We start from the raw sequence: 288358 nt of genomic DNA, 5'->3' as shown, positions 1-288358 counted from the left end.
CCCCTTGGACTGGAGAAAGCACTGTACAGATGAACTGGTGCAGGACTGGTGAAATTCCTCAGACTGGTGCGGATGTCCAATGCCTGGTACTATAGAGGGACAGAACTAGATAAACATTGAAATTGTAAGAACTTGGTGATGGCTGAAAATATCTGTGAATATATTCAAAACCACTGAATGCTATACTTTGGATAAGTAACTTGTATGTATGTTAATTATACCTCAACAAAGTTGCTGGGGGAAAATGAAAGAGCTGTGTGTGTGTGTGTGTGCGCGCGCGCACGTGCAAACAACTTAAAAAGGAAGGAGGGAACAAAGAACATCCCTGTCCCACTCCAGGACTAGAAAGAAACCTAGGTGTCCATCAATAGATGAATGGATAAAAAAGATATGGCATATATATATGTGTGTGTGTGTGTGTGTATGTGTAAATATATATGGTGGACAAAAGTCAGCTTACAGTTGTAATGGAAATAAGTAATAGTATAATTGATAAATAAGAATAAGCAAGAATAAAATTTCACATATGACTGTAAACCTACTGTTGCCAACCCCCTGTATGTCTCTTCTGTGACTCATGGGCTTATTTTGATGTCTTTGTCTGGTAAATGTAGTAGAGTAAGTTCTCAAAAATTGATGGAAGAGCCTGCCATTAAGCAAGTGACACCCCCCTGTACATCCACCTGTCAGTCACCTTTATAAAAACAAGATACCTATTTGTATGTGACTATGTTCCATTGGTTATCCTTGAACCTCTAGTCAAGTCTTATTTGTGAATCATCTTTTTCTCAGCTGGCTGAACACTGCTAAAACAAATAATACATTTAGTGGGTCCTCATCCAGAGCTTTATTATTCTCTCTCCAAAGATCTTTATTAGACACCATTTGTATGAGTCTGCTCTGGCCGCCATAACAAAATGCCACAGACTGGGTGGTTTAAATGATGTATTTGTTTTCTTGTAGTTCTGGAAGCTAGAAATCCATGATCCAGATAAAAGCAAATTTGATTTCTGGGGAAGGTTCTCCTCCTGGCTTATAGACAGCTGCCTTCTTACTATGTCCTCACATTGCCTTTTCTCTGTGCTTTTGCAAAGAGAGGGAAATCTCTAGCACTTATTTCTCTTCTTCTAAGAACACCAATCTTATTGAATTAAGACTCTGTTATTATTATTAATTATTATTATTAACAACTTATGAACTCATTTACCCTTAGTTACATCTCTAAAGGCCTTACTACCAAGTACAATTGAGTTAGGACTTCAACACATGAGTTTGGAGGGAGGACACAATTCAGTCCATAATATTATTTTTCCCCCATTTTACACTTGAGAAAACTGAGGTTTAGAAAAGTGAAGTAATCTTGCAGTGGCAAAAAGCCAAGACAAAAATCAGAATGTCCAATGGAAGAAACATCTTTATCTACTTCACTTATACTACTGGAGTGAATTAATGTGTGTGTACACTTCAACCAATATATTGCTAGAGGAGCAGGCTGCGTAGTGGTAGAGAAATCTAGCGGAGAAGAGAAATCTTGGCCAGGCTGCAGTCATGGCAACCAACTTCTGCCAGCTTGCCCCACCTAGACTTCCCCTTCTGTTGCCAAACTTGAAGGGTCTGTGTCTGAGGTTTATTAAGAGAGATGACAGTTTCACTTACATGATTCTGATAAAGAAGAAACATTATAACCCAGAAGCTGGACTCCACAAAGTTTTGGATGATAGCCACATGTCTGGTGGCAAAGTAAGTAGCCTGTGGTTCAAGGTCACATTGTTCCTTTTAACACAGAAAAGTATCAGTTAAGCCTTGGGGATCATAGAGCTCCTTATTATTACCAAAAACAGATCGGACCATCCTGGATGACCCAACGCTCTGAAACTTTTCCCTTTCCCCTTATCATCTCAGTGTCTTATTTCCTCTGCCTGGCCTGCTGGGGGAAACAATAATAATTTTTAAATTTCCCAGTAATAATGTCTGATATGTCTTCTAATGGTATTTCACTTATTCATTCAACAAATGTTTGTTGTTCCCTTATTATAGATCAGATATTCATCTAGCCACCAGCAATATTGTGGTGAATAAGTCAGAAATTATCCTTGTCCTCCAAGCACACATGTTCTAAGGAACTTGCATTATTATGAGGATTTTAACCTTTATCTTAACTTAAGGAGGACATCTCTACTGCTATACCAACCAGAGCAGTGTGAAGAAATGGAGCATGATCAGCAATCATGATTAAAAGGCCTGGTGTCAAGCATCATGCCTTTTGGTTATTCATGTACAGCCTCTGCCTACCAGGAATTATGCTTGGTGCTAGATATATGGAAATAACTGGGGGCCTGGGGTGCAGGGAGACAAACCACTGAAATACAATGTGCTAAGTGCTATCAAAGAATCACTCTCAAACTGCTTTGGAATTACAGAGTGGGGAGCAGTTTGGTCTCTTTGAGGAAATGTAGACAGCTTCACAGAAGAGATGAAATGTAAGCTGAATAATTAAGGAGTGAGTATCTTCTAGGTAGAGAAAGTGAGGTTGGTCTATACATAGAGGTATATACTATCTAAAAGAAGAGGGGGAGAAATCAGCATGGCTGATGGGAATTTGAGGCAGATGGGAGAAAGGGTAAGGAACGGAGATTGACCAGAAGTCTGTCTCTATTTCTATCATCACTTCACAAATCCACCTCTATCAATTCTCACACCTTCCTATTTAATGGCACAATCCAAGAACCATCCATAAAATTCACCTCTATAAGTGATTTTCTTCTCAACATCTACATACATGCATATATGTATACAGATATATATTTTAGCCTTAAAAATATCACAATGAAGTATAACAGTACGAAGATGCTTTATATTCAACATTTTGGTGATTTGATTTTACTAACAGTTATTCAAATTTGACTTGGAATATAAAGTATGTTTATCTCTTATTGAGGCAGAAACATTAGCTGCAAATGCCATAAAATTGAACGCATCAGAACTTACATTAGGAAATCCTGCACTTGCACTTTCAAAATCTTTGACTCAATTAAATGATGTTTAACATCTATTGCTTCGAAATCATTATGGTAGATTGAAAGCAGTCCTCTGCTGTGAGCCAGAGGGTAATTGGATCACGAGAGGGGCCAGTACTCTAACGCAACTTTCTAACATTCCCGTAGAAGGTTGCTGTCCAACAACACCATGCCCCAGCCTTTATGAAGAGATTACAGAAACAATAAAGAATAAACATTGTTTTCTTAGTCTTAGTCCTTTTTGCCACAGAATTTCAGCTTTCTGCCTTCCAAGCACATGGGAATGTTACATTTCCTTCAAGAGTTTTTTCTAGACTTTTTTACTTTCTCTCATGATAGACAATGGTAATAGCTGCTTCATCAGCCTGGTGTTAACATGGGGACAAGACAATGCAGATATCTAGACACTTCATAATGCACATATAGAGCAAGTGAAAAACAAACTCATTGCTCTAAACCACTAACAGCTGTGGATATTTTTTTCTTTTCTTTTCTTTTGTTACTAGGCATAATCTAGCCTGTGCTGACTGATAAATTTTACAGATTTGAGAGTTGACCCAATTATGTTTTAAAGTATGTCCAACTATGCATGTATTGATTGTATATTATATACTACTATGTGTAACATTTTATCTTTATTTTCATATCTGCTGGTTAGGTACATATATTTTATAAATGATTAAACTGAGACTCTAAAGAGCACATTGCAAAGTCAGAATACAGACCTGGTCCTCTTATTCCAGGCTTGGTCTCCCTTTCACTGTGCCTCATGACCTCTCCTACAATTTCCAGGGCAGATGAAGTCTTGCAGAATGTAACCCAGATATCACCTGAGGCTTGATACTTAAGACCTAGACATTTTACTTGAATCCCTTCTCAGAGATTAATGGAAAGTTGAATCCTTCTCCAAGAGTTTTGCAAATTCCCAGAGGGCTTATGAACCCAAGCCTTTGTCTGCTTCCTAGAATCCTGATTTATTATTCCACACTTACAAAATGTGAAACCAGAAGTTTAGCTGAGCCTCTTCATCAATTTCTTTTTTAAAAATCAACCAACAATTTTTAAAACACTGACTGTGCGCACGTGCACACATGTACATACAGAGCATTAGGTAAAGGGGGTCTGACACCAAGTCTTAAACCAAACAACTGAAAATCTCATAGTAGACATTTCTAGTTTTTGAAAATTCTTTTAGGCCACCTCATCTCTAGGGAGAATTCCTTTTGTGACCTATGTCCCGCAAGATACCAAAATTCCCCCCTGCTCCTGGCTCCTTTTTCCTCTTGCTCCTCCCGCCTTCTCCCTGGATTGCCCCTGGAACTCCAAATTGCTCTTCCCTACCTTTTAAACAAGTCAGCTCTCCCTAGTTCTCACTTCCCAACCTGCATAGTCAAACTGAGCAAGGCTCTCAGCCTTCCATTGAATGAAAACTACCCTCTTTAACAGTCCATTGTGGTTATTTTTAAAAAGTACTTTTTCTGTCATATAAACTTTAAAAATGTTTCTTTTCCATCTTCCTTGATACCATGGATAGCTTTTCAGATACAAATGTAGAACCAGCTTCAAGTCAATGTCTATTCAATTCTCTCACTCAATGCCATCCACCATCTGACATCTCTTGAGACCTGGGCTAAGCAAAGTAATAGTTGTAAAAGATCCAGCTCCTGACCTCAAGATGTTTACCTTGGAGTTGAAGATCCATGGTAATAATACATAAAACATGTTGGAAACTTCTCAAGTTGTTATCTGCATAGCATTTGTGAAGGCAACAGGTACTCAGTGAGGAGCTAATGTGGTCAAGCAAGGTCTCCTGGAGAAGCTGGAGCTTGAGAAAGGACTAAATAGAGATGCAAGGTTTGACAAATAAGCAAGATAGGTAAGTGATCAAGTATAAGTCAAGACAAGCTTGTGGGAGACACCTTGGTGTGTGCTAGCAACATTTCATCCCATGAACCCCTCTCTTTCTAGTCCATCATGCCTAGAGTCATATAGCAATTAAAATAAAGATGTATCAACCCAAGTGTTTTTATCTCAAGTCCAAGAGTCTTTTTCAAAGTCAAGTAGTTCTCAAAGTGATCCCACAAAACAATAATTTATCATGTGTTGGACTGCTGGGTTCTGCATCTAAAATCTGGCCTTTTTCAAATTGTTGAGGAAAAATATGAATGGGAAAATGTCTTGTTCAGTTTTGAATTTTTCTTCTCTATATATTTAAAATCCTTTTACTCAAATTTTCACTCATTGACAACAAAACAGTAGCAAGTAGCAAGTAAATATTAATGGGGAAAATGAGCAATAGTCTATCCTCTTCGTTTTTCTTTGTTTATTTGCTTATTTGTGCTTACGTGAACAAGTCCTCACAGAGGTGGGGACTCTGGCTTTGGGGCCATTCTGTCGACATTGACATCTCTGTCTCACCACATGAGAGCTGTGTGTTCTTCTGAGGGTAAGTTGTTTGACCTCTCTGCAGCTCAGTTTCTTCACCTATACCCATATATACATAAAGTACAGTAGGAACAACCTTACCATCAGGAACACTGATGATAATATAATTATGATAACACTAACAGTTATTGAGAACTTAGTATGTGTCAGTAAATGTCAGCTGTTGCGAGTGTTATGTTTTAAATTATTATTATTTTACAATCAGTGTTCCTGGTGGTAGGGTTATTCCTGATGTGTGTAATGGAAAGACATGAATCATTATTTCATAGTGTTCTGAAATGAGCTCCCTGGCTGTTGTGTTCTCTGCCACCTGAAAAACATGCGAGAGGCCCTGCATTGCTCATCAAGGAGGTTGATGTCATTCTTCCTTCACATACACTTTCGTACCAATAACTTCCCATCCAAATTTCAAAATAGAACATTTGCTTCTAGTTGGATGAAAATCCTTGTTTTGGAGCCAACAAGGCATCCAGAATTCATTGACTGTTCTGGTGTATGCTAGATAAGGGAGAAAAACCCTAGAGGAAAATGCTTAAAATTTTCTGCTTTTGTTGCTCTTTGGAGGTTTCTTTATGTGCATTAGAGACAGGGGTTTAATTATGCAGTGATGCAGTTCTTGAATCTAATATATTTCAGTGTTGGAATCATGGTCAGAGCTTCTTTTCTATGGTTTAAAATGCTGCCACTTTAATAACAAGTTCTTATTAAAATGGAGAAAACGGAACAAGATACATTGCAAATCCATTTTAAAAGTCTCTCAGTAAACAAATTATCCTAAAATCACCCTGAAACTGAGTACATTCTTTGCTTAAACGGTAACCTGAACTATACTGAAGAGTTCTTGTCGATCATCCATCTGCACGAAACTCATGTGCTGGGATGCTTTCATTCAATCTGCAACCAGCCAGATAGAGGACTTCCAGATGGTTAGAATTAGCAGAGAGCCTGCCTTACCTAAGGCAAGGATATGAAATTAAATGACCAATTTATTAAAAGAGGCGCTTCTCTTCTAACCATTAGTCATTGTTTAGAGATTGGCATTTTACAAATAAAATCAACATCCTGCCGAGGGCATAGTTATTTGCATCATAGAGGTCTCCCTTCGGCCTTGAGACTGCAGATTTGGCAATTTATTAATATGCATAATTCAAAATTATCTTGTTTTAAAACAATGAACCAATTCCTGTAAGGTCTCACTGAACTGAAACGGCATGGTCATTTTTAACAGCCCAGGAATAATCTCTATGTTATCAACAAGGTTGTACGATTAAGTCTCTCAGAAGCCAAGGAAAGAGCTTCCACGAGAAGTAAATACTTTCTACAAAGCATAAACAAAAATCATTAAATAACTAACTTACCAGAGCAAGAAAAGTACCCATCCCAGAATCTCTATAGTTAATTTCAGATATGGCAAACCCAACCAAGCCTCAGAGACTCACATTAAATCTCCACTCACAAATTTAACAATGTGAAGTGCAAGTTCTCCTAAAGAAAGGAGAGCATTAGCCAAGCATGCACTTCGGAATCCATTAGACTGGAATCCAGAAACACTGTTAGCGGTGCCCATAACCTGTCATCAAGAGTTCTTGATTATTCAAATATAATGAATGCCAAGGGTTTGGTGCATGCTCAGGGAATATAGGTCAAGTTGCTTGTGATAAATACTTTAAAATAGTGGTTACTCATTCTAAGGGCTTCATATGAGACATTTTTAATGAGACATTTTTAAACCAATATAATTTCCAACCCTTATAATAACTTTCATGGTGAGTACCATTATCCTCATTTTACAAATGAGTCAAGGAAAGATCCAGAGTGTTAGGTCATCTTCTGACAACCTAGGACACAGTAACTGGCTGAGCAACTTTTGCTTCACACCATGTCAGGCGATTTCTCTACATACTGAGCTACCTCCCCACTATGTGCACACTTTTCTGTATATTAATTACCTCATTGGCTCTAGTCAACAGCTTTCTGATGTAAGTATTAAATCCTTGTTTTAAAGAGAGGGAAACTGAGGTTCAAGATAGTAGGTGACAGCTAAAGCCATCCAGGGAGTAAGTGACAATTCTCTTCTAGTGGTACCACAGTGCATCTGCCTGAGAACTAGCAACAAACTTGCATCTTCAGCCAGGAGAGTAAGATTCAAATTGAACTGAGTTGTGATAGATCCTTAATCAGACACATTCCATTTAACTTTTTTCAAAATCTGTTGTCATGGTTGTTAAGACCAGCATGCATTCCTTGAGATTACAACAATCTCACAGCTGATGATGCTGGAAATTGTGTTGTTAGGTGTCACAACACAATGTCCAGCATCATCAAACAACACAAACAACATTTGGGGGAGGGGGAATGAACCCCCTCCCCCAAAAAAGAAAATTTAGTTTATAACAATGGACTTCAGTGCCCAAGGCTGCTGTTCCATTTGGAATTGTATTTAAATATTTTATAAACATTTACAATTATTATTATGATATTTTTATTATCATAAAAGAAGTGCATGATCTTTATATAAAAATATTAAATATAAAAAGTAGAAAAATGATGAAAAACCCACAGTTCCAGCAGCATCCCAAGTCAATTACAACTAACAATTTGTTTTCATTATTTTGTATATATATACACATATATATTTTTGTATACATATATGTATATATGTATATATAGTTTTATTTATATGTTATAAAGTTTTCATCATACTGTATATATAACTTTGTGATTTACTTTTCAACGTATCTCTTACACTGAACATTATAAAATGGGTATAACCAGTACCAGGTTAATGGCTGCTTAATTATCTGTTCAGTATGGTTATCATGATTTTCATAACATTTTCCTCAACAGAATAGTCCTTTAAACTTTTACCAATTGATCTGTATTCTACTATACTATACTATACCATACTATGATTATGGTATAAAGAAGATTGCATGGGCATCCTGTGCATAAAGGTTTTTTTTTTAAATATTTAGGCTTATTACATTGGACAGACAACTCAGAAATGAAATTAATGATCATTTTTAAGACTCTTAGTAGATACATCCAAATTAGTTTTATAAATGTATGTAGTTCTCACTAGTAATATCATTAACCTCATTTGAATATCCCAACCTCAAGACATTGACAGAAAACTTCCCAAAATATTCTCTGAAAAATGGTATGAGCCTGTGCGATTCATTTTGAATTTCACCTTTGCACCATTTCATTCACATGCTAGAAATAAACTTTGGCTCCAAAGGAAAGAAATTGACAACTTCCAATAGGCAATCAGTGACCTCGAGCCAGCACTGCCATTTAGCCGTGTGCCCTTCCCTTCCCTATTGCTTAATCACTGGGCAATACAGCTGCAACCACAAACTCTCCAGTAGCACCATACACAGTGTCTTTGGACAATCTGGCTCTGGATGTTCTTGTCAGTGGTGGGAACTTTGCAAAGCCTCGCCTTGGCCAAGTTGGTCAACAGCTGATCTTGGATGAAGCAACTTGTGAAAGGTCATTTCAGGTTACATTCTTTCCCTTTGCAAATTCTTTTCCCCATAAAATTTTCCAGTATCTGGATAGCTTTGAAGAATTAAATCTTAGCAGAGATGAAGTTAGGGCTTCCCTGATTCTTCAATAAGAAGTGCGAATGTAGATATCTGCATGGAGATGGAGAATTTCATTCACCAGAATCCTGCTCTGGGCCAGAAAGTGAGAGATATATTCCCAAAATAGGAAAAGGAACATTATCATGATGGGGAAAAGGAAAACAGGGTGAGGCACAAGGGACACAGGAAAAAGATCAGAGCTGGAGAGAGAAGCAGAGATTGAAATAGAAACAGAACAAGGAGCATTTTTTTTTTCATGTTTAAACAGATGGATTAGTGAATAAAAATTTTAATATATATTGCTGATGATATAATGTGTAAACTTATGGACCAAACCTTCAAGAAGAGACAGTAAAGATCCACATTGTTTTTTAGTCTTTTAGAGTTTTAAAATTATAGTGGTTTGGGGTAGATGTGGTGGCAGTGAATTGCACTTACTGAGTTGTTTTATGTCCCCTGACAGGACCAGGTCTAAGATGACTCATTGATATTTAAATTATGTAACTATATTCTAAAAAATACCATTCTGAACTGATTAGGCCTTCACGAAAGCTCATATACTTCATAGGCCAATATGCTCCTATCGGCTCTTACCGCTCTCATTTTAACACAAAACCCAAGATTATGACTGTTACTGGGAAATCTAGAATCCCTCTTTTGCTATCCTGATATTGACTTAAGCCCTGACCACTGCTCCGAACGATCACCCCCGCTTTTGCTCTTTTCCCCAGCATGAGCTTTGTTATCCTGTCTACCCTACATACCCTCCCATAGCATTGCAAGCCCTCCCTGATGGCTAGTATTTGGCGCAGTAGTTTTAGCTTGGCCAAGGCAGCTAGCATCTGTCTATGCAGCAGCGATAGCATGCCAACCACACAACTAAGAAAGGCAAACTCATGGAAACACTTTTGGTTATAAATCAGAGGGAGACATCTAGAAGTCAAGATGGAACTTCAATATCATCTTCTTAAGCTACTACATCAATACCCTACCCACCACTCACTAGGCCTAAAGTCACATCTTATTTGAAGGTTAGGATCCAGTGTTGGTTTTAGGTTAAAAAATTCAATATAGTGAAAAGATTACTTCCCGAATCCCTTAGTATATCCACACAGTTTTATATACTACAATTCTTCAACAATTCTAGAAGCTCCCTATTCCCACATAAAGAAAAAAAAAGAGTTTTTCCTCTGGGAGAAGAATGGATCACCAATACTTTAATTGAGCACCATAGAAAATCTTTAGCATGTGTTTAGAAGCTATACATTTATTTTTTAAAAAATAAACTGTATCTTAAACTCTTGGCATAAAGTCAGCATGGAAAGATGCTCTCACTAGAAGAGACATACAGCAACTGGGAGAGGCACAAGAACATCAGAATCATAGCTTCCATTCACTTTGAGGTATAAGCTCATTAAATGAAAGTATGAGCAGAAATATCTATGCATTGCAGTATCTAGACATATCTACTCCTAGACCAAAGCAAGGGTGTTTATAGGATTCATTCATTCATTCATTCCAGAAATGCATACCATATGGTTACTCTGTACCAAACATCATGTTGGGTACTGCAGCAGTTACAGAAAGGAACAAAACATTCCTGTCTCTCTAGGAGCTTATTGTTTAGTGAGAGAGAGAAAGATACTTGAGCCAATATTGATAATTCAATCCACTAACAGAAGAGTAAGCATGAGTTTATGGGAACACAGTGGGAGGCCTTATTAACTTTGCCTGGGGTGGGTCATGGTGGTAGTTACAGAATCCTTGGAGAAGAGGTTCACTGATAATGAATTTACAATTCTCAGTGCAAAAAGGGGGGTGGTAGCTGGGATATGTACTTCATGCTGTGGTTTCTCCAAAAGCAAAGGTCACAATCGTCCTAGTACTATCTTCTCATTATTCATTCATTCAATTAATATTTCAAGCTCGCTGATGCAGAGATGAGTACAAGTTCTGGAGTCCCTCAGCCTAGATACCCTTTGTAAATTTGGTAATTACCCAAGTTCTCTAAATCTCAATTAACTCCTCCTTAAAATATTATAGTGTTCACATCTTGGGGTTTAAAAATGTAATTAAGGTAGTACCTGCAAAGTGCTTAGCATAGTACCTGAAACAGAATAAATGGTCAATAAATATACCTGTTATTGGTCACTGAGCTGTTTTTAAAGATGAGTAAGAGTTCTCTGGAAAAAGAGAGGGGATTCTAAGCACTGAGAAAAGCTTATGCAAACAAACAATAAAGAAAGCACACCGTGTTATGGAGACAAGACAGTTCAGTTTGGTGATCTTGTAGAATGTGTGGTTGAGGAGGGTGGCAAGTGATGAGACTGGAAAGATAAGTTGGGTCCAGATTGTGAAAGACCTTATAAACCATATGAACAAATGAATTTGAACTTTATCCCACTGGCAAGGAGAAGACAATGGAGGTTTTTAAACAGGAAAGCTACATTATGGCATTTTTTTATCTTTTAGGAAGAAAATTCTGGCAGCAGAGTATATGAGAGATTGGAGAAAAGAAATCAGAGTCAGGGATATCAGTGGGAAGTGTCTGCAATATTTTGGCAAGAAAAATCCAAAGTAGTGGGAATAGGTGGGAAATAAAGTGCCAGAATTAGATTTGAGGGATATTTCTAAAGTAGGATTAATGTGGCATAATGATTGATCAAATGTAAGGAACAAGAGAGAAGGAAGAGCCTAGAATAATTCTAGCTGGAATAAGAAAGACAAGAAGGCAGAGTGGCACAATAGATTTTGTTGGTCAGATAAGTAGTATGTGTATGCAAGACATGCTAGTCAAAATGTTGAACAGGCCGTTGAAAGTCGCGTCTGGAGTTCATTGCAAAGCACTGAGCTAAAGATATAAATTTGGGAGTCATCAGAGAATAGTGAGCAGGGAAAGTTCTGGGAATGATTCCAGGAAGAGGAGTTCAACATGCTATCTTCTTAGTCTATTGCATTAGTTTCCCTGGTATTTACTCTTCTGAAATAAAGTGAAGAGTTAACCCATGTCACATGGCCTCCTAAAATAAGGTCTCCAAGCCATCCTAAAGCTCTTCAACTTTCACCACATTTTTATTCTACAAAATGTAACTATGGTTATGTCATTCTAATGCAGGGGAAGTGTCTTATTGCATCGAATAAATTGAAGGAAACATATTTCTTGGACTATGGGGCCTTTATTAACTCTTGATGATGGACAGAAACCATGGCCTCTTATTACACATAATTCACCTCGACTTTGCTCAGCCATAATATGTTGAAGAACTAAATTGTACATTTTTTATAAGGAAAGAATAAATCAATCTTCAGAAAGCAACTACACGCCCATTGACCAAGAAACCTATCTTTTTATTACAGAAATCAAGGTTCAAAGGCCCTTCTGACCTCTTACCATTTGTTCTCCTCTCATGTTTTTGCAGGTAGAAGGGATTCTTCTCAACAGATAAGCCTAAACTCTTTATTATTTCCCAGATTCATAATGACTTTGCATTACTCCTCTAGGACAAGGAATTTTTTATTGAAGATGTCTCTAAAAGGGCTTGCAATGATCCTAATTCCACCTTAAACATCATCCCTAAGCTCCTTAAGCATCATCTGAAGCAATTGAGTGACCAACCACCAACATTTTTAAAAATAGTTCACCATTTACTTTGGTTAGATGTAAAGTATTTATGGGCAGGGGTATTATTAGAGCATCTTATGCCCCCATCACCCTCAAGCTAAATATTGGATAAAAAAAAGGGTACAGACTACCAAGGATGCCTGCAAGCTAACTAATGAATGGATAAGACTATCAGAATGGATTGGTGGCTTCTTCATTGCTCAACATCTCGTGTCTTAGTAATAATAGAAGTCAGTTATATCAAATCACCAATGAAAGAACATAAAATTGTCCATTTGAAACCTCTGGTTTCCATTCAAGCTCCTACTTTGAACAAATCAATTCCATTTTTGAGGTGGGGGGGTGGGGGGCGGTCAGTGTCTCTGTTTGTAGAACAGCACCATTTTTTTAAGCATTAACATAACATAAGTGAAAACACTCAACTTAGTGCCAAGTAAATAAAGTTGCCCCAAATATCAGTACTGGATCTGGACAGGAGCTTGAAGTCTAAATAAGATCATACTCTTCTGATACTAGGAGTTGAGTCTTTGCTCTAAGGACTTAGTGAAATGAAACTATTGGGGTCACAGATCTTGGGTCACAGATCTTGGGTCACATTAGTTAGAGAGTGTAGATGACTCATTTTCATAGTAACTGTGAGCGAACACATTCCTATCTGGGTGACTAAAAAATTCAAATCTTTTAAGAAGTTGTTGCTCTTCTGATTTTTCAGATACTTCAAAAGAGAACATACCTTTACCATAACAAAAAAGCTGTCATTGGCGGGCCACACAACTGCTGAAGTGACAAAAAACATTGGTTTTTCTACACTTGCAGAAGTTGAGAGAGAAAAAGTAGAGTATCTCCCAGATTTAGTAAAGTGCTGTGTAGAAAACTTGCTGCCTCTAAGACTCTAAACTAGAATTGCCTTAATATTGTAACATAGTATGCATGACCAGTATCTTGCATAATTTGCAAACCTATTTCTGTCCTCTGGGGAGTTTGGCTATGTATATTTTCTTCTCCAGTGTAAAATTTTGTAAGAGGAAAATTCCAAAGAAGTTCCACTAAATACAAAGGACTAAAGAGAGCAAACTTAGTAAATAAACCAGCTTGTAAAAGGTCAAAGGATGTTTAAGAAAGCTTGCCAAGATAAACAGCATAGGTTCAAAAAAAAAAAGCCTTATAATGAATCAATATTTTAGAGCTTGATCTCATAGCCCAGTATATGTCACTCTCCTTATATATTATAATGAAATAAGCACATATTTAGCAGATACTCACCAATGGGAAATTGATTTCCAGAGCCCACCTGCCACTCACTTCACAGCTTGCTGCTGATACAAAGGAAGATTAATGTACCTGGTCTCACAGAGCCAGTGGAGGAGGTTTGAGGTTGCATCTTATTCATGACCAAATCCTCTCCAGCCAACCATGCGACTTCCTGGAACCATCTGTGAGAAGCTGTGGACTTTGTCATCCTGGGCCATTTATCCAGGCATGATGTTTAATTAGTGCACACAAAGTTGATGTGAAAGGCTTGGCAGCTCATCCTCTCACCCCTGTTGGGTTCATTGCCTCATTAGAAAAGCCCTGGATGGCTGACCAGCCAGACAAAACTAACAAGCACATTTTTCTAACCATCCACAATAGCAGTATCTAACATTTCCATAAAGATTTAAGGTTTACAGAATGTTTTTATGTATGCAATGCTCTCTGTTGCAGTGTAGTAGACAGAGCACCAGACTTGAATTGGAAAGTCTCAAGTCTAAATCCCAATTCTGTCATGATGTGACACTGGAAAAAGTATTCTGTCCTCGTTATGTCTCATTTCTGCTCTGTGAAATGCCTGCATAGGAGATGTTTAGATTACTCCAATAGTACATGTGAAAATAACTATACCTTTGCAGGTGTTCAATGAATAATTATTGTTGTGATCCAATCCACTGGCTTCCAAATTCTCCACTCATTTGGTAAAAAGAGAAAAATGGTCTGCTATACTTCTAAAGAGATGGTAGCCCTGGAGAGACCCCCTGAACAGATTAGACAGCCGGTGACTGTAGAGGTTAACTGAGAAGACCATAATGGGAGATTCAGGTGGGAAGACTACAGTGGAAGAGTGTCAAATAGGTTTACAGTGGAAGACAGTGTCAGATAAAATCTCATTGGCAATCCAGACCTCCTAGAAATAATTTTCTAGCTAAGCATGATTCCTGTTCTTTGCTGAACCAACAGGGTTACGCTGTGTCCATGTGACCGAAGCAAACACTTTGGACAAAACATAGACTGTTAAAGTTTGACTCTAGAATAAAGATCTTGCCTCTTGCCTATTTTCTTTTCCCATACTCTGTTTCCAAACTCCACAACTGAGTCCTGAGCTCCCTCTAGAAAAGGGGAAGAATCTCATAGAAGAACTGTGTTTGAAGGAAAGCAGTGATTACCTCTCCTATCTTTCACAGTCAAATAAATATTTACTAAGTAAGGACACACAGCATACATTAAAATTAATGCTTCGCACAGCTTTGGAAATGTCTGTCATATCTGTCAATGTTTCAATAGCTCCACGACTGTGAATGGCTCTGCTGTCTCTCAGTGAGAGCTGCCATTTTCCTGACGGTGCTCAGCAGGAGATCCGGGCTGATTACACACTCAAAGTCGGAGGAGGGGCAGCTGAGCAGAGGAAAGCCCAAGGGAGGGAGGAAGAGCTTATAAAGTTTCTGTTCAGTGAGGTCTGAGGCCTTTCTGTAGTATTTTGGGAGAGTAATTTAATGGTGATTGCAAATAAAGAAATGGAGTTGCACCTAATAGGGGACTTCCGTGTTTATAGACTATTAACAAAAGAATGCTGGAGAAAACTGACAATCATCTTTCCTTGGTTAAATAGCCTATGCAGAGCTACGTCTTCGGTATGTCAGGTTGTCACTAGCCCAAGGGTTTAAGAAGGGACAGTTTGCACTTAAAAGATATTGATGCACATGTTTTCCCAAGTGTCATTCACCGAACGCCTGTGCAGTGCGGAAATATTTGGACTTGAGTAATTTTATTTTAGTGCTTTCCCCTCCACTAGGAACAGTGTCAACTCCTGACACTAATCTGGCTGCTGAAATGATGGCTTCCAGTTTCATTAATGCTATATTTATGATCCCTTTAAAATGCCAGTGATCAACTCTTCTTGGAATATATATACAACCATTAGGAAATCCCATTTTTCAGTCACTGCTCTTTCCATTGGCACCTTGGGTCTTACTGTGGCTACAGTCATCAGAAGGTGAAAGGAAATTTGACCAGCTATTTTGGAACAGTGGGAGAAACAGGTCAGGAGAGCTTTAGAAATGGAGAAAGCAAGAGGTGAGATGGGAACTAACAAGCAGAGAGGTATGTGTTACTCAGTTGACTACATTTTCCCAAGTATTCAGAAATGAATTAGTGACATTCCTGAATGTGCTGGAATGTCCTGCTCCATTCCAGCTGTGTTTTCTCTGTGACTCATACATTAGGGTCCCATCTTTTCAGCTCTAACACGTGAGTGGTCCAATTTTACATCAGGGCTGGCTTCCTGGGGTTTTTTTTCCCCCCTTGGAAAAACATACTTATTTTTGAACATGAAATTATTTTCTGATAAATATATTTATGAGTGGATGTGCTTCCCCATAAAAGGTATGGGATTGGAAAATCATTACAGGAGTTCTATCTCTAATACTTGTTGAAGTTACTTGGTGTTTGAAACACTTCTACGATATCAGCATAAATCACAAAGAAACTTGCATGTGCAAATTTCAACATTCAGAATCAACATAGGTTTTGATTGGGTTACCATGAGACAAAACCTGAGATGGTGACTCTTGCAGAAGAGATTTATTGAGGAAATGTTTTCAGGAGAAATTGGTAAAGGTGGGGAAATCAGGACAGCAGAGGGAAGGAAACTAATCATGGTGTCAGCTCAGGTGAAGTTCTAACCTCAGTCTGAACCTGTGGGAGCTCTGGAGAATGAATAATGCTGCAGAGTGTGTTCCACTTTGAGACATCGGAGCTGGAATTTCATACTCTTGAACCAGTAAACAACTAGCTCCAGAATACCCCGGAGGAATGTAAACTACCAAGCACTTTTTGTTCTTGGATGGTCTGGGCAAACAGTGCCCAATGGCCTACACGTAGTTCTCTCAAGAAGGTTTGATGGTTTGAGCTGTTAAGAGCAAAACCTCCAGGAGCCAAGGGATGGTATTCAAAAGGATCTGTGTGGAACACCAACAGCATCCACAATGATCATATGATTATTTATTCACTGAGGAATCATTTAGTGCCTAATATGTGCCAGGTACTGGACCAAGTGCTGGACTTATAAAAATGAACAAGAAATGACTTCCTGAAAAGGTTCAACAATTAGAGCAAGAGACAGATATACAAAGAGGTCAAAGTATAAAGTATTTGGTGCTTACAAGGATAAAAGTGCTATGAAATCACAATGAATAAGTGCATAATAGCCAGGAGTAGATGTCACACAAAACTTCAGAAAGGGCATAGTCTTAAACATCGACACTTTTGGACAAGAACTTGAAATCATTGTGGAAGGATGAAGTTCTGCACACTCACTCAGCCTAGCTGAGCTCTGTTCAACCCTGAATTGTTGTTATTGCTTTTCTCTGAGACATTCATTGAATATTCACCCAAAGAACATTTACTGAGAGCCTGATATGTTCCAGGAACAACAATGGACACTAGGGAGACAAAGGAAAAGCACCGCTCCAACCCCAAGAGGAACTCACATTCTGAGCTCATCATTTCCTGTCGTGAAATTCAGATTTTCCCATTTGAAAAATAAAGGTTTATAAATTCTTGATATCTGTCTATACCCAAGAATAATACATGAGAAATACGAGCTCAATGGAAGTGCCTCAAATAATTAAGATCTCAGAAGCCCTCTGGGTGGGAATAAGAAATTTTTATTTTCTCTTCTTTGTGGAAGATGTTGGTGCAGTTAACCATAGACAAACTTGGGTCTTAGAATGAATAACTATTAGCGTCAGCGAAATATCTAAAATTTCTTAATATGTGGCAAAAAAATAAATGGAACTTAAGCATCCTGTTGTGGTCACTACCACAGGTAGCAAAGCAAAACCACAAATAAGAAAGAGTTAGAATGAAAGACAGTGACATCCAGGGCCCAGGTGGGGACATGGCTGTCAATAGAAAATGAAGAAGGAAAGCAAATAAGGTGAAGAAAAAGTAAGTTCTAAGTGATTCTTGCTTCATGATATCTGCCCCAGGCTACCACCTGTGGTGCCCTCCCCTGGCCAGTCCAACTCTTGCCCTAACTTCCCCAGAAATATCCTAAACCCTTCTCATAGTTCTAATACGTCTTGTGTCTACAGCATTCACTGAGCTCTTTGGTCTTCTGGTCTTATTTCTTACCTATCTCTTCTGTCTTCAATAAATATGTAAACTCCTTGAAGGTAAAAAAAAATTCTCATTCTTCTCTCCAGGCTCTACAAGTGAAAGGTCAATGGAAAAAGTCAAATCTCATGTTTGCTAATGGAGGGACAGGCAGAGTGCCCTCAAGTTCCAAGTGCACCCTCATATTCTGAAGGACAGAGAAAATGTGGGTTCAAGGAGAGATGAAATATTGGCAACAATGCAAATGAGTCATCAGATTTAGCAAGAGTAGCATGGAAATGAAACAGAATAGGCTGAGATCAGAATCTTACTCCAGTGAAAAAATTGACAACCCTAGTCAAAGGGTTGACAAAAAGCGACGGGCAAGAATCCTTTTGAAGAATAAGTCCTGATCAGAGCTGGTAGGGGCTGAAAGGCAAGAAGGTTGGGAAATAAAATTTGAAAGTTAGATCTGGGCCACCTTGTACCGATAACTCTCTGCTGAGATCAGCTTTTCTAAAACAATTTTTTGATATATACAAAGCTATACCTAATTAATATCCACAACTTGATGTGTTTGTAAATAGGTTTGTTTTGGTGAATCCATCACCACAATCTATGCCATTAACTGATTCTTCACATCCAAGTTTCTTTCTGCATTATTATTATTATTATTATTATTATTATTAGAACACTTAATGTAAGATCTACACTATTGGCAAATTTTTACATGTATAACACAGTATTGTTGATGACATGCTGTACAATGGATCCCTAGGACTTATATTGTATAACCGAATTTTGTACCCTTTGGCTAATACCTCCTCATTTCCTCCCAAACCCATGGCAATCATATTTTACTCTCTGCTTCTATAAGTTTGACTATTTCATATTTATCATATAAGTGGTATTATGTAGTATTTATTCTTCTGTGTCTGCTTTATTTTACTTAGTATGATATCCTACAGTTTCATCCATGTTACTGCAAATGGTAGGATTTCTTTCTTCTTTAAGACTGAATAATATCCCATTGTGTATATGAGTATGTGTCACATTTTCTTTATCCATTCATCCACTGATGAATATTTAAGTTGCTTCTATGTCTTGGACATTGTGAATAATGCTGTAATTAACATGGAAATGCAGATATCTCTTTGGGATCCTGATTTCAATTCTTTTGGACATATACATAGAGGTGGGATCACTGGGTCATATGATAGATCTATTTATAGCTTTTTGAGGAACCTCCATGCTGTATTCTATAGAGGTTGCACAAATTTACATCCACACCAACAGTGTGCAAGGGTTCCCCTTTCTCCACAGTCTTTCCAACATTTGTCACTTTTTTTTTAAATAAAGGGCATCCTAACAGGTGTGAAGCAAGTGATCAGCCCCTTTTGACTTCACTTAGTAATCACTGCTGAATTGTGTCAATAGCCCCCTCAAAGGATGAGGCATGACATGTTTTCATAGCTTATGTAAAATTCCATTTTTGAGAATAAAAATTTTAAAGAACTCTCGGTTCTTTAACTTAATCTGCTGAAAAGATTACAGAAACTATGAAATGGCTATGCCCAAGGAAAAGAACATATGCTCCAAGTACGTGAACAGTTTAAGACATTTCTTTGTTTCAAATGAGTATCTTTGACATTTTTACATAAATAAGGATAAAAATTTGGTAGAAATTAGTTGAAAGGGGGGAAAGCACTTAAAACAGTAGAAAAATTGAATACATAGGTCAGCACTGTCTCTAGGACTTTCTATGATGTTGGAAATCTCCTATGTCTGCACTATCTGATCAATATGGTGGCCACTGGCCACATGGAGTTATTAAGCACTTGAAGTGTGGTTGATGCAACTGAAGAGAAACTGAAGGTTTTTATTTTCTTTAATTAATTTATATGAAAATAGGCACACATAGCTAATGACTTTCACATTGGACAGTGCTAAACTAGATCATCATCTTAGAAGAATGAAGAGAATAAAATCATGAGGTCAAAGGAAGAGAAAAAAAGACAAAGATTGAGAAAGTGATGAGAATGGGTAACAAAGTTGGTCAATGGAAGGAGAGAGCGAACAAGACCATGTGGGAGATCTAGGAGATCTGTTTTTATTTAGGAGATGTGTAGCTAAGAGATATATCAGCCTAAGACCAGAGTTAAAAATAGCTTAGCTAGGAAAGGTTAGACTGGCAAGAGGCCTTGTCAGGAAATATCAACCAGTTTTGACAATTTGGAAGTATGTTGAGCTAAGAACTTCTTCCATGTTCAACTTCCAAGCTCCTAAATAAAGCCATGTGCAGAGTCTGTTTTCAGTTTTAGATTAGGCCAAGGAATATTCCTTAAAGTTATTTTATCTGATGCTACTTCCCAAAGAATGGTAGCTATCATTCTTTGAAAGACAATTCTGACTGGTTGAGTCTTGAACTGTAGAACACTATAGGAAATGACAGTCATCCTTGAGGGCCTTTCATTGATTTACTGAATATGAATGTTTGTAACACTTTGTCCATCATCCCACAGAGAAGCAGGTGACTTCACTTTTCCCTGGTGAAATAGGGGCTCTTCCACAGATGCGCATACCAAACAAACCAATCCACCTTGTTCCTGTTTAACCAGGCACTTTTTGAACACTGAGAGATCCCACTGAAGTCCCTAGGAATTTCATGTGTGGGAAGTTCCTGGAGAAGGAGGACAGAAGAAACATGCTTTCTTTTGCTTTAAACATAGAAAATCGCTCCTTAATCAAGTCATTTGTTTTGTTTGTTTGCACTTTCCCATTGAGTAGCCTATGCCCATCTGACTATCATGTTTATATATTACACAAGAAAGCTACCCAGTGGAGGAAAAATTGCTAGTATCTTCATAGGGCTAAACTGTCTAAGAAGCCTTTCTAACCCCTATCTCTTTGGTCACCAGAAGAGACAACTGAGACTCACAAAAGAGGGTAGTTTGCACAAGGTTACCCAGCTGGTGAGTGAGTAAGAGAAGGTAGCCCAGATTTCCTTCAGCCAAATCCTATGTGAAAGGACCTAACCCAGGACCTGACTCCTGGTCCTGGGAATTGCTTCCTTCCTTCCTCAAGTCCACACAGGCAATAAAACCCATACTGCTTGGGCCAAAATAGATATTCCACACTACAATACCTGAATATCTCTGGCAGATAAGCAAAGAGGCATCAATGCATTAACATCCTGTTAGGTCCACTGTATGTGAGACACAAACCTAGCAAATCTTGTCCAGAAGTAAGAGGAAGAATTTAGGCAAAAAAAAAAAATATATATATATATAAATAAAAGAAGGAAGAAAGGTGTGACTAGTAAGAAATTTAACGTGAGCATTTTAGGTCTGATTAGTGGCTGATTGGTAAAAAGAGCTACGCTGTACTTACCCTGTTTCAAGCAATGCTCTAGACTGTAGTTGAACTGCTAGTATGTGTTCATCCTGAGATGGTTGGTCTGTGCCAGTCATTTCATCTTTGTGACGTCATTACTTTGGGAATGAGCTACTGACCCTAGTGGTCTTCAGGTAAAATTTTCCTCATTCCTAAGCAATAGAAACTGGAAAGTGTGGCCTCTGTTTTCCCTCTGAAAGCAGTGAACCCTTATGGTGATAATTCTAAAAGACGCAAAGAACATCACCGAGTCATTGATTTTCACAATCCTGGAATCTACTGTCTTTGAACTTTTTGCAATGTGAAATAACCAATTACCTTATTGTCAGAATGTCTGTTACTTGTAGCCAAAATTATCCCAATTGATATATTTTATTAACCTCATTTAAAGATACACAAAAAAAATGAGTCTTGGAGACATTAAGTAACCAAATTACACAGAGAGTAAGTAGCAAAGCTATGATTTGAGCACATATTCACCTGACTTCAATGTCCAAGATCTTGAGCACAAAATGAACTACACCATCTTCTTAGTTTCCAAAAAATTTTGGCCACTGACAATCACTTTATCAAAAATCTCTTTACCTTACATTAGAAAAATGCCAGAGTTAATGGTTACCAAAAAAAATTACTTGATCAATTACCTTTTTAGATATACCAGCACTAAAACTTATATACTGCTCTTTTGTCATTCAAGTACAGAGGCACACCCTCAAGGAGCTCAAACACCGAATATAGCAGTTCTTGATTATTTTTGTGTTTGTGATATACTTTTAAATACTAGAAATTTGGGTGTAGTTTTGAAGAGATTAAGCTTCCTCCATCAATCACAAAGCACTGTCTCAGTGTTGTGTTAGAACTATAAACTGATTTGACATAAATTTCTAATCCTTATTCATTCCTAGCCTGACAAATCTTACTTTTCCTTGCCACAAATAACACCTTGCTTTATACCATATTGCACAACTTGCTCACCTCATTGTACCTCCTGACAGAAGTCACTGTAATAAATGTGTGTGATCAGTTGTAACAAAAACAGAACTTACACTTGAATCAAATGTTGGTAGTTCACCAGGGAAATGTTCATGATAGTATCTGTCAAATTTGACATAAAAGTCAAGAAACACAGCTTGGTTAAAGAGACAGATTGTAAACAACTAATTACAATATAGTCTGAGGGAATTTTAGAAAGGAAGGTCAACACAGAAAATGAAACAATTAATTCTTCCTAAGGTGTTAACAATGAAGGCTTCCTAGAGGTGGGGATTTTTGAGCTGGACCTTGGAAGATGAGTAGAGTGATATCTCTCTGAGAAGGCAAATTGGGAGGAATGTGTGGGAGAAGATATCAGAGGAGGGAATAACATGGATAAAGTCATGGTGGCTTGATATTTCCTTTTGTAGTCACAGAAGAGAGGACTAACCAGAAAAGCTGGGCATTGCTTTACTAGGAGAGAATCTCAGACTGTCCATGCCCAACAATGAGGAGAAGAGAGATTTATAAGGATATCTATGAACTTTAATACAGAAATAATAATTGCTATTATTCCTAAACATATAAAACACCCCACACTTCAAAAGAAATATTGCATATATCATCTAAGTTGGCATTTACAACAACTATTATTACATTTACACTATACTGATGAGGAAACCAAATTTTAGAAAGGCTGATGACATGCACAGGAAATATTTAGCTTAAACTTTAAGTAAAATGCCCTTTCCATCAGAGATCCAGCATCTCTCCTTTGACATCTCATAATCTAAAGGTCACAGGGAAATTATTGTGCCTATTTACAATGATGTCAATGAGCATAAGACCATTACTGAGTAAATCAAGGAATTAGGAAAGAGACATCTTTTTTCCTTTCAGGCTTATTTTCTCCAAAACTGGGTCTTGGGGATGTTCTAATTTAAAAACAAAAATAAGTCATATTGTGAGTGCATCTAAGAATGTAAATGATATTATTTCTCTAAATTTCAAAATTACTCATTGTTTTATATTTTAATGTATTGCTTTCTTGACTATAAAGTGATTTATACTCATTTTATAAATTTTGAGCATAGAAAAAACTCACTTTAATCATCTGAATATTTTGATGCATTTTTCTATGCATATATGAATGAATGAATGAATGAATGAAAGAATGAATGAATGTACGTATGTATGTATCTCATGGGCCACCAATTTCTTTCTCAGATTACTCCTCCACAGGTGGGAGAGAGAGAAGCAAACTATCTGAATCACCTAAAACACTTCATGCTAAAGGAGCCAAGTCTAATTTTTGGAGCAAATAGAGTACAGCAAGCAGACTTTGACCCAGTTCAACTGAAGATATATGACCACTGAAAGTATATCTAAGTTACCAGTCCTTCCCAATCCTGGGAACCCCAACAAGATTTACCAAAGTGGATGGTAAGGAGATCATTTTGATGCATGATCTGATAGGAAGTCACAACTTTGAGGTCCCAGTAAGGCTGGACCCATTTCGTGAAGCTAAAACCCAAAGGCATAACTACCACTTGCTGGTCCCCATGATGTAAATCTGAATGTTATATCTTCATTGCCAAAAGCATGTCAAAAATGTGGCAAGATACAAGTGTGAGCAATGAAATCTGGAAGCATGAAGATGGTTGTCAGCCCAAAGATAGTGGTCAGTGATTCCCATTCAGAAATCAGGAGGACATTCTTAGGATCAGGGGAAAAAATCTAAGAATGGGACCACCCAAGATGGTGAAAAGCATATGATCACCACTTGAAATAAACAAGTTAATCCAGGAATCATTTCATCTACCCCAATCAGAAATATCATACCCTCCATCCCCCCTGGATGGAAATAACTGCTATCTTTGGTGCGGTGGTGTTTGTGCCATCATTAAGCTTCACCTAATTTCTGCAGTCACTGAAGCTTCTGACCCCAGAATCCAGCTCCCACTCAGAATGAGTAGAGGATCCAATCCCTATTCTTCACAGCTAAAATCCCTGGCACCAGGAGTTGTAACACAAAACTATTTTCATGAAACTTGTCTATGTTGAGAATGCTTTCCCTCTTTTCTAGATGTCAGCTCTGGAAACCTCTGAGGTTCTTCATTCATTCCTGCATGATATTTTCAATCACTTAAGGAACATGCAGAAATGTATTGATCACTTTCATGCCAAGTGTTCTCTGAAGTTCTAGGAGAAACCACTAATTAAAAGAAGCTTACTCTTTCTGTTCACAACAAGATTGCAGCTTGTAAAAATAAACATGAATGAAACAAAGATGTAATTAAGATATAATTAAATACTGCATGTGAGGAGGGCATTCTGTTGTATTGGAGGAGGATAAGACCTGTGGGCTATAGGCAGAGTTGTCCAGTGGAATACAGCTGAAGTCAGAACCTAAATTCAAGTCCTGGAAGCACTACTTCCTAGTTGAGTGACCTTGGGTAACCCCTTTGAATCTTTGATCTATATGGCATTGTCCTCTTCCTGCCATAAAACTGTATAACACTCCATGACTCATCTTCAGGTACAATGAATGTGGAATAAACTTTGCGTAAGTGGAGAGGAACAAAAGGGCATTCAAGATATGAACAATGTTAATCAGGAAAGCAATCAATTGTGTATAGCCAAGAAGACCCTAAGGCAATGACAGTAGTACCTTCTGGATTAGGATTTAACAAAAACAAACTATTGTTGGGGCCAAAGCTCCCATTTGCTCTCTTCTCCCAACCCAAGGTCCTGTCTTAATACTATCAGATCCAGCTAACAGGACCCCTACTCAGCCACATCTAGACAGTAATCCAGATGTCCAAAAAGTAGAGTTCAGAAGGACTCTGGTCAGAGAACTTTAATTTTGTTATGAATCATTATGTTGTTTATAATAGAAACCATTCAAGCTAGCTTAAGTGTAGAAGGGCTTATTGAAATAATGTAGGAGGATCCTATTAGATCCAATTGTAGAATACAACAACCAGGCCTCACATGATCTGGAAGGTCATCAGACACCCACTCATTCTTGCTATCTGAGCCACTTGGTTTCTTTCTCTGTGATGCATCTACATCATTCTGGTCTTTCTAAATATCAGCTTGGTCATTTTTGCCCCATCCATAAAGTAGCCATTGAATGAATTTGGTCTCTAATTTCCATGAGTATAGCATTTCAGTGTCCAACCCTCCTACAGCTTTTGTGACTCATTTCAAATTCTAGGAAGAGTATCTAATTGACCACTGCCAGCTAATAGATTTATAAATTCTCTAAAATTCCTCAAATTATTAGAGGTCAAAAGAACTTGTGGCACATAATTCTGGCTCTTCCAGGACTTTGAATAGAACAAATTAAACTAGAAGGAGAATTTAGCAATGGCAAGCAAGTCAACTACTGTCTTTGCTATCAACTTCTGGTATAGCTTAGACTTCTTATGGGTTAAAAAACATAGTGTGAATTAACCTAATAATGTTATCTATCATTTATAACATAATTTTAGAATTAAAAAATGCTTCAAGTTCCAAATTGCAACAAATTTTTGGAACCAAATCCATTTTTAAGTTGGGAGTTATCTCCATGCGATGTCAATGAACTAAATATGACATGAAATAAAAGCTTTGGTCAGACTTTGTCTCAACTTCATTCCACAAGGACATTCTTTTATACTACATAATCCCTAACACTCGTGAGCACTGACCTGTGCCTTCATGCAGAGAAGAAAGGCCAATCACTTAGAAAAGAATTTACTTTTATAATGGTAGATGAGTGGCTAAGAAAAAGGTAAGATGGCCAGCCTTCCTCCATAACATTAGGGAGAGCTTCCAAAGGAGAAAACTAACCTTTGCTGAATATTAGTTGCATGCCGGAAACCATAACAAGGCCTAGACATGCATCTTCTTATTCAATTCTCTTAAGTCCTAAGCAGAGGCTATTATTAACCTCACTATCCAGACAAATGGACTGATGAGACAGACACAATGAGGACAACTAACTTGTACAAAGTTACAAAAGATGTGATATAGCCAATACTCAAAACAGGGTCCATCTGACTCCAAAGTACATGCTCACTTGTTTCCCTCACTCACTTGTCATCAGTAGAGTGGCTGTGGACATGGGCTCTGATACCAGATCCCTGGATTCTTACCGAGCCCCATCCTGTCAAAGAGGGCAAGTGATCCTGTGCCTTAGGAAAACGGAAGTTATTAGAACCTATCCCCAAAAGCTGTTAGAATGGTTCAGTGAGTTTAAATATGGGAAGATCTTAGAAAATTTTCTGATATACCTCAAACTCCTCACCACTCACTTTGGTATATCCAATTGGGATTCCTGGGGTTGAAAAGTACCAGCAACTTAAATATGTTCTCAAGGTCCAGATATCTTCAGTGAACTGAATCAAGGTCCCTTGCATACCCTACTTGTTCCAATAATGAGATTTGGAGCAATCCTATTTTGTGGCTCATTCAGCATGCAGGGTTTTACATAACTCAGATGATCTGCTTGTCTGTTCTTCATCCTCTGTTGATGAGCAATCTGAGAAAGAAATCAGTGGCCAATGAGGTACATACATACATACATAAATACATAGAAGGAAAAATGCATCAAAGCTATTGTTACTACCCCTACATTGCTTTGAGGCTTTAATCCATGAGCAGATGATTAATGCTATGAATGGTGGGGTGGGTGGAGGGGAGGGAGAGACATCATTTACCTAGATCTGATCACAAGCGCACAGCACTATTTGCAAACTAGAAAATGTATCTAAATGTTTAAGAAATGTAAGGAAATCCAAGAGAACATACTGACCCAAGGAAACAAGCTGAAAGCCTGTCAGCACAGACAGTTTTAGAATGAGGGTGGACCAAATACTGAAGAAGTAGAAGAAGGAATAAAATATGCTACCAGAGTAATCTTCAGTGCTGGCTCTAGAGGGATAAACTAAGTAACCTAATAGGTGTTTTCCATCTTTGAATTCTATGACTAGAATAGCAATGAAGGTTTTAGCTCAGAATTGGAATGCCACAGCCAACTTAGGAGGTCTGCCGAAAGAAGCTTTTATATTACCTACCCACACTATGTCTGGCTTAAACTAGTGCTGACTGATTTCTATTTTCCTAAGTGCTCACCCACCATAACAATGTTTTTCCACACTATGTGCAATCATCGTGCACACATGCATGCAATTATGGCTCGAGATACATGAGCATTTGTGTATAGATAGATTTTGAAAGGTAATGTTCATCCCTGATGCATTGGTTCTCTGATTTACATTCAATACGTGGAGAATGAAAGCATATTTCTTTTAGAAGGGAAAGAAAAAAAGACAGTAGCTGATGTAGTTTGGAATTTATGAGTCAAATATTAATTCTCTGAATATTTCAGTAAATGAGTATTATACTTGTAACTTGCAGTGTTTATCAAAAATGATAGTGTGTTGGGAGAAAGAAGCCGGCGGGGAGAGAAAGCTATAACTTCCTTCAGACTTCATTATCAACATCACTTGGCCTACCTATTAAAATTATTATGATTATATCTTTAAAGGTAAAAATATGCTCAGAAAGATCACGTTAATTTCCTTCTGGTGGTAAGAGTTTGAATTACAATGTAAAAATACTGAAACTAAATAACCGTTAACGCTCTTGCAAAGATTATTAAGACTTCTCCAGATAATTTAGAAATTATGCCAGTTAAGTAATAGTTAAATAAAGTATGGGTCAGATTCCATGATTTTAAATTCAATAAAAGTATATTTTACTTTTTTATGATATTTCATGAGTAGATGAACATAATATTAAACAAACCGATCTGATTATTAAATGAAGAGATAATTACCTGAAGCTTTTTTATCTTTTGCAAACAGGTATTTCTTGAATTGGAGTCTGATCCACATAAGCAAATTTATCTTTATGTACATGAATCTGATGTGGCAGAAATCCTTTCAAATTTCTATGCCACATGTTCTTTCCATTACCAACCACTTTCAAGGATATGTTCTAAGTGCATGTAAAAGTTATTTCCATTGAATGAGGCATTAAATTCTCTATGAATCTCAAAATGTAGTCAATTATTATAAAATACTAACTCAAACTCTTCCATTTAAACCTACTCATTGTAGAATATGTGGGTGCATGGAAAAATACCTGGACAACTATGTTAACATTTAATATCCTCAGATTGGAATCCTTCGTTTGCCGATGATTATTGCATACTCAGCCTTTTCACTTTTTCTTCCCCCATTGTAGTCTAGTGACATTAAAAATAACTTCACTGGTCTCCCACCTTGGATTTCCCCCAAAGTGCCTGAATTTCTGGAAAAAAAGTCCTAGGGTGCTTATTATATGGAGACTATCGTACACTTTATCACCAGATAACATCCTCTTCTGTAGGCACTGGCCAGATCCTGATTTTAGAGTTTGTTCAACCCTCATTCATTTATCCATTCTTTTTTCATCTAATAGTTATTCACCGTGCCAGACACAGATCTGAGTGTTTCATGTGGCTAAAGATGGAATAACAGTCAGGTAAGGTGGAGAGAAGAAATCTTACATTCTTGAAGCAAGGCTCTGATTATACAGTACTTCCTTTGTTAACAATAATTGCTTGTTACCTTATGACATTATCCTTTAATTAGAAATGCCAATACAGGAAAATGTTAACTAGGTCTCACACCTATTATCAAATGTAAGATATGTCAAAATTATAAGCAGTTGTAGAAATGCACACTCATAATACTAATGATAATAGTAATATGATAATAACAGTAACATCTACCACTTATTAGTGTCTAGCGTGTGTTTGACACCATGACAAACACTGCATTTAACCACCAGACTATCAGTTCTCAGAGCAGGACTGTCTTGTTCATGGCTACATCTCCAGTGTCATGCAAACTGTAAATACTCAAAAACTATTTATACTTTTGCCAAAGGAGCCATTAGATGAATAAACGAATCTATTATCTGATTCAATACCTAAGAGATAGCTATGACTACTTATCTTTACAGGTGAGGAAACTTGGGAACAGAGAGATGAAGTATTTGTGGCAAAACTAGGATTGAAATTCAATCCTGATCGACCCCAGGTCTGTGGTCACAACTACTCTGCAGCAAGTCTCCTGGTATCATGGGTCCCAAGTCTCACTTCCTCATTAAATTAAACATATTCCTGATTAAAATAAGCATAAAATTCTCTTTCATTGATAAATAGTTTTGATCACATACAATGTTTCTTATTTTTCATGCCATCCCCCTATAAACACTAATTTAGACTGTATTTAGAACACCTATGAATTCAATTTCAAAATGAAGGTGTCTTAAAGCATGTCTTCTCTGTCTTGCCTCCAGAATTCAATGTTTGCCTCACTGAAGGAAGAGATCTTCTCAGGGACACACATGTGATTTCAGTAACCCAAACCACCCTTCTCTGCTCTGAAATCTGGGGCACTAGCAGCAGCATTCACTGGGGTAAGGTAATCCTGGATTCATGTCCTTACTCCACCACTTTTCTCACTGTGTGACTTCCATAGTTTAACTACTGTGAGCCTCAATTCTTCAAAAGTAAAATGGGAACAATTGTAAGACATATGGTTTAATTTCTGCCAAGTTCCTAAAACATTGTGGAATACGAGAGGCTCAACGAATATCAGATTAAAAGGATGTAAACAGCTGGATCAACCAGCTGCAGAGAGAAAATATGAGTGTGGAGGTTACACCACTGTTGGGAAACAAAACCAAGAAGGCAGGCGAGAAGGGGAACCTGGGGAATTCTGGAAGGGCACCCACTGCCGGCCTGGATTTACAGACAAGTCAAAGCCATGCTCTTGTCCAGGAAAGGTGCTCAGAGGGATGGTCCATTAGGAGGAAGTGTGGAAAGGGAAAATGGCTCCTTGCACTAGGCCTGAGTTTTACTTGTTTGGAGAGTCTGATGTCATTTCTAGTAAGGAAGCCTCTGGAGCAGAAGCCTCTTGTTCTCACCCTCTGGTACAGGTTCTCAAGTCTGAGACTAGGTGATCTCTGAAGTTCAATCCAGCAATTGCATACTACGATTCTAACTTCTGACCAATGTGCTAAAGTAATTTAAGTGATCTCAGATGGCCTATAAGAGCATCAAGGCAGAACACTGCAGTGTTGAGGGAAAGTGGGGGAAAAAAGAGAAACTTCACATCGCCCCAAGTAGAAAACCTCTCAGTGCTGGTGAAATTATTTTACGTGAAACTAGGAAGTGGAGCTAAGCCAACTTCAGAGAGGGGACTGCTCTCTCGGTCTTCCCAGCACCCCACGAAGAATTCCGTCTGTGCTACTTGAATCTTCCTAAACACATGTGAGTGCAGCCTCAGATAGAATATGCTAAAAGCATTCAGGAAAAATAATCTATCACATTTCAAATTGGAAAAAGAAGGCTCTGCTCTGTAGCTTGGCAAAAAACATCAGCAATATACTAAATACCTGATCTGTACCTTTTACTGGAGAGAGGTACAAAAACAAATATGAAACAACTTCTACTCCCAAATATCAGATAATTAAGAGGAGAAGATAGCACTCAGTATGTCAGAGTAAACGGATCATTATGTAGAGGTACAAAAAGTGCGCTGTGGATAAACAAAGATGCAAACTAAGAAACTAAAGGAAAGGTCTATGGAAAAAGTGTGTTTTAAATTGATCTTTGAAGAATAGCAGAATTTATAATAAAAGGGGAATAGCACAGGAAAAAACAACCTCCCTAATTAAAAAAAAAAGAACAATGCCTATGAACAAGCAATTTCCTCCAAAATGCAATATAAATGACCAATAAACATGAAAAAAGGATTAATCTTACTAATACTCAAGAAATGAAAGTAAAATAACACAAAACTTATTTATTTTTCATCCACCAAAGTAGAAAACATTTTGTAAATGATAATATTCAATATTGACACAAATAGGAACATTGTATATAGCTTTAATGAAAGATCATGCAACATACATCAAGGTACTTAAAAATGTTAATACAATTTTATTCAGTAAATCCAAATCTAATATTCTAGTCTAAGGGGGAAAAAGTCAGAGAGGGTCATAAAAGTTTATATCAAGGCATTATCTATAAAAATTAAGTATTTGAAACTATTTAAATGTTCAATAATATCCATATAATAAGAGGTATTTGTTACATGTAATTTGGAATATTTAATGATATTAGAAATTTTTCATTTTACATTAAGTAAAAGAGAAGGATCTTAAGTCATATATTTTGTATACACATATATGTATTTGTGCTTTGAAGTAAATACTAGAAAATATATAGAAAAATATAATACTGTTTCTGGATTATAGAATTACATAATTTTATATTACATTTAGTAACCTCTGTAATATTCTAAGCTTTTTAGTCAGAAAAATAAAAATGTTTCAAAACAATGTTTTAATGAATTAGATTTAAATAAGTGACAAGTGGAAAAGTGAAAATGACATTTTAGGCCAAAGAATAACACAAGTAAAGACAAAAAGACAAATGTGAAAGGCATTTTGGAAAAGGTAGAGTAGACTAGTAAGAAGGAATGTAGTACTAAATAGTTGAAATAAGATTACAAAAGAGATTGAATGCCATGCTCATGAATTGGTGCTATAAGTAGTGGAGATCCTTAATTAGGTGATTGCGTGATCACACTCATTTGTAGGAAGACCATTAAAATGACAATTTGAGGGATGGAGGATGGATCACAGAGAGAAAACTGGAATCAGAGAGATTGCTGTCTACACACTATAACCTAGCAGTGGCTTCCGAACTTTTTAGACCAGGCAACACAGTAAGAAAATATGTTTTATGCTGTGACCCAACACACACACACACACACACACACACACACACACACACACACACACACACACACACACACCCCCCCTGCATATGACTGAATCAAAGGTTTCATAAAAAAGTCATACCCTTACCTCAGGAAATCTACTCTTACACTTTCTATTCTGTTGTGTCCTATTCTCTTCCACACTATAACATCATATTTTATTTTTTAAATGCTGGTCACAACCCACAAAAATGATTCCATGACTCATAATGTGACAACACTCCTCTGGAGGAAATCCAGGCCTCTCTCTCCTCATCCCAGCTCCACTGCTGAGAAGCAGATTGAGCTCCACTAATGGGTTAAGCCCAAGAACCCGGAGCTGGGCCATGATACCAGGAGTTGGAGCTTTCTGGAGAAATATCTGGACAAGAGATGGTGGGGGAGGATCTTGCTTCTTGGGCCTCCTTTCTTCTTGGAACATTTCTCCGTTCTGTAAATCACCTCTCATATAGCCCTGAGACAAATAACTCCGGCTTTGTTCTCACCCTCTGCCAACCCACCACACCCACAGAAAGCCAACAGAAAACAAAGGTTAGCCCAGAAGAAAGGAGCCTGAAGCAGATGAGCATCTACCCCAGACATAAGCAATACTTTCAGCAGGCATGTCATCCAAACTAATTCCTAATATAGGCATTTGGAACAAAAGCCCAAGCCAACAAAAAAAAAAAAATATGGTAAATTGGCAGGCTGTTCTTGGTATAACTTTCTTTTGGACACAAATTTGTAGGCAGTGACTGTGGAGGGAAGTTGTGCTTCCATCTATCCTGATAGAAGAGGATTCAGAAGTCCTAGTAAGAGATGATCCATGGGATGACAAGTGATGGATTCAGTTAGATTTGAAGCCTCTTTGGATTGGGCAGGGGGAAAATAATAGAAAGAGAAGGGGGGAAGGTGGAAGAAAATAACTGCAAGATTTTCAGTTTGGGAGATCAGGATTGAAACTGAGTGTATTCTGACATTATTAACAAGGATGGAAATATGGAAAGAGGAACAGGTTTTATGGAGAAAATGAGCTGTGTTTGGGTAGAGGTCCATATCAAAGAAAATTGAACACAAAGGGACAAAGGTATTATATTCTTCTCAAAGCATTCTTTTTTGTTATGGAAGGAGGCAGAATAAAAAGGGAAGTTGGACCAAATAATAAATCAATTTATTACAAATTTCTGGATTTAGAGTAGATTAAGATATATTTCACATGGCAAATACAAACAACACCACCTATACATCTGATCACATTTTCTTGTGGACCTTTTCATTTATCTTCTCATAACAAAGCTTGCGCCAACTGGGAGATACAGGGGTCATTACTTCCAGTTTGCCGATGAAGGCTAGACACAAAGATTTTAAGCAGCTTGTCTGAAATCACATTTTAGTTCTGGCACTTCTTACCATCGTTTGGTCTACCTTGCAGCCCCCTCTTATTAAACAGTGAGCCTATAAATTTGATCATAAGAAAGGGGAAAACACCAGCTGAAGAGGCTCAAGTGGAAGAATCATCTTTAAAAGGAATATGGAATATTGCAGAAGCCAGGAGTAAAAGACATGTCCTACTCAGCTTGGAAGATAAAATAAAATTATTGAACATAAAAATCCAAACCATTAGAAAACATTTCTATAATTTGATGCTAGTTATGTTATGAAATACAACCCCAAAGAAATCAATCTTATGGCTTTACAACCACGCAGAAAAATCATTTCAGGAAAGGAGAGTAAGAGAATTAAAATGTTTTCTGCTTTGACTACTCCATTATATTTCCTTAGCCAGGAAAAAAAGGTTTCAGCCATTTTTTAAGTGTGTTAATTGACACAAATCATATATAGTTTAGCAGTTTCAGTAAGGTTAGTATGTATGAATTATGTTATTATTAACAATTATTTTAATCCTTTTGACATAGAACAATTAAGTCAGATTTTCCCTGGTAGACCAGTGCAGCAGAGAAAGGACTTTGGATTCAGAGAGTCCAGGAGTTTAAGTCTGGTTCTTCCACCTTCCAGTTAGATAATTTCAATTGGACGAGTTGTAGCAGAATTTATCTGCACCTCAGTTTCATCATCTGGTAAATAAAAATAAAAATACCCACCTCACATAATGGACGTAACTATTAAAGGAGGTGAAAATGTATATAAGGCTCTGAGTCCAATGCCTGACATAGTAAAAGCTCAATGAATAGCAGCCATGACGATGAAAGAGAAAGAAGAAAAAAATAACACTATATGCCAGCTTTGGAAAGATGAGGTAATTTTTTTAGGTTACTAGGGAAAAATTCTTTCTGGAAGTTTCAATCTTTTAATAAAATACAATATATATACTTGCAAAAAATATGTTTGGTACTAACACTCACATTTTGGCTAACCGTGGGAAAGATACCTTGTCTTCTTTGGCTCAGATTTTGCAAAAAAAACTTCTGACCTTTCCAGAAACATAGTGAATGTCTGCTTTTCAAAGATCAGTCATCATTAGAAGTTCTCTATAACAGAAGACTGGCTCTTGTCTTCAGATAAACACATAATCACACTTATAATCATGCTTACAAAACCCAACCGTTGCAGGCAATTAAGAGGTAAGCCTTTATGGTCTAGGTTTTCAGAAAGACAATGTGGCCATCTTTCTAGGGAAACCAGAAAGGTATTTAGCTATTTACATGGTTGGGAAATTCTTCCTTAAGAATAAACAGAATGTCTATGTTTCAAGTGTATTTCCTATGATCTCGTCTTAGCAGAGTTGAAGTACAATTGGTTGCCACGCTCTGAATAATATCTCTTTAAATACTGAAGGATTTATTACAGCTTCCTCTCACTCTTCTCTTCTCCAGGACAAATCATTCTAGTGCCTTTCACCTCTGCAGAGCATGCTAGAATACCTTATTCTATTAAAGTGCTTGGCACCCCATGAACCTTAATAAAATACACTACACAAACTGGCTAATGGGTTGACTTTTGCCATAGATCTTATTTCCCAAACTTCTAAACCTGCCTGGAGCTTTCCTGTCCAAGTTCAAATATAGTATAACACATCACAAGTGCTGAGAAGCAGGAAGTCCATCACTGAATCTGGCACCACAGTCCTGAGTGGAAAATACCATTTGTTTCCTTGACAATCTATCCTTGGTAACTGGACAGAGTGTGGAACAAAGGGTTAATGCTGCTGTGGAAGAGACTCTACACCCTTACCAGTTCTCATAGTGACTGGAAACAGGTTACACTCCTGGTGCCCTTCAACAGGAAGCTAGAGAAAGGATCTGAAGTTCTTATGGCCTCATAATTAGGGGCTTCTTCGCCTCCGCAAGTGTATAATCAGGAGTTGTCTTGAAGGAAGAAAAGGAAAGGACAGCAAATAGGAAAGTCACTTTTGCGTTGAGAATTGGCTAGAATAGAGGATGGAAGGCAGAAGACCTTTCCAACTTGTTAGAAGCCAAAAGAGTACCTTTTAGTGTTTGTTTTGATTATATTTGCCTGTAACCCAGCAACTGGGCCCAGATGCCAGGAGCCCAACGAGAACACCGCTGATGACTGGTATATGGAAAGAAAAAGAATTCCTTTTATTTTCTTACTTTTATGGTTCTTCTCAAGGTGAGTGTAAAGGGCTGGTCAGGACCTTTCTGAAACTGTTTAGAACCTTCACTCATTTTTCTAATAACAGTCAGGATGATTTATAACACCACATGTTCTCATTGGTGGTTTCCTCTTTTTTATTTTTGAAGACAAGACACAAGTGGGAAATGTGAATCTTGAGCCAGAGTTAAGCTGATCTTTTAAAGCAACCGAATGAATTTTCCAGTCACTATCCACCCCTTCCCCCATCACATCTTGAGGCTTTCCTCCCTGAATCACTGATTTCTCCTCCTTACAAGGACAACCAGTCACATGTTCAGTGTCACTCGACACTTCTGAACTTCAAGAACTCAATGTTGTCCAATATTTTCAGTTGCTTTTGCTTAATACATTCAGTACATTTTGTGTACTGAAACACAAAAGTAGTGTATTCATTGTATGAAATTCATTAGATCTACTGTAAAATAACACCAAAATGATCTCAGAAAAAGATATATTATTTCAATAAATACATAGAAAAAGGAGATTATACAACTAAGTCAGTCAGGTAAGTCTTTCTTCAAGCTAAATCCTGTCTCTTTTAGTGTTTATTCTACTAACTCTATGGAAATAGAGGGGAGAGAGAGAGAGAGATGGTGGTGGTGGTGGTGGTGGTGGTTGTTTTATTCTAATTGAACCCTCAGCACTCAGGCATTTGAAGGTAATTGTCAACACAATCCTTGACCTTGCCTTTTTTAGATGAATTAAACCAAGGTCTTGATTTACTTTCTCTCTGGCCTGCCATTGATCTTATCTGGCATCTCAGAAAATAATTTCAAATTAAACTATTTTGTTATCCTAGTTAATTCAAAGACTCCTAGAATTTCCCACAATGTGTTGATTTAAATGGAAAAATTGTAAGTAAATTTAACTTGACTGACAAATTTGATAAGTGTGGTTTTCTGATTAATCACACATTTTGTATATATTAATATTCAAAAAAATTGAAATACATCTTACAATAAAGCTGTGTGCTACACAATTTAACCACTCTGATGATTCAGATGGCATTTTAGAATCCTGCATTGCTTCAATACCATTTTTCAAGAGTCCATTATGCAACTTCACAGTGGTAGCTTGAAATCAGCCATAATAGGAATATTTATACAACAAAAAGCAGTAAATTCTACAAGGAGATCCAGTTGTTAAACATTTACCAGCACACCACTGGTTTCTAGGTTATTATTATAAATATAATCTTCAATTACTTATTAAATTCTAATTCTAGAATAAGTGGAGCAAAAGTAAATAACCAAAGTTTGCAAGCTTCACACATGTGTAAAGTTGTAAAAGTACAACTTGACTTTAATTATCTTTAGTACTCACTTTCTAAATTTTTGCAACAAAATTTTTTTCATTAAGTTAAAAGAGAGCAAAACAGTAATACATGCTGAAATGACAGGATGTATTAAATCCCATTAAAAAAGGTTAAATAAGCTTTACTGTGTAAAGAATCCTTAAAAATCAATAAGTAAAAGAGATGTACCTCAAAAGAAATTTTGGCAAAGAAATTGCTACAAATAGCTACTAATTTTGAAAAAAATACATATTGTTATAGAAGAATAAAAATTAAAATAAGAATCTACAAGATTGGCAAAACTTGATTTCTTAATAAAGACATCCAATGTTGATGCAAGTATGGAGAAACAAGTATTCCTATGCTGCAAGGGAGAATGTAAGATTGTATTACTTCCCTTTCCTCTTTTTCTCTTGATTTTCCAAAAGTACAGTATGGATAGATAAAAATGTCTAAGAAGAAGGTTCTGTTCATTACTGGAAAGGGAATTCTGACTCCTTTAATCTCCTAAATTCAAATCTTACTAGGAATATAATGTACCTGGGGAAAGTTGGAATGCTTACAGAAAAAAGGTAGGTAGAAAATAATGAGGGGGAGACCCACTATGTTGTCCTAAAGTACTGTTAGAGGCATATATAAATTTATAAAATCAATTTAATATAAACATTCTAATAGATATTTCACCAATGAAAGGACCGTGAGTTGTCAGGCAACTTTTGGAGATTATTAATGAAAATGAAAAATGGGTCTTTTGTCTAAGCAAGTTATAGCATGTCTTTTATACTTTCCTAGTCAACTAAGATCATATAGTATCCATGTGAAAGGGAAAGTAAAGATCTTGTAAGCCAGCCTCCCCTGATTTACAGCATCATTCACAATACTTAATGTGTTGGGTGCTTGATTTGTGCCAGAAACTGTGGCAAGTGCTAGGGTTATAGAAGGGAACACACGAAAAACTTTAATCTCAAAGAACTCAGATTCTAGTTGGGAGAGGAGGATAATGTGCAAATAAAGAAATGTGTAATATATCACATGGTGTTAACAGAGATAAGCAATATGTGTATGTGTGCCCTTGCATGTATATGTGTGTACTTGTGTGTGATGTGGATGCAGTAGAGTGGTTAGGGAAAATATCACAATAAGGTGACATTAGAATAGAGATCTTGGTGAAGAGATGGTGACCCTGAGGACATCCAGTTGCAGAGGATTCTAGGATCAGGAAGGAGCAAATGCAAAGAATCAAAGAAGAGAAGGAGGTCAGTGTGGCCTGGGCAAAAAGAAGGAGAGTAGTAAGAGAAAGGAAAATAGGAAGACAAAATTACAGACCAAAGGGTAGTAAAGATAAAGTCCTGGATAAGATTATCCAATATACTTTGGATTTATTCTGTATGAGATTGGGAAACCATAACAATCAGTCATTTGATCTGATTGCTTTAAAAGGGTCTTTCAGAATAACATTAAAGGGTCAACAGTAGAAGCAGAGAAGTCAGTCAAAAGGCTATGGAAATTCTCCAGCAAGAGATGATGGTCCTTTGAACCAAATTAACAATAGAGGAGGTAAGGAGTGGCTTCCATAGGATATATTTTGAAGTGGAAGTGTAGAATTTGATGATGGATTGAATATTGGATTTGAGACATTGATGAGTCAAAAAAGACTTGGAAAAAAATGGAACTACCCTTTGCTAGTGCAGAAGACTGGGGAAAGTGGAAATTGAGGGTTCAGCTCTGGATGTGTTAAGTTTGGTACCTGTTAGATATCCAACCAGAGATGTTGAGTATGCGCTTAGACATAGGGTTCTGAAGTGCAGGGCAGAGAATCAGGCTGAGGATGTAGATTTTAGGGTATATATATGGTGCTTAAAACACATAGCAAGATGAAATCACATTGGGAATGGGTTTAGATAGCTGAGGGAGGGAATGCGGGAACTGAGTTTTGATATCTCCAACAAATAGAGATAGAAAAATAAAGAGGGCCCAGCAAAGGAGACTGAGAGTATATGGCTTGTCAAATTGGAGGAGAATCAAGAGAGCAGTCTCAGAGGTCACCTGAAGAGCATGTTCAAGGAAAAAACAATCTACTAAGACAAAGATCAAGTCTAATGAAAACTGAGATTTGTCTAGATGCCATAAATTAGATTTTCTGGGTCCAACTTCCATGCTTTTTCCATAACACCATCTTCCCTCTATTCTATTGTTACCTTGCCTGAGCTACAAATAAGACTCGCCTTCTCTCTCTGGGAAACTGCTAATGTATAATCAAGTTCACAGAAATTTCAATAGAAATGGTAAAGGAGGGCATTGTAGTTTGTTTTCCCAAAAGTAGACCCTGAGACAAGGAATCAAGAGAGGCCACTAGACTAGAAGGTGTAGTAATGATTGTGTTACTGTGCTGGACATCTGGCTCAGTTTCATGGGGACCCTCTGAGAAAGCATGCAGAAAATATGCTTTGGCACTGTCAGGAGAGTCAAACTGGGGTAGTTATTCATGGACTCATTGATTGAGAGTTGCCTGTCAGGAGGATTAAATATTTAACATATTCCAGGTTGCTTTGTGCATGTCTCATGGAGCTTGCAAAAGTCTCTAGACAGGTAAACAGAGAAACATGGGTACTTGAGCTGGGAGGCTATCTGCATGCTCAAGAAATGTGTATCACAGGTGCAGGTGAATCCAGAGGTAGACTCAGTGAATATGGGCATCTTCTACTGAGGACAATGCAGATCTGATTGTTCATACCACTGGGTAGCAGATTGTCTGGACTTTGTTTCTTCTTGGACCATAAACTAAGCTTTTTAGGCAAATAATCAAGTGGTATGCTTTTAAGGACTTGATTGGAGGAAAACATACACTAGGTGAGAATTTTTCAACAATATTTGTTAGTTCTTTTAAGTAATAGACTATGGCTTGATTAATATAAGAAGGTATAATACTGTGCCCACATTTTTTATCCAGACACATCTGGAAAATCTTCGAGTTCTACTGTATAGAGAAAACAGAAATGAAAATTATGAAAATATTATTATAAAAAGCATACTTTGCCTCTTTCTTATTTCAAAATTTATTATTTAGATTCACCTACTACCAAAAATGATTTAATTTGGCTAAAATGCTAATACCTCTTTATGTATTTTAGTGGAGCACAAGTCTATGTGAATATCTCATTAAAATGAAAACATTCATAAGTGCATCCAGTGAACTGCCATTATCTCAAGAAGTTATACTTCTCCCCCAATAACTTAAGTAGATGATACATGTCTTAGTAAAGTCTTTTAACTTTCTACAGGGAAATTATGCACACAGATATGGCTTTAATCGGCAACACAGACCATCTGAAATCTAGGTTCTCCTTAGAGAGCTCAGATATTCCAAACAAATAAAAAACATGGTTGCAAGCAGTGACATTAATAGGGGATTGTCTGAAGCACGGACAGTATATCCTTTCCTCGAGGTTCTCTGTGTTGTCCTGAATGCAGTTAGACAGCGAGACACATGCCCACGAAAATGGAATTGCTGTGGCCTTTCTAGAACTACTCTCAAACAATCAGGATTTTGTCTTATCCCATTGGCCTACTAAGGGGCTATAGACAAATCCACAAAACCCCTCTCTTAAGTATTTAAAAAAAAAATCAACAAACAAATCTTGGTTTGCCTTTGTCTTCTGAATGTTATGTCACTAATGATGTGCCTTAGGTGTTTATGCCAGACATTTCTGTATGCTAACCTAAACATACATAATAATCTGTTTCTCACATGTAGTTGATTAGATACTAATTCAACCAGGTGAAGTCATCCCTGATTGGACAATGAGAGCAAAGGAGGATTGCTACATGAACCAGTTCCAAACTGGAAGATGTGATTTGCAACACAATTCAAAATTCCATCTTTTACTTGAATCCTTTAAAGAGATCACAAAAACACTGGGCTTTGAAGATTGAGGACTTTGTGAAGTCAGGAGAGGTAGCTAATACAATGGAAAACAATATCAAGACTGAAAAATAGTTTGGCAGTCTGAATCGATAGACTCAAATTTTGTTTTAAATATTGTATTTAACAGGGATAGTAATGAAGTCTTGATTTAAAAATTAAAAATTCTATTTCACAAGTACAAAGTGAAGGAGAAAATCAAAAACGGAATACACCAATATTTGTTAAAAGGGAAAAAAGTTGTGGGATTGGGTTGGGGGAGCTGAGTGGTATTCACTTGACTTAATATAAGTAAATAACATTATTGCTATCAACATCTAGAACCATGATTGCAAATATTAATTGAAGTTGATATTAAAATGAAAGTCAATTAAACTTCCTCTGTAGTACCATAGTATTACATTGTTTTTGGTTCAAAACCCTGTAAGAATAATATCAGGAACACATCTGGAAAAGAAAATTGAGCTGGAGAGGCTCTGGAAATCTATATAGTTAATGTGGAACAAAAATCAAAAATTCAATCAGAGGTAGAGTGTTTTTTATTTGGAATTGGTGGGGAATGTATTTGTTTTCAGACCTTTGGAGGGTTCTCCGGTAGAAGAGAGCAGACGTTCCGTAATCCTCCAAACATCCAAACAGAAAAGGCAAGAATATAAAAAAGCAAGATTATGAACTGTTTAAGGGTAGAAGCCATGTCTGAAGCATTTTATATGCTTGGCAAGTCCAATTACACTGGAGGTATTACTTGATGCTCATGGAGGTATAGAACTGATGTTATAAGAAGACAGGTTCCAGCACTATACAGAGAAAAACTGTGAAAGAAGAAAAAACAAGAGCCTTTCAGTATATTGAGTTTCTTATCATTGAAAATGTCCTAGCTGTGCAAAGAGTAGGATGCATTAACATGGGACAGACGAAGACTGACTTTGGGCAGGGAACACACAATGTAATATACAGATGATATATTACAGAACTGTACACTTAAAACCTATGTAATTTTATTAATCAATGTCACCCCCAATACATTTAATAAAAAAAATTTTTTAAAGGCTATAGGGCATAGTGGTTTAGATTGAGAACATAGACTCTGGGATGAGGCTGGCCTGGGTTCAAATTTCAGTTCTGTGAATTAGCCATGTGACCTCAGAAAAATTACTTAACCTCTCTGGATCTCTGTTTCTATCTGTAAATTATGGATGATGGTAACTAGCTTTCAGTTCTGTTGTAATGTTTAAGTTGAGACAATATTTGTGAAGAGCAAGAAGAGTGTCCAGGAAAACAGTAAACATTCAATAAATCATTATTATTTTTCTGGAAGAAACTATTTTACATTCTTCCAAGAATGTTGTGGAAGGGATTCTTGCATTGGATAGAAAGTTGAATAATCTCTGGGTCTTGCTCAATTCCAAGATTCTCTGATTCTGTGTGTTCTCAGCACTCTTCCTTTCTATATCCTTAGAAGTATATAAATGTCTCTAGAATTGCATTTTTCTCACAAAACTAAAATCATTAAATTAAAGCAACCCTCAAGCTCCTCAACAGAAGATACTGGCTCTTATTCATCTTTACACCTACAAGTGCCTAGCACACTGGCTGATATATAGTAAATAATACTCTAGTCACTAATTAATAAATGAATAATCAAACAAATATTTAATCTCAAAATGTAGACCATATCTATCGTCTTTCTTTTTAATTTTATTTTTTAAATTACAGTTTAGATTCAATATTATTTTGTTTTAGTGTCAGGTATACAGCATAGTGGTTAGACAAGCACATACTTTCCAAAGTGTTCCCCTGATAGTTATTACAGTATTATTCACTGTATTCCCTATGCTGCATATCTACCATCTTTCAATGAAAATTTCACATCACAAGGTAAATGCTTGATCAAATCTGCTTGACCAAACCACACTTCCTTTGAGCTCAAATAAGAAAAGCAAATAATAAAGATTATAATTTACTTATCTCTCACCTCAGCCGTTTAAGAAACCAACACTTGTTTATTGAGCTCCTATTATGGGCAAGGGATTTTTTTTTTTTCAAACATAATTTCATCTGATCTGTTAATGCATCTATGAAGTAAGTACCCTTTTACCTAATTTGTAAATAAAGAAATTGAGTCTCTGAGAACTTAAAAATATTCAAGTCACACAATTAGGTGTGATAAATACAGGGTCCGGCAGAAGTAAGGCCTGCTTGAGTGTGGTTGGTAGGTTAATAACATGGGTGCAATAATTTATAGTTTTAATTTGAACATTTCTCTTAAAATGTCATATGGTGTGCTTAAGTGTGATATTGCTGTTACAGAATTACATGCTAATGATTTTGTAATAAGTAAGAGACGTTATTTGTGCCGAACCCTGTATTAGGTGATACATACTGGATTTGAGCCTCATTCTGTTTAATTACTAAGCTGTCCCTTTTTCATAATTTTTAAGTGCAAAAACAACATAATACACATTCATTTTGAAAAAAAATTGAAGAGTTAGAAATATGCAGACTAAAACATGAAGGCCCTCTATAGCCATTTTTCTCCCCCATCCCTTGCATTAATGTCCTCCAATCTGTAAGTCATTGGTTATAAGCATCTTTATAAATACTGTTCTATGCATTTACATACTTATATGATATATAAATATAACATTTATAATGTAAATATATAATGTAATATAAAATGGAACACTTAAAAAATAAATGACTTTTTTATTTAATGATATATCTTGACGATCTTGCCATGTCAATACAAATAGATCTATGTGAATTGTAATGAAAACATAAAAATTTGTAATAGTTTAAAATTATGTGCTGTAATTTATAAAATAATTCCACTGTTAGGCATTTAAGTTGTTTCAGATTTTCCCCTATTAGAAACAATACTAGAATAAACATCTCTGTGTGCATATGCAAATATTTCTATAGGATGGATTCTCAGAAGTATAATTTTTGGATTAGAAAGCTGTGACTATTTCAAATTTTGATAGATATGATTTCATTGTCCACCAAACCACTGTACAGATTTACATTTCCACAAACTCAGTTCTTGTACATCTACATCAACACTGAATAGTATCGATTTTTTAAAAATGTTTGACAATCTGATGACTAAAATTGTTTTATCATTATTGTAATTTTTACTCCCATGATTATTAGATGTATGATGTCTTAATATATTTTCCCCATTTTGTATGCATTCTGTGAATTGCTTGTTAATATCCTGTATCCACTCAAAAATTGTAGACCATATTTTTCATATTGAAAATTGGAATCCTTTGCAAGTAATATTTAGCATTTGTTATATATGTTGCAAATATCTTCTCCAGGTCTTTAATTTATCTTTTATATTTTTTACTTATACAATTTATTATGTAGATTAGCTGGTCAATCTATGTCATTTTAGAAAATCTTTTGTCACCCAAGATAATAAAAATAGTCTCCCATGACTTCTGTATGTTAGTTTTGTTTTTCCATGTATATAATTTTAATCCATCTAGAATTGATTTTTGTACATGATGTCAGAAAAGAATATAACTATTTCTTCCCAAGTAGAGACATTTTGCAAAAATTAAGTGGAAAATAATAAATTATTTTCAACTGATTTAAAATCTGTGTTTGTTACATACTAATCCTCATGTGTACATGGGCTGCTTTTGGACTTTGCATCCTTTGTTACGCTCCGTTCTGTATTTAGTTATTTGTATTCTACCTTTGTGTCAATACAACACTTGTCACTGTATCTGAATAATAAAGGCTATGATCTTTGATGAGGAGTTAGGTTTCATACTAGCCTTGTTTTTGTAAATCATAATGTCCCCTTATAGATAAACTTTAGAATCAGTTATCAGGGTAAAAAAGAAAAGGTCATTTTAATTGAGACTGTTATGAATTTGGGGGTTACATAGAGAATCAACCTTTCACCGTATTGAGGCTTTTCACAGAATAACATGATATGTCTCTTCGTTTTTTTGTCTTTCAGAGTGTTTCAGTGAAATTTCTAAATAGTGTCAGATAGGTTTTGCCTATTTCATTGTTTATTTATTCTTATGGATTTTTAAAAAAGTCACTGAGTGATTGGAGTCTTCTATTCCCATCGCAATTTCTAACTGGTATAGTGACATTCACTGTGAGTCATCTGCCACATAACCCTATGGCCACTTCTCCCTTGCTAACAGAATCCTACTTTTATTCAGGGGGCAGCAATGTGCCCACTTCTAGGTGAATCGTGATTGGTCCAAGCCCTTCATGGAAGCCCAGATGATTTTGCCTTTTGCTACAGGCTCGCCTTCCCTGGCCACCCTGCCACCAAGGCTGCCCATGTCACCTAGTAATGACACAATTTGTGATGAGGGAAATTCTGATAAATTTTACTCCTTGATAGAAGTCGAGTCCCTTCTCTCCTGCTCCCATGCCCTGTCCCAGCTTTTAATGTTGATAAGCAGGCCTGAGGCCTGGATGGGAGAGCTATATAATGTGGCCCTGAGGCCACGGGTATGAAGACAAAAGGCTACGTACGAATTGAGATAATAGGACAAAAAGGTGAAAAGTGCCTACGTCCTTAAAGACCTGATAGAACCACTGAACACACAAATGAACTACCTTCCTCCAGATTCCCTCCCCAGTAAACAAGGTTTCAACCTTGATCAAGCCAGCATTCTCTGACTGAAGCTGAATGCTTCCAAACCTACTTGGATATTTCGGGTATGTGGGAAAATTATTAATTTCAGTATGTTTCCCTGGTCCTCAGTTCCCTTATTGAACTCTGAGCTCTATTAACTTGTAAGAGGATTGTTTGAGAAATTCTAATTTGCATTCACAAATAATGACAGCTTGGACTGAATTTTTTTAATATTAATTCTTACTATTTCTTGAATTATCTCAAAGGCTGAAACCTCAGTGAAATATTGAATTGTATCAATGGCTTTCAGGCATTTCTTTTTAAATTCCTGACCTTAACGGGAAGCCTCTAATAGTTCAGTAGTAAGATTTCGTTACAATTTTCTGACAGATATCTTGATAATGATCCTCCTAATCATGAATTACTAGAAGTTGGATTTTGTTTTATTTTTATCAGAAATGCATATTAAATTATACCAGCTACTTATTTGACATCTATCAGGATGATCACATGGTAATTCTGCATTCAGTTAAAGTAAGGCGCTTCATGAACAGATTTCCTGGTTTTGAGTATCTTTGCTTTTCTGAGACAACCTTATTTATTCATGGTGAATCATTTCTTTCATACACTGTTAAATTTTTATATGAAATACCTTATACAGAAGTTTTACATAGGTGTTTATAAGAAACATTGATATAAAGTTTTATGTATTTGGTTTTCTTTGTTGGATTGTGGGATGACTAGACACAAAGAATGAGTATGAAATAGTTAAGTACCATGAAACTTTTACTTGTATGTCTAAAACTTCCTGTATTCTTTAAATATTTCCACAAACACATTTTACTTTATAGTAAGTTCAAAAAGAAGTATATACGTGCATTTTATAAAGAGGAACTATCAGTTTCTATTAGGTGCACTAGAGTTTACCTACTACTTCCAGTGTGGGAGTTTAAGGATTTAGCTATGTTTTCTCTTTTCCTGTACTAATTGGTTTATTTTTCTTTTCCTCTTCCTTTTGAGTCAATTTTTGTTATTATATATATATTTACGGAAAATTATATTTTTCACCTAAGAATTTCAACTTTATCAATCTAATATTTTCATAGCTTTTTAATCTTTTGTGCTTATCATTATGTCTCTTTTCTTACTGCCATGTACAGGGTGTGGCAAAAGTAGGTTTACAGTTGTGAGTATGCGAAACACAAAGTTTATTCTTGTATTATTATTTATTAATTATTGTATAATCTTCCATATGAATGACTATAAACCTACTTTTGCCCACCCCTGTATTTCTGTTTTCTTTTTTAAATTGGACTTACCTGATTTTTTCCTGTTGATAGTTAAATAACAATTACTTGTTAATTTTTTTCTTTTTAAAAAATTGTTCAAACACATTTGTCTCCATTTTCCCGCCACCACTCTCCCCTGCCCCACCCAGCCCAACCTCCCATGCTCAATCCTTCCCCACTTTGGCTTTGTCCACGGGTCCTTTATACATGTTCCTTGACTTGACCCTCCCCCTTTTTTCCCAGTTATCCACCTCCCTCCTTCCCTCTTATCACTGGCAGTTTTTCTTCTTTCTATGTTACTGGTTATATTTTTCTTGTTTATTTGTTTTGTTGATTAGGTTCCACTTATAGGTGAGACCACATGATATCTGTCCACCACCCTCCCGCCCATCTCCCCCAGCACAGAATTCTGGTTTTAACACTAAAAGTTTCTACTTAAAAAAGAAACTTTTAACTCCTTCGATTGAAAGTGTTTGTATATATTTAATAGTTTCTGTTTTCTGATATATTTGAAAACATTAATTGACTACAACTGGGTCACATGACACATAGTATCCTCACTGTTGTTTATATTTAAATAGTTTGTAATTTCAACTGTTTTCTTTTTAACCGAAAGTTATTATGAAAAGTAGTTTAAGATTTTTAGTATATAGTTGTGTGTGTGTGTCTCTCTGTCCTTAGGTTGTTAATTTATAGTTTTATCGCACTGATCTGTATTCCACTTTTCGTATTTATTGAGTTCATAGCACTTTTATTTTTGTAGCTGAATGGCCAATTTTTATAAATGTTCAATAGGTGGTTCAATAGGCACACAGTTCCATACAAATGTCTACATTCAAGTTTAAGGAATGTTATTATATTCTTCTATATCCTTTTGTATTTGAGAACCATCTAATTCCTCATTTTTTTGGTGTGGCATGTCAAAAACCTACCATTATCATCATAGTTTTATACACTTCTTGTAGATATAACAGATTCCACTTCACATGTTTAAAAGTTATATTATTAAGTAAAAATGGTGAATTATTCCTTTTATCACCTAAATTGTTTTGTTTTTCATTTTAGTGTTATTAACCTTGAAGTTTATTTTATCTAATATTACTATATATTTCTTCTGCTTTTTTTTTTTATTTTATTTTGATAGTACTTACTTGAATTCTGATTCTGGTTACCCTTTTTATTTCAAAAATCTTCTGGTCATTTACTTTAAAAAAAAGATTTTATTTATTTATTTTTAGCGAGAAGGGAAGGGAGAGAGAAAGAGAGGGAGAGAAACATCGATGTGAGAGAGCAACATTGATGGGTTGCCTCTGGCACACACCCTGACCGGGAACCAAACCCGAAACCCAGGCGGGGGCCCAGACAGGGAATCAAACCAGTGACTTTTTGCTTTGTGGAACTATGCCCAACCAACTGAACCGCATTGGTCAGGCCTGGTCATTTACTTTTATTTATGACCTATTTAAATAGCTGTTGCCATTTTCTGTTTCTTAGTCTATCATTTTGTTTAACACCTCCTTTTAGAAACTGACAGAGTCTAGGACCCTCAGGTAACGAAAGGCTATAGAGAATTGTACAACTAATTTAATAAACTTGATTAAAGTCTTTGCTTACTTATTTGGTTTAACAGTATGAGAGTTTCTGTATCTCAATAGAGAAATTTCATCTATTAGCATTTATTCTGAAAATTGACATGCACATATCAACCAAACAGTTTTATTTCTGGTATCTTATTCTTACTTTTAGTACTGCTTTCTATTACCACATTCTCTGGTTGGTTTGTATCATTTTTCTGTCCTTTTCTTTTATAGCATCAATTGAATTTTCTTGTTCCTTTTTTCATTTATGAATTTTGAAGCCATTGCTCAATTTATCACCTTAACAGTTTTCTAAGTGAGATGAAACAAAGTTAAATAGTAAACAGTAGTATAAGATATGAGATTCAGAATCCTGAAGCTAACTAGATTAAAAAAAAAGCTGATATGAAGTTTTGAATGGGTTTGTAACCCACTAATATGTCTGTAATTTTGTAAAATAATAAAGCCACCATTTGGGAACGTGTGCTAAACAATAACCTATGTTCTTCTTGAGGGATATAGACTCAGTTAATTTACATAAAATACATACAAAATTTTATATACATGAAAATTTGGCTCAAATATTTAATAAAATCTAAACAATATTGTTATGTTTTTCAGTTTAAAGGAATAAATCTGATACTAAAAAAGTAAATAAGAACCAAGAATAAAACCAGCACCCATGCTTACTTAAGGAGACAGATAAATGGAAACAAATGGATAGTTTAGGAACTTATCTTACTACATCCAAAATTGTAGTGTGTGATAAAGGTGGCATCTCAATGAAGTGATTTTTATTAAGTGGTTAAAGAAAGATGTTTTTTAAAAAACAATGCTGTGATTATTAGTTAATGTTTGGAAAACAATTATGTTTGAGCTCATATCACATATTAAAGTAAACTCTACTTAGATGGTAGAGTTATATGTAAAAATAAAAATCTTGGAACTAATTTTAAAAACATTTCAATTAATAGTTGTCCTATCAGGGGTTTTCAAGGCCTTTCTGATATTATACCAATGGTGGAAATCATAAAGAAAATGATTGACAGTTGTAAACACAAAAACTTTAACTTCTGTATATCAAGAAGGATTATTATTAAAGTTAAAAGCAAACAAACAACTAAGAAATCTATTTTATTACATATTATAAGGGATTAATATCCTTAATCCCTAAAGTGATATCATAAATCAATGTAGGCACACACACAATCATACCAATAAAAAATATATGAAGCAAAGGACATAAATTATCAAATCACAAAGGGAGAAATACAAAGATTGATAGTAGTTCTCTCTGTGTTTTGGGACTAGATATTACTATTTTTATATTTTAAGCTTTTATGTATTTGATAAATTTGCTACAATACATATTATTTTTGTAATCAGGGAATACATAGAGAAATAAATAAATATACATATATGTTGTATAAGAAGAGAGAACGAGGAAAAAAACATATAACTATCTTATATCAGGAGTTTAATACTTGACAATGAAGAAAGTTTGTCTATTTGGAAACAGAAGTCCTGAGTTCAAGTCCCAGTGTTTCTTGAATTACCTTGGGCAAGTAACTAGTCTACTTTACGTCTTGGTTTTCTCAAATATAAAACTGAAAAAAATCATGTTTACATCATAAGTTGTTGTGAAGAATGGATTTTTAAAAATAAATGTGGGAAGTGCTTCATGAGATCATTTGCCGATGCTAGAGATTCCCGTTGCTGATCCAGAGCATAAGTGTTTTTCCCAGACTCCAGACAAAATCTGTGCATCTCCTCTTACACCCACGGCGTCACTGTGCCTGATGAGGGCTTCCATTCTTGAGTTGTTGTTCGAGTGACGGCTGAAGATGTCTTGGACTTTGCAATCTCCTCAGTGACTGGGACAGGAGCCATGTGCTAGATCTTAGCTATGGGCTATAGTCAAATAAAACTGTAATAACAATCACTATTGCTTTTCCTTTTCTGTGTTATATGCCGGTATCCATGGAGTTAATTTGGTTACCAAGTTGATACTATAACTCCATGTTCATGACATTTAAAAAGTCCCTACTAATTTCAAATTCAGTGCTCTGTCGTAAGTCAAATGAGAGCACTGGCCAATCTCTTTTTTCAATAATAGGAATAATTCCATTATGAATGCTGCATGATACACAGTGAACACAAAAGGACCAGAACAATCAACTTTTCATGTGATCCCTGATATGCAGAACATGCTATGTGTCTCCATTTATATCTGTATGTGAAATAAAAGCAGAATTATAATTTTCCAGGTGAAAAGCCTTATACTCTGTCTTTTTTTCCTCCTCCTGAGCCTATAAAAAACCATTTTGAATTGCAAAACAAGAACAAAAAGGTGAAGGAACACCCTGAACATTCCCAAGGAAAGGAAGATGTTGATATATGGAGAACACAATGAGCTCCTCTGCTAATCCTCTGAGGTTGGGGGGGGAGGGGGGAAGATGAACTGAAAGTCATCAAGACAATTTGGAGAAAACAAAAACATTATTTACTGGTTGACTAAGCTGTTCATTATTGTTGGTCATGTAAATTACAAGGTCTCATTTCTGGGAAACCTTAGGAAGGAAAGAAGAGGGGGAGAGAAGGAGGGAGAAAGAAAAGAAGATAACTGAGATTTTGGTTCCATACGAGCTCAAGGAACACTCTTATGCTAAGAAAGGCAAATTGGGTGTAGCGGACATTGCCACACAGAGGGATTGATAGAATAGGTTCTGGATCTTCAATAACTTCCTGGGCAAATCGCTTTTCCTTGAGACCATTTCCTCATCTGGAATACTGGAGCAGTAGTTTTCAACTTGTGCTTCCACAGAACACTACTGCTCCAGAAGCTAGATTATTGAGCAATGGTGGTCTCTACAATTTATAGAAAAATGAAGTGAAGTAAAATGTTCCCCTTTTGCTATTGTTTATTTATACTTATTATAACAAATCCTGCACTGGATAGATTTTTCTGAGCTATATAATGGTTTCTTCAATTTGAGATATCAATAAACAACATTTTCTTGATTTTAAGGTTTTCTCCTCCACTTTTAAAAAACCTTTGGCCCCCCGCCATGTGTCTGGTATCTGAGTCCTAGAGCATGGCCCAGGGAGCTAACAAGCCACAAATAAATGGTGGCAGGAGAAATTAGATATAGCTAATCATGCTTAGAGTTTTTTAAAAAATTATTGTTGTTGATTTTTAAAAATTGTTTAAATAGTAATAGAGTGTGTCCTGTCATGGGTATATACGTTGGTTTTGATTTTCTGACCTAGATATCTGTCTTGACTCCAAATTTAGAGCTTGTCCTTCACCTCATAGTAAAACTTACCATTATAGACTCTCATCTTCTCCATATGCATTTTTAAAATCTTTATAACAATTCTTTTGCATTTAATTATTCTTTTATAGATGAGGAAACTGATCCATGAAGCCCACTGCATCATGAACAAGAGGGAGCTGCAACCTAGTAAGTAGATGTTGATTGCTATATTTGGTTTTGTCTTTATGTTAAACATTAAATCAATAAATAGTCAACACTTCCTCCTTGGAATGGGCAGATTTTCAGGATAAACATCAATAGATACTAAAAGATAAACTTGTTGTGCATTCCAGACACTTAAAAAAAACATTTAAGCAATGAATAACTTTTGCGAAGCACAGTTCTCAGCAACTTGCTGGGAAATCAAACCCCAACCTAGGAGATAGGACGGAGTATGTGTAAATTCCATGCTGTGGTGAATGGGGAACTAATATGAAATCTACACGAAGTCAGTCATGGGCTGGTGATTAGTGGATGCAAAGCCAAATCAACTTGGTGCTTGCAGTTATTACTCAAAAGCCCTACTGGGTGAACTGAACTCTGAACTCTGGGAAATCAAATGAATATATGCAAGGATCAAGGTGTATGTCTTAAAATAATGGTTAATAAATTTATTTTATAAATTGCACAAACAAGAGAAATTTTGTGCTGGCAAAATTTAAAACTTTCTAATTGCAAAAGAGATATATTCATTGTAGAAATGTTTTAAAATTTGAGAAGCACAGTGAAAAAAATATAGTAACACAGTGAAAAAATATTACATACTCATAATTATATCACCTGGAAAAAATTAGATCACCTGGAAAAAACTATTAACACTTTGGTTATGCTTTTATAATCAATTTTCAATGCCTCGATAAATACACACATATTTATAAATATGAGATAACCCTATGCGTGCACACACACACATACACACACACAGAGTTTTGAAATTTCTTTCCCTTATCTAAAATCACATAAATATTTCAATATCATTTAATATTTCCTTTAGAATTTGATAGTTAATAGGTTTCTATTACATAGATGAACATAAGTTCCTTAATCACTTGTTGTTGGGCATTAATGCTACAATGAACCCCCTTGTACATTAATTTTTGATGACAGTCATGAATATTTTCTTCACACAATTTCTAAAATTTAATTTAAAGACTTTTACTACATCTAGAAAAATTGAAAATTTTCATGGTCTTACCAACAGAGAACTAGATTGTCTATTTTTTCCATATCTTCATCAACTGGGAATTGTATCCTCTTAACAACCAGGAAATATAAGCATATATATGTATATACATCCATAGTATTTATATAATGGGTGTTCATAATCATATATATGAATATATACATATATATGAATATATATATTTCTGCCAGCTTTCAATGTAAAAGACTATCACAGCTTTCATTTGCATGACTGGTGAAGTTGAACTTTTTTCATTGGCCATTAGTACTTTTCTTTTGCTAATATTTGGTAATATTTTTGAGATTGTAGTGAATTTCTAGATTTCAAAATATAAGAGTAGAATGTAGAAGACTGGGATTTTAGTCTTCTTTATACCATCAGCTTTGGAAGACCTTAGATTAAATCATTCAATCTTTTTGGTCTTAAATTTCCTTTTGTATATAAAATGTATTAAAAATACCCACTCAAATCTTCCTGTTATTCCTGTGAAAAATGAATTAAATTATCTTTGTGAAAAAGTTACTGTACCCCTATTTTATTAGCAGTATTAATAAGCTCTTTGAAACATTTTAATTACCAAATACAAAAAGGTAGGTTCTACCATCAAACTTTAATTGTCCTTTAAATAATTTAAACAGATAACTGACAATTCAGTTCAAACAAAGCAGTAGACTTCATAGTGTGCATTATGCATGTGTATGTATGTATATACATAGATATATACATATATGGTATATACAGGGTGGGGCAAAAGTAGATTTACACTTGCTCATATGTAAAATAATACAATAATTAATAAATAATACAAAAATAAACTATTTCATGTACTCACAACTATAAACCTACTTTTGCCCCCACCCTGTATAAAATTATATAATGTATAGATTACATGTAAGTTCCAAATTTTCTAAATTTTTTCTAAGTCAAAGTATTTTTCCTTTCAAGATAATTTTTGTGTGTGTGTGCATTATAAAAAATAATCAGTGATTATAGATTTACATCTAGGTCTTTTACTTAGCATGAGGCCATTTTTCTGTTTAATTGCAAAATCTTATAAACAATTTCAAACTGCCTTATGTGTCATCATGGGGATATATTACTACTTACTTAACCATTCCTCTTATCTTAATCACATTATTTTCAATTACTTTATCTGTATCATTTTTTTGGTGTAATCTTTTCTACATTTGTTTCCTTTAGATTCTAAGAGGAACAATTAAGGGGACAAAAAGTGAGAACATTTTAAGATTTTAAATATATATTATTAAATTATGTTAAAAAGACTGTACTAATTTTTAATTTCTACTAAGAACATATAATGAGAGGGCTGAATTTGGGGCTATACAAGCTATCATTGGACCACATTATTTGTTTATTTATTTAATCCTCAACTGAGGACATGTTTATTGGTTTTAGAGAAAGAGAGGAGAGAAACAACCATGTGAGAGAGAAACATTGATTGGTTGCCTCTCTTAGGCACCCCAACCAGGGACTGAACCCCTGGGACCAAACCAACCCCCAGGCATGTCACCTGACCAGGAATCAAACTGGTGACCTTTGGGTTTATGGTATGATGCTTCAACGAACTGAGCCACATCAGCGAGGGCATTTCTTATTTAAAAAAAATATATATATATATGATTCATGTTTGTACACACAATAATTTGGTAACTTTTCCCCCCCTACATCTCTCACTCCTTATTATTAGCAGTTTGGGATGTATACTATCAGACTTTTTTTAATCCAAAAATGTTTTTATTGTTTTAATTTTAATAATATTTGTTTTGATGTACATTGAAGCCCATCAGACCTGTGATTATACGATCACTATTGCTTCAGATGAAGCTAAAACGTTTTTAAGTTGATTTAAAAATAATATATATTAAGTAAATAAAAGTACAAGTATTATGGAAATATATTTTAAAAAATCTGAAAAGTGATACGAGAATAACTTCAGGAAACAGACATGGAGCAGAGCCTCTAGAGCTGACTGCCTCCATCAGCTCAGTGTTTTTGACCAAGTCACATCCCCTCTTTGGGCTTCCATTTGGGTGCAAGTAGTAGGCACTGGAAATACCAGTCTTTCTACTACAAGGGATGCCTCAGCAAATGTGTATCTATCAGTTGCCATCTTTCTCTTCTGAATTTTTGGTTATTCTAATCATAGTTGACCTAAGCTTGCTCTCTTTCCTACACAAAAGAAAAAATCTTCTCTAGTAAGAATTTAATGCTAAATTATGAGTTAAGGAAAGACATTCACTTTAAAATGAAATCCCAAAATTTTATCTTAAAAGATTACCTCTCAATAACTCCATAGGAGAAACAGGAATTTTAAAATTGATCAGTCTCCTTATTGGCCAAATTCTTGTATTACTTTTAATTAAGTTAAAAATCTAAAGTTCTATAACCAAGTGATGTGATTTTAAAGCTAGTGGTTCATCTTTATATTCCTAGTATTCAGTTATGAGTATGGCATACTATCTATGCTAGACACATATTCAACGGTTGGATGATATTCCACATGAATGAATGTTCCATAGTATAGTAACTAGTTTAACAGAATTGTAAATTTAACTCCTACCTATGGGAGACTTTAAAAACATTTATTTAGAACATTGCTATTGAAACATCTTCTTCAGTATCCAAAGAGTATGTATGAAGATTCATACAGAATAAGTTTGGCGTAAATTGTTGCAATTTCTTTTCCTTTGAAAGCCATTCAGGATTACAAATTATCCATCTTCGTCTTCTTTTAGTCACTCTTCCCTACGCATGGACAATAGTCCATTACTTATATATGTTTGCGTATAGGTTTATGAGAATATATCAATTTTTTTAAATGAGAGATCAGAAAGAAGGTCTGCTAGTGACTTTCTTGATACTTGGAGGGCTCATATTATCCAATTTGGAGTTTTCAGAAAAAAAGTTTTAAAGACTGAGTAATTTCCAACAAGAGTAAAGGAGTTCAAAAATTTTAGAAAACATAACAACCAATATTTAAATTGTAAAAAGACTGTTTTGAATTGCAAAGAAGGTTTATAAAGACAGGAAAAGAACAGGTTCAAGAGGTCTGTCATCATATGGTCCAATGTTTAAGGATGAAATAATTAAGAATTCTGAAAAAGCCATATTCTCTATTCATCTGTTCTTTGTTTTGCTAATAGCATCAGTTTGAGTAGTTTTCCAGCTGGGACTTAGAAAGTGGGGTTATACAGTGGACTTTCGTTCTTTCTTTCTTTTTTGGTATAGCTTTCAGGAAGCAGAGGGACTTTTCCTTTTTTATAGGATAGAACATAAAAATTGAAACAATGACATTGGAACACCTATACACTCTTGTTTCAGTTGAAATTCTATTTATTTTAATGTAGCCTCTGGACCAACTCTTCCTTCTTTCCATGATTCCTTCCTGCATGTGATAGAAGTCTCTGTAAACACTTCTCTTTAAGAGATCTGGGTGCCTTCCTTTCTTAAACCTCTAAAAATCAAAATGATTTATAGACTATCCCTATCCTTGCTAGAGCTGGGCAAGTAAGTGGATCATATTTGCATGGGTCACTCTGATTATAGGACTACACTCTTTCTTGAACTAAAATGGCAAGATTTATTATTCTATTAATGCCCATAAAGTCACTCTTTTGATGAGCCATAATTTCCCTTTATGAGGAGTCTGTATGCCAGTCACCCATGATAAGGGAGAAGAAAAGTCCAGACTTCCAACATATTCATTTTTCCTAGAACATTAATAAAGTCTTGAAATCCCATATGACTCCAGGGGATAATGGCATAGGGTACTGTAACAAAAGGCAAATCTTCACGGAGTAAATATGTCCCCCTGAGACTTCCTTCACATTGTTGGCTGTGTACAAAACCTAAGCTTTTCCATTTTAATTTTAAAATTTAGAAATGAACCCTCCTGGTGGTGAAGATAACCCACCAACTAGGCTCGATTTATCTTTGTGAATATTCTTAGGGAATGAAATAGCAGGAGGTGTGAACTTTCTCCTGTTTATCTTAATGGTCTGCTAATGGCAAAGCATAATTACAGTTACTTAAGTGCCAAGTTTATCAAGATTTTTCACTAAAACCTTCAGCCACAGCACTCTCCTTAACTAGCCCAGCTTTTATTTATCCAATTGCTTTGCTATCATTTGAAAGAAAACTGTCCCCCCCAAAACAAGCAAACAAACAAAAAGCCCACTCCCCAACCATATTTAATTTCTTTCAATTATTTTACTTGGACAGTTAAGATACTTGTGACTCCAAAAACAAAGTCGTAAAAAAATATGTATGGGATCAGTAATTGAAATGTTAGCCTTCTCACATTCAAAAATCAAGGCGATGCGGGAGTTCAGCAATAGTTTGCTTCATGGCTTTGGAAAATCAATTTGCTTCTAAACCAGAAGGTGGTCTTCTAAAGACCATCCTGTATTTGGGATGGAAACTTAGCCATCGTACCTCCCCGCTACGCACACACAGGAGAAGCCCGAAAGCCACCTATCATCTCCCCACCGGTCTCTGGATCTCCTCGCTGTCTTTGTCCCTTCTAGACTTGGAGGCTTGGAAAGGAGGTTTGGTTTCTAAGGATTGGAGCGTTTGAAGGGCGGGGCCATCTCCAAGTCCATCTCCCCTTTTTGTCCTCTCCTCCTGGGACAGGAGGGAGGAGCCTGGTCCCCCGCGGCCGGTTCGGGAGCTCTCTATTTCGGTCGCTCGAGGTGAGTGCGAAAGGGCGACAGCCCGTTTAATTGTCGCGCAGGTTAATTTCTGGAGTTCACCGCAATCGGTCCGCCAGCCGCTTCCCGGGTCTTTGCCAAGAGGGTTTATGAGGTCTGAGGCGTGTTGGGGCGCGCTCACGTTTTCGCGAAAGGCTCCTCCCCAGGGCTCATTCCCCGACTGCGGGAAGCCCTACGGTTTTTCAGGAGCCTTGGGTTTCCTCTGACCTCGTCGCTTCTTCCTCCCTCCCCACCGCCTGTCCTCCGCGCCCCTGCCCCCGGGGAAGGGCGGCCCCCATCTTAGGATTTCCGATCCTAGCCAACCCAGAAGGTACCTCCACGTCGATGAAGATTTTATCACAGTCTCCAAAACCCAGCAGTAATAGGAGCTTTCAACCTGAAATACGACTGTTATTTTCCCGGTGCAGAGCTTGACATAAGAAGTCAGCTTTTTATTAAAGACAAAGAGGTAAATTATCAGCCGGGGCACTGAGAAGGACGGAGGAGACCTGGCGCGTTTCCTCTTGTTGCCACGAGGAATTTATGGGGGAGCGGCGGCCAACGCTCCGACACCCCTGGGGTCCCTTGGGGGAGGAGCTCGGGCAGAAGGACTTCCCCAAGTCCCTCCAGGCACCTGGAAGGGAGAGTCCTCCCAATTCTGCACAAAGCCAGGATCATTTCAGTTCTGAACACCGAACAGCCCGAGCGTCCTCCACTCTCCTTTCTTTCTCTTCTCTTTCTTTAGACTCCTGTCTCCCCCTCGCCTCTGTGCTTTCTCCTCCTTGTTCCCCTCTCCCTACTTTTTCTCTTCCCTCTCCTGGCCTTTCCTCTTCCCCCCTCCTTTCTTCTCCACCGCACGCGTAGAGTGTCATTTATTTATTTATTTATCACCCCCGCCATCAACACCCTTTTAGGGCTCCCAAGCTTTTCAATGTGAGTGGGAGGAGAAAAGGGCAGGAAGTGTTGACTCGGAGGGGGGTGAAATCGTGCTTCTGGGTGAGGGATTCTGCCCCAGAATAAACGATTGAGGAATAACATCTTGGAAAACGAGGATTCAGATCTGGGTATGAAACCCCGCTATCCGATGGAAACCAACTCGCCGCGCGTCTCCTCCTCCCCCTTTATTGTATGGGTTTATGGGTATATCTTCCCGGACTGTTGTTTGGAAGGGGAAGGGAGTATTAGAGGGCAATCTTGCCCAGGATCCTTAACACCGCGCCTTCTCCACCGGATGCGCGCTCCCCAATGCAAAGGAATCCGGCAACATCCCCCGATTCAGACGCGGACAAAAGAAACTTTAATTAAGGTCTCCAAAATACGCGCTGCGCATTTCTCTCTCCCGAGGCTGCTGATGTCCAACTCGAGGATGCGAGAAATAAGAAATGGTACAACCAGCCCATGCCCTTGAACTTCAATTGCTCCTGACTTGCTGTATTGATTTTTATACTGTAGGCAATCCCCGCCCCGCCCCCCCATCAAATTAAAGCCTCAGGAAATGTTAGACCTGGTGGGAAGGGGGGGACCCCCGCTCCTTTGCAAAAGGGATAGGTAAGAACGATTTGGGAAAAATTACACTAAATAAAAATTCAAGGTGTGAAAGCTTCATCTTGGCTCTCTTGTCTTCAACACCATGACACCTTATCATTAGGAGCGCTGATTGTTACTTTCCGAACCTTTAGATGATCAGCCAGAAAGTGCAAACAACGCGGGGCTGGAGGGTGTAAAGTTATTTAAGTAGGCTTTTTTTTTTTTCTTTTCTTTGGTGCGCCGTCAAAACATTTCACAAGTTAGGAAAAGAAAGTGGTGGTTCCGAGACTCGGAATGATGGGTGGTTCTCTCTCCGCCCCCCCCCCCCCTTTCATATCAGAAAAGAAATAAAATGCACAATGAGCCTTTATTTCGGGGGAGAAAACTTCAAAATACGTGCCAGTAATGGACAATTTGAGCTTTTCACTGGAGATACTCACACCGCAAGCTGGAAAGGGATTAAAAAGCCCCACGTGGTTGATCTGGATTTAGACTTGCAACCTCTAGTTCCCCATATCTTTCTTTGCAAAGATTGGCCTCTAGATGGATGCGTGTGAGGGACTCTCTGGGGCCGGGGCTCGTCTCCTGGGGCAGGGCTGATGGTGGGAACGCTATGAGCCGCGGGTCAGGGTCCTCACTGGGGGCTTCCTCTGCCGGCCAGGGCGGCCGGACGCCTCCGGGACGCGAGCGCGCACGTCTCAGCCCGGCCGCCGCGCTCCACGCACCGCCTTCTCCGCAGGTCTTTATTCATCTCATCTCCCTCTTCCCCTTCTCCTCCTCCTTTGCCTCCTTCTCCTCCTCTTCCTCCTCCTCCTCCTCTACTGCCGCCACCTCCTCCTCTTGCATCTCACTGGCCTGGCTCTGTGTTGCTCTGAGTGACAAAGACAATGTCCCAGCCTTAACTTTGCAACCACCTTGCCTCCTTCTGGGGTTCAGCGGGGAGGGGGGGGACAGCAACCGCAGCCTCAGCATCTCCTCCAGCTTCTGCTCCTGCTCTTCTCCAGCTCTTGGATAATTCTTTCCTTCTATCCCCCCAACCCTTTCCTCATTTCTTTCTTTCTTTCTTTTCTTTTTTCTTCCTCTCTCCTGCACGTTGTTGTTGTTATTAGAAAGGCTTCGCGCACCCCCTGGTGCTCCGGCGTTTTGTGTGGCAGGAGAAGATTGTCTTCCTTCTCTCTTTCTGTCTTGCTTTCTCTCTCCCTCTGGTTTCTCATTATTCAGAGAGAGACACAGAGGGAGGGAGAGAGAGAGCGCGCGCGAGGGAGAGGGAGGAGAGGAGAGAGAAGAGGAGAGAGGGGAGAGAGTGAGAGGGAGAGGGAGGGAGGGAGAGAGAGGGAGAGGGAGAGAGAGACGGATATCTCAGGTCATCTGCAGCTGCAGCGAGTCTGAGGAGCCGAGGAAGGCAGGGAAGATGGCGATCCTCCATTGCTGAGACCCGGCAGAAGCACATGAGACTCCCAAACAACTTCCACAACAATAACCCGAGCAGGAAGAGGAGAAAGAGAAAGAGGATAAGGAGGCGGTGGGGCTGGAGCACCCGAAACACCTCCCGGCGCCGGGACGCTTCTTCTGTAAGTTACTGCAATTAACAGCCACCTCGGGGTGGTCCGAGTGCTCCGAGCAGGAGAGCGCGGGGTGGTGGACGCACAAACGCGCTCATTCATTCGGCCGAGGAGGGTTGGTGGAGCCGGAGGAGAGGAAGTCCCCTGCCTGGACTGGCTGTTGGAAGAGAAGAAGCGAGCGAGAAGAGGAGGAGGAGGGGGAGGAGGGAGAGCGGGAGGGGGAGGAGGAAGAGGAGGAGGAGAAGCGAGGGAGGAAGAGGAGGAGGAAGAGGTGGAGAAGGTGGTGGTGGTAGCAGGGGCAGTGAGGTGGCTGTGCTTTTCCTGCTGGCTGCTCCTTCTGCTGGGGGGAGCGGAGCGCTGTGGCTTAATTAATTTCGTGTAGTTCTATGGAGAGAAGAGAAAATGAAAGATGAGTGAGAAGAGAGCTAGAGGCTTAGGACCGATGCTCCGAGCGTGGGGACAGGAGTAGGGACAGAGAGGGGGGCGGAGGGCGGTAGGCGAGGAGACCTCAGCCGAGAGCCAGAGGGAGCGAGCGAGGGGCCGAGGAGGGAGCGCTCTGAGCCGCCCCGACCTGAGCCGGTTGACCTCTTTCTTTCTCTGTCGCTCTCCTTCCTTTCCCCCTCTCTGTCTGCCTGTCCCCAGCCCGATGGCAAAGCCGTGCGGATTGGCACCCCCCTCTTCCTCAGGTATTTGGCTCTCTCCCTCTCTCTGTCTCCGAAGTTGGGATGCGGGGTCGGGATGTGTCGGGGGTGGCGGCTGCTGCTGCTGCTGCTGCTGCTGGTGCTGCTGGTGAGGACAGAGGCGAGGAGCGGGGGGCGCTGGCCGGGTGGGGGGCGCGCAGGTCCAGGAGCAGCTAAGGAGCTGTCTCCAGGCTGGGGGTTCAGAAGCGTCTGGTTGAAGAGGACAACGGTTTCTGGAGAGGAGAAGCCATTACACACGCTTGGCTCTCCTCTGAGGAAGGGAGGAAAGAAGGCAAGGGGCCTAGGGGTCGTCTCCTGGTGCAGTTCCCAGGGGTCTGCCCTCCTTCCAGGCACGAGGAGAAGCCGCAGCCGCCCCCCATTGGAGCAGCCCCTCTCTTTCCCTTTCTTTATCTCTGTGTCCTCCATTTGCAAGCTGTCTGCTTTGGTTCCAGTCCAGACTCCAAAACACAAAGCTCCTTCTCACGTTCATTCTCCAGGCTTTTCACCATTCCTGAAGGAACCCTCATTTTCTTTTCATTGTAGCTTCTAACCTACAGAGAGGGAGGGAGGCTGCCTGGAGTTCCTTTTATATTCCTCCCCTACCAAAAAAAAAAAAAAAGTTTCATTTTTAAGCACGCGCCTGGGATGGGAAAAGACCAACCAGTTGGGGCTTTCTCCCAGGGTTCTGGGGGGCTGTGTCTGAGTGTCTGTGTTGGCTGTTTGGTTTGCTTTGGTTTTGTTTCTGGAGGTGGCTTGCAGGTTTTGGAGGAAGTGACTAGTTTGGTTGAGAGCTGGGAACTGAGTCAGGTAAGCCTGTGTCATGTTGTAACTCCACCAGAAAATGGAGGAGAGCGGGTTTCCAGGAGACAAAGCTGAGATGAGAAGTGTTTATAAAATTATGGATGTCTCCATTTTGAAGCTCTGTTGGTGATGGCTGGAGAAGGAAGCTTGCCTGCCTACTCCTTCTCCCTTTCCTGGGGGAAATCTTGTGGTTCCTCACTGTCTATTCATTATGCATGGAAATGAGGGGCTTTAAAGAGCTGCTCAGATTTTTCTCCCACCAAAGGAGTGCTTTCACAAGTTATTGAGATGTTTGTTTCCATTTTAAAGTAAACTTTTGGATTTTTTTTCCCCTTCTGAGTGGACCTGAAGGGTTTTGACCTCCTTCAGGAAAGGCAAGGCAAAATCTTAAACAATTTCCACTGAGGTCTTCACAAAACTTTAAGCTGCTCCAGGTCTCCTGGAAGTGAGGAGGAAATGCTGTTTCCTCATTGTGAAGATGGTGATGGTCCTAAGCTGACATTCTGGAGTTCTGAGGCTTGGTTATCATCATGTTTTGATGCATTGCAAGACTTTATTGTCTGGTTTGGGTTGATCTCTGGGAAAACACATACACACACACACACACGCAAACACACACACACACACACACACACACACCCAACAACAAATCCTCCAAGATCTCAGAGGAACTCTGACTGACACCAGTTTCTCCAGGGTCTACATTTCTCTTCAGGTTGTTCCATTTGTGTATGAGGCCTTCTTTTAGTTCCTTTGTTTTCCCCCTTCCTTTCCATCCTGCTATTTTTTTTTCTGTGTTCTCAAGTACTGTAAGTCTTCACAAATATCAAATGTCTTCTTAACAATGTCACTATGGAAACAAATTTTTAAGAGATATTATGTCAGTTGAAAAAAACCTATGTCCAGGTGTCTTCACCTTTTTAATTGGGAGAAATTTATTAGTCTTACAGGAAGACATTTTGTGAGGATGATTTGAAGAAAGGACCCAATCCCACCTCAGGCCACACACATTGATTGGAGTTCTTCACAGATTAGTTCTAGAGAATGTATGTAATCGATCCAAGTAAAGAACTAAATCCTGAAATGCTTGAGGATTTTATAAAAGCTCAACCATGAAGATGTTGCTTTTCCATTAGGTAAGGTAGCCATCTTGAGGATGAGGGAAGATGTTGGAAGAATTTTAGATGGACTATTGAAGATAGGTGAGGAGGGCTCCACGGTGGAATGAAAACTTGGAGATTCAGAACCAATTAATATATTGTAAGGGGGCTGATTAGACCTTGTTTTCAACTAAGGAGAAACACAGAAAGGTACCAGCTTCAACAGAAACAAGGAACACATTGGTGAGCGACTTATACCAGCTTTTTTCTTGCTTTGCTTTCTCATTATGTGTCAGATTTTTGTGTGTGTCAGATTTTTTGGTAACCTTCCTTATGTCTGTAGTATTTTTGTGCATATTGAAGTGGTTTTAGATTCCAGATGCAATTATATTCTGTTGAGTAGCTGGTAGCAGTGTCATTCAGTAAATGCACAATGCTGAATATGACAACATCACATTTTTCAAACCAAACTGTTGTGTCATTAATTGAGGGTTATTGTTCTTCTGAGGGGTGTGAAAGGAGAGGGGGAAACACATGGTTCTTTAGCTGGTAATTGTCCCTGGTCAATGAAGTAAAACCCTGTTTTTGCAGATGAAGATGTATGGTTTTCAAGATTTTCACTTGATGTGTATGCTCATTTAAAAATACTTCTCTTCAGATCTCTGCTTCGTTATTCAAAACCTAGGCCTTTCCAAGAGCACTTTAAAAATCTTACTTGGAATCATACCTTTTATTATTCATTTTTGAATGTTATCTTTTGATGCCCGTTACTCTTAAGTGGAATGTCATCAATGTTTTATTTAAATTTGCTAATTCATATGAGGATGCTACATGTTCAGACTCAGAAGTTCAAAAACAATGGAATAAGTAGTTATTTGGGAAAGTAATTACCAGAAAATTTTGCATCTAATGTAGCAGATATGTTTATGTAAATTTAAATACTTTTATACATTGATCTTGAAGGAAACTTCCATAATATCATTTAGTTGTTGATACCAGAACAACTGCTTGCTTGCTTACTTCTGTGGTGGGGGGAAAAAAACCCTGACAAACTGAATGTCCAGCAGTTTGACTCACCACATTTTTTTTTTACTTTGCAACCAAATGGTGTCTTTATAGACAAGTCTTAAAGAGGTGAGCTTTCTGGAGGGAAAATATTAAGTCTCTAAGGGGCATTTTAGAGTTTAAGAATATGTCCTAACTGGTTACCTAACAGACCCATCCCATCTCTGATCCCCTTTATCAATATGGGAGGTACCATAATACTGAACACATGGTCTCTTGTGTTTTTCTAGACATATATATTTGAAACAGGGCAAGTATCTTGGATAAACCATTATGGTAGAAATAAAAAGTGTCAAATTGAACATTCTCATTTGATGTCAAAGCTCAGGGATCCTTTTTGTTTTTGAGACACCCAGTTGCCATAGCTCTAATATATCACCAAGGAAAATCATTCTGGAGAAATATATGTGAGCTATGATGCATATCTTTTTAAAAAAAGATTCTTGTTGGAACTTTGTAGTTCACAATCTCTCTCATATTAGATTTATGTCCATCTAATTCATTGATCACATTCCCTGAGGATTTGTTTTTCCCTCTTTGGACTTAGAGACAAGTTTTAGATGCAAAGTAAATAAACTTTTTATATATAAATATATACAATCGTTCTAATGAGTCTTCCAGAAGACAGTAGGGGAAAAGGAAACCAGCTCTACTAATGGACGTAAGAGTACTTGTGGTCAGTTTTCCTGAAAGAATAGAATGGTAAAGTTGCCTTGGGAAAGAGTTGCATTTTCTGTGTGATAGAGTTTAATAGGGTCTGGTCTCTCTTGAATTCTTCTCTGGTGTTGAGGGGTTTTGTTGGTTAAGGTAACCTTACTATCCTCTTTGTGATGTGTGCCTTTATCAAACCTATAGTTCACTGCCTCATGGGCCAGAGCATTGACAAAAGTGTATTGAATGTTCCAAGTTGATGACTGAAGAGCAGAGGTGCTATTTCACAAAGCCACACTCACAGATTAGAAAACATATAAATAATGAAATCAGATTGCAAAGAATATGACAGGAGTGTATAACTGGATGATTGGTACATGGGAACTAAGGACATTCGAAAGAAGTGGGAGGAAATATTTCCAGAATTTATTGCTAAAAATCTAGTGGGGTAGGGAGTGGGGATAAACGTGTGTGTGTGTGTGTGTGTGTGTGTGTGTGTGTGTGTGAGAGAGAGAGAGAGAGAGAGAGAGAGAGAGAAGAGAAAGCAGGTATCTTTGGTGAGGGTCACATGCTTATGAAGCTGGTGGTTTGGGGAGAAACATTAGCCAGTAACCTAGTAATTGATTATGAGAAAATGAAGAGGAGAGGAGATAGTGCTCGAAGAAAATTCCTCTTCTTGTGTGATATGCCAAGACATCTGGCAGATGTTATGTTGGGCCCTAAGGAATGGACAGTTTAATTTTAGCTCTAGCAAGGAAATGGGAAGTTCTAAGCTCTTTTAATAGCACAAGTCACAACTCTTAGTTTGGGGAAGGTTGCTTAAAAAAATAAGAAAGGAAAAGAAAAGAGGCACTTATTACAATATGAAAGAACTCCAGGAGCACGGAGATGAAGCTGAGGTTTTGGGGTAATGGATAAAAATCTTATTTCCCAAGGAGATATTAACAGAAATAATCATTTAAAAGTTGACGAAGAGATACACCATAAATGATGGGTATTAAGTATTTAGTCTTTACCAGTCAGAACTTCTAATTGAGAAGCTGGTTGTTTTATGCCTTAGAGAGATCATCGACTTCAAATCTCCCCTTCCCCCTGCATTTTACTGAAGAGGAAACTGGCACCAAGACTTGAAGTGACTTGCCCAAGATCAGAAAGTGCAGCTGTAACAAAGCCAGGCCTAGAACTCAGGTCAGCTGACTCCCAGCAGGGTACCCTTTCTGCTGCCCCAGTGCACATGATTTGTGATCTATCAGCTCAAGACATTCTGATTAGACATTAGTGGGACAGTTGAATTAGTATTAGTTGAATTTAACACGTTGGGGAACCCTGGGCCGAGCATGGTTTCATTTATAGAAGTGACACTCCAGAAGCCAACTGTGTTGATGTCACTTGCAGTTAAGTTTTTGCTGTTGGGTTTGTAGCTATGTTTTCCACTGTCTCCCCTCCTCTATAGTTCTGTCACCCAGGGCTCGGGAGTCCTTTTCAAATGCCCTTCCTTGGAAGTTTGTCTGAGTCAACTGCAACTTACAAAAGTGCCCACAATTGGACTCTAAGGATCTGTTTTGCAACATGGTACAGACTTAAATTGGCTTCTTTCAGAGATGCCATTTTGTAATACTAATAAATGTCCAAGAGAGTGAAATCCAGTCTAAAACAATTACTGGTGATTTTCCAGTGTTCTGAACTCATCTAGAAATATGCCTCTCATGTACCTTCTAGGAGCCCAGTTCTAGCTTGCAGACTAATGGCTGGCTATTTCCCATTTCCCAATATACAGGAAATCACCCTTAAAAATGACACTTGAACAACACGAGCAATAGTTAACCGAGAGAGAGAGATGGGCCAGTACTTCAAGAAGGGTAAAATGGGTTTCCATTTCTGATTCCTCTTAGACAAGCAAAAGTAATTTTGTAATGAAGAGTGATGTGTGGAAGTTTCCACATTTTCTAAGCTTCTTCCAAACTAAAGCATAAATTCTTAATCCAGGAGGCATTCTGGAGAAGGTAGTGCTGGATGTGGACTTCTGGCAGAAACACAGTTAACGCTATAAACAGTTGAACCTCAGTGTGGCACTCCTCCAAATGAGTTGACTGTCGAAAATAAAATGTTCCAGAAGAACTGGGAGAACAGGAAAGAAGTTAAAACAGCATGGTTTGCATGCCAGTACCGAAGGGAAAAAAAGTTGCAGGGGGGTGGTCAGTGGAGAGAAGATAATCCTTAGATTGAACTGTCTCCTGGATTTATAAGACCCAGGAGGAGAAGTTTCCAAGTGAGGGAACACGGATTTTTATGCATTTAGATTGTGTTTGCAGTTGACTAGGAAGCTCTTGTGAATCTTTTGTCCCCTTGAACTTTGTATCTTGAGAACTGCACACACTGATAAATAGAAAGTCAATTGGAAGTGCTTTGGATTTACACTTTCTGCTCGGAAATAGTGTCATAAAATTTATCTACTTTCTGAGGACGCTGTCCTTGGCAGTTGAGGAATATGTAAGATTTTTAGTCTTTGGATGTGTGACTGCAACACAGAGTTGGTTTTCTCAGGGTTTGGAAAGACAGGAGGTAGGTAGAGTGGGCGTGGCGCCAGAGGACACCAGCATGGTCCCTTGCAGATGCATTGTCTTTTAATTCTGGTGAGCAGATTACTTGGTGTCTTCAAAGCATTCTTGCCTAATTCCTAGCTGGAGACATTTTTTTCTTGAGTTATTCTTGGATGGAAGGTTTCTTTTTGTGCCAGGTCATGGGTATTTAGGTATTGATTTTCTTGCTTTCATGTGTTTGCTTGTTTAGTTCATTGCATGTTGCTTCTGGATATTAATAAAATACTGCTGCTGTGCTTGTGCACATCTTAACCCCAAACTTCATTCAAAGAGCAGAGCCTGCCCTTGGGGGTGAAGGGAAGGTTGGTAGGTACTTGTTTGTTTAAGAAATAAATTCTGGAGATAAAGACTGCTCAATTCAAAAGGTTATTTTGCCAGGCTTTCGAGTAGACTTTTAACAAAGACCATGCGAGGAAAGATTCTGTTAGGAAAATTCTATCAGGAATCAGTGGATCCTGATTTAAATGTTTTAGGATCACTTAGTAGGAAATTAAGCATTTGACCAAGATGAGTAAGCAAGGACTTACCTTTGAATTCAGATTGGTTTGAGCACAAAAGGAGCTGGAAGCCCAGGCGAGACAACTGTGTCAGAAGTAATTAAGCCCAGGATTTGTGGAGAGGCTTAGCTGCCACAGAGCCCAGCTGGGGAAGGCCAAACTCACTCCCTAAGCCCTCGTCTGGCCAGTTGAACCAGAACATGAGCTAAGGCCTTCAAATTTTGGAATTCTTCTCTTCCCCGTTAAGCTTTAGGAGAGTAAAGTCATTATTCAGTTTTGCTCCTGTCAGCCGAGTGCCTCTCTTGCTCTGGGAAATGCCAGAGGTAGTGGGGGATAAGGGGGTGGAGCTGATTCCCTCTGAGGGAACATTCTCCCTTTAACACTACAAATGTGCCTATAACATTGTGCTTATTACTCAGAAAATAATTGGGCAGTGGCACAATGTGGGATACTTGAAAGATGTTTGCTGCACAAAGGCTCCAATACTCACCTGCAGACTAAGAAATGGGCTTATAAACCATCTCATTTCTATTGCTAATGAAAAGCTTTGGAAGGCACCTGTGAATTAGAGCTCCAGCTGCTATCATGGTAGGGGAAGTTAGGCCTTGAAAGGATACACGGATTAGCCCGTCAGAAAAGCAAACAGTAGCATCAGCACAAGTAGAAAATAGACAGGGTTGTTAAGCTAACAGAAAAGTAGGCTAAAGCATCGATGTAATTATGAGGAAGAAATTTGCTGGGAAGGAGAGACTGCTTGGATGACAAAAGGAAAAGAAGAAGAGAGGCAGGGGAATGATTGACGAGTCAAAACAGAAGAGGTCTGTCCACTGGGAAGAGCCTCCAAGAAGGAGAAAAGGCATTGCTTTTGAGAAAACAATAAAGCCAGTGGAAAAAGACCTTGTAATTTGGTACCTGTTGCATGTGAAATATGAAGACCAGTGCTCAGACCCACATTCTCTGGTCAGTTCTTAGGGTGAAAAATAGAATTGGTCTTGGAAGACAATTTATGTGGTAGGGGTTACAAATACAGCTTTTCTGATAAAGGACAAATGGAAACTTGAAGGAACTGGGTAAGTAGGCCTAGGTGGAGATTTTCCTGGAAAATGAACGAAGTAGAGACTAGAGCACTGCAGTAAGTAGCTGCATTATTAATGGGCAGAAAATGTGATAGTCCTCTCTAAAGTTATCCATAGAGCTTCTTGACCTACGCTCTTAGCATTATAAGAAATGAAGAACCAAGGCATGCTTATTACCTGGTGTCCAGTTTGGGATTAAGCCATTTGCCTCAGCCAGGTGTCACAGGCTGGTCTGTCAATCCAGCCCTGGCATTTTAAAATCCAAATTAAGGCCCCTGTGGTCCAGAATGTTTAACCATTCTAATTCCTAATTACATCATCCCTCTGTGTTGCGACCAGTTAATCAGCAATTGAACATCAATCACTCAGCCCAGATTGGACCTGATCTAGGGGGGCCTTTGTGTGGGGTAAACATTTTTGAACACTGGATTATAGACTGAAGATGACCAAAAATAGATACCAGCTATAGATTATGTAACTATTTCAATAACAAGTACTTATCACCCAGAGACTTTTTTTCAGTGGTTTCTATCTTAAGTGATCTTCTCAGAAGACTTAATTATTATTTAGTAATGATCATTGGGAAGGGGATCTATATGGAAGAGACCATTTTCATTTGAATGTCAGAGTTCAACTTTAAGAACCTCTCTCCTTTCTGCTGTCAGTTGAATGTTGTCTTTTCTAATATTGGGTAAGAGTACTGTCTGTAAGGAGAATAAATATTGCTTCATCAAAAAATTCTCCCAACTCCTCTATAGAGTGGGAGTATCACATAGACCTTCAACAAAATGCTATTTCCCCTCCTGGAGTGACTCATGGTTCATATTCATACTAGGTAATGTTTGTTTAACATTTAATATGAACCAAGGACTGTTCATATGGTAGAGAAAAACTGAGGTTTGGAGAGGTAGTTCACCTAAGGTCATGGAGAAACGAAATGGGGGAGCCAGGATTCAGGGGAGGGGGGAAGGAGGGTCACCCCCTGGCTCTCAGCTGGTAGGAACTGGCCTTGGTTATTACTTAGTATGCTAATAGCTTATGTTCCTGATGGTTTATCTCTTCCAGTTACTTACGCCAGGAATATATCCTGGTGTTCTGGAAGGAAATCTGAGCATAATGGAAAATTAATTGTAATATATTAGTTAATATGAGAAATATAACTTACTGTAATAGCTTGACAAAGTGTGTTTAACTGAAGAGTACCCTCTTTTGCTCTTAAAGTCATAGAGGATATGGTTGTGGGGGGAAGCAAGAGACCATGTAGGAGGAAATTAGGAAAATAAATATTTTTAAATTGTATCAAGCTCAGTAGTGGAAAGTACAATAGTTATAAAACACATCGGTATTTAAAATGAGCACCTGCCTATTAATGGCAGAAAGATATGCGGTATGACTTCTTTTTTTTTTTAAAGTAGAGAAGGTCTTACTTTTTGCCTTCTTAGGGCCCTTTTCAGAGTCTCAGTACCCTGTATTGGCTCTGGTGACTGTAGGCATGAGAAAGCTTTTCAAAAGCCACACAGACGTACTTGAAAATTAGTTCCACTATCTAATGGTCATTTGGGGAATATACTGCAGATCCTCTTCAAAGGCTGGGTTCTAGTGTCCCCCACACTCTTCAGTGATCACCATGTGCTCTATTTAGATCATGGAGACATGATGAATGCTTTCGTTTTATTTGCCTCTCCCTGAAACATCACAGTACAGTAAGGAAGCTGCTGTTCATGGATGACCACAAATGCCCTTAATAGAGTAACAAGCTGTACTAAGGGAGATGGAACACGTCCAAATATCCCTGTGATATTCAGGACAGTAGCTTTTCTGTAAGGCAGGGAATTGGGCATTAATTACTGACTAGACTCTTTAACCTCGAAGCAACTAGTGGTGGTTTTATAAAATCTTAATTTTGTTATGGAACGGTTCAGGTGATCTGTCCCCAGACAGCCTCATACCCAGGGCTTTGTAGGAGGAAAAGCACATGTCCTGTATGTAAAGTACACAAGAAGGGGCCACAGAGTCGCCTATATTATCTATCAAACTTATCAAAACCATTGTTTTCTTAGGTATGGGGAAAAGGATCAGAAAAAAATAATTTCATAGTTGGAGAGAGTAACATTTAGCTACATGTATGGAAGCATGCAGTTCTCCAGATGGGATTTCTAATTTAAGAGCAATGGGGACTCCACTCAGTCTTAGGTAGCATTAACTGAGACCCTAGTCAGTGATGCTTAGCCATCCAAGATACTCCCCCAGACCAGCCTGTCTCAAAAAGCAGTCCTTCGAAGAGAAATCTACCCAAGTTATCCTCAGGGGCTTTGCAAAAAGTAAAGGTAAATTGGGTCTTGTATCTTTGTGTGCCTGCAGTGACATTCAATTGGGAGTAAGACATTGAATTTGAGAATACACTCAATATGAGAAGTGGGGCAGAAGAGGAAACCTCAGCATGTCCAGGAGGTAAACGTATAAAGTTTATGTACTTCGGTCCAGTGGAGGAATCCTCTATTCTACTGAAAATAAAGGAAAATCATCTTTTCAAAGATAGATTCCATTGTGATGTGAAAAAGCACATGTATAGATCACATAAAATGGCATGTGTTTAAGAAAGCAGAATTGTATCCGAAGCTTGTGAGGAAGTTCTCTTCATTCTTCTCCCATGACTTTGCCTCTAATTAGAAATTTTGGGGGGTGGAGAAATGAAGTGGTGTTGAAGAACAGATGTCAGCTGTCCCTGAAATTCATCCCTACCCCCTTGGTGGACTCAAGTGTTTGAGCACCTCACCCATTCCTTTTCTGACCAGTGGCTATAGCTTGTTAATATGAATGAACATCACCCATAGGTCCTGAAATTAGCAAGTGTTAAATGTTATGTGATTATTAAGGGAAAAACAAGATAATCTAGTCATGGGGTTTAATTAGGTTGTGATTGCCCAGTTGCTGCTTCATGATAATTATATTCATAACCCTGTTTCTAGATGTCAACTACAATTACCAAAATTGACCCCAGCACAGGTGAGCGTTAGTGATCTTTTTCTGAAGTAGTTTCCGAACTGTGGTGAATTTCCCAGGTTCCCAGTGCACTCCTGCCGGCTGTGCCGTCCCCTTTCCCTTCTTGGCACCTCCATTATCTTTTCCCCCCTTTAGTGGAAAGGAGGGCGGCAATATTATTTTGTCTGTGACCATACACACATTGCACAGCTTGCTGTCCGCAGAAAAGAAGTTCTTCTGAGAGTCAAATAGGACTGAAAAACATTAATCAGTCAGCAAATGGGAATCTTCAACCATTAAAATCCAAAATTGGCTAGATTGTGTTTTTCCCTCAGCACATGAAATCTGTTCAGTAGATTTAATGTGATTCATTTGAATAGATCTTTTACTTTATAAGGCATAGTCTTAAAATGAAAAAGAGAGTCATCTGTGTTTAAGATACTGCCTTATCACATGATCCTTAAGGTCTAAGGAACACAGAGCAAGAGCTTTTCACTTTATATCACTCCTTCCCCCCAAATCCATGACATTTGCCACCAGTGTATTCTCGCAGAAAAAGAACATGTCATTGCTGGGGACGCTCTTTACTGTTTATCTCCCAAACGAAGACAATGATTTCTAGGAAATACAAACAACAACCTGTATCAGAAGTGGCCATGTTAGTGTGACACAGTGAATCACTGGGCCAGATTGTCATTTGGCAGCCTTCCCTTCCTGACAAGCACGTTATATGGGAAAATAATACACTTAAAATTTGCATACCGTGGCTAAACTTCAGTGCAGTTGAACTGTCGGAAGAGCAACTAGGAACTTGGCTACTGTATATATGGGGGCATATGTGTATAAACATGTAGATAATGTGTGTGTGTAAATATGTAAATATATGTTTACATATATTTTTCATCTGTGGTTGGGAATCTGTAAGCTGAGGATTGACTTAAGTTAATGCAGATTTTTGACTGTGAAGGCAGTTGCCCCCACCTCTCCTTCAAGGGTCAACTGTATACATATATTCTCTCTGGAAGACGTGCTTTATTTTTGCTGAAACATCAGGACTGCAAAGTCCTCAGTATTTCAGGGTGAACATGCAGCTCTTTGTGCAGAGGTCCTCAGAACATAATGAGTAGTGGGTGGAACATGCTCTTTGGCACTTCAGGAGAACAGGGTGAAGTTTGGCTCTTTCCCTTCCTAGCTGTGAGACCTTGAATAAGTCATTTAGCTTCTCTGCTCCTGTGCTTTCCTACCCAGTAAAATAGGGATGATAATAAGAATCTGGAGAGTTACCATAGAACTAAACATATAAATGTACTGTCATATAATGGCTACTCAGAAAATGATCATTTCTTCCTTCTTCACTGATAGAAAAACTGAGGTCAAGACCTTTTTCAGGGCTTTGCCATATGCGAATGATTTCACCCTTGGTCTTAAAGTTGGTGTTTTGAATCCTGCCCTATTAATTTTGTGCCATGTCTGCCTTCACTGATGAGCACTGGGCTCATTGCTGTTGCCCATTCATAGGTAGGCTTTTCCAGATTGCCCTCCTAGCTGTAGACCCCCCAGCACTTCATATCTGACATGTGTGTGTTCAGTAGGGATTTGTGAACAACCTGAGAGTGATGCCATGTCCTCTCTGACAAGTACATTTACATGGTAACAAAGCCTGTCCCAACCTTGAGAAACAATTCCCTGGCGACTTCTTGTGGGGGAACAATTTTTTAATCAATGCGAATTTCTATATGAGCTTTTTGGAAGATGTTATTACTGTTCCTATTGTCTGACATCATTCTCGCAAAAATGATTGTCGAAGAAAATTGTACTTAACTGCAATGAAAATACTGGCTCTGCTGTCGTGTAAAACGGTTGGATGCCTCTTTGTGGCGTCCCTCATTAGATAGCTCAGAGCCCGTTTGAGGACTGTCCCATGGCCTTGCCTAGAATTGCTTTGGTCTTCTCTGTGCAAATGTTTATTTTAATAGTCCATGTCCACTTGGTCTTACTAATGTACTGTAATATCAGATGCTTTGAGATCTCAGGGGTAAGTAAGGAGGCTAATTTTAGAACGCCTTAAGGGTAGATGATATTTCAAAATGTGGAGTGGTGTTGATAGGGCCTAACAGGACTTACCTCAGCTGGTTTGCTCCAAGTCAGAAGACCATCGGTGGCCTCCCCGATGGTGGTGGTGGTGGTGATGGTGGCCGTGATGGTGATGCTAGTGGCAAAGAGAAAGGACATGTAAAAATGATTCTTTGGTAAAACAGAAGTGATTTTTTTTTCACTTTCCAAAGCAGATTACCCAGGAAGAGTTATGTGTTTATTGATTTTTACATTTTTAAAATTTCCAGAGACCAAGGTGTTAGTGGAATTCTTTCGTAATTATAAGAAACTTTATAGTCACCACTTTAAAACTGCGTCCAGAGGTATTTGAGGAGGAGAGTGAAAGAGACTGTGCATTTATTCATTGGGGTTCAGATCTTTAGGATGAGTTTAAATGAATTTTTTGGTCTTAAAGGGTGGACCCCAGAACTGAAGGGAATGGAGGAGTAACTTTTGGTGTGGTAGTGGTCATAATAACATAGAATGTTGTCAATCGGATAAGAAATGCAGGGAGACACAGCAGGGACTGAAACTTGGCCTTCCTAGAATGTCTAAAAATCTCTGGGAGTGGAAAGATTTTTTTTTTTCCCCGATTTCCTTGGGACTTGGAGATATATTTGGGAGTGTCACCTTCACAAGTGTTCAGTTCTTTACAAATTGTAGAATCCTGACTAGTGACTGTAAAAGTAGTAGAAAAGTGATTGGATTAATTTGGGTCTAGCTCCTGATTTGCTCCTAGCCTCCAGTTTATCTTTAAAATGGAATTCTCTCTGGTGAAGGCTAAGGGGCACAATATATGTAGAGCACCCAGCATTCTGCCGCCTCTGCAGTTCATTTGCTGTGATCAATTAGTGGTCACCCAAGCCTCTGGTGCAGATGGCTTGCTCCTTCCCATTCATCTGCTGCCTGGCTTTGCACACCTCGTTAGCAGTTGTGGGATGATGGTAGAGTTGGAAAGAACATGTCTTAGAGAATTGTTATACTTAAGAAACATGGGACTTATTCATCTATTCATCAAAACATTTATTGAGCGCCTTTTGAGTACCTAGCAGGCCTGCAGTGTGCCTAGGTGGTCAAACCCAGGGGCGGTGGGATCTCTCTGTCAGTTGTGTTAGGCTCTTTGTTTTGGTAATTGGAGTGATTATAATGGAGATGGTGTCTTTAGCCCCATTTAAACAGCTTGGAGCCAGGAGATGGTGAACCTTGGCTTAAGGCAGTGGGAAATGGATCCCTCTTTAGAGGCAAACATTTCTTTGTCTTTGTTTGTATATATTTACAATATAATTTGCTAACCACGTAGTCCATTCTGGGGGGTAGGTAATCTGGCAGATCATTCATTTAAATATTTACTCCGAAATATCTTGTTCTCTGTTGGTGTGAAGTAGTAGAGTTTCCAGTTATTTTTAGGTCATTTTCATCTTAGCAACCCTTTTGGAGATGAACCAGATGCACTGCTGTAAACTGTCCCCACATTTTCATAGAATTTAATAAAGTAAAGTTTAATGGTTTGGTCCCAAGAGACAGACCAACCATCTGGTTAGCAGAAGGTTAGGTCGAGTATTGCTTGGCTGCTGAGAGGGCCACAGACCAGCCTCGACGCACTGGTAATATGTCCAGTTGCTGAGTGCATTAAGCGTTGAAATGGTGCTCTCAGGTCTGCCGAGCCAGCAGTTCTGTTACCACCGCTGTGACGCAGGAGATAATTCAGCTGGGCAAGCGGCAGCATGGGGGTGGATCTCCAGTACAGGATGTGTAATGTCAACATGAAGGATTGGAGCTGGCAGAAGGAAGGGAAGCACTCATTTCATGCCAGTGCAGGAAGCCTAGAGAGATGCTTCCTGCCCCCTTTGCATCTTGTCCTCTTCTGGAGCTTCCATGTTATGTGTTAAATGATTACCTTGTGCATGGTCCATGGCAAAACTTCAGCTGGTTTTTCTGCTTCTTTTGGAACCTGTTTGCATAAACGGAATGAACCACACTCTGCACACATGGAGGGTGGGCAAAAGCAAGAGTTAGCTGCACAGGCCGGGAAGAGGAGAAAGGGCTTCGTGAGGCAGGAGTATCTTTGGGCTTGAGATGGAATCCCATTGTACACCCCTTTGTGCTCACATTTGAGACTGGCTGTCTGTTCAGAGGGTGCAATCATCTTGGAACATTGTGCTGCAGCTGTAGTCAGAAGAAGGCTGCAGAGTGGTTCCAGTGATTCTGCAGAAGCTTAGCAATTACATAATTGCTATGTAACTGGAGAAAGCCATCAGGATTGTCTGGTTCTCCTGCAAAGAAAGCTTCTCCAGTTTGAGGGGGAGATTGTTTTCCCTTGTGAAACCTGAAAACTGATGAGCAAGTACATCAAGCCACCAGGCTGGAACTGGGTCTTCTCTTTGGCCTGAGAGGGGAGGATATTCACAAGTACTTGGCTGGACATTCAGTGGACTTCACAGCTGTGTTAAAGGGAGAGCAAGAGAGCAAGTCACTGACTCTTGGAAAAGTGGATTATTGTATCCGTTGAACGTGGTATCTGACTTATTTCTAATATCTGAGGCTGTGTTCTGTATGCATTCAAGGCATGGAGTATTCCAGAGCTTTTCCAGGAATGGGATCAATGGGGTAACACTTGATCAGCAAGAGCCCCCCTCGATTTCTGCTGCCTGCTTCGGAGGCATTTCACAGCCTTTCTTGAATGAATACTCTCAGATGCTGATTAGCAGAGCCACTGGAAGGCCTGGAGAGCATCAGATGTTCCTAAATGCTGAATTCCTCTCGGTGTCAACTGGACAGTGTGTGAAGACCTCACAGTGCAGGAATGAATTCCTTCTTTCATCTGCTTTTCCACTTGTTTTTTCCATAGTTGAGAAAATTCTGAGGTGGAGTTGGTTAAATGTAGGCGCAAGGGTTGCATTAAACTGGTGAGAAGTCCAGGCTTCATTTCATCAGATATGAAACAGTCATCTAAAATTAGCCACATCTCCTAACCCAAGTGTGGCCTTTATGTTTGTTTATGTTAAGTAGTTCCACATTGCAGCAATCCTGCCTTTCTGAGGTTGGTCTGGTGGAGCTGCTACGAAGTAGAAAGAGTGGTTGTCGGGGTACATTTTTGTTAATGGCGTAAGTTGGGTCTTTCGTTAACTATGATATTCATCTCTGTTTCTCTATGTAAATGTGTAGTCAGGCTTTCAGTAAAAGGGGAAATAAAATCTTTTGGCTCTTTCGTGAATTTCAAATGAATGGCCATCCAGAAATGTAAGGACTTTGACTTCCTGATGGATTGGGTTTACAGGTTCCTAGACCTTCTACCTTTAGGCTCTGCTTTACTTCGATCTCCTGGGTTCTAATGTGGAGATTGACAGATGCAAACAATCTCTTTAAGAAGTTTGGTTCCTGTGAAACAATTGCAGTGGGTTTTCAAGGAGCCAGCCTGTCTCAGCACCGAGCTCTTACTTAGTAGAAATCTGGAGGGGTGTAGGATCACCCATGGTGACCCTTGCCTGCGTCATTCCAGGCAGGCCTTGGCATGCTCCTGCAGATGAGTAAGGACAAGGGCAATTGGCAGGAGGACCCGCTGAGTTCATCTTGCTTTGTATCTGAAGAACTGGCCTGACCTTGTTCCATCATCAGTGTTTGGGCATTCAAGAAAAAAAGGACCATCGCTGAGGGGGCCTGGAGATTGTGTTGGGAGCAGTGTGCCCTTCTCCTGGGAAGGAACACTCGACTCCGGCAGAGACCACATATGAGGGAACATAGGAGTGTTGGGAGGCCCATGAAGACCTTGGCAGTGAGGAACATGGTATGTGCTGGAAAGAACACAGATCTCAGAGCCAGAGAGTTGCTGTGTGACTTCGAGTAAATAATCTCTGATCTTCACCTTGCTTATTTGGGGGAAAAAACCCACTTTGTAAGCTTCTTGTGGGGAAAAAATGAGATCATGAATATAAACTTTTGGTGCAGAGCCTGGCATAATGTGGTCACATAAAAATACTAATTCCCTTTTCTCCCATCCTAAGTTTTTATAAAACACTTCCTATAGACAGGGCACTGTTAAACAGTGACTCTCTGATTGCAGGTCAGTACACACTGGATTCCACATGAAAACCCTGTGGAGAGGCTTGAAGCCTGTATTGGTGGGATTGATAAACATTTAACTTCTTGTCTTTAGGGGCTGAGCAGTATCTTTTATTGTGTAGTGACTTTTAAAAGGCAGTCACCTCTATGAAACATGACTCCAAAATCCGGTAAAGGGGAAGAAAAGTACCTCAACCTCTGTTTGCTCTTTCTTGAACATTTTGTAATAGATGATTTATTAAATTCCTTAGAAGACGTTCTGGGTTTTTGTTTTGTTTTAACTGGTTTTACAAATAACTCCTTTAAAAGAAAAATCTGGCAGTTCCCAAGAATAGTGTGGATGGGAGATACTTGGGTGACCAGAATCCCAAAGGCCATACAATGTCCATGACTCTTACAAGCCCCTTTCACTGCCCCTAGTCCAGTGTGCCATTCCTTATGTTAGTACTCAACAAAGCTTTGTTGACTGTTTTCAGGGAAAAAGACCTTAGTTAAAATTTAGCCAAATCAACTTCAAGGACCAACCAGAGGTTTGTCTGATTAATTATTGTATGGGACTAGAATAGAAGTTACAGAAAGGCAAGCTCAGGGTTTCCCTTGTTCACCTGTATCATCAGTACCTTGCACAGTGCCTGGGGCAGCTGTACATAGTTAATAAGCATGTGTTGAGTGAGTAATCAGACCCAGCCCTTTCTAAAAGGTCATGTTGTACCTACACATCTTCTCTAAATACACCTGGATTTCTGAAACCTCACGTTGTCTCTTAGTGTCTTCTAAACCATGATTGCTACTCCAAATATCAGTAGACATTCAACATTCAACTTCAGTAACTGGAGGCTTAGCACCAACATTTTAATTTAAAAATGAGAGTTAATATAGGTTTTTCATCAAGGGAAACTGCCCAACTCTACAAACCATATGAAATATTTTAGAAGCAAGAATGTCAGATTTGTAATCTAGGTTAAAGAAGCCAAGGAGAGTGTGATTGTTGATAGTTTACTAGTATGATCCTGAATGACTCCTCAGGGCATTGTAAAGTTAGATTTTGTAGAACTGAGTCTGAAACTTTGGAGAGGAAAAATTCAAACTCAGGAATACGCGGCAATTCAAGGCCAATGGTTCTAGAGGAAACTCATTTGTAGTTTTATATGGGAAGACAGATCTTTTTCCAATACTTTATTTGACCTATTAAGTCTAAATGGATTGTGGCATGTATTTTACGGGGTAAATTGGTGTCATGGAAGCCTCAAGGAATATAGGGATAAACATTAGAGAAAGAAAAGATGAGTATATAGCGTGTTCTATCAATTTAACAGAATTGAAAGAATGAAGCAGTGCAACCAGGACCATAGTACATTTTTTTGAAGATAGTCAAGCAGGGTCAGACACCTTTGACTTGAGTTCTTGAATGTTTCAGTGGAATGATTTAGACCATTGGAAGTCTAGTATATGCAGAAGCCTTCTAGGTATGAGGTGACCTTGCAGAATTAAAGAAACCCATGGTTCCTGCTAGTTCCAGCCTCACTGAAGGACATACTCTGAAGAGCCAGCTCAATAAGCAAGCTTTTGAAGGGTGTGCGCTGCAGAGCAGTTTCCTGTTATTTGGTTAATGGTTGACCTAGTTCTATTGCCATATGCTTCCTGGAACGCATTCTAATATAAAGTATGTGTTAAAGCAAGACTAGGATAATAGCAGGAAAGTCAAAACCTTTCTGAAGCCGAGACCATATTAATGCAGGCCTGGTGAGGGCAGAATAGTATGTGGAAGGAAAATGAAGAGACTTTTCTCGTCGTGGTCATGTTTACTAATTGTGATCTTAGTCCTCACATGTCATCCCAGCCCATTCCAAAGAGTTGCATTTCCCCAAAGTACCTTGCACATGAAGCCTGCATCATGAGTTCATGTCTTGTGCGTAGGAGGCCGAGTTCGAGGTGGAAGTAGCCTGAGTAAAATTATTAGTGCAAGGAATGATTAGATTAGATTTGGCTAATGGCAGGTGATTGTGTTTTTGTATTATTAATTTTGTATTGCCAACAAGGGATTAGTAAATCTCTTAGTCTGAAGTTTGGATGGAGTCCAGAGCTGAAGACTGAGACTTCTTTGACTTATTTGTCACTACCTGGAATCCGCAGCCTTGGCTTGTTCATTTAGATGGATAGGGAAGCCCACACAATCATGGGGGCTGCTGAGCAAACTTTGCACCAGACACACAGTGTTTGTTTTAACAGCTTCAGAATGCAAAGAATCTGTGGGGTCTAGTCTGCTAATTGCTGGATATTTGGGTGTAGTGGAGGAAGCTGTCCTGTTCTCTTCATCACCTATAAAGAAAATGTAGGAGGAACCACAAATGTGTGGGATGGGAGGGGATGGGGTGGACAGATCCTTTTAAATTTTTTTGTTTTTTCTTTAAAAAAAAAAAAAAAGTCCCCACAATTGTAGTATGGAGTGGTGATTTCTAAACCAGGCTGATCCTCAGAATCATTCTGAGAACTTGAAAAGGAGGTTATTAAAAATAGATTTTTAGGTTCTACCACAGGAGAGGGATTCAGTAGGTCTAGGGTGGGACCCTAGAAGACAGATTTAGGAACCACAGTTCTTGGGAATTCAGTATCATTAGGCATGCAGGAGAGGAAGCAGCCGCTGCACTCTGATGTCTCACATGCAGGAAGTAGGAAAAGGAAAAGAGATGCTGTCAGAACTAGATTGTAGCTGCTAATAATTTGAGCTATGGAGCAGGCTTTCGTCTTTTCTACCCCAGGAATTCAGTACCTCCAGGGCACCTTAAGGGTACTATATACCAAGCGATTTGGGTTTAGGAAATGTCATCTTGGTGGCAGGCATTTACTATGCTCTACCATCACCACCATCCCCCTCTGCCCCGTCACCTCCCTCCCACCACCGAGACAGTGTTAGCAGAATACCTGTCATTCATCAATTAAATTGGATGCAGGTTTTCATATTAACACCTCTGGCAGAAACAAAGGGAAGTTATATTATGTTGATTTCTGTATACAAAAAAATTGCAACTGGTCCGTCCAACCAGCTTCTGGGTATTGTTGTTGTTTTTTTTTCCTATAAACAATAAAGAGATGCACTTGTTGACCGAGGACTTTCTCCATATGGCTCTCTGCCTGGTCTGGTTTGAAGCTGTTGCCTCTGATACTGGGCCACAGCGTGCTGACCCATTTGTGAATCAGACTGACCTTGACTGCAGAATCACCCTGACCTGGGGTCTAATAGTGTTCCTGATAAGTAGTTGATCTTCAGTGTGTAATTAGTGGATGAGTAAATGGCTGAACCAGCTAAGTAAACATTGCCTCAAAAGATACATGTCACTTGGAACAAAGATGCTTCTTCAAAACAATGTGTGTGGTCAATATAACCTTTTTAGGATGCTTTCTGCATTAATCACAACAAAAAAGAAAATGACCTTGTTTCAAAAGTTGACATACCAGACACTTTGGCTTCCTAAGAAAATGCAGAGACATTATCTCTTTTCTTTATATATTGTCTATCCCCCAAACAGCTATCACCACTAGTAACACACACACACACACACACACACACACACACACACACACACGCACACATCCTTCATGCATGAAAGAGAGTGGCTGCAGAACTAATACTGTTAAGGATATTTGATGTTTTTTCTCCGTTCTTCCTTTGAACTTTAAAGATGTCAGGGAGTGAGAAGAAAGTAGAAGAGAGGAAAATTGAGTAGAAAGAAGAAAGTTGAGGTAATTTCTCTTATTGACAGTAATCTGTTCGGAACAGAAAAGAGTGGTCATGGCCTAAGAACTCATGGTCATGTCCTTGGCATGCTTAGAAGGTCCAAGAATGGGAGACAGTCTCTTCAAGTTATTTTGAGGAGTTGGACACGACCTACTAGGCTTCTAACGCTTACCCAAGTTAAGAGGTTGAAGTGCCTCCAAGGCTTTAAGTAGCAGCTGAACATGTGATCTTGTTAACCCTGGGATGTTGCTGAGAAGTGACTCAGATCACTGTGGCAAACGATCCTGTCCTGTTCCAGCTGCTCCAGCAGCAATAGCATTAGGTCATCCTTTAGGCATATGGTACAGAGCTCATGCTACCATCAAGACTTTAGAACAAGGACAGCTTGAACTGGCTATCCTGCATGGGACTGGTGTTGAGGACGGCTTGGTGTTTTGGACCATCTGATTCATAAGTGTTTCCAGTTCCTACCTCCATCCCTGACCCTACTCACAAAAACCACTCGAAGAGAAGGGGAGGATACCAGAGATAGTCATGAGTTCTCACGATGACTTGCTCTTTGGATGTTTCCTCATCTAGGTAGACTGAGGCTTTGGTTTTCCCCAGGAAAAGGTAAAGTACGTTCAAAGTAGCTTAAAAGATGTGTGATGTCTATTTTAAACAAAGTAACAGACTTGAATAGTTTGTATTTTACTAAATCATAATCAAGTGGTCACTCATATCCAAGAAGCTGGTTTGCTGGCCTTACCATGAAAGGAGGTAGCTGCATGATGAGTCATTGAATATGACTGATTTAGTACAAAAGAAAAATAGGGGTGGGGTGGTAAGAAGGGGGGTTGAGATTGTTACTTACCCAGACTACCCTTTAAGCTTCTCTGTCTTTTCATGATCCCAGTATGTTTATGTAAATCCAAAATTACTTTAAAGCTTGAAATGCCTTTCTGTTCAGCAGAGCGAATGTGCTACCTACTTCAAAAGTTGATAATGACACCAGGGTATCCAGCTCTCAGAACTCCAGCCACTGCATGTTGTCATAATACCAGATCCCAGTTTTATTAATAAAATGTCGGGGTGCTGCCTTGAGGATCCACACATGGTCAGCGAGCACATTCTAAAGCTTGATGCATGGGTACACAGCAGTGTCAACTACAAAGAACTGAAGGAGAAAGGGTCCAAAAGGCAGGGAATGTCAAGTCACTAGCTATAGTCAAAGAAATGAAATCCCAGGCTAGAATGGACCCATGAAATATTCCTGCCCCACCTCTTCATTTCGTAGCTCTGGAGAAGCTAACGTGGTGTGTCCAAAGTCTGCATTGTAAGAAGTTAGTCAGGGAGGCCTGAAATGGAATTTCAGTTTCCTGCCTTGGCCATCTCTGCTTATTCCACTACAGCAGTGTTGGCAAATAACTTCTACTTCTTGTGCCAATTTTGATTGATTGGTGGAGACTGCCTGGAGCTCCACTTTGAGGACTCTGTGCCTTGTCTGGGCTTGTTGGAAAGGCGTGTGGAGATCAAGCAGAGACGGCTGCAGTAGGCGGGAGAGGGTGAGTGATAGGCGGTGGCACTTGCCCATAGTTGCTGTCCCTTACAATTATGTGTTTTAAAATCACAGCCTTACTCCCTACCAGAACGCTTTCTCACTTGGTGGTCATGAAGACTTCCTATTTCCCAATGTTTTAAACCAAAGAAGAAGATATTTAGTCAGGAGGAAACTCTCACTCAGAATAGCTATCCAAGTGACATACCCAAGGTAACTAAGTTGTGAAGTAGCCATTTGAACCAAGAGGGTTTTCACCGTGATTTTTATCAATTAGCGTGAAGGGTTTTCTTTCTGTATTGTTCGTGGACTCTAACCTTGATATCAGGGAGTCATTCAGCTCCCTTTTTCACTGTCACCTTCTTACCTGTTTTACATGTCGTCAGTAGTTTGCCTTTCATTGCCTACATGCTTTGTGGGACCTCGCGGACTATCTTCCTACTAAACCCCTTCCCTTTGTTGATGATTTGGAAAGGTCCTGAACTTGCCCAGGGTCATGAGCTAAGTTGTAGAAGAGAGCGATGCTAGACACCTAACACCCTGACCATCACTGCTCCAAGGTATTTCCTTAAAGGTTTTCTACCTGTTACAACACATGTGACTTTGAAACTAGAACAAACCTTAGAGGTTATTTATTGAATCTTATTTTATGGCTAGAGAAACTGAATCCAAGAACGTGTATAGGGCTTGCCCAAGGAAACTATGTTAAGTAGCACAAAACCCTCTAGATCTTGAGGAACAAAACCAAACCCACAGTGTCCTTTTATTTTCTGCACTTTTAAAAAAATTTTAATGAGCAATATGAACAGGGGGCACAATTGCCTTGTTTTATAGTTGCCGTGTAGTTAGAGCGATGAAACTAATTAAAGAGGATTTTTTGGAATATTCTTATTTAGCTTATGTAGTATATTCAGAAGAAAAAGTTTTGGTTCAAAATGGTCTTGACATAGGACCCTCCCAAGGTTTTAAGAATAATTTTGGAACCATCTCTGGTTGCAAAAAGAAGCTGTTGTGAGGACCCATGTTGGGTACAAATGTGCCTGGCAATCTGAAGAGTGCTGTGAATTTGTGATCGTCTAGCACAGTGCTGGGCACATTTGAGTTGTTATGTAAATGTGACTTTTGTCTGCAGGACGTGGGGCACCTACCGCCAGAGCTCTGCCTGGATCATATGTAAAACCAAAGTATATACGATAGTGCTTTGCCTTGAATAGGGTCAGTGTTTGGCAGGTAGGGAGCTATGTTTCACAGGGAAAGCAATCTGTTAACATCTCATTGGAGATGAATGCCATCAACATAGAAAGGGCTCTGTCATTTCCACTGCAGGTGTATTCATTTGCCCCCCTCTTGGCTGATCTGGAAAACAGAATGGAGGCTCCCTTGTTTGTTAGCATCTTCAGCAGCACACAGCTCTTCTTAAGCAACATCACTGCCATCTGTTCCCAATGGCCTCTCCACATCTATTTCTGACCCTACCATATTAGCCAATGTGGAGGGAAAGTTGTCTAGATTTCTAAGAGATCTTGGAGTTCAAGAGTGTTGACCCAGGGACCTCTGGCAAGTAGGCAAGGTGTTTTTGCCTTCTGCTAGACCATTTCCTTTTGAAGTGCCACCACGTACAGGATAGGATCATCAATAAAAATAGTTCCCATGCTCTTGGAAACTCAATCTAACCTTGAGCCTTTGTTTTGAAAGATAATGGTATAATTTCTACATAAAACTGGGGACAAACCACTCTTAATTCCTTTTCCTCCCAGTCAGTTGTTTCAGCAAAATGATCCCCTTTCACTTTAACAAAAAGATTCTCTTTCTCGCTTAAAATATTCCGGATATGCTTTAACTTGCCTTGGGGTCATAGCACATGTCTTCCAGGACTGATGAGTCTTGTCAGTTGCCCCAGGGTGAGAACTTTAATAAGCAAATTGCACACACCTGGTTTTGCAAAATATTGGCCTAATGGGGCACCTAGGTGGAAGTCGGCACTTCCACTCCCTGTGAACACACCCTTCCTCCCCACCCCTTTTAAAAGGGAGGCCTCAGAAATTGCTGCCTCTCCATTTATCTTGTAAAACTTTCCTGTCTTTTTGCTCCCCTGTTGTGATCGTTAACGAGCTCAGGTTGTTGCTGTCGCTGCTGCTGTCTTTGGGATTTGAAAGTAATGCCCGTGATGGGATGTGGTATATATAGGGGGGAGTGTGGTTGAAAGGGAACAGGGCTGGCGAACTCTTTGTCAGACTGTGCGTCCCATGCCCTTCCCTTTGATTTGCTGCCACCACTGGTGTGACACAGCCTTTCCCTGCTCAGACTCTGCTTGGTAAGCTGAAAAAAGACAGCCTGTTTCCCTGCTTTTGAATGCTGGACACCAGGCATACTTGTCTTTCACTTTTATTCCTTCATTTGATTATTCATTCAAACATTTATTGAGCATTTGACTACTCGGTAGGCTTTGTGCTCAATAGGTGGCGATGACAGAAATTAAAGACTCAGATGCGGCCTTCTACAAGCTCGTAATCTAGTGTTTACATCTCTAGTAGCCAGCGGGTATATAACACGTTGCCATGCTTCAAATGGTGCATTGTAACGCATTTTATTTGGCTTCTGTGCTCGCTCTGATTGCCGAAGATCAATGCCCCCAAATGAACTTATTTGGATGTCTTCCTTGTCATCTGTTCTTTCAAACACATTGGGGTACCCAGGTGGCCAGGATGGAGGATTACTCCTTTATGAAGCTGCAACTAGCATTTATGTATAGGTATCTCCAGACCAACTGATGGTCATGACTATTTAAGTGCTTGAGGCTTTAGACTGAATTCCACTTTGATCTCATTCCAGCTGCCATCCTTCCAAAATACCTATAGGATTCTTAGATTAGGCTTTTTCAAAAAGCACTGTTTGACCTTTGAGTCACTAGTAATTGTTCTGTTAAAAGTTTATGAAATCTGGTGATATGTTTAGCTGTGTAGGTAGTGAGAACTTTGTACTATAGGGTTTGCCTGGCTTTGAATAGGCTATGAATGTACTTATTCTTCAAATCTGTTGTCAGCCTATGTTCCCCCATCATTTGCATGTATGTGCTTCAAAAATTCCAGTTATCAATTCAGCAACACTTACAGTACCTCTTCCAGGAACACTGCTGATCTAGTCTCTTGGTTTGGAAGTTTCCCACACATTTTTAGGGAAATTCTTTCATCCATTTCTAGGGTCCCTTTTTAGGCATTTAAAAAGCTAGCACACTACATAGCACATGAAACCACTCAACCAAGTATCATAACTACCTTCTGCAGCTCTTTCTCTATGTCTGTAACCATGGTTATGCATTTGCTTTATTATGCAGTTAGGCTAAATACCATTTGTGATGGGAAATATTTGAGACTTGTCCACACTCACCAGTGTGGGGGGAGTGTCTCAGGTTAGCCAAATATGTCTAGGTCAGAGGGCATATGCTTTGATATTGAATTCCAGAGGTCATTCCCTATCTTTGTCCTCTGCTTCAAAGCTCATGTCACTTGCATCATGCTGTGACATGAAACAATATTGCATCATAGGGAGTGCATAATGGAGTGTGTTGTCCAATTATCATGAGATTACCGAATATTTTTGCTTGGAAACTTGCCAGCAGTTGTGAACAAAGAGATACCCCAAGCCACTTTCTCACCTTTATTCTTGAAGACTAAATGGCATTCTCCATATCTCCTAGTTTCCCCTGTACCCGTCTGGCTGAGTAAAGAATTAGGCAAGTGTTTTTGTTAGTTTTTTGACAAAGAATATGGCTAGTATAGGAAATCAAGAGTTTGAGCTAATTTGATCAGAATTAAAGAGAAGTCAAAGGTGGAACAGAGACTACACCAGCTGGAAAGGGAGATGATCAATTTCTAGGAAATGAGAGACTGATATTTTTACAGTAATGAAGGAAAGTTCTTCCTAGAACAAAATTACTGAAGAAATAACAAAAAGAGGCAAAAACAAAAAACAAAAAAACAAACTAAAAAACCTCCCCAAAACCCATTATACATTCGCCTGGCACACAAATGAAGCCTGGGCTTTTTATTACGGTAAGTTCTGGTGCTTCTCGAATCTCCAACTTTCTTGATTTTTAAACTCTAACATTTAATTCCAATATAGTCTTTATTCATCTCTGTTTTCATTTTCCCTGAGTTATCTGTGTCCTCTAAAAATTTAAAAACAAGTGATTTTTTTTTTTTTTGTTCTCATCTCTGTTGGCAGAGACACACAATGGGCTGCCTTTCCCCTTCTCCGTGGAAAGAATGGAAACATAGTAAGCAGCCAGCGGAGCTCCATACGGATTGACATTCCTTGCTTCTGCTTTTGAAGTTAAGATGGTCACGAGAGAGAAAAATAGTTTCGGTTCCAAGCCTAAGAAAAAGGACATTCCTTTTAGTCTTGGCACTCTTGTTTTCATGGTTTTGATTTCTCTCAGAATCATCTTCAGCCCCATTAATAAATCACATCTGAAAATGAAATCACTTTTATAAGTTCTTTTCCTGTCCACACCCTTGATTATAGAGAAAGTGACGTTCTCTTAGATTTAATCTGAAGTAGCTTAGGATATATTTTCCTGGCCATTTTTGCTCTGGATGAGTTCCCATTGTTGATCAAGCACATTCGAGAGATTTTTCCAGAGCCCTGAGAGATCCATCCATGCATTCTGTTTTGTTCAAAAAGGGGCGGGGTGGGGGAGTTTAGTTTTTCACCTTGCTTTAGAGAAGGAAATCTCAGCGAGATCATTTTCCTTTCAGGAAGATTGGGGTTTGTAGGTTAGAGTCCACATTATACGAATTCCCTAATGACAACGAAGTTATGTGATCAACAATCTTTCTTCAAAATATTTCTCTATTGAATGAGGAAGGGATTCCATTTGAGGCAGTTGATTAAGACATGAAGATGAGGTGTGAAATTGGTGGTGGGCCAAGGTCATTGGTAGAACTAATGGACCATTTGAAAATTATTAGCAGCTGGTTTAATGGAGTTGTGTAACTACAGCTGTGTGAGAAAGTCCAAGCACAAGGTATTTGGAATGTCCCCGTTGAGGTCTTTTCCTTTTGTTCTAGAATAATCCTGACACCTATTTAATAAATGTTCAACTTAGACAAAAGATTAGGTGGCTATATATGTGAGCATGTAATACAGGCTTTATTTGCTTTAAGGTTTTTTGACCATCTTTTTTATTATTTTAAAAAAAATTCTGGAATCATTAAGCTTCTCGTACAACCTGCATATCCCTATATCCCACCCAGTAACTTCAGAGTCATATAATGCTTGAGAATTTTAATATCTTATCTAAGGAGTTTTCTTGCTCTTAGATTTTTTACTAAAAATTTTAATCATGTCAAAGAATTTATTTGCCACACTTTGAGGCAATGGAGAAAAAGACAACTGGAAGAGATACTGTACTTTCTAAAACACCTTTTTCTCATAACATTAAGCTGGTTTCTGGTATTGTACCACCTAATAAAGGAATGATTCACTTAGATCTTTGCATTTGTATCTGGAGGCATACACTGACACACATGTGCACTTAAGTATGCATAGAAAAATATTTGGCCTGCAAAGAAGTATGCCTTTTTCTTTAATATATCATGTGTACCTTGCTAACCCAGACACTCGACATGGAAGAGATATGCAGAGAACATTTCACCAGTTAATGAGCCCACAGCCATGAGTTAGGCTGGCCCCAGGCTCCTCTCCTTTGCCTCATTCTATTCTTGCTCTCCAAGTCGGAGGTCTGGACCTCCAGGATCTCCTGGAACTGGGAAAGAAGGTAGGAGATGTCACAGGTCATATAAAGTGAGAGTTCCCTTCTATGTTTCAGAACAAATTCCCAAAATATACTACCAACACACAAAAGTGTGGAAGTCAGGCTTAGATAACTAATTCCTGCCTTACCTTGATGCTCAAAGCTCTTTATAAATTAGACCAATAACTCCCAGTACTCATTAGCCAAATTTGTTCTCCACAACAACTTCATGAAGCAGATTTGCTCTCTGCAACCCTCTGAGGTCAAGTGACTTCCCCAAAATCACAGCTGGTTGAAAGCCAAGGCAAAATCCCAAAGCTTGTCTTCTGATCAACCCTTTCCAGTATTCCATGGATGACTCACCCATGAATGACAATGCTTTGTAGCCTTTTAAAGGAAGTTGGGGATATTCAGGAGACATCCTCTAATCTTGTGAGGGTGTATCATCATGGAAGGAAATCACCATTCTCTTCATAGAACGGTCCCTCCTCAGAGCAAGGGGCCACGATGGCTTGCTGTGTAGGATGGATTTTAGTGATGATTAAGGACATGGTAAATATTTGGGAAGATAAATAGTAAACAGCCCTGTCATTACAGTTTTCCGTTGCCTTTACTTCACTCAGAAGATAAACATCCCAACTCATCCCCAAACTAATTTGTTCAGAGCAACAGGCTTTGTTGGAGAAGGGAAGGAGGAGATGCTAATGATACTCATGAGAAGGCAGGCACTTTATTTTCTAAGGCCAGATTATCTGCTATGTTTGTTGTCTAATTTAATCTTTACTGTGTTATTGTACAATGGATATAATTTCATTGTTACTCCTATTTAGCATATGAAAAAACAAGCCCAGAAAGGTTAAGTAGTTTGCATGTGGTCACATCAGTGTTAGGTGTCAATGAGGTGATAGGAATACAGGCCAGCTTTGCTCTTTCCATTGTGCAATACTGCCTGCAGACTTCTCTGAGATTGTTGAGAAACACAACACAGGTTTTGGAAGGACTAGAAAAGTCCATGAAAATAATGGCTAAGAATTACAGCAACAGACTATTTGCCCAAATACTTTTTATGTATCACTTCCTTTAATCCTTACTGTATAATCCTGTGAAATAGTACAGTTTTTTTACCACTTTTTTACAGGTGAGAAAACGGAGGCGTAGAGAGGCGATACAATTTACCAAGCTCAGATAGTTTATTAGTAACTGGATTCATACTCAGGCAAGTGGGCTCTGAGCCCATGTTCTTAACTACCATGCTGGGTGCTGCTCAGCAGGCTAACTCCCAAGTTCAAAAAAGCCCTTTGTGGGTCAAAGGTGTTTTTCAGCCTGATCAGCTCTGGGCTTGATGCATTATGAAAATGACCAGCTTGACAGTGTAGGTAGAGAGTACTTTGAGAAAGGTCTTCCTATCTCTATTATTACAGAGATAAGATACCACAATATTATTTTAAGAATCCATACAGCTTAGTATGACAGACTCCTGTTTTTGAATGGGAGAGGTCCCTAATTGGTTAGTCTTTTTCATAAGAAAAAATAAAGGTATTGCAGGGCTGTAAGCCAGGGAACAGGTGTAGTTAGTTTAGCATTTCACATCTCTCCAGATGTTCAGCTGCAGTAGGTGACTACCTCAAGGTGAGTCCCAATGAAAAACTCTATTGAATAAGTACTTTGTTCAAAGAGATTCTTGAAGGTTGTCTATGTCTATACTGCCCAAGACAGGATTCCTGAGACACATGTGTCTATTGAGCATTTGAAATATGCCTGGTCAGAATGGAGATGTTGCTGTAAGTCTAAAATATACACTGAATTTTGAGACAGTGGGAAAAAAAAGATTAAAAAATATCTCATTAATATGTGTTTATATTGATTACATGTTGAAATAATATTTTGGATATATTGGTTTTAGGCTAAAATGGACTGTTATTGAAATTAATTACACCTGATTCTGGCTACTAGGAAGTTTAAAATTGCATATATAGCTTACATTATATTTCTTCCTGACATTGCTGCTACAGGTAATTTCCTTGCTATCTGGTTCAATAGAAAATATATAAGAATGCCATTATCATAGGCTGATGCACTGTCTCTGAAGAACCATCTGGTTAAAGTATTCCAGCATAAGGACTATTGTTTCTTTAAGTTCTTGGATTATATTCTACACCTTTATCGGCACCCGACATCTTGTAAAAATGCAGTTGAAAGTATAATTTTTTAAAAAAATTCTGTTACTGAAGAACTAACTGTTCTTGACATATGTTTTAAAAAACACAAACTTGAGGTCGGACCTCATCTCATTAGTTACTGTTGATGGGTCAGAAATCGGTGACCTGGTTATTAGGTGGAGCTCAAAGAAAGAATTGGCCTGTGTTGTTTCTCCCTTCTCAAGATTGTTTAGGTTTGACCACCTCCTCTTCACTCCAGTGCATCTTCCTGACCCCGTGGTACTTTATCTCATCCCTGGACCATCTCAGCAGCAGCCTTAGCAGCTTCTGTCTCACCACTACCTCACCCCTCCCCAGCCCCCGTAAGTTCTTCATAGTGGTGCCAAAATAATCTTGAAAGGACACAGCTTTCATTATATCACATTCCTGTGATTAAGGATGATAAGAGTTCCCAATGGAGGCAGGGAAGGATCTGACATTTGAGACTCCATAGATGTTATCTTACTTAATCCCCAGCGAGGTGGATATTTTTAGTCCCATTATTATACAGGTGAGAAAGCAGTTTTGCATCTTGCCTGAGGTCAGGTGGGAGGTGATAGAGCTGCATTCTAACTGCTAGGGTAAGGTCCTATTATCTTTCTTTGTTAAAACCTCTGCTACTTCTACTGACCCAGGCTGACTGCCCAGCTTTCAGGAACATTCATTATCAAACCCAGGGACCCACCGTGTCCTTTGCTTTCCCAGCTGTCCTAATTATCTTTGTACTTGGAAACTGTACCCTAACAACCCACACTTCGTTACAGAGTATTTAGAATTTTTGTGTCTAATTTTTTTTTGTTAATCTTATCCCAACTATTTTTTTAACTTCCATGAGAAAGGGCATGCCTTATACCTGCCTTTTTGTTTTTCTCTTATGTCCAGAACCATGCCAGCCACCTAGTAGGCACTCTTATGTTCAATAAACGGATGGTGTTGGATCATGGTAACTGATCAATAAAGATGTGTTTTGGGATCAACTGAAAATGATTTTTCTTTTAAATGAAGGCAGAGAGCACCAGGTCAATGACTCCCTCTTCACCAGTCTAGATGTGTGATGAAGTGAACCTTAGCAAAGATAGGACACTTCTAAGCCAGACTTGACCTCACTGTGTCTCAGATTTCTTACCTTATCTCAGTTGTGAGGTGAGGTGGTCATGCCTGGCATTCCATATATCTCCAGGGGGTCATGGATTATATTGCTTCTAATATTTCCTGGAGAGACATTTAAGATATTTTTGCATGCTCAGGGATGTAGGGTAAAGTGGACAGTCCCTTGAGGTCACAGCTCTGTCCTCTGTAGGGCTTCCTGGAATAAAACTGAGCCTTGGATGGAAGGGACAGTCAGCGGGGTCCCCTGATGGATTGATTAAAGCTTGTATTCAATTATGTGTTCTGCTAAACCTCGCTTCCTCCAATAGCATTGGACACACCTGTTCCTGTCTGAAGTTCTGGAGAGTTAGCAAAGCTTTGCCAGTTGGCCCATTCGCTAATAGGCAGTTCGTGTTCTGCGGTCAGTCTTGGCTGTGCCTCTTCTGTTCACGTGGCCACAGTATTGTGTGGACACGTATTAAGTATTTAAACACCAAAGTGATCACACACCCACACATTTCCCTAAAATGTAGGCTGACTTGTTGGATCTGGGGACTTTTTTTTAAAAGGGAGGCTGTTTAGCTTGTTTACTTTTTTCTCTAAGAACACTTCAACTTTAAAAATAATTTCCAGCTTGTAAAACCAACATACTAATTAAAAAAATACAAACATTATAGAAGTTGGAATTCATAGAAAGTGAACTCTGCTCTCAGAGAAAATGTCACTATTAAGGGTTTGGGGATATACCTTCTGATTGTTTTCCTATACGTGTGTACTAACATTATTGCCATCATTATTTAAACAGGAGCAGGCTACACATTCTGTTTTAAACTTATCCTTTCATTATTTGTAAACGTTCAGGAATTCTTCTCCTTTAACATTTCTCCTAAGAATTCCTTAAGGACAAGCACAGGTTTTGCCATGCAGGCCAAGGGACTGGGTGTCTGGTGTTCTTAGCTTTGGTGAGCAGAGCTTTGCTGGTGCTGTGCTGACCCTTGGCCATCGGTGGCCTTGTTCTGCTTTTAGCATGTGGGTCTTTAAGGGCTTGCTTTTTCTGAGTAATTCCATTTGGAGACCAGTTAGTTCTTTTCAATCCTGACATTTCTCATCTCCTAAATAGACCAGCCTTCTGGAATGTGGTTACTGCTTTATGAGTGAAAGCGGTATTTTGTAAGGACAGTCGTCTTTGTCTGAAATTTCATCGCCAGAGGCAGGAACAGTGTAGGGAGCATAATAATGTGCACAAGGATACAAGAAAGGGAGGATGAAGGGAGAAGCATATCATTAAATTCAAGAATCCCAAATCAGCCAGGAAGTCTTACGACAGGGACAGTGTTGAAATTAGGGAAGGACATGACTTGTGCTTGAGAATACAGTGGGAAGGAGGCCAGCAGAAGGGTCCTGCTGATCTACCTTAGAATAGCCTCCAGCCGTAAGCCAGGCCTTTAACTCATGGCCATATGGACTGAAGCTAAAGCCTGTCACTAATTCTGATCTTCAGCTCTTCCACCAACATCCCCCATTCTCCCCTCCCTCACCCACACAAACACATACAGCTCATCAGTTTAGCCTGATTCCTATGTTCTAGGTGCTAAGACACACTTTTTTTCTTTAAGGAAATACATGCTACAATCAAAGTTTATGTTTAGTGTGCATGGGTTTTCTTCCCTTCAAACTCTCTGTTAACGTATGTCTTATATAAATATGTTTCCAAGTGGCAGAGGAAGGGTGTGCAGGTTTCAGACACTGGCCAGTGCTGGGTTTGAGCATCACACAGTCCCTGTTTTCAAGGACCTCACCGGTTAGCGTAGGGAGACAGGCAATTAGGCAGCTGGTGCTGTGCGAAAAACGCTTGGGACACGTGGGAAAGGCCTGAACCCAGCCCTGGGGTGCCAGGCAGAGCTTTCTGCAGGAAGTGTTTCTCCACTGGGGATGATTCCCGCCCTCCACCCGGCCCCGCCAGTGTCTTTAGTGAGACCAGTGGAAACACTTTGGTTTTCCCTCCTGGGGTCATTGGGAGTGGAGGAGAGAGATGCTACTGGAATCTAGTTGGGATGCTGCTAACTGTCTTCCAGGACAGCTTCCCCCACAAGGATCTGGACCCAAGCTGTTGCTAAGGTTGAGGAAGCCCTATCTGAATTGAGACTGAAGGATGGATGCAAATAGGTGGTGTTGGGAGGGGGTCACGTCTTCAGGGAATGGTGCAGAAGTAAGTTAGTAAGAGTATCCTTTCATTGGTCCTAAGGAGGTTGTTCCTGACCATGGTGAACTTGTATTAGCAGAATGATAGTTACAAAAGCCAGATGTAGAGGACTGAAGGAGAAGTAAGGAGCATGAAAGCAGTTTTGTTTGTCTGTGAAAAGGAGGATTAATGATAATAATGGCAATTAAAACTAAGTCTTCCTATATGCCAGAAACTCTGCCAAATGCTTTATGTTTGTTATCCAGATTTTTCCACACCACTGTCCTATGAAATAAGGATCCTTTTGTATGGATGAGGAAATAGAGGTTTGAGGAATTTAGTTTGTGAAGGATTCATATAGCTCACAAACTGTGGAGTTGGGATTCAACCCTAGATGGCTTTAACTGTGTGCTTCTGTTGTTTTTCCAGTTTCCCAGGGAAGAAGGTAGGCCAGAGGGACCTGGGGTGAGTGGGTGTGCTTATCCGTGTATGTGTTTGTGGAGGTGGGGAGTTCCTCCTGGATGAGTGGGAGTTTGAGATGGGAAGGATTCAGCTGGGAGTCAGGAAACTGAAAATGCAGATCAGGTGGGTGCGCAAATGAGGTGGGAGAGGATCAGCTCAGGAAGAGCCCAAGTTGAGGAATCAGCCCTAGGTAATGGGGACTGGGAGCATGCTTTCCCTTGTGACAAGACAGGGAGAGGATGGGTCCCCGTGGAGATGAGGAAGAGAAAGGCAGACAGAAAATGGAAACCTTGTCCTCTTTTCAGTGAGACGCAGAGCAGAATGGAAGACAGCTAAACCTCAGACAACTGGGTAGAATTGAAACCATGAATGTGCAGGAACACCAGTTTGAGGGTAGGCAAAGAGAAGTTGGGAGGAAACACTGATTTAAGCAGATAAAAGGTTGGGATTTTTCTAGATGACTTCTAGACAATCATCTATTACATTTAGGTTTACAAATATTATCATGAGTTATACATAGTCATTTTACCATTATAACTTATTTTCCTGTACATTTGTGAATTGTTTTTCATCTTATCCTTAATGTTTTTATATTTGTGTTTTGTCCTCACCACCCCCCTTTCTCTTTATTAGGCTAGATAATTTTTTTATTTAATTTTATACAGTATTTTTAAAAAATGAGTGGTTACTTGGTTAGTTTTACTGCTTTTTTATTTTTTTGACTCCTGATTTTTATCTATGTCTTTGTTAAATCCTTCCACTTCCTTTTTCTTTTCCTTTTTCTTCTTATTTGAGTGAAATGTTTAATTCATTTAGTATTATTTCTTGATTTGTAAGAAGTATTATTTCTTGACTTAAAATTTTTATAGTTATGAAATTTCCTGTAAGCACAGCTTTTAGTAAACTTCACATTTTAGATACATAATATTTTAAAAGTCACATTCTACTATTGAGGTTTTATTTCTGGTTATCCCAGAAATTGTTTAGGAGAATGTTAAAAAATTGTTCTAAGTGTTTGGAATGTTCTGTTTCCTTTTCTCCGCAAGATTTGTTGACTTCAAGTAGAAATGATGGACCTCTTTTTCTATTTTTAATTTATTATCTCTTAATTCTGGCATTAAAGACTCTTGTAAACCTCTGTGGGCATTTGAAAAACTTTGTAGATGTCCCACAGTTGCTTGAAATGAAAATATGTTTTCTATTTCCAGAATATGGAATTTGAAATGTGTCTTTTAAGTCAATTCTATTAATTCTATGCTTAGTTGTCTTTCTCCATTTAATCTATTAAGTACTTATGTCTGTTTCTTCTTGTATCAGTTGGCATTTTTTTCCTTTATCTATTTGGTGTTGGGGGACCATAATATGATAAATCTTCATTGTGGATTATACATTTTTACATTTTTAAGTATTCATCTTTAAACTTTTAAAATTGTAATTTTTTTTTCCTTTCATCTGTGGATATTTTGTTTCTTATCCTTAACTTTTTTGTAACAGATAAGGATAAACTTAGGAGTGTTTTTGTCTTGATTTTAACCATGAATAATATTTATCATAATCCCTACTTACCTTTTCTTGATATATCTTTGATCATATTATTACTTTCAAACTTCTTGTGTCATTTTGTATATGTGGGTTTCTTGTAGACAAATGCAGTTAGAGTTTGTTTCTGAATCTACTCTAGGGATATTTTCCACAGGAATTGTCTAATTCATATTTTTGATATAATATATATACTTAATACTAATTAATTCTTTTCAGTTGCTTGTATATTTCTGTGCAATTTCCTTTGTCCTCTGTCTTTTACTACATAGTCTGTTTTCTTTGATTAAACAAATTTGAAGCTATATAGTCTTTTTATTTTTATTACTAATTAAATTTTAAACTTTAGTGCTCTGTACCTCTGTTTGGGGATTTTTATTTTTACTTCGGAAAGAAATAATATCAAGTATTTATCTCAAGTTGAGAATATTCTCCCACTTATATATATCCTTTAAAGTCACCTTACCCCCTACCTCTTTATTTCTCATATTATTCTTGAGGATTTTTTCCACTTCTATATAATTTTATTGTTATTATTATATGAGATACTTTATTGTTATTGTATTTATTACATTTAAAGGATTATAATTTTGTCTTGCAATTATTATAAATTATTAAAACCTTGTTCTCAAGGTAAGTGGATTCAGTTCTCACATCCTCTGCTTACCGCTAAGTTTCCTGTTCTTGAAATCTTGATTGATTTTGAATCTTCTCTTCTTTGGATGATATTACAACACTGAGTAGATTGTGAAGAAGAGTTAATAATTTGCTGCATTCCCTGACTATGCGGGATGGAAAATGCCTTATTATTACTTTTATACATGGTTGCAAACTTAGCTGGGAACTGAATACTCAAATCTCCAGCTCCGTCTTTCTCAAGCCTTCACTGCTCTCTCTCACATTGAATGTTACTGTGGAAAGTCAGAAGCTGCTTGATCTTTTCCCCCATAATTGACTAATTTTTAAATATCTTAACTTTATAGAATTCAATGTCTATCTTTAACATTTTATTACTTTACCAAGATGTCTCAATTCTGATGATTCTCTGTAACATTTTCCTGGAACATCAGCCATTCCTATATTTCTATTGCAGATATGAGCATATTTTGTTTTGCTCTTCTTTGTTTTGCTGTCTACTTCTGGAATACCTTTTATCTGTATGTTGGATCTCTGTTTTCAAGCCTTCTTATCTGTCATCTTCTCTACTTGCTTTCATCTACTTGTCCTTTTCCTCTGCATTTTGTCAGTTTTTTTGAAGACTGTTTTCTACATCATCGACTTTGTTTTTGGTTTGTGGGTTTTATCTCTTATTACTTTAATACAATTATTGGTTCTGCAATATCATTTTTGTCCTCAGTTTCTTTCTTCAACTGCCAGCTACCCTTTCATCTCAATCTGATGTCTTATTTGATCTCTTCTCTTCTAGTACCTCTGCTAATTGTTGTATATAATTTTCTTCTGTGCCCTTTTCTGTCAAAATAAATAATTCATTTGTATTTTTTGTGTCCTGTTTCTTTCTGTCACCCTTTTTTCCGCCCTTGGTTTATTTTTTTTTCCCTAACTTATTTATCTTTATCAGAACTTTCTCTTGACCCCCGAACAATTAGGGTAATATCTCTTTAAATTTCCTCCTTGAGCCCTGCTTAATCCTGCTTTCAGAACCTGAGTGTGGGTCTTACCAGTCTATCTTTCTTCCGTAGCCCCTTCACTAGTCCACAGAGTCATGGCTAGGTTCCCGGGTAGGACAGAGTTGATGAATTTTATCTCTGAGCTCTGATTCTTTGTTTTAAGTCCTGGTTTCAATATGAGGGGCCCATTGGTCTGTTGGTTTGGTGTAGCCAAACTTTTTTATTCCTGTTCAAAATGCCAAGCCTTTGTTTGCATTTTGAGACAATTTGCCACCATTTTTTTTCCTCAGAAATCTCTTAGTAAGTCTAAAGCGCATGCCCTCCATTTTTTAGGGATTTCCAAACACATCTCTGTTTTCGATTATTAATTCTCACTGTGGATTTAACTCTGCCCTGTACCTTTAGTGTGATAATCAAATAGCCACTCCAACTTTGGAGGTGTTTTCTAGTAAGAATTTGTTTCTCATGAGAGCCTCCTATCACGGGGGACTCAAAGGTCCTGAGGACTTACCCAAACTCTTACTATTTTATGGGCAAAATGCTTGTGGATTGCCACCTCCCAGTTTAGAAGTATCAAGGACACCATATCATGAACTGTTCTGAAGTTTTAAAGGGAGATGAATATCAGTAGCAGCACTGCAGTATGCACAGTTTTCACTCTTTCAAAGATAACTGTCTTTCTAAGTGAGCTCTTACTAGCTTCTAAGGTTGGATTCTGCAACTCGGTATTTTCCCATTAATGGCTAAAAAGTGACACATTTCTAAACATTAGTCCTTCTCCTGGGCTCTTTAAAGACTTCATAGCTATCATCATATTCCATCAACAGCGTTCCTAAGTAGGGTACCCAGTGCGATGGAGCTTTAAGGGACTTACCATTCTCGCTGGCAATCTTAGGGACTGTTTCTTATAGGAAGAAAGTCTTGAGCCTGATCTTAAAACTTGAGTGGGCATCAGAATCACCCTGAGGTTTGTAAAAATACACACTGCTGTGCCCTACCCCTCAGAGTTTGTGATTCGTTAAGTCTAGAGTAGAAGGTGAGAATTTACATTTGTAATGCGTTCTTGGGTGATGCTGATGCTGCTGGTCTAGGGAATCCCTCATTGAGAATCATTGTCTTAAAGGATGGGAATTCCTTGGACCTTCAAAATGTAGGTAAAAATTTTCTTTCTACAGGGAGGAAAAATGTGACCGAAAATGTAGATCTCATCAGCTTCTTGATTTCTAAGCCATCCTCTTCATTACCACAAGGGACTCTTTTATAAAAGACCCTTCTGGAGAGAATTTCTGATATATTTTGCTTACCTAAATAGTCAACAAATAGAGATACGTACTAAGAATATAGATTGATAAAGGATAAATAAACGTATAAATAAATACATGTATTCATAAATGTAGAATACTGCAACTTGTGGTTAGTTTCAGAACACAGTACAAAATTCAAAGTGAAATGCAATATCAACAATATTCTGGAATTACTGGTCTGAGCCACTCACTAGCTGTGCCATGAGAAGACTGGCTTCCTTGCCGGGCGTTTGAGGGACTGACTGCTCTTCTCCTTTCTGTTTTAAATGAACTGACCCTGATATTTCCAGATACCCCCGAAGGCCCATTCAGCCAGCCCCTTCAGTGACTTTGTTGGCAGCACACACTTTCCATAAGAAACAAGGCGATGTTCCTCATGGGGTAGATTTGGCAGGCATAAAGCTACTACATAACCTTGCTCTGATTCCGTGAGGTTGGATTCTGAAGAAAGATAATTCAGTGTTATAGCTCTTGTTCTTCTGTGTATATCTTTGTCAGCAACTTTCAGTCTTCCAAATGTCTTTCCAAAGTGTGAGCACGCTGCTTGCATGCCTAAGGAGATCTTTGAACAGTCAAATGGCAGACGATGGCTTCTGTACTTTTTCAGTTACTCTCCTGAGTGTAGAATTCAGAGCAGAGGAGACACTGGGGGTTATTCTGGCATCTGCCTCCCCAGGGAAGAAAGAGTAGTGTTAGTGAGGCTATATGGGCATGGGGTTTAAGTGGGAATAGCTATTAATGAACCAAATAACATTTATAAAGTATCTTTACTGCAGGTATCTATTCTCAAATTATGGAATTCAAAAGTTTTGGGGGTTTGTGTGTGTGTGTTTTGTTTTTTGTTTTTCCCTTGGCTTCAGAGTGTTTGTGTTCCAGAAGCCTTGGGCAGGTTATTTTTCCTGAGACCTGTTTCATTATCTGAAAAATGAACAGGCTAAATCAGGTTGGACTGCCTGGTCTTTAATATCTTCTCACTAATGAACATTGTGAGCCTATAGATAATTAACTTTTAGAATGAATTCCTCTATTTGATTTAAGGAAAGCACAAGTCATATATTATTTCAGTATTTTTCAAGGGAGAAAGGGCGGAAAGCTCTGCTCCTTACTGATTCTGTTATTGCTTCCCTCCGCTGAAGATGTTTAAAGAACGTGGAGCTATAAGGGAGAGTTTTTCCTCAGACTTTCCAGAATCTTTGCAAATAAGAAATTAAAAGGGTTTTGTAGAGGGAAGACAATCAGATAATCTCAAATGTGGCTGTAGGTGACGAGTCCAAGTGTCACATCAGTTCAGGGTGGCTTAGCAGAGTTATAAATATGTCAGTGGGATGATGCAGCCAGAGCACCTTCCCCATGGATGGTGACAAGGAAAAAAGGAAGGTGGCCACTTACTCAAATATCAAGGACAGGTGAGTAGTCAGGTCACCCTTGTGACGCGGCTTCATGAAATTCATTAGGTGCGGTAGAGGAAGTGTCACTTAGCACTGTGTTTTGCTTTGTTTTTCTGGTCATGGAGGTTCTCTGGAATTACTCAGGGTCCTTAATGTTCAGTTTGAATTGGGCCATTGGTTAATTTTCTCCTGGAAAGCAGGCAAGCATGCAGTCATTCATACCACAGGTCTCCTCAGGGCCAGACCTGTGCTGGCCCCTGGGGACACCAGAACCAAAAGTGATTTTGAGTAGCCTGGGGCCCCATCAGTTTGAGAGAAGATAATTTTACATGTTGAACAGGAGAGAATTACATCATGTTTTTCACAGAAATTGTAATTGAAAGCCACATGCCAAGTGTAGAGCCTGACCATTTTTAATGACCTTGACCCCTCACCCACAAAGTCCACAGGATCATTAACAGTGTAAACACCTTATCGCTAGAAAAATTTTCTTGAAATTTTTCAGTAAAATACCCAAATCAGAAAAATAAAACTAAAAGCCATGATATCATAGGACGTGAAGGCCATAAAATACAATAATTTAGAAACATAGAATGCTAAAATACTTGCATTAGGTGAGAACTTGCTGATTATCTAGTCCAGAGATTTCCCAGCCAGGATCCCATGAAAGGCTTATAAGGTCAGGTGGGTTATATGCAGAGACTGAAAATATTTGTATCTAGAGACTACTTGTGACAAGTTTTCCAACCTCTGTAGTAGTGACATTTGGACCAGATCACTCTTTGGTGTTGGGGCTGTCCTGTGCATTGTAGAATATTTAGCAGAATCCCTGACCTCCACCCACTAGGTGCCAGTAGTACCCCCCTTTAATTGTGCAAACCAAAAATGTCTCCAGATACTTCTAGATATCCCTGGTGTAAGGTGGGGTGGGGGGATAGAGAGGGTGCAAAATTGCCACTGGGTAGGACAACTGCTCTGTGATAACATAGGGTTAGTAGAAGAATCTAATTCTCATGATAAATCTTTCTATGTTGGATTAGACTCCTGTAATTCAAAAGCTCTGATTCATTCATTTGTTCATTCATTCAACACATTTGCTGAGTACCCATTGGTGTGAAGTGTCTCCAGTACTAAAGATACCAGCACGCATAGACAGGCATGGACCTGCTCTCAAGGTGCTTATGTTCTAGGGGAGGAAGTGAGGAAGACAGACCACAAAGAGGTATCATATCGCCTATGAAGGAAGTAAAGCAGCCCAAGCCTGCTTTAAAAGAGAGTGTGATCAGTTGTGGATAGGGGCTTGGATTCCATGGGGGTGGGGAAGGTAGCCTAATATTTTACCAGATGGGTGTGTAAGAGAAAACCCCTTGGAGAAAACCTTTGAGCCCAGACTAGAATGATGAGGAGTTGGCTTTGTAAAACTGGGCATTTGTCTCTGAATAATAATAAAAAGAAAGAGAATGATTTAGTCAGAAAAAAAAACATCTTTCAAAATTTGAGAAGCAAATCTTGTAAAACATGTCCTTTGTACAAAAAGGTAGAACATCATAACCTAATCTCCTCATTTAGCCAAAGGTTCCAAGTAAAGGCTTCAAAAGACTTGCTCAAGGTGAAGATGGCAGGCAGTGTCATCAACCTGCTGGGGACAAATTCTTTAACTTGCTCAGTAGGCCTCTCTGTATCCTTGTCAGGCCAATAGTGAATAAACTGAAAAACCTACATTTGTTGGGCAAAAGTGAGATTTATCATTAAGGATTCATGGAATGCAGGCTCGACCAAGTACCTGAGCACTCCCGTGTTTCCACGTGGTGATCAGTTCTACAGTTGTGTTGACAGACAAAAATGTCTTAACTTCTTGCTTAGAAGTTTGGGTGGTGCAGTAATTTTTTTTTAGGCGTAAACTTCCTCGCTGAAGGTAGATTGGAGGTTGTGAGGGCAAAGAAATTCATTAGCTATCTTTAAAAAAAAATCCTAATTCTTAGGTATCTGCCAGTCTCATATATAAATACATACTGTGGTTTTTTTGTATTGTAAAGATTCTTTTAATTTGGAATAGGGGTGGGAAAACTAATGGATCTGCATGGGCCTATTGGTTAATTTAATTAGGAGGAGGAGTGGCCTAATGGTTTCTGCTATAGGTGGAGGTCAGGAGTTGGGGGTGGGGTGGGGGGAAGGGGGTGTGGATCATGATTTCCTCATAGAAAGAATTGAAAGCAGTCATGATCTTATACAATCCCAGCCATTCCAGCCTGCTTAGGGCTTTATTCTGATGGGGTGGTTAGATCAGGAGCCATGGTTTGGAGAGGGACAGACAGACAGACCCAGGTGCCAAGCTTCTGTAACCAGTTTTGTCAGATATAAAAAATTAGACTGGAAAGGTCATTGCATTGCTTGGATAAGGGCCTCATGTGCCACTGATATAGGCAGATGTGGGACAATTCTCATCTAAAAGAACTGACTTGTCTGAATTTTATGAGCAAGCCAAGAGCATTCAAGGTGATGAGAAAATCTCAGGAATTAGATTAGGATATTTATGGGCTTTTCCCCAAATAAAAGAAGTTGTAGCAATACGTCCTTATACTATCTGCATGCCAGCCATACATCATTTTGGTTTTCTGTCTGTGAATGATAATTGAGAGCAAAGGTATGTTGTTAAAAATGGTTTCTGGCCCTGCAGGCGTGGCTCAGTGGGTTGGGCGTCATTCCACAAACCAAGAGGCCATCCGTTCGATTCCTGGTCAGGGCACATGTCTGGGTTGCAGGCCAGGTTCCTCGTTGGGGGTATGCAGGAGGCAACTAATCAATGTCTCTCTCACATCATTGTGTCTTTCCCTCTCTTTCTCCCTCCCTTCCCCTGTCTCTAAAAATAAATAAATAAAATCTTTAAAAAAAATGGTTTCTGGATTCATTCACTGAAAGTGTAGAATTTAAACCTTGTATGATTGGCCAGAACTTCTGTGTAAGGAACAGTTATGGCCTGAAGACACACCCAAGACTTGAGGTCAAACCCACAGAGGAGGGACTAGGTGCATGGTCTGGTCTTTCATGATGTGGAAAATGACTTTTACTGCAGCTTCTGCTTAGTCTGCGTCTTAATCAGTTCTGTAATGAAGACCCAGCAGCATATCTGCAACTCCCCTTTAATTTTACAATTTTTATAATGAGAGTTCTTGTAGTGTGAAAAGTGTCTGTAGAAACCCAGCCAGCATTCTAAAGAGTCTATAAAGAAACACCGTGATTTTCTGTCTCTGCCATTTGGGTGAGGTTTGGCTCTAGAAGAGAGAAATCAGTTATCTCTTGTTCTCAATGCTAGGACAAGAATGGTTTCAAAGTTTCCAAGGAACTTCCTGATGGGACCATGACATTTCAGAGAATCCGGTCAACACCAAGAATGGTTTTTCCATCATTTGAAAGAACAAGATGAGCTAGGATCTCATTCGTCATGGTTGTCTTTTGAGAATTTTAGTCTAAGGAGGCATTTTGTTTTGTTTCTCAAGGAGAATATTGTCGGGACACTTTTCAGAATTAGAGTTATCTAGTGAACTGAAGGTTCCTCTTTGCAGACAATGAAGTCTGAACCTACTGAGATACCACCCTGCTTCCTCCCTTTCTTTTCTAGTCCCTTTTCTCCTCTTTTATCTCCTTGTTCAAATCACACGCTTCCTTTTCTAAGGACAGGGGGAGCTGGCAGACTGCCTATTGGCTTGTTGGCCTCAATTAGCCTTATATCATTGCAAAGGAATGCATGAATTCTCCAGAAGGTATGTACTGTCTCTTTCTGTATTGGACATTCACTACCTGCTTGCATAACAGGTCACTAAGCCCAAATTGCTTCTTATTTACATTCCTGACATTTTTGTAGTCACTTGAATTACATCCGTAGATGCTCATCTCATTTTAATGATGATCCCAAAGGTATCTTATGAACTATTACCCCAACATACTCTGTAATACTTGAAAACTTTATGCAGGACTACAGAGCTAAAACAGATAACCTAAAGACTAGCTCTTAGCCAGGAGGTGACTGGGTTATTAATCTGCAGATTGCCTGCTCTAGACTTTGCACTTATGTACAAGGTTCCACAGATGGACCAGACCGACCACGTAAAACAGAGGCCACATGCGTTGGCAAGATTCAGGGTCTCATGGTATTTCTCTGCTACTGTTTAAATTCAGTCTCATATTGAGGGTTACATATGTGCTTGCAAATTAATTCTTTCTCTTCTGAAAATTTGGTTTTGAAGAACAGCTGTGTCTCCCTTCTGAATTCCTTAATTATTTATCCTCCCTGATATGTTAAACCTTTCATTAGTGTGGTGAATTGCCAAGAGTACACAGAACTGCTTAGATCATGTAGCAAACAGTATAAACATTTGATAGGACACTTGAAGACACCACATGGTGAGCCAGGATCTATAGTAGTACCAAATGCTGTGGGATCGATGGAGGTAGCTTGTTTCGGATCTTTGTTGATTTATTTTGCCAACAGATTGCCTGTTACTTTGGAGTTCACATGCTCATATCTGAGTTCATATTAAACTTAAAAAATGATATATATATGAGAGAGACTATATTTGTATTTTAAATTATTAGGACTCCCACTTTGACCATGATGAGAGTAAATGATAAATAGCGATATATTAGAACACCCCTTGTTGCTAAGAGTAGCACCCCAACTTTCACAAGTGGATTAACTAGTGCCCCCCACCCTCCCCACTTTTCATCCTAAGCATGACAGCTCCTCCCAAACCATGGTCCTGGGGCTTGCAGACAGAAACGTTAACTTCCCCACACACCCCACAGCTCTTTGACTTCATCATATCAGCAGTTTCTGATCTGCAAATATGTTTGTAAAAAGATCTTTAAGCCCCTGATTATTCTGGTTTTCTAGCTGAACTATTCCAAAGTTGGTGCATTCCACTACCTGTCTTTGGATAATTGGTTTTTCTACTCGTAGGAAAGGAAAGTAAGAAAGCACCAACAACAGTTGCTAACTAAAGCCTTTTATTAGAATTGTGATTCAAGAGAACTGGGGAGTTCTGTGTCTTATAAATGAAACTAGGTTTCTGGAGTGGACAGAGGAAAAGCACCTGATGGTGCTCCTGGTTCTGTTTCTCAGAGGCTTTGAAGGTTATAATTAGTTGCTGCTGAGTCCCCGTGGCTGGGGTGCTCTCAGCTTTATTTCTGGTTTGCAATCCGCCAGTCAGAGAGCAGGTTAGAACCAGGCAAGGCCTGCGTGCTTAGTTTTGACTCTTCCTGGAGACGAGATTTTGACTTGAAGACCACGTTTCTGCTCCTGGGCCATACAAACAAAGAGCTGTGCCTGCCCAACTGACCCGGGCCAGCGTGGGTCAGGAGACACTGTGCAGCATTGAACACACCTCCCTCATCTCCAGTTACTTCTGGGCAGGGAGCTGGGAGGACTCACCACGGAACTGTGGGTTGTCTCCTTTCCCCTTCACAGGAGGAAAACGGAGGCCTAATGGATCCCAGGAATTCGGAGCCCAGAAAGTATGTGGGCAGATGGTCTATGTTCAAGTTGGTGCCCTTAAGGTAGAGAAGGAGCAGCCTGTGTCCCTCGCCTCCCTTTCCCCATTCTACCTGTGTATATTTCAAATCTTTTAACAATACCTTTAGATTTTCTTTAAATATGACTTAGTTTGTCAAATACGGAAAATTGGATTTGGGGTTTCCCATCAAAACCCCGCATTTTGAAATCCGAAAACTATAAATATAAATTGAACAACTCAACAATTGATAATAAGTGGAATTGAAGAGTAATGAGTAATTAGAATGGTCTAGGGGTTTCAAGTTAAGAGGACTAATTACATTAGGTGTGAGGTTATTTGAGAATGAATCCATGTTCACCCAGCTGGTGTCATCATGGGTGGTATATGGAGTAGAGTCACCCAATGGAAATGATCGTATTGGGGATAGGAGACGGGGGTGGGGGGGCTTGGTGCTTGTTTAGTACATAGATTCATCTCATGACCTTTTGAACTAGCATTTCTTTTTGGTTTAGAAGTTTGTTCTGCTTTTGATTTTGCTGATTTGGTCAGCGAGAGGGAAAAAATGTTGCTAATCTCATTATCACAGTATTTTCAAATGGCATAAGCACATACAAGATCAAGGCTTTTGATTTTAAATCATCATTTTGTAGCCGATCAGTCTAGTTTAGGCTTTTGGGTTGCTGCTCTTTCTGGGTTGAGGGAGCAGTCAATTATGCAGAGCTTATTTCTCATCTTTTTTCTCGTTGTTGTTGGTTTCTCAGGAGGATTACCATCTGCTGCAAACACATACTCTGGTTGATGGCTGGGCCGTCCTCAGGCCCAGTTTTCATCGTCTTTCCCCTCCCCTACTCCCTTCTTCTCCTCCCCCTCTTGCTTCTTGGACATGGGTACATCCTCAGTCTCATAAACACATCAAATTTCTGTTTCTTTGATTGTTTAGGCCCTGCTGGCAATTTCTGTTTGCTTCTGTCAGTGTCTTCAGGAGAAATGTGTGCACAAAGGCAAAATGACTTTCAAAGGAGGCGACATCCTCATTTCTGTACTTGGTGCTGACATCAAATTGAAGGCCACTCGGCTGTAGCTGGTGCTGGTTCTCTCAGCAGCCTCGAGATTAACCTCTTGTAAGGCTCTGAGCTATTTTTGAGGTAGAGGCTGCAACATCATGAAAGCTAGAACCCATTAGGAAATCACTTTCATCATCTCTTCTTTTTCCAAATCAGTGGCTCCCCCCCTCCCATCTCATAACCCTTTAATCTCCTTTGTAGCAGAACAAGGAGGCTGTTGGTTTGTGTTTGCATCCAGCCAACTTAGAATCCTTAGCAGCTTCTGAAGACACCAAGGTATTCGAGGACTGCCTAGAGAGATGAATTTCACCTCTGGGTGGATGACTTAACGCTGAAGGTGCCCTGCTTTCCTTGTGCAGAGCCGTCATTTCTGTTGATGTTGTGCAAACCAGGCTCAAACTTTCCAAAAGACACACAGCAGAAAGGCTTTTGTTGCATTATTTCTAAAGGCTTGAAGTTTCGTAGGGAAGAGATTTTGTTTTCCTCTGGGCTACACAATGGAGCTTTCAGAGAACCTCTTTTAAAAGGAATAGCTACAGCCTTTGTGTTGAAGGGTGTGTCTGTTGGCAGGGTCTGCTGATGCAGACAGACTGGCTGGTGATTAACAAAGGTCATTAGACTTTGGAATCTGGCAAGCAGAGTCGGATGGTATGTCTTCTGTGTGTGGAAGGACGACTCTCAAGAAGCCAAGGCATTCTGGAGGTTCCCCCACCCCACCCCCAAATCCTGCTGTCCTCCAGGGTCTGGTCCAGGGTCGTCCGGTAATAACCAGTGCTCTGCTGGGACGCACGGACAAGCCTATCAATCATGACATAATAGAACCTTCAGAGATCTTGGTGCATGACATTTGAGGAAGAGAAAGGTGCAGCTTTTCGGAAAGAAATGAGAACAGTTCATTCTTTGTTGGGAGGAGAAGAGCCTAGGAGGAGCCCAGCCTGCTCGTTGAGTGTTCATTGCTGATTGTCAGCCTAGCCGAGTCCCAGCGAAGCCATGTTGTGCTCAGAGAAGCTGAGCTAAAATGGCTGCTCCCAAAGCTCAGAGGACGAGGGCAGCTTAGTGAGTCTTAGGGCTCCAGTGACGCAGGAGCTCCTATCTCTTGAAAGTGTGATAAACACATTCAGCAGAGCTGTGGCTTGTTTGGCTGAGATGAAAGGACTAAGCTTGGGGGATGGGGCGTGCACACTGGATGATCTGCCTTTTTTTTTTTTCCCTGTGAAGTGTTCTAAATGCAGGAGTCGTCTGCACCATGGAAAAATTTGTTTTCAGGTCTAATGGACTGTGCGAAAGAAGTGGGGTGGGGCCTCAGTGACTGCTGTAATTTGATCCAGAGCTGATAGCAACCTCTTCCACACAATTTGGGTTGGTGCTTAGACATAAAAGCTTGTGTATCTGGAATATTGAGACTTAGTTAGCTGAAAAGACTCTGGTGCACAGTTCAATGTTTATTGAAAAAGGATAAATTGCTGGAAGAAAGAAGAGGAGGTGAATATCTGTGTCTCACTCGGCAAGCTCCGTCTGTCCAGAGCTGGACTTGCCAGAAGTTATTTTAGTAGACTATCAGTAGGAACATTCTTTCATAGAAAATCCTCCTGCCATGGCTTTCTTTTACTACATGGACATATTACTGGACTTTGTTCTCCTGTAGGAATAATTTATCTTTTCCCATGAAAGTAGAGAAAGTTGCTGCACAATATAAGTATGGAAAGATGTGTTAGTTCTTAGACATCTGGTTCTAGATTATAATGACTCAGTAGAGTTTGCGGTGAGAGAGCTCAATGAAGTAATACACTCATTAAGATAACAACTGGGTATCTCAACTAAGGATATATATTAAGATAGAAAGAACTATACCTTCTACACCTTTTAACTTCTTAATGGACTCTCCATTGAGTAGTGTGAAGCTATCTATGTATTTCTATCCCATAGTGAATAACAGAGTGAAGGTAGCCGGGCAAGTTTTTGTTTGTTCTATATCAGGTTCACAGGTTTTTTGTTTTTTTTGTCCAACTATGCACTTCACATTTGTAAAGGAGAGCAATAGGAAAAGATGAAATCATGACTCAGAAGCCCCCCTTCAAGAGTGAGAGTTTCTGTTGCCTTCATGTATATTGAGGTACCAAGGTGCAACTTTAAACAAGAAACTGGATTATCATCTTAAAGTTAATTGTTTAAGAACCTCGTGAGAAATATTTTATGACCTAATTAGATTGGAGAAGCTGTTAGGTTATAATTGGTGGATAGTAAAAAGCAAATAAACATTTAGCTCATGAAAAAAAAAAAAGCCAAATAAAGTGCTTGGGGAAGAGAGGAAAGAGGTGTACCCCAATATCAGTTATTAAATTAAAATAATAAAATTATTTTTTAAATTTTTACTTTTTAAAATTATTAAGATTAAAATAATAAAAGGTACAAAAAAGGCCTTCTCTACTGTCATTCTGAGATTTAATGCTCTTTCACAATTTAGTGATAAAACATCAGGTTACAATATTAAAATGGCAAGTAAAGATTGAATTTCTTTTCTGCTGGCTGGACATCTTCTGTACTTCTGAGAAGGTTCTAGTTCAAAAAAGAAAATGGATCCAAGCCAGAACCAAAGTCAGAATTAACTTGCCAAGAAATTTAAATTCGGTCAAGAACTTCAGAAACTACTAAAACTTTGGAAGTTTCCTTGACAAATGGCATTTGAGGATATATTTATATCAAGCCAATAAAAGTTTATCTGTTCCATTTTTTTCCCCTTCTTTGAAGTTACAAAGTCAAGGGCATCATCTCTATTATGTCTTATTTCCTTCCTTTGGCCACTGTTCCAACTGGTACAGTTTAGTAAGAGAAATGTGGCAATATTAGAATTTTTTTCCATCAATGACCTCCAGCCCCGTCCACTTGGGATGTGCTTGGGATGTGCTTGGGATGTGTTTGGGATGTGTTTACTGCATTCCTTAAGATGTTCTGTTCTGACTTCCGCCACAGGTCCCTAATGTGAGAGGGTAGACCCAGATCATGGAGGTGCTTCAGTGTGATGGCTGTGACTTCAGAGCCCCATCTTACGAGGATCTCAAGGCACACATTCAGGATGTCCACACAGCTTTTCTACAGCCAACTGATGTTGCCGAAGACAGTGCTAATGAGCCACGATCCGGGTCCATGAATGCTAGTAATCAGACCGAGGTGGAGTTTTCTTCTATAAAGGATGAATTTGCAATTGCAGAGGATTTATCAGGTAAATCTAGACTAAACTCAGCGTATCTCATACATTTCATCGCTCTCATGTATTTTGAGCTGGTGGCCATGTTTCTTGATATATGTGGCTTCTGTGTTGCAGAGTTTCTCTCTCTTTTGAGCCATTTTTGTGGTTTGAGCATCATGTTTTTCTTCCTTAGTATCCTAGGTTATTGTCCTTCCAGCTGCTTTATGACTTTTAGTTTCCTTTCCATTTGGAAAACAAGGTAGTATCTCTGAAAGTTCTAGAGTAGATATTGCAGTTGGTGAAACTTGTGCTTTCATAGCTATATGACACATTAATGGAGATGAGGGGACTTGTACCTAGAGTTGAACACCCTCATCTTATGCCTGTGAGAAGCAATATGCGTATGTTTATTAATGCTTTGTTAATATTCTCAGGGCTTCATCTTGAGCTGTTAGGCCATTTGAGTGTGTGATGTTTATTAATGAAGAATGATTGAAAAGAAAAATTGATTTGCATGATTGACTTTTAAATTCTCTTTTACTTTGCTTTTCTTGTCCCACTTACCTTATGCTTTCTCTTTAGGTCAAAATGCAACTGCATTGGGGTCTGGAAGTTACTACGGCCACAGTCCAGGATATTATGGTCAGCATATTGCCCCTAATCCCAAACCAACAAACAAGTTTTTTCAATGCAAGTTCTGTGTACGCTACTTCAGGTCAAAAAACCTCCTCATTGAACACACTAGGAAGGTCCACGGGGCTCAAGCTGAAGGGAGTTCGACGGGACCCCCTGTTCCAGGATCCTTAAATTATAATATCATGATGCATGAGGGATTTGGGAAAGTCTTCTCTTGTCAGTTTTGCACATACAAGTCACCAAGGAGGGCTAGAATAATGAAACATCAGAAGATGTATCACAAAAACAATCTGAAGGAGATCGCTGCTCCTCCTCCTGCCCCTGCTCCCATGCCAGACCCTGTGGTCCCGCCCTTGTCCCTGCAGGACCCCTGCAAGGAACTGCCTGCAGAGGTTGTAGAGCGCAGCATCTTAGAATCTATGGTCAAGCCTTTGACCAAGTCTCGAGGCAACTTTTGCTGTGAGTGGTGTACCTACCAGACCCCCCGCCGAGAACGCTGGTGTGACCACATGATGAAAAAACACCGCAGTATGGTCAAGATCCTTTCCAGTCTCAGACAGCAGCAGGAAGGAACAAATCTACCTGATGTGCAGAACAAGAACGCCCCCAGCCCCACCTCCAACTCCAGCTATCTGTCCATGAATGCTGCAAGCCGGGAAATACCCAATGCGAATGTCTCCAACTTCAGGGGCTCCATCAGCAACTCCATCATGAGACCCAATTCTTCAGCTTCCAAGTTTTCACCCATGTCTTACCCTCAGATGAAGCCGAAGTCACCTCACAATTCTGGCCTTGTTAACTTGGCAGAGAGATCCCGTTATGGAATGGCTGACATGACCAATTCTTCTGCCGACCTAGAAACTAACAGCATGCTGAATGACTCTAGTTCTGATGAAGAGCTAAATGAAATAGACAGTGAGAATGGTTTAAATGCTATAGATCACCAGACATCAGGCATGTCTGCAGAGCAGTTGATGGGCTCGGATGGCAACAAATTATTGGAGACCAAGGGGATTCCCTTTAGAAGATTTATGAACAGGTTCCAGTGCCCTTTTTGTCCTTTCCTCACCATGCATCGACGTAGCATCTCCCGTCACATAGAAAACATTCACTTATCTGGAAAGACAGCTGTCTACAAATGTGACGAATGTCCGTTTACTTGCAAGAGCTCATTGAAACTGGGGGCTCACAAACAGTGTCACACGGGTACAACGTCCGATTGGGATGCTGTGAACTCCCAGAGTGAAAGCATTTCTTCCTCATTGAATGAAGGTGTGGTGTCTTATGAGAGTTCAAGCATCAACGGTAGGAAGTCAGGAGTCATGTTGGATCCCTTGCAGCAGCAACAGCCGCCGCCGCCGCCGCCGCCGCCACCACCACCTCCGTCACAGCCTCAGCCGCCACAGCTACAGCCACCACATCAGTTGCCACCCCAGCCCCAACCCCCACCGACGCAGCAGCCACAGCCCTCTGTGCAAGCCCCACCTCTGCACCCTTACAAATGCACCATGTGTAATTACTCCACCACAACTCTGAAAGGGCTAAGAGTCCATCAGCAGCACAAACATTCGTTCTGCGACAACTTGCCAAAATTTGAGGGACAGCCCTCCAGCCTACCATTGGAAAGTGAGACAGACAGCCACCTCTCTTCCAGCAACACTGTGAAGAAAAGTCAGACCTCAATTCTTGGGTTGTCCTCCAAGAACAATTTTGTAGCTAAGGCCTCTAGGAAGCTTGCTAATGACTTTCCTCTCGATTTATCACCCGTGAAGAAGAGGACTAGGATTGACGAGATCGCAAGCAACCTGCAGAGCAAAATTAACCAAACCAAACAGCAGGAAGATGCGGTGATCAATGTTGAGGATGATGAGGAGGAAGAGGAAGACAATGAAGTGGAGATAGAGGTTGAGTTGGACCGGGAAGAAGAGCCAATAGAGCCAGTCATGGAGGTGCCCACTCCCTTTGCAGCCCAACAAATTTGGGTGAGAGATGCCGGTGAGCCCCAGAAGGAGCCCAACTTCAGAAGTGTCACCCACGATTACAACGCCACCAATGGGGCTGAGATTGAACTAACTCTTTCTGAAGATGAAGAGGATTATTATGGCTCCTCGACAAACTTGAAAGATCACCAAGTTCCCAATACTGCTCTGCTGAACACACAGACTCCTATCTATGGAACTGAGCACAATAGTGAAAATACAGACTTTAGTGACTCTGGAAGGCTTTATTATTGCAAACACTGTGACTTTAACAACAAATCTGCCCGGAGTGTCAGCACCCACTATCAACGAATGCACCCATACATTAAATTCAGCTTTAGATACATCTTGGACCCCAACGATCACAGTGCGGTGTACAGGTGCCTGGAATGCTACATCGATTACACCAACTTCGAAGATCTTCAGCAGCATTATGGTGAACACCACCCAGAAGCCATGAATGTCCTCAACTTTGACCATTCGGACCTGATCTACCGTTGTCGGTTTTGTTCCTACACAAGCCCGAATGTTAGAAGCCTGATGCCACACTACCAAAGAATGCATCCCACAGTGAAGATTAACAATGCGATGATATTTTCAAGCTATGTCGTGGAGCAGCAGGAAGGGCTGAACACGGAATCCCAGACGCTGAGGGAGATTTTGAATTCGGCACCTAAGAACATGGTGACGTCCACTCCCGTGTCTCATAGTGGCGGTATGCCAGCTGCGTTTAATAAAAACACTCCTTCAAAGACCTTTACTCCAGAATGTGAAAATCAGAAGGACCCCTCTGTTAACACCGTGGTTGTTTACGACTGTGATGTTTGCTCATTCGCAAGCCCCAACATGCATTCTGTCTTGGTTCATTATCAGAAGAAACACCCTGAAGAAAAGGCTTCCTACTTTAGGATCCAGAAAACCATGCGAATGGTGTCTGTGGACAGGGGCTCTGCCCTTTCTCAATTATCATTTGAGGTGGGTGCTCCAATGTCTCCCAAAATGTCCAACATGGGTTCCCCACCCCCCCCACAACCCCCGCCACCAGACCTCAGTACTGAGCTTTACTACTGCAAACACTGTTCCTACAGCAATCGGTCAGTTGTGGGAGTGCTTGTCCACTACCAGAAAAGACACCCAGAAATAAAGGTTACTGCCAAATATATCAGACAGGCTCCTCCCACAGCTGCAATGATGAGAGGGGTCGAGGGGCCGCAAGGCTCCCCCCGGCCACCCGCCCCCATGCAACAGCTGAACCGAAGCAGCTCCGAGAGAGATGGCCCCCCTGTGGAGAATGAGATGTTCTTTTGCCAGCACTGTGATTATGGGAACCGGACGGTCAAAGGGGTACTCATTCATTATCAGAAGAAGCATCGGGACTTCAAGGCCAATGCAGATGTGATCCGGCAGCACACAGCCACCATCCGAAGCCTCTGTGACCGTAACCAGAAGAAACCTGCCAGTTGCGTGCTTGTCTCCCCCTCTAATGTGGAGAGGGACAAAACTAAACTGCGAGCACTCAAATGTAGGCAGTGCTCGTATACCTCCCCCTACTTCTATGCACTGAGGAAGCATACCAAGAAAGACCACCCTGCCCTGAAGGCCACGGTCACGTCCATTATGCGGTGGGCATTTCTAGATGGCTTGATAGAAGCTGGCTACCACTGCGAGTGGTGCATCTATTCCCACACAGAGCCCAGTGGCTTGCTCCTGCATTACCAAAGGAGGCACCCAGAGCATTATGTTGACTATACCTACATGGCTACCAAACTCTGGGCTGGGCCAGACCCGTCCCCTTCCTCTCTCATGATGCCAGCAGAAGCCAAAACATACAGGTGCCGAGACTGTGTTTTTGAAGCAGTCTCCATCTGGGACATCACCAATCACTACCAAGCATTCCACCCGTGGGCCATGAATGGTGATGAGTCAGTGCTGCTGGATATCATCAAGGAGAAAGACGCTGTTGAGAACCCCATCCCTTCGTCTGAAGAGTTGGTGGGCCCTGTGAATTGTGAAAACAGTATGTCCACTCCACTTCCCGATCAGGAAGCAGAATGTCCCGAGGATGCAAGGCTTTCCCCAGAGAAAAGCATCCAGCTCACTTCGGCCAACCCCGCAATCTCCTCCACCCCATACCAGTGCACGGTGTGCCAGTCTGAGTATAACAACCTGCATGGCCTTCTTACCCATTATGGGAAGAAGCACCCTGGCATGAAAGTGAAGGCTGCTGACTTTGCCCAGGACATCGACATCAACCCAGGCGCTGTCTACAAGTGCAGGCACTGCCCTTATATCAACACCCGTATCCACGGCGTCCTGACCCACTACCAGAAGCGACACCCGTCCATCAAGGTGACCGCCGAGGACTTTGTGCATGACGTGGAACAATCTGCCGACATAGCCCAGAACGACGTGGAAGAGACGAGCAGGATCTTCAAGCAAGGGTATGGCGCCTACCGCTGCAAACTATGTCCGTACACACATGGCACTTTGGAGAAGCTTAAAATCCACTATGAGAAGTACCACAATCAGCCCGAATTTGATGTCTTTTCCCAGTCGCCCCCGAAGCTGCCAGTCTCCCTCGAGCCCGAGATAACCACTGAAGTGAGCCCCTCCCAAATCTCCATCACCGAGGAGGAGGTGGGAGAGGAGCCTGTGTCCACTTCTCACTTCTCTACCTCGCACTTGGTCTCCCACACTGTGTTTCGGTGCCAGCTCTGCAAGTACTTCTGCTCCACAAGGAAGGGCATCGCCAGGCACTACCGCATCAAGCACAACAATGTCCGAGCCCAGCCCGAGGGCAAGAACAACCTCTTCAAGTGTGCCCTGTGTGCCTACACCAACCCAATCCGCAAAGGGCTGGCGGCCCACTACCAGAAGCGCCACGATATTGATGCATATTACACCCACTGCCTGGCAGCCTCCAGGACCATCAGCGACAAGCCCAACAAGGTCATCATCCCGTCCCCACCCAAGGACGACTCCCCCCAGCTCAGTGAGGAACTCCGGCGAGCAGTGGAGAAGAAAAAGTGCTCCCTGTGCTCCTTCCAGTCCTTCAGCAAGAAGGGCATCGTGTCCCATTACATGAAGCGCCACCCAGGGGTGTTTCCCAAGAAGCAGCACGCCAGCAAGCTGGGGGGCTACTTCACCGCCGTCTATGCCGACGAGCATGAGAAGCCGATGCTGCTGGAAGAAGAGGAGAGAGGCAGCTTTGAGAAAGCTGAGTTGGAAGGAGGTGAAGCTCAGGAAATCGAGTGGCTCCCATTCCGCTGCATCAAATGCTTCAAGCTCTCCTTCAGCACAGCTGAGCTGCTGTGCATGCATTACACTGACCACCACAGCCGGGACCTGAAGAGGGACTTTGTCATCCTGGGCAACGGCCCCCGCTTGCAGAACTCCGCCTACCAGTGTAAGCATTGTGATAGCAAACTGCAAAGCACAGCGGAGCTGACCTCACACTTGAACGTTCACAATGAGGAATTCCAGAAGCGTGCCAAACGTCAGGAGAGGAGGAAACAGCTTTTGAGCAAGCAGAAATATGCAGATGGTGCTTTTGCAGATTTCAAACAAGAGAGGGTAAGGATATGTTTTGATTTCCCTTCCCCCAGGAGGCCTCTCAGCACTGGTGCCCACATGCACTTCTTCGTTGCCAGCCAAACTGCTACAGGCTTCCTAGTGACTTAGCTTGCCAGAGAGCTCAATAAGTCAATTAAACATTTCGAGCTTGATTATCCCCATTCTGTGCTTACCCTTCTCCACGGTCCTGTGCCCCTCCCTCTCACTCCTCCCGAGGCTCCCCAGGGGAGGGTTGGGGTGATTTCTCTGTATTTCTTTCTGCCAAGTAGCCTTATCCGAGGCCTAGGTCCACGACGAAGCTCGCTCTTTTTCCTAAGGCAGTTGTGGGCTGTCTCTTGGTCTCATTAGTGCTTCTCAGCCATGTCTCGGTCTGCGATGTTGCTACATGAACCTAACATCTCAAGGAGTAGAATTTTGTGTGTATGTCAAGAAGCTCACTAATGGCGTAGCTATGCAACGTTTCACCTGCGTGTAGTTGAAGTTGGTTTGCAAACCAGATAACTTGGTGGCAGTGACAATGAGGCTCCTGCACAGAAATCTTCTCACAAGTCGTAAAATACTCGGGTTCCAGAGACTCTGCACAGTAGGCAGTGTGCCACAACTCTGACGAAATTCGTTATGTAAAAATCCTCACGTATATCTCCCTTGGTTTTTAACCTGCTAACCTGCTTTAAAATAAAATCTGCTAGTAAGCTACAAGAATAAATGCCGGCCAATGAGGGAGGGCTCGGAGTACTGATGGCTACCACTGTATTTTACCAGCCTTTTGGTCACTTAGAAGAGGTGCCAAAGATCAAGGAGAGGAAGGTGGTGGGCTACAAGTGTAAATTCTGTGTAGAAGTGCACCCGACGCTCCGAGCCATCTGCAATCACCTCCGAAAGCACGTCCAGTACGGCAGCGTCCCCGCCGTGTCCTCCGTGAAGGTGAGAACTGGGAAGGTCTGGATGAGCGTTCTTGTGTGTGAGCCATTCGAGTTACTCATTAACCCTGTTGCTCAAAGCAGCTCAGGAAAGGGCGTCCCAGCGTGTGCGCATTCCTGAGTTATGCTTGGATCGGTCTGGCTTGTTCTGATTTCTTTGCAGGTTGGACCTCCCTCATCTCTCGTGTTTCGCCCTGGTCGCGTTTCGATCTGGTTCCCTTCCACGTGGATAGTTTGGTGGATACAGAAGATCCGGGCCTCTCGGTACAGGAGGCTTTAGGTTCCCCTTCTCTTCTGCATTTAGTGCCGTTAGGTGTTTGCTCTTCCATGTGGCCCGAGCTCTTGAGAAGAATCAAGTGGGTTATGTTTCCGTCATCTTCGGCTCCTCCCACTGCCTGACTTCTTACTACTGTTCTTTCTCATCGGGCTGGTGAATACAGAGAGCCCAGGAGAACCCATCTTTTACTTCTTATCCCGGGTCCTCCAAGGAGCAAAAGAGGCATTGAATCTAAAACTAAAAGCCTTAAGTCACAGTTGGCCCTGAGAGCCTGTTGACCTGATTTGTCTCCCATGCTTTCTCCCTGTATGTTACTGACAAACACAGGCCGCCTGTTTTGAACATCATAATCCTAATAGCAGCCACTGTTTCGATAACCTCACCACCATCCCTGCCTTCCAGGATATGTCTAAGCACTTGTCGTTTCTGAGCAGAGAAGTTAGTTCAGGATTCTGCTCTTTCTCTCCGGCTATGTGAATATATTTTTGGCATCGGCCCTGCTTGATTTTTGTCCTGTTTTGCCAGTGTGGCATGGAGGTGAAGCTTCTGCTTTGCTTCTTTGAAGGCTGAAGCTCCCTGGCTGTCAGAAGGCAAAGCAGTCGCACCCGGAGTTGCGGTGGTCAGCTTCTGTCCTGCCACTGTGGTGTGTCCCAGCCTTGGACTCACTTGAGGGAGACAGAATAGCTCTTCCATTAATCAATAATCCAAGGAGCCACCTCGGAACCCGAGAGGCTTAAAACCAGGCTGCTTCTTAATTTTTTTAATTGATTGTACAGCCACCCTCCAGGCAAGAGGTGAAGTCCTGTCACTGTGTGCATGGGGGGCAGGATCTTTCACTTTCCTTTTTTTTTTTCCCAAGGATGCCCAGACTACTTGGCTTGTTTACCTCCTACTCCGTCCCTCTCTCCTTCCCTCCCTCCCTTCCTTTTTTCCCTGAGCCATAACCCTAATCCTGTTGTATGTCAGTTTAGGTGGGATTGCAATTTAAATTTTCTTTTTTGAAGATGAGAGATAAGTGAGTGAACCATCTTCAAAGTAGGAGAACCCCTCTCTCAACATTTTCCAGGCAGCCGCGCCCTGTGTCCGGATATATTGCCCTAAAATCGCCACCACTGCATGACAAATGGCCGTCGGGTGTGACGTCCCTCTAGAGGGAGCTGGAGAGGCAGGGAAGGAAGCTCCGTCAGGAAATGCTGATGAGTGTGGGAGAATGAAGGGAGAGGAGGAAAGCTGGGGCAAATGATGGATATTTATTTTGTTGGTGGGGCATGTGTGTGTGTGTGGTTCTCTTAGCAGGAGGCTGAAGACCCTTCCCACTTGTTCCTGGATGGATTGGAAGCAGCTAAAGATGCCAGTGGCGCCTTGGTGGACCGGGTGGATGGTGAACACTGCTTGCTTGATGGAATGTTGGAGGATGAAACCCGGCCGGGGGGATACCATTGTAGTCAATGTGACCGAGTCCTGATGTCCATGCAGGGGCTGCGTTCTCATGAGAGGAGCCATCTGGCCCTGGCCATGTTTACCCGCGAGGACAAGTACAGCTGCCAGTATTGCTCCTTTGTTTCTGCTTTCAGGCACAAGTAAGTGCTCTTGAGTGGTCGCAAGGTGTATCTGGGAAGAGGGATCATAGCAGAAGGCAGCTAAGTGAGATCAGGAGAAGCTTGGAGGAGTCAGCAGGCACTGCTCATGGTTCACACCTGCTATTTGGTTGGCTGCTACCTTGAACCTCAGTTACCTCAAACCTCAGTTACCTCATCTGTCAAGGGGAGCTAAGAACAGATGATTGCTTGGTTGATACGAGATTTGACTTAATGCAGGCATTTTTCAAAAATGACAGTGTTGGAGGTATTGCTGTGATTTACACAAAGACAGACCAGAGAGTCGATAAGTTTACTGGTACATCTGTCAGACATTCATTCAGAATCTAATCATCATTTGAGGAATAAGTTCCATTTGGGAAATTGAGTGGCTAGGAGGTAAAATTAGGACTATTAACCCATGTGACTAAAGAATCATTGCTTGATATTTTTAAAAAGACCTTGAAGGATGGATAAGTTGATGGATGCCAAAGAGAAGTTCAGATTGGTTGAGGAGAGAGAGCTTCCCATTGTTCATCACAGCTTGGAAATTATAAATTGGGGGGTTTGTGTAAGGCTTTTTGGGGTGATAAGAAGAGGAATGGTTCTGAGAAGAAACAACCTTTTCTTGCCTTTCTCTGTCAAATGTGTAAGAGAGATAAATGTTCGATAATGTGTTCTATGGTCTTGGATGAAGGGGACTAATTGTAAGACTGACATGCTGTTTATTTTTATGATAATTGAAAATAAATGATGGGCTGTTTGCCTCTCTAAAAAGATAAAGTGCTAGTTAGTGGATATTGAAAGGCAGGAGGAGGCACTGCTTCTGCAGAGGTTAGGATGGGTTACAAACTATTATTATTCAGAGCCTAATATCCAATCTTTGTTGTCAGATCCAGGCACTGGTATAAAACTTATGTAGTTCTCATCAATTCAATAAGTATTTTTTTAACAGCATCCATCACGTTTTCTGACACACAGTAGACCCTCAATAAATCATTATGAATAAATGACTATGCCCTTGTGCTAGGCACTGTGCTGGAGCCTTTGGGGGAAAATAAAGATGAATAGGACATGGTCAGTGTTCTAAGGGAATTTAGGGTCTACTTGGGTGATAAATAAAGCAAGCACACAAATGACTTTGGATAAGAAGGCACATGCCTTTAAAAATATAGATCAATAAAATGTTATGAAGTGTCAAAGAGGGGAAATGTTACATCACTTTGGAAGAATCAAGAAGGTTTTATAGAGTAGGGGGCATTTGAGTCAAGTCTTAAAGTAGGAACATAAGACTCGAATCGTTTGGAAAGGACATATGATGTGGGAGAAAAGACAAGAGTATAACCCTAGGAAAGAGAGCCACAGGGGCTCAGCTGGTTGTCCAGTTTGACTAATCTGTAAGCTATACATAAAGGAATACTGGAAAATAAAGTCCGAATGCTTGAGCCAAGACCATATTTGGAGTCTTTGAATGCAGAATTAATACTCTACAATTTACATTACTGGAAAAGGAAGATTCAGATGAGGAAAGTCACTGTTAAGTGCTAACATTTATTGAGCCTCACTATGTACTAAGAACTTTGATGTAAGATCTGTTTTATTCTCAGAACAGCCCTATGAGGTATGGTCTTATTATTATCTTTGTTTTATTTAAGAAAAGTTGAGATGTTTTAGTATAGAAAGCTTATATAACTTGCACAAGGCCACACCACTTATAAGTCATAGCTAGGATTTTGATCCTAGGCAGTCTGACTTCATAGCGGATGCTCTTGAGTTGGGGGTGACTGGGGCGGGGGTGGGGGGTGATAGGGAATACCAATTAGGCAGTGATAGTAGCTGATCCTGATCCAGATACTGAGGATAGAACTTTGGGAGTGGTTGAGGGAACTGGGATCTGCCTGACTTAGAAAAACTGACTTAATATAAGGGATGAGGGGCAGAGTAGAGTACAAATGGCACCCAGGTGTTCAGTCTGGCTGTCTGAGACTGCTAGTGCCCTTTATAGAAACAAGGAAATGAAAGAGAGTTTGTTTTGGAGAAAAAAGAAAACTGATGGGTCTGGTTAGGGCAGATTGAGTTTAAGGTAGCTAAAGGGCACACATAGGGAGATGTCAAGAGGCAGTCAAAAGCGCTGCCTTGGAGCTCAGGAGCACAGAGCATGTTTAGATGGTAAGCAGTACCATTCACAGATGAGTCGTTCAGGATAGTCTCTAGTTCTCTGGGGCAGTGATACAAATTAGGACCTCATCCCACACCTTGTTTGGTAGATTTATTACTTTTTTAAACTAACAACTGTGAAGTACTGGAAATGCAATATAATTAAATAACATCCTTACAAGTTGCTTCTGGACGAATAATGAGCAAACATCATTGTGTCATGTGACTTCCTGTAAACACACCTACGTATTTACAAAGACTTTGGAAATAGCTCATTGCAAGTAGTTCAGCGACTTTGAAACCTCCCTTCCCTACTTGAGCATTATCTCTTCCTTCCCTTAGCTTTCCCCTTTTTGGAGTAAATATGACTCTTGGTGGTCTTTTGTTTTGGGGGTTTGTTTTGTTTTGTTTTATTTTGTTTTTGGTAAGTGCAATCATTGGAAAGTAACAAAATGACTTGGAAAAGCTTAGAAATGGGATTTCTGGAAAAGAGCAATGAGAAATGTTGTATGCAATTTTTAACCCTGTTGTTTTTCTTTCTTTTCTTTTCTTCTTCTCTACATCAAGTTTGGATCGCCATATGCAAACCCACCACGGACACCATAAACCATTCCGATGCAAACTCTGCTCCTTCAAGTCCTCCTATAACAGCCGGCTGAAAACACATATACTCAAAGCTCATGCTGGTGAGTTGGTACTCGTGACACACAGGTTTTCGGAGTCTGAAATCCAGGTCTTCACTGAGTGAAATTTTAAATGTCTTTCGTCTCACACATGAGAGTAGATATTCTTGAGATGGTTGCATGTTTTGTTTTGTTTTAATCTACTAAAGAAATATTAAGGAATCGCCACAAGCCAAAATAATACCAAACGCATGCCACCCATGTCATAGTTGATTTATGCCACTAACAGCTTTTGTTTGTTAAGAAAAATTTCTAAATTCCCTAGCCTCTCTAATGGAAATGCAAGAATTGTTACATCCGCTAAACATAATCCCCCAATTAAAATACTGTTATAATCTTGAGGAAGTTCAAAGGAAGAAAGAGAACTCAAAACGCATAGTAAGATTTCTCATGCAATGCCTTAGATAGTTTCCACACACAAAATAAGAAGTGTCTGGAATTGGAACCCATCCGTATCAGTGTACCCAGCTGGTGGTGTTGTGAGAGGCTGCATTCAGCTTCAGTGAATATTTTTTTGAAGACTCAAAGTGTTTGCCCATTTCATGATGGGTGATTTACGAGCGCACCTGCCCACACCACTCCAAGTGTTCAGCGTTTTTTTCACCATAAACGGCTTGACCCCAGTGCCCCACCCTGCCTATTCACACCATCTTGCCCCTAGCAACTTTTTTTGTTTTGTTTTGTTTCCTGGGATGAAAAAAAGTCCTTAGAGGGAAATGTTTTGCCTACGTGGAAGAGGTGAAACAAACAAAAAAAAACAGTAGAAGCATTAAAAGGCATCAAAATCGATGAGTTCAAAAGCTGTTTTGAGCAGAACATCTCGATAGGGTCATTGCATGAAATGGAGAGCACTTTGAAGGTAACTAAAGTTTAAACATGTAAGAATAAATACACATTTTTTAAATAAATACATTCCAGTTGTTTTGGGTCCCTCCTCATATTTAGTCCTCATGACAGACCTGAAGTGTAGGTGTTGTTGTCGTCACCCTCATTTTCAGATGCGGATACAAAGACTCCGAATGAAGTGACTTGCTCAAAACCATATAGTCCATTCATTGAGAATTTGACTCCACAACAGATACATCCTTGTCACTGACAAGATGCTGCCTCCCTCCCTTTTCTGCTGTCTTCTACTTTGCCTGTGATAGAGGATGCCAGCCAGTAGATAATCAGAACTCAGCCAAGAGAAAAAAGAGGCGTGAAGTAGGAGAGGCAGTGGGGCAGGAATGGGGGCTTTTCCATGATTTTCTCAGTCACTTCCAGAACCCCCAGCTCAACAGCAGCCTGGCCCACCCAGAGGTTTTGACAACCTCAGAGGAACTTACGTCAAACACAAAGGGAGTTTGGGGAAATGAGGCCTCGGCGCACCTAGCTGTACTATCAGATTCTTTTACAAGTTGAATCTCCTCCCTGAGTTTCCCCGGCTAAGGTATTTAGATCCTAGTTTGAAAATTTGCAGGCAGCTACAATTCTTCTCATTTAGTAGCTTTTCTGGTGTGGTTATAAAAACCACCTGGAACTTGAGTCCCTCCTTCACTTTGGCCATCTCCTCGTTCCTTGTGGAAATATGATCTTGTCTCTACTATCTCCCGAGTGTTGGGTCCTGTTGAACTGGCTCAATGGAGTAAAACTGCTGAAGTCTTCTAGATGCCCTGGGCCCCACTGGGGGTGGGGGATGGGACAGGGAGATTAATTAGCCAAATGGGCTTTTCTCTATCTGTTAGTATTTTTATATCTCCAGGAAAATTCCACTAAAGTTCATGGAATAAGAGGCTTCAGGGTTCAGGCCATTCTTTTCTAACTGTATATTGTAAATTATTCAGCTGGGACACCATCCTGGTGTTTTTTCCCATAGGCCCCAGCCTTGTCAAAAGCTCTTTGCACAGTGGGAGTTGGGTAAATGATTTGGCCTCTAGGAAGGGCTTTGAAAGAGTGCCAGAGGCTGCACGCTGGCTCCAGGGCACTGAGCTAAAGTGTACGTTCTTGGAGCTGGCCAAGCAGACTGGCCTTCTGCGCTCATTGGTTGGGAAGAAGGAAGCATACACAGAGAGAGAGAAATGTAATTCAGCTCTCTCCGGCCTTGGGACCTTAGTGTCCAGGAATGGCCCTTAGCCACTGACAGTGACTTGGCTTAGAGAAAACCAGTACATTTTCTAAAGGATTCTTGACTTACCTTTTTTGTTGTAGATGGATTTTTAAAAATTTTTATTTTAAATAAGAAAAAGTCGTGTAGATTAACTCAATAACCTGCATTTGAATTCTCTTTCAAGTTGGGCTACTTATAACCACTAGACCAAGTTCATATAGCCAGACTTAGATTTAAAAAATTGAAAAATGGAATCCGGAGAGCAGTGGTGTTGTTATATATTCTACAAAGTGGGGGAAAAAGTAGGTTAACAGTTGTGAGTACGTAAAACATTTTATTCTTGTATTATTGTAGTATTTTCCATATGAATAACTATAAACCTACTTTTGCCCCACCCTGTATATATATGTATATGATATGTATACATATGTATAACTAATGTTTATAATATTAGTAAACCCCATTGTTCATGGCCCAGGATTATCCTGTAATTCAGCTGACAGGTGTTTTGTTCTGATCCTCTGACCTCCTTGAATTTCTGTTCTGCCTTGGACTGTAGCATGTTATATAATTCAAGGTTAGTTTCATGACTTTCTTGGAAACTCAAGCCCTGGGGGTCATGAGTGGTGAAACGGGCTTTAGGAAGAACTTGGGATGTGAAACCATTTAGTGGCAGGGAGGTAACCCTCTTACCTGGTAAAGCAGAGGCAGAGGTTTATCTGACTGTCAGCTCTGCCCTCAGCCATTTTCATTATCCCACAGAACTTTCATAACAATAGAGCCTTTCTTCCCCTCTTATTCCTCTACTTCCTTCTCTTTTCTCTCCTCTGGTTTTAATTTTAAAGATTTTGTTAATTTATATTTAGAGAGAGAGGCAGGGAGGGAGAAACAGAAACATCAATGAGCAAGAGAAACACCGTTTGGTTGCCTCTCACACACCCCCAGCTGGGGACCTGGCCCGCAACCCAGGCATGGGCCCTGACCGGGAATCGAACTGACGACCTTTCCATTTGCAGGCCAGCGCTTAATCCACTGAACCATGCTAGCCAAGGCTCTCCTCTGGTTTTTAAATTTCACCTTAAAAATAAATGTTAAGAATACTTGTTGATTAGAGAGAATTTAAAAATGAATGAAATATAGTCTGTCATCCATAATCTTATTATCTGAAGACCACTGTTGTTAACATTTGGTAGTCTTTCCTTTCAACCATTTCCTCTATAATTATTTTTAACAATTGTGATTATAATTTAATCTAAAATATATTATGGCTTCCTATGTATTTCTCTAAGTATTTTATTTTTCTGTGTTATTATGAACTCTTTAAGAAAATGATAATTCATCAAGAAAATGGGCCCACATTTACTTAATCATTTCCCTGTGGTTGGAAATTTAGGTGGTTTCATATCTTTTTCAAGCGCAAATGTTTATTTCTAAATAAAGCTTTCTGTGTATCAAAGGATATTTCCTTAAGATAAACTCTCAGAAGTGGAATTACTGCATTGCAGACATGACCATCCTAAACCTATTGTTATAAAAAGCAAAATTGCTTTCCCAGTTGATTGTACCAGGGCAAACAACAACATAAGCAGGGCCATGTCATACCTTCGTTTCTTAGAATGCAATTAATTGAAAAATGGACTTCGGGCAAAGGCAAATCATACTCTAATTTAATTTAGTCATAGTGATTTGTGTTGTATTTCAGTGGTATAAAAATAATTAAAAGGAAAATACTTATTTTAACTGAAATATCCTGTTTAGTGGAAAAAGTGGAGATACACACATACATACCCATACCTCTCTTTCTTAGTTTAAAAAGTGACTTGTTTTTTACACATTCCTGTATTATTGATTACATAAGGAAATGGATTTTTATGCTGAGGTTTGTGAGCGGATCCAAAAAAGCCCTCAAAATCACTATAGGATGTGCAGAATCAAGGAGGTGTGTAGCCAGCAAGGAAGTAAAGAAGACTAGCACAGTAGCTTTGCACTGAGTGACTTGCACTGAGTCACTGATAGACCCTTGGAATAAGAATTAAGCTTGTTATCTTCTGCTGATGATATAAAGGCAACCTTGAATGAAAACTGACTTGGCTGTTTCTAGTACAGAGAAGGAGGGAAGAGAGATAGGAAGCCTTTCTGATGGAGGTATCATAGACATTTGGTTTCGCTCCCTGTGGGGCACAGCCCGCAGGCTCCTCCAGTAAGTAGAGCGTGGAATGAAAAGGAACCAGGTCACTTGACTATGGAGCTCTTCGAAGAGTGTCAGTCCCAACGGAGTGCTGTGGCTGTGGGAATGGGCGAGTGGTTGGTCTGTGAGGGTTCTCATCCCCTGAAGCTTGAGAGGCTCTTCTGTAGAGTGAATTAACCATGTTATTTTGTTTTCCACCCCACCTTCTGCCCTCCTTTCCTCTTGTTCCTTTTGTCCTTTGCCCCCATCTTCTTCCAGGTGAACATGCCTACAAGTGTTCTTGGTGCTCATTTTCCACCATGACAATCAGCCAGTTAAAGGAACACTCCCTCAAGGTCCACGGAAAAGCCCTGACCCTCCCCAGGCCACGAATTGTCAGTCTTCTCTCCTCACACTCCCACCACTCCTCCCAAAAAGCTACCCCAGCAGAAGAAGTGGAAGACTCCAATGGTAAAAGTGGGCTGTCCAGCCAAAATTAACCACTTCGGGTTGACGTGGGCTGGGATTAATTGCCAACCATTCTTTCTAGAGGAAAATTTTATGCAAAAACGTAGTGGTTCAAGTGAAGGAAGAAACACGAAAAGGTTGAAACTGTATAGATATTGGAGTTGGAAGGCATTGTGAAACCTGGAGGCATGTGTTTGGTTCCAACGCGTGTGAGTGTTGCTTGTGGAAAGTGCACAATGTGTGGGGTGGGTTAGTGTTGGATTCTCCCACCATAGGCAAGAAGGAAGGTGGAACACCAGACATTTATTTCTTTGTTTACTTATTTATAGTCTGTCTTGTTCTTAAAAAAATACATGTGTTTTGAAGTGTTTGGAATGTGAGATATGTAAATTAATGACACAGAATTTAGAGTAGGAACGGAAAGGGTGAATGAGTGGAGCGAATATTTCCTATTGGGTCACAAGATAATTTAAGGTATTGCAGTGATTTTATTTCTTTTATACCTGAAGGATGCTGAGAAAGCATCATTTGGGAGGAAGGTTGAACTGCCCAGCTTTTGGGCCTCAGAATAAACACAGGAAGCCATGGAGAGGGTCTCCTCACTGGCAATGTAACAGAAGATGTAGGCCGGGGAGGGAGAGGGGGAAAGAGAGAGAATGAGTTCATTACAGGAGTGGCCTAGTGAGAAGATGGATCGTTTATTATTTTGATCACACCAAGAAACAGAAGTGTTTTGATTACACCAGTTTGAATATTTCCCAGGTCAGGGAACAGGCTGTTTCCCAAGGTCTGCTATTACGGTCTTGGGAGGAGCTCAGTGGACTAGAAAGAAAGTTCGTGGGCTCTTAGGAACACAGGCTTGGCTTTGAATCTTACTTCTGTAAATGCCAGTTGTGTATTCCTGGGCAATCTTAGCTTCTAATACTCACATATAAAATTGGATAAAGATAACTCTTTACCTTGAGAGATTAATGAGAAAAGGTACACTAATGAGAATTAGGTGAAAGGCCTAATACAACATCTGACACATGGTAGGTATTTAACAAGTGCTCATTTTGTTCCTGTGATTCTCATCCTTTGATTGAAATTCTGGCCTTTGGGACTTTTTATAAGGAGCATGAATTTTGGGTTACTTGTATTGTAATGGTTTAAAAATGTTGACCCTTCAAGTAACCTGAAAATCTGACAGCCCAACATGTCAACATGGTCTAATTACCAGATTATCAAGGGAGTAAAAAGAGTGATCTTTATTCATGAGGTCTATAAGAAGACAACTATAGGAGGGAAAGGAAAGGTAAGTCCTGAAACTAACAGCTGCCTGGACTGAATTGCAGAACTTGGTGGCTTCTCCTCTGCAAATCACTAAGCACTAGATTACACTCAATAGCTTCTTAATGGTATTCCTGTCTTAAAGGACTTCTGTTTAACAATGAAGGTTTGTTATTATGACTATGGCTTGTGATGAAGTGAGTACACTCTTCCCTACTGTTGTGTAGTAGTTAAAAATGCAAGAGGAAGCCTATGTTGTTGTTTTCCAGGAAAACTTAGTCTCAAAGCTAGGGGTGGGGGAGAGTGCATGTGACAGAGCACAAAAAATGTCCCCTTTGCACCTTGAGATTCTGCACATTGGAAAAGTTTGTTATATTGCAGCAAAGGGAAAATTATAATTTGATGTGAACTTTAAGATCTTTACTACCATGATTTGTAATGAATTGATTTCCTCTGAAATGCAAGCTACACCTGTGGAACCATTTGGGTGACACTGATCCATCCAATCACCATTTCTAGTAAAGACTTTACCTGGAATGTTTCTCTTAGTGTCATCCCTTCCTTTTCCTTTGTCCTCCTTACTAGAAAGGTAGGTCTTAGTCACAGGATAAGAGAATCCCACAGACCACTCACTGCTTAAATTATCTTCCTCTGCAAAGGATGAGAGCAGTTAAGGTCAGTCAACTTCCTGAGTCCATACTCTATACCAAGAACTATACTGCACATAGAAGAATCAGTCTATTCCAGTACCATTCTATTCCTCCAACAGCTTACAATCAAATATTTAGAAGATAGTATCAGTACCTACACCTGACCTAATCACAGCCCTAAGCCTGAGACTTAACCTTTTAGGGGCTGATTTCAGATTCTTGGAAGTCAGACAAGGCTAGGACCTTGGGGACAGTGGTCACAGAATCATGATGATATGATATTGAGTAACTCTCTGCATAAAACAGATAGTCTATCTCTATTCCACCACAGAAGGATAATTTGCAATATATAGAAATGGTATTTTTTTATTTTAAAGAAAGGGCATAGTAACTGTGAAAGCCCTGGGTGGCAACTATGTAGTAAGGCCTGTGCTGTTTTCAGCATATATAAATAACCAGTGCCAGTGGACCAGAAGTCATTCATTTAATTTGATGAAAAAAACTTGATTGGGAAGTAGGGTAAGCAGAAAGAAGGCATTGAATGGTTTATTCATTCTCTAAATATTTTCTTGAATCCTTAGTGTAGGTCTTGCATAGTTTTGGATGCACACAAGTGATGGAGGAGGTTGAAAATGAGAAGACTATGTACTAGGGAGCTGAGTGGTGGATTCCTGTAAACGGCTAAGTCTGGGGGTAGGGGTGGACAAAAACAGCTGTGGGGCTAGACAGTAGCCTGTAAATCACGCCTTGAATGGTGTTTGAAACACGCCTGTGAAACCCAATTGCACATTTTAATAGGGAGAAGCTGTGGGGCTATTGGCTCTCAGTTAAGGTTTCCCACACTGCAGATGCCAGGACACTGTGAACACAAGAACCAAAAATGTGTTGCAGGCCTGGGGGGAGTAGAGATCCATAAAACCAGGGAAATCACCAGTGTGTCCTTGGCTTTCTGATTCCCCAGTGAGGGATGTGAATAAAATGAGTTGACATGCTCACTGCTATTTGCAGTTGTCAAATGCTTGCAGTCTTGAGAGCAAGCCAGCCAGTCTTCTTTGGCAGAAGGAAACAGCCTTGAGAAAGAAGGTCCTCTCAAAGCTGCTCTCCCTCCCAACCCAGAGGGAAGCCTGCAAGGGCGGGAAGCTGAGAAGGGCTGAGAAGGTGGAGGGGAGGTTTCGCCCCAGCTGCCTGGCCCCACACCTGTTCTGTCCATAAACAGAGTTCTTGGGCTCTGGGCTGTCAGCCTTGACAGGTTTCACCAGCACGTGAATCTTCTATGTATTCTTCCTGATCGGTTGTTGGAAAGAAAAGCCACGGCTGTGTGGTACTGGTTCTGTGCATAGGATAATGGGAAATGACACATAATGCATTGCTATTCTAAACAATGCATTAAGGGGAAATCATAAGGTTGTCAGCAAAAGGAAGTGCTCTGCTCTGTTTGTGTTTACTGGGTTCCTTCTCCTGCCATATAAAATACAGGACTGGGTTTTATCAGGCTTTTCCCACATCTCTGCTGTCAGTACAGAAAAATGCACATACACACACATCTATAAAATAACAAAGAAAACTGGAACAGTGTAGTTTACTTACGAGATTTGTTTAGGTCTGAGAAACTATACAATGCATGGGCAGTGGATAAATAATTTAATACTCAGCTATATCATTTATAAGAAGTCAGGCCGGTGGTGACATTCCATCTTTTTACTCCCTCGAATTTCCCCCCAAAGAATAGATTATTTTATTTCTTTTACCCAGTTCTACTGTATGGAATTGTCTGCTTTAGGAAATAGCTACTGTGATGTGTTTAAAACAAAAATGAGACACTAAGACCAGCTGCAAAACAAATAAGGTGAAGGAGGGCAACGTAGTTATTTCATTCATGCCTTGGTTAGCAACCCAGGGAGAACACACGAACTCATGGTTGTAATGTTCTCCCCTTTGTAGTATTGGTCTCACTATATTGTCCACCCATTGAAGTCACTGCTCTTTGGAATTAATAGGAAAATGTTGTGAGGAGCTTTGTGGTGTGTGTGTGTGTGTGTGTGTGTGTGTGTGTGTGTGTGTGTGTGTGTGAGAGAGAGAGAGAGAGAGAGAGAGAAAGATTTTCTATTATTACTTCTTAGTTGGCTTTTCTGTTCTAAACTCTAGCATATTTGCCACAAACACTATTTTTATCAAGACACCTCTCATCAAAGACCCACAGACACTTCTTATCATCATATCAAAGTCAAAGTCCTCTTTGTTGCATTTAAAGTTGACCATTTAGTCACATTTCCCCCATTCCAGAGTGTCCTCGCTAATAAAAACTGATGTTTGCAGCCATCTCTGTACTTGATACCGTTAGCCGCAACTTCATTTCTGCCCCTGTGCCTTTGAAAGAGCTCGGCCAGGAGTGTGGAAGAATTTCCTCCCTGTCTGCTTCTCTCTACCTGTCACTGACTTTAACTTTCTCTGAAGAACAGCTTTTATAGCCCATTCTGATTACTTTTTTTTTTTAATCAGGATCTTGGCGCGCTCTCTTTGTATTTGTGGCTATGCTATTGTATCTGTCCCCTGATTTTTGAATGGGGACAGTTAGGTAGGTACTTATTAAATACTGACTTCTTTTCACCTATCAATGATTTCTTGGAGATGTCACAATTTCTAATGTAATTAATTGTAGTGAGCCTCCTGACATTTCTAAATCCACAGAACCAAATTGCACAAGAGTATGTTTATTTCATTTCCATTTAATAGGCAAGTTCAAAGATAACCAATCCAGAGATGAAACCTTAGGGACTGTTCTAATAGAAATTTTCTGACACATTATTCTGCCAAGAGGAAAAAATCTTTCTTGACAAAGAACATTTGAGACAGTGTCATCATTCCCTGCGCAATGAGGCCTTCTGTGGACACGGGAACCTGACGGTTGAGATGGAGTGTGAGTCTTTCCAACTCTCAGAGGGAGACAGAGGATGCAGTGGGGCTGCGCAGCTGGCATTACTCGTGCGGTCACCTGCCGACAGGGCCCCTTGTGGGAGTAAACGCACAGTCATTGACTGTGGAGGGGGCTCTCTTGTTCTCTGTCTTTGTCAGAAAAACCTTGGGTTGCAGCTAAATCCGTGTCAGAGAACCTATAGTGTGAAACTGAACAACAAAGTTGGTAGGTTAATAAACTTTTCTATTCTACCTGAAAATTTTACCCCCTGTGATTTTAACATAATAGATTGGCTCCAAGAGACCTGTTTATGAGACTTGGAACGGTAAATTTCTACAAGCCATATATCAAGGATGAGAAAAACTTTTTCTGTAAAGGACCAGATAGAAAATATGTTCAGCTCTGTGGGCCATGTAGTCTGTTACCACAGGTCAGCTGTAATTGTAATGTGAAAGCTGCCACACACAATGTATAGGCAAATGGGCATGGCAGTGTTCCAATAAAACTTGATGCACAGAAGCAAAGAGGAGGCCAGGTTTAGCCCATGGGCAGGATGTCAGTGTTTTTTACCATAGATGACTAGAGGGGAAAAAATTACATAAGTACCCATGAACTTAGTCCAGTCTTTATTAAGTGTCTTTACAGACCTTTATATTTAACTATATGTTACCTCTATTAGTCCACTATATGTGGACTGACCCTAGGTGTCACTTAAAATGTAACTTGACCAAAATATATTCTTTATTTTATATGTGTTAGGGTCTTAGAGCTTTAAAAGCATTAGCATGTGAATTATATTCAAGTTTAAGAGAAAATGTTCTCTTAAGAATTATGTTGCATCTAGTGCCAAACTATCAACCCATTTAACCTTGACTACAAGCAATACTTGACACTTAAAAATTAAGATCTGAGATGCCTGCTTTTCAAAGAGAAGCTTTTCAGATTTCTAAACAGGTCGGACATAAAATTCAACCTTTAAGAGGATCCAATTAGTTGCTAGGGCATCTGACCTTCCACACAGGTTCCAGTTGCAATCAGATTTCTCTTGGGGTGAAAGAAGGAAGAGATGGTTTCTTTAAAAATGACAATAATGAAATGGAGACTCTCAGGTGAATAGTTGTGAAGTACAAAGATTTACATCATTTATAGCACATGAGATACAAGACATAATTTTAATGGCTTGACCATAATGTTTAATAGGTTCAGCTAGTCTCAAAATTATCTGACCGGAGAATACTAAACTTCTCTTTTTGATATCAAAATTTCTACCTTAAAATGTGATCTGGAGTTTATTTTAATGCTTATAATGAAGAACGGTATTTCTACTATAAAGACTTGGAAGTGTGTGACTCCAGTGGTGCGAAGTGGTACAGGTGATTCTGAATCCCCTATTAGACACCCAGAAGTCTTCAGAGGTCAAATTATTAGAACTTGGCCTTGACAGCAAATAGGAAGCCTCCAAAATTATCACCATCCTGAATTTGAATATCACGTTATGTATCCTTCCAAGAAACCCACCTGCCTGAGATTTCAGGGACTTTTTGAATTAGCCACAGTTTCATATGCCAAAGATTAAAAAACATTTCAAGTGTAAGCTTTGCATGTCCTGGGAACTTAGTCAAGTAACCATCTCCCTCTTCTCATGCCAAGAAAAACATTTGTTCATCAGAAATAAGTATATACTACCCGATTCATTCAGGCCTAGTTTCTAGCTACACCAGAGTTTGCTTCATAATTCCACATCTGACTTTTGCATTTCATGGTTGGAGGTTACCTTCAGTCCTCCAGAACCTCAGTTAATGGGAAGTGATAGCTAAAAGGGAGAAGGAATCTATTCTTTAGCAGCAAATGTATTCAGTTGTTAGTTAAATCATCTAAAATGACTAATCTCCATTCTCTTTTGAAAGAAAGGATTTTCCCTTGTTTTCTTATTGCCCCTCTCAAATTTTCTTTCCATGGAACTGGAGCTAGATATTTTAGTTCAATTATGTTTGATAAAAAATTCCTCAAACTCTCTTGAGACTTCTTATGTCTCCCAGGTCGTCTCCTCATTTTCAAATACTGTTCTGCATTAGAGGGTTTGGCACAAGCAGCAAGAAGAGGATGGGATTTGGGAGGGCTAGTGTGAGCGGACAGTAATTGAGAGGTACAGATTCTGGGACAGCGTTCCTCGCCGTGGAAGAGGCCATGTCCTGGACAAGATGGCTCTGTGAAAAAGATTTTTTTTTAAGTCCTGAGATGAGAAGATGCCAGAAATAACCTTTTAGAAATAACTACTATTTACTTTTTAAATAAATTACATGAGGTTTGATGGTATGGTCCAGGAAAGCATGTTCAAATGATGTGCATATTTTCTTGTTAACGCATTCATAATTCTAAATAATATCCTACAGGAAAGTCCCATTGGTGGTGGTTAAATAAAAATAGCAAGATAAAAGAAAGGCCAGAGTGACATGAGAGATTCAGGTAGGAGGCTCTGCTTGCTTTTTGCTGGATTCAGTCCCTTGCTGTTCATGCCCAGAAAGAGAGATGTTCCTGCCGTAGGGACTTTTCTACTTTGCAAGCAGTTTGAGAGTCATTGAGCTCAACCCAGAGGACGTGTCTGGCTGAGCATGCAGGGTATAGCTAAGGTTTTATTTACCAGTACACTGCTCTTTGAGCAGTCATCCTAAGGCTAGTTTCTTCAGCTTCCTTGGGGACACAGAATGTTCTTAGATGACTTGTACAAGCCACACTCCTTATGTCGTCTTTTATTTTCATGCCCGGTGAGCCCCCCAGAGCTGCAGTGACAGCCGCATCAAGCAACACAGGACCTTCTAAACCTTTAATCTAGTCTTTGAATGTTTTTTTTAAGCATTGCTAGTTATTTTTCCCTCTTGACCAGTGTGAAATTCATCCATTCTGGTTTATTAGAAAGATGGATTTGTCATCTGAATAGTATAATAAATAGGAGTTAAAAATTTTTAGTCTCATTTAATAGAGAAGAAAACTGAGACCCGGGGGAATGAAAAGATGAGTCCAGAAGTTACAAAACATGTATCTGGTGGAGCTGCTCTAAATCCAAAGCTGGTCTAAAGTTCAGTTAACCTTTGTGCCATCCCACTGAACACCCTCAGCAGAAACACACATCCATAAGTGTCCAGAGTCTCTAGGACACAACCTCATCTTTTTTGTGTGAGGATCCTGGAATTTTCCATAGGAAACTAGGGCTAAATTTTTACTATGTATTGATATTTAGAGCTTAAGGTAATAGAGGCTACAGGTAGTGTTAGGTTGAAAGAGCAGAATAGAATGAAGTGAGAAATTGTGCTTTTGGGTTTTAATAGCTGTAGCCTTAGAGAAGAGAAGGAATTGATGAGTCCTAGGGGGCTTCTTGGGAGAGGTGGAGCTCCAGGCTGGGCCTTGGCTCGTGAGTAGTATTTTTACAGGGGCCGAAGAAAGTCCATTCCAGGTGGGAAGAGCATTAGAAGTGAGCCAACTTACAGAAGCCGGGATCTTGGGACAAGGAGACCAGTCTGGCTAGAGTGGCTGGTGTGTAGGGAAGTCAGTGGAGGAGAGTTAGGGGTGAGGCGAGGTAGAGTCAGACTCCAGGGGAATTTATTACCGGGAAGAGGTCTTTAGATTTGTTAAGAGGCAGGCTGAACAAGGAAGACGAGCCACAAGGTCGCTATCCCCTTTGGAAGCTGGAGGGTTCTTTCAAACAGTAGATACATCAAGCTAGTATTATCTGTAGGTCCTTAAGAATATATGTGTGTTAAAAATAATCATGTGTGGTAGTAGCTCTTTTAAGAGGCCTGCATAGCTTTTCCTTCGGATTAGAAAAGTAATACCTATTCATGATTAAAGACCAGCTTTGCGGCAGTACGTAACAAATCGTAAGGGTCACCTATAATGCCAGCCTCTCTCTGAGAACCCAAAATAATCTCAATTAACTGTCGTCACCTAGTTGTTTTTTATGCATATACAAACAGGTTCTGTTCTGTTATTTTAATTGGTTCTCAAAACTGAGACCATAATACACAAGTTTTTTTCATGTTTTTACTCTCACCTGAAATGTTTTCTCACTGTTTGACTCACTATAGTTTTAAAACGCAAGGGTCCATCTCTCAGAACAAACAATAGTTGCCCTTCATATAATAACTATTGAGTCCTTAAAGGCTTCATGTATTTTTGTGTATGTGATATATGTATTTAAGATGAAAATTCACTAATTTATTCATTTTAAGGCTCATCCATCGTCTAAAAAAATTACTTAAGTGTCTTTTGCTACTGCTTCAGACTTAATGCATTTGAAATATTGGCAAATGGTCCATAAGTTAAATGAGAAAATCAAGATTACAGACTGTCTAGACTGTTCAGAGTAATGAGCTGAAAATGAGATTTTGAAAGGGGATAAATATGAAATAGGTTGGGTGGCTTCTGACCCTTGTATTCACTTCCTTTACTAGATTTTTCAAATAGCCTTATAATTGGTAGTTATCATTATCTGTCTGCCCAGCTAAACTGTGTGCTCTCTGAGGTCAAGGGCTGTTTCAGAGCCCTGGCACTAGGCAAGCCATTCAATAAATATTTCTTGATTTGAATGAGGGTGGCAAAATGAACCACACCCAAAGAGTACCGACAAAACAGGAGTTCATGTGTGAAAAGGCCTGGGAATTTCAGTGACTGCGAGCTGAGGTATGTCACCCAATGTCTGGGAAAAGCAGTAGAACTGGGCTGCGTGGATAACATGATGTGCTGTCCATCACTCTTGTGTTATTCCCTTGATTACACCTCCCTCTTTCAGTTAACTCTCACCTTCCCCGCTCCCCACTTGCAACACCATATCCCTTTCAACTTTCTGCAACCAAAGTGACAAATAATCCCTTCCTTCCAAGCAGCCAAGAAGAAGAGGGAACATGTTCCTCCCTTTCTGCCACCTTATAGGGATATTTCTGCTTTCATCATTGAGCATTCCTTTTTCAAATACTCGCCCTCTGCTTACTTCCTTCCCCTCACCTTCTGGAATGTGCTTTTACTTTTCTCAGTGAACTCAGTGCCAGGCTCACAGCCTGACTTTTCACTCCAACCATGACCATGATGCTCTGGAATAGACTCTGGGATAATGACCCAGCAGATACAGTTGACAGTTGAACAATATGGATTTGGATCATGTGGGTCTATTTACACATGTATTTTTAAAATGAATGTACAGTACTGTTTTAATTTTGCCCATGGGTAAGTTTTCAATTAGGAATATGAGAAGGTAAGATGAGGAAATCCACTTCTATCTTGGCATGCCAGCAGGAATAAAGCCACCAATGTGTCTGTTAGGAAAAAAGCAATAATTGAGATACCTCAAAGGCAGACAGTAAAACATAAGCAAAATTCCCAACTAACTCATTAAAATAGGTAAATTCTGTATATTGTTATATTAGTAACAAAGTAAGATCATTTCTGCTAATATATCTACCATATACTGTTGCATCTTGGTTATGTTATGTAATGGAAGACAGGGAAAAAAATAACTTTTTAAAAAATAAAATTTGATGTTTAAATGAAAGATAGATTTATTCTTTTCTTCTTTATTTTTTGCCAGTGGCCTCATTATTATGTGCCTGTATCTTTGTAACTTTTCCTAAAAAAGTTTAGAATACTCTTCACCGTATTTCCCTCAATTCTGACTTCCTGGAATATAATCTAAATCCCAGCATGCCGAGGGAAGAATGTGGAGTACATAGATGACCACCCCATTACCTGTTGCCACAGAGCAGGAAAGAGTTTGACAGGTATAGGTTGGAGGGATGGTGATCCTGTGTAAGTCAAATGAAAGTTTAAGGTTTGTTCTATTGGTTGATTTACTTATTATTTATTTTTCTGCCATTTCCAAAATTGAGAGATGGCAAAAACAATATATAAGAAGTGTTAAGACTGTAATATACTGGGCAAAGTGGTGGTTGTCTTTGTACTACTCATCGTCGCCCCAGTGAAAGGAGGCAACTGTGTGAGCTGACCATCTAAAGCTGCAGGAAGTGAAGTGTCAGCCCAGCCCAGCCCCCAGAGCCAGACTCCTCATGGCCCTGGGTTCCCTGGACCGGAAGGGAATAAGGGTGATTGACAGCAACAGGGCTGCAACATTTGGTGGCACAAGTCCTTCCAAGTTCTGCCACAGGGATTCTGGTGGCAGTGGCTGCCCTTGGGCACTCCCACTCAGGGGAAGCCTCCAAGTGCTCCATGGAACCACTTCCTCAACTTGTAACTTTTTTTCCCCCAGCGGAATTTTGGAGTCACTGCAGTGCTGGCATTGAGCGTGACTTCCTGTGTACTGTTGTGTTCATTTTGAGCAAATGCCAGAAGAAACCGTTTCACCGAAGTGGAACTGGTGAAAATTAGGGGCAAGTGATCTTTTCAAAACCAATTCTCTGCATAGATCATCTTTCCTCAATAGTCTGCACAGGGGTTGTTGGACCCCTGAGTTTGAGGTTTGGCTTGAGGGCTGCTGCAGGCCCAGATCCAGGAAATACCACACACGTTGCAGGCCGTGAACCAACCGCCCAGCCTGTGCGGCCTTAGGCGGAGGTGAGTGTGGTAAGATAAAGCATGTACCTTCTCTGAGCCTCAATCTCTAAGGTGTAAAATAATGATGACTACTTTCGGGGTTATTTCCAAGATCAAATGAAATGACATACAGAAATGCTTCATATTCTAAAACTACTGTAGAAATATTAGATATTATTAAAGTAGTATAGTAGAAGCAAATTTCTTCTTCGTTTATAACATGTCATCAACCAGAGGTTGGTGAACATTCTTTAAAAGATTTTATTTATTTATTTTTAAAGAGAGAGGAAGGGAGGGAGAGAAACATCCATCAGTCGGCTGCCTCTCCTCTGCACTCCTACTGGGGACAGAACCTGCAATCCAGGCATGTGCCCTGGCTAGGAATTGAACTGGCAGCCTTCCTTTCACTTTGCAGAATGACGCCCAACCAGCTGAGCCACGCTGGTCAGGGCAATGAGGATTTTTTTTTTTTTCCTAATGAAGAAGGAAGAACATTTTAATCTTGAGTTGGAAGCTGAGTGAAATCTCTTTACATCATAAACTATTTCTTATGAGTGTAAAATAATTCAGTATTTGGAAAATGATACTTAATCTGGAACCCTACTCATCTAAATTGTTTTGATCTTTGAGACTAGTTTGAAACCACCCACATAAGAAACTTTTTAGCACTTGTTGTCCTAATGGGTGTAAGTCATTGATAAGTCCCCGTGTCAGGTGTCATTAGTGCTGCTATTATTGGCATTGTTCAATAATGCATTTTAAATTAACTATCAATAATTGCTTATCTTTTGACTCAGTTACAAACACTGTCTCATTTCATTCAATACAGCAATCCTTTGAAGCCAGTCAGCAACCTGTATAAAACTCAGTGCTGCCAAAATAACCTAATGAGTTATTTTATAGTCTTGAAAAGACACTTTCCAACTTTAAAAGTCACTTAATTATTTCCTGCTCTAAGAATCTGGGATGTCTTTCTTTCTTTCTTTCTTTCTTTCTTTCTTTCTTTCTTTCTTTCTTTCTTTCTTTCTTTCCTTCTTTCCTTCTTTCCTTCTTTCTTTCCTTCTTTCTTTCCTTCTCTCTCTCTCTCTCTCTCTCTCTCAATCCACTTTAACATAGCATTCTGAAAAACCTTGTAAATACAACACACTAAGGTAAATCATGTCCCTATTTCCCCCTTGGAACTATGTTGTAATCTAGAAGATTACATTCCTGACCAAATACAGAGCTTTTAGGTCAGAGCTAATGATTGACCGCATGCTTTATAAGACATCATACAATAACAACAAATGTGTAAAATCATTGGAAACAGCAATGACTCAAAATACGCTACGGAGATTCACATCTTTATAAAGTGCCCGGTCATTTTGTTTACTCTATTAGAACTTAGAAAACTTGTTTGAAGATGACTGGAAATGGTCCAGTCAATACATTTAAAATGTTTTGGCTGATTCTTTTTACTCCCCATATAATGTTGTCTGAAATAAGCCGATGCATTCAAAACTGTTCCACTGAATTTACAGCTGTGTCAAGCTTGGTAAAGGTTTCCAGTTGGTGAATTTGCTCCTGTTGAAGCTGCTTGTAATTATGATGGTGGTGGTGGTGGTGATTTTTTTTTTCCCCTCACTGAAAACTAAGGGCTAACCTGTCCCCTCCCTGCCACTCTCTCCTGCCTCCCATATTTATATAAAACCTCTGTCTTTGAGCTGCTCTCTGGGATTGTGTGCTCCTGGTCTGTTGTTGTGACCTCGCATGGCATTGAAATGCCTTATAAACAACTACAGGGCCATTCACAGAGATTCTTTGAGAGGAGCTTCAAAACACTCTCTATGGAAATTGTCAGGACCCCTGCAGGCTGCTTGCTATTCCTGTTTGATTGCTACAGACAGCCTTCCTTAAGTAAGGGCATTAAGTAGCTCTGAATTGGTGGACCAGAACATTGTTAGGGTGGGAGGAAATGATTGAAGGTAAAAGAAAGAGAAGGCAGAATTTGCTGTTTCTTGTTCACTTGCCGTAGCTCCATAACCAAAATTTCAGTGGCTTGATGTTCATACATGTCAGTGATACATCCCACTTCTCCCATCCCAGTCTATCCCGGAAACATATGGGAAATATTTAGCATTGATTTAATGACTATTTAGTTATTAGATTAACCTACTTCTTAACTTTGTTAAAAAACTAGATTCAACTGAGTAAATTTTAAAGATCTCACTGATTTTATTCAGTTATTGATGAATTGGGCAGCATCCAATCTAGCAGATAGAAAGGAGCTCCAAGGAGCTGTACCAAATGGAAGGCTTACAGGCAGAAGGGAGCAGGAACGAGGAAGTTATGCTTGGCAAAAAAGTGGGTTGATTATTGCAAAGTTACTTCCTTTAGGGGTCTTTCAGGCAGATTACCTAACTTGAGCTGATGAGGGAATTCCTGATTGAATGGTTTAAGATTCCATTTCTGGAAGAGCTAAAAGTGTAATGAAATTAAGTCTCAGTTTGGTGATGTGAGGCTTAGCATAAGTGGCTCCATTTTCAGCCGGTTGTATTGTTTTTAACAGCTCGGTTAGGGAAAAAATTGAAAAAATAACATTTAGATGGACATATATTTATATGTCTACATTTGTGGGTGTCTTGACTAGTTTGTCCATTGAGATTGTCTTTCCCTTTCATTCTGTTTGAGCTATTGTTAACCCTTTAAGTTGTATAACACTGATGCAAATGATTGTTTCCATATTGCAAATTTGTTGTGTCTGTTAGGGTCCAATTGACTGTTGCCTGTGAATAGGTAAGTTTTTGCATGTATTTGTTCATAAACTCATTTAAGCCTTTCTTAGTTTACCTCATATAAACATTTTTCTTTTAACTCTCCTTTGACTGGTTGTGACATCTTATTGGCTCCCTCATTAATTAATAAGTTAAATAAAAATCTTTGATGATTAAAAAAAGAAAACAATCCCATGAGAGAGGAAGTTCAAAAACTAGCTCCCTGCTGTTTCAGAAGTGGGGAAATGATCAGTGGATACTTGGTTCTGTCCAAAACATAGACTGAACATTTGATCTGTGACAAAAGTTCTCTGAATTCTGGTCCTGTCCAAAACGTTCATGCTTAGAAACATCTCTGGGTTCAAATAGCCCAAAACATTTCTGTTTACTTTTGATTTATGGGGTTAATAAATTTCAAAACTATTTTGTTTTTCTGGCCCAATATTTCTGTTGTGGCTGTATTGCCAATAACCCTTCTTGCCTCGGTAGCCTAGCTGATCATGGCACATGGGGTTAGGTAGACGGGTCAGTGTTTGAATCTTGCAGAAGAGCAGGGTTTACATATCAAGAACAATTGATGTGGTCCAAATGTCCCTGGACATTTTGGACAAGCCCAAATACAAAGGACCTTTTGGCTTGGACCACATGTCTTAGTGGACGTTTTGGATGGATCCGAGTGTTCTGCAAGGAGCATAGGGAAAAATGGGCTTAAAAAAGGTCACAGTTACTGCCTGGCAGAGTTGGGGGCTAAAGTGGAAGTCACCTGGCTCCAAAGCTCTGTACTACGTCACACTGTTTCCGTAATCCTTTTTCCCTTGGAAGGTCTAAAAAAGGGGGCTGTATGAGCCCCAGGAAAGTGCTCTGTGTTTTAAATATTAGAACCATTCTTGGATAGGCCCTTCTATAGATTTATTCTGCAATTGCAGTCTTATCCTCCAGATCTCTTGAAATGGACCAGTATCCCAACTTCTATGTCCTTGCCATTCATTCTTACACTACTGGGATCTGTATTCTGCCTTCAGCTTTGTATTGAAACCACTCCAATGAATTGGCTTCCCATCGGCCAACTCCATGGCTTTTTCCCTGGGAAGGAGTCATTCCTTGCCTGTGTACACCTCTGCTGCCTCCTTTTTCTCCCTCTCCTCTGGAATCCCTTGCCGTGTGACTCCCCAACCTACACCACTTTAATAAAATGGCTTTCACAAGGATTGACAGCGACTTCAGATAAACAAGTCCTTGGCCTTTGCTCCTGTTGCATCCTTTTTTCTTTCTTTCTTTCTTTCTTTCTTTCTTTCTTTCTTTCTTTCTTTCTTTCTTTCTTTCTTTCTTTCTTTTCTTTCTTTCTTTCTTTTCTTTCTTTTCTTCCTTCCTTCCTTCCTTCCTTCCTTCCTTCCTTCCTTCCTTCCTTCCTTTCCTTCCTTTCCTTCTTTCCTTCCTGTTTTGGTCCCTGGCATTTAAAACGGCTGACCTCCCTCCCAGGGCAACCCCCCTCCCTAGGTTTTGGGCCTGCTATGTGTTTCGGGCTTTCCTCTGGCCTTTGGTAAGATGTTCTCTTTACCATGTTTTTGGTGCTCTTCCTCCAACTGCTGTCATATAGACTGTGGTCAGGGTCTCCTCCTCTGCTCTCCCCCCTTCATATACACACGGAATCAACTCACTCTTCTCATGATGCCAACATCTCAACCTCCAGCCCTGACCTCTCAGCTTAAGCCCTAGACTCTTTTCTCCATCTGCTCCCCACCTTCTCTTCATGGAGTTCTCACTCAGCCTTTACCTCAAAGGTTCTAAAATGGAACTCACTAACTTCCTCTCCCACTTCCCCTGCCTGGGCTCATGGTGCCCAGCTGGAATCTCTGCATCTTCATGTCTCCTTGGGCCCGAGTTCCACCAGCCAGTCACTTGCGTACTCGCCCCTGTTTTCCCATCTCCTCACTTCCTCTCACATTTACCCCTCTCCTTCCCATCCCCTTCTCTTACCTGAGCCATTACCATATCCGCCTCACCTGCAAATGCCTCCCTTTAGTCTCTATGCAAGTTTAAGAGTCATACCATTCTCCTATTCAAGAACCTTTAACAGACCTACATGCCTGTTAAAAAAAATCCCACTCAACATTCCTCATGCCAATTCCCCCAGCTTCACCTCCTTCCTCTGTTTCCACAAGTCCAGACCCTACCTGTCCTTCAGAACCATGTGCAGATTCCTTCACTTTCATACTGTTTCTCATAATGTCCCCTGATGTGAGTCAGCTCTCCCTGTGAAATCGCACAGGGCTGTGCCCTCCCTCTTTTGGGGACATGTAGTCCATTCTGCCAACTCCATATTATTACCAGAAAGAAAGCTCATTAGGTTTAGGGTTTTCGTCCTGCTCATCTTTCTATTCTCAACAGCTGGCACAGGGCCACTTCCTTCCCAGAGTAGATGTCCTATAAATGTAAAATGAAAGTTAGTTGTGTCCTGTAAATAGTCATTACAGCAGTTTAAAATTCAAGACTGGAGTTTTTTTCTGACTGCAGAGCCCCACTGTCTTCTGGCCACTCTGCCCACCGCAGATAGAGATGCCCGGGGGCATTCGCTCTTTTCTCTGAGCGCTCATTTCGGTGTGCTTTGCAGTCCTCTCCACTGACACCCTGAGAGCTCTTGAAATACAAGATCTGGTGATCTTTGTATCTGTCCGCTACCTAACACAGAGTAAATCAAACATTGGTGATGCTTAAGCAAACCATTTATAAAAAGCTAATGAATCCAGAGGGATATTGAGTTGCTTTACAAAATAAAATTTTGATTGTTGAGTCGAATCTAAATGAACCCAAGAAATATGTGTTATATGTCCTTGGGGTGACACAGGGGTGTGAAAGCTAAGGAGTAAAATACATTAAAATACAGAGGTAGGCACATTTTGGATGTTTCTCAGGCCCTGTATTTGGAAAACAGACCACAGGGTCTTGGCTGACGCCTGCATGTTTTTGGTGTTGACCAGTATATAGATGTACCACTTGGTTTCCAGTGCTTCCTTGTAATTTTTATTTGTTTGTTTGTTTGTGCATGTGAGGGATTGGTAGGGAGCAGAAAAGGTAGCCTACTGAGTTTCCATCTTACCTTCTCCTAGGTGGGACTATAATCTATTACCAATATAAGCGGAGTACATTCAGTAGAAACAGTAGGAACTGAATTTCAAATGGACAATTCCATCCTGCTAGTAAAATCCAGAGAAGACAAGATACTACATTGGTATTCTCTACTTAAGCAAACAATCAGCTGTCTAGGATTCCACACAGCTGATAGTCCATCACCAATGGGGAACGTGCTGCTGGTTGGTTTTTCTCACAGTGGAAATTCACTTATACCATGCTGTCTTCCCCATCTAAGAGAGAGTTGGTTGTGATTATGGGTGCATTTCGTAGAAAAGGAAAAGGTAAAGATGTGAGACCTCTGTCTCACCTGATTCCTGCTTAAAACCCTCCAGTGGCTGTCTTCTTTGCCCTCAGAGTAAACTCCAGGGTCAGCATGGAAAGCTGGTATTTGGGCCCCGTGTTTCTCTCTAGGGATCTTTCCCTTCCTCCTTCCCGCGTGCCCTGCTGCAGCCATGCTGAGCCCTGTCTCTGCAGAGTCCTGCTGTCTCACACCCCAGGCCTTGCTAGTCCTTCTTCCTGGACCATCCTCTTCCACTTATTTTCACCCTCCTCATAACTCCATCCATATGACTAATTTCTACTTATCCTGAAAAACTGAAGCTTGTTCCCTCCACAAGCCTTCCTGACTCTTCCTGACTGGCTTAGGGGCCTCCCTTTTACTCCCACAGACCTTTGAGTTCTCTTTGAGACCATAGCATTGATCATACTCTGTTGTAACTGTCTTGTCTTTCCATCTCCCCAAGGACCATCAGTCTTAAAGGCAAAGGCCATCATTTAAATTTTGGGTCCCCAGAACATGTCAGATGACCTTGCATGCCATACAGTCAAACAAGTTATTTGAGTGAATGAATCTAATCTTAAGGGTTGACATTTAGTGCCACACATCGGCCATGACGCCCACAAGGCCAAGTTGCAATGGCAGGTCTAAGGCATAGACCCTTAGGCTTCTCATATTGAGCACTGGGAAAATGCTTTGTGCTCAGCTAAGTTTAAATGCTTTCATTAGTCATGAACTAAAATCCACACAAGCTGAGAAGTTTGAGGCAAAATTCCTCAGAGGTAGTAGGGAGAACAAGACAATCAGCATATACATATCAAATCAGGTAGCAAGGAGTGCCTTCAAGAGAAAGAACAAGGGAAAGGGAAGGAAAGGACAGGTAGGGTTGTATGGGAGAGGATTATTCATGATGGAGATGATTTACAGACCTACCAGTTGGATACTTAAGGACCTTGCTCAAAAGCTGGAGGTGATCTTGAAAAAAGTATAAAAGGAAATAGACAACAGAATGGTTGCCAAGAAAGCCTGTAAAGTTTGGGAATTCAATTTGCTTTGACCAGCCTTTGTGTAGCAGGTTGACTTGTAACTATTCTGTGCGCATCATTATCCAACAAAATGGGGGTGAATCATTGATTCAGTTGTGTTACTCAAGTCAAGCCCTGCCTTTGAGTTGAATCCAGGTCCCACACTCGGTTCCACCCCGCCTCCCACCCCGCCCCCCCGCGCCCCCACCCCGCCACCCCGCAGCCATCTCCAATTACAGAATAAGCTGGCGAGTTGTTGCCAGAAGTAGCAGTGCAATTGGCTTTGCCCAGAATCAAGCAGTCAAAAACTAGCTGCTGAGCACCTCTTGCATGCCTGGAGCTGGGAGGAGTGTGCCTTACATCTGTTTATAGCCCGTGCCTCTCCACCCTGCTGTCCAGCTAAGGAGACCAATTTCTTTCATCTGTGGGAAACACAAATGTGAAAAGGCAAGTTATAATTCAGTGTAAAATTGTATGATGTAGGCTTTAACAGCAGTGTTACTGAGACCCCTAAGGCACTCCCTAGGTGCCAGGCACTGTACTTCACACTCTGGTCTCCTGTACTTGCCACGGCACCTGGGAAGTTGCCAGTGTTATCATCTCCATTTTACAAATGAGGAACCAGAAGTCTGCTTACTGAGAGGCCCGACATGGTTAGGAGGAGGCTCAGGTTCATGTTCTGGATAGCTGAAAAGTCATTTGTTTTTCCGTTCTTCCCTTGGTTGCCCCATCTGTATAGTGGGAAGTCATACTTCCCATTTCATAAGGTCGTGGTGAAGATCAGAGAATGATCTTATAAGAAACACCTGACAATTGCTAGACATAGACCCACCTAAAACAGCAAATGGTGAACCTGGACCTCACTTCTGGATCCGTCTGGCTTCGTGAAGGCTTACACCCTACACCTGAGCCCAGCATCACTGAGCAGTATTCCCCTGGATGAGTTTGGTGTAAGGGCTGTCCTAAAGGAAGACTATAGTGCTTTATTGGTGATTAAAAATATAGCTTAACTCAGAGCCAGGATTTTCTTACATTGCCTGGGAATAGGTAAAAAGAAAAGGAAAAAGGATATGAAACCCACTGGGTTTGTTGGTTCAGAGACTCCCGCTGCTGGGGGACAATTTTAGAATAACTCTGCTTTGAAGTGTGGCTGTTCATTCCCATTCCTGATCAACCATTGCCTTTCTTACCTAATTTCCATGCTATCACTTAGAGCTCTCCATGTATCTAAATCATGTGCTTACATTCAGATGTGTTCTTTCCTCTTGATTATCTAATCTTGTAAGAAATCTCTGCAATGGTTCCATCTCTGGGCCTTCCCTGCACTGTTTATCACCAGCAGTACATTGTGACTGATTCCTTGAAGTCCGTAGGCATCTCTCTTCCAGCCAGGTCTTGAGGAGGAAGCACTGTGGTCTTGCCCATGGCCTCTGAGCTCCAAATAACACCTGAAGTTGCTAGCAAGCTCTCTATGGTTGAGACTAAGGCACTGATATAAAGGAGCTTTTGTACTCAACATTTGTCACTGGATTTTCAGTGCAGTAAAGACATCTATACAATCTAAACGAACGGCAGGGAACCTTACTTCCTCATCACACAATTCAAAAGAGTCACAGGTGAATTATGCATTTGGTATTGTAAGAGCTTCTCAATTAACAATGGCAGATGCCACCCAGCGCTCTCTCCAAAAAATGTTCGAAAAAGGCTCCTTTACCATACATTCATTTCCTTACAAATCTCCAGCCTGTTTCAAGGATTTTTAAGAATGCACTTTGAGGTCCAAATACTGTTTGGTGCAAAAGGAATACCTACAATGTTTGCTAATGATTATGACAGAAAAAAACATGTTTTCAAAACTGGGACATGCAGGCACCCCAGGTTATGTTCCTATTTCTCCACTGACTGGCAGGATGACATGAAGCCATCTCTGCTTTTCTGAGCCACCACAGGTCTTTGTGCAGAATGGATAGTCTGTACAGTATGTATCTGGGATGACAGTGCATTCCTGGTGGAAAAAAAAAATTGGCAAAATGTTTTATAAAGCAAGAATGTAGTGCTAAATATCTGAAAGAAATTGATGAGGACGTTCTCATTGATTGCAGAGGACTCCATATTCATGTCATGGCCTTAGGAGTTGACTATAGTAAATCATGCTGCATTTAAATTAAACACATGGTACCTGTTATACCTGTGCATTTCACAAGCATCTGTGCCTACCAGTGGGTCCAAAAATGGAGAGAGACAGTTACACATAGGAATATAGAAAGTAGCTCCCAAATGCCTAATATCATCTGTTTCAGAGTTTATACTTACTGCTAATTCAGGGTCAAAACTAGAAATTATGCTTTTGGCTTCTCTGGATGGTCATAGGTTAGACATTTTGTTTCATTCAGATCCTCAAATATTCTTGACCCAGGCTTCTTTCAGTGTCCAAAGAGAGAGGGACATTTGGTTAGTTGGCTTTTCCTTTTCAATCTTGGTTTGCCCTGGCTGGTGTAGCTCAGTGGATTGAGCGCCAGCTTGCGAATTGAAAGGTCACTGGTTTGATTCCCAGTCAGGGCACTTGCCTGTGTTGCCGGCCAGGTCCCCAGTTGGAGGCCTGCGAGAGGCAATCTATCAATGTTTCTTTCCCTCTCTGTTTCCCTTCCCTGCTCTCTAAAAATAAATAAATAAAATCTTTTTTTTTTTTTTTAAATCTGGATTTTCCAGAGCACTTTTGTTCAGTTTGAACTCTTTCTGGATCCATGTAACATGTTCATTGAGAACATGTTTTGAACCAGGGCCTGAACTTAGTTCTAAGGGGATATGAACTTTTTAAAAAGTTGCAGAGAGATGGATGGATAGATGGATACCCTGTTTGCAAAGAGATCCTTGTCTAGTGGAGGTAAAATAAATGAACCCCAGTGCAGCGTGACGAGAACTAATGGGAGAGCTCAGAGGGGGAATCAAATGTGTATATCTAGAAAGATCAAGGAAGATCTTCATCGTGGTGGTAAATTTGAACTGAGTTCAGTTTTGAGAGATGGCCAGACTTTGCCAGGCTGAAAAGTAGATGCCATTGCAAGAGCGTGCAAAGGTGCAGTGAAAAGATGCACCCAGAGGGAATGTTAGGCATGTTCTATGCGACCAGCCATCAGCACAGCATGGGAGGAGTGAGGCTGTGGAGGTGGGGATGGGTCTGGGAAGGTGGGGAGCCGGGCACCAGGGCTCAGTTTGGACTTCTTCCTGTAAGAATGGGTGGGCACCACAATCATAATTACTTTTAGAAAAGAAAGGAGTCTTAGAGGAGAAGAAACTTGAAAAGAGAAAACCAGTTAGGAACGTTGTGCAGTGGATGTTCACGCAAGCCACCCTGAGGGCCTGAACAAAAGGGGCAGCAGTGGAACAGTATGTGGGTGGGGTAGAACCAACGGGGTCTTCTCACCCACTGACTGTGTAGAACAGGGGGAATAAGTCAAGGATTTGTTCTGATTTCATTGCCTGGTGGATGGTGACGCTGATGGGGAAATAAAAATGCAGAGACAAATGTGCTTGTCCCCAAATCCAGGACCTAATGAATTTGCTCCAGGAATACTGTATGTCTTAGGTCAGACCTGCCCAAAATACAGAGGGGGTGAGAACATGAAGTTTCATAAAACAAGCCTTTGAGAGGCACTTTCAATGAACTTAAAATATGATGAAACACTAATCACAAAAAGAGAAGCTTGCCTTTTTTTTTTTTTTTTTTTTTTTTTTTTGCTGTGTTATTGTCATTTTTTGAAGACTAATATTTTGTTTGGTTTTGTTTTTTTCTCATCTATTCCCTGATCATATTTCAAGGTTTTGTTTTTACTCATCAGAATGACAGGAAGTTTTTAGTGTGTGTTTCCTTCAAGTTTGGCCTCAGCCTTATTTTCAGGACTAGGCATTTGTTTTCCCTTTTGCTTCCATGACAACCAAGCCCAGAATTCCTATATATAGTCATCCAGCGTCCATTGTCCCCCTTGCCATTGTATCATAATCTTGTGCATCCAGGCCAGAGAAATCCACTGATGATAGAAGACAAGGAGGTACCGGAGTCCTTGGCCTGGACAATTTCAAGGCATAATCAAAAGAAGGAAATAAAATAAATTGGCTGCCTCTAGAGATTTATGTTCCCTTTAGATGCTATCCAGAAGAAGTTGAAATGGCTTGTGTTCCACAGCTTCACTTCTAATATAAATTTCTTTTTGGAATGTCCCATAGAAAAAGAACATTTTGAGGCTCTTTGAAGGGAATACTTGGAAAGTTGCATTGGTGATTTGTAGTTGGTTTTCTTCTGCAGGCCAAATTCTGTTCTTTGTTAATAGTACATAGTGGCCCTGGCCAGTGTGGCTCAGTTGGTTGGGCATCGTCCTGCAGACCAAAAGGTCACAGGTTCAATTCCCAGTCAGGGCAAATACCTGGATTGTGGGTTCAGTCCCCAGTTGGGGCATGTGCAAGAGGCCAACTGATTGATGGTTCTCTCTCACATCTATTTTCTCTCTCTTTCTTCCTTCCTCCTTTCCCCTATCTCTAAAATCAATTCTTAAAAATTCTTTGAAATAGTACAAAGTGAACAAATATCTTGAGAAAGAAAGGTAGTTCAATCAAGTTTCAAAGGTAGTCAGGTAAAACCTAAGAAACCTTATTAAATAAGTAAACTACTTAAATGATGTCAAAACATCATTTGACAGCTCTATGCTACATACTGTTTTCATAAAGTAAAATAGATAGATAGACAGACGGGACTGGAAGTAAGAAAGTTGTCCACAACTTCAATCCAACAAACATAACTCTTCAGTACTTTTATGAAAAGAACAAGAGTCTCTGTGGCTATGTAAGCACATGAGGCACTGTTTTTGTTGATCTTAAATGTGAGCTCCACAAGGGCAAGGGCCCTTGGCAGTTATTTTCACTGATGTAGCCAAAGTGCTTCAAAGTGCCTGGCATATAGAAGGCTTGCAATAAATATTTTCTGAATTAATATAAAATGGGAGACAAACATACAGATAGATAACTGTAGAAATTCTCTTATTTGAAGGGGCCTAGAGTTTCTCAGTTATATTTGAAAGTTTTTTAATGTAGGGAATACTTTTTTAAATGCCTTAAAACATTTTATTTTCACTGAAAATGCAAATATATTTATTCACCAGTATGTGATGTAGGATCACGCCCTGTGTATTGGAGACTGGGTCCTTGGATTGGTTTTCCCCATTTATTCTCTTGCATAAACCAGTCACCTACATTATATCATATGCTACTTCCAATTTCAGTCTTTTGGTTTTTTTAAGTAGAATGATAGCTTAGACATTTGTGCAGCAGCCGGAGAGTGGAGTCCTTCTAGTCTTTTATGTTCTCCTCAATCTCTTAGAGTTGGTCTTGCCAAAACATCATTTGACAGTAATTTTTTTTTTAGCAACTTGACTTTTCAAAGTATTCAATGTAGCTTTCATAGAAATGACACTTTTTATACCAACATTTCATCATTATAAAGAATATTAATTAAGTTGAAAAAGCTCAGTAACAAATATAACTGGTACAAAGAAGTTTGGGAGCAAGTAGAACTGACTCTTGATAGCGTTAACTGCGGGAAGCAGAAATGGGCAGAAGCTGCTGCATTGTGACCTGCAACGCCAGCCCCGGACACTGTTGCTGTGGTCTTCTCTGGTCAGGATGTTTCAAGGTCGAAGGCATTGCTCTGGCCATGGTGGGGATCAGATCAGGGCAAGAATCACAAGGTGTATGTGCTGGCCAAGCACAGAGGAGAGCAGAGTTCTGTCTGCATTGTTGGAGAAAATCTACATAGAATAGGCGACATTTCAGCTGACTTTTGAAGGGTGGGTAGGAATTTGCCAGACAAAAAGAAGAAGAAAGCGCACCAGGTAGTCCGATCGAGGACTCCCATCCCACTGATGACATATGTAGAATGTGCAAGGAATTGGGAACTAGCTAGACTGTGAAGCTGGAAATGTGGACTAGGAACAGGATATACAAGAGCTATATATATTTTAACCTTTGAGTATCGGGGCATAATCACATCATAATCATATAACTAATATTTGTTTTATCTATGATATATATGCTGGCCAAGCTAGAATAGATCTCAGAGGGTGGGAAGGAAGACCAGATAGAAGGCTGTTAGAGATGCCCATCAGGGATCTGAGGATGTGAAAGAACAATGAGGAGGGAGGCCAGGGTACTAGAAGGAAATGACTGGAGAGGGGTCATAACATACATATCTCCAGAACGCGGTATCTGGCTAAATGTGCTGCTACAGGAAATGTGTGACAATCTGAAGGAAGAATTTCACAATTTGAGCCTAAGTGAAGTGATGAGCCATTCACTGACATTCAGAACACAAAAGCAGATGTGTGAGCAAAGATGATGTCGGTTTTCAGTATGTGGAGTGTAGAGCCCATCAGACATCAAGCTCGACAGAGTTCCAGCGTCATATGTAGACTCAGATCATCTCACAGCTCACAGGGCTTTCCATGGCTGCAGGATTCTATCTTGTCACTACAGATACCTGGGTCACTATCACATACATGAAAATGCTTAGACTAAGTTTGGCCTTTGCCTAAAGTTAATTAGCAGCTGTACGATAGAAGCTCCATGACATTCCATAGTTCTCCTGGTGAATAACTGAAGTATGTCTTTAGCTGCTCCCTTGTGATTGTTACTGTGCTATTCTCAGATTTTCTGTCATTTCTCAGCTAAAAAGAGTGGACTGTATTTCCAGCATATTTGGGTCTTACTCCCACCTCCCATAATTTGGGTAGTTACAGTATTTGTGGTTAAGTTACCCACAGGTAATATTTTATTTCTGATTCCTTATACCACCAAACTTGAGTTGCCAAATCGCCTGCTCTTCTGAAGAAAATTACAATCTATGCATTATTTTGAACTTTCAATGCTATTTTAGAACTTAAGATTTAAAATTCTCCCTTCTGCAATCTATTGCACCCTCTGATGTTCATATTTTTTTTGCTCATACTCGTCCTCAGATCTTCATTTCTTTTCTGTAATTAAGTTACTTTTTTGTCATTGTGATAAGAATGTAGCTGTTTTAATATTGATTTATGACATAAGGTGGAAGTATGGTGAATTGAACTTTTGAGTATCTCCATGTCTAGTCTTGATTTCATTAACACACTGACTACTGTTGGTTAATTTATCCTACCTCTCTCTCCCTCATGCCCACATTCCATCAGATCACCAAGTGCTGATTTTTCTTTATCCTCCATTAGCTCTGTATAGATGTCTCTATTAAGACTTTTTTTTTCACATTGTATCACAATCAGTTATTTACACATCTGTCTGAGACAGGGAGTTGCTTGAAGTCAAGGACCAAGTCCAACTGTCCCAGACTCAGTCAATATTTGCTGAGTGAATGGGTATAATTTAAATCATTTGCCGCCTGGCCACCTCTAAAACATGCTTGCCTAAAACTCTTTGTCTTTTATTTTTCTCCTGGTACTTGATTCACACTGACCCAAGAGCCTGTCTCCCAAGTCTGCACCAAAATCTAGCTCAAATATAATTAAATGGTGTTGCTGGCACCAAGGCACTTTTACTTTTTCACTCACAGCCTCTATGCGTCTGCAGAAAATTGAGAATTGATCCTCCTATATGGTGTCCTTTTTGGATCACTCCGTGCATAAGGGGGCATTCCTCTGCAGCTCCTACAATTTACTGCCAAATTGATTCTTACTCTTCCTTGTGTCTTCCTTAATCTTTCAATAGTTAAACTCTCCTGTTACTGTTCATTTGTTCTCTCTGCTTCTTTTATTCCTTCAGTCAATGGAGTAAGTTTGCTAGACCTGGAGTAGGACTATATTTTCATAACACCCGACTGCTCTGCTCTTGCCACTGGTGGATCTGAGTTCCTAGAAGGCACCCCTCACATCTTCTTTGACTTTGAACGTGCAGAGCCAGTACATGGCCTGGCACCAAGAAGGTGTTGGCTAAATATTTGTGGAATCAGAATATCCGAGAAAGCTTCATTCTGCCATGCTTACGAATTCACTTGTTTGTCATTTGCCTTTGTAAAATCAGATTTCCTATGATTGTTTTTGTGCTGACTAATTTCTAGAGAAGGAAAGAAAAAAAAACCTTCAAACTTATACTTACCTGGGTTTGGCTGGAATTAGAGCAAGGAGTTCCCCATTTCTCTGGGAACACGACTAAGCGCGAGGGATGGGAGGCCTCATCTGGAACTCAGCCCTTCCCCTGGTTTGAAATCCTGGGCTGTCTGAGAACCACCTGAAAACATCCATCTCCCATTTGCATTTGTGTACCTTTCTTTTCCCAGCCAAATCCCACCTCAGGAATTTTAGAACATTATTTTTTTAGGGTAATTTATGAAACATCTCACTCCAGCACCCCATTTGGGCAGGCGGGTTTCCAGTTCTGGGTACCCCCCGTGCTTACCTGTGTAGCATGCTTGTAGAAATGTCTCCTGTGTGGTCCACCCCGCCTCCCCCCACCCCCCAACACATACACACACTTTTTTTAAATAGAAAGCATTTTGAAATTTTGAATATTTTTCTTTCCCATGAATCTTACTTTATTTTTCCCTATATGCTTTTTTAGTTTTGTCCTTTGTGTTCAATTTAATGTTATTGTTATCTGTTCTGTTGTCATTTCTATGTGTTCAACTATTTTGGCCTTTCTACCACCTTCTCTCTCTGTCCTCTCTGCTGTATGTTTATTGCCAGTGGAACACTCAGATGTTCTTTCTTGTTCTTCTGACTTGCATCATGGGACCCCAGGGGTCAGCATTGGGTATAGATGCCTGGTAGACAAGGCTCGGACCTTAGAGTCAGGCAGATCTTTGTTCGGAATCTACCTCTGCCTCTTAGGAGCTGTGTGACCAATCATTCTCAGCCTGGGCGACCTCATTGGTAAAGTTGGGGTGAGAACCTACATTGCTCACCATGGTTGTGAGAATTAATTACTGGCTGCTCAGTAAATCCCAGACCCCCACGTACGGCCACTCTGACCACCATCCATGCTAAAATTCTAGTTTGATCCCGATTTTACGAAATATACTAATTTTCCGATTGTAGACAATTGTCCAGATAGATAACTACATATAACTTACTTAAACTTATTTTATAACTGTAATTATAAGTTATAACTTAATTCCTACAATTTTGCACATAAATGAAGTCACAAGTCTGAGAATTAAAGTCTCTTCTGCGACTGCACGTCCCAGGGTTGGGTTGGGAATGTCTGGACCAACTATGGTTTTTGCTGTTGGTTCCTTTGTGGGTATCACCTTCTCTACAGGAGATAGAGATGTAACTTGCGTGACCTGGAGTTGGGGACAGAGTTTCCCACTGGATTCACACTCCTGTGCTTCTGCTGCTGTATTTCCTCCTGACCACAAGTCTGGCTCCAAGCACAGACTCTTTTCCTTTTCCTTTCCTTTACGAAAATATTCTTAATGATTTTTAACTTAGATAACATGGCCTTCACAACTAACAGTCAGCTTGTTTTCTAACCTGAGCACAGAACGGCCCTGTTCCTGCTCTTCAGCCTGTGCTTGATGAACAAACTAGAATATTTTGTAGCTTAGCAAGTAGGTTCTTTAAAGATTGCTGGAATCATACACACTCAGGTAAGGATCGGTGGAATCATACACGTCTATGTCACTTTAGTGCCAAAGTTGTACATTATTCACAAACTCCAAGTGAAAGAGAAAGCGTGTTTGTCTTTGCATCAGGGAGGCAAGTAAAGTTCTAAGAAGACCCCAAAACCTGTAACCCAGGCGTTATTACACATGCATCGTGAAGTGGTGAGATTTGCTTATTTTTGTAAATAAGCCTGTCCATCTGATTTAACAAGGGGAAGAAAGAGTTTATAATGTGGATACAGACACCTTTCCTGTTGGGTTGCCATTTCAGAACAGTGAGGAGGACCCTTCCTTCCTTGGAATGCTTTGCCCACCACTTCGTGTGGTTTTATTTCTTCAGGTTTCACGTAACATATGAATTACTGGAGTTAAAATACAGAATTCTTTTTTTTTCTTTGAGATGAATGGAATAATATGCTATGAACCCTAGAGACAAGAAAAATGTGTCCAGCCGAAGACGGTGCCTTCCCTTGGAGGGATCTACTGGTTAGATTTGTGGATGATGGACAGCTCACAGGCAACAGGACCTGGCTCTGGCCTCCCTGGTCACAGAATTTCTATTCTGAAGAGCTAAGAGGAAGCCAGGACAAGCACTGAGAGAGGAGACTGGGCTTGTCAGTGACGTTGGTGTTACAGTGCGAGCCCGCAGCTCAGGCCTGTGTTAACAAGAGAGGCGGGGTGTGTTTGAGGTTTCATTGTGCCAGTGTTTTAAGCAGAAACTAGTCTTGAGGGCTTAAATAGAAAACATCTCCGAACAATCCATGAAATGGTAAACAGACCTGCTATTGAGAGAAAGAATGAGAAGTTGACAATGGCATTATTGTGATCCTGAGTGGATTCATCAGCGAGGTCGAGGAATAAAGAAAAGGGAGATAAAAGAATCAGGGAGAATGAATTCAGTTGTGTCCTTCCTTTCTCCCTTTGTCTTCACTTTACACCTGGTAATGAACCCAGGGAGGTTCAGAGATATTGTTCAACTTTCCTTTTGTTTTATTTTTGTGTGTGTGGCAGACTTGTTTACAATTTCCAAAGGGGTTCTTCTCTGTCGTGAGGAATACAAATTGGAGGGTGGTGGGTGGGGGGAGCAGGACAAGAAGGGAAGAAAGTAGTTTAGTATTTTAAAGGCAGGAGGTGCCCTCCCAGCACAGGAGGCTGCTCTGATTGTGTTTTCCTTTTTGAAGAGGCCAACGGGATGGATGGTCCTAGTTTCATCAAATACGAGTTTTACTGAATTCTTTCGTGCCCTGCCTGGGGGAATCGTGCTTTGGAAAATTAAGTGTCCATCAAATCAGGAGGAGGCTGGTACAGTTTCTATCCCCTTTCCCCTCTGCTTCTTGAAAGGCTTAAGAAAAGAGCCCTTTGTTTTCTTTTCAAGGAAAGTTACACTGAAATTCATCTGTGTGGTATTCATGGGCTTCATCATGTCCTTCAGAAGCAGCTGTAGGTTATACAGGACCATGTTGCTGATTTCCTAACCTCAACATTCAAAGCAGCACGTTAGGAAAATGTTCAAAACCTTTCTTTTACTTTCCCTCTTTTAAAAAAAAAAAAATTATTCATTTATTTATTTTTTTAATTTAACGGAGAAACTCAGGTTTTTCCTCCCATTTAGGTCTGATCTCTCCACCCCATGCCATTGAAGCTTCTTGGGGTTGAGATTTGTGCCTGTCATTTCTGACATTTTCCTCCGGATGGCAAACTTTAAAATACCTTTCAGGGAAACTTGTTTGGAATTTCATTTTAATGGGATTTATGAATAAATCTCCATCTTAATGCTGACTAAGCTTTAAACATCCATTCCCAGGGAACACTGTTGGATTTTTATATTTTAAAATTTAAATCGCTTGACTGTGAAGGCATAAAACATTTTTATATTTGTGCGTGCCATGTGCTTGAGCATTTCTGTTAAAGACTCTTTTTTTTTTTTCTTTTTTTTTTTGGTGGGTTTGAATAATTCTGGGCCGCAAATGGGGAGATACTGCATCATCCACTTGCCTTCCTCGGTCGGGTCCTATGTACATTATGGGGGTGTGTTTATCTCACCTACAAAGGCTGGTATTCTGTGGCAGCCTGTTGCCGCACTGCAATTTCCTTTTTAAAAAGTTTACTTTCTTCCTTCACTTTGAAACCTTTAACCTCCAAATTTTATTTTTAAATGATATGAGCCCTCTAAGTCAGATTAAAAGAAGTGACACTTCCTCCCTACCTGCCTTTCCCCAGATAAGTGTTGTAGAACGTAAATGAAGATGAAAGATGGGCTCTTAGCCATCCCCTTAAAAAAAAAAGTACTCAGAACAAATGTCAGGGGTTTCAAGCATCAAACCTCTACTGTGTTTTGTGTCCGGTGTCATTTCCCTGTCTGTCTACAGACTCGTCCTACTCAGAGCCTCCAGATGTTCAGCAGCAGTTGAACCACTACCAGTCTGCTGCTCTGGCGAGGAACAACAGCCGTGTTAGCCCTGTGCCTCTGTCTGGAGCTGCTGGGGGTGCTGAGCAGAAAACCGAAGCTGTTCTTCATTGCGAATTCTGTGAATTCTCCTCTGGCTACATCCAGAGCATCAGGCGCCATTACAGGGACAAGCATGGCGGGAAGAAGCTCTTCAAGTGCAAAGACTGCTCTTTTTACACAGGCTTTAAGTAAGTGGCATGAAAAACAACCTCAAAAAACGAGGTGGCTGCGCCTGCTCCGCCCCTCATCACACGCGTCTTACACTGGCGTACCTGGAGTTCAAGGGAGGCTCCCCTTCCCATAGGATGATGCAGAGGTTGGGTCCAGTCTTTACGAAAAAAGGCTAGTTAGGGAAGACTGCTTTAGGGTTTGTGAAGGGATGAAGAGCTCTATCAGAACAAATGAGTTTAAAAGTCAAAGCAAAGGACGGCCGAGCAGTGTGAGATCATGGCAAAGGATTTCCCCATCCCGGTGCATGAAGCAGTGAGTGTTTGCGCTTCAGAACGCTATCACTGTCTCCCTTTCCTTTTATTTGTCTTTGGGGGGGGAAATGTGTTCTAGAAAGTTGAAGTCAAGGGAAAGCATTCAGCAATAGTGACTTCCCCACTACCCTTGTAGAAAAGTCTTATTTCTTAAGATCATGTTATTTAGAAAACCCAGAGAATCAAGATTATCGGCACTGTGGAATCTAAACATGAGCAATGACAGAAAGAGAGTTCCAATCTAAAAAAAGGTAATCCATGGTCACCTTTGCTCCTGTGTGTGGTAGCATCGGTGAACGAAAGAATGGAGTGCTTCCTGTCCTTTCATCTAAACTCCAGTGATTTAACCTCATCCTGTGACATACCGATTAGGTTAGTGGTTACAAGTATAGGATGTGAGACCTGACTGCCTGGGTTTGAATCCCAGCTTTGTTCCTTACTGGCTGTGTGACTTTGGACAAGTCACTAAGCCTCTCTGCCTCCCTGGTTCCTTATCGGTAAAATAAAGATAATAGTAGTACCTACCTCAAAGAGCTCTTGTGAGGGATAAATGAACCAACCTAAGTGTTTAAAATAGTGCCTGGCACAAAGTAAGCACTAATAAATGTTATATCATAGATAAAAGGCTAAAAATAATAACATTAGATGCTATGTTACAGATATAAAGCTATTACTATCTGCTCCTATTGCAATCAAGACCTGAGCCTTCAGCCACTGCAGTACTTTAACGCAGACTCCACATGGAGAGGCTGGCGAAAGTAGGCTTCTCGCCCAAAGAAAACATGAATTGGAAGAACAGCAAGTCTCTTTTCCAGCAACATCGTAGTTGCTTGGATTTGATGGGAAATGTGTTATCTCTCTGACTCTTAACTTGGTTCAGTTGTTTTGCAGATAAATATGTATGTGACCTTAGAACTGGGAGAAGGCAACGAAGGCCCACTGACAGGTGTGCATGTTTCCCCAGAGAGAAGCACTTGGGTTAATAGAGGACCTTGCCCATTCAGCTCTTGGTTCCATCCATTTTTATGAGACATTTAAGGCTTTGTAAAATAGGGAAGTTTTGAGAAAGATGAAGGAGGAGGCAACAGCACTCTTCTGCCTTCAAGCCATACAACAGCTCTGGGTTTAGTTTACCTGATCATCAGCGTCACGACTTCCTAACCAACTTGCCCTCCTGGCTTACCTGTGAAGAGGCATGCGGCAGTTGGTAAATCAACCAGGTTTAAAACAGTCTGTCTCCTTCCAAGCATGATGAGAATACATCCTCATAGGAATTTTGTCATATTTTTAACAGGCAGTTTCTCATTTTCAAGAATAAAGTGTTTGGTAGACTCATAGAAACAGCAACCAACAGGGTGGGGGGCTTGGTGACAAGGTGAAGGGGAATATAGTCAATAATATTGTGTCCAGTCTGCATGGTGACAGATGATTTGTGGAATTATTGGGGTGATCCCATTGTACGGTATAGAAATGTTGAATACTGTACACCTAAAACTAATAACTAATATATGTTATACAAACTGTCCTTTTTTAAAAAAGAATAAAGTATCTGGGGGAGTCCTTGTCTTTTTATACTAAGTCCTGAACGCAGCCAAATGTCCAAATTTCCAAAAAGGAGAGATCGCTGCATGACAGTGGCGGTTCCTGCGAGGGTGACCAGGGAACTCACAGTCGGCAAATGTGCTCACCCTCTGTGGTTCTGGCCCCTCGAGCCAGGGTATCACAAGGGGAAGCTGCACAGCAAGGTTGCCGGCAGGGGGTGTGGGAGTGCAGTGACCCTTTGACACTCACGGCCCATCTCCCCACCTCTCTCCCAGATCTGCTTTTACTATGCACGTGGAAGCTGGGCATTCAGCAGTACCGGAGGAGGGCCCCAAAGACCTTCGCTGTCCTCTCTGCCTCTATCACACCAAATACAAACGCAACATGATTGACCACATCGTGCTGCACCGAGGTAACCCTCCTCACTCGGCTTTCTTGGGGTGCAGGGCGGCGGGCGGCACGGGTGGCCTTGCAGGGATGCGTTCTCAAGGTGGTAGTGGCACCTTGGCCCCGGTCGGTCCCTTGTTCCTCACCTTATCTCCGGGCAAGAAACCACAGGGATAACCACCATGACAGTCAACAGGATTAAAAACAGACCTTCCTGCCCAGAGGATTTCCTCCACCTGGAAGGTGGCAAAGGCGATGGATTCTGCGGTGAGCACTTCAGCAGGGCTCCTCACGTGTGGGCTTTTCCTGTTCAGGGTCCTCAGCTCTCACAGCCTTGCTTGGGAAGGAGTGAGTGAGAAACAGAATGGGCGGCTGAGGGCTCATTCTAAAATGTAATGAACTGTATGTTGTAAGCAGTTCTTTGGAAGAAGACCAAAATGATGATTTCCAAAGCATAATGTGGAATTTCCCTTGAAATGGAGAGAGAGAGAGAGCAAGAGGGAGAAAATTCTTAAGAATCAAAGTGGCCTGATAGGCATTAGAAAACCCATAGGCTTCAGATTTAAATTCTGGCATGAAAGCCTCCTGTGTTGAACCTCTCTCTTATCTGCACAAAGAGATGATGGTTATACTTGTGAAATACCATGTGAAGTATCTAGTGTGTTCCCGAAGGGACACATCACTGGGTGTCCCATCAATGTTGGTTCCTGTTTATAAACAGGGATCCTTCTTTTAAGTTCCCTTTGGTTTTTCTTTGAGTTTGCTCTTGGCCAATTAAAACACTGTTAAACAACAGGCTTCTTCTGCATTGGAAGGAAAAATGGGTTGATATAAAAACTGCTTTGTCCTGAAAAGATGCAAGCCAGAGGTGGATGAAAAAAGATGACTAGAATACCAGCTGCCAGTTTCTACTGCTGTTTCCATCTACTGATCTTACCATCGGTCCTTCATTCCTTCCCTTCCCCCTCCTTCCCATCTTCCTTCCTTTGCCTCTATCCTCAGAAAGCTTCTCAGTCTTGGCCACTCATGCCTCGAAAGCATCATGGTTGACTTCTGCTGTCCTGCTGCGATGTCACCCACTCTGAAATGCTAGATGTTTTCAGGTGCTTTGAAAGTTTCTGCCTTTTCCCCAGAGTCACTGCCTTTGGCCTGTGTTTTTTGTGACATCTCACCCACCTCTCCAGCAGACCCCAGGAAAGGCTTACCATCAGCATTCTCAGATTCCCTTCCTCCCCATTGCACTCTTATGAGGTATGAGAGCGTGGCTGGCTAGAACATCCACCTGCCCAGAGAAGCTGGGAGAAATAGCATAGGGACATGTAGGCAGGAATTCTTGGCCTGAGTGATCCCACCCAGTGTTCTGCCTCAGTCACCTGGCTGCTGGTCCCCAGGCCCATGTGTTGCAGTGGCTCTGTGCCCACCTCAAAGCTTGGGGAGGGCATATGAGTAGTGTTGCTGCCAAGCAGACAGAAATGAAGAGACCTCACTGCTATGGTTGATTCCCTTTTCCCCAGATTGCTGCTGAGCAGGATCAGAGTGATGCCCAATGAGCTCTATGACTTTTATTCCCTGAGCTGAGCATTCAAGAAAGTGGAAGGCAAAGAGAGAAATGAAGTGTGCCCTGCCTGGCTGGGTGGCTCAGTTTGTTGGAGCATTGTGCTACGCGCCAAAAGGTCTTGGGTTCAATTCCTAGTCAGGACACATACCTACGTTATGGGTTTGACCCCTGGTTGGAGTGCATACAGAAAACAACTGATAGATGTTTCTCTTTGACCGCTCTCTCTCTCTTTCTCTCTCAAATCAATAAAAACATATCCTCAGATAAGGATTAAAAGAAAGAGATGAAATGCTAATGGCCGTGAACTTACACTTAGAGCATGACACTTGACAAAGTGCTTCTTAGATACCCAATGTCACTTCATCTTCCAACAACACGTGAAGGATAATACTATTACTTTTAGTCTTATTTGCATATGGGAAAGTTGAGGCTAAGAAAAATGACTTGTTCTATCATTTCATGTAGTTATTTGTGCTCATTTCACAAAGGATTTCAGGAATCTTAAAAGATATTTGTGGAGGACGATAAGATTAAAAACAAATGAGGAAATGGGGGCAAATGCAAAATAAGGAGAAACCAGTAAAAAGTTCGCCTGAACGTATGACAGGGTTCACCAGAGTTTGGGCACTCAGTATGCCCGGAGGTGCGGGGTGCGCTTGGTAGTTGCGGGCTGCACATTTGGCCCTGAGGTTCCTTGCCTACCGTGGGAGAGAAGAAAACAGGGTCAATTGGATTTACACGTGGTCAGACTTCTGAAATTTTGTTCCGGAGTCCTTGACACTGAAACCTAAAAGGAATTTCTCCAGTGGCTTCTCCTGAAGGGGACCATGTGTGACATAGTGCATGTTTTCCCCACCAAAAACGCAGCGGTAAGTCCCCAGTGCCCATGCGAGCTGAAATCGTTCAGCCCAAGGTCCCCGCCCAATAAGCAGTGGAGCTAGGAACCAACCTCAGTGCTCCCATCCCCAGCCCCATCCATCATACTGCCGGCCACTATTTGTACAGATAATTTGTATTAAAAGAGGCATCTGAGTATATAAATATTGGCCTTATTGGGGTGAGAAAGTGCACAATCTGGAATGAACATGAGAATTTGAGAGCTGGTAGTAATAATGGCAATGTTAACAATAACTAGAGTTACAATAAGTGCTTCTTATGTAGCAGATGCTCTGCTAAGTGCTTTCCAAATATCATTTTATGGAATTCTCACAGAACCCTATGTGGTGGATATTACTGTTATCCCTGAAAACAAGGGGAAAACCAGGTTCAAAAAGACTGAGCATCATAGCGTCGAATGACTAATAATTGACAGGATCTGAACCCAGGCATGTCTGACCCACAGCCCTTGCCTTCAACCACCAGGTATCACTCTCCCTCAGGAAGGTGGTTGGTGTTACTAGCTGTGGCAGCTGGACCTTGGGGTGGAGCAATCTGTGGGGCTGGAGGTCAGAAACGAAGCCCACTGGACCACAGATGGCTGGGTGTGCCAGGTCAGCTGCGTCTGCCACCTGTGTCCTGGCCTGGCTTTTGTGTCTACCCCACCTCAGAATGGCAGCTCAATGGGAAGCTGGTCTGGACAAGTCAAGAGCCAGGGCTGAGTGTCTGTCTTGCAGTTTCAAGTTGAGGCTGATCTCAAAGTAAGCAGATGTGGCTCCCTCTGCACCTGTGCCCTCCTTGCTCTGTAGATGAATAAACATCTTTGGTCTCTAGGGCCTGTAGTAAGACACCTTTGTGAGGCCTTAGTTAATTAACATACTTGGGATGAAAGGCAAGAAAAACAACAACTGAACTGGTCCTGAGACTGAACTACTGCTTGCCAAAATAGAGTTTCCTTAGCTTTTTATCCAAAAAAATGGATGTATCTAAACAGAGAGGTAAGAAAAAGAGAATCTATTTCATTCATGGGAAATCTGAATGAGAAATTCTCATGGATTTATGTTGGCTGTGGCAGAAGAGAACATACTGTTCATTCATGCATCCAGCAAGCGTTCATTATTTGCTTGTTACATGCCACACTATGCTGGGTTGTTTGGGTAAGACAGGGTATTTAAGACCTAGCACTGGCCTTCCTCAAGGAGAGGAATTGTGCATAAGTATGTATAAGAGAGTGAGTGACAAGTATCTTAGGAGATTCACAGTGGCAGAAATACTTCTGCTTGGGGTCAAGAAAGGTGGAGGGGGTTGGCTTTCAAGCAGCCATAATGACATTTCAGCAGGCAGAGAAGATAAGATGAGGTACATTAGTTTCCTGGATGGCTTAAAACAACAAAAATCTATTCTCTTGCCAGCCTGGAGCCTAGAAGACTGAAATCAAGGTTCCCTCAGGGCCATGCTCTCCCTGAGGGCTCTAGAGAAGTATCCTTCCTTGGCTCTTCCTAACTTCCGGTGGCTCCTGGCATTGCCATCCTTGTAGCTGCATCACTCCAGGCCCTGCCTCTGTCTGCACCAGCATTCTTCCCTGAGTGGATCTCTCTGTGCACTCTCTTCTTCCCATAAGGACACCAGTCATTCACTTCTCCAAAGAGGACATACAGATGGCCAATAGACATGAAAAGCTGTTCAATGTTACTAATTGTCAGAAAGATGCAAATTAAAACCACACTAAGATAACACTTCATGCCTGTCAGAATGGCAATCATCAGTAAATCAATAAACAAGTATTGGTGAGGATGTGGAGAAAAGGGAACCCTTGTGCACTGTTGGTGGGAATACAGATTGGTGCAGCCACTGTGGAAAACAATATGGAGTTTCCTCAAAAAATAAAAAACGGAACTACGATATGACCCAGCAATTCCACTTCTGGGAATATATCCAAAGAAACCCGAAATACTAATTTGAAAGAATATACAGGATGGGGCAAAAGTAGTTTTACAGTTGTATGTGAAGCACAAGAGTTTATTCTTGTATTATTCATTAATTATTGTATTATTTTTCCATAGGAACAACTGTAAACCTACTTTTGCCCCACCCTCTATGTATCTCCATGTTCAGTGCAGCATTATTTACAAATAGCCAATATATGGAAGCAGTCCAAGTGTCCATAAGTAGACTAGATGTCTACTTAAAATGTAGTGGTACCTATATACAATAGAATATTACTCTGCCGTAAAAAAGAATGGAATCTTAACATTTGTAGCAGCATAAATAGACCCAGAAAATATTATGCTAAGTGAACTAAGTCAGGGAGAGAAAGAAAAATACCATGGTTTCACTTATATGTGGAATCTAAAGAGCAAATTAAATGAACAAAAAAATAGACTCAGATACAGAGATCAGACTGGTAGTTGCCAGAAGGAAAAGGGATTGGGGGGCTAGGTGAACGAGGTGAAGGGATTGAGAAGTACAAATCACTGGTCACAAACAGGCAAAGGGATATAAAGTACCGCATAGGAAATATAGTCGACAATATTGTAATAACTACAAACAGTGCCAGGTGGGTCCTGAAAGTATCAGCAGAGGGTTTGGAGGAGGGGACCACTTTGTAAAGTATTATGAGTGTCTAACCACTGTGCTGTACACCTGAAACTCGTCATTGGATTTAGAGCCCACCCTAATATCCCATATGACCTGATCTTGACTAAATACTTCTGCAAAGACTTTATGTCCCAATAAGTTCAGATTCTGAGGTCCCAGGTTGACGTCCATTTCTGTGAGACACTATTTAACTCACTACAGAGGAGAAAGGAAAAAATTAACAAACCACTCCAGTGAGTGGAAACAAGGTGGGTTTACAGAGAGGTATTTGGTTGCTCTGAGGGGAGCCTGAAGGAAATAGGAGGCCAGGCTGAAAATGTATGTTCTAGCCAAATGATGGAGGGCTTGGATACTAACATGGGAGTTTGAACTTGACTCAGTAGACAGATGGGAAACCAGGGGACTGATAAGATACCTGACGAATACTAATTTAGCAAAGATTGGAGCAAAGGATTGGTAATCCCATCTTTTTGAGAAACTGTGAACTTGGGTCAGATCAACATTTTGTGAGGTTAGCTATGAGAGGAAAATCAGTCACTGAGGCTTTTGTTTCAAAGAGAAAGTTGGCGGTAGATTTTTTGGTAGGTTTTCATTCATGCAACAAATATTTATTGAACACCTGGTATGGGCTAGCATTGTTTTAAGCTCTTGGGATATAGCCATCAAGAGTCAGGCAAGGTCGTGCACTAAAGTAACAAACTTTAATGGGAAGAGCAATGACAAACAAAGAACTAGTCATGAATCTATTTCCATTAAATTTATCACCATTGGAAGCTGTATGCCTCAAGCATAACTTTGCCTGTATGTACCTTGGGCAACTACAGTGAACATGAAAAACTGGGTGAAAAACTGGGCAAAGATTGCATTATTGAATGAAACACAGTTTTGCCAAATATTTACATTATCATTATGGAGCTGTGTGACTTACTGATACTGGTCTCCAGTTGGCATATGAATGGAAAGTTTCTGTTTCCCAACCTGTAACCCCAATACTTAGACAAACACTGAGTTTAACTGAAACTCGTGGGTGTCTTTTGAACTAGAACTAATCTCCCCTAATTTATCCAATCAGCATCATTTTTCTTGAGAAAAAATCTACAATGAGATGGCCAATGTGTCATTTTACTCAGTGAAATTACATGTTCCTCTCCATCCCCATCAAATACATTTGCCTGTTCAGATTAGAGGTACAGTTCCTAGCTCTCTCTGACTTGAGGGTGGTAACCTGGCTCACATGGAAACTTAATAACTTCTTATCAGGAACTGTTGTGCTTATGTTTATGTGTGTCTCATTATGGTTTGCGGATGATTTTTTTTTTTTTTTAAAGAAACTGTTGTTACATTCTTAATGACTTTCTAGGACTCACCCTTGTCACTTGGCTGGTTGAGCGGGAGTAATGGGTGGGTCTTTGGTTTGGCCCAAAGAGGGTCTGGGTGCTTTAATGTGACCATATGCCTATGAAGTTTGTTGGAGTGAATGACTTCCAAATCTCTCCCTGCTTCATTTGGACTTGGCACGTTGTAGGAGGAAACCCATGTGCATTGTGGTCTGCCTTTCAGGAAGAATTTTTGCTTATTGATGCTGGACTCCACAGGCATGTGGTTTTTGCTGTTTTGAGCAGAAGTGACCCCACGTAAGTTGCAATTCTGCAGATTTTTCCACGGAGTAACATGGGAGCTGAACAGCACACACTGCTCAGCCCTGTTGCACCTCAGCACCCACGTGCTTCGGTGCGGCTTTGCTCTGAGGTCCAGCCTCTTGGGTTTAGGTCCAGCTGCAGCACCAAGCATCTTTTGAGTAGGAGATGCAAGACACAATCTATCTCGTAGTCAAACTGCTGAAGTCATAATATTTTTGCAGCCAGCGCTGGAAGCTGAGTCACAATGAGTGTCATTCAGGCTCTGATTTTCTTACCCAAGGTAATTTTGAGAGGTGTGAAGTCAAGAAAGACCCACAGTTGTCGCTGCCCCCATAGAAAAAAAAAGCCCTGAGCAATGAGCTTCTGTAGCCAAGACGGGACCCAGTCCATACCTGGAAATGTTCCAGTCTCTAACTTTATGTCCTTCACTTGCCTCAATAATGAATAACCTCATTCAGAAAACACTGTTGGTCATTTGCCTGCCTTTCAAAGTCTGTCTTGTTTTTATCTTGGTCATGTTAGCCATGTTTTTAGAGTGAAAAAGTTCACATTTTTCTAAAATGAATGTTAGTAAAAATCCATATACCTTGGGATGTTGGTAATCTCTTAGTTTGGAAATGGGAAGTCTTCCATTTCAAAGTAAGTAAGCAGGGAAATGACCTTCTGTCAAATCCAGAAGCTATTTGAAAGAAATTCAGATAGAAATGGTTGCCTTAGACATCTGTAGCTTTTGCCTTTTTTAAACAATTAAGAATGAAAGGTTTGTGTGTACGCTGCATGCAGATCGGTTGTCCCCTGGTCTTCTCCAGCGGGGGAGGAGGAAGGCGCTGGCCTAGGTCAGGAGACCGGTGCTCCCAGGTCGCAACTTCACACAGAACTAGAAGAGGGACTTTGAGGAAGTAGCTGAACAGATCACTTCTTAGTTTCCACATGAATAAACTGAAGATAATAAAACTGACCTTTCAGAGTGTTAAGAGAAGAAAAAGTAGCTGTGAGTGTTGAGCACCTAACCCTGTTGAAACATAGTGAGCACTTAATAAATCATAGTCCTTGTTCACGTTAATTATTATTATTTAAACTCCAAGGCATTATTCTGAGTATTCAAGACTGTGTAAAAGTCACTTAGATACACATAGAAAAGTAAGAAACTGCACAGAAAACTAGCCTAAGTGGTAGAAGAGTTGAAAAGGAGACCTATAAAAAACAAATTTGAGAGAACTGATTATTTACCAGGGGCAACTGAAGACCGTCGGGTGCCTGAGCGACTGTCTTCAAGGTGTCAGAGACACCATTATACTGAAAATTAGACAAGCTGTTCTCCACCTCCGCTGAGACCGAAAGACCCAGGGCACATGGCGTAGGCCAGAGCCAAAGAATGAAAGTGGAAGAAATGACAAAATATAAATTAGGAACAAACATGAAGAGAACAAGGAGGGTGCAGTCTCAAGAAAGGTGCCAGAAAAGTCCTTGTCAACACTTCCCATGACCCAGAATGGAAAAACATACCCTCGGTGTGCTGGTTCCGCCTGTACCCCGTCTCTAGCTGTGGACACCAGTTGGCACATGGTTCATGTCCACACACGTCTTACCTCGAGCAGCTGGACTTTATGCTTGGCACTGTGCTTAGTGTGGTGGTTCTCCATGAGGGTCAACCTTGCTTCCTCAGGAGCATTTGTCTGGAGGCATTTTTGGTTGTCACACTGGGGAAGAGGGGGTGCTGCTGGTATCTGGTGAGTCGAGACCCAGGACACTAACAAGCATCCTACAGTGCACGGAACAGCCCCCTGCAACAGCAGTTATCTGGCCTCACAATGTCAGTAGCGCTCCTCTTGGGAAACCCTGGGTTACAGGAGCAAGACTTCATAGGATGGGCTTTCTTAAAGCTCACTGGCTTACACCAAAGCATTTTCTCCTTTGTTTACACCAAACCGTGGAACTGAATGGTTAGAAGACTGTTAAACATTTGCTATTCTAAGAAAATGTGTGGATTACATTATAATCATGTGTTTCTTAGCTGTCTGCTCTACTTCGGTTTAAAAATATTTATATTTCTAAATAAGCGACTGACTCTTTGTATAGGGAAAATAACATATGCATTAGAGCTTCAGGGAGTAGGTTCCAGACTCCACCTTCCACGCTCCCTCTGCCCAGCTTGTTTGCTGGCCAATTAATCACTGCACTCAGGGATTCCCAAGGCAGTGTCTGCCCTGCTGTGAGATTGTGGCGGTTGAGACTAAGGCATGGCATTGGGTGGGGAAAATTCCCCAGGGGCCCAAAGCAGGCCAGCAACAAGAGGGCTCACCTAGTGAGTCCCGCCAGCGCTCAAGATACTGATGCTCGGGAAACGTTGCTGCCCAGTGACTCTGAGAATAAATCACACTTTCTTGACTTAATAATACATTGCTGTTTCTAAATAATTTAAGTATATGTTGTGTGCGTCCATTTGTAAACTTACAAAGAGTCTTCTGAATCCAGACACAGCGTGAAAACACTCGCTATATTTGATCCTTACATAAATAGCACAGATTTTAATTTTATCCCAGTTATGGATATCTGGCGCGTGTGCCGGTACTCTGGGCAGACTGGTGTGAAATTTAATTTGAGCAGTTAAACACAAGGGTGAGAGAGTGCAAAATAAACAAGCACACACACATTCCCAGCCCTCCAGCATTTGGTATGTTAACAGAGGGAAGCACCCAAATCCTCTTTCTTTTATTTTTTTTTTCCCTTGTGACAATCAGATTAGGGATGAAAAGGCACAAATCCTCCGTATCTCCCACACCACCCCATCACCCCTGACTCTGCCTGCAGCCTTTTCATTTGTGAGCTTTTCACAGTTGGAGCTGGAGTTTTAGTGAATGGAAGTGTGTGGGTGCCTTTGTTTTCAGATATGATATTAGACTAGAGATTCCCTTGGTTTCAGGTAAAGGAAAACTATCTCCTTGAGAACATCTTGGAAGGGAAACAATTGGAAATGATGGGACATCATGGATGTGCAGTTCGACAGACGGGGATACAGATCTCAGCTTGGCCAATGTCAGTGTCTATGAGTTTTGGAGAGTTTCTTTACTTACTTGTAAAAAATGGGAATAACCCCAGCTTAGTTGTCGTTAGGTGCCTCACAATGGTGGTGCATAGGTGCTTGGGGAAGATCAGTATCCTGCCCCCTTGAAGACATCTGTAAGTTCAACTAAATAGCACTGATTAGAAAGTAGGAATCAGTTGTTGATAATCATTAATATTGGTAAAAATGGCCACCCCTTCCCATTCTTTGCCCCTCCTTTAATCACCTCCACTCATAAATTAACAAGGACCTTCAGGCCTGCGCACCCTTATTTATGGATCATTCTGGGTATTAAACACACAAAGAGCTTTTGGTCTTAAAAATACCTTCTTGTATTGAGAAATATGTTGTGAAGGGTCAAGGGGAGGGTATTGACCATGTGTGCAGTTCACAGACCCAAACTCATAAAAAAAAATAGCAAAATGGAATGGGTGAGTTTCTTATATTCCAAAGAAAGAACGTCTGCTTACCATCAGTAAAAAATCCTGTCTTTCCATTCAATTTGTCTCCACAGAAGAGCGAGTTGTCCCCATTGAAGTGTGCCGTTCCAAACTGTCAAAATACTTGCAGGGAGTAGTTTTCCGCTGTGATAAGTGTACCTTCACCTGCTCCAGTGATGAGAGCCTCCAGCAACACATAGAAAAGCACAATGAACTGAAACCTTACAAATGCCAGCTCTGCTACTATGAGACCAAGCACACAGAGGAACTGGACAGCCACCTTCGGGACGAGCATAAGGTACTTCCCTGGGACTTCCTGCTGCCCACCCTCAGCATGCCTGTGGAAGGGCCTGAGCCAGGCGGGAGAGCTAAATGTAACCATGTGCAATAGACACAAACTAAAATAATGTTTAAAATGAGGGTCGATTTTTTTTCTATTATCAAAGAAATGTCATTTTAGAAAATTGGAATATATAGATAAGGGTAAGAAATATCACCCATTACGCTACTATCCAAATCCAACTACTTAACATTTTTCGTTTCTTTTATGCTCCCTTTCATTTGATTTACATAATCGTGATGATACTATATATGACACAATATATATCCCCCCTTTTTTTTTTACTTAATATTTTAACAAGGGCATTTTCCATATTATTTTACTTTCCAATTATATTTTATTGATTACGCTATTACAGTTGTCCTGATTTTTTCCCCTTTTGCCCCCCTCCACCCAGCGCCCCCTACTCCCTCAGGCAATCCCCTCACCATTGTTCATGACCATAGGTCCTATGTATAAGTTCTTTGGCAACTCCATTATACTGTACTTTATATCCCCATGGCTGTTCTGTAACTACTTATTTGTACTCCTAATCCCCTCACCTCTTCACCCATTCTCCCTCTACCCGCTCCCATCCAGCAACCTTCTGGCAACTAACTTCTTTTTTCTCTCTTTTAACAGTATCTCTTTATCTTTAAAATTAAGCCTTTTAATAATGGTGTGTCTTGGAGTGGGCCTCTTTGCATCCATCACGATTGGGTCTCTGAGATTCCTGGACATACATGGCTATTTCCTTCACCAAATTAGGGAAATTTTCTTTCACTATTTTTTCAGACAGATTTCCAAGTTCTTGCTCTTTCTCTTCTCCTTCTGGCACTCCTATGATGCAAATGTTGGACCTCTTGAAGTTGTCCCAGAGGTTGCTTGCACTATTCCTCATTCTTTTGGATTCTTTTTTCTTCTTGTTCTGATTGGTTGTTTTTTGCTTCCTTATGTTCCAAATTATTGATTTGATTCTTGGCTTCATTCACTCTACTGTTGTTTCCTGTAAATTGTTCTTTATTTCAATTAGTATATCTTCATTTTCTGACTGGATCTTTTTTATGCTGCTGAGGTCCTCGCCAAGTTCCTTGAGCATCCTTATAACCAGTGCTTTGAACTCTGCTTATCTCCATTTCATTTAGCTCTTTTTCTGGAGTTTTGATCTGTTCTTTCATTTGGGCCATGTTTCTTTGTCTCCTTGTTTTGGCAGCCTCCCTGTGTTTATTTCTATGTATTAGGTAGCGCTCTTTTGACTCCATGTTTTGGTATTGTGGACTAATGTAGTAGGTGTCCTGAAGGGTCTAGTAGCACAGCGTCCCCTATCACCCAAGCTGGGTACTTGAGATGCGCTCTTTGTGAGGGCTGAGTATACCCTCCTCTTGTAGTTGAGACTTGGTTGCTGCTGGCAGATCGATGGGAGGGATTCCCCAGGCCAGTCAGCTGCAAAGACTGTCTGTGACCACTTATCACCACCCTTCACCCTCCACGGAGGATCAGCTGTGCAGGGGCAGGGGGATGGTGCTCCAACATGGTCTGTAGCTGTCCACTGGGTGCACTGGCTCTGTGGCTTCCCAGGTGGTGCAAGCCGAAGTCAACCCCCATCTGTGTTTTGCCTAGGGCACCCTGCATAAACTGTAAATCAACTTGAGGTGGCTGCTACTTGTGCTGGTCTTGGAGATTCCCAGATGAAGCCAAGCTGTGGCTCTAATCTGCCTGCCGCTAGGGCTCACTGAAGCCGACTGTTGCTTGTTTGATAGGATTTAGGAGCCAAGACAAGCCATTCTTATGGAAAAGCAATTTGGGTGGGCCCATAACTTGGGTGGGGTAGTCTTTGTGGCTCTCCAAGGTAGGTCACACAATGTTAGCCAGGTTGATGGAGTCTCAGATATAGCATTAGCCTACCAGCTCTGTGGCAGGGAGGACTCAGCAAAGGGACGGTGGCCTCTGCTTGCCCCAATACCAGACATTTCAGTCTCTCCCTGTATATCACTGGTGCCCTTCAAACTGCCACCCTGGTGCTAGAGCTCAGAAACAGTGAGTTTGAGTAGGTGAGTCCATGAGTGTGATCCCCAAGAGGAACTGTTTAGGGCTCCAGCAGCCTTCTCCACCAACTCAATCCCTGCTGGTTTTTGCAGCCAGAAGTTGTGGGGACTTACCTTCCTGGCACTGGAATCCTGCATGGGTCTGGGACCCCTTGCTCCCAAGATACCCCTTGCATATTTTTATCCATGTGGTGCGGGCCAGCCTGTTCCACATACATGCCTCTCTTACTAGTGGGATGGTTGTGGTTTCTTCAATTCTGTAGTTGTCAGACTTCCATTCAACTTGATTTCTGAATTTCCTGAGTGATGGTGGTTCTATATTTTAGTTGTAATTTTGACGTGGTGGTGTGAAGAGGCGAGCCATATCTGCCTATGTCACCTTCTTGACTGGAAGCTCTCCATATTATTTTAAACATATTATTGTAACCAAACAAAAAACAAAGGGTCGGCTGGCTATCGCAACAAAAGCCCAACTTGTGAGGCAGATGCTGTTGGAAAAGGAAGAAGATTGTTATTCAGGTACTGTGCAACTTGGGAGAATGGCAGGCTCTCATCTCAAAGACTATCTCCGCTTTTTCCATGGAAAAACTCCCAACTGTCCTCATCAAGGCCAAGATGAAAGCCAGTGTCCAGAGTTCTTATCCATTTTAAAGTGCAGTCCTTCAGAGCCTCCAAGCAGCTGCTGAGATATCTTGGTCCCATATTGGTAGCTTAGCTCATTCCCAGCCGCTGTCTATTTCAAACTCCCTCCTGGAGCCTGTGTGTGGAGTGTGCATGGCTTTGGGCTGTGCCCCATGCCCTGCCAGGGCTGCGTGGTCGCGTACTCCTGGGAGCAAGAGTGCACAACACACAGGTGGGTGCATCACTAGGTGGGCAAGAAAGACAGACAGGCTTCTTCCTGGAGGCCATGGGCCGTGGAGAGAACAGGAGAATACACCGTGCATATGCATGTCACAAACAAACAGAACCTCTTTGTTCCCCTGGGATTATATTAGCTTGGGTGTGGGATGGGCCAGGTGCTTTCTCAAAATGACCAATTAAGTTCCCAAAATTTCGTGTACTTTAGGTGGGTCCATCTTTCAACCAATCCCTTCTTTCCCCAGGCTAGACACACAGGCCTCTTTGGTCCGGCACCTCTGCCTGTGCCACCTTGACTTCTATGGCACATGTGCCTGCCTTCCCCTGGTCCCACACCCAATCTGATAAGGGGGTGTCTCTATCCAATTATTTTGCTAGCTCTTTGCACATTCAGTGTAAGAACTTCCCCCTGACACCATCTTGGCCAATGGGGGAGATTCCCCGGCACTCTTGACTGTTTTACGGTAACATTATCACAGAGGTTGACAAACTTCTTCTGTAAAGGGCCAGATAGTAAACATTTTAGACTTTGTGGGCCAGATACTCTTAGTGACAATGGCAGTCATTTAACCCTGCCCTTGTAGCAAGAAAGCCCATAGACAAAACAAATGAATGGGCTTGGTTGTGTTCTAATAAAACTTTATTTATAAACAGGTGACAGGCTGTGGCCCCATAGTGGCCAGCTCCTACTCTGCCTCATGGCCATGCCACCATGTCCCTCAGTTATGTAGGCTGTTTCTTAAATTGTGCTATGAAGATATTCTGAAGCATCGCTATTAATGTGTAAGCACTAGGTGGACTATAAAATATGTGTTTCATGTGGGGAGGGAGATTGATAAAGAACAGATTCATACATAAAGTAAACTAAAATGTTTGTGAAAAAGATCGATTTCAAAAGAGCTGCTGATCAGAGGGTAAAATTATGGAAGACAGCTTCCTCATTTCTCATAGGGCTTATTTTTGTCACATAAGGAACTGAGATGGTTGTTCCTGACTTTGTGCAGGGGGCACTATGATTGATGTTTATTTCATGAAAAGAGCATATTAAAATGCTTTCTAATTAACCAAGAAACCCACAATATCTAGTGAGATTTCATTTAAGGTACAATTAGAATCACTTTTGACATTGCTTCCTTTTTCTTTGCTCTGTGTCCTCACAGTGGAAATAACAGGCCAGGCCCTCTTTTCTCTCCTTACAAAACCAAGTTATAAAGATAGTAGCTTGGATCATGAGCACCCAAGGACTAGACTTTCTCTGGCAGAATGTTGAGAGAAGGCTGAACTCTTATCACCCATCCAGGGTTTAATGATTTTATGGGAACTTGTCTGCTTTGAAACACATTCATTTTCTAATATGTCTCCCTAAATATGAAAGCAGAGAAGAAAAGTCTGAATTACTTCATTTAAAAACTTTAATATCCTTTCTTATTCAAACTTCCTAGACATTTCTGCCCCTAAACTCAAAGGAAAAACACTCATTTATTTCAAACAAAGCTCTCAAATTTATGTATACATATCTTAGTTATGTAACCCCCCTCAGATCTTTTTATTTATTACTATGTTCAAACCTTTAGGCCGGTATTTTGGAGACAGAGAAAACCAGGAAGAGAAATTATTCCCCAGTTGTTTCAGGGTAGCTGGTGAGTCAGTCACTGGGGGAATTCAGAGAATGTTAGAAGTCATGCAAATGTGGAACCAGAGGCTTCCTGAGCAGGCATGCAAGGCTGGGCTTGGGGACCTAATTCAGGGAACTGGGTTGCTCAGGAAAACAGGGGTCCAATTTAGGGCTTTTGCAGTCAGACAGACCTGGGTTTGAAGCTTGTCTCCACTACTGACTGTACAACTTCAGCAAGTTAAATTTCTGTGCCTGTTTTGTGATTTCTAAATGGGAATTGTCATACCTTTCTTAGAAGTTTTATAAGATTAAATGGAGTCACAGTATATCCCACATTTTGAGATCCACTGTGTTCTTCAGTCTATCTGTGAATTGATTTGTGCTCAAGCATAACAACTCTTGTACCTGTCAGAAAGGCAGTTATGTTCCTGAGGACCTAAAATACATTATAAAACCACTAATTACACCTTGCTTTTTAAACATGTCTTTGGTGTTATATTTTCACTCTGCCAACTTATGTTCTTTAATTTTATTCTTTCTCATGGTTGACCAGCTTATTAAATCCAATGAGCACCTAATTGAGGCTAGGGAATTGCCACTTTCACATGGCTAATGATTTTCATCTTTCTCTCAATTCTTGTTAAGTTATGAGACTCATGCTTATTACTGATAGCAGCACTATCTTTTTCCCATTTCTGTTTCTTCTTTTCTAAGTGATAAGTGCAAAATGCAGTTCAAATTTTTGGAATAATTATCCAAACACTATTTTATAAACAAACATAGCAGTGCTGCTGAAACTGAATTTCTTACTGATAGGCAGTGACATTATGCACTATTAAAAATGCTCATTCATCAGGGTGAAGTATATATAAAAATCTGATTTCAGCATTTGTGTAAGGGGTGTAGGAGTCTCAGTGTACAATATACTGAAGAGAAATTTGCCAATTATTCAAATACAAAAGTCAAGAGCTATAAAATAAGAAATTAAAGGAATGAGATTGGAAAAAAGAAAGAACATGTTTTTTATTCATAGACAATATGATCTTTGTAGGCAGAAAATCTTAAGTAATCTGCTAAAAAAAAAAAAAGCTACCAGAATATTTGTGAGTTTAGCAAAGTTGCAGGATATAAGATCGATATACAAAAATAAATTATATTTCTATATGCTAATAATGGAAAATCTGAAATTGAATTTTAAATAAGTCAGTTGCACTTATAATACTTCAAAAAGAAGTAAAAAATAATTTTTAACACAAGAACTGTGAAAGCTATACACCAAAAACTACAAAATATTGTTGAGAGAAATAAAAGAACCATGTTTATGCAATGTATACTGTGTTTGTGGATTAGACTCAATATTGGTAATTCTTCACAAATTGATGTACATATTCAGTGTAACCTTTGTCAAAATCTCAGTAGGCTTTGTCCTTTGGTAGAAATTGACAAACTGAGACTAAAATGTATGTGGAAATGCAAAGGAGCTAGAAGAGCCTAAATAGTGTGGAAAAGAACAAAATTGGAGGACTCACTCTTCCTGATTTCAAAACTTACTATAAAGCTATAGTAATCAAGAGCAGGTGGTGTTGGCATAAGAGTAGAGGCCTGGGTCAGTGGTACAGAAGAAAAAGCCCAGAAATAAACCCTCAAATGTGTTGTCAGTTGATTTGCATCACAGGGGCTAAGACAATATGGAAAGGATAGTTTCTCAGCAAACAGTGCTGAAACAATTGGACTTCCATGATCATTGACCCTTACGGCACTCCCAGCACAACATTTAAAACAAAATGGATCATAAACCTCAATGTATGAGCTAAAAGTATAAAACTTGTGGAAAAATGGTAGAAAATTTCTCCGTGGTCAGGGAAAATTTTCTTAGATAAAATGTGAAAGCTATGGACAGTAAAAGAGAAGAAAATAAATAAATTAAATGTCATCAAAATTAAATTTTTGTCCCTCAGAAGACCACACCATCAAGAAAATGAAAAGGCAAGCAACTGATGGGAAGCAAATATTTGCAAAGTAATTAACTAACAAAGGACTTTAAAATATATAAAGAACCTTTACAACTGTAGTAAGATAAACAATTCAATTAAAAATTATAAAATTTGCATAGGCACTTTACTCAGGCTTGTACCAATGGCAAAGATAATCTTACCCAGTGGTGGTTCGAATATAAAATGGCATATCCACTTTGGATCATTTTGGTCTTTTGTTTAAAAGTTAAAGATATACTTACCTTCCAATCCAGCAAGCCTGCTCCCTCGCAAAGTTGACTGAAACAAAATGCACTGTATATATTCTTACAGTGGAATTATACTGATTATCAATTAAAATAAATGAGCTACTGATACGCGTAACAACATGGGTAAATCTTTAAAACATCGTGTTAAATGGGCAGAAGCCAGGCACAAAGACTACAGATTGTATGATTTCATTTAGAAGACATTCCTACAAAAGGAAAAACTGGAGATGAAGCACATCAGGGGCTGTTTGGGGCTGGAGACTGGGAGGTGGAATTGATTGCGGCGGGGATAAGGGACATTCTTAGAGTGATAGAAGGGTTCTTAAACTAGATTGTGAGGAAGGTTACACAAATGCATAAACTTACTAAAACTCATTGAACTCTTCATTTGAAATAAATGAATTTTTAAAACAAAAATAAAATAGATGAATTTCATAGTAAGCAGAGCACACCTCGATACTTAAAAGATGCAAATTTACCATGACCTGACGCATAATCGGTTCTCAATAAATGTTAATTTCCTGCAGTCTTTTATAAAGTTGACCCTGGGAACAGATAGACCTGCAAGATCCAGATTAACATGTAAACTGCCAAAAACAAAATGGGCAAGAGTAACTTAGCAATTGGCTCTAAGCTAAGGTTTACTTCTTTTTTTCCCCAGACTCTATATTGAGCGCATTGCTCACTGTAATCTTCCGCGAATAGCTTTAAGTGATTCTGTCTGATGGAAAGAATCTATAGGAGAAACTAAAAGACATTGAAGAATGTATTTTCAGTCAAAGGATTTTATTAAACAGAACTGGACGTTGAAAACTGGACTTCTCAATTCTGCCTGCAAAGCTTATAAACTTTAGGCATGTCTCTAAAGATGTCAAGACTGTATCATTCATGGGACTAAATACTGGTAACAGCAAGAAGGGTCCTTGATGTCAAATATAGCTTACCTTTTAAGAACCCAGTTCTCAAGGGTGCTGGATTTATGCTGCACCCTTGAAACTTTTTGTCCTCAGAAGCCAAGGTGAAGTAGGAAGGGGACAACAATCAGCACTCTCAATTTTTAGGTGACATAGAATCATGTCTTCCTAGACCTTTATATTTGTGCTGGTGGACAAAGAAGTACTTTTAATGTTTTGGAATCTAAAATAAACAGTGCAGGTTCTTTAAACAATTTTTTCATCTTTAACTTCCTGTCATTTTTTGATATCACTTGATTTTCTGAAAGATAGACTATTCTTTCAATCCCTCCATTTTCCCTCCTTTCAGCCTCCCCCCCCCCACCACGCACACACATGCAATGCAATCATATATCCATAGTGCCATTTATTAGCAATGCTGGTGAAAGTTAAGACATTTCTAAGAACATTAAAGTCATAAAAAAAAATCTTGCACTCACATTTTTTAAAAACACATTTTTTTAAAGAAAGTTTAAGTATATTCAATACCTTGTTAGTGTTCTTTATGGTTCTGAAGTCTCTTTGCTAGTTTAAGGAACATAAAAATATATTATCTCTAACTTAGTTTGCTCGTAAAATTGTCATGTTTGGTATATTAAATTTAGAAGGATAGTCTATTCAGGCAATGCACATTCACTAATTTAATTTACTTTGAAATGTTTTTAATTTTTTTATACAAATGGAGCCTCAGGCGGCTGAACTCTAAGGAACTTGTATCTCTTTCTTTTCGTCATTTTGGGGAAAGCAGCAGAACATTAAGCTCAGGAAGAATCACCAACATTGTAGTTATTCCAATAAAATTGTTCAGTTTTCTGGACCAGTGAAATCAACAGTGGCAAAAAATAAAAAATAAAAAATAAATAAAAAAATTACATAGAGCATTTGTTTCCAGCAAAGGAAATGAGAAGAAACAAAAGAACTTTCCCCCATGCCAGATCCCAAACACACATTTGGCCACATTTTTGGGGGATTACTAGCAGCTTTAGCTTTATCAGCTCCAAGGATTTCTGCATGTTGAAGTTCTCTGTAGAAGATTATGTCATTTCAGCTCTGTTTTCCCTCATGTTAGTCTTGCTTCTTGATTTGGCAACCTTAGGACCTGTTCCTTCATATAGTTTGGAAGACAGAAACCAGAAGTAGATGAACAAGAGGTGTGACTTTTTCAGGGAGACCTGCCTGGCACAACCTGAGATGCTGTTTCTCAAGTAGACATTTGAAAATGCTCTGTGCCTTTCACCTTTGAAACTATCCACTAAAATCTGCAGTCAAAATTAATTGCTCCTCATTCCAGACTTCCATAGGACTTCCCTTCTTCCTCTGTAAAGACACTTAGTTCATGCAGCCTAAACTTGCACTTAACCCTTAAAAAGTCCCTGTCTCACCATTGGAGGCACCATTCTTCAAACAGAAACCACATTATCTACCTCTCTTTTCTTCCAAAGTCTAATCTAGTGCCCTGCATACAAAAAGTCTCCAGTAGCTATTTGTTAAATAGATCAATAAATGAAATCACTTCTCAAGGAGGACATTTTAAGTATCCTGTTTGTTCAAATAAGCAAAATGTGGCAGCATGATCAGCATCTTAGCCTCTGGACTTCCTCTCCAGGAGACTGGCAGTGGCTCAATTGGCCAATAGAGTTCTTTGACTTTCTTACTGATGGCTTTCACTTGGCTTTCTTATGCTGAGATTCTCAAAATGAGTTGATGTTGTCTTTTTTGCTAAGATAGGTTTGGCAGAAAACCATGTTTTCTTATTCTGACCCAGGGATTGCAAAAGAAAGTACTTGCCCTTCTTGACTTCTGTGCTCCATACATTTTTGGGTACTTTACCATCTTTAATTCTTACTGTACTTAGAAAAAAATTTTTCTGAAGAGTAATTCCCAAAGGATTCCACTCCTCTATCCCATCCAATTTTGCAATAGACCTTTATTGTCTTAATACTTTTTTCTTCCTCCTTATATTTGGCTAATACCATGGGTCCTGTTTACTATTCAGTCAATAATTTTACATTTCTACATTATAATGGGGAAATGGTAGCTATATTACCTGAAAATGTGAGTTCTAACCCTGGCTTTCGTACTTGTTTAGTGTTCTGTTTTCCTTATCTACAAATATGAAAGATAACACATTCTACAGGATGGTTGTAAGAGTTAAATGATACAGAGAAAAATTAGAGGATTAATTTTTGGTATATAATAGATATTTGATAAGAATTGAATCAAATCAAAATCCTTTAGAAAATGTCCAATTTTATTTCTCTTTAACAAGTAAATTTGTATCATGGGATGCAAAACTTAAGGCAATATTATGAATTTCTTTGTATTTTATAATCTACCATAAATTTTTTTGTCACTGGTAAATTCAAATAACATTTATTCCATGTCAACTACACGACTGACCTTAGACTCTTTACTGGGCATATAAAACTAAATAAGAAATGGTTGCTACTCTGGAGGAGTTTATAAGAAAGTTGTCAAGACAAGCTTAAACAAAGAATCACAGTGCAGTGTGTTGTCCACTTGATGAAGGTATCTATAAAATAGGAGGGCAGAATGGAACAGAGCGAATATGGTGTCACAGCTCTGCTTCCATAGAACTTGAACACACTTAGCTGAATGTCCTTTCTAGAAACTTTTACAAGAGCTTCGATTGAAATTCTCTTATCTGAGAAATAAGATTTCGCCCTGCACCTTTGCACATCTTCTTGTAAGAAACTGTAGAGACACTTTTTTTGCTGAAACTTTCTCCTACTGCTTTCTTCCCCTTGTTCCTATTCTGACTTTCAAGACCTGCTGGGTAAACCAGCAGATATTATAAATCAGGGCTCAGCAAACTCTGACCCATGGACCAAATCCAGCCCACCACCTGTTTTTATTTAACCTGCCAACTCAGAATGGTTTTGACATTTTTAAATGGCTGAAAAAAACCAAAAGAATATTTTGTGACATGTGAAATTACATAAAATTTGAATTTCAGTGTTTATGAATATAGTTTTATCAGAACACAGCCAAGCTCATCCAGTTCTGTGTTGTCTGTAGCTGCTTTTGAGCTATCACAGCAGTTGAATAGTTGTGACTGAACCTGTAGGGTCCAGAAAGCCTAAAATATATGCTGCCGTGACCCTCTCCTGAGAAACTTTGCCAGCCTGTTCTGTAAGTCCTTTAAAATCTTTGCTGCACAACACATTCTCCATTTGTGACTAAGATGGGCATTTCCGATGTAAGAGGCGGGTTTTCCATGTTCTCTGGTGTCACTTTTCCTCAAATAAAAAGTTAACTTTGGCCTTTCTTTTTAACATGGACATGAAATGTTAGGTGATGTGAACATCCTAATTGGGTGTCCCTTACAAATGTTACGTAAGTGGAAGGGGGAACTCAAGAAATGGTGGGTGGTTTTTTCCTCATCACTGTCTCCCCCACTTAACGTTTGCTAAGTTGTCTGAAGACCGGAGTATCCCATTGTATTTTTCATTAACACGCAAGTTTTTCTCAGTCCTTCCTGTAAGACTGGGTTTGCCAACCTAAGACAATATGAAAATATATGTTCAACTTGGTATATTCGTAAGTCATATAATGCTTCTCTCTCAGAAGTCAGCCTCAAGCACAGAAATTCTTTTCATATGCTAGGGACAGATCTAAACCATCTGCTAAATGCTTAAAAACCAACAAAGAAGGAGACAAATGTAGTTGTGAAGGTTGAACATTAAGCATGAGAGTGGAAAAGTTTGCAGGGTCATCAGTTCAAGGTGAACTTCAAGGCTAAAGCCTGTGCTGGTCAATGGTACTCGATCTCACATTCCTGTTGGACAGCAGATTTTACCACAACTCTAGGTTAGTAGCCTTCACGGGGGACTTTGGGCTTTGGAGCATTCACAGATAACTTTCACAGGATATAAGGATCTGCATATACTTTTATAGTCTGAGTGATTATGTATTTGAACAATCCACCCTTCAAAATGACATGTGGCTTCTTTTGCTTTCAAAGGGCCTCAAGGAGCCAGGTTCTAAATCTTAAACTCTTGTACTTATTTTTTTTTTTTCTCCTTCTGTTGTGGGTCTTTTGGGAAACAAGGTAATAAGTTATTCTCATCTCCAGAGGAAAAGGTGAATTTCCCTCTATTTGTCCTCTGTACCATTAAAAAATTAGGTAGCCACCAATCTCCAGGTCCAGCAGGTGGCTTGTATAATCATTCCAGAGGCCAACTTAGAAATATACTGGAATTTTAATAAAGTCCATACTCTTTGATTTTGACCCTGTAATTTCACATCTGCAAATTATCCTATAAAATTACAACTAAACGTGGAAAAAAAGGATTATATACAATAAGGTGTGTTACAGCATTTTTAATAGTGAAAGGCCAGAAATAGCCAAAGGTAAACTCACATGGGAACAGTAAACTATAACATATCCCCTGACACAGAGGATGTTTGTGCCATGACAGGCGTAAAAACACAGGATCCACTCAAATGTGTTTCGGTATAATTACAGCAATATAATCTGTGCATAGAAAACAGAGAAATACAGTAACTTGTTAATAGTTACTATGTATAAGTAGTTGGATTTCAAATGCTTTTTTTCTATTTCCCAAGTGAAAGTTTATAGGAAAGAGAGGTAGATTAGATTAAAGTGAAGCCAGGAGGCGAGAACAGCACCCACACTTGATCCAGATGCTGATCTAGACACGACGTTGGCCTGTAGAGATCCAGTTGGGGCCTGGATGCAGAGTAACATGTGGAGTTTGCAGTCTGGGCGCAGAGCGGGCAGCCATAAACAATTACTGAGTAGGGTGAATTACAAAAGGGGCATGTAGGGTACAGTGGAGGCGCAGAGCAAGGATAGCAAGTTTAGAGAAGGGCCCCCCTGTGACATTGAAGCCAGGCTGGAAGACAAGTCACCGCATGAGGGAGGTGGGCTTGAGAGATTTTGAGACAGAGGAAGTGACATAGGCACAGAGGAAGAGGCACGAAGTCAAGAGCAAGGTGGATTCCAAGAAGCTCAGTAAGTTCGGGGTGGTGAGAGCAAAAGGAGAGTCGCTCTGGAGAAGGTGGGCTGGGGCACGATGACCGCCAGCCACGTAAATCTCAGTAAGAAATGAGGACTTGATCCTCGGGGCAAGCGGAGACTGACACAAACAGGTTGAAATTTTTAAACATCAGAGAAGGCATCAGAATAGATGCGAGGGGAGTAGGACTAGATGATGGGGAACCAGCCAGGAGGAAGGGAGGAGACAGGCAATAATCCAGGTAATGCAGTAAGGAGTCTTTTGTGTTAAGATGAATAGTGGATTGCTGATCTGGGGGTGTAGAGTAGAGGAAGAGCCCAACACTATTTCTCATCATAGCAAAAATGTTAAGTGGTGGTTTTTTTTTTTTTCTTCTTTAAATCTTTTAATTGCAAAGATTTTAGAAATCTTCAGGACAACTGAATCCCAGGTGAGCCCCAGATAGATATCAGACCGTGAAAATGTCTTGTACTCTTTTAAAACTGCAGAATCCAAAATGTTAACAGTTTCCCAGTGAAAGGAAAAGAAAAGAAACTAACATTCACTTTGGTGACCGGTCTTGTGTCACTGTGAGCCCCTCGGGAAGCCAGGGCTCTGATACTCGGGACCAGGGCCTGGCACAGAGGGCCCTCGGGAAGCCCTTGTTCAATGAAGGAATGAAAACTTACTGGAGTCAACAGTATGGGAATTCCTTCTTGGCACTCTTGGTTTCATTATTTTTGCCTCCTGGCTTCTGCCCGCCCTTCACGTCCGTTACACACACGCCTACAGGTGCCCCAGCTGAAGGTGAGACATGGGAGAAGGTGGCCAGAAAGGCTGCCTTTTAAGTACTGGTCATTTAAAAAGACACTTCTTTACACATACTTCCAAATTAGGCAAATTGGAATCTTGCCTCCTTCTCCTTAAAAACTGGCAACGCAGAAAACTTTTATTCAGGTATTTGTCGTTAAGTGCTATTTGGTTAAAATGGTAGACTTTGTGGCTAAACGTAACTTCATAAATATGCATTTACAATGTTTATTATACTCCTTTCCAAAAGCCAAAATTGGAAAAGGCCGCATTCCCAGAAAGGGGAAGGAAACAACCTTTTGGGGAAACTATTGTGTTTCAGGTGCTACGCTGACCCTCCCTCCCTTTTATAAACGAAGACATTTATGTTGAATAGTTTGCCCGGAATCTGAGTAACAGCAAACCCTGAAGTTGAATTTAGGTCTGCCTGACTTCAAAGCTCATGCTCCTTGTGCTACCACCTTTTACTTAATGTTATGAAAATGAACAGGTAAAATTTCACATAGGCCTGTAGGAGTGAGGCACAGTGAATAATCCCAAGTTAGGAAGGTGCTATAAGCAAAAGCGCTTTTGGCACCTTCCATGTGAACTCTTAGAGGGGAGGAAGGAGAAAGAAAGGTTCTGAACCAGACTACTTCCTCCTCCTCCTCCTCCTCACGTAAGTCTATTAATTTTTATAACTTTTTTTAATAAGCAAAAGAAGAACTTGCTGTCCCTGAGTGTTTAGCGTTGAAATTGATGCAGACCTCTCTTCCACCCTCATGTTGCATCATTTTCAAAGTAACTGGTTTCCTGGATTTCATTATTATAATTGGAGCAATGCGTTGGTTCTCTTGTTTTAAGAGAGCTTTTATGCCGAGCATTCTTCTTCCTTTTAAATGCTGCCTTTTCTTACCTGACGTGGTTGGGACAGTATTAAGCCTTTTCAGAGGACTGTCTGTTGGCCCTGATACTCTGAGTCTCTCTCCCATTTGTCACAGTTAATGGTGATGTTCCCATCTGCCAGGCATATGGAGTCGGTGGTGCTCAGCAAATCTTTGTTCCAGTCTGGTCCCAGAGAATATTTTGGAATTGTCTTATAAATTCTCCCCTTCCTCTCCTGAGCCCTCATTACACTCTCTCTCTACTGTAGTAGCTATGGAAATCGGCCCTGGAATCTAATTAATGATGTCTGTCTTCCCTCCTCAACTGTACTGTGAGACTCTGGAGGCCAGAACTGTGCCTCGTCCATCTTTGTGGGTCCCGCCCCTGTCCCTCCCTCCGACAGGGGGAGCACAGCACCTGCCACAGAGGGGCAGCCGGTAGCTGTGTCTTGGCATGAGTCATTTTGTTGATTTGAGTTCTGGGATGACCTGTCCATTCTTGATAATTGTATGCATGCCACTGAACATGTCTGAAACTAGATTCATGAAGGAGGTAAATTTTGTGCTACCGTTAATAGAGGAACCCCAAACAGAACATCATTACAGTTTTCTAAATGTGGATTTTTATTTTCATTAGATGATATTTTGCAGAAACCTTGAATTTCCACATTATTGTAACCACATTTTATATAATCCAAAATCAGCCCTAGTTAACACTTCTAAAGGGTTTTGAGGATGTAGTCATCTAGATTTTTCTCAGATAATTCCAGCCTCGATAAATAGGCTGTGGTCATCTTCAAAAACAGTGGTAACACTCACAGTATCAAGGTTGTCTCCTATTCGGACTGCAGTTAGTTGTTGTCTGGCCTCCGCTGGGACAACCCATGGCCCCCGGATTGACAAGATCACAGTGGAAAAGGCTGTGACTCTCCCTGCTAGTTTCCAGGATGCTAAGAACCTCTTCACCTCCAGAAGTACCATATTTTGCCATGTATACTGCACACCCACGTTTCTGTGCGCATTATACACAGGACTATTATAACACGCGTCCTTACTTTAATCTCAAAAATTTAGGCCAAAAGGTACGCATTATACATGGCAAAATATGGTATTTGAAGCTTGGGTAGTTTACAAAAGTTACTTCTTTGGATTCAACACAAAAAACTGTTTACTGGACACCTCCTCTACTCCCCAAGCTTCATGATACTTTTGATTTCTGGCCGAGTGTCACTTGCATGTCTTAGTAAGTTTGGTAAGGAAGGGCCAGTATTGACAGTTCCATTGAAAATGGTGGGATGTGAGAGCATCTGCCTCTGAAAGCAAGTCAAAGTGCAGGAAAGGACCTCTTATGCACTGGTGTTGTTCAGACCGGGTTCCAGAGACAGGCACAGGAAAATGACGTAGAAAGCTCTCTCCTCCAGGGCGAGCCCCGTTCAGTCTGTGGTTCATTCCTCCATCGTTGTTTGGGCTTTTTCAGGTGAGCCGTAACTTCGAGCTGGTTGGACGGGTTAACTTGGATCAGCTGGAGCAGATGAAGGAAAAGCTGGAGAGCTCCAGCAGCGATGACGAGGACAAGGAAGAAGAAATGAACAGCAAGGCTGATGACAGAGGTTAGTCTCCTCCCTGCCCTCAGAGTCCCAGATGGCAGCCAGCACGTCCGTGGGGAGACAGAAGGGAGGCAGGGGTTGTTGTAGGAACAACAGAAGGAACGATCCTTCTTAGTTAAGTAGCAGAACAGACTGACTGAAGAAACATGTCAGGGGCCATGTCTTATAAACTCTAACCAGCTTTAGAAACTCCAAGGAAAAGAGGCATTTTTTTTCTCCCTCACTATAGTGTATGTGTTTATTAAAAATAAATAGCGTGATTTGTTTTTAATTAGGAAAACTGATGTCTTGGGAATCATTAGAATAAGGACTGGCGGGCAACAAGACGGATGACATGGTAGAGCAAATGAGGAATGTAAATGCTTACATAAAGTTGCTGCTGCTGGGCCATGCACCATGGAGATTGTGGGGCAGGCTGCAGAGGGCTGGAATCCTGAGCCCTCTCTCTAAGTCTTCAGCATGGCCCTTTCCTTAACCTCCTTCTTGCTGTTTTTGCCTTGTAAAGAGGGATAAGGAAACCCATAGCGTTTGTTAAATCATGTGTTTACAGGGGACACAGAGGAAGGTCTCTTGGAATGTTTGTACTATTTTTCCACGTTCTTCTTAGTCTATAATTATTTTCAAAATGAAGCTTTTCAAACGTGTGGGTAGTTAGAGACACACGTTTATATCATCTAGAGTTGGTTCTCTAGATTGTTCAACCTAGAGTATTGTGGAAATCCCAAGACAGTGCATAAAAGCATATAGGTTGAAATACATTAACTTTAGTTACTGCAGACTTATCAAAAGCACACAGATAACATAAGCATGAGAAACAAACATTCTAGATGCCATCCCAGTGATGAGAAGAATGGTGTGAGTTGCCACTGTTGAGCATCACCATGTGCCAGCCCAGTGCCAGTGGTTCCTAGATGACCCTTTTTTCTTTAATCTTACGTTGTGGAGAGGGATCTGCAGTTGGCCTGCCTGGATTTGGCTCTCGGCTCTGCCACTAGCTATAGGACTTTGGGTAAATTATTTTAACACCCTGTGCATCCATCATCAATAATAATGTCACCTACCTCCTAGGGCTGTGTAAAGTTTAAGTGAATTAACACACACGACATAAACCAGTTCCTGAAACATAGTAACTACCTAATAAATGATAACCCTGTAATGTAGGTGGTGGTATTATTGTCATTTTAAAATGGGGAAATAAAGGCCCAGAAAGTTTTAAGAGCTCATTCAAAGTGTAAAAAACAAACAAACAAAATACTAGAGGTTGAATTTAGTCTTTTGGCTCCAAAGACAAGATCCCCTTTACATGAATACCAGTTCCGCAACCCTTTGGACCATGCAGTATTCACTGAAGGGAACTTGGCCCTGAATTCTGTCCATTCTTTGGCCCTTTGGGTCTCACTCTAAGGTATACTTTTGCAAAATATCTTTGTTTTTCCTCCTTGGTCAGCCTGCAAGCTGAAGAAAGAGTATTTGGTGGCCATTTCCCTCCAAAGTTCTCCCTGTTCTTTTTCCTGACCTGCTCCCCCACCCCGCCTTTGGCCCCGGAGCCCCCAGCTAAGACGACCGTGGGGACTGCCAGTCAAAGTGCGCCAGCGTTGCCCATGGTCAATCTGAAAAACGAATGAGTAGAAGACACATCCCGCCATGTAGGATGATTGTCCTTGTGGAGTTACAGTGTTTATTAGGAGATGCCATACTCACCCATTCCTTACAAGGAAAATGGCTATGATCTGAGAGGCATGGTTTGTCATTTTCTTTCTTTCTTTAACATTCCACAAATATGTTCTTGGTGATGAATACTTGAGCATCTGTGCACTGTTACCAGAGCTCTCTGGAAAGGGGTCCTTTTGCCAGAGGCAGAGAGGCTGCTATTGCTTCCTGATGCCCCACTGTCCCTCTCCTGGAAATAAATCATTCCTCACTGGATCCAATGACTTTTGAGTAAGCACACGTGATTTTAGAGGTTATAAGCATTGCAGAGGCAAGAGCCCCTTTTAGTCCTTCCCTGTGACTCCCCTGAAATAAGAGCACAGAAAATCAGAAGGAAACAAGATGGCAGTTAGCAGTGTGCGGCACCAGGCAAATTTCCTTGCTGGCTCAGCATGGCCACTGCCTTCACATGAGCACTATGGCATCAGACCAGCTCAGTCTTATCACTTCTCCCTGGAAGGGAGCCTCACATTCATGAGCCTTAATCACATGGGAAAAAGGAAATCTTGGGGTGGAGAAGCATGTATTTCTCTCTCCCCAGGTGGGGGATTTACATGAGTAACTTCTAGTAATGTTAATGGAAATCATAAGCCTAAACCCTCCTGTCCCCTCCTGGTCCTTGAAAGAACAGTCCCCTTTGTCTCATCTCCCTTGAATCAATTTTCCATCATCTAGGTTGATCCTTGCCAACAAGAAGAAAGGACGCACAGTAGCCTCGGGTGTTTTTGCCAGCCAGTCTGTCTTCTAGGAGTAGAGAGTGGGAGGTGGCTTGAGCACAGCTCTCGGGACTGATGGAGAGCTATTTGATGTGTGACAGGTAATGATTGGCCTCCTCCTTTGAGGCTGAAACAGCACGAGCCATTGGAAAGAATAGATGAGTGGTTTCATGTCTCCTAAGGGTAAAGGCGTGCATGTGCCAGGAGCATGCCCCTCGTTGGCACGGTAGACTTTCATCAGGCACTCGCGGTTCAGGGCGCTCACGTCCTTGTCGTTACCCCATTCCCAGTGTCCTTTTCCAACACCAGAACTGGAGAGAGGACTGACTGGCCACGCTGCAGGTGCTGCCTAGAAAGCTGGGGGGCAGGAGGTATTTGAAAGAGAAGAAACCAGGCATGAAGAAATCAGAATTAACCCAAACAGACTCCTCCCCACCCCCTCTCATTATGCAGCTGGGAGGAGTCAGGAAGGCATTCTGTTGATTTCTTGCCCAAGATAATCCCTGCTAAGAAATTAATGCGCAGAGCAGATGGTGCTGTCTCATTTCCAATGAAAAGAATCAGGGAAGATAGTCTGTGCAATTATTTTTAATGGCTGGTGTGGTGATCTTCTTAATTTGTGAGAAAATGTTCCATCTTTTGTTAAAACTGGCCCCATTCACATAGCTTTTTGTGCTGGAGACTAAGGCAGCACGGAGATACCTATCCTGTTAACGTCATCCTGAGGATTTTATTGGCTAGAGTATTTCAGCCAGGAGACATCTCCCTGTAACATCTTGAACGTACAGGCACGGAGTGATCAAACACGTGGAGATGGTCAGCCTTGCCCTGTGCACTGCCCTCATTCTGCAGCATGGCTGCAGAGCTGTCTAGGTCCTGCAGTTTATAACCCACGGGAAAATCTGGCCCCCTGTGTTATAATGAAAGACATATGGGCTTGGGACTCAGGGTCACACAAAGGCCGTTTAAGCTCTCATCTTTGAGTTTGCCAGGAGGAGTGGCCTGTACACAATTAGCCACCCAACCCACGTTTATCAGACCTCTAAGTTGTGCCCAGCGCCATGGAGGGGACAAAAATGACGACAGTCAATGTTTGATGTTTACAACTGAGGAGTAGATGCCGGGCAGCTGGCCAGGATCCCTCGTTAGCTGAGGACATGCTTTCTTTCACACATTGGCCTCCCATTGTCCTGGATTCACGGTCTTGCTAGGTTCTTTGCTTGCCACTCTCATTCAGTGGTTGGAGCCACCCTGCGAGGTGTTGATTATGACATTCATGACAAACCACCACCGTTCATGAGTCAGGAAGGGATTCTCACCTGGAGGGGGTCAGAACCCTGAGGTCTATGTGTAACCTGGTCTGGTGCTTTCAGGAGCCTATATTCTTTTTAGTGAGCAAAGATAAACGTGTCAAATAGAAAACAAATAGGTGCTAACCATGAGGCACTGATAGACCACAGAATGGAGAGATTGGATAGGAAAAAAAAATGCCGAGACACCATTAGAATGACCCAGATTATTTGTGATTGAAGCAGCTGGAGAGGGGAGGCATGGGGACACTTAGGTCCTGGCAACCAGGAACAATTCTCGAGAGCCAGTCCAGAAATGCCCTTAGGTGGAAAGCCAGGTAGAAGAAAGAATAAGGAATCTGGAAATTGCTTTCATGAATGCTTTTACACAGGAAGGAAGGAGAGGCGGTTTCCTCATGAATGTAGGCTTATGCCTTCTGCCTACTCCCAGCCCACAGGTAACACTTGTTCTACTTTCTCCTTACAGATCTGATGAGATTTTCTGACCATGGGGCTGCTATCAACACTCAGAAGCGTTTTCCATGTGAATTTTGTGGACGGGCATTTTCACAGGGCTCTGAGTGGGAAAGGCACGTGCTGAGACACGGCATGTAAGTTGAGCCATCTCAAGAACGCCTTTGCCCAGAGTGTGGGGTGGTAGGGAGACCAGGTTCTTTTTATTTATTTTTTTTTTTCGGTTCCCCTGACGACACCCAGACCCCTCTGTGTCACATTTCTGGGCATGGGAGGAGAGACAGGTGTCAGGAACTAGGTTTCTCCTTTTTTGTTGGTTTTTAAAATGGTCACCCAGACACAAGTCAAATGAAAAATCTTTTTTTGATACGAATGACGAATCCCACTCAAGCCCTCGCGTAGAAGTTTCGCGCTTTCTCCAGCCCGTGTCCCTTCAGCTTTCATTAGCGTGACATTCTCTGATAGAGCGTGGACCGGGGTCAAAAGATCTGGCTTCTGCTCCTGCCTCTGATGACTCATTCCCTGAGTGGCCTTGAACATTCCCACGCACCTCTTGGTGCCTTCAGTGCTCTGCCTCGGGGACAGAGCCAGCTTCTGCCTGCCTCCCAGGTAGGTGGGAGCATACCTGTAAAACACTTAATAAGATCCTTAAACATAAAATTGCCCTCTGCGCAAGATACTCTTAGTTCCCCGGACACAGATCCGACGAGTTGGTCCTTCTAGCAGATAATACCCTTGAAACCTGAAGTGTCTAAAACTTCAAGGAATAAAACTTAGCTTCCCAAGGCATGGGTTTCATCTTCAGGTTTTTGCTTTTGGTTTATTTCTGTGATTTGTTTCTGGACCTGTCCATTAAATCTTTAATACCCGGATTGCTCTTTGAGCCTTAATAAACATAGCCAATCCCCTAGCTTCCAGGTTCCACAAATAAGTTTCAGCATAAGACAATCCTTGCTGTTACCACTTAAGACTTCACACTGTTCCCAGTAGAGGAGGGAACATAAAAAAAATTGTGTTAATTGGAAACAAAACATGATGTAATCAAAACATAGCATAATAGTGGATATTTTTGTAGGCTAAATACCAGAAATACTTGACCTAAGCATAACATGTAGCAAGGATAAATCACTCACCATTTAGCAATACATTTGTGGTATTTGTTCCAAGGAAACAAGGCCTTTTTAGGACCAGGGAAATAAGGATTTGAGTCTTTTTTTGTTTTCTTAGGAAAAATGTATACTTATCTGTCTCTACCATCCATGTTTTTCCAGGGCGTTGAATGACACCAAGCAGGTTAGCAGAGAAGAAATCCACCTAAAAGAGAGTGTGCAGGACAGTATTAAGATGCCCTCTATAGAGGAAAAGGAAGATGATGAGGCAATCGGGATAGACTTTTCATTAAAGAATGAGACAGTAGCCATCTGTGTAGTAGCTGCTGACAAATCTCTCCTGGAGAATACAGAGGCCAAAAACGAATAAGCGTTTGGTGAAATTCTTAATTACACCTTACTTGAACCATGATGAAAAGTGGGCGGGCCAGCTTGGGCTGAGAAGTGGGGGACAGAAACGAGAAGACAGAACAAAGCTGCTTTTTAGGACTGAACAATCTATTTTCAAAGCACTGGTACCTGTGTGAGTGAGTATGTAAATTAAAGTTATTTAAATGGTTGGAATATGTGGCTCCTTTTCCATCACTACATCTTTTCTTCCGGATCTTCATCATGGAAGTTTGATTTGTTGCAGAATACGGAAGCACCTCCCATGCGCACGGTGCGCTCTGTGGTGGTCTTGGACAGTATGTGGAAACGGAAGCTCCGTGACAGTAGAAGACTTCTTAGGGGAACAACTTTTCAACGCACAACTTTCAGTGCGTTTTTCTAGTTTTAATACCTTAAGCTTTTTCAAGACCTAACTGCAGCCGCTTTGGGAAAAAACAAAAAACAAAAAAACAAAAAACAGAAAACAAAAAAACTGCTTTGCATAAAACAGTCACCTGTTTCCTAGTACCTCAAACTTAACCAAGGGAATTCTCTGCATTTGTCAGTACTACCTGTCGTCGTCGTGGTTAAATGTAGAGAGAACTGCTGGGCAAGATGGTGAATGGAGAAAAAAAAAGAGTTTTAAAGAAAGGAACACAAATTGTGCTTAAAATCCCCATGTGGGTTTTATTTCTTAAAATACTGTGATTTTTTTAATTATTTTAGTAAAAAACAAAACAAAAAAAAGAAACAGACTTTAATTATTAGATAACTGTTTGTGAATTGTCATCCTTTATTCCAGGTAAGCTGTTTATTAGTGTTCAACTATAATTTAGAATTTGCTAGATTCATATGAGCTAATTTTAAGGTGACTGTGGAGTTTTGTTTGCCACATGTTCATTTTCTATCAGTTTGAGTGTTACAAACACAGCACAATTCAGTTTTTCATATAAAATTTTTTTGTGTGTGTGTTGTTATTGTTGTTTTAATTTGGGGGCAAGGGAGATTTAGTTTTTTGTGAATAGGAATGTTTTTATTTTAAACATGGAAATAACAAAGAAGTTAACTTTCTTTTTTTTTTTTTAATTTAACTAAAGAACCAAACTTTTCGGCACAGCTATGCAGCTTGTGGGCCAGACGAGGAAGTCCTCTTCACCCTTTTGTTGCTTGTCAAAAACACATTCTCCGTCTCACACAAATCATTTCTGTTAGGAGGGGCTGGCTTTTGTGTGTGATTTAAAATCTGTGTTTTGTTTTTGTTTGCATTGTGTTTTGGGGGATAAGGGGATCCCATCCCTTTTGGTGTGAGTGGACAAGAAATACTTACATCCTACAAGGAGCCTGGAGAACTGCTTTTTTTCTGTTTGTTTAACTCTAGCTGCCAGCTGCTCTGTTTCCCCACCTTAGCTTTTTCAGGAGGGAGCAGCTTAGACGAAATCTAAGTCTACGTTTATAATATGTTCTGATTGTGAACAGAGAGTTTTCGTTCCAAAAAGTAGAAAAGAACTTTCCTTGAAGCCTAGGTTTTAGAAGCCTGTGTGCTTGTGTGCTTGAATGTGTGTGTTCTCGTGTGGGCATGTGTGGGTGTGTGTGGGAGTGTGAGAGTCCTTTGGTTTTCATGTTTTGTTTTGTTTTTTTTAACTTGGAAGGGTTGGGGGAGGGGGAGGGAAGAAAGGGAAGGGGAATCGCTGAGATGACAGTGTCCCACATAGCTTCAAATAAAATCCATGGAAAGATACTGCATTTGTGGAATAAGTGCTTACTTGAAAAGCATGTTCTTCTTTTATTTTCTTGCTATTAAGAATTTTTATTTGTAGGACATTTATTTTAATTTAATTTTTTTTTTTTAGGGATGAGGGCCATCACGTGGAAACCAGAAAATGGGGAAAGTGTGAACTATCTAAACAAAGATTCATTTTGTGTCCATATTTGTTTTTAATTGGCCTCATTTCAAATGTATTAAACAGTTCCATACCTGGATTGGGTGTTTATTATGATTACCAAAAAACAAACAAAAAAAAAGAAAAAAAAAAGGAAAGAAAGAAAAAGGAAAAAAAGAAAATAATTGTGACATGCTTTTATCACTACTTTATTTTTCAAATAACATGTAAATATTGTAATCCATGGGATTTTGTTTTGCTAACCTGTTAATAAAAATATGGGACCATTATCCTTTTAACAAGGCTAGAATGTCATTTTTTTCTTTTTTCAAACATATACCTGATATTTTGTGGCCGCACATTTTGGATGCATTATTATAATTCTGTTGACTGTAATGACATAGAATTTACAACATTTTTTTTTGTTTAATTTATACAGAGGACATTTTTTTTCAGAGCTTGAGAGAAGAAAATAAATAGCAAAGTGATAACCTATTGACTCCAATAATCAGTGTCTCCCAATACTTGGTAAAAGTCAGGGAGCTCCTGAGTTCTTGAAGCCAAGGGTTTAAAAAACAACAAAAAACACACAAGTAGGTTATTCAAGTTGTTTGCAACATACATTTTGTAATAAAATGTGAGAAATTAATAAAGAATTTTTTTCACATGTGTCTATGTGCATCTGTTGTAGATCATTTATAGATATAACTACAGATAAATGTAGCAATAATGCAGCATTGCCTTTCAATGCATAGATACAAGAGATTTCAAGCCACTGAATCTACACAAGTATGAAAGGCAAAGATAAAGTTAAGGTGAGGTGTGAGCTGGGATTTGAAAATGTTCATATTTCTGCATTGGGGATTTATCACCAACTAGGGGAATTTTATGGAGGGAATGTTTTCCATCAAAAATGTGAATCAAAGTGGTGTATGAAGTTCAGAAGGAGGAAATGCCAGTGATTAATGTCATCTGGGGACCCTGAATCCATGAGCACAGTTATTTTAAACTAACTGCAAGTTACAACCACTGCCACAAACTATCCTACTGTGCATCCTGCACCAGTAATTGTCATCATTGAGCTAGCCTGTTATAAAGCAAAGGAAAAATTAATAGTCATGAAACCTTGAATAAGAGTAAAGCAGTAGCAACACCACCAATTGTTAAACTCAGCTGATTTATGCTATCTGCTTTCAGTGTTAGGAGACAAAGATTCATGGGTTATTTGTTCTGAGCTCATTCTAAAAATCTGGTTCTCACTGTTTCTCATCTTCTTTATCCCCTTCACAAAGGAAAGTTTTACTCACAACAGGATATAAAACAGAGAAAACAAAGTTAGATAAATCAGGACCCAAGGGAAAGGACTGAGTAGCAAAGTGATAATAGAAGGGAATTGGCAAAATGCATTCCAGGAGGCCGCACATAAGCCACGTATTTGGCTCTGAGCGTCCTGATTAGCAAGGCCAAAAATGATCATCCAAGAATTACATTCTTAGCAACTTACATTTTCAAGTGCTCAAGAGATACCCCACCTTTTCTGGATCTGCAGGTTCAGAAGTTTAATTCTCTATCTAGAGTAGAGAAAGTGACATAATAGACTTGTCTATTATAAAGCTTAGCTGTCCTCTCATGGCCTCCATCAAATACTTAATAAATGATTTTTTTTTTATTGCATTCATGTCTAATCCATACTCCCTCTCTGTCTTATGGAGAGGAAGTGGATTTACTGACATTAGTCATGGTAGGGCTGCAAAAAAGTACCACCTTAGCACAAAAGAGGTTTAATTCTTCAATATTCCCAGTTAGAGGAAGTGTGGGGCAAAGGGGTGACCTTTCATTTGGAGATTCAGGAATCCAAGCTCCTCCATCTGTCCAAAGATGTTATCATCTCAACAAATGAACCCAGGGTCACTGCTGAGAGTTTGGAGGTGGTCTACCCACTCAAATGCTCATCCAGGAAGTAGCACCCATCACTTCGTGTCTTGCTTCATGGGCTAGACCTGGTCACAGTCCCACCTACTCAAAACAGTGGTCTTGTCTACTAACATGCCCAGGAAGAATACAGTTCATGTATTACTACAGTCAGGAACTCAGAGAAGTGTTCCTTTGGAGACATGGAAGATAGAAACCCTTTGTCCTTCAGAAAGCACCAGATGCTGGTCCCATTACCCATGTACTTAACCAGTATTTTTGAGCAACTATTTGGTGCTCACCACTGAGTAACAACAATGGAAACATGGCACCTGTCTTCCCACAGCTGACAAATAGTGAGGATAGAGATGCAACCTGGGAGAAGTAACACCAGTGAAGATGCTGGGGCTTGCTGTGCCCTTAGGTCCAGTTGTGAGGCTTTGCCCCCACCTTTGTGCTGATGCTGACTACCCTGGGGAAAGGTGACCTTGATTGTGAATGTATTTTCTCTGTCCATCTAAAAGCATATTAGAAATTGGTTCCTCATATACAGGGTGAGTCTTTAGCCCTTGGGCTTAACAAAAATTACTCTTAAAATATGCTCCTTTCCTTGCAGCTATCCATATTTCAGGGCCAGAGGTATGATAAGATGCAGCACTCGATCATAGAAGACCATAAACCTTCGAAGTATTGTGCTCATCATTTCCTGAAAATGTCTGTTCTATTCCAAACACCCCGCCTTGTACAGGCCATTCGCTCAGCATCAGTGTTCAACTCCGTTTCCTCATGGGAAGTTACCTGCCCTTTGAAACTCAGTCTAAACATAACCTTTGATGTGAAGCCTTCCCTGACTTCCTATGTATTACATGATAGTCACCCTACTTATCACCGGTCCCCTGTCTTTTTTAAAAATTATATTTTATGGATTATTACAATTGTCTTGATATTTCCCCCTTTGCCCCCCTTTCATCCAGCTCCGCCCACTCCCTCAGGCAATCCCCCCACCATTGTTCTTGTCCATGGGTCATGCGTATAAGCAATCCCCCCACCATTGTTCTTGTCCATGGGTCATGCGTATAAGTTCTTCGGCTACTCCATTTTCTATTCTGTACTTGACATCCCCATGGCTATTCTATAACTACCTATTTGTACTTCTTAATCTTGTAAACTCTTCACCCATTCCCACATGCTCCCCTCCCATCAGACATCCATCAAATCACTCTCCATATCCATGATTGTGTTTCTGTTCTTACTTGCTTAATTTGTTTTTGGGATTCAATTGTTGATATGTATTTTTGCCATTTTATTGTTCATAGTTTTGATATTCTTCTTTTTCTTAAATAAGTCCTTTTAACATTTTATATAATAATGGTTTGGTGATGATGAACTCCTTTAGTTTTTTTCTTGCCTGGGAAGCTCTTTATCTGCCCTTTGATTCTAAATGATAGCTTTGCTGGGTAGAGAAGTCTTAGCTATAGGTCTCTGTTTTTCATGATTTTGAATGTCTTGCCAATGCCTTCTAGTCTGCAAGGTTTCTTTTGAGAAATCAGCTGACAGTCTTATGGGAACTCCCCTGTAGGCAACTAACTTCTTTTCTCTTGCTGCTTTTAAGATTCTTTATCTTTAACCTTTGGCACTTTAATTATGATGTACCTTGTTTGAGATTCTATGTGCTTCCTGGACTTCTATGCCTATTTTCTTCACCAAATTAGGAAAGTTTTCTTTCATTATTTTTTCAAATAGATTTCCAAGTTCTTGCTCTTTCTCTTCTCCTTCTGAAACCCCTATGATGCAAATATTGGACCTCTTGAAGTTGTCTCAGAGGCTATTTATACTATCCTCATTTTTTTTTTTATTCTTTTTTCTTCTTGTTCTGATTGATTGTTTTTTTGAGGTGTGTGTGTGTGTGTGTGTGTGTGTGTGTTTATCCCTTATATTCCAAATCATTGATTTGATTCTCAGCTTTATCCACTCTACTATTGTTTCCCTGAAAATTGTTCGTTATTTCAGTTAGTGTATCCTTCATTTCTGACTAGATCTTTTTTATGCTGCTGAGGTCCTCATTAAGTTCCTTCAGCATCCTTATAAACAGTGTTTTGAACTCTGCAACTCATAGATTGCTTATCTCCATTTCATTTAGCTCTTTTTCTGGAGTTTTGATCTGTTCTTTCACTTGGGCCATGTTTCTTTGTCTCCTCATTTTGGCAGCCTCCCTGTGTTTGTTTCTATGTATTAGATAGAGCTGCTTTGACTCCATGTCTTGGTAGTGTGGGCTACTGTAGTAGGTGTGCTGTAGGGTCCAGTAGGGTCCAAGCTGGGTACTCGAGATGTGCTCTTTGTGTGGGCTGAGTATACCTTCCTCTTGTAGTTCAGCCTTGGCTATTATTGTTGGCAGATCAACAGGAGGAATTTACCCAGGCCAGTGAGCTGCAAGCATTGTCTGTGACCACTGACAACCACCCTCCACCCTCCACCCTCTGCGGAAGATCAGCTGTGCAAGGGCAGGATGGTGGTGTTCTGATGTAGTCTGTACCTGTCCACTGGGTGCACTGGCCCTGGGGTTTTTTAGGTGGTGCAGGCCAAGGTCAGTCCCCACCTGTGTTTTTCCCAGAGCCACCCTGCCTAAGCTGTAAAGTAATCCATGATGGCTGCTACTTGTGCTGGGCTTAGAGATTCCCAGGCAACACCAAGTTGTGAATTTAGGCTGGCTGCTGCTAGTGCCAGGCCTGGGGCTCACTGAGGCCAGCTTTTGCTTGTTGGAGAGGATATAGGATGTTGTGCAGCAGGAGCCAAGACCAGTCTTTCATATGGGAAAGCAGCTTGGGCCCATAAGTTGGGTGAAGTGGAGTCTCGGGATCTCCAAGGTAGGTCAAACAGTGTTAGCCAGATTGATGGAGTCTCAGATACGGCACCAGTTTGCTGGCTCTGTGGCTCTGTGAGGGAAGGGTTTAGAAAAGGGACAATGGCCTCCTTTTGTCTTGATGATGAGAAACACTTCAGTTTCTCCCAGTATGCCACTGGTGCCTTTCAAGTTGCTACCCTGGTGCTGGAGCTCAGAGAGCGTGAGTCTGAGTAGGTGAGTCTATTTGTGGGTTCTTTAAGAGGAACTGCTTGGGGTTCTAGCAGTTTCTTCCACTCACTCAATCCCTGCTGGTTTTTGCAGCCAGAAGTTGTGGAGACATATTCCTGGTACTGGAATCCTGGGCCAGGGTGCCTGGTGTGAGGCTGGGGCTCCTTGATCCTGAGATATCCCTCCCGAATTTTTATCCGCCACACGTGGGTGAGGGACCAGCCTGTTCTACATCTATGCCCCTCCTACCAGTCTGGATGGATGTGGGTTCTTTAATTTCATAGTTGTCACACTTCCATTCAACTCGATTTCTGATGGTTCTGAGTGATGGTTCTATATTTTAGTTGTAATTTTGATGTGGTTGTGCAAAGAGGTAAGCCATGTCTGCCTATACTGCCATCTTGACTGGAAGTCTGTCCCCTGTCTTTATAAACACTTTGAAGACTCTTGGCCCTGGCTAACTAGCTTAGTTGGTTAGAGTATCATCCTGATGCACCAAGGTTGTGGGTTTGATCCCTGGTCAGTGCACATACAAGAATCAACCACTGAATGCATAAATATGTAGAACAAACTGATATTTCCTTGCTCTTCCTCCCCCTCTCTCTTTAAAACCAGTAAATAAAAAAAAAATATTTAAGACTCCTCTCTTCCCATCCCCCACTCCTCCTCAGACCTGAAGTAGCTGAGACACATTGCTGTCAGATGCAGCTAGCCTTTTTAAATTCAAATATATTCCTGTTGATACCAAGTGTTAGTGATCTGTTTTGGCATCAATGTTACATTTTCTTTCTGAGCTTGAGATTGCTTTTTTAAATATCTAAGTAAAAATATGCAGTTTGGTAGATGAAAAATGTCTTTGAAACTTGGTGCGTGCTCTCTCGCGTGCACTCTCTCTCTCTCTCTTTCTGTATGTATGTGTGTCTGTCAGAGAACTGACCACCACTGTTCTCCCTCAGGAGGTCACTTTGGCCACCCTTCTCCCTTCTTGCCCAGAGATGACTAGGAAACGGATGGGGAGGGCCACTGGGTCTAAAGATTGGATATCAGTAGTGACCAGTGGCAGAGTTGAGGAGCAGAAGCCAGAATTGGCTGTGATGGTGGTAGAGATGCGTGACTGTGACAAGTAGGGTAAGATGACAGTGTCATGATGTAGAAACAAGCAGGCAAGGGTTACGGGTGGTAGCTTGAGAGGCAGGGTGGAGGTAAGGCTGTTTTGGAATGCAGTGGTTTGGATATGTTTGTTACACTGGAGGGAAGAAGCCAGCACAGCCCCTGGGTAACTGCCAAGCACACTCCATAATAGGACCCAGGGCACCATGGAGCATGGGCTGTGCAAATGAGGAGGGTCCCTTCCCTTTCCACCTACCTCCTCCCGCCAGAGTGGAAGAGGAAAGGTAACCTGCTCTCTGCAGGTGGGAAATGCCTGGGGTGATTGGAGTTTGTGCTGATGGACCTGGCCTCCAAGGGGGATCCAACAGCAGAAGATTTGTGTTTGGAGCTGCTGCTGAGGGCCCTGTGGACGGGAACTGAGTGGAGGAGACAGGGAAGATGAGCAGAACTAAAAACAATTAGTTACTATTATGGTCTCTGTATGAAACAAATAGTTATTCAAAGAGTTCGTGGCAATAATCTTTTGCTAGGACTTCCCTTACAACATTCCCCTCTCCCTTAAACACAAACACACACTCTGACACCTTACAAAGGAAAAAAAATGGAAAGAGAGAGAAAGTTGGCTCTTAGAATCAGAAGGGATACTTCCTTTCTCCGCCTACTTAATTATCTGGCTTTTTGAATTAGGGGTGCAAAGCAAACTTGCCTTGTTTCTATTCACAATTCCTCTCTTGAGTTTGCGCCCATTAATGAAGCGGCTCGGTTTGGTTTAGCTAACTGCATGCATGATTTCCAGAAACCACATCACAATGCAGGAGGAATGCAGCCTCCAGCTATGCTCCAGCAGCTTAACCACATTGTTTAAAGAGAGGAGCAGGGGCAGCCCAGTGCCTCTGAAATCCATTTAAGATGTGTGAAAACATGAGATTGCAATTCTGACCTTTCCCCGAAGCTCCAAGAACCTACTCCAGGGGGCCGTTTGGAAAACTGCAGCCACAAGCCTGAGCCCATCCTCTGTTCCCCAGGACCCTGGCACTCGGTGGCCCATCAGGTGGGACATCTTGCCTCCGTGTGCCTTCAGTCCCTGATGGGGCACAAGCCTGAAGGCTGCTGGGCATTTTGGAAGGAGAGAGAGAGATTTCCTAAGGAATACACGTGAAAGGGCAAATAGAGGAAAAGTGGAGGACCTTACAGAAATCATGTGGGTCTGGGTCTAGGGTCATCCACTGCCTTTTCAGAATTGGGTCACGGAAGAGACTCTACGCCAATGGGGTTTCTGACACCAACCCAGATGCCAAAATGTGTGAGGCTTTGTGATGTGGGAGGAAGGTCATGGAACTTGGAATTTGAATAGCATGACTGAATTTTCATTGCATTTCATGAGAGTAGATGGTGCAGATATAGCACAGCTCATTAGGAGTAGAGTCTGCAGCCAGGCTGCCTCAGTTCAAATCCCAACTCCTCTGTTTACTGTGTGGCCTTCTGCATCTAACATAACTTCCCTATATCTCAGTTTCCCCATCTGTGTAACTGAGGATAAAAGTACCCAGTCATGCATGTTATGAAAATTAAATATGTAAAGCACTTAGCATAGTGCCCCTCCCATAATCTATACCCAACTGATATAGTCTATCATTGTCTTCTCGTTGCAGTTAACTCTTTAAGGACTTGGAAGCTTTGTTTCCCCATCTGTAGAGAAGGGACAATGGGGTCTCTCTCTTAAGGTGGCTTCAGATAAAAAGAGATTAGAGAGAATGTAACATGTTTGGTCCATGGTAGGCACTTCATACGACTACTGAATCTATACTTACTGATTTTTCTCTGTCTGGGCTCTACAAAAATGTAAAGGGCTTGTTTTCTTCAGATAAAACATGTAGCAACAGAAGACATTTAGCTCAAAGTATGGGCTCTGGGCTCAAAGAGAGCTTGGTTTGAATGTCTAGTCTTCTTACTTGTTTTAAAAACTTGGACAGGCTATTGATTCTTTTTCCACTTTGGTCTCTTAATAAAGTGGAGAATAATAATATCTACCATTTTCACAATGAGATAAGGCAGAATCTGGACCCAAGAAGGGCCATAGAGTGTGAAAGCCATGCTTCCTGAGGTCAGGGGCTTCCCATGATAGTCTATACCTATGAGCACACTTGGCCCACTGGAGGTTGCTCAATAAGTATGTGTGGCCTGACTAAGAGGTGAGGCAGGAATGCATCAGTGTCAATTTCTAAGAGGAGCATGGCTCAAGGTTCGGTCATGCTGGTGCTCATATCCTCGAAGCCTTCAGTATCAGATGAGCAGGCACTACCAGCAGAAGAGTCTTTACTTTTTTAGTATAATTATTTTCAAGTCTTCTATCAATAGAAACAAGAGTATCACTCTGCAAAAAGCTTCTCTGAAGGTATTCGGGGGGCACTACTTAAGTTCCAGACAAACCCCCTGGGTCCCACCCCTCTCCTGCTTGCGACTGCCAGGAAAGAGTCTTATCCATGTGATAGATGGCCACACTTTGGTGGAAGCAGCACGAGTAGATGTCTTGTTTCTATTATTTTAAGTCTGGCCAGAAACAGAAATATAGTCGTTGCCTGGGACTCTTGCCTATGATTAGTGAAGATGCTGGAAGATCCTCATGGACTTCTATATCACACATTGAGAACTCTTTAAACCAAGTTTCCAAGTCATTAAAGCATTAAACAAACTACAATGATAATTTAAAGAATTTTAAAAAATGATGATGATGATGATGATGATAATGCCAGTTAATATCAATTGGGCACACTACAGAAAGGCACTGGGCTAAACGCTTTGCGTGTTTTAGTGCCTCAGTGCTGCATGCTTTATTGTTTGCATCTAGAAGAGAAGCAAAAGAAACTTCTCCCCTAAGCACAGTCTGTAAAACCTTCCTTGTAATCTGACTGGGTCAACTTAGGTCGGCCCACACATGCAGCCCTGGCCCTCTGCCAGGTACTCACCATCATCTGATTGTCGTAGGCTAATCATGATTTCCATCTGGAATAGGAATAGGATGGGGGGAAATCTGGGTTCAATTAGAAGGGAGGAAATGGAGGCTAGATGTTGGCTACACAACCAGCAGTACCCCTTACATAGGTGCTGAATAATTACTTGGTGAATGATATAATAAAGATGAGTGTGTGGCCTGGCGCTCCTAGGAGTTGTCCCAATGGGCAAGTCTACCGGTAAAGCAGGAGGGCTGGGGCTCCTGTGGTGGCTCTCCTCACACCGGAAGGTCCTCGGCTTTAGGGACTTCTCACAGATGTAGGCACAAGTGGGTCCTTTCCAATCTGATGCTTCTCCTCCTCAGCAGTCCTCTTGCTTGTAAAGGATGATGGTAAACTTCTCCAGCCACATGCAAGCATTTCAAGAATTTTACAGGCAGTTGTCCACATCTCTCTGTCTCAGACCACTTCCTTGACTGTAGAGAGAGGCTACTACTCTTGTTTGCCATATGACGCAGCCTCTCCAGTGCTCAATTCATTTTCAAGAACCAGAGTCTTTCCTTGGAGGCAGATAAAGAATGGCAGCCCCTCTTCCCAAGCCTGTGTCCTCTAATGAACCCAGCTCCCTTCTCAGGGAGATGGTGAGGGCAGATAGTAATATGGACCTTTAGGATCTGATGAGTCTACCTTACAACATCAGCTCTACTGTTAATTCTCAGAAGGACCATGGGAAAATCACATACCTCTCTGAGTCTTCTTTATCTGTGAAACAGTGTGTTCATAAATAAACCACTTCCTTCCCTACCTCGAAGAATGGGCTTTGGAAAACTGCCAGAGTAGGAGAATTTGGACTTGGAGAAATTAAGACCTTATAGAGAATTGGGGGGGATGGAGAGGGAAACATCAGTAGTAAACCTATGAAAGGTCTCATGAATATATGTTTTGTTTTCCCTAAAACAGAGTAATGAAAAAATGACAAAATGCTAGGGCCATTTAACACATACTAAAACACTAATAACAAGAGCTAGCCAACTAATTTCTATTTACCATAGAAATTGTAAGGCTTGTAAGATCCCTCTCCTCTTAAGTTTAAAGGAAAATGCTAAAAAGTCAGACTGTTGGAAAGAGATTAAGAGGAGTGTGTGGGCTGGTTTGTGTTTGCTCCCAGGTCCAAGTCTCTACTCATATTGTCATTGTCTTTCTGTTGGTTTGCTTGGGCATTGTTTTATCCTGTTCCCCAAAGACCCAGGCTCAAGGCACCACAAAGAACAAATCCCATGTACCATCTGTCTACACAATGCCTGCTCCTTCCCTGGGGCTCCCTGTCTCAGAAACCCTACTATTTACCCAGTCCAAGGAGAAACCTGGACACTAGCCCGAACCCCTTCCTCACCCTAGCTCCACCCCTTCAACAGGTCCCCAGGGCTGGTCCTCCACTTCATAACATCCCATGAATTCATCTGCCTCTGTCTATACTCACTTGGGCGCTGTAGCTTAACTTTCATTATTTATTAAGACCCTTACCACCCCTTCCTGTCTAGTTTCCTCCAGTCCAACCAAACTACATGAGAAAGCCAGGATGGAGGCAAATCTGTTTTGGTTGCTCTCTTTCTTAAAACCTCTTGGACCCTCTAGCTCCATCCTCACAGGCCCCTGCCCCAAACATCCTCTCCCATAAAGTATACCCTGCATTCCCCCAATTATTCCTCACACACTATCAATCCCCCATGCTTTTACACACTGTGTTCCAATTGCTTGGAACATTTCCCTCCACCCCTAACCTGGCTAGCTCCTCTTTGTCCTTAAATACTCAGCTGAAATTTAATCTTTCTGTGCCTTAGTTTTTTACCCTGTAAAATGAGCACAAAATGGTATTTACCTCATAGGTCGTTGGAAGGAATAAATGAATTAATCCACGTAAAGTGTGAAGCACTGTGTCTAGCAGTTTGATCAATGTTAGCTATTATTATCCTTCCCAGGGAGATTTGACCCTGAACCATAGCCCCCATATTGCCTCAAACGTCCCTCATCACCATCCTTAACAAAATGAACTCAAGAGGAATCACTAGACTTTGCATTCCTTGACAGCTTACACAGGGTTGTTTTTGCCTCTGTGTCTGCTCAGAGTAGGGCCCGGAGCACTGAAAGGACAGTGAACGTTAGTTGAATGAATAAATGTTCAGGTCAAGAGGCCCTTTTACCACTGCCTGAAAGTCATTCCAAAAGACTTACAGCAAGTCTCTCTCACTAGGACTTCTGACAAAATATCCTGAGATGTCTGGATTTCCGCCCCAGCTCTCATTAACCAGAGGCAACCCCATCAACTCGCCATGTTAGTGGCATGACAGGCAGAGTGACTCTCTGCTTCACTTTAAAAAGGAAAAAGAAGAAGAGGAGGAGGAGGAGGAAAGTGACTTAGTCATCACTGCCAAGCTTGGCAAATAAACATCGCTATTACATACTCCAGAACTCAAGGAGCAACACATAATTAGGCACAGGTTCAATCAGGAGTGAGAGGCGGGTTGGGTGAGTGCTCGGCGTGTGAGTGGCTCATTTGCACTGCAGAAGAAGTAGGGAGGTTGATTTCCATGCAAATGCTGTCTCTAAGAGTCCCCAGTTAAATAAACACATTAATATTTTTAAGGCCCAACCTAGGCGAAATGCTTTTTCTGAGAAAAGGAGCAGGGAAGGTGTGTAGATGTGTTTCTGAGTGGCAGCAGCAGGTTTATTATGATTTGGCTTGTTTTGTGATTATAGAACTAATACATATTTATTGTGAATGCCTTGGAAAACATAGAAAACAATAAAGAAGGAAATAAAAATCAGTAATTATCTTATCATACTCTTGGTCCTGTCACCCACTGGATTCTCTTTCTACATTCAGTAACTCACTCTGTAAATGACCTCATCCAGTTCTGACGCTTTGAATGCTGTCTTTATGCTCATGATTCTCACATGAATATCTCCAGTCCCCGCTCTCCACCAAGCTCCAGACTAGATGTCAAAAGACAGAACCTTGTGAGTACTTAATAGCATCAGAAACTCAACTGGGCTGCAATAAATCTCTTGCTTTCCACCCTCTCTCCCTGCAAAACTGTTTTCTCCTTTGATCTTCCCCTTTTTATTAAATGTCACCACAACACCCAGTTGATTAAGCCAAAAACTAGAAGTCATACCCAAACCTACACATACATTTTTGTTCATAGGAAATCTTAATGCTGCCTCAAAAGACATCCAAATTTCCTACATGTCTTCCAACTCTACTGCCATCTCCCATGTGCAGAGGCCAATATTTGCTGCTTGGAATTTTGTAAGACCAGTCCCCCAGCCCAGGTCCCTGCTTTCTCTATTTTTTTGGTACAGGAGACAGAATGATAGCTGGTTGTTTTCTTAAGATTGATACCTAAAAATAGGATTGCAAAAACATAAATAATTTCAGGTCTTGATTATCTATGTATATATAGTCAAGCACAGTTTCAGAAATCAGCTCCTATTATTGACTACACCAGCAGTGCCTGACTGTCTGGATTTTTAGATAGCCCCCTGACATGTACCACGTACCTGACCAAGGGCAAGCTTAGATCTCTGCATTGGTTTACCTTTCTATCTCCGCCACTGAATGAAGCAATGATTACTTTTTTGATCATTTCTTATCTATAGAACAGTATGAATTTTCAGTCTATGACACAAGTAAACCAAAAATGTGACTTATTTATTTACTTATTTTTAATAGTTTATTTTTTATTGTATTTTTTCCATTACCATTTATCCCCCCCCCCATTATGCCTTCTTCCACCTCCACCCATCCCTCTTCATCATCCTGCCCTCACCAGAGTTGCATGGTGAAAAATATAACTTTTAAAATATATTTTCTCATAATTAAACTTTGTATTTGTCTGGACCTACCATGTTGTCTGGTGGCAGAAAATGTAATGTATTTCATTCTGGATACACTCAATCAGTTAGGGTTTTTTTTTGTTTGTTTGTTTGTTTGTTTTTCTGTCTCCTCAAGTTTAAAATCAGTCTATGTAGATTTTCTCTATGCCATCCTTCTGCCTGTGACTCAGGATTCATCTAAACTAATGAAGGTAGTGGGGTGGGGAAGGGCTTTCCAGGATCTGGTTTACTTACAGCTGTCATCTGGCCTTGCTAAAATCTACTAAGAAGATCTTTGTTTTTGTGGTCTTTGGTTAATCCCATTTTTAGCAGGTGAGATGGCCCCACCCCACATCAATCCTAGGTGCCCACTGGTCCAGGTGGTCCATGTCTGATCCCCTATAAACCAGTGCTGGACCCTTTAGAGGCCACAGGAAGGTTCCAGACATTCCTCCATAATAGTGTAGGGCCATTAAGACAGAAAGGTCAATCCTGGGCTCTCTATGGAACTTCCTTGCTATTTCTCCACCACGCTGCTTCCCTTGGGTGGCACTTGGGAAGTTCCGTATAGGTCCTCTCTGCAAGCTTGCCAAACCTATCCAAGTGCTCTGCCATCCTCTGTCTGGGATTCAACTCATCCAGGAGGAGAGGATCAGTGAGTGTGGTGGACACGTAGCCACACTGCTGCCCGCGTCCTTCTTCATGAAAGGCCTTGCTGCCCCGCTGCAGGGATTAAGTGCAGTCAGCAGATGGTCTGCAGCTGTCAGCTCCTCCCAGAGGCAGGAAGCCACCTTGCCCTTGCAGAGCAGTGTGTATCCAATAACAAGGTAAGGTGGATGTAAAGGTGCAGCCATTCTACCTAACACAAAATGACTTGAGTAATATTTGCTCAAGAGTTTCCTGTGGGCCCAGGCTTTGTCAGACTTCGATCCCAATTCAACTCCCCCCTCCACCCAATTCTGCTTTCTTTCCTTCATTTCTTAGGTGTTAATTCTTCATCACTATTTTGCACCCCGAACTTCATCTCACAGTCTACTTGCAGAACACCCAACCTACAACATTTGTGAAGCTGAACCATGTTCAGGGTCCCTTGTGAGGAATACTCACTGCAACTCTCTTGCTTCCCCTCGGACCCCCTCCCTCCAGCCCCTCAGCTCAGCCCTGATATCTCTACAGGCTCAAAAGCACTAGACCATTAACTTTTAAACTATCTTATTTTTAAATTTTATGTTTCTTCATATTTGATATATTTTAAAAATATCATCATGCCATCTCCCCAAATCTATTGTAAATAGCACAGCACCTGTTTTCTGGCAGAAGAAAAGCCATGCTTTTCACACTCACAAACCCTTTCTATCAACCTGGGTTGGATTTTTCTTTTTCTTTTTCTTTTTCTTTTCTTTCTTTCTTTCTTTCTTTTCTTTCTTTCTTTTTTTTTTTTTTTTTTTTTTTTTTGCCAGTACTTTGAAGAGGCTCTTTTGAGACTCAAGATTGAGAACTGATGTCTTTGTTCTCTTTTGTTTGACTGTGGCCTGCCTTCCTTGAGGCAATGAGCTTAGGTTGCCCTAGCTGGGGCCTGAAAGATAGAAGGCTCCCATGGTCTATTATAAATGTGGAGGTATGTGTGTGGGGGATATGGAAAATGCTTAGGTTAACACAAAATCTCACTGCTAGATACCTGTAGCCTTGTAAACACCACTGAAAACATTCAGAGCTCAAGTCTGTACTGGTTCTGCACCCCAGACATGAATGGCTAAGCCATAGGAAGGATGCAAGCTCCCTAAAAATCATCATTCTCAGCACTTACAGTGAAAAGATGCTTTACTAAGAACATGTAAATATACTTCCTCCTGAAAAAGATGTGCAAAGTCATCTGAAAGAGACAGAGTAGTACTCAAAAGTGTAGGGCTCTTTTATATTTCAATAGATACATATACTGTCCATAAGATGGAGTTAGAAATGTTGTGATATCAAGAGAAAGAGTCCCAGAAGCACATGTGAACAGTTCTAGTGGAAAGTCCTTCCCTATTGTGTCAGTTGACAGATGCCAAACATCTGTAGTATGCTGTGACTGCCGTGGCCCTCAAGGAACCGCACTGTGCTTTGTCACTTTCTTTGAATCCGGGCTGGTCCTGTGACATGCTTTACCACAGAGGAAGGAGTGTTCCCTGACAGTCCTGGGCATGAACCTTAAGAAGACCCCTGCCAGCTTCAACTTTTGTGCTTTTAGGAACACTGAGCACCATGTTAGGAGCCTAGCAACACTGCTGGAAAGACCTTATGAACAAGCTATGTGGAAAGAGGAGAGGCCCAGCCATCCCAGAATACCAACTGAGCCCAGCCCCCACCAGCCCACCAACCTAAGCAGCCACATGAGTGACCTCCAGGCAGACCAGTAGAACTGCCTGGCTGAGCCCAGTCCATTTTAAAGATTTATATGAATCAATATAATGCTTCCTGTTTTAAGCTGTTTTAAGTTTGGTGGTGGATTGTGACACTTTAGTTAACTAAAAGGGAGGTAGTAGCTTACAGACTTTATGTCTTTAGGGCAGGCCCTCCGAATTATGAAATGAATTAATCAGACATCTTAATTAATTCCATTAAATATTCAATTCATCTTACCCCATCTATGCTAATTCCAGGCTCACCCAGCAACCTTCCAACCCATCCCAATCCCCCAGTCCCTGCCCTGCCAGGTAGTTCTGACTTAAGGGAAAGAAGACCTAGTAGAGCATTGTTGGGAGCTTTCTTCCTGGCTTACAGAGACTCACTTCCCACTATGTCCTGAGACGGCCTTTCCTCACTGTGTTTGGGCTGAGGGGGAGACCAAGGATTCAAGTCCTAATAGATCAGTGCCCTACTCTATGGCCTCCTTTAGTCACACACGCCCCTATATGGCCTATCTCTGAATACAACCACACAGTCAGACAGGGGTAGGACAGCAATATATGAATTTTGGAGAGACATATTCAGTCCATAACAATGGGTAAAGATTTACACCAGTTAGGAAGTAGAGGGGAAGGGCTTTGAGGAAGTCTCTCTTAGTGGCCATTATTTTCTATGACCTCAGGTACAAGACCACCTATTGAGTGGGGTCTGGGGAAGGTGGAGACCACAGAAACAGAAGACAGTTTTGGAACAGAGCAAGGGAGGGAGGAGGCAGTGGAAGCATCGGCAGGACTGCTTGAGAGCCCTCTTTGCAGGTAAAAGCATAGATCTGAAATGAAGCCACTCCAAAGCATGGTTAAGCACTTTAATTTGGGAGCCATCAATAGTTCAGGAGCAGGAGCCAACAAAAGAGAGCAATGAATTTACCCCAGGTAAGAGGAGTGTGTGTGCATTGGGGAGGGGAGGGGACTAGGGGGTTGAATGTATTTGAAATATAATCCATGGATCCAAGCTAGGTTAGTAAAAAAGCAAAAATGAGATGGGATTTAATGGGAGGGAAAATTTAGATGGGATCAGACATATTGGGATAAAAATAGAGGGCTTAGGAGTACCTTAAAAACAGCCTGTCATTTCACAAGGACTCATAAAGGTTGACAGTTGCATTTGTGTCTAAATTTGACAAAGTTGGAGTGGTGGCTGCTTGATCGATCCCTCTTTCATGTTTTGTACCTTTCTCTCCAGGGATGGACCGCTTAGCTTGCACATTCACCTGTTGCCTTGTTTTTGTTACAAAGCCATGGAGCTAAAGGGAGATTTGTATGAAATTGTGTTTATAAAGAGAAGCTCCTTAAGGAAGAACAATTCTTGAGAATTTCACCGAGTCATAGAGACACATTTCTTTTTCAGAGGGAGTTGACAAGCTGAGGTGTTTGTAATGTAATAATTGCAGGTCAGTGGAGGAAGAATTCTTCCTAGATTGTCCCCAGTCATACCCAAATCCTGTGCATAGTTTTGAGGCCACTAGCTCCTCTCGAAAACAGCTTCCCTTCTGGGGCTATAATGTGGGTAGAAGGAGATCATGGATACAAAGTAGTGCAAGGGTTAGTCATAATTACTATTGAAGTGCCCAACTATCATAGGCTTCTTTGAGGCTGACCTTTTTAAGGATGATCTGGGATATTACTGCTTTAAATGAAGTTCCTTCAGCTCCCATTCAGATCCACAGAGGAAAACAGAAAGATGCTTGGTCCACGGTGGAGCAAAAGTTTGGTGCCCAAGTCAGAAGCAGCTCCTGGGTCTAAAGCAGCCGTTCTCAAGTGGAAGGCTTGTTGAAACACTGGTGGCTCCAGTCCAGCCCCAGAATTTCTGAGTCAGTCGTTCCGAGCGGGGCCCAAGTATTTCCACGTCTAACAAGTTTCCGGGTGCTGTTGCAGCTGCTGCCAAGGAGACCACCCTTTGAGAGTTGCTGACTTAAAAGAACTAACCAGCAGCATGTTGCTCCTCACGGAGCCCTTTTCACCACAGAGTCAGCTCTACTTTCTGTCAGCAGAGGAAGACATTTTTCATTTCACAGATTAGTAAGGACCCTTGTTCCTTCTTTTCCAGTCACTGGCCAGAAGTGAAAATCACTGGCCCTTAGTGATTAAGCCCTAGAGCTGGCTTGGCCACTCGTCCAGCGAAAAGGGTTTAACCACATAGCTAAGTGAATGGGTTTAATCAGTAATCAAGTGAGCTGTTTCTGGAATGCTTGTGATGATGAAGCCGTGGTCATGCTACCCAATATAGGAGGCAGCTGGGAGCAACTTTCTTGTCCAGGCTGGGTTCAAAAGGGCTTCAGGGAGTTAGAAATGGAGCCAATCTGAATATTATTTTTAAAGGAGGGAAGTCAGCCCTACTGACAGGTAAGGGTAAAAGGAATGTGAAGTGTTGCCACCTGGCTTCCAAACCTTCTTCTCGTACTTAGTAATGGCCAGACTTGTGAAGTTGAATCCAACTTCCATGAAAGAAACTAAAAATGCCAAGCACTTGCCTCTCCCAGCCTTCCCTGTGTTTAGGGGACCTGATGGACACTCTGCCCATCGGCTTCAGACTCTACCAGACGTTCAGGATCTAAGGATCATGAAAATCCACCCACCGATGGGTGAGACTGAGTTTCTAGAAGTATCCGGGGCAGCTGTTCAAGAGACATCACAAGGCATGTTAGTGGTTTCGGGTGTGCAAGCTATTGGCTCTAATGCCTAGGAAAGGCTACATGGGCCCATTCACCAGGCTGGTGCTGGCCCTGGGTGGGTGGTGGTATCTCTGCCTCCTGCCTGGTGCCAGAATGGTGTTTTTGTTTGTTTGTTTGCTTTTGTTATTTTATTAAGTTTTGTTCCCAGCTAAGAACCCTTGTCAATTTAGAATAAGTTCAAAATAAGCTCTGGAACCTAAAAACCTAGTTTGAGGTTCTGCTCTTCCATTTTTGTGTGTGTGTCATTTTAAACAAATCTCTTAGCCTACCTGAGCCTTAATTCCTTAAACTGTAAAAGAGAAAGAAGAGCAATTTCTACATAAAGGTAGTGGGAGAATAAAATGGCATAACTATGTGAAAATGCTTTGAAATCCATATCAGCCTATAAAATTGTGAGTTTCTATTTTAATATAAATGTGGGCTAACACACACAGCTTCTCTAAAACAGAGGCTTTATTTTGGCCCTTTCTCAAAAATGACTGAGCCTTTCCTTCTTTCTGCTCATCAGTTCGTCAGAATGTTTCTACATTAATCACTGTCACAATGAATTTCAATTAGTTGTTTACTAATCTATCTTTCCCACTAGACTATGGCTTCCTCAAGGGCAGAATCTGACTGATCTTTTATTTTTATTCTGATGTTACATAGTAGGTTCACAGTAATGATCAACTGTATGAGAAAACATTTTTTGTTTGCTGTAACCTCCGTGAGTGTATCAAGAAGTTTGCAGCTCCAATGCAACTCTCACATTCTTCCTTTGCAACCCTTTTTGAACTGTAGCAAAATGCCCCAGCAGACAAGGGAGCGATCAGGTGGAATATGCTCCTGGCGAGGCTCCTGGTTGTCCTACAGGTGCGAGTGATGGACACGGTGGAGGAAATGCGTCTTAATTGGTAGCGTGAAAAACATCTCCCAGGTGCTAGGTTGGGTTGTAAGTGCCATCTGTCCTGCCACAGAGGATTAAAGGGAAGAATACCTTTCTCTGGGTTCTGGGGACAGTGTCGGCATCAAGATGAGCTGTTGATATTAACTTGTCTGTGCTCCACCTGGATAATTGCAGGCGAGGGAATCTGTCTAGGGTTTCCATTTGAAATCAAATGGATGATGCAGTGGCAGGTCTCTAGTTCCCAGGTGTTTGGTTGCATTTGTTGAAGGTAATTCCGAGGAGAATAAGAATTAAATCTTTTTTTTTTCTTTTGGTCTATCCGGGAAGGTTTTATGTCAATATACTCCACGCTATTTGATGTTTGATCTCCCAGTGGTAGAAGAAATGAAATTTACCTCTTCATTCTGGCCCCGTCTTGTCTCAGATGTCCTCTTTCATTTGTTTATTCACTCCACAATTACTGAGTTCCTATGAAGGAGCAAAACCCTGTGTTGCTGGGTCCTAGGGACACAAAGGAAGATATGACCTTGTTTCTGAACTCAGGAAATCCACCATCTTTAATGGGAGATGGGGGAGGGGAACATGGAAACAAAGTATAATATAATGTAGTGAAAAATATAATACAGGCATATACAAAGAATTCTGGAGAAAGTGGGTAGGGAGGAGCGTGAACGTTCAGTCCAAGGATTGCAGTCCCTGTCGTTGTATTTTCTGTCCATTGTATTTCCTGTCCCTCCTCCTTCTGTCTGTAAACTGTCTCTCCCCATCAGCGGGGTCCAGCAGTTCCCTTTGGTCTAAGCTAGTTTTGCTTTGGGCTCCAGGTACATACAATTCAACGAGTCCCAACTAAAACAGGACTAGTCACATAAGGTCATTGGGAGAGAGCCACACTCGAGTTTTGGTTTCTTACCTAAAGGAGGGTTTGGTGCCCCAGACAGAGAACGGCACATGCAGCACTGAAAGAATAGGCCTGCCTTGGAAATGTTGAGATGTTTCATACAACTACCTTTTTACCACATAGTCCAAAAGGTTGTAAATATGCACAAGTTTGAAATCCTCTGTTTTCAAGAATACACAGCTTGTCAGATGGGTACTAGACTTATCAGGGGATCACTTCATAGAGTATATAAATGTCTCATCACTATGTTGTATGCCCAAAACTAATATAATGTTGTATGTCAACTGTAACTGAAAAATAAATTTTAAAAACTTTGAAAGTACCCAATTATTCACATCTCAAGAGTCTCCCAACTTCGTCCCTTCATCAAAGCAGACATTTCAAAACCTTCATACCTGTTACCCATCACACTGGCCCTGTTAAATTCAAAATTTTAACTCTATATCTTTGGCTTTCACAGTGACTGTAAGCTTCTTAAAAGGAGGGCTAAACAATTAATGTATCTAATAATTTTTACTAAATTAAGGGACTTCCTTCCCTGAGACAAAACGCTGGCACCGGTGGTTGGGATGATGTTTTTTTCCCCTGACCCCAACAAATTAAGTCAGTGAATAAATGAATCTGCAAACACAAGTATTTATGCTTGGATTTTTTTTTTTAGGGTGGCATTATATACTTTTGTGACTATCATGATTAATGCCCTTTTGCCTAACCCATGCATCAACCTCATGCCTTAAAAGTAAATAAAACTCAATGAAGAATAGCAGCCCCATTTCACTAACAGTAATAAAAATAATAACATCCATGTATTATGTCACTTCTCTGTGTCCAATTCAATGCCGGGGGCATATGTGCTTGATCCAATTTTGTTTTCCGAGTACCCCCGTGATAACTATGGCCATCCCCATTTTAGAGTAGAAGACACTGAGGCCCAAGAGAGTTTAAATAATTTGCCTGCAGCCAGCGGATGCCAGGATAGGAAGCCAGCTGTTTCCTATCCAACGCACTCACATCTCTGTCTCTCCAATTCCCTCATCCCCTGGCTCTCAGATCCATTCTCAGTGTTCACTTCCAGGGGAGTGGAGTGAGTTTCTGACCCTTTCAGCTTCCACACTGGGAGGTGAGTTTTTAACAAAGGGGTCAGGGAAGAGAGGGAATGGCTGTTAGGGCCCCTCCAAGTCATGTGGGACAAGGTTGTAGAAACTGGAAGCCTTTACCCCAGAAGGGAGACTAATGAAGAGGGTGCTTACTCTCTTTAAACATCCAAAGTCTCTCATATGAGTGGCTTTAGAAAGCAAACCTTGGACGACGGTGGAGATTTCAGTAAGAGTCTTCTACCACCACACTCAAGAGAATGGGCTGAACAGAAGGGAAATAATCAATGTGTTTAGACACAGATGGGAGGTGGTCGCCTTGGGAGGTTCACGTGCTCTGGTCTCAGACAGACGTGGGTGGGACCAGCTCCATCGCATCTCAGCTCTGAGACACTGGACAGATTATTTAAACTTAGAGTCTCTCTTTCCTCATTAAAAATTAAGCCTAGCCCTGGCCTGGTGGCTCAGTTGGTTGGAGCGCCGTCCCGTGCATCAAAAGTTTGTGGGTTTGATCCCCCGGTCAGGGCAGGTACAGCAGGCAACCAATCGGTGTTTCTCACGCTGATGTTTCTCTCTGGCTCTCAAATCAATAAATATATCCTCGGGTGAGGATTTGAAAAAAATTAAGCCTAATAATACCTATTTTGCAGGCTTATTATAAGAACCAGAGGTAATCCATGTTCAGAACCGCCATAGAGCAATGGAAAAAATAATACTATAATCATAGTCCTAGCCTGGGCAGCTCCCTTTGCACAGCTGTTGTACATTCAAGAATCAAATGCAAAATGTATTACCTGGAGATATCCCACCGGGGCAAAAGGTCTTTATTAGCCACAACTTCCCCAAATGTAAACCATTTTCTTGGTGATTCTAGGACAACACTCGAGAGCAGCGCTGATCGGTGGGTAGTGGGAGTCTTTTTACAGGAACTTTTTCCTTCCTGTGTGCTCTGGGAGGGGGCAGAGGTCCCCATCTTATCTCCAATAAGGGACCAAGTTCCTCTTTGATGTAACCACAGCGAGTCTGTTATCTACCCTCGATCTCTGTAAAATTCTCACCACTGAGTTTACAGTTGATTGATTGTTCATTCCACATACTATAATTGCTTCATTAGAGGCTTCAGATGGTTCATTGTGTTGGCAACTTCCTGTAAAACTGTCTGCACAATCCGGGCCAGACACATGCCACTTGAGTCATCAGGAACTGAAGCGTTTGTTTGTTTGTTTGTTTGTTTGTTTGTTTGTTTGTTTTCCCAAGGCAGCATATCCCAGGGGCTTTAATCCCGAGGCTGGGTGCGAGTCTACCAGATGGGGCTGGCACGGGACAGGCGGACCTCCCCCTCAGTGATCTCAACCTTGCAGGGTGCGCGTCACCGTCCATTTATTAATGACTCCCTGATTTCCTGCTCCATCCCCTCCTCTCTCATGAGCTTCAGAATGAGATAGCCAAAGGCTTCAAGAAAGCCTCCACGGTCTCTTGTATTATCCTGCAGGCATCTCCAAGTCAAAGTCTACAATACTGAATTTAAGATCCCCACTGCTTCCTCACTCCCCTGAAAGCCGTCTCCTCTCTGGGTCCCCATATCAGCAAACATCACCACCCACTTAGCAGCACAGCCTCTGCTCATTGTCCATGTGTCCTTCTTTTCTGTCATGCTCTGCACCCAACCACCAAGCCCCAAGAGCCCTCCTTCCACGCCTTGTTTCTGTCCAGGGCCACGGCCTCATTTGCATACTTGCTTCCTTGACCAAAGCCACCACTCTTCCTTCTGTGGACGTGGATGGCATCAGCAGCTTCCTCCAGGCCTCCAGAGCAGAGCCGACTCTCTAATACTCAGGTCTGATAACATTCCTGTGTATGTGAAGCCCTTCAAACACTCTCCAATGTCCTCAGGGGGAAAAAAAGATCTTAACTGACAGTGTTACACCCGATTATATTTTTTTCTTAGCACCCTGTAATCTTTTCCTTTAAAAAAAAAAATCCTCATTTCTCAGAACCCTGTCTGCTCCTTGATTTCAGGGGCCATGTCTTCCTTACTCATCCCTGAGTAACTCCATGATTATCAGGCTGGCAGCCCCAGAGGAGGGGCTGAGGAACTACCCTCAGACCTGGAGCCGTGAGAGAACAAATAGGAGGTATTCCTGTGGGCTGGCTTTCCGTGCCCTATTCCAAGATGACTTCAGGCCTGGAGAGAGGAACACTTTGAAGGTCAAATGAGGAAAACATAACAAATCAGCCTCCCCTGAGAATGGGATACCAGGCCATAAAAACATGCCTCTCCAGGCTCAGCGCACCAAAGCCTACCCGTATCTCCCATCCCTGTCACCCTGCGGTCTGTGCTCCGGCCACAGGAACTTTTTCCACTCCCCGAACTCTCTGCACCCATCCGCACCACCATTGTTTTTGCACATCGTTCTCTGCCCAGAAGACCTCTTTCCTCCTCCCCACCCTAAGAAATTCTATTCACCCTCGAAAAATCAGCTCACTGGCCCACTGCTTTGGCTCCCCCAAGTAAGGGCAGTTACCCCACCCTTGTCTTAGTCAGCTTGGACTGCCACGGATAAGACCATATGTTCTCTGTCATAAATGTTTGGCTTCACCATTTACACAAAAGCAGTCACAGATAGTGCGTAAGCAAATGGGCATGGTGGTGTCTCACTAAAACTTTACTTATGGGCTCTGGGATGTGAATTGCATATATGATTCATGGGTCACAAAATATACTTTAAAAAAATTTCCCCAACTATTTAAAAACATAAATGCCATTCTTAGCTCACTGATCCCTGGTCTAAACAACTACCAGGAAATTTGATAGTAATTATTTTTTCAAACATGTCTCTCTTCTCAAATTCCTCCTGACTCTCTCAAACAGGGGGTCTATAATATTTATTTTATTCTCCAACAGCCCCCTTCACGTCGTCCACATCCGCGTCTTTTCGCTTGTTATTCCCTCGGCTTGGAAAGTACGTCCCCCTGTGGCTGCTTCCTCGCCTCCCGGAGCCCCGAGCTAAGAATTGTGACAACCCCTCTGTTACTCCATATCCCGCTCATTCCGCTTAATCGCTCCCCTTAGCACATATCACCATCTAACCTAGCACATCTTTCCCCCCATTTATCTTGTTTATTGTCTTACCCCCATTCGAATGTCAGCTACATGCAGGCAGGGACTTCTGCTTTGTTCACTGCTGTAAACCCAGAACCTAGAAGGGTATGTAGCACACAGTTAGAGCCAAATATTTAGCCCACCCGGTCATTCATCTAAGCCATTCACAAACCCCGAGCACAGAGTCAATTCTCAAAAATAAAAAGCATGGATGAACAGAGAGGTGAGCTATGTATCGAGTCTCCCCCAGATCCTACAGTTGGGGGGTTAGAGAAAATCTCTCATTTTCCACAGACTTGGTACAGGGCAGAAGAGGCCCTTGCCCTTTCTCCCTGGCATGCCTCCTAAGCAGGGATCTGTGCTGAGATTTCTTTGAGATGTGAACTCCTGACCCTGCTCCCTCTGGAAGGCCGAGCTTGAGGCTCTCAGGGAGAAGGCAGGACGTGACGGGGCACAGGTATCAGCCTCAGACAGGAGCAGCAGATGGAGCTGGGGACAGCTCGGTGAGGAAGGCACGGAATTCTGGCAGGAAAGGGAGAAGGTGTGTGCCAGGGCTCCTGGGCGGGCTGGCAGAGGAGGACAGGCTTCTTGTTAAGTTAATTGAGGTAATTTTTGCTGCCACCTTTTGGATAGTAACAAAATTCTCCTTCTACCAGCCACTGATCCTAGCTCTACTGCCTGTCACACTTCATTGTAAAGAGACAGTGCTCTAAATTTAGCTCCATTTATTTAGCTATTCCTTAAAACTTTGTCACTTAAAAAATAATTATAGGATTTCTCTGACAGACTATAGTACATGGAGTGCACCAAATTATAGGTATAAGTTGGAGATCCAGCTGGGATCACCAAATAAAATTGACAGCAGCGGCCTAATTCCAGAATAATCCATATGGCGGCTAAAGAGACTGTGTTCCTTAAGCCCCTCTCTTTAATCTGCATAGTGAGACAAAAGGTCAAAGGAACCAAAAGAAACTAAAGAAAGTGATCTCTAGGTCAAGGTGTGAACCCCAGGGGAGTCCGGCCTCCTTCTGCTTGGCAGAGCTGGGAAGACTATCAGTGCCCCAAAAGTCAGACATGTGCTCCCTGAGCGCAGAGTGTTAGCCTGCGCCTCCCTCTGTCCTTCCACCCAGCCAAGAGTCTGCCAGATATAGGTGACTTCTAGGACAGGAGGGTCTTCTCCGTTTCTCAAAAAAAGAAAAAAAAAAGAAAATATTCTTGCCCTGACTGGTGTAGCTCAGTGGGTGGAGTGTCATTTTGCAAACCAAAAGGTTGCTGATTCAATTCCTGGTCAGGGCACATGCCTGGATTGCAGGCCAGGTCCCCAGTTGGGGGACAGTTGAGGGGGACGAGAGTCAACTGATCAATGTCTGATCTCAGATATCGATGTTTCTCTCCCTCTCTTTCTCCCTCCCTTTCCCTCTGTCTAAAAATAAATAAATAAAATCTTTTTAAAAACTAAAATAAATTCTTTTGAGTTTTCTGTGATTATAAAATGCAGAAACCAAAGTTAGCTTTCCAAGGAAAAAAAAAAATGATGCCTGGGAAGAAAAGTATGGGTTCCCCTGGGAAGTGATGGCCCCACTCAGCAGAGCCCTGGTGGACATAAAAGCCACAGAGAGATGAATAATTCTCTTTCTGATTCATCCCACAAACAGTGCTTTGCTCCTGCTGAGTGCCCACTTTGGTACAATCCCTCAGGACACACAAGCAAATCAGAGGGAGGACGGAGATCTATTCAGTCTAAAACTTCTGTAGATACTACAGAAGAAGGGCCCAGGGAACCGGTGAGAGGTGGCGCCGCCCTGCTGGTGACCAGTGATGTCTATGGATTTCCTCCTCTTTAAATCAGACTCCTTTCTTCACAGATGGTTCATCACAGCTTTCAGGTAAGAGTAAAGAGCACTCAGGCCAGGTATATTTCCCTGGGGTTCTGGGTGAGTCCAGCGTCCAGGGCTGTAACTAAGCCCTCCCAAGTGAACCCTGGCACATCCGGTGGCCTAGAGTGCCTCCAGCATGAAGACGGCCAGTGAGTCCAGCTAAAAGGGTTGTTCCAGGCTTTCTATTCCAACCTCTGTGCTGACTCAAGCCCAGAGAAGTAAAGTGACTTGTCTCAGCCCACAGAGCAAGGCAGTGGCCACATGGTGAAAAGGAGTCAGCCCTCTGCGTCTTGGTCCAGGGTTACCATTTTTAAAGCAACTCCTGGGCAGATGGAAGGAGTGCAGGCTTTGCAGCCAGCTGCTCTTGCGGTTGAATCTAGACCCTGCCACGCAGGCTCATATCTCAAAGCTGCTGTTTCCTCTGTAAAATGGGGCCGATTGCATCTGCTGGGCCCCCTGCATTGTGCAGTTATGAGAATCAAATGATCCAGCCTGAGGGAAAGGCTTTGTAAACTGTAAAGTGCTGCCCGAATACTGCTTTTTGTCATATCTTCTCACCCATGGCTCAGATCCCACACAGGCCCAACCTTCTGACTTCAGCTCTAAGCAGAACAGCACAGGAATGGTAGCCAGAGACGCAGAAGGCAGGAAGCAGCCCCCTGTATCCTCCCACTGCCCAGCCCCCGCCCCATCCTCTTGTCTCCCTCAGACTGGGCCTGGGTACAATGAGCTGCAAAGCTGCCTGTCCACTTTCTCTGGTGGCTCTGAGGCCCAGGCTGGGAAACCAGAGGCAGCTCCTGGGCATTTGATCCATTCTTTTCGGCCCATTTGAACCCCTCAGCTCTCAGCCTTTCCCAGGGGTTTAAGATCTACAGAGGATCCTGTCCCTGGGCTACATGTCTCCCATCAAACCAGAAGCTGCCCTGGATTCTGGAAAAGGTAACAGCCACCCCAGCCACCGTGGAGGGCCCCAGGCAGGGATGGCTGCAGATAACCTTCCCAACCAGTGACCAGCACTAAGCACAAAATTAGTTTTCACTGAGCACCTCCTACGTGTTAGGAACCTCCCCATGCACAGTAAGATTGGCCCTCCAATACCTACTTAGTGAGAAATAATTACTCCTCTTTTACAAATGAGGAAACCAGAGTCCAGAAAGGTTGTGAAATTTGCTCAAGGTATTAATAATAGCAACAACAAGTGCCTTTAATAAGCCCAGCGTTTCATGTGCCTATGCTCACCAGGACCTCACAATAACCCTGAGGCGGTTGTCACTCTCCCGCCTCACAGGTGACAGGGCTGGAATGGAAGCGGTGGCTGCCGGGGCAGTCCCACAGATGACGGGTGGTAGATCTAGAGTCAAATCCAGTCGCGGTCTGGCTGCCCCTCACACAGGCTGCCAGGCCGCCACCGATTCAGGCTCCTGGTGCTAATCCCAGCATCGGCATCGTGCCAGGGGGAGTTCTCGCTGCAGCAGGGGGTCTTTTCAGGCTAGGTGGTCAGCCTCCACACCTGAAGATTCTGCTTCAGCAGATCTGGGACGGCCTGCACAGCCGTGTTTATACCACCCCTAGGTGCTTCCCATCACTGCCTGCCTGGTGTCAGGGTCTCTAACGGTGAGACCTTGCTGGTCTCCATCTTTCTTGTCAAGTTCGGTTCTCACAATTGCCGCTGGCCTTGCCCCCATCACTATAAATTCAGGGGCCACGTTTAGGCTCCCCTCGATCGACCTCTCAGAGGCAACCAGCACCGATGACCACTTCTCCTTCGTGGAACACTCTCCATAACATCTCTTTTCTCATGGTTTTCCTGCCACCACTCTGGCCTCTCCTTCCTGACTTTGTATAGATTTCTATCCCTCTGATCTTGCTGGTCTCAGAACTCCTGCCTTGATCACCTGCTTTGGACATTTCCCTCGCCCCAGATGACCTCTTGCACCCCATGGCCTCAGTCACTACCTTTGTGTTGATGATGCATATCACCTGCCCAGAGCTCCCCTAGAGCCCCAAGTGGCAGGTACCTCTTGATGATGTCCACCTCACTATTCCACAGGCACCTCAAATTGGCGGCGTATCCTTCATGGAACACAACCTCTTCACCTGCTCCTCTGGCACCTCATCTCTGTGAAGGATCATTCCATGGTCACTGAAGGCAGAAAACTGCTGGTGTGGGGGGCAGGGGTATGTCCCTACCTGCTCCTATGTCCTGTTATTACCAAGGGGTAGGGGTTCCAGCTTCTAAACCTCTCAGAAGCACCCAGCTCTCCATCTCCGTGACCACTGTCCCAGTTCTGCCTCCCTCTGTGCCCGGGTGCATTATTCTTACGTCTTCCTGGCCGGGCTTTCATCCACCCAACCTCCTCTCCACCCAGAAGCCAACCAATCCGGCCATGCTACTTCCTTACTGAAAACCATTAGGCATTTCCCTATTACCTTCAAGCATAAAATCCAAGCCTTTTATCTCCTGCCCAAAGCGCTTCCTGAGGGGCCAGAGTTTCCTTTCCAGGCACGTCCCCTGCACCTCCTCACCAAACAGCCCTACCAAGGCCCAGACACTGAGGCCTGTGCACGGTCCTGGGAAAAGCGTGCGTGGTTTGGTATCTTTGCACGTCATTTTCCCTCTGGCAGGAAGACTGTCTTGTTCTCCAAGTTCATCCTTCAGGTGTCCCTAGGGAGGCACTTCCTCCAGAAACCCTCTCTCACCACTGGCTTTGGGTAGGCGCCCCCCTGCCCATGCCTACCTCCTTCCAAGCCCTTACCCCCAACCCTGAACTATCACAGCCTGCTCTGCCTTTCCCACCAGTCCACAAGGAACATCCGGTCTCCATCACCTTCCCCTCTCCAGGATTCAGGGGGCTACCACTGGCATTTTATATGTATCTGCAGGCTAATAATGATAAAAATAACAGCACCTGCCAAACACATATTGAGGACTTAGACAGACAGGCACTATGCTAAGTCCACGCATTGTATCTTTTAACCTGCACAACCACCCTAGAAGGGGGCTAATTCTTGCCCTTATTTTACAGATGAGGAAACTGAGGCACGGGGATGTTATGTAACTGGCCCAAGGTCACATGTTTAGTCAGTGACAAAGTGGAGACCAGAACCCACTGCCCAGTCAGATGAATGAGGAAAGGATGACTTTAGGAGGCAGAAGGCCTAGAGCTTCTGCTCAGAATTTAGACAAGGTCACACTCAGGTAGTAGTAGTAATAGTAACTGTGTGATCCTGAGGAAAAGTCACTGGGAAATGAACTCTGAATTCACTCCGAGAAAGAGAAGACCAGTAGCTCTGAGCACTAACCAGCCACCATACAATCCTGAGGGCCTGAAGTCACCATATTCCTGAGAAAAACAAGGGGAGAAAGGCTGACCTCATTAGCCTCCCAGTCTCCAGCCCCCACCTCCATCCTGGTCACGCTGTCCACTGAGCGGCTCCCAGCACCATGTTGCTTCCCTGGAAAGGCTGTGGCCTGAGAACCTCAAACCCCAGCGCTCCCTCCAGTTACCCCCAATTCCAGGCTATGCCAGGAACACTCGAGGGCAGAAAATGGCTTGAAATCTGTGTGCGGGAGAGGTTTGGAAGGCTGAGGAGAGCAATTTTTGTTTCACCCCATTGCTTTGTGTAATATTGTATCCTTCTGACAAGTCCGCATAATACAGCTTAACTTCCCCAATTGCTGCCTTAAGAGAAAACAGTGAAGACCTATCTTTAATGTCAAATGAACAATGGGCATCCTTCCAAAGGAGGAAAATGACTTGCTCTGAAAGAGTTGGAGGAGAAAAGTGCAAAATGTTCCAGCTTAACGTGAAGGGGGAAGGAAGTCAGCAGCTGTGTGCTGGCACATTGGCTCCCCGGCTCCAAGACGAGGGCGGCCTCCGCCAGCCTCATCTGTCTGTCGGGCCCACGGGCTGCGGAGAAGCCTCTCTCAGCATGGGTTGGGGCAGACAGCAGTGTTTCTTCCTGGGGAGTCAGGCCAGCTCCCCTCAGCCCAGGTATGTCTGCAGGTATGCATATGTGGATGTAGGACTTCTCCTTCAAAGACAATGGATATCTGAAAGCGTCTGTGGGACCCTCTGGGAACTTCCGCATCTGGTTCTCCTTCTTCCCACCCCAGCCACTCTCCAGGAGACACTGAGGAGGGCCTAGATGCTGACCAGCCTCTGCATAAAGGCTTGGGGGACTAAACACCACTTAAACTCATTAGGCTTTTCCCATGCAATAAGGAGCATCTTGGGCTACCTTTCTAGATTCAGATTCCATACCTGCTGCCTCATTTCCGATGCCTCAACCATATCAAGCTTCTGGCAATTTCCTGACTCTGCAGTTTCATGTGGTCCTATCCTATGCACTTATACATGCTGTTTTCTTTGTCTGAAATGCCCCTGGAAAGTCTGATCATACTGACTTCTCCCTTATTAGGCAATGACTTTTTCAAGAGCAGGGACTTTGTCTTATTCAGCTATACATGTACATATATACATGTGTATAGAAATTCACACATATATTCCGATCCCTGCTCTGGACGTAGCTCGGGGCCTGCCACATAGTATGGGTCCAATAAATATTTGTTAGACTTGAGGATCTAAAACTTAGTGTCTTAATCCTAACTGCAAATCAGATCACAGAAAAGAGCAATGAACTCACCCTGCAGAAGGCAAAGAAGGTCTGCTAGAAGAGGTGGGATTTGAGCTCGTTCACAAGGATAAGCAGGAGCGCACAAAGTTGAGGGTATAAGGCGCTGCATTCTGAAGAGGAAACAGTGTACTCAAAGCTTTGAAAGACCAAAGAAAATTGGTGCATTTAGAGAGCAGCAAATATCTCCAGATGCCTGGTGGGATAGTGATAGGGGTAGAAAGATAGGAAATGTCAACCTTTTGAGGAAAGAATAAGGATTCTGGGACTTCTTTGTCCAATAGGAATAAAGGGTCCCTGGGAATTCCTGCCCAATAACCATAAATCATTGGCATTCCAGGTAAGTGGGTGTCAGAACAGCCATTATCTCTCCTGTACACACATTACGATGGTGGCTTTTAAATAAGCAGAGAAGTGGACGGTCCATTTACAGTTCCTTCCAAACAACTTGCAATAAATCACCATGTTCATTATTCAGAATCTGTTTCGAATGAAGCAGGGATGGGGAGTTGGCAGAAGAAGGTGGTGGGGGAATGGCTTGACTCCTAGGGGAAAGGTTGAGGGATTTAATGAGATGATATCCACGAAGCACTTTGATCTCCCTGAGGCCATGTGCTGTAGCTCCTGCTCGGGAACTGAGGCCTGGAGAGATAGTGTTTCTGAGCAGAGATGCCAGACTACAGGAACGTCTGACAGGATGGAGGGGAGAGCCTTGCTCCCAAATAACTCCCCTCTTCAGCGTGGCGCGTAGAACCATCGATAACAGGAAGCTCAGACAAATGCCAGTTTCCCAGTTAGGGGACTTAGGTCCAGATGCTCAGGTCAATGTGGCGTCTTTCACCGGGAGCGAACCCACCCTTTTCCATGCTGAGCCACATACCAGCCCCACACCTGAGACAGGTGGGTCCTGAACCTTTCTCTGTAATCCACTTTTGTCCCACTTCCCAACTTAACTCAGAGTGCCAGGTGTGAGACAGGAAAAGAGGCCCGGGAACCAGAATTCTAAATTCCCAACTAGCTGCATGTTGATGCCTCAGGTCCCTCATGGGTGGGTACCTGAAATACACACACACTTTGTCCCCCAGCAGGGCGGGAGGGGGAGGGCTGGGCTGCACTGTGTGAGGTGAGGTCATGTTCCCTCCTCTCATCCTGCTCGGTGTCTGGATCATTCCCTCATTCCTACCTGGCGTTACCCATAGATACACAGGAACCTCCAGTCTCATGAATGAAGCTTCTGGAGAGGAGCCCAAGAGGGTGAAACAGTCAAGTATCCACAAAGAAGAGAGCACCTTTCATTCTCTTTATTCCCTTCACCCAAAGCTTGCCTGCCTTCACCGTGACCCAGTTTTATGTCCCTAATGACTGTATTTGAACGTGATTCATTTTAGAATTCCTTCTCCTTACATATTTGCATTAGTTTGGGCGAAACTAACTGTTGTAACAAACCAACCCCAAAATTTCAGAGGCTTCATTTTGTAGAAAGCTTGTTTTCATTCGGGGACAGCGTATGTGTTTTTCTTCAGGCAGGGAGCAGAAAGAGAGGATGCTACAGACTCAGTGTTTTTGTTCCCAGCTCCCCCCTCACCCCATTAATCGGTTGGAGCTCTAACCCCCAGTGTGATGGTATTAGGAGGCGGGTCTTCAGAAGATAATTAGGTCATGAGAGTGGCGCCCTCAGGAATGGGATTCGTGCCTTTATTAAAAAGGCACAAGAGAGATGATGTCTCTCTCTAGCACGTGAACACACAGCAAGAAGGCATCTCTCTGTAAGCCAGGAAGCGAGCACTCATGAGGAGCAAAATCCACTAGTGCCCTGATCTTGGACTCTAGAAATGTTAGAAATAAATTTCTGTTGATTAAGCCACTTGGCCTATGGTATTTTTGTTATAGCAGCCTAAACTGAGTAAGACAGTGGGGCTTGTGTTTCATTCAGGAATTCAAGGTGACAGGCTCTGCCATCTCCATCAGGTGACATTCAAGGTCATCCTGGGTACCAACATTCACTTTGCAAAGGGGGAAGAGCATGGAGGATGAGGTGTTGTGGGCCAAGCCTCGAAGGGGCATACCTCACCCCATTCACATTCTCTGGATGAGACTGCAGTCATGTGGCCCCACCTAACTGGGAGGAAGGCCAGAAACGTAGACTTGCTACAGCAGCAGGAGAAAGAGTCAATAAGTTTAATGAATCTCTAGCCAGTTTTCATGATTTGGCTCTGCAAGGTCCAATTTAGGAAATATTGTGTGAGAATTTGGCGTAAGAGCACAGAGTTGAACGTTGTCCGGCGTGGCTCAGTGGGTTGGACATCAACCCTCAAATGAAAAAGCCGCTTGTTTGATTCCCAGTCAGGGCACATGCCTAGGCTGTGGGCCAGGTCCCCAGTTTGGGGTGTGCAAGAGGTAACTGATCGATGTTTCTCTCTCTTTCTCCCTCCCTTCCCTACTCTCTAAAAATATTAAATAAATCAAATCTTTTTAAAAAAGAGAACAGAGTTGAGATTTTGTAAAAAGAGGACTTTAGGGTCTGCCTTAAATCAATGGAGAATCGCCCAAGACGTGGTGAGGAAGATGAGATGTCGGCTGTAGCTCTGGAAACGCTGCTTGCAGGAACCTTAGGAGCTGGTGATCTGGACACAGGGCTGAGGTCTTAGAGATCCAGGGCAATGGGGAAACACCATGTGCTGATAGTTCTGGCTCAAAATAGCATTGAGAAGATGGTCACACAGACAGTGGGACAAGCTTAGGGATAAATAAGGGAATTAGTTGAAGAGCTCATCTTTGCATATTCTAAGTCTTTGAGAATGATGGCAGGCATGTGGGAGGAAGAGGGGATCTGTGACTAAGGTGAGGAATCCTGTATGAGGGAAAGGAAGTGGCCCAGAGGTTGAGGAGCAATGTCACTGAGGTTTGGGAAAGAACGGTGGGATTGCTGTAGAGGAGAAGACTAGAAGGAGAAAGACATTCTGGACAGGTGAGTAGGAAAGGAGGAGGATCCCAACCCCACTGGTGGTCCTGCGGTGGAAGGTGTGAGAGCGTGAGCAGCCTTGTCTTCGGAGGGTTATGCAGGATGTGGGAGCCACATACAGCAGGTCTCAGGCCAGGTGAAGCAGTAGAAGGAACACACCAGAAAACCCCGGAGGACAGGCGGGAGTCAGATAGGGCCCAGTCCGGAGGAGGACCAAGGGGAGAATGGCTTGTAACTGAGCCAGGCCTGATCTGAGTGGGACTTTAAGAAAAGGGGAAGCACAGCGGACCTGACAGACCATGACCTGCAGGATGTCATGGGCTCCGTTTTATGATGGGTGCCTTTCACTGTGTGTAAATTACACCACAATTTATTTTTCTAAGAAAAATGACCTAATAATTGCCATTATTTAGGTTAATTATTTAAATGATGTAAATTACATAGAAGTTTCCACCATTTCCCTCCAATGAGGAGGTTTGTGTTATATACACTTTTTTAAACGTATAAAGTATAAAGATGAAAGTCCTTTTTAAAATGTGTTTAAACGGCTAATATGTGAGCAAGAATGACTAAGGAAGACCTATAAGTCAAAGAAACAAATTATTCTGCTGCTTTTTAATTTACTTATATTAGGCTTATCCGAGCTGGCAAACGTTTCAGCTCCAGTTGGCAATGCCTGACAGGAAGGTGGAGAGTTAGTTTTTTTGGGAAAAAAAAGAAGGACGAATTCTACTTTAAAGGTTAAACTTTCGATCTGGGAGCTGCTACAGCACTGTCAAATAATTATGATTGTTATTTTTACAAATTGATTTCTCTTTAAAACAAGTTGGGAAATTTCTCACTTAGTTTGCATGAGGCCTCAATTCTCCCAGGCCTGAGGGGCCCCCTCAAGGCGGAGTCCCCCGCTGGAAGAGCACTGTGCTGCCGCTGTGCTGCGTCATTACGATGGCAGCTCCCACCGAGAGAAATGACGCTGCTCCTCGTGGCTGAGCCTACAAGCCCAGCAGGAGGAGGGAGGGAAAGAGGGAAGCTCATTTTTCCAGGCAGATCTGAATGCTTCTTTCTCATTGGCACTCTTAGTCAATATTTATGTAGCTGTTCAAAGAGTTATAACTAATTATTTATCTCTTTCGCCTTTTCGTTGTGTTTCTCTGCCTCTTCGTGGTAGACTTTGGGCAACAGAAGGAAGTCCTCGCTTCTTCATCCCAGGCCTTAAGGTGTCAGAAGTAAAGTTTGACCTAGTTGTGAATCTCAGACTGCAGGTGTAAGACCTATGAAAAAATAAAACATCTTCTCGGTGTGAACTTTTACAGCATTAAGCTTCATAAAGTATGACTTATTTCTCTGGAGGGTTTTATTTTTTGCCATGGCACCATTGTCAGGGGTTTCTAACCCAGTCCTTCTCTGACTTACTACAATATTTTGCCATGTGTAATGTGCACTTTTTGCCCAAATTTCTGAGGGAAAAATAAGGATGTTCATTATACATGGGTAGTACTAATTCTGTATCTTTGTAAATGTTTTTAATTCTTTTATTTATGCTTATGTGTTAAAAGTATAACTCTAGAAAACAACAATAATATCTGTATGCAAAACAATACCCTGGAATACAATAATCAGTTTTGTTTCTAAATATAAATAAATAAAAAACTGAATTAAAAAATTAAAATGAAAGATTTCTTTCCTGAAAGTTTGGGCCAAAAAATGTAAGTGCCCATTCATTATACTCAGCAAAATACAGTATCTTTCCTGACTTTGGATGTTATAACAGTTTCCTGGGAGAAGAAACTTTGCCATTTGAAGTACAATGGGATACACAGCAGATGTCAGCTTTAGAGTAAAAGTTCCCATCTGGCATTTCTGTAGGTGTTGAGTAAGAGCAGGGCGGAGCCAAGAGGACACTGAAGTCTAAGTCCCTAGAGGACAAGAAGCCAAAGTTCTCCTGAGACACTCAGATAAAGTGGTTTGTGTGCAGATGTTTTCTTGGTATTGTAGGACGCAGGGTAGGGCAGTGTTGAAGGGGAAGCTGATCTGGGATGCAGTTCCAAAGGACCCCAGGGGAGTTTTGAAGCTGAGGTGACTCTTCAGAGATGTTCAAAACTGAGAAGGCAGGGCTAGGCCTTTGTATCCCACAATGACTAGTGACTGGGTGGAGGCTGTCCCCAGGAGGAGCTACCCTGGGGGAGGCAGCTCCCTTCAGCTAAGGACAACCCCTTAAACGGTAGCCAACACTCCCAACAGCTGGGAGTGAGTACCTCAGTCCTGAAGGGGGATCCAAGAGGCACTTCCCAGCGTCCCCTAAGGGGCCACCCTTTAAGTATGTGAAGCTCACCGCTGAAGGCTTTCTTGGACTCTAAGATGTGACTCTTCTTTATCATCTGCATTTGGATTGATCATTTGCCTGGCCCTTCCACATCTGCTGTCTGGACTCATAAAACATAATAAAATGCTAGTTGGGAAAGGTATACAATCTAATCCAACCTTGTTTTATAAATGGAGAAACTGAGGCCAAGAAAATAAGAATAATTTACTCAAGGTCGTGTAGTCGTCTCAGAGCTAGGACCCGGACCCTGGTCTTTTGACTTCCCAACCCCTAAGCTCTTCCCGCCATGCATGCATGCTGTCTCCATCTGAGCCTCACAGTGACCCTGGAGAATAGGCAGGAAAGGATTTTATAGACATGTATTTTTAAAGATGAAGTGACAGCAACGCTCACAAAGCTAGAAAGTGAAAAGGCTCCAATACAAGCCTGTCTGAGGACAAAATTGTGCTCTGCCAACCACACCACACTGGGGCCTCTCCCAAGGAATCCCACCTCTATTCAGCTCTGATCAATAATCATTTATTGAGCATCCGGACAGTGTGCTAGGCCCTGATGATACAACAATTAATCCAACAGTACATCAACTTTCAATGAGTTCAGCCCACTTGAGTGGAAAAAAATGGAAAAGCACAGATCCGTGTTACTCAGTAGATGTCCTAAGAGAACTAAACAATGCCATCAGGGTGCAAAGGCAGGCCCCAGCTCCAGCGCGTAAAGGTGTTCATATTTGAACAAGAGATCCAATGCCTCACTCTCCCCGTACCCACACCCTGATCCTCCATAGCTCAGGTGGCGGCTCCAGCATCCACTCAGTGACTGCAGCCAGACACTTGCAAGAGGGGGCCAGAGCAAGGATTTTCTCTCCTGCACCCCACCCACAGTAACCATCTGTTGCTGAGGATTCATCAAGCTCTCTCACCCCACCCCACCGCCACCTTTGCCTTAGTGTCTATATCATGATTTGTTAACTGGATAAATAAAACTACCTCCTACCTGGTTCTCTGCACCCAGCTTTGCCCCACCCTCTCCTTTCTGCCTGTACCTACCAACTTTATACAGGGCAGATATGACTCTGCCTTTCCCTGTTAAATTGCCCCTCTGACCCCACACAGCTTCCTCCTTGTATGAAGGCCTTAAAACTTCTATGGCTTCAGGTTCTGCTCATCTGCCTGGAAAGACCTTCATGGAATTCTTTTATTTCTTTTTAACCTTGTAAACTCCTGATCTTTGTTCAAAACTCAGCTTGGACATCCACCGCTTCCAGGAAGCCTTCCCTGATGTCCTAGTCTGAAGTAGATTTCCCCATTGCACAGTGTTTAACCCAAATGAGTCCTTACCACACAATACTATATTGGCTGGTATAGGTACATATTTTTCTCACTAAGCTATGAGCTCCTGGAACCTAGGCGGTTGGGCTGGAGGGGCTCATTTGCTTTGTGTTCCAAGCACTGGCTCATAGAAGCCATTTAGTAATTGTGGAAGAGAGGCATTTTAGGTGCAGGAATAGTTTGCACAAAGGCATGATGGAGTGAAACAATGGTGTGTTGGAGGATACTGTACGGCAAAAAAAAACCCCGAAACTATCATAATAATGTAAAACAGGGAAGAGTAAACTTTTCCTATAAAGGGCCAGATGGTAAATATTTTAGGCCTGGCATCTCAAGAGGCAAACACTGAAGACACTGTGTTGATACTTGTATAACAAAGTAATGCGTAACTGTTCACAGATATAAAAGCCATTCTTATGTCGTGGTCTGATCTATGAGGACCAGATTTGGCCTCCACGATGTTGTTTGCCAATCCTTGACACACAGGGTGAGTTGACAATGTCCACAGTGAGGGAACAGGTCGGAGAGGTAAGCAGTTGCCTGATCATGGAGGGCTAAAGCGGCGGGAGGAAGATCTAGGACTTGATTCTGTAATCAATGGCGAGCCATCAAAGGGTTTTTAGGCATGGAAGTAAGCTGATCTGATCTGTGTTTTACAAAGACTCAGTTAGCTGTAGCGGAGAAGGGACTCCATTCATCTGGCTAAGCAAAACTGCACCCACCCAGTCACCACCTACTGCTTCCAACCTGCAAGTCTCTCAGATGGATCCTGACACCATCTCTTCTTCCAAGTGAGGAATTCTTGGATGAGACAGACTCCAAGACTATAATCTTATATATCTTCCTGAATGAGCAAGGAGCCTTGGGTTTGGGAGAACACTCCTAGGGGACGACTTTCTTCATCCCTTCCAAGGACGTGAATCAGGTCATTTAGAACCAATGGGACAGCACTGGCAAAGAATATTCCCTGTGGATCTACAGACCCATTTGTGCCTGGGTTTCCTCATGACAATGGTTATTTATCTGACCTTGACTTTCACATCAGTCCAACTCCCACACTTGGTTCCAAAACAGGTCTTAAATCACTCAGAAGCCAAGCCAAGCCAGGCTAAAAGAGGAAGTAACCTTGGCCAGATCTGTGTTCCAGAACACTCTACAGACAGCAAAACAAAGACAGGGTAAAATCTAATGAAAACACTCTCAAACAATGAAAGCAAGATGTTGCCATCTTCAGAGACTGGCCCAAATGAAGACTGTAATGACCATGGATAAGTCAGGTAACTGAGTCAGAAGACTTTTCAGTGGGGACGGCTTAGTAGCTAAATCAGGTGGCAACAATTACTGGATAGTGCAGACTGGCCCATGAGTTAAATGGGCATCTGCTTTTGGGTGCCTGTTTTGACTCAGTGAGGCCACCTCCAGAATGATTAACTTAGTACAGGCCGACAGAGAGGACACACCCACTTTTACTGCCTGTATTAACTTTCTTCTACACAATTCCTTCCGAGAAAGTAACCTTTAACCAGATGGTAAGCATGCTTGCTGTTGTCTTTCTGGTTTTACATTCTTGCTCAATTACCTTGGAGAGGAAATGTGTTTAGTGCTGGTGTGAGATCCAATCTGTTAGCTTCAGGCTACCCTGAGACCAAATTAGTCATTCAAATGCTGAGTCTTCATTGCATCAACTCTGCCCCTCCCAACCCTCTGCACTTTATTCAGGTGAAATGGCTTCCTTAGGGTTCTGAAAAAAATCCTCTGCAGATTAGGTCACCAAGGTAAGACGAATGTCAGACTTGAACATAGTTACCTCGAGAGCTTTTGGTTGTTTAAGTTCTATTTTGAATCGGGCTAATATGGATCAAGTAACTTGAGATTGGCCAACTTCACAAGTTTTAAAATTGTCTTAGAAAGCTATCATGAAAAGTACCTACAATTCCCCCATAATAACCTGCCTAATATTCTGACGGCCAAATATTTTAGATGAAATGTCACAAGAAGCTGTGCTAGGTCCCTAACAATCTTATAGTCCGAACCCTCATATTTTAACATCTATTATCAAACTTTTAAATGGGTATCCTGGGGTGGGGAATGTGATTGACGGTTTGAAAAAAAAATGGAATCTGTGTAAAATCCTGCAACTATAGCACATTAACCCAACAAACCCTTGGTTAGTTTGGTGACAGGCAGAGAATTTACTTTCTGTTGCAGCCATGAACGCTGTCCATCTTTAAGAAAAGGACCTCGGTTCGCAGGCCATGTTTAGCTGGGGAGTCCTTCACAGACCCACAGGGCTTTGGGAGATAGAGGAATTACTGGACATTTGTAAAGGATTATTTCTGGACTGCTAAACCACTTAGTGACCTATTTTGAGGTTATCTGGTTAAGACTAGGGTACTATCTAAGAGGAAGAGGAAGCTGCAGGAGTCACAATAACCCAGACATCCCCTCGCGGCCACTGCCAGCCTCTCAAACCTTTTGCTAATGGGTGAAGGGAGGCCAGTGCTAGCGATCAGCGTTCTGCCTTCACAAGCTTCTACTAAGTCTTACGCAGAGAGGTCAGCTTTGCAGGCTGAGATTTATACTAGAACTAAGATAAAGAGGAAAGCCTACACTCACTATCAAAGGCCTACCTATATGAGAGACCAGGGACTCAAATCACAAATCAGAATTCCTGGCCTTGAAGTAAGCAGCCATTTGCAAGTTTGGGGAATATGTGTAAAGGGTCATTGGACATGGTGATTCAAAACGGGGACCTTTGTTGGTTTACATGTCCAAGGGAGAACCAACAACATCCTGCTTATATATCCATTGGCCAGTGGAAGCCAGGAGACAACACCTAGGAAATACATGGACAGCAAATGCTTTACTCACCATCCCAAATCCCCCAGATTATAGGAGAGTGGTTGTTTTTAGTATCTGGGTTCTCTACCAGAATTCACCAAGGGAGAAATTCTGAAACTAATTTACTGAGAGAAGGCCCTAAACTAGTGAGTGTGCAGATGTCCAATTAAACTCCTAAGTGGAGAGTGTGCATGAATCTTTCTCATCCCTTAAATGAGGCAAGTGTCAAATGTCTCAGATTCTTCTTGCTGAGTGGTTCTTAGGTTCTGCTTGGCAGACTCAACTGTGTTGGGCTCTTTTGGGGGCAGCCCTCCTAGCCAGACCTCTGAATGATCAATTGTTTCAGAGAATCACCATGACTTTCCCTGGGCCACTGATTTCCTGTACTTTGAACACATGAAGGGGCCTGAGTCCCTCTTGCATCAGTAAGGAAGTGGTCCTCGGCGGTCAGCTCTTTCATGTTTTGTCACCCCAAGCTCCAAGCAGCACTGGGTCTCCTTCAGGTGTCTCTTGGTGTCTTGTCTTAAGATCATAACGTGAATGAGGTTCATAACCAAGAGCTCGGCTGGACGAAGGCAATGACGACAGTTTCACGGACAGGCCAGGGCAGAATGGCCAGTTGTCTGAGTGGGGTTGTCACTTCGCTTTGTAACCTTGCATTCCCACCAAATGATTGCCATTGGCACCCAAACTCTGTCTCAAGCCCTTGAAAGACAAAAATCTAGTCACTGTCTGAGAGTACCTCCCAGCTACACGACTGCACAAACAACCACTCCAAGGGATGCTGCATAATCATCCCTTGATATAGGAAAGAAGTTGAACTTTGGAACTGGACAGGTTCATTGCAGTGCCCCTGAGCTTGGGGTGGAGGGAGGCGGCACACCTCAGACACATCATTAATGTGACAAGGAAGGCGGAGACCAGAGACGTTCTACTGATATACAATAACAGCAAGCATTTGTCAAGTGTTTGCTATAAGTAGGCATTGTCCAAGCACTTTGTATGTGTGATGAAGTCTTCAACAATCAGACTGTTTTCATTCCTATTTTATATATGAGAAAAGTGAGGCACAGAGCAGTGAAGGAATTTGATACAGGTAGTAAGTGGTTGATTGGAGAGTCAAACCCAGGTTGCTGGCTCCCGTGTGCCTGCTTCCGGCCACTTAACAACACGGCCCCTGGTTAGGACTATATTTCACATTCTATCATTGAATCCTCCCAGGTCTTCTAGAGCTTTACTAGTCCCATTTTAGAGATAAAAAGATGAGTTTCAGAGAGATTAAGTCATTTTTCCAAAATCACAGGTAGAAATCAAGCTAGGATTTCAACCCCTGCCTCCAATGTCCACACTCTCCTCTATATGATGCCCAGTAGGTTCATTTTCTGGAAGTTTTGAAACCTATGAGCAGGAGAGAGAGAAAGGGGGGAGATGGGAGAGCAATTCAGAAGGAAGGAAAAAAATGGATATTTAGGGAACAATTAAATTAATAAAATATTTAATTTTTACATTTGTTATGGATCTAAAGTTACATCATGTGGGGTTTGGAACTTAAAAATATGTGCTACTTGGTTTGCAAATAACATATTCATGCATTGTTCATTTAATGACATGTAAACCTAGAAGAGGATTGAACCACACCAGGACAACTAAAAAAATAAACAAAAAACAGGACCTTAGGGGATTTTAAAACCCCCGAAAATATGTTTTTTGCTAATTTTATAAAACGGTCACAGTTTCTCTTCTTTGCTTGTCACAGGGCTCTGCAGCAGTCACACACAATTTGCAGTTGACCATTTGGAAGAAAGTATTTTGGCTCCACTGTGCAGCCTGCCCGCCTCACCCGCAAAGGGTGGCACACTCCAGAGAGCGGCTGCCATTCATCAAATGGACTCGGCTTTTAGTCTCTGCTTTTAGAGCCACCCCACGGGGAAGGGCAATTGTTCCTCATGGTCCCAAGGGAAGACATCAGTGTGGCTGTGACAGTCCCCGAATGGCATGCATAATTGTTCTGGGGGAAGTATTATAGGACCAACAAAAAGAAATCCGTGCTATATTATTTTGTAGGTTCCAACTGGTTGGATATAAAACAAAACAAAAAAGAAATTACAGACTTGATGCAAAATTAGAGCATTTAACATTTCTATTTCTTTTAGACATTTTAATCTATTCCTCCATGAGGATAGCTAATGGTTGTCTAAAAAGCTTTTGCCACTTTTCCACCGTGTTTTGAGATGCTTATTTTCTTTAGCTGGTCCTTCCAACAAAACCATGTGCATTTTGTTCTTAGGATTTATTGCCAAGGATACAGTTCTTAGAGTAATTTAGGAATTATCCAAAGAATTATTAAAGGATTTAAGGGTCTTAATATAGCAGTATTAATTTACGAAAGGATCCTTCAGGAAATTTTTTTGACTGTCTGGAAGGGTGAGAAAAAAACTGAGAAAAAATATTGAAGATGGGCTTCAAAATGATTAATAAGTGATGGAGAATGTGATAAAATTGTTATAAAAATAAGTTTCTCATATATATATGTGTATATATATATATGGATATGTATGTGTGTTACATTTACATCAGGCAGATTCCCTGCATAATGTTGTGCTAACATTTCTTCCCAAACACATCACCTTTCTCCACCATCATGAGAGGCACAATGTGTAAGCTGACCTGCATGGAAGGACAGCACACATGTTCACAAATGCCTTTCCTATTTACAGTTCTATTCCGAAAGAGAATTAAGTTCTCCTTTGATCTCAGGTTTAATAGTAAGAACGATCTGGGTTTCAAAAGTCATATTTAATATCAGAAAACCAGTCCTTTAAGTATTTCCTTGTGTTAGCTACTGCTGAATGAACCAGATGGTCTTAATTAAAAATCAACCTTGAGCATAGACAGGAACACAGAAGCGCAATCAGTGACTTTGCTGATTCTTTTCCCCTTGTGCACATTAACTGTATGTTTTCATCCATAACGTACGATTTGCATCATTGTCTTTACTCACATATCAATCACACCAATAATCAGTAGGAAATAGAAAGTCTCCTCCATACAGCATTTCTGTAATTTGTAGGGAAATGATGTGAAACCTACATGTGCAGGAGCAAGTGTCCAAAAGGCATGATCAAGTGCAAAACAAGGGTTTCTAACTTGCCTTCTAAGGTGGCAGGTCAGTTAACTGGCCAGCCTTTTCTTTCACTGAGCACCAGCAGGTATTTTTGAGACATCTAGGGCGGAGCTGAAATGCAGGAAAGGGAAAGGGGCAGGATGGTGACCTTTCCATTCGTGCAGGAGAGAAAAGAAGGACCCCTTGTGGTTGGGCAATAGAAAAGGAACAGAGGAAGAGGGAGATGTCTGAATTTTGGATTCCAAGCCCAACCCTGTTTTAATGTATGTGAAGATGACTAAGGTTTATCAAAGTGACTTATAGGTGGTGTGTAGCCAATAAATCTCAGTCTACAGCAATTCTGTATTATAGCTAGAAATCAGGGATTCACAACAAAATCCCTTCGAATAATTGTGCTTCATACATTTTGTTAACCATAAAGTAATAGCAAAACAGACAAATGTCCAGCTTCCCTGACATTTATTGATTATTATTTAGGGTGATATACGAAAACGGGTAATGGAAGAAATTGGCAAGGACTTGCTTCTTTGTTCTAATTCCATTTTTTAAGACTCTTTTTTTTTTGTTCTGTGAGCTTTCTTTATGGATTCTGAACTTCAAGTATAATTAAATCTTTGAGGAATTCAATGACAATCAGCAAGTTGCCACTCTAGAAAATGTAATTGATTTAATGATACATTTCCAACTGTTCTTCTTGCTTCCACACTTCCTCTTCCAGCTCAAACTAAGCACAACCACCATGATATTCTGCCCAAAGCCTAGCTCAGATCGTATTACTCCTTGTGCAGAAACCTATGAAATCTTCCCAATATCTGGAAAAGCTGACGGGAGGTGCTTAGCATGGCCTTTAAACCCTCCTGCCATCACAGTACATAGGTTGCCTTCAAACTTCATGAGGCCATGAATGAATGATTTTTCTCTTCCCTGTGTTTCCCCTCTTCCTCCTGACCCAATAGTCCTCTCTGCACCCATCCCCATCTCCCAGAAATTTATTGCAAAGCCCTCCTTTTCTGGAAAGCTTCCTATAGACCTATAATCATATATGCTTTTAGTGTATTTTCTATCTCTCAAATTGATATTGAACCATTGGCCTTTTAACAGATTCAATTATTTGTATCTTCTTACCCTTTCAAAACTATGAGCTTCCTAAAGCATGCAACCAAGTCTCATTCATTTGACTCCAAAACTATATATTCTTTCCACGGCTCCAAACTCCTTCTTTCCTTTGGAGGAGTAGCTACACCACTTGATGGTAGTGTGTCTCCTTGAACTGGGAGACATTTGCTTGGTGTTGTCACTGCTTTTGAACATATAAGTAGCCCTTAATTCTGTCTCCTGTCACCTGTTAAAGGACTGTGAGTCACAATGGTAAGACACATCCCTTCCTCACCTCCCCTTAATGAGGCCAGAGTGTGATAACAATGCTCAATGAAGATCCTCTACATCAGCCCATCCTCCTTAGCCCAGCAAATTCCTTTACTATCCAGAAAGGGCTGGAGGGGATCCCTTTAGAACCTGGGCACCAATGTTCATTTTGTGTTGCTCCTGTAACAAATAACCACACACTGAGTGGCTGAAAACAACAGAACTTTATATTCTCACAGGCCAGGAGGCCACAAGTCCAAAATCAAAATGTCTCCATGCTCTCTCTCGAGGCCATAGGGGAATCCATCCTTGCCTCTTCCTAGTTTCTGGCAAATGCCAGCAATCCTTAGTGCTCCTTGGCTTGTAGCTGTGTCACTCCAACCTTTCATCTTCATATGACTTTGTCTTTGTATTGAAATCTATCTCCTGTCTCTGTGTCTCTTCTCTTTTATGACATCAGTCATGTTGCGTTAAAATCAATCATCATAACTGGATTACGTCTGCAAAGACTCTATTTCCAGATAAGGTCACATTTACAATATTGGGGGTTAGAACTTGAGCATATATTTCAGGGGACACAGTTCAGCCCATGATAGCATCCAAAACCCTTCCTGGACCGCTTACTGCTCGCAGAGAGTTGCACAACGCCGTTGTTCATGGCACTGCAGAGAAGCTTAAACCTCCTCTCCACTCTCCAGCAGAAAGACCAAAGACAGACCAAAATCCTGGAAGAAACACTGCTTCCCCCTTTAAAAATTGAGCTACAATTTTTTACTTATTAATTTGAATGAATGTGGTAAGATAGATATAACATAAAATTTACCATCTTAATTACTTTTAAGAGGACAGTTCCATGGCATTAAGTACATTCACACTGTTACACAACCATCATCACCATCTACTTTCAGAACTTTTCCAGCTTGCAAAACTGAACCTTTGGCCCATTAAACATAATTCTCCTTCCCCCTACCCCATGATGGCTCTTTTAAATGTGGAACTTATCCTGAATGGCCGATAGTTGCATTACTCTAACAAACTTTTGATTTTACTTTATACACACATACACACATTAATTAGAAGTGAAAACAAGGGTGCCAGTGATAAAGTCTTTATTATGCATAGGTATAATAAGCTAGTCAGGTGTAATTGAAAAGAGTGTTATACTGCTTACCCCAGAATGTGACCCAATTCCCTCATTTGACTGATGAAATTATTGCCTAAGCAAAAATGACTAGCGCCCCTTGGGGATATTTGTGATAAATCCTCATGCGAAGGTGCTACTGGCCCCATTTAAAGATGCATTCAAATCAACACTACAAATATTTGTTCATAACTCTTATCTGTGTCAGACACCAAGCATTGGGACACAGAAAGAAATCCCCAGCTCTGAAGAGTACAAATCCATAGCACATATGGATATTTAATACTAGTAAATATCTGGTACTTTTCTTTATTTTCTTAAATACAGCTTCTCTATCCTTAAATATTTTTTAAAACAATGCCACACTCTTCCATTGATCAATTACTTCCTCTTCTTTACTTCTCCATCTAGTCAGTCCTTGATCCCTGGTATTCTACCTTTTAAGTATTTTTCAGTGGGGGTCAGCTACGCAAGAAAAGATAGAGTGCTTGTGGGCATCAAGGATACAGCAGAAAAGGAAGACCTAAAGTTCAGGAGAGCTCTGTGTTGGTTTGAAGTGGCTAAGGACATCTGGTGGGTGTCACCTCCCCTAGAGATAGCTGATGCTCCTGCAACTTCTTCTAGTGTGAGAAGTCACTGTATGCCCTTGGGAAAGCATAATGCCCAGAACAGTGTGCTACATCCTTTTCCAGGAAGCTCTTAGATGCATTGAATCTTCTTTCTCTGCTTATTCTTAACATTGATGTTCTACCTTTTATGGTCACTTTATACTGTCTCCTTAAATCATTTCCTATAATCCCATGGCTTTAATTATTATATATAATCTGATGACTCACTGTTTAAATCATCAACACAGACTTCATTCCTTAGTATCACAGACCCAGTTGCCCTCAAACATTTTCACTTAGATATTCTACTGGCATATTCCTTGAGTAGATCTAAAAGTTGCCTGTCTTCCACTTTCAAATCTTCTCTTCATCCTGTGCTGTGGTCAGCATGCATGAGTGCATGTGTGTATGTGTTGTTTTAGCTTAGTAAATTGCACTACGCCCATCCATGTTTTTCTCTCTTCATCAATGAGACACGGTAGGGAGAGCAACATAAAGCAGAGCTGCAAGGTTTTTAATGGTTTTAGAATTAGATTGTCTGAAATTCAGGGAGAGGTAAGAACACATTAAAGATGAATGGCACAATCCCTGATTCCCATGTTCTCTATGTTGTGTTCCCCATTGCAGCAGTGCTGATCATAAATAAGGCAAGATGGAGATGTGCATAGGCCGCAATTCCAAGATCAGCACACAGAAGAAATAAAACACATCAGTATTCCATACTCTAAAACCAGTATTATCATAGCTGTTTCCTAGTGAGTGAGTGATTTTTGGTCCTTTACTTGACTAGAGGTTTTAGCAATGATCTATAATTAGTAAGAAGAGAGAAGGGGAAAAATGTCTTTATATAGCCCATGGGATTTTATCAGTTTGACTCCCTGTGACTTTTCAATGCTGAAAGAAAGGAAGCCATCAGGATATGAATTCCCTGGAAGAGATTATTAATTTGGATGGTGTGCTTGTTTCTGGAAAGATCTTGGTGAAATGCTCTACCAGAGATACTGGACTTTTGAAGGAAAGTATACCTAACATTGATCTTTGGTAATGATCAGTTCTATTTGATTTTAGTAAATAATGTTGAATATTGCATCAAAAGTATTATATTACCCAAATGACCCTACTTGTCCAGTTATAGAAATTTAAAGATCCTCTTGAAGTTCAATGGCAGTGAAGGAGGTTTCTTAGAAATTATTCCATAATTATGAAACCGTAAATGAATTTGTTCGGAGCTATGAGGTCAAGGGCCCAGAAGCAATGAGATCTGGCCTCTGCATCATCAGCAGGACCAGGACCAGGCCTTCATGCCCTCACAGATCATTGGAATTTAGTGGGCACAAAAGTTCCTTTGGGATGAGAAAGCTATTCTGGAACTAGATAGATGTGCTGGTTGCACAGCACTGTGAAGGTTCTAAGTGTCAGTGAATTGCCATTGGATTATTTACTTTAAAATGGTTGATTTTAGGCCCTAGCTGGGTAGCTCAGTTGGTTAGAGCATTGTACTAATATGGCAAGGTTGAGGGTTCAATTCAGGGCACATATAAGAATCAACCAATGAATGCATAAATAAAGGGAAAAAATAGATGTTTCCCTGTCTTTCTCTCTCCCCCACTCCCCTTACTCTCCCTTCCTCTCTCTCTCTCTCTCTCTCTCTCTCTATTATTTTTTCTCTTTCTTTAAAAAATGGTTGATTTTGTGTGGTATGAATTTCACCTTAATTACAATTTTAGAAAACCCTGTCAGTTAATAATATTTGAACTCTCCTCTTTCAACTTCCTATTTCTTTTGCAATGAAAGTCAAATTCAATACCATGTGTTACAAGTCTCTTCAAATCTGGACCTGCCTACTTCACTCACCACTTTTTTTACCCTCACTGTCACTTTACTGTGCACTAGTCAAACAACCTCTGGTTTCTTGAACACTCTAACTTTGTTTTCTCCTCAGGGCTTTGGCACTTGCAGTTCCCTCTTCCCAGAATGCCCTTCCATTGGCTTTGAGCAGGATCATCTCTCTCTCTCTCTTTATTTTTTTTTTATCATTCAGGTGTCAGTGCAAAGCCACTTCCTTAGAGACTTCTTCCCTGTCTTCCCTGACAATTGTATCTAAACTAGTTCCCCCTCGGGTGCTATCATACCACCTAAATTTGTTTCCTTTTAAGCATTGATATCATATGAAATTATTTTTTTATTCATTTAAAAACTTCTTTAATAACTATTTCTCTCCACTATAAAGTAAATTCATGAGAAGAGAAATTATATAGATTTTGTTTATTGCTCCATCCCCATTGCCTGGCACATGAAGGCACTCAAAGATTATTTGCTGCATAAAAGATAAGAAAAAAGGAAGGAAGGAAGGAAGGAAGGAAGGAAGGAAGGAAGGAAGGAAGGAAGGAAGGAAGGAAGGGAGGAAGGAAGGAAGGAAGGGAGGAAGGAAGGGAGGGAGGGAAGGAGGGAGGGAGGCTGTTAAGTCATATTTACACTGGGTGGGACCAGAATTCTGTGATTGATTAGCAATGTCTGCCATGAGTATAAAACATGATACAGGGTCATAAAGGCAGTGGTATGCTGGTAAAAGTTTAATGACCACTTCTCAGAGTTGGAGCTGAGGGTGGGAGGTGGTGTCCTGATTTGTCATATTTACCAGTTTACGTGCTGTAAACATTCCCACTATGGCAGATTTCAAGCAATCAGTAAGTTGGGAATTGGTTCAGAGAATTCCTGAAAATTTAATAATTAGCTCTCATGAGCTGGTATGAGCCAGTTCCAGCAAACCACTGGAATACATGGCATGTGCTTGTTGTCTTTGGGATAGTCCTATACTTCCCTTTTACAGAAAGGAAACCTAAAATCCAGAGATGAAATTTAAAAACTGGACCTGAATCGCACAGCAAGTATGCAGCTGAGGCTAGTTCCTTGTTTAAAGGCCGTTTTCCTTTACAAAGACCTTCAGATGCTGTCAAAGGGAAGCACCAGGAGGCACACCACAAGTTTATGCCTTGAAAGGGTTTATTAAGAGTGTAAGCCGTGAGCAGTGTAGCAAAGGCTTCTGGCAAGGACCCAAACAGGTTGACAAACTCCTTGCTTGCCAGAAGTTCAGCTAGCCAGAGGGATTTTCAGCACTTGCACTTTGCTTGGGGAATGCTTTGCTGTAAACTGTCAGCCCTTCCGCTACCGACACCAACTCAAGTTGTTGCTTCAGGCTGCATGGACCTCAACAAAAAGGCTAAGGAGCTTATTGGCTGTTGATGCAAATTTCATATCTCAGGGAGTAAAATTAAGGGACCTTCTTAAGTTTTGGTTTTTGTTATTCAAAACAGAATTTAATTCAGAATTTAAAAGAATATCTAGGAAACACACACACACACACACACACACAGACTTATAACAGACATTTGGTCCTGTCTAAAATATCTACTAAAACATTTGGTTCATGACATTTTGTCCTGTCCAAAATGTGCATGGTTACTATAAAGCTCATTCTTCTGCAAGATTCAAACCCTGACCCATCTATCTAATCCCATGTACTATGACCAGCTAGGCTACTGAAGCAAGAAGGGGTATTGGCAATACAGACACACCATTATTGGGCCAATAAAACATGGTAGTACTTTATGTATTAATCCTGTAAATCAAAAGTACAAATAAATGTTATGAGCTATTTGAACTCAGAGATGTTTGCTACGCATGGACCTTTTGGACCCGACCTTATCTGGGACCATCTGGCATGGACCATCTCTATGGTTGTTTTGGACATGACCAAAAATCAAGTACCTTTGGCATGAACCAAGTGTCTCCACGGACAATTGTTCCTTATCAGACTATGCCTCCTGCTATTACAACGTTGACAGGCTCTGTCTGCATCCTGGGATGTCCTTGCAGTAGACTGTTGGCTCTTTGAGAGCAGGGAATTTTCCTTCCTCATCTGCGACTCTTCTGCAATTTGAATTCTCTAAATCTTCCAGAAATTCCACACAGAACCTGGTTGATGGATGTGCTCAGCTGAGAAACCTGGAATCCTGTGACCAAGCAGAAGGAAACAGGAGGTGGAAGGCCTGGGTTCTAGCCCCAGCTGGCTCATCAGTTGCTAGGGACATAGACAAACCATTTCTTCTCTTACAGCTGCAGTGTTTTCAGCTGTAAAATGAAGAAGTTGGTCTACAGAATCACCAAGGTGTCCCCTGTCTCTAAAAATCTCTGAGTATGGAATAGTTATCAGATTGCATATTATGCTCCCTGGGATGCATGGTCTAATTCTATCTAAAGTCAGGTTTTTAAGATATGGTTATTAAATATTTAATCAATCTTAATTTTGGTTTGTTTTTGAGACTTAAGGTCATTATCTGAATTTTTTCTTTTTTTCTTAAAATCAAAATTAGTAAGCTATTTCACAATGCAGCCTTGTTTACATTTGTAATAACCTCTGGGTAATTAAATGCACATGGTCTTTGAAGCCCCATAAAATTGTACTTTTAACCCTGCTCCTTTCCATACTGTGTAACACTGAGGAAATTCCTTCACCTCTCTGAGGTTTATAAAGAAGGGTGACTAACCTCTTTATAAGGTTGTTGTGAGAAGGAAATGAGAAGACAGGTGAAGTGTTCAGCATCTTGTGGGCACTCCACAAATACTCATTTTTTTACTGCCTTCCTTTTTTCCTCCACGTCCAATTTAAGAATATGTATATATCATAATACCACTGAAATATTTTTAGTAATTACATCTAACACTTGGAAAGATTATAGAAATTTCCCCCAATATGGCATGGAAGTTTGTTTTAATAAAAAACCATGTTCTTCTCTTGGCTGCTGAAATTGATTTACCCACTAACACTTTATTAGTGCTTTTTCCACCAAGTGAGGCTTGTCTTTAAAATGGAAAGCTTCATAGATTATAAAGAAGAAGAGAGAGGAGGCGGCAGGGAGAGGAGGAAGAAAGAGAAGGAAGAGGAGGAGGAGACAGGTACAGAAGTGGCTGTGCATGGCTGCATCTGCTGAATGGGGTTGATATGTGGGAACACACACAGAGCAGAAAGGATTCTGGAACATCCAATGCTATTAATTAAGTGGAATCTGGTCACCTGTGCAAATGGCTTGAAGATCAACAGCTAGAGTTTTTCTTTTTATGGCACTATTGCATATAATTTTAAAATTATTGCACAATTCACCACTACAAATTACAAAAAAATAAGAATAGAGGAGAAAAAACACAAAACATGTTATATTTGTTTAACATACTGTATTTGCTTACATGTTATATTTGCTTATAATTCTTACTATGCATTTACATGAATGGCATTAAATTAAACATCATGCTTAAAAACTTGTCTTTCCTCACTTAATTATGGATATCAATTTTCCCATATCAATAGATATCAACACCAACATAATTTGGGGGGGGCTGGTTATTATTACGTTTTATGGATACAGAAATAGTTATCTAATAAGTCCCCATTTTTGGTTATTTTGGCATTTTTAGTACTATACAAACCCACAGAACAACTTTGAAAGAAACTAGCCTGACCTGGAAAGACAGACCTTAAATAAGTGGACACAACACATTACAATTGAGGCAAACTTTGGAACTTCATTCTTCCAGGCTTATGGTACTCTCTCTATTTGCAGTGTACATGAGACAAGGGCTAAGGGAATTTCTGCAGCTGCCAAAAATTTGGCAAAATTTTCTTCTTTTAATGCCATAGACCAGGTGTCGACCAAGTCCCACCCACAACCTGTTTTTATATGGCCTAGACACAAAGAATCATCTTTACATATTTAAATGGTTGAAAAAAATCAAAAGAAGAATACTATTTTGTGATGCATATAAATTACATAAAATTCAAATTTCAACGTCTATAAATAAAAATTCTTTCACCTCACACAGTTTCCAAAGTTATATTAGAACACGGCCATGCTCCTTTATTTACACGCTGCCTGGGGCTGCGTTTGTGCTCTGATATTAGAATTGAGTAAATGTGACAAATACTGCATGAGCCATGGCGCCCAAAATATAGTCCTTTATATAGAAAGTTTGCCAGTGCCTTCCAGGGGCTATTTTCTATTCAACATTGCAATTTCTTGTGTCTACAATTATATCTAACTAGAATTCAAATCTTGGTCTTTATAATAATTTCTAGTCTTGGAGAAATCATGGGCTCATAGACCTGCTCTTCACTGATAAACTTCTGTGACTTGTTTTTCTTCTCCAAGCCTCAGGTTCCTGGTCTATAAAATAGGCAAGTTGAATTAGATCTCTACGGCACTTTATTTCTTTATTCATTCGACAAATATGTCCTTAATGCCTACTACATTCCAGGCCCTGCGTTAACTGTGGAGTTTACTGATAGTGTTTGTGGCATGAGACAGTATTCTGTGGTTTTCACTGAAATGTAAATTATTGCTGACAAGAAAAGGAAACAAAGAAGTCTACCCTAAGACACTCAGGAGGGTCCTCAGCAACAATGCATGCAAATGACTTTTCCCCTGAAGTTAAATCAAGGAATCCCAAATTTAGTAACTTCTACGGGAGACTTTAAAGAGAAAAAGTTGTGTCTTGTGCCAGCACCTTCCTCTCTCTTAACCTGAAACCCACTCCAATCTACCAGAAGAGTCTTTCTTGAAAAATACATTCACAAGATATCAACTCAGAAAGATCACCTCAATTGATAGAGAGGAGAACACCTCTTTTCCATTAAAGCTTCAGATTTGTGCAACTTACTGATTCAACAATCACTAATTGAGCTACCGCTGTTGTGCACGTCTATGTCCAGGGGAAATTCCTCGCATCACTTCTAAAGCTTCTTTAGCTACTGGTCCAGTTCTCTGTACCCAAACAAAGCTCTTCAGTGGACACCAGTTCAGGTTGACTTTCTCTCTTAACCCACCACACTGACATTTTCTAGACTTTTCAGACATTGTAAACCATGGACCCTTTGAGGTTATAAATGTATCTTTATAATCATTAATATAATAATGAGGGAGATAAATGATAATGGAAAATACAATTAAAATACAAAAAATATAAGAATAATAATAAAGTAACAGCTAATATTTATTGGTGTCTATGTTCTAAGCTCTCTGTTATGTTATATATATATTGCATTTAATTCTCATAATAACCCCAAAAATACAATTAGTCTACTTTCTGATGAAGAAACAAAGGCTCAAGGACCCTAAGTAATTCATTCAAAATCACTGAGTTAGCTTGAGATAAACAGAACCAGAATCCAAATCTGTCTGACTCTAAAGTCCTTTTTCTTAATACTACACCATACACCAGTTTTATTACCCTTGCCTTTGAATGCATACCTTCCCAATTCCTTTAAATTGCCTCCACTTTCTGCAATTAGATACAATTTAATTCAGCTAATATTTAAGTTTCTACTCTAGGTTCCAATCAACAGCCCACCTCTAATTATTTTGAACAATTTTCTGCTAAGCCTTTATATGGTCACATCTTGATTAAAAACAGCTGGTTTGCAATAGTCACATAAACGTTCTCTTATCTTAATTCTCATCTAGTGCCCCACATCCACTAGATTCTATGCACCCTAACATCAGGGAATCTTTGATCTCTATCTTCAGGGCTTAGCCAAAGTACTAGACAAGGAAATCACGGCACCAGTCACATCTTTGAGCCCCTCCTAATGGCTCCTGGACCTCCCACGGCCTCTGCTAAGGACTCAGCCTTAGGCAACCATGTTTACAGCACTGTTGTGCTCTCTCTCTCTCTCCCTCTCTCTCACTCTCTCTCTCAAACAAGAGAAATATACTACTCATTGTTCTGAGAGCTGAGAAATCTGAGTTCAAGGTGCTGGCTGACTCCGTTCTTACTTTTCAGACAGTCGTCTTACTGCTCTGTCCTCACATAGCAGAGAAAGATTATCTTCCTCGTGTTTCTATGATCCTCTCTTTCTTAGCGCTTGACCCAAGAGGAGCCAATCCATGCCAGCAATTTATGAGACAATCTAGTTGCCAAAAGAACTATCAAAACAGGGACAGACTTGCTAATCCGAATTCAAAAAATTCAAACCAGGAAATGCAGACAGATACACCCAATTGGCAATGGAAGCCAAACCTTAAAAGTTCCAAAGAAGGGAAGTCCTAGGGGTCATGAATAGACAGGTATGAGTAGAACAAATAAAGGAGGCCGAGGGAGACATGTAGAGCAGGGGGTAACAGAGTCAGTAAGGAGGATCAGTTGCCCTTAGTGTACCTGGGACAGGTAGGGAAGGACAGCAATGATCCTTGCAGCCTTGAATTTTCAAAGAGCTTCCAGGAAGTTTTCATGCCTTCTTCATGAGCTTCACATCTCTCTTGTCCTATGTATCTTCTCATTGAACTTACATCTCTGGAAGTAGCTTAAGTGAGTTGCAATACTTTGCCACCCCAGGAGCCGAGGTAACACAGGACACACAAAATATTATTGGCTGCCTGGCTGACTGAAAAACTGAATGATGAGCCTTCAGCTGCCTGCAGTTACTTGCATTGGCCTTTGTAGGGGTGTGGATTTTTTTTTCCCTAGCTGAACGCGTAATTGGCACTAAAACCCTTGGGCATCAGGCAACCTAAAAAGCCTGTGTGTTAGCTGCAGGCCTTCCAGCATGAACCATCTGCATCCTGCAACAAGATCAGCAAGGGCCTTACACGCCAGGCTAAGGAGCACAGAGTCCATCCTGTTACCATAGCAGGTGCCAAGAAGAAAATAAAGATTTGCTAGAAAATGGAGCCATAATACCAGCAACTTCTTTATTAACAAATACTGTGCAGAGGCCTTTTCCCAGATTTACCATGTCAAACTTGGGTCCTTATTGCTGTCATTTCCTGGCTCGACAGAAAAGCAAGATGGATACCATTTTAGCATAACACCAATTTCAAAATAAGGATGATAAAGGCGTCAGCCACAGGTATCCTCAGGGGGTGGATATCCTTTGCAGCTGGACATTGTTTCATTTCCCTGGTTGTGCTCCTGTTCTTATTAAAAGCTAGCAAGTAACCGCTCCAAGGTTTTACAGTATCATCCATTCCTGATTGCCTGTGTTAGAAACGTGCAAAACAGAAGGTGATGTAGCTTTGTGAGGATTGATAGGACTCCGGAAGTGCATTTGTCACCAGAAAACTCTAAGAACAGCTCTACTCTAACAAGTGGCAGCTTCATAGGATCCTCTCAGAGTCTCCAGTAATGATAGTGAATAGAGTTTATCTGTTATGTTGACTCCACTGGAAACAGTTTGCCATCGTTCCCTGAAATGTTGGGCAGAGAATCATTAACTTTTGACCGTGCTCAGTGGAGAGAGTGCTGTTTTCAATGAATAAAGCCTGGCAGGCACACGGAAGGGGAAGAGGCAGTGTGAGTGCCATGGGCTAAGAGTCAAGCACAGGTTCCTCCAAATTTACAGTCAGTCCTTGCTTTCGTGAGTCTAGAAATCTGAGTCTTTTGGAGATGAAATGTTTGAGTCTTTCAAGGATAGATTGTTATTTTTCAATTTTTCAAGGAGAGAAGTGAAAGAGATTTTTGTTTCTGTATTTAGTTAATTTATAGTAATGGCTTGACTTTGTAAAAAATAATTGCATCTCTTCCCACCCGCAATGCCAAGATGCCATTTATTGGTTTTTCAAGCTTCAGAAAACATGTCTCAATCAATAGCTCACTTTCAATAATGAATAGATTATACAGATAGAAAATCATAAGAAAATGCTGGACTTGAACAAAACTTTAGACCGAATAAAGCTAATATACATACATAGAACATTCCATTCCACAGCAGCAGCACACACATTCTTCTCAATTGCATATTTTCCAGGAAAGATCATATGATAGGTCACAGAACAAGTCCTAGCAAATTCAAGAAGATTGAAATCATAATAAGTATCTTTTCTAACTACAATGGTATGGAACTATGAATTAATAAAATTAAACAACTTACTCCTGAACAAACAATGGGTCAAAGAAATCAAAAGGGAAATCAAGAAATATCTTGAAACAAATGAAAGTGGAAACACAACATACTGAAACCTATGGGATGCTGCAAAAGCAGTTCTGAGAGGGAATGTTTATAAACACCTATGTTAAGAAAAGGGAAAGAGCTCAGCTGAACAGCCTAACTTTATACTCAAGGAACTATAACAACAAGGACAAACTAAATCCAAACTTAACAGAAGGAAGGAAATGACAAAAATCAGAGCAGAAAAAAATGAGAAAGAGACCAGGAAAAAAAAAAAACAATGAAAAATATCAACAAAACTAAGAACTGGGTTTTTTTTTAAGAGATAAACAAAATCGGCAAATGTTAGCTAAACTAAAAAAAGAAAGAAAGAAAGAAAGACCACCATAAGACTCAAATAAATAAAATCAGAAATGAAAGAGGAGATATTACAATTGATACCACAGAAATACAAAGTATGTAAGAGACAACTATAAACAATTACATACCAACAAGCTGGAAACCTGGAAGAAATGAATAAATTCCTAGGAACATACAAAGACCAAATCATGAAGGAATAGAAAATCTGAATAGACCAGTACCAAGTAAGGAGATTGAATCCATAGTCAAAAATCTCCTAACAAATAAAAGCCCAGGATTTACTGGTTTCCTTGTTAATTCCACCAAACATTTAAAGAATAATTAATGTCATGTGGAGGTTGCTGGGGGAAGGAGGTTATAAGGGGACTAAATGGTAATAGAAAAAATACAATAAAAATTAGATAAAAAAAGAATAATTAATGTCAATTCTTCTCAAACTCTTCCAAAAAATTTAAGAAGGACATTTCCTCATAAACACTTTACAAGGACGCTATTACCTGGATACTAAAGCTAGACAAGGATGTTACAAGGAAAGAAAACTGCAGACCAATATTCCTGATGAATATAGATGCAAAAATTCTCAACAATATATTAGCAAGCCAAATTCAAGAGCACATTTAAAGATTTATCCGTGATGATCAAGTGGGATTTATCTCTGGGATGCAAGAAGGGTTCAACATAAGCAAATCAATAAATATGATACATTATATTAATAGAATAAAAGATAAAAACCACATGATCATCTCAACAGATGGACAAAAATCATTTGGCATCTAATGAGTTCCTCAAAAAACTCCAACAAATTTGGTATAGAAGAAATATACCTCAACATAATAAAGTCTATATATGACAAGCCCACAGCTAACACTGTACTCAAAGATGAAAACTTTAATGAATTTCTTCTAAGATCAGGAACAAGACAAGAAGGCCACTTGAACCACAGTATGGAAAGTCCCAGTCAGAGCAATTAGGCAAAGAAAAAAAAAGAAAAGAAAGAAAGAAAGAAAAGTCATTCACAAGAAAAGTAAAATCTGTTTGCACATGATAAGAATTTATATATAGAAAATCCTAAAGACTCCACTAAAAAGTTCGATTTAATCAATGAATTCAGTAAAGTTTCAGGATACAAAATCAGCATACCTAAATCAGTTGTGTTTCTATACATTAACAATGAAATATATAAAAAAGAAATAAAGAAAAAATCCCAAATACAATAGCATCCAAAACAATAAAATACTTAAGAATAAATTTTACCAAGGAGATGAAGGATCTGTACACTAAAAACTCTAAGACTTTGATGTAAGAAATTGAAAAAGACACAAATAAATAAAAAGATATCCTGTGTTCATGGATTGGAAGAATTAATATTGTAAAAATATCCATAGTACCCAAGCCATTGATAGATTCAATGCAATCCCTATCAAAAGGTCAATGACATTTTTCACAGAAATAGAAAAAAATTCCTCAAATTTGTATGGAATAACAAAAGACACCAAATAGCCAAAGCAAGCCTAAAGAAGAAGAACAAAACCAGAGGCATCACACTTTCTGATTTCAAACTATACTACAAAGCTATGGTAATTAAAACACTATGGTACGGGCATAAAAATAGAAACATAGACCAATGTATAGATTTAAGGGCCCAGAAATAAGCCTTCACATATATGACCAACTAATACAGGGTGGGGCAAAAGGAGGTTTACAGTTGTGAGTATAGAAAACACAGTTTATTCTTGCATTTTTATTTATTAATTATTATATTATTTCCCACATGAACAACTGTAAACCCACTTTTGCCCTATCCTGTATTTTACAAGGGAACCAAGAATACTCAACAGAGGGACAGGACAGTCTCTTCAATAAATGGTGTTGGAAAAACTGGATAAGCACATGCAGAAGAAAGAAGTTGGACCCCTATATTACAACATTCACAAACATTCATTTGAAATTAATTAATGATTTCAATGTAAGACCCCAAATTATAAAACTGTTTGAATAAAACATAAGGAAAAACTCCTTGACATTGGCTTCGGCATGATTTTTTGGATACGACACTAAAAGCAAAACTAATACAGTGCAGAAAAACAATAGAAGATAATCTTCATGATCTAGGGCAGCAATTTTCAACTGATGTGCCACAAGAATTTTTAAAACATTCAATAGCTGACTATTTAGTCAGGGGCCCTGATCTCTTTTCCCTTAGATTGTCAAATAAAAAGTAAAATGACAGAAGCCGACACAATAGCCATCAAATGGGGATGAATGAAAACTATACTTATTTTTTGTTAGATCAGAAAAAAATGTATTTTTTGATGTGCCACAGAATTTTAGTAATTAGTTTATGTTTGCCACAAGATGAAAAAGGTTGAAAAATCATTGCTCCAGGGCTAAGCAAAGTTCTTAGGACACCAAAAGCACACTTGTAAGAAGAAAAATAGAGAAGTTGAACTTTACTAAAATTAAAACCTTGCTGTGAAAGACTCTATTAGGATAAAAAGACAAGCTATGGAGTGGGAGAAAATATTTGCAAACCACGTATCTGACAAAAGATTAGTATCTAGAAAAATACTCAAAACTCAACAGTAGAAGAACAAACAATTCTACTAGAAAATCTGCCAAACACATGAAGAGACTTCTCATTGAAGAAGATAGACAGTTGAAAAATAAGTACATGAAAAGATGTTTGGCATCATTAGCCATTAGGGAAAAACAAATGAAAACTACAGCAAAATATGACTACACACCTTTGTTTTAGAATAACTAAAATTAAAAACACCAAGTGCTGGTGTGGATGTGGAGAATTATATATTGTGGTGGGAATGTAGAGTATTACAGCCACAGTGGATAACTTTGGCAGTTTCTTAAAACAATGAAACCTGTAACTAGCGTATGACCCAACAATTATGCTCTTGGGCATTTATCCCAGGGAAATGAAGACTTACATTGACACAAAAACTGAACTCAAAAGCCAAAAACCAGAAACAACCCAGATGTCTTTCAATGGGTGAATGGTTAAATAAATTGTGGTATATTCCTACCATGGAATATTGCTCAGAAATATTTTAAAAGACAAACTATTGCTATATGCTATAACCTGGATGAATCTCCAGACAATTATGCTAAGTGCAAATAAAAGCCAACTTAAAAGGTTACATATGGTATGATTCCACTTATGTAACATTCTTGAAATAACAAAATTACAGAGATGGAGAATAGATTAGTGGTTTCTAGGAGTCAGGGATGATGGAGGAAGGTTGTTGTGTCTATTAAAGACGGTACATGAGAGACCCACGTGGTGGTGGAAATATTCCACATCTTGACTATATTAATGTCAATATCCTACTATAATTTTGCAGATCAGCAGATCATTGGGATGAAAAGACCTGTACCCACTAAGGACCTGTCACCAGATCCTCACACTGGCTTTTCCCAGCACTAAGCCTCTCAAAGAAGGGGATGGATGGAAAGAATCATGACAGATTATGAGGTATGTCCTGCAAAAATACTCTGTTAAACAGAGTAATAAGGTGATCAAGATGGAAGGATAGTTGAGAAGGATAGGTGAGTCGGCTCTAAAGAGGTACATTTGAATACAAAGGAAAAAATAGAGGAAAATAACAGGGACTCTTTGGAGGCAACCTCTGCATAACTGAAAGGTTAAGAGAGCAGTACTTGACTAGTGGCAAGAGGGTAATTCAAGTTCCTTTCCAGTTTCTTTGAAGTAAGAAAGAAGTCCTTGGTTTCCATGGACCACCATGGTCCTGGTGGATGACGGAAACCAAGGACTTCTTGGTCAGACACAGATGTTTCCAGGGCAAGGAAAATATTTTGACTTCTTTCTTTTTAGGCAAGAAGAGTCTGTGGGAACACATCCAAATCAGAGACTACAAAACGTTGAGGAAACTGTGTGTGTGTGTGTATGTGTGTGTGTATTTGTGAGAGAGAGAGAGAGAGAGAGAGAGAGAGAGAGAGAGAGAGAGAGAGAGAGAGAACAAGCTCACTTACCTATCTGAGTAACCAGAATTTAAAGGATGGAATTTAAAGGACTCGTCTACACCTAGAAAACTAATAAAGGCCAGTGCCGCTCAAGAAAAGGCTAACAGTCTGAAAGCACAGAAGCAGCAGCATCTAATAAAAATGGACGGCAAATTGGCTCAAATCCAGGAAACAGGTGGTAACTTTTAAGTAAAGAATAGTCAGAAATAAGAAGGTGCTTGCCTTATGGACAAGCATTATGGACACTTTGTTCTACACTACATAAATAACCCATAACAGGGGTATAATTTCAAAAATGGATACCTTCGCTGACAGCATAATTGGAACAGAGAGGGTGATACGTTCAAGCAGAAGGTGCACTCTGGGCATGAGGGGGTCCCTGGGGGTCTTTCATACTGGACCAGAGCTCAACTCCCCCTGGGTGGGTGCTGTCCCAGGGCAAAATGTTAGCTTCAGTGTAAGGAGGAAACACCTCTAAACCTGAGCCCTTTAAATTGTTTGTGGAACATGAAAAAGCATAAATTAAAATCAAAATAATTAATAGAAAGGAAAAGAGAAAGAAAAAATCTTTTCTAAAAGTTGAGAGCCCAGTGGAGTAGAAGCTTCCAGAATCATTCTGGGCCCCAACAAAGAGCAGCAGCAAAGCAGTTCATACACCTCCCCCATTGGTAATGGGCCCCATGGTTTGTGGGGGTGGGCATCTCTATTCTGCAATTATTGGATACGAAGCTTACAATGTTGGGGTGAGAGGTACAAGGGGGAGAGGTACAAGGGAGAAAGACTGCGAGGAATAGGCTAGAGATAAGGGCAAAAGTTGGAATAGCTGGAAAGGAGAAAATCACTGTTTTGTAAGACCCCGGCAGAGGCCAGCATTGTGCCCTCAGCCTCATTTGTGGGGGACAGGGAAGTACGTCCAAAAAAAGAGGAACTTGTCACCAAAAGACAGACTCCAATCCCATGTCTGCAACCTCCTGGATCTGTAGCACTGTATCATCCTGAGCCTCAGTTTCCCCCTCTGTGAACGGGCTTCTAGTAGTACCTATTTTGGGGGTTGTTGTAACAATCAAAAGAGAGGAAAAGGTGTACACACATTGTTTCTTGCCTTTTTTAGGGGGAGGGCACTTTCGTGAGACAAATTCAGATTCGGATGGGGAACATCCAGTCTCCTTTCTGCTGAGATTGTGAGGATGCTTTTGCCTTTGATTCAATTGTATGTAATTCCAACAAATGCTTCCATTCCCAAGTGCCCAGCAATTAGGTTTCAGAGTGCCTGCCATCCACATCATAGTAACAGTGATGTCTATGGTCTTTGATTGTAATTCTTCCACAAACTTGAGCAAAATGTGTACGTTAATGCTTTTGAAGAACCTTCATTCAGATGCTTCACATATAATTGATATTAGCATTAAACTAGAAATGTGAAAACCTTGAGAAAGGGATGTGCTGTCTGTGCAGTTTAGTTACTGTAGGAGGACTTCACTTTAGACTCTGAGTTTCCTGGCAGCCAAGGTGAAAAAGTAAGTAAGTTGGATTACTTAACACTAACTGAGAGGATAAGCCATACCAACACTTAAATTCGAAAACAAACTTATTATAGTGAATACTGTAATAGCTTCCAAAAGAGTTCTATTGAAAATGCAGAAATGTTTTTAAGACAGCTGTTTCTCATATCTGTTCTCATTAAAGACCAAGGACAAGATAATAAAGCATAATCCCAAAACTTTTGATCATTAGGAAGCTAATGTCATTGTCAGGGAAAATAAGGTCCAGTAGGTTTTTAGTGGACCAGCTGCATACAAGGACAGAACTCAGACAATGTTACAGAACCAACAGAGCCTGGTCTCTTCGTTAGCCATATCCAACCCTGATGCACATCAGGAACAACTTACAAGTCAGAATTTGGGGGTGGGGCCTGGAAAAATCACTTTCTCTGAATCTTCTCCTAGAAGTGCTTTTGTGAGGTCACATTTAAGAACCATTGATAAACTATCTTAGAAAAAGAGTTAAGCAACTAGAGGTCAGATCCTCCCAAAAGGACCACAAAGCATTTGGTGTTGATAGCTGACCTTTTCAAAAATGTAAGCATACCCTCAGTTTCCCCAGATAATTTGAAAATCCTCCTCCCCTTCGTCTGATGAGTCCTGGTACCCCCGCTTTTCATGGTCTTCCTTCACTGCCATTTTTGCCCCCTGAGTAATTATCAGCCCCTAAGAGCTCATCTGTCTCATTTACCACTGTATTTCCCCCTACCTAGAATGGCACTTGCTCACTGCTTATTACAAACTTTTTGAATTAATGAGTCAACACCCATTTTTGAGATGAGAAAACTGAGACTCAGAAATCAAATGAGTTGCCCAAGATCACACATTTATGAAATGGCAGAACTGGAATTCAACTACATGTAGCCTCTCTCCAGAAACTTCACTCAACCCTCAAAACCAGGTTTCCCAGCTCTGAGCCCAATGCCCAAACCTCCCCACCATCGTGATTCTTAGAAGGGAAGGCCTGTGTGGGTTTCCCACCAAGATGGCTGAGATCCCCAGATAAGCTGGGCTCTGAGAAATCACCCTTCTCATCGTGGATTTTGGGAGACTAGGTCCCAGAGTTCCATTAGCCACTTCCTGCTGCCCAACTCACATGTGAAGACATTTTGGTAGTCCCCACTGTGACACTCGGGGAAATAGCCTTCACATAACCTTATTTCTGGGCCTTAGATGATATTTCTGCTTTCCCTCCTATAGATGCTGGGGAGACATTGATGTGTATAAATGAGATGTGACTATATTTCAGGTATGCACAGGACTCTCCAGAACAGTCAGGGCGTAAGAAGCCCTGAGGTCACCTCTATAGAGAGGTGAAATGGAGCAGTGATCAAGGGGTCACCCAAGAGGTGAACCCTGTGCTCCAGAGTCCAGGCTTCATCCAGGGCTGTCCTGGCTCACAGCGGGAGGCAGAGAGAATCTTCATTGTGCCAAACGCTGGCAAAGTCATTTCCCTGAGCCTCAGCTTACACATCTGTAAAAGAGTGATCATCATTCCCACGGCATGGCCCCCAGATGTCAGTCCTCATTCTACTCAGGCGAGAAAGCTAGGTAGGGAAGAAACAGGAAGGAAAGGCATCGCTGAGGATAAACTTAAGAGGGAAGAGAAGATGAGGCAGCAGGAGTTGGGATAATATTCATATTGCATTCCCTGGCATGGCACTGTTGCTTTACAATCTGCTTTCATTCCTATTGTATCCATGACTCCTCACAGGCCTCTGATATGTGCATTACTATTATCGTAATTACCCCTGCCTCATACTGACAGTATCCCCCCAAGAGAAGAGACAGAGTCTCAGATATACGTAGTCATGTAGCAGAGTAATTGTGAAAAGCAGATATTTGTAAATAGAAGATCTCTATTTGAATTTGCCTTCTACCATTTCAGTGCACAGACCTGTCAACGACCTGGACATCAGTTCCCTCATCTGTAAAATGAGAATAATAGTTTCTCCCAGAGCTGCGATCTTGTAGGTGGAAGCTGAAGAAAGGGGCCATGATACTGCAAGGTAATAATATTGCAACTTGTCCCATTTGGGGATGCCACTGACTTCCCAGCTCATCTTTTCAGGAAGTAGATTAATTCCTTTGGAAAGTGGTACCTCCTGCTTACCTTTCAGAATTGGGGAGAAGCTTCTAGCATAATCTGCAGTAGGCTGCTAGTCTTGGAGCAGGGTGGTATAATTGTGGCCTTGAAGACGTGACTCTGAGATGTCAGGAGCCTCTCAGTGGCACACAGAGAGCTCTGGGTCTCTGTTGGGTCATGACCCATGGGTCAGCCTTGTCCAGAGTGGGGAGGTCACACAAGGCCCATGGTCACAGTCCAGACAGTATCTAGATAAGAACGGCTTTGCCACAAAACCAAGGGTGCCCATTTTGAGGCTGTTAGAGAGAGACCGAGGTTGCGTATGTGAGCTGATTCTGCTCATTCTCAGGCAGAAGTGGCCAGAACCATTTATCTTGTCCACCCATTCATCCCCCGTTTGCCCCGGAGGCTGGAGGTGCCACCTACAAGCCCCACAGCGAGTGCCCTGTGGATGACCCCGGGCCCAGTACGCAGTTGCCCCTAACCTCCTCACGCTGGCAACCCCTTTCCGTGCTATTTAACAGCAGTGAGAGGAGCCACGGCCTGCCCTGGGGAGCGTCTGCAGCAAGAGCCAGCGCTGAATTGATTTTCAGGATTAGCTGTCATCCCCAGCTGGGAAGCAGCGCACACAGGAACTGAGCAATCTTCCTGGGTTTTCTCCTGCTTCAGAAATCACTTTCTCTGCCAGGTACCTAGCAAAGCTGGATTGGTGAGTTGTAGGAGGGGTTTTTCCTGAAGGATAAAGCCCTCCAATGCAGGCATGTGGGTGAGGAGTCACTGAGGGAACCTCCAATAAGGAGGGTTTACCCTGTGCTTTGCTGTGTGGTCCTAGGCAAATTACTTAACCTCTTTGAATCTTCCAATCCTTGGCCAAAAAACAAAGGCTATTAATACCTACTGTATCATGTGCTTGTGAAAATTGGAGATAATGTCTAAAGTACCTGGTCCATAAAGCACTCAGTAAAATGAATGGTGGCCATGATTCCATTCCCATGCTCCAGTAACTGACATCACCCAGCGGTGTTCTCCCAAATTGAGTTGAAATTTCAACAGGAACTGTATAAAACATTAAGGGAGATCAAAAAGAAAATGAACAAATATATGTTTATTTGAAGTAGAAAGTTGTCTAGTTTCCATAGTCCACGTTCCTGATGGTTGCAGAGCTTGGGGGTTGAGAGCACCTTTTTCCCCACCAAGCTCACCTGCCCATCTCACTTCTGGGTAGTTTCCCGGACATTCTGATCTGTAGAACAGGTCCAGACATACAGCTTATCCTGTTTCTTGGACAAATGCCAAAGCTCTGCCTTATTGTCATCTCATTCCTCTTGAATCTTCCATGCCGTACGAATGCTCCCTTTGGCCTAACATCCTTGCTTTCCATGTACTTTCAGGATTCTGTGGTCCATTTGTTGAGCTCCAATGAACAGTGTGAGCTTTCAGCCATGCCAGCTTGGGATATCACAAGGGACTCACTGCTGTGAGAACCAGCTTTCCTGCCACTGTTCATAACCCAGCGTTTAGCGTTTCTCACCTAAATTAGGATCATGTTGCATGCTAGTTAAAGATGCAGAGTCCTGGGTCACATCTCCACCTACCCAAGCAGATTCTCCAAGGGTGAGGCTAGGAATCTGCCCATACGGAAAAGTCCCAACTCATTATTCCCATGAAAGTTTGAGAACTACTTAAGTACAGTAACAGGAAGGACTCAAAATGTCATAGCCCCCTCTGATTTTATCTTTTGGGAAGAGGGTGTAAACATCCGAGGGAGAGAATCCACCGTGCAGAAGCATTTACTATCTGTTGTGTGCCCCACATGTTTCAGGAATCATGAGGAGGAATCTTAGTTCCATATTCAGTTGATCTATGTAGCACAGAGCAGCCAACTGAAGGTGTGCACTGAATGTTGAATACCTTTCAACCTCCATGTGATGAGCAAAGGGGATAAAAGCATTTTATTTTTGATTGATGTTCCCAAAATGAATTTAGTTTCACAGTATTACAGGTTACTTGACATCCATGGGAGAAAGATTTGTGTACACATACACACAAGTTTGACTAACAGAAACAAGGACATACTCTCTTAGACTTATAGTGGCAAGGAAGAAAAAAAGTAATATTGAGGGCCTACTATGTGCCTGGCATTTTTATATAATTATATAATCCTCCCCATTGCCTTAGGTAGGTATTATTAGTTCCATCCTCAGATAAATACTATGGCACAGAATTTAATACTTTTCTTCATTTCCCTTAGCTATTGAGTGGCATAGTCACCTTCAAACTAAAATTTGGCTGATTTAAACCTGCACCCTTGCCCTGGTCACCTGACTCAGTTGGTTGGAGCATTGTTCCATGCACCAAAAGGTTACCTGTTTGATTTCCAGTCAGGGCACATAGACCCAAGTTGCAGGCTCAGTCCCCGGTTGGGGCACATATGGGAGGCAACCAACTGATGTTTCTCTCTCTCTCCCTTGCTTCCTCTCTAAAACCAATGGAAACATGTCCTAGGGTGAGGATTAAAACCAAGCAAACAACAATAACAAAAACTGAACCCTTGGTCTTTATCTTTTTCTTCTTTCTTAATTTATACGTGTTTGCCTGTTCATATTTAACAAAGTATGGCTCAGGAGATCAGGGTCTACTGGGGAATATAAAAAAATGGACAGATACCTATGTTAGAAGGGTGACGTGGATTTGCAGAGAGAGACGGTGTTATCGGGGTTCCTAGAAGGTGGCATTTGCATCTCAAGGTGGGAGTTTGGGATTGGCCTGGAAGGATGGGAAAGAATGCTTTAGGGGAGAGAGAAGGCAAACCACATGGCCCAAACAGCATGGCTAATTGTGTGGAGGTAGAAAGAGCAAACAATCTAGATTGACTGGAGTAGTAGTAGCTAAGGCCCAGGAAAAACAAAAGCAGTGACTTATAACATGTCCACTGGGTGTAATTTTATACTTCTCCAGCATCAATCTGCAGCCTGGAGATGGAGGGGGCGGGCAGTGAGGGGTGGGCAAAGGAACAATACCAAGAATTGTTTAGGTAGAAAGGGCCAAATATCAATGCACAAGGGTTGGCAGGGAGTGTCCTACTATTGGAATAGCTGGCTCTGGAGCCCCAGTGGGCTATAAAGCCAGGGAAATAGCAGGAGGAAATTGGGATGGGCCATGAGAACATGAAGGACTGAAGATTGAGAGTAGGGCTCCATAATGGGAGGTTTCACAGTTTGGATGCCTTCTGCTGAAAGGAACAGAAAACCCCAAATCCAAAACTAGTTTAAATAACAAGGAAATGTGTGAGTTTACCACGTAACAAAAAGCTCATAGGTAGGGCATCACCAAACGAGCGCTGTGAGCACTCTGACCTCCCTTATATATTGACTTCATCCTCTGGGCAGTAGCTCAATGGCTATAGGAATTACAGAGGTCACCTTCAGAGAGCACATTATCCAGAGGAAAACGGGGTCTGTCTCTTTGTTGGCCTTCTTGTTGGGGGAAAGGAAAGAGCCCCTCGAAAGACTTCCTCTCATGTCTCCTCAGCCAGAATTATGTTACATGCCCAGATATCATGATTGACTCATCTGGGATGAAGCAGAGGTTGGGGACTCAGCTAAGTGGCCACTGTGACGAGGGGAAAGGAAGGAGCCCGCATGTTCTTTCTAAGACTTTGGGTGTTTCTCAGACATCCCCTCTTTTAATTCTCTCATCCACTCTCCAGGCGTACGCTGCTACCCTCTTTAGGCCACTGCCCAGGGCCCCGCATCTCTCCTGTACTCCGAAGCCCCTGCTCTTTTCATCACTCCACACTACCGACTCGGAGTGAAGTGGAAAGACAGAAGCTGTGCTCAGAGAGGGGATTTGCAGCATTAAATATCTTACATGTGGTAACATTTCTTTTGAAGTGTTACACGCTTGGTTGGCTTCAATGAAGACCTCTAGGACTGAGAGCTGTGAGAGCAACAGTTGAAAACATCATCAAAAACAGAGACTCCGCAAACACGTCGGCTGCCCTGGGGAATCATCCTGGAAACAGCTAGTGAAATTGAGGAGGGTGGTTCAGGTACCAGACGCTGAGGGGCCCCCATGACAAACGACACAAAGTGAACAGTGGGTGAGGGGAGTTGGGTGAGGAGCCAGCTTGCCTGAATAGGGTGGCTCAGACATCATTATTTTCCTTTCACTCCTCCTCTTACATCATACCAAATACGGAAACAGACACCTGCCTACCATCTGTCCCTGAAGAGCTACAGCTCCACAAGTCATCCTCTAGAAGGCGGCAGCCAGATGGGGTGATGTTTTCTTTTTTTCCTGGGCATGCATAGGATGGGAAATCTATGTGCTGGAAGCAACGTGCAGGATTTAGTCATTGTGAAGTGGAGAAAAATCCAGAGAAGCCAAGTTACTTGTCCTAGTTGCTAGCAGAGCTGGAGTTGAACCAAGTGTCTCATCTCCCAGAACAAATGCCCTTTCCACTGGGCTGTGCTGCTTTCCATCATCTGGTTGACAATCAAAACTGAAAGCAAACATCTCCTCCCTTCCTAAGAGTCCCAGCCCCACTGCATTTGAGGCCCTCGTATGCGTCAGCATTCTCTGCAAGCCATCACTGAATTGGCTATTGATTGTTCTCAGGGTTGATAACAGCAGGACATTCTCCATCTCTGACTCAGCCTTTACAGAGCAGGGTCTGCACGGACTATATTTCGCATTTTACCCTATAGTTATTTCCTGGACACTGTTGGGCCGACAGTGTCCCCTCACCTCTAGGAACTTCATGTAGTTTTGTTCTTCAGCCTTTTAATCCTCTCTCTGTATTAATAACACAAAAGCCAAAGCGTTAGGAATGATTGGAATTGAAGATGTGAAGGTAGAAGCAGCCCAGAATGTCAGCTGCTCTTTATTTAGGGCAAAGGTGATTGTAATTCTTAAAGAGCAGTGAACTAGAGTTTGGACTCAACAGAGTCAGAGTCAAAGGAATGGGAAGATCTGAAGGATCCCCAATCTTGGATTTAAAACTTAAAAAATCTAGGAGCTTCCCTGCATGCTACTCCCATCCCAAGTAGTTGAGCTCTTATCTAGCATGGTTTTGATTCCTAATGGATCTTGGTGCCCAAAGATGGATCTGTGTTGTAGGAATTTCCACGACCAGCCTCCAGGCCTATTGTACCACAGGCTGGTACCTAATCCATATGAAAAAGCAAACAGATTTAGTTAAATCCTATCACTCACAGGAGAAGACTTGCAAAATGCTGTTAGGACTTGCACATAGATTCTCACCTTCTCCTATATGAACACTGACAATGTCTAATACTCCTAGAGTCACTCCTTCATTCAGTGCCCTGCATTAGTGGTTAATTGTAACTCTGTGTACTCTTCTCCTCTCAGCCATGCTTTGTCATGCTTTAAGGGTGGGCATCCAAGTAGTACTCATCTTTTACTCCCTCACAGCACCCTCCGGGGCCTGGACTAGGGTGAAGCAAGCCAAGCAGCCAGGGCGCAAAATTTGAGGATGCACATACCCAGAGAGTCCTCAAATCCTAGGCATCCAGCTTGCCTCACCCTATTCCCTACACTGCTGCCCTCCTGAATATCTGATATGCAGGGGATGGGCAGTGAATATAGGTTTCACTGCATAATGTTCATTCCACTACTTGAAATACTAAAATGTCTCCCCTTCACCTGTAGGATCAAGTCCAAACTCCTGAATATGGCCAACACAGCCTTTTGTGAGCTAGCTCCTGTCCACATCTGTAGCATCAGAGACCCCTCTTCTTTGCTTTATTTTACTCTCCAGTAGTCCTACACTCCTTGAAGTCCTGTGGAGTCTAGAGCAGGTTTGGTATATAGTAAAAGACAGGCAAATGAACAAACATGTGACCTTAAATGCTATGAATACACGGATGCCAAATGAGGGAGGGAACAGAAGACCTAAGGAAGGGATGTGGCAGTGGCTAAGAGGACAGGCTCTGGCTGTGACCCTGTCTTCATCAGGAGCAGTGTCCATGGACAACTGATTGTCCCTGAGCCTCAGTTATCTCCTTTAAAAAAAAAAAAAAGAAAAGACAGAAAAACAGCACCTATTCCATTGGTTGCTGTGCAGTTTAAAAAATGAAATAGTTCATGTAAATCCTTAGTACAGTGGCTGACACATATAAGTGCTCCATAAGTGGTCGTTAATGTTCTTACAAATTGGAAACAAAATTCAGTCTTAGAGAGATATTTATAAACCTACTGACTGTTGCTAAATTTCAGGGGTGACAGCAAGCTAGAGCTAGCACTTAGATACAGCCAGTCTTCCAGACAAGTCCAAGTTCTCTCTTTAACAGGTGCCTGCCAAGACCAGAATAGACACCTTTCTAGAGTACAGATGTGTACTGGAAGATACTGTAGAAGAATAGAGGTACAGAGTCTGGGTTTCCATATATTAGTAACAAGACCCTGTACCAGAAGTTGTTACCCCATTACTTAGTGTCTGAGCCTTGAAGAAAACATGTAAATTATGCAGAAAGGCACCATATTGTTGGAGGCAAATGAGACCTTCATTATCCCTGTGTGAGCAAGGCTTAGCCAACAGAGCAGAGAGAAACAGCAAAGCCATCAAGGTCTGGTGGCACAGATGGGTGCTCAGAAAGGTTCCAGGGACCCTCAGAGCAGGGCCAAACACTGTCATTATCCAGGCAGTTAACACATGGCTAGGCACGTGGTGTGTTCCTAATGATTCTGCTTCTCTGCAGCATTCCCCAGGGGAGACTGCTCGTCTGCCCATAATCGTCACCACCATGCCCTTAAAATACGCACCCCACAACTGAGAGTTAGCATTTTCTAAGTCCCCCACTTCTGCTAACCGAAATTCCCACTCCCATGTGATTCAAAGACCTTCCTGTCTCAATGAGTCATAATGTCAGGCTAAACCATTGTCTCCCACTCCACCCTTCTTACACATAGACTATATTCAAATTCATCCCTTGTGTTTACCAGAGACCATGGCATCCAGTGCCTGGCATGAGGCAGATCCTCAACATTTGCTGAACGTTGGCATTGGTTCACAGCCTTGCTCTTCACCCCCACCCCCTGCTGCCATCTCATATGCCCTCAAGATCTGTTGAAGGATTCTTCCAGGATCTCAACCTCCAGCGTCTTGCTTAACCTATTTCCACAACCTTCTTTTCTTCCAGGAACTGACATTTATGCTTCCAATATCTACCTCGAAAAGTTTGACCCCAAAAATCACCAATCTGACCTCAATGTTTTATTCCTTTTACTTCTCTTATTCTCCACAAACTTGATCCAAACCATCAACCCTCTTTTTAAGTCCTGTACTCCATCTGTTACCCCACTACCCAGTCATCTCTTACTTTACATAGTAAAAGTCACTACATATAAACTCCCTCCATAACCCTTCCCATTCACCTCCAAAATTGAAAAAATTACATATACTATTACTTTTAGAGACAATCACTCTACTCTTGCATTCTATCATCACCTTCTTCAAACAGTGACCTTTCAGCAACCTGTCCTTTCAATCACTCCGCCTCTAAAGTTACTTCCTATTTGTCAAACCCAGTGAACTTTTACTTCTTCACCTTGGCTTATTTATGTGAAGCATTTGACAAGGTTGACCATGCCCTTCCTCTTAGAACATCATCTTTTCCTTCTGAACTAATGCTCACCTTGGGTCTTTCCCTTCTTTCTACATCCATCTTTGCTGGTAGCTTTCTCTGGATCCTTCACCTTTGCTTATTAAATTCTGATGTTGCTGGGGACTTTTTCCTGGATCCCCTCCCCATCCCATTTTGTATCTTCTTCTTGGGTCACGTACCCACTCACATGGCTTCTACTGTATCTGTGCCCATATCATGCAAATCAGTTTCTTCAGCCAAGACTTTTCCCTTTAGCTTCAGACTCATATATACAACTAACTACACATGGAGACCTCACCTAGATGTCTATCAAGACCTCAGTACACTCAGGACTCTGTGCAGTCTCTTCCCTAGCATATTCCCTATGCTCCTGTATACTCTTATCTCATTCAGTCACCCTATCAGCCACCTGGCTGAGGCTTAGACATGTGATTAACTAGGCAATGATCTGGTCTAGTGTTTATTCTTCTCCTACTTAGATAGGGGAGGAAGGGCTAGGGCCACCACAGGATTGACTGCAACATTAAGCTGTAAAGTACCTGACCTCAGGTGTGAAAGAGCTTTAACTTGAACAAGGAGGCACTTCCAGCTAGGATAGAAGGGCGGTTCCTACTAAGAAATTGACTAGGAAGCAGGGAACTATGAGGTCTTGAAGATAGGAAGAAATAAAAATTGAGAAGCAATCCCTGACATCTTGCCAGGAGGAGGCCCAAGTAGTTGACCAGCACCATGGAAGGCCTCCCTTTGAAGACAGTGTATCCAGTCCGGAAAAATACATCGAGTGCCTGTATATTGAGCTCTTGGATGGCGTTAGGAAAGAGCAAATCCTGGTCCAATTCTCCACACCCTCCTGCTGGTCCTTCTCACTTACCAGATATGACTTGTGAAAAGCAGAGAATTTCATGTTTGCAAATGAAATCAAAAGTAACTAGAGTCAAGAAGACCTACAGAAAATTCCTATCTGAGTAAGATCATCCTATAATCTTCACTTCTGTCTCCCTGAGGAACTGATTGAACTGTTCCACCTTTGTTCTACTGCAGATACTTTATAAGAATACAGTGTTATTGGCATAGCATTATTATTTTAGTGATAAAGATAGCATTATCATTTTAGTATTCCCCACTAGTTCCAGGTAATTCACTTCTTCAAGTGGCCAATGTTGTATACAAAGTGCCACATCAACTCCCAAGGCAGGCCAGGTGGAGAACTCTGAGAGCAGCTTTTGTGTGGTGATTGAGCTCTGTAAGTTCTGGCTGATTGAAATTTCCTCATGGTCTTAGTGACCCAAACATCAGACAGTGATGCGCATTTACCAGAGTGCAGGTTTGCAGTGACTACTTCTGCTGGGATGTCAGGTAGGATAGTTATATGTGGAACAGAACACATCCTTTTTACTTGTTATAAGCAAATAGCCGGTTGAACAGATTACGCAAATGAAATATCCCCAAACACATCTTCAAATAAAATGTGTGGGCCTGTATATATTATACCTGAAGAGGTATGACTCTCATTTCACACGTGCAAGGGTATAAGCAGAATCACGTTTTAAAATTTTCTTTTAATCAACAGTCTTAAAACCAGGTCCTGACTCTTCCAGCTGTGAAGAGTTCAACCTCAGTCTCTCTGCGGCTTTCTTCTACAGGTCAAGGGACTGGTATTTTTTGTAGTGCCTCTGAATTTGGGAGCCTCCCTTGCCTGAAATCCTGCTGTTAGCCTGAGACATCCAATGTCCAAATGCACATGGTCCCTTCAAGTCCATTTCTTCTGCTGCCTCAGGACAAAGGGATCTTCTTCAAGTCTGGAAACCATGCAGTCATCCGCCTGATGTCTGCCAGGATGAGGGTACTGCTGCCCACTGACCTCTTTCTCTCCCACTGATTGCCATAGATCTCAGTTTTGATCTCTCTTTCAGAGTTTCCCTTGATAACAGGTTCTCTCTGCCCCCTCCCTCAAGCACACCAAGCATAATCTCCTCAGTGGGTTCAGACTTTTAAAAACAAAAGTCAGTAAGGGAAGTCTGTTGGAGGCCACTCCTGCTTTCTCTTCTCTCACAAACTCTTTCAAGGCAAGAAAACACGCTCCCTCCGGGCCTAAATGAAGAGAAAGAAGAGAACTAAGAGGAGAAAAACATCAGTTTGCCTGTCCAAAGCTGACTTCATCATTTCGAGTTTTCATCAGTGTGCACTATGTGGCAGGTCAGTTATCCACAGGAAAAATAAGAAGAGATCCATCGTGAGCCAGCTCTTGGACAGTATCACAGTGGGCTGTTACCACTAGCCCTGTAACACTGTAGGTTGGCAATACAAGTGATATCCTGGCTTCCATTACAATGCAAGAGCTGTCTTATGGAAGGGCTTTTTTCATATATATATTATTTCACCTGAGCTCCCACAGCTCACCTGTGAGAAAGGCTGGATTATCTCCATATTACTGATGGAAATACCAAGGCTCCAAGAAGTAAAGCCATCCAGCTAGCATGGGGTGGAACTGGGATGTGAACCTCTGCCTAATGATTCCTGCATTCTCTGCCCCTTATTCCCTCCTGCCTCTGTCTCAACAGGACTACCCACAGCAAGGCTCAGAGCTCAGGCAGCCTGGTGGTCTTCCTTGCACCATGCGAGGCCAAGTAGCCTATCTCCTCTGAGCCCTGTGAATCTTTTAGCTGTGCTGGTACCTCCCGTGGCGTGGCCCTTCAGCACCCACATCCACCTCAATGTCCCTCCCTCATGATTCCCCTTCTAGGTGGCTGTGAGCTCTGCCTCTCTGCCTTTCTTCAATTTACCCACCCTTCCATAGTGAGCCTTGTATTTTGGGATTAGACACGTGTCATCTTCTCCACTGTACGCTCTGGAGTGGCATGAGCACATCTGATTCGCTGCTATGCTCCTCATAAAACAAGGCCTGACACCAAGGATATACAGAAGAAATGTTTGCAGGATAGAAGGATAAACAGATAAATGGATAAGTGAATAAATGTATGAGGAAGGGAAGGGATGAGTCCACAAACTAAGGGATTGAGTTGAAAATGAAAACCCATGGATTGTGGCAAGAATCCCAAGAGGCCATTATAGAGAGTGTAGAGACAGAGATGGGAGTCACTGAAAAGCATGACAAAGAGAAGAAACATTCTTCAGGTCCCGATAACCCCATGTTTGCCCTAGATTCACTTTATGGGGAATTGGATACTGGTCTTCTTAAAACTGTTCACTTTTACAAGGCTCTAACCTTCCAGCTCATTAATAAACAGCCACAATATAACAACATGATAACAAAGACTAACTCTGGTGCACTCACATTGTCCCAGGCATTCTTCAAGTATCACATTTAATTCTCACAAAGGGAGACATACACTGTTATTTATTCCACTTTATAGATGAGGAAACTGAGGCTTAGAAAAGGTAAACAATTTCTTAAGGCCACTCTGCTAAGGCCATTTCTGCTAAGAAATGGCTGAGTCAGAATTTAAACCTGTCATCTGACTTCAGAGCCATCCCTCCTAAGCGCTCTCCTGTCAGACTCTAGCAACACCATCCCATGACTAAGTTTCCGCTCACTGAGCACTTGCTTTGTGATGCACCAAATACTCTGTGGACATTGGATCCACAATAATCTCATGAACGACGCACCATTTTGATTTCCATTTTATCAAAAAGAGACTAAGGCTCCTGTGACACCACTAGGAATGACAAAACTGGAATTTGAACCTAAGGTGACTTATTCTAAAATCCATGCATTTACCACACTATGCTAGATCTCAGAAGAAAACACTCATAGTGTTCTTTCTTGTTTAACAGATGGTTATGAGGTCTTGGAGAGAAAGCCCTATATTTGAAACTGAATTGTGTTCTAGTCTTGGTTCTTCCACTTATGCCTGTTCCTTGGGCAAGTCATTTAACATTTCTGTGCTTCAGTTCCTCCATCCATAAAACGGAGTCCAGCATGCCCCTTGTAGAATTATTGCGAGGGTTAAATGAGAAGTCAGTGTTGCTGAAAGCACTGAGCAAACCTTTGTTTCTGGGAAGTAGAAAGGGGTTGGTAGATATGATTATACTTGTCCTGGGAGTGGATAAAATGAGTCTCACAGAGATGAAGTGTCTGATCTAACAGTCTCACAGAGAGTCTGTTCATTAGACCAGGAATAAAGCCCAGATATCCCTAGGCAGAAGTCCATGTGCCTTTTGCTTGGTGGCCAAGGATCATTACTTGCAAGGGTGGGATTCTGCCAGCCCCACAGTGCGTCTTCTGTTTCAGCGTGCATCATCGTTTCCCCTCCCACACCACCCAGCTCTTTTGGGGCCCCTTGACATTCAGGGAAAAAGTCTTTTTCCATTTTTCCTTGGTTCAGCTGTTACATTAAGTGGTCTTGTTCTGTTAAAGAGCTTCACCTAGAATGAGTAGTTTTGAGAGAAGGCAGCATGAGTCTGGTCAGGCATGCTTGTCAAGGCTTGAGATCCTCGGCTAATGAACATCATTTGGAGCTGCTTGGGATTAAGCCATTATCTGTGCAATCTTCACCTGGCCCTTTATGGACCAAAACTCATTCATTCCAATTCTGTGCTTAACTAGGAAGGCTTTACAACTCCTTTCTTCCCTCGTGTCATTTCTCTTCAATCTCCAGGACCCAGTATGCAGCAATTTTGCTTTCTCCAATTTCATTTTCACTTTCAAAGTGAATGTCATTTGTCAGGCAAACCACATATTCTTTGGATCCCTATCTGTTAAATTATTTCTGAACTGGACTTTTTTGGGGGCCGCATTCTGGCTGACCTAAATTTTTCTCTGTCTTCTACAATTTCCCCCTTCTCTTTGAAGGCAGCCCTTTGTGGCTTCATGGCCCAAAGAAGCTGTTTCTGGAAGCACTTATCTGTTACCCCAGTTGGAAAGTTATCATTCCTATCTAAATTAGCTGGTGTGATCTTTTGTCTGAGTTCCAGACAGAACTGATCATTTGTACTGAGAACTCCCCATTGGGTTTCAGGCCCATCTGCAGCATCCTTCTCAGATGATTCCCTTTGGAGCTAAGATTGAAGTCCTCAATGTTCTGAATGCAAAGACTATCTCTGTAGCCACTTTTCAAAGGAACATGCCAACCCTGCAGAGATGATTTCTGGAATCCCAATTAGGCCATCTCTTTCCTCAAGACCATCTCCGAGAAGATGTCCTGCGAGGACCTCTGGTCTTTTCTGTTCTGGTGTTACCAGTGGTTGAGAGAATGTGTGATGGGGGTGAAAGGGGAACAGCTGTAGAGTAGGAAAAAAAAAGATTTCACACAACTCACCTCCAGAGGTAGCCAGCAACAAGGAGATTCTTCAGTGAAACCATGACTGCTACCATGTGTCAAAAATGATCTCACCAGAGGACTGGCAACCCCATTCTACCCTAGGCTGGACAGACCACGGACAGAGTGTGTTAGATTGAGTCTGAAAAGTACCCCAGTTCCAGAGGACCTGACCGCATGTAAATTCCACAGTGAATAACCAAGCTCATGAGGAGACCAAACTGTGAAAAGGACGGTTAATAGACCTGGAATGTTTAGCCTGGAAAGGAGGGCCTTTTGCAGGATAAGCAGGGTGGAAAATTCTATCTCAGACTCCTGTTTTACAAATTAGAAACCTGAGAGTTAGGGAACACAGACTCACAGAATAACCAGTGGGAACTTTTTAAAGAATAAATGAGATCATTTTGCTTTGCTGCTTAAAATCTGCTAATGACTCTCCCACTGCTGTTAGAATGTTGGACCAACCCTAAGCCATGGCCCCAAGACCCCACATGACGATGCTGGCCCTGAGTACTAGGGGAGGACCAGCTATGTGGGTACAATCAAGAGAACCCCCAGCACCGGCCGGCTGTCATACCATTCAAGACCATACCAATATTTTTAGACAAGATAGAAGTTTAATTCTTTGCCTTTTTATAAATGACACTGCAAGCTGCAAACCAAACCAGGCTTCAACAGGGGCCAGTTAATAGAAACTATCAGCTGATACTTCAGGACCATACCTGTGAATAACAAAGAGACCCTTGCCTTCATCTACATGGTAAAGAGTAACAGGAGCAGACTGGACCACAAATTTTGTACATCCTTCTAGAGAGTGTCCTTGGAGGGGTGAGGAAACCCAGGCATAAAGGGCCTGGGTAAGAGGGGTCATACAAACTCACCAGGAAAATCAAAGCCTGGGAGTGAGAGCAAGAGGGCAAGAGGTTCCTTAGCTGTTTATTTGTATGGAATACAAGTATCGGATTTCCTTTTTCTTTCCTTTCTTTCTTTTTCCTTTTTTGAAGGGTGTGTGTGTGTGTGTGTGTGTGTGTGTGTGTGTGTGTGTGTGTGTGTAAGTTAGCTGCTTCTGGTATCCAACTGGGAATTTGATTCACTTAACTTGTTCAGAGTCAGTTGCAATGAACCAGGTGGTTTTGCATTGCTCATGCAAATCACTTTCTCCCCACACATGGCTACAGTCCCAGCTGCCAAAATGTTGTCATGTTCTTGTCTCTAGAGCCTTAATAAGAAGAAAAAATACAGTCTGTAGTGTATATGTACTCAACACTCTCCCTGGTTACCACCGAGCCTGTGTGGTCACCACTAACCTTGTCAGTGTGCCAGTTCACACCAAGAGAAGTGGTGGATTGCTGCTGATGCAGCTGAAGGGCCTGGGATCTGGCTCCTTGGGGCGCAGATTCCGCTGACCTACTCAGTGCCCCTCTTTAGAGACAATAGGACCTTGAGTATGAAGACTAAAATCCCAAATTCTAGTCTTGTCGTTGTATTACTGGTTGGGCTTGAATTAATACTGCCCTAATTTTTGTGAGAATTGAGGCGATCAAAGTCAAGATTCCCAACCGTTTTTACTTCATGGTACAGAAAAAGATAACATTTGTACAGTACACTGAAGTTTATATGAAAGGTTACTTGTGCCAAAGATGACCCCTAGTGGGTTTTGACGTTCTAGCCTCTGTACATCTGCCCTGTGGCTGAGAGATCAATGTTTTACAATAAACTGATTGACTGCTCACCTAAATTAGTGACCCTCTCAGCAAGAAGATTATACTGCCTCATCCTGTGGACTCATACATGGTCATTTGTCTCATGTTGGCCAATGAGATGCAAGCAGGAGTGATATACCACTTTCAGGCAGAATCTTTAAGAGACAGCATGTACTCCACCTTGCTCTCTCCCTCTAGTATAGAGACCAGCCACATTCCAGATCATCCTGGCTCCTGGAGTGAAGACTAAGTGGAGCAGAATCACTACCAACTCACAGTGGCCACCTAGCATAAGCAAGGAATAAACTTTTTTTAATATATATTTTATTAATCATGCTATTACAGTTGTTTCATTTTTTTCTCCTCCGTATTCCCCTCCACCCTGAATCCCCCCTCCCACCAGCATCCCCCCCACCTTAGTTCATGTCCACGGGTCATACATATAAGTTCTTTGGCTTCTCCATTTCCTATACTATTCTCAACCTCCCTCTATTTTGGATGTACCATTTATTTCTTATTCCCTGTACCTTTTCCCCCATTCTCCCCTTTCCCCATCCCTTCTCATCTCCGTTTATGTGATTCTGTTCTATTTGTTTGTTTAGTTTGTTTTTATTCATTTTTTTTAGGTTCCATCGTTGATAGTTGTGAGTTTGTTGTCATTTTACTGTGCGTAGTTTTTTATCTACTTTTTTTATCTTAGGTAAGTCCCTTTAACATTTCATGCAATAAGAGTGTGGTCCTGATAAACTCTTTTAACTTGACCTTATCTGGGAAGCACTTTATCTGCCCTTCCATTTTAAATGATAGCTTTTCTGGATAGAGTAATCTTGGATGTAGGTCCTTGCCTTTCATGACTTGGAATACTTCTTGCCAGCTCCTTCTTGCCTTCAAGCTTTCTTTTGAGAAATCAGCTGACAGTTTTATGGGAATTCCTTTGTAGGTAACTGTCTCCTTTTCTCTTGCTGCTTTTAAGATTCTCTCCTTATCTTGGGTAATGTAATTATGATGTGCCTTGGTGTGTGCTTCCTTGGGTCCAGATTCTTTGGGATTCTCTGAGCTTCCTGGATCTCTTGGAAGTCTATTTCCTTGGCCAGATTGGGGAAGTTCTCCTTCATTATTTTTTCAAACAAGTTTTCAATTTCTTGCTGTTCCTCTTCTCCTTCTGGCATCCCTATGATTCGGATGTTGGAACATTTAAAGTTATTCTGGAGGTTCCTAAGCCTCTCCTCATATTTTTGAATTCTTGTTTCTTCATTCTGTTCTAGTTGAATGTTCATCTCTTCCTTCTGCTCCCAATCATTGATTTGAATCTTGGTTTCCTTCCCTTTACTGTTGGTTCCCTATATATTTTTCTTTATTTCACTTTGCATAGCCTTCAATTTTTCCTCCATTTTGTGACCATACTCAACCAATTCAGTGAGCATCCAGATTACCAGGGTTTTGAACTGTGTGTCTAATAGATTGGCTATCACTTCATCACTTAGTTCTATTTTTGGAGTTTTGATCTCTTCTTTCATTTCGGCCATACTTCTTTGTCTTGGCAAGCCTGTTACCTTGGAAGGGGCAGAGGCTTAAGTATTCACCAGGGTGGGACAACCCAGGTCGTTGCATTGTGATGCTGTCTGTGGGGGAGGGGTCTGAGAGGGAACAATGCCTCTCGCTCAGCTCTCGACTGGCTTTCAGTCACTTCCCCTGCTACCCACAAGCAAATCAGGCCCTTCTGGTGCTGATTCCCAGGTGGGTGGGTTTGTGTACATTCTAGGACCCTGTGGACCCCTGCAATGAACTCTCCTGTGAGGCTGGGAGTTTCTCCTGATGCCACATCCCCCACAGATTTTTACAGCCAGAAGATTTGAGGCTTTCTTTTCCAGTGCTGCAACCCTGGATTGCACAGTCTGTCTCACTTCCCAGCTGTTCCTCCTAGTTTATCCACACTTGAATGTGGGACCACCCAGTTCGCCAGCTGCCACCTCGCCCACCTGGTCCTCTAGCTACCGCCTTGCTGCGCATCCTCTCCTCCCCAGCTGCCTGTTTCTGCCCCTCCTACTGGTTTGGATGAATGTTTCTTCTTTAACTCTTTGGTTGACAGACTTCTCTACAGTTTTGTTTTCTGGCAGTTTTGATTATTTTTGTTTTTAAATTTGTTGTCCTTCTTTCGGTTGTGCGAAGAGGCAAAGAGTGTCTACCTACATCTCCGTCTTAGCCAGAAGTCTCAGGAATAAACTTCTTTTGTTTTAAGAAATCTGGGAGTCATTTTCCACTGCAGCAAAACCTCTCTCATCCTGACCATGCCATGGCAAACACAATGGAATCCTCTGACTACAGGGGAAAAAAGAGTACTGAAGAGTATCAGACGAGTGTTAGTCACTCACATACACAAGCACCAATGGACTATAAACAATTTTTTCTTTTAAGTTTCTATCAGCTCTGTCTTCTGAGGGATTCACCTTTATCCCTAGGCTCATAAAGAGACAGCTAAAAACTCCAGTCATCATATCCATACAAAAAGAAGTCATTCCTTTGTATCTCTTTCATGGAATATTATAATCTCCCAGAAATGCTATTGAAGCTTCTGTAGCATATAACTATAATAATAGTAAAAGCATGGGCTATGGTGTCACAAAGTTTGAGTCCAAATCTTGACGGGGTGACTTTAGTATGCTGTACAGTGTGGGCAAGGAGCTTAATCTCAGTTTTTATATGTGTATGATAACAATAGGACCTAATTCAGGGGATCATTGTCAGGAATAAATAAATTAGTACATATAAGTGTTCTGGACCAGCACCTGGCATAGGGTACACACTTTGTACATGTTAGTAGCAAACATCTACTTAGTCTCCCATCTTACAGCTTTTTATCAGAAATCTTCTAATATTATGAGTCTCACCTTAATCTCCCTTGTAGTAAATTTATCTGTGGCCAACCCAGAATTAAACAAGAAAGGGTCCTTGGAAGTATAGTTCCAGTTTAGTTAGATGAAAACAAAGCACAGCTATCACTGGCTGGAAAGGCAGGTCTTGGCAGACTGTGCTGCCAGGCTAAGGATTTTTTTTATGTGTAGGGGAGAGGGCAGGTCAGAGAAGTCTTAGCAAATGTTTGTTTCCTTTTTCAGTAGAGGAGGCTTGATTGGCTCAGCATTTAAAAAGATCCTTTAGGTGCCAGGGTGGAGAATGATTGGTGGTGGGAGACAGAGAGCAGGAAGAATCGATTGTTGCAATATTCTGTAATTTCTAAGGTGTTGCTTCCAGTCCTTGTGGAACAAGGTAAGATAAAATGCACAAGCAAACGATCACTAAGGTAATTTTAGTTCTAATTATCTGTGATATAATAAAATATAAAATCTGTGCACACACACCAGATTAAGATACTTTTTTTTTCCCCCAAGAGACATTTGGTCCTCTTAATTAGCTTCCCAAAATATGGTGTTGTTATTGATTTAATTCCAAATATTTTTTCCCCTGACATTGTGTGTCAAATGATGAGAATAATTCAGTTATATTTTATCCTCATGTACACCACAGGAAAAAAGATAAGAAAGGTGCTGAATCTACTTACCTAAAGCCAGAGCTTTCTGAATAATAGCCCTCTCCTAGCTTCATGTGTGAACTTCAGTTCTGAAAAACACTTTTGAAAGGAGGAGAGAAGGGAATGCTCACCTCCTGGAGCAACGCTCTGGGTGGAATATCTGCATGCACCCCGCTCTCTCCCAGCCCTCCTTGTGATGGCTGGGGCTTGTGTCCCTAGTTCTGGCCCATGGGCTGTAAACAGAAGTGACATGTCCCACCTGTGAGCCAAGGTAGCTTGGAGCTGGGCTGCAACTTGGAATGACAGATGACAGAGCGACAAGATGAAGAGGGTTGCCTGACCAGAATGAGACTTTCGGTGAATGAGAAATGGGTTTTAATTATGAAAGATAATTAGGAATTTGTTAGCTCAGACGGTCCAAAGTAACCTGACTAATGGATCTGCCAAAGCCTGTGTCAGGCACCTTCATACCTGTTTCTTCATTGATCCATCCCAATGAGCCCATGATAAATGCAGGGCTTGGAAACAGTATGCAGCATACCAAAGCTCATGCAGTTTGTAGGTGGCACTGATAGAATTTGAACCAATCAGTGTGGATCCCTAATCTGTGATTTTTCTATCCTGCCCTAGACCTTCCCACTAAGGAATCTAAAGGATCCAGCCATGGATGGACCAGAAGCACAGACAAGAAACCCTGAGAAGGACACAGAGTTCTGGCTGGTCCCAGGTCCTCACCAGTTCTCCAGGTCTTCAGGGTTGCTCTTTGACCTCTCCTTCAACTTCTTTTTCCTTATATTCTGGAGGCAAAGTAGCACTGGATTAAGAGCATAGATTTTTGGAGGTCTGCCACTCACAGACTGTGTGACCTTCACTAAGACACTTCACTTCTGCAAGCTTCAGTTTTTTTTGTTAGCAAAAATGAGGATAAAGCACCTACTTCCTAGGGTGGTAGTTATGAGGATTAAATGAGACGGTATCGGCAAAGTACTCAGTGTGGGGTCTGGCACATTGCAAATAGTTGGTGAATAGTAGCTAATAAAGGTAATAGCCCACAGCAGCCATTCATTTTTAAGGCAAAATAGATTATTTTTCCAATAAACACTTTCTCTAGGAGCTAACTATATAAATTGCCTCAGACCACAACGGAACCATAGACACAACCTCGGAGGCAAGGGGACATTTTGTCAGCTTGCTCTCCTCTCCCATGCCTAAATGTATGCTTTATTCCCATTACTAGTTGCTATTCTCCTAAAGAACTCTGGACTTGCCGTGGAGCAGGCTGTTCTACAAGAGCAGAACCTGTTTTAGAATAGAGGTTCCATCGTGCATCTCAGAACATCACTTCCTCTCCTGCAACTGGAAAAGATAATTCCTGCTTTCCAGGGTGTATAAGAAGACTAAAGAAAATCCCAAGGGGAAAACCTATTGCACAGTTCCTAGCGTGTTATGAGCATTTTGTAACTGAGCAACACGAGTCTCATTGCCTCAGAAGGGAAGCAGGGGCCAAGTGCCCTGCAGCTAATGTTGCAGGTTCCACTGTGGGAAATTGCCCTGTGGGACACACATGGCCTTTATTTTATATTATTATTTTTAAATTGCGGTCTGAACACTTAATATGATATTGACCCTCTTAACAAATTTTTAGGTGCATAATACAGTAATGTGAACTATAGACAAAATGTTGCTCAGCAGATCCCTAGAGCTTGATCATCTTGCGTAACTGAAACTTTGTGCTCATTGACTAGCAACTCTCCATTTCCTCCTCCCATGCAGTTCACTGATGACAACCATCTCACTTTTGCTTCTACGTGTCTGACTCTTCCATATACTTCATATAAGTGGTAGCATGTAGGATTCGGCTTTCTGTGACTGGCTCATTGCCTTAGCATAATGTCCTCAAGCCTCATCTATGTGTTGAATATGGTAGGATTCCTTCTTTATTGATGCTGAATAACATACAGCTTTTTGATAGTGATGAGAAATTAACATTTTCTTCTCTCTGATATATTTAATAATTTTTAACTTAACACTGTACATATCATTATGTTAACCAGAAAATTTAGAAAATTCAAATAAACTCAAAAAGGGGGAAAATGAAAAACACCCATTATTTTGACAGCAGAGGTACTTAGATACTTTCCCAGAAATATCTGTAGGTGTGCATTTTTTAAGTAGTATAAATGTACACTGCTTTATAACTTGCTTAACTATATTTTGAGTCTATCTTTTGACATCAATAAGGATCACCAGTTATGGCAAATGCTGTAGTGTTGCATTGTACCAACGTAGCTTGGACTATGGGTGGTTTCCAATTTTTTGCTATTGCAAGCAATACTATGATCCTCAGTGTTGAAATAAACACAAGGCAAAGCTATATTAGCTCTGTGTTCTAATTCCTGTTCCCACTCCTGAATCCCTCTCTTGTCCCTATTATAAATAATTAAAATGTTTTCCAGTTAAACCCACCTAATTACATATTAATAGTTATTAAGTCAAAAGATCATTGCTGAGAATAATTATGAGTCACTTGTTCATTAAAAATCTAATTCTTATTTCGTATCAGAAACAATACAATCTGCAGGCTGAACTTCATAGACCAGAATGATCTTTTACAAAAACAGATGTCAAGCAGGGTCTTCTTTGGTAAGGCAGAAATTACATCATTACTTAATAATTCAGACAGGAGGAAGTTAGTTCCAAAATAAGGGAATTCGGTTGTGAAAAGCAGTTTCTTAATTGTTACAAGCAATGTTGCAAAGTGGACGAGGCATGAGAGGGACTTGGGCCGATCAGCACTGACGCTCATTGGCTGTGTGCTCCTGAGCAATTCACTTCACTTCTCTGAACTCCGGCTTCTTTACTGTAAAATACATAACGTCTATTACAGAGTTGTTACAAAGATTAAAATAATAATACAGCACACCAACTTCTTGCCCCAAATGAGTACAGAGAGTAGATTTCCCTCTTCCTTTGCAGAAAGCAACAGAAGGGCACCAGAAGTGAAAACTTTCTTTTTCATTGTAAAGACATGGAGAATAGCTAGAGTCAAGGCCGTCTCCAGCTTAAAAGAAACTGTCTGAGTCCAAGTCCATCTGTGATATATCAGGCCAACAGAGTTCTCCATTGATAGGGCAGCCAAAAATTGCTTCCACATTGCAACATTTTGGAGACTTACCTGGGTTACTATAAGTAGTTAGCAGGAACAACGGGTACAAACTTGAGCTCTTCCAGGCATACCAGCCACCCTAGTAGTAACAAGGTAATGATCGCTCTACACATAAGAAAATCAGGTCATTTCATTTGAAAGTACTCATCTAAATTGTCTCAGTTGTTCCCCGTGTGATCGAGAAACATAATTCAGTCACAGACTGAAGTCTGCACAAGGTTAATTTGGCCTGTCCAGGATGCCCCTTCGGCAGCATCTCTGAATTGTCCTCTTGGAGCCAAACAAATGTCACTCTCTCCCCCACAAATCTTGGCATGCAATTTTATGAGTTGTGGTATAGCTTTCCATTTATTCAACAGTTTTTATACATCCATTGCATGCTAGCCTTAGCCTAAAATTATAAGCACTACAGTACAAAGATGGCTGAGCCATAGTCTGCTTTCAGGAAGATCACAGTTAAGCCAGGGAGATGAACACAGGAACTATTCACAAAAAAAGTACGATGTGAAAAACTCCAAGATGGAGGCATGTGCAAAGCCCTGTGAGACACAGAGAAGAGGGTGATTGACTCTCCTTAAAGGCTTCACAGAAGTGGTAAGGTTTGAGGCACCTCAAAGGATATTTTCTAAGCACCGAGGTGTGGGAAGTGCCTTCTAGGTGAGAGGTGAAGGAAGTTTGGGAAAGTAGAATGTGTGGCTCAAGGAAGACAGTGGCCAGAGCCCACCGTGAAAGAGGGAGAGGGGCTGGTCTCACAATACTTCTGGTTCTCTGCAGCCCTCTTCTGAAGCGGCAATGTAAAATGAGCCGTCTTTCAGCTCCTTCTACCCCTCCGATAAAGCTGCGAATGGCTCCACAACTTCTCAGAAAGCTCCAACACATTTTTTCTGAACCTCTCTAATAGCGATGCTATTGTCTTTCTCAATTTCTTAAAGTGTGTGTGTGGGTGTGTGGGTGTGTGTGTGTGTGTGTGTGTAAATGTGACACAACATACCCACTATGCCTTACCAGGTTTTTGTCATGTTTTTGTACCAATGAAAACAATGTGAACAGATGCCATACGCTGACTTTTAAAACACCTATAAGTAGTAGATGCTTAGAAGAATTTTTCCTTATAGAATTCAAACCTGGTCTATTCATATGGGGAACCAAGGAGACCAAGACTGACCCCGTACTGAGTTTACATCTTTTTAAAAGTGTTTTTCTGCTAAAACTTCTGTGGGCTATAAAAAATATCAATGTGATTCTAAATAATTCTGACCTTTTTGGAAGGCAACAAATGTTGCATTTGATTCAAAACAATTTCCATGTTTAAAAAAAAGAAAAAGCAAGTGAGAAAATGAGCCATCCAGACATATGGAGACAGGATGACTCAAAGGCAACCCGACCCCCGAGGGCCACTCGCCAACAGAGGGAATGCTCTCATAGAGAGCAGAGCTGGGGCGCTCATGTCATTGGACTTGAGGATGGAGAGAAGGGGTCAGCGGGTGTCCCAGAGTTTTACAAATGGGTTTCTATTAGTCCTCTCGTTTGGAAGTGACAGAAATCAATTCACTCTAGGTTCAAGAATAACATGCGAGACTATAGAATATAGACATTCGAAGGATATCATTGAAAGGGCTCTTTCTATCTCTTAGCTGTGCTTTCTTATTTGTTGACGTCATTCCCCAGCAGGCCCTCACATCATGCTGACAAAATGACTGCTCACGGCAAAATGCAGGAAGCCTTGTTTCACTTCTCTGTACCTCAGCAACCCTAGTGGAAAGAGGTTCTCTTTGCCCAAAGTTCCAGCAAAATCGTAGGACTGAATCTCATTAAATCAGCATGGGTTAGTTATGTGTCAATACCCAAACCAATTCTCATGAGCAGGAAGTGAAATAAGCTGGTTTCACTTATTATTATTATCCAGGCTGAATCATCCTGCCTCTTAGACAAGGGAAGGTAGGAAGCCAAACACTCCATTTGGGTCTGATGGGGAAGGAGACAGGGAGCAGTGATCCACCTGTTATCAGTCCTGCTTTGGCATGGTCTCTCTGCCTCCCGCATCGGAACTCAATTCAGAAGGCTGTTTATATTTTCCCAAGCCGGCCACTCCTCATGTCTCTTCTCCAACCCCTCTTCTCTCTTAGACTAGTAAAATCCAGTCCAGTCCACCTTCCACAAGGCTGCTTAATGGTCTTTCCAAAACACAATTATGTCTTTTCTCTGGGCCCAGCAACCTGTTTTCTGGTCCTGAATCCAAGATGCATGGAGCACTTTTTGCATGACCCCTCACAATGTGGTCTCAACCCACCCTTTCTCATCTTATTATCTCCAGGTCAGGTCAAACAGGACTTCTCTCCATCCCTGGGACATTCCAGCTGCTTTCAAGACTGTTATCTCTGCCTGCGAGCAGGTCCGCATGGCCAATGCAGATGAGGTGCTCAGGAGACTGAGTTGGAGATGCAGACCGGGAAGATCTCTGCTGAAGTTAGAACTGAAAACCTGGAGCCGGGGGATGAGTAGATAGTGTAGATGGAGAAGAGGAGAAGAGAAGACGAGCAGAGGGAAAGAAAAGAGAGGGAAGGGAATTTCAGGAAGACTAATGTTCAGCTGAGACTGTGAGCTAAAAGGAGGAGCTCAAAGGTGGAAGACAAATAAAAAGATGCTGGTGTGGAAGAAGACACAGAAGAAAGAAACAACAGAGCAGAAGAAAAGAGAAAGTGATGAGAAGGAAAGGTTGCAGCAACAAATGCTGCAGAGAGGTCAGACGGCCAAGGAGAGAGAACAAAGAAGTCACCGGGATTGTCCAGGAAAGAGGCAGAGAATGTATTTTCAGTGTAACAGCAGGGGTTGAAACCAGTCTACAGAGGGTTCAGGGATGAGGAGGAGGTGAGGAGCCTACTGTTTTGAGAAGAATGGTTTGAGGTAACCCGAGCCAGTTCCCTAAACAGTAACCAATTGTGCCTGACACCTGGTGGTGGGGAGTGGCTCTCTACCTCACCCTGTGGAGATTTCCGATGGCCCAGCCAGGCTGCTGTAGCACAAGCCTTCTCCCACCACCGTTAGAAAAGAACCTAACAACAGATGCTGAAATCCCATCTCCTTCAAAGCTTCCTTCTTCACTCACCTGGTTCCCAAATATCTTCCATCCTGAGCTCCTGGAGACCACGCCCCACATCTTGCTAACAACGCCATAGCCAGTGATGTTCATCAACAGCCTATATGCTGAGCACAAGATGTAAAGGAATTAAACCATGGTTCCTCTAAAGCACCTTTGTGACCTTTGGTAAGGCATGTGTGAGCCTCGGTTTCTTCATCTGTCAAATGACACCAGTTCTTACTCTAGAGGGTAGATGTGAGGATCAAATCAGAAAATGGGTGTTAAACCTCACGGAAAATTGTAACGCTTTCCTTGGGGGTTTGTTATTAACAGCTTTCTGTTTGTGAGAATGTCTATTTGCCTAGAGCTTGTCAAGCTAGTCATCTCCAACTCTTCCTCACAAGCCACCTTCAAAGCACCAAAAATCCTATCAGCTCTACTTCTAAATATACCATGAGTCTGACCTCTCCTCACCACCTCCACCGCTATCACTGTGGTGCAAGCTGGCATCGTTGTCCTCATGGGAAACTGCAAGAGCTGTGCGCTTGATCTGGGCCCGACAGTCCTGCCTTTCTACAGCCTCTCTTCACTCAAAGCAGCCAGAATGGCCTTTTCTAAAATGTAGCCAGACCATGTCATCTTCTCTCAAAACCCTCTGCTGGCTTCTCATTATATATATATAAAACAAAAAAAAAAACAACCCTAAGTCCCTGTGCACCCTAGGAGGCTGCCCATGACCTGCTTTCCATTGTCCGAGAGCCTGTGGCTGATCCCAGGCCACACCATGCTGTTCCCACTCCAAGGCTTCTTCTACTCTTATGTAGGACTCGCTCCCTTATTTGAGTCAGGTCTTTGTTCAAACAGCGTCTCCCCAGAGAGGTCTCCCAGACGATTCTATTTCAAAGAGACCCCTTCCAGTACCCCAGACCCATCCCCAGCTCCTCTCTTTTATTCATTCCAGATCAACTGGTGTCCCACCTAAAAGCCAGCCCCCTGCTTTATTCCTCATCATGAAACCAAGAGGACGATGGGAAGGGCATGTGCCCTCACAGAAAATCCCCTCCACAGCCTCTCTCAGGAGGGAGGAGAGAGAGCTCTTGGGTGAGGCCGCCTGCTACCTAGGAGAAGCCATTCACAACTGTCCCAGGTTTGAGGTGCCTGGGGCTTCTCAGAGCTCTGCTCTGTCCTGGAGGGCAATGAAATGGAAATGGATCCCTCAGAAACTGTGTGCATAGCCAAAGTATGCAAATGTGTTCTTGGTAACAAAGGAGGCCCCACGAGTCGGGTCGGGATGACTTTTCTCTCAAATGGCTAAAAGAAAAACAAAAAAGGCAAGGGGGCCAAAACGTGCACCCATGAAGACATCCACAGCTGGAAGTCTGGGGAAAAGGGCAGTTTAAATTTAAAAAAGCTGGAAGTGGCCAAATATGCAAAAGCAGAGGCGGTGGAGTCAGGAGGTCCAGGCATGGCATGGCTGGAAGCGACCTGAAAGGTCTGCCAGTCCAGTTTCACAGCCAAAGCTTTCTGGTCTTCCTCAGCTTCCCTGCTGAGAGTCAGGCACCTGCCCTTGCACTCCTCACTTACCTGGAGTGCATCACTGCCCCAACACTAAGGTCCACCTCTGTGCCTCTCTGTACTAGAGGGCCACGCCCTCCAATATTCTGACACTGGTCTCCCCTTTGCCTCCACCCACTGGTCCTAGGTCTACTCCCGTGAGACCCAGCAGAGCAAGCCCAGTCCTGCTTCCCAGAGACAGCCCTTTTAGCCCTGAGAAATGCCCCAATTCCCCAGCGTCTGTGAAACCTTCACAGCAGGTCTGAAGGGGGCTGCAGGAGAGAAGGTTCTCTTAACAAACAGGCCTAGCCTTTCTGGTTAGGAGAGCTGTCCGGACAAAGAAAACCAATCCTGCTTGCCTTTTGAATCTGCAGCCAGATAGGAAGGGAACAATAGGCCCGGGAGAGGTGCGGGGAGGACCTGACTCTTCACATCTTAATGAAGGTGTGAACTTTGAAGCTTTATTATGAACACTTGAAAGTCTAACCCTGGCTAAGGTCCTTTCAACTGCTCACAGTCACCTGGATAATGAGGCCACAGCTGTGTGGGAAGCTGCTGGCACAGGAGAAGGGGAGGACCAGAGTTATCTGGAGGCAGGAGGCTGGCTGGTCCTGGCAGAAAAGCCACCCTTGGCTGCAGGCTCTGCCCCGTGACCAGACCCTGGTGGCTTTCAGGGACAAGGAACTCTCTGTTCCAGTGGAAGGAGGGCAGTTACCCTATTAAGGATAGGAGAAAGGCCTGGAGAGTCCCTTTTTAAAAACAAAACAAAACAAACAAAAAAACTTCGTAGGTAAAAAAAATAATGACTCACACCTGATGGCACCTTCTACCATCACGTCATTTTGATTCACACAAAAGGCTCTGTGAGGCAGAACGTACAGTGGCTCGCAGAAGTCAGTGCACCTGCATGAGGTCACTTAGCTAGTAAATGGCAGGTCAACTAGTTCCAACCCCGGAGGTCTTTTTCCACCGTACAAGCAACCCTTCCCTTGAAGCCTTCAAGTCAAGTCTCAAGGGATCCACTGAAATATCAAAGCATGATAAGTATGGGGAAAAAATCATTATGATAAAATAATGGCATCAGTGTTACAGGCACAAGGTTTGTATGCCCAGTGCTTCAAAAGAAAAGCCAATATTCAATAGACCAGAATTTGGAGCAAGGAAAGGTATTGATCGAGAAGGCCTAGCTTGAGAAGATGTCTTAAATCTATCTTAAGAAAGCTCAAAACTCAGGCATCTTTTATACTAGGGGAATGAAGAATGGGTGAGGGAAGAGGTAGGTGGGGGCTGTAAACAGGTAGGCAAGAGAGGGATCCAAGGAAGAAGGGGAAATTTCTAAACTCCTTTGTTCCTGGTAGACCCCTACTGATCTCTGTCAGTCCCAGTTCTGAAATCATTACTTCGTGCATATTTCCCCACATCTTCCCTTACAAAGGGACTGCCCAAGACTCAAGCAGAATCCCTCTGGTTAATTTGCATGTCTATAGCAGGAGCTGCTAGCCTGAAGACCATCCCAAGAAAAAACATTTCATCCTTTTACAATAGTCTAACCTTGATCAGGTGCACCTTTGCCCCTGGGACATTTAAGCCCCACTGAAGACTCTGATCCACCTCCCCCCTCAGCTAGACAGAGTCAGGGAGTGGCAAGGAGTGCCCGCTGGACAGAGCTGGGTCCAGAAGGATGTATGTGAGGGGGATGCTGGTAAAGGTGAAGATATGTGGAAAGAATGCCCTCTAATTCTGATTTTGCCCAATTCTTTGGGCTTGGGTCAAAACAAGAAGAGTCCTTAAAAAATAAGATCAAGGAATAAGGGATGGCAAAAGGAGAACGAAAAAGGACACTGGAAGCAGTAGGCATCCATTTGCCCAATCATTTTTGTAGCACTCTGTGCCACCACCTGATCCTTCCCAGGAGGTGTCTGGTGTCTTCATTGTCTTGCCACATTCCTTGGTCACCTATCTTGTTTAACCAGTCTCTCTACTTTCAGGGTTGGCCCCTCCAATCTACCCTTAACCCTTCAGTCAAAGCTATCTTTCTACCATACACATTTGATCATGTCTTACCCATGCTTAAAACTCTTAAGTATTCACTCTGATTGCCCACAGGCTCAAGTCCAAATGCCTTCAGGTAGCACAGAAATCAGGCATCAGATGGCTTTACACTCATCTCTTTCTGTTCACCAACAAACCATCTGTCCAATCACCAGCACTTCCTGCCACCCCTCAAACACACCAGCCTCCTCCCCTCCCTTAGTCTCTGCATGAATCCTTCCCACAATATGGTAAACCTTGTCCTTCAACAGCCAGTTCAATGGTTACTTCCTCTTAAATGGAATCTGATATTTCTCTGCTTTTGTACATAATGACCCATGTGTTCTTCAAGATGTTATAGCCATTAGTGCTGTAGTCTAGATGCTTTTGTCCTCCCCAAAGTCCCTGCTGGGTCCATGTGCTTAGATGGGGCCTTGTAACTAATTCCAATTCTGGGTGATGAGTTCTGTAAAGAAGGGAGAGGTTGCACTTCTAGGTCAGGGAATTCCATTGAAAGACTATCAGATCTCTCTTTCCCTCTGGTAATGCAATGGCCAATATTGGAGCTAAAACCTGCTCCATCAGCCTGAGTAACCTAGAAATTCTGACGAGCAGGGAGCTCTACCCATCGCCAACACTCTTTAATCTCCCTGCCAGCTCATGGTGCATCTATACTATATCCTCTGAGGTTTGTTGATGAAGCCTAAACTGAAGTGGTAATCAGAAAGGGCCAAACCACAGGTCCACCAAGACTCTGAGTCTTAATCAAGGCTAAGCCCAATAAAGGCAAGTGTCAGACATTCTGCCCCCTACTGCCACCCTGTCCTCCAGTTATTCCAGTCCATTTCTGTCTGGATATGACTCTGTTCTTGGTCTTTGTTCCACTCTTGTGTCTGCTCAAGACTTGTCACAGACTTCTTGACTCTGCCTCTCATGTCTAGTCCATTTGACTGGAGGGTGGATGTTAATCTACCTCATTTTGAACTTCAGTATTTCTAGCTGGGTTTTTTTCCCCCCTGTAATATGAAGAAACATGAACCCCCAAAGATGTCCTAATCCCCAGTCTTTATATGGCAACAGAGATTTTGTACATGTGATTAAGGGTATGAGCCTAGAAATGGGAAGATTAATCTAGGTCATCTGGGTTCATCCAACCTGATCACATGAGTGCTTACAAGTGAAGATTCTTACCCAGCTGAGTCAGAGATGGAGATATGACTATGGAAGAAGGGTCAGAGAGAGGTAACTGCTGGCTAAGAAGACTGAAGAAGGAGCCCATCAGCCAAGAAATCTGTTCTCTGGAAAGTGGAAAAGGCCAGAAAATAGATATTCCTCTTCAACCTCCAGAAAGGAATGCAGCCCTGCTGACACCTTGATTGTAGCCCAGTGAGACCTGTGTCAGACTTCTGACCTCTAAAACTAAAAATAAGAAATCTGTGTTGTCTTAAGCCACAGTGTTTGTGGTAATCTGGGATAGCAGCAGTAGAAAACTAATATACCACCACTCCCGTTAGTCTGCTCTAGGAAGCTTTCCATCTGACAAGGCCAAGGCCTCAGGGACATTCCCCAACTTGCTCATGAGCTGGGAGAAAATGGTGGAACTATGTTGTAAGTCAAAGGCCACCTGGACTGGGAAATTAGGACTCTTGCCAGCAGGGTTATATA

At 41.3% G+C, this 288358-nt stretch overlaps 1 protein-coding gene across 8 annotated transcripts; it reads left to right on the top strand.

The window, feature by feature from the left end:
* The first annotated feature begins 57657 nt into the window (after positions 1-57657).
* ZNF462 (zinc finger protein 462) lies at positions 57658-194307 on the top strand. Of its 8 annotated transcripts, none has more exons than XR_008530063.1 (14): positions 60123-60816; positions 110775-111024; positions 111574-117179; positions 117942-118103; positions 119670-119956; positions 122678-122796; positions 127326-127517; positions 158078-158345; positions 160457-160593; positions 170819-171042; positions 186909-187041; positions 191241-191364; positions 191693-191836; positions 192499-192613. XR_008530063.1 is itself a non-coding variant. In XM_054584566.1 (14 exons), the coding sequence occupies exons 3-14, from the start codon at positions 110805-110807 to the stop codon at positions 192704-192706; spliced, it is 7680 nt and encodes a 2559-aa protein (XP_054440541.1). In that variant the 5' UTR covers positions 60124-60816; positions 61450-61493; positions 110775-110804; the 3' UTR covers positions 192707-194307. The 8 variants fall into 8 exon arrangements, 7 of the variants coding, with proteins under 7 accessions (XP_054440542.1, XP_054440541.1, XP_054440546.1 ...); XM_054584566.1 differs by lacking the exon at positions 191693-191836 and adding an exon at positions 61450-61493 and having other exon boundaries at positions 60124-60816; positions 192499-194307; XM_054584567.1 differs by lacking the exons at positions 60123-60816; positions 191693-191836 and adding an exon at positions 57658-57721 and having other exon boundaries at positions 192499-194307.
* Positions 194308-288358: the final 94051 nt, after the last annotated feature.

The sequence above is a fragment of the Pteronotus mesoamericanus genome, unplaced genomic scaffold (assembly GCF_021234165.1).
Source record: "Pteronotus mesoamericanus isolate MK-2021 breed Mesoamerican mustached bat unplaced genomic scaffold, CSHL_Meso_final contig_78, whole genome shotgun sequence".
Taxonomy (NCBI): domain Eukaryota; kingdom Metazoa; phylum Chordata; class Mammalia; order Chiroptera; family Mormoopidae; genus Pteronotus; species Pteronotus mesoamericanus.
Note: the sequence above shows the minus strand (reverse complement) of the source record. Positions and strands in the feature narration are given on the sequence as shown.

Excerpts from the sequence above, each read along its gene's own strand:
- ZNF462 (XM_054584567.1), top strand. The coding sequence starts at position 110,805 with ATGGAGGTGCTTCAGTGTGATGGCTGTGACTTCAGAGCCCCATCTTAC. Across the intron at positions 111,025-111,573 it reads AATTGCAGAGGATTTATCAG|GTCAAAATGCAACTGCATTG; the intron begins GTAAATCTAGAC and ends CTTTCTCTTTAG. Across the intron at positions 187,042-191,240 it reads CAGCAAGGCTGATGACAGAG|ATCTGATGAGATTTTCTGAC; the intron begins GTTAGTCTCCTC and ends TTCTCCTTACAG.